The sequence below is a fragment of the Salvelinus fontinalis genome, chromosome 16 (genome assembly GCF_029448725.1).
Source record: "Salvelinus fontinalis isolate EN_2023a chromosome 16, ASM2944872v1, whole genome shotgun sequence".
Classification (NCBI taxonomy): Eukaryota; Metazoa; Chordata; class Actinopteri; order Salmoniformes; family Salmonidae; genus Salvelinus; species Salvelinus fontinalis.
The window spans coordinates 38,030,991-38,289,808 of record NC_074680.1 but is presented as its reverse complement, the minus strand read 5'-3'; the positions used below and the strand labels follow the sequence as shown (position 1 = coordinate 38,289,808).

At 44.4% G+C, this 258,818-nt stretch overlaps 4 protein-coding genes across 7 annotated transcripts in view; 3 read left to right on the top strand and 1 right to left on the bottom strand.

Annotated features, from left to right (window-relative positions):
* Positions 1-26,375, top strand: part of LOC129813127 (tau-tubulin kinase 2-like) — a 65,280-nt gene extending 38,905 nt beyond the window's left edge. For both annotated transcript variants that reach the window (XM_055865328.1, XM_055865327.1), the window contains exons 7-15: positions 4,100-4,258; positions 7,186-7,443; positions 7,746-7,903; positions 8,211-8,421; positions 10,277-10,503; positions 10,838-11,399; positions 15,228-15,590; positions 16,592-18,111; positions 18,379-26,375. In XM_055865328.1, coding sequence (XP_055721303.1) covers positions 4,100-4,258; positions 7,186-7,443; positions 7,746-7,903; positions 8,211-8,421; positions 10,277-10,503; positions 10,838-11,399; positions 15,228-15,590; positions 16,592-18,111; positions 18,379-18,877 — 3,957 coding nt within the window. In that variant the 3' untranslated portion in view covers positions 18,878-26,375. The remainder of the gene's footprint in view (positions 1-4,099; positions 4,259-7,185; positions 7,444-7,745; positions 7,904-8,210; positions 8,422-10,276; positions 10,504-10,837; positions 11,400-15,227; positions 15,591-16,591; positions 18,112-18,378) is intronic.
* A 4,411-nt stretch (positions 26,376-30,786) lies between these two features.
* Positions 30,787-116,258, top strand: LOC129813126 (stAR-related lipid transfer protein 9-like). Its single transcript, XM_055865326.1, has 32 exons — positions 30,787-31,019; positions 56,895-56,964; positions 59,889-60,005; positions 76,503-76,619; positions 76,880-76,912; positions 77,003-77,064; positions 79,307-79,419; positions 86,251-86,393; positions 87,065-87,132; positions 87,637-87,734; positions 88,756-88,938; positions 89,805-89,902; positions 90,052-90,129; positions 90,277-90,354; positions 90,553-90,732; positions 92,005-92,056; positions 92,170-92,295; positions 92,463-92,545; positions 92,630-92,691; positions 94,864-95,081; positions 95,256-95,976; positions 96,101-103,774; positions 103,889-104,104; positions 104,308-104,491; positions 104,752-104,898; positions 105,743-105,842; positions 107,122-107,288; positions 107,422-107,486; positions 107,667-107,869; positions 108,105-108,184; positions 108,462-108,620; positions 112,251-116,258. Exons 1-32 carry the CDS (start codon positions 30,973-30,975, stop codon positions 112,350-112,352), a joined length of 11,844 nt encoding a protein of 3,947 aa, XP_055721301.1. The 5' UTR covers positions 30,787-30,972; the 3' UTR covers positions 112,353-116,258.
* A 4,361-nt stretch (positions 116,259-120,619) lies between these two features.
* On the top strand, positions 120,620-227,353 carry LOC129813115 (spectrin beta chain, erythrocytic-like). Of its 2 annotated transcripts, XM_055865307.1 has the most exons (41): positions 120,620-120,836; positions 138,612-138,832; positions 157,973-158,124; positions 159,649-159,822; positions 162,282-162,385; positions 162,765-162,845; positions 165,457-165,572; positions 165,763-165,875; positions 166,098-166,285; positions 166,481-166,598; positions 168,287-168,445; positions 169,070-169,372; positions 173,421-173,571; positions 174,296-174,435; positions 174,667-174,870; positions 175,043-175,318; positions 175,795-176,045; positions 177,249-177,386; positions 177,509-177,866; positions 177,955-178,149; positions 184,565-184,771; positions 186,307-186,509; positions 187,546-187,636; positions 187,852-187,998; positions 188,676-188,939; positions 189,684-189,917; positions 190,233-190,445; positions 192,454-192,621; positions 193,391-193,521; positions 193,995-194,199; positions 194,562-194,785; positions 195,006-195,156; positions 198,531-198,775; positions 200,974-201,112; positions 201,382-201,466; positions 208,324-208,520; positions 208,734-208,883; positions 220,036-220,319; positions 222,438-222,611; positions 224,119-224,161; positions 226,159-227,353. In XM_055865307.1, the coding sequence occupies exons 2-41, from the start codon at positions 138,685-138,687 to the stop codon at positions 226,363-226,365; spliced, it is 7,131 nt and encodes a 2,376-aa protein (XP_055721282.1). In that variant the 5' UTR covers positions 120,620-120,836; positions 138,612-138,684; the 3' UTR covers positions 226,366-227,353. The 2 variants fall into 2 exon arrangements, with proteins under 2 accessions (XP_055721282.1, XP_055721281.1); XM_055865306.1 differs by lacking the exons at positions 120,620-120,836; positions 138,612-138,832 and adding an exon at positions 141,175-142,123.
* Positions 227,354-231,876: 4,523 nt separating this feature from the next.
* LOC129813122 (synaptosomal-associated protein 23-like) lies at positions 231,877-254,640 on the bottom strand. Of its 2 annotated transcripts, none has more exons than XM_055865321.1 (8): positions 254,543-254,640; positions 243,109-243,223; positions 239,110-239,151; positions 237,583-237,631; positions 237,288-237,405; positions 234,656-234,829; positions 234,227-234,371; positions 231,877-233,869 (listed from the first exon to the last, which is right to left on the bottom strand). In XM_055865321.1, exons 2-8 carry the CDS (start codon positions 243,163-243,165, stop codon positions 233,807-233,809), a joined length of 648 nt encoding a protein of 215 aa, XP_055721296.1. In that variant the 5' UTR covers positions 243,166-243,223; positions 254,543-254,640; the 3' UTR covers positions 231,877-233,806. The 2 variants fall into 2 exon arrangements, with proteins under 2 accessions (XP_055721296.1, XP_055721294.1); XM_055865319.1 differs by having other exon boundaries at positions 254,486-254,620.
* Positions 254,641-258,818: the final 4,178 nt, after the last annotated feature.

Genomic DNA, 258,818 nt, shown 5'->3' with positions numbered 1-258,818 from the left:
CTCTCTCTCTCTCTCCCCCAGCCTCGCCCAGTAGCAGGGTTCTACCATGTTAGTCGTACAGCAGCATGATGTGAAGTCTCTCTCTCTCCCCCAGCCTCGCCCAGTAGCAGAGTTCTACCATGTTAGTCGTACAGCAGCATGATGTGAAGTCTCTCTCTCTCCCCCAGCCTCTCCTAGTAGCAGAGTTCTACCATGTTAGTCGTACAGCAACATGATGTGAAGTCTCTCTCTCTCCCCCAGCCTCGCCCAGTAGCAGAGTTCTACCATGTTAGTCGTACAGCAACATGATGTGAAGTCTCTCTCTCTCCCCCAGCCTCGCCCAGTAGCAGAGTTCTACCATGTTAGTCGTACAGCAACATGATGTGAAGTCTCTCTCCTCCAGCCTCTCCCAGTAGCAGGGTTCTACCATGTTAGTCGTACAGCAACATGATGTGAAGTCTCTCTCTCTCCCCCAGCCTCGCCCAGTAGCAGGGTTCTACCATGTTAGTCGTACAGCAACATGATGTGAAGTCTCTCTCTCTCCCCCAGCCTCTCCCAGTAGCAGGGTTCTACCATGTTAGTCGTACAGCAACATGATGTGAAGTCTCTCTCTCTCCCCCAGCCTCGCCCAGTAGCAGGGTTCTACCATGTTAGTCGTACAGCAACATGATGTGAAGTCTCTCTCTCTCCCCCAGCCTCGCCCAGTAGCAGGGTTTCTACCATGTTAGTCGTACAGCAGCATGATGTGAAGTCTCTCTCTCTCCCCCAGTCTCTCCCAGTAGCAGGGTTCTACCATGTTAGTCGTACAGCAACATGATGTGAAGTCTCTCTCTCTCCCCCAGCCTCGCCCAGTAGCAGAGTTCTACCATGTTAGTCGTACAGCAACATGATGTGAAGTCTCTCTCTCTCCCCCAGCCTCGCCCAGTAGCAGAGTTCTACCATGTTAGTCGTACAGCAGCATGATGTGAAGTCTCTCTCTCTCCCCCAGCCTCTCCCAGTAGCAGGGTTCTACCATGTTAGTCGTACAGCAACATGATGTGAAGTCTCTCTCTCTCCCCCAGCCTCGCCCAGTAGCAGGGTTCTACCATGTTAGTCGTACAGCAACATGATGTGAAGTCTCTCTCTCTCCCCCAGCCTCGCCCAGTAGCAGGGTTCTACCATGTTGAAGTCTCTCTCTCTCCCCCAGCCTCTCCCAGTAGCAGGGTTCTACCATGTTAGTCGTACAGCAACATGATGTGAAGTCTCTCTCTCTCCCCCAGCCTCGCCCAGTAGCAGGGTTCTACCATGTTAGTCGTAGAGCAGCATGATGTGAAGTCTCTCTCTCTCCCCCAGCCTCGCCCAGTAGCAGGGTTCTACCATGTTAGTCGTACAGCAACATGATGTGAAGTCTCTCTCTCTCTCTCCCCCAGCCTCGCCCAGTAGCAGAGTTCTACCATGTTAGTCGTACAGCAACATGATGTGAAGTCTCTCTCTCTCTCTCCCCCAGCCTCGCCCAGTAGCAGAGTTCTACCATGTTAGTCGTACAGCAACATGATGTGAAGTCTCTCTCTCTCCCCCAGCCTCGCCCAGTAGCAGAGTTCTACCATGTTAGTCGTACAGCAACATGATGTGAAGTCTCTCTCCCCCAGCCTCTCCCAGTAGCAGAGTTCTACCATGTTAGTCGTACAGCAACATGATGTGAAGTCTCTCTCTCTCCCCCAGCCTCTCCCAGTAGCAGGGTTCTACCATGTTAGTCGTACAGCAACATGATGTGAAGTCTCTCTCTCTCCCCCAGCCTCGCCCAGTAGCAGGGTTCTACCATGTTAGTCGTACAGCAACATGATGTGAAGTCTCTCTCTCTCCCCCAGCCTCTCCTAGTAGCAGAGTTCTACCATGTTAGTCGTACAGCAACATGATGTGAAGTCTCTCTCTCTCCCCCAGCCTCGCCCAGTAGCAGGGTTCTACCATGTTAGTCGTACAGCAACATGATGTGAAGTCTCTCTCTCTCCCCCAGCCTCTCCCAGTAGCAGGGTTCTACCATGTTAGTCGTACAGCAACATGATGTGAAGTCTCTCTCTCTCCCCCAGCCTCGCCCAGTAGCAGGGTTCTACCATGTTAGTCGTACAGCAGCATGATGTGAAGTCTCTCTCTCTCCCCCAGCCTCGCCCAGTAGCAGGGTTCTACCATGTTAGTCGTACAGCAACATGATGTGAAGTCTCTCTCTCTCCCCCAGCCTCGCCCAGTAGCAGGGTTTCTACCATGTTAGTCGTACAGCAGCATGATGTGAAGTCTCTCTCTCTCCCCCAGTCTCTCCCAGTAGCAGGGTTCTACCATGTTAGTCGTACAGCAACATGATGTGAAGTCTCTCTCTCTCCCCCAGCCTTGCCCAGTAGCAGAGTTCTACCATGTTAGTCGTACAGCAACATGATGTGAAGTCTCTCTCTCTCCCCCAGCCTCTCCCAGTAGCAGGGTTCTACCATGTTAGTCGTACAGCAACATGATGTGAAGTCTCTCTCTCTCCCCCAGCCTCGCCCAGTAGCAGGGTTCTACCATGTTAGTCGTACAGCAACATGATGTGAAGTCTCTCTCCTCCAGCCTCTCCCAGTAGCAGGGTTCTACCATGTTAGTCGTACAGCAACATGATGTGAAGTCTCTCTCTCTCCCCCAGCCTCTCCCAGTAGCAGGGTTCTACCATGTTAGTCGTACAGCAACATGATGTGAAGTCTCTCTCTCTCCCCCAGCCTCGCCCAGTAGCAGGGTTCTACCATGTTAGTCGTTAGTCGTACAGCAACATGATGTGAAGTCTCTCTCTCTCTCTCCCCCAGCCTCGCCCAGTAGCAGGGTTCTACCATGTTAGTCGTACAGCAACATGATGTGAAGTCTCTCTCCCCCAGCCTCGCCCAGTAGCAGGGTTCTACCATGTTAGTCGTACAGCAACATGATGTGAAGTCTCTCTCCCCCAGCCTCGCCCAGTAGCAGGGTTCTACCATGTTAGTCGTACAGCAACATGATGTGAAGTCTCTCTCTCTCCCCCAGCCTCGCCCAGTAGCAGGGTTCTACCATGTTAGTCGTACAGCAACATGATGTGAAGTCTCTCTCCCCCAGCCTCGCCCAGTAGCAGGGTTCTACCATGTTAGTCGTACAGCAACATGATGTGAAGTCTCTCTCTCTCCCCCAGCCTCGCCCAGTAGCAGGGTTCTACCATGTTAGTCGTTAGTCGTACAGCAACATGATGTGAAGTCTCTCTCTCTCCCCCAGCCTCTCCCAGTAGCAGGGTTCTACCATGTTAGTCGTACAGCAACATGATGTGAAGTCTCTCTCTCTCCCCCAGCCTCGCCCAGTAGCAGGGTTCTACCATGTTAGTCGTTAGTCGTACAGCAGCATGATGTGAAGTCTCTCTCTCTCCCCCAGTCTCTCCCAGTAGCAGGGTTCTACCATGTTAGTCGTACAGCAACATGATGTGAAGTCTCTCTCTCTCCCCCAGCCTCTCCCAGTAGCAGGGTTCTACCATGTTAGTCGTACAGCAACATGATGTGAAGTCTCTCTCTCTCTCTCCCCCAGCCTCGCCCAGTAGCAGGGTTCTACCATGTTAGTCGTACAGCAGCATGATGTGAAGTCTCTCTCTCTCCCCCAGCCTCTCCTAGTAGCAGGGTTCTACCATGTTAGTCGTACAGCAACATGATGTGAAGTCTCTCTCTCTCCCCCAGCCTCTCCCAGTAGCAGGGTTCTACCATGTTAGTCGTACAGCAGCATGATGTGAAGTCTCTCTCTCTCCCCCAGCCTCGCCCAGTAGCAGGGTTCTACCATGTTAGTCGTACAGCAACATGATGTGAAGTCTCTCTCCCCCAGCCTCGCCCAGTAGCAGGGTTCTACCATGTTAGTCGTACAGCAACATGATGTGAAGTCTCTCTCTCTCCCCCAGGCTCTCCCAGTAGCAGGGTTCTACCATGTTAGTCGTACAGCAACATGATGTGAAGTCTCTCTCTCTCCCCCAGCCTCGCCCAGTAGCAGAGTTCTACCATGTTAGTCGTACAGCAGCATGATGTGAAGTCTCTCTCTCTCCCCCAGCCTCGCCCAGTAGCAGGGTTCTACCATGTTAGTCGTACAGCAACATGATGTGAAGTCTCTCTCTCTCCCCCAGCCTCGCCCAGTAGCAGGGTTCAGAGGCACAGTCCGCTATGCGTCCGTCAACGCACACAAGAACAAGGAGATGGGTCGGCATGACGACCTGTGGTCCCTCTTCTACATGCTGGTGGAGTTCATGGTTGGACAGTTGCCATGGAGAAAGATCAAAGACAAGGTAAGAATCTAGTCTGAACATTCCTTCCTGTACACCAACCAATCAGCAGTCTCAGCCAAACTAGTCAGGATTCATAGGTACATGACTCGTAATGGTAACGTTAGCTAGGTACATGACTCGTAATGGTAACATTGGCTAGGTACATGACTCGTAATGGTAACGTTAGTTAGGTACACGACTCGTAATGGTAACGTTAGTTAGGTACATGACTCGTAATGGTAACGTTAGGTACATGACTCGTAATGGTAACGTTAGCTAGGTACATGACTCGTAATGGTAACGTTAGTTAGGTACGTGACTCGTAATGGTAACGTTAGTTAGGTACATGACTCATAATGGTAACGTTAGCTAGGTACATGACTCGTAATGGTAACGTTAGGTATTTGACTCGTAATGGTAACGTTAGCTAGGTACATGACTCGTAATGGTAACGTTAGGTACATGACTCGTAATGGTAACGTTAGCTAGGTACATGACCCGTAATGGTAACGTTAGTTAGGTACGTGACTCGTAATGGTAACGTTAGTTAGGTACATGACTCGTAATGGTAACGTTAGGTATGTGACTCATAATGGTAACGTTAGCTAGGTACATGACTCGTAATGGTAACGTTAGTTAGGTACGTGACTCGTAATGGTAACGTTAGTTAGGTACATGACTCGTAATGGTAACGTTAGCTTGGTACATCACTCGTAATGGTAACATTAGCTAGGTACATGGCCCGTAATGGTAACATTAGCTAGGTACATGACTCATAATGGTAACGTTAGCTAGGTACATGACTCGTAATGGTAACGTTAGCTAGGTACATGACTCGTAATGGTAACGTTAGCTAGGTACATGACTCGTAATGGTAACGTTAGCTAGGTACACGACTCGTAATGGTAACGTTAGTTAGATACACGACTCGTAATGGTAACGTTAGTTAGGTACATGACTCGTAATGGTAACGTTAGGTACATGACTCGTAATGGTAACGTTAGCTAGGTACATGACTCGTAATGGTAACGTTTGGTACATGACTCGTAATGGTAACGTTAGCTAGGTACATGACCCGTAATGGTAACGTTAGTTAGGTACGTGACTCGTAATGGTAACGTTAGTTAGGTACATGACTCATAATGGTAACGTTAGCTAGGTACATGACTCGTAATGGTAACGTTAGGTATGTGACTCGTAATGGTAACGTTAGCTAGGTACATGACTCGTAATGGTAACGTTAGTTAGGTACGTGACTCGTAATGGTAACATTAGTTAGGTACATGACTCGTAATGGTAACGTTAGCTAGGTACATGACCCGTAATTGTAACGTTAGTTAGGTACGTGACTCGTAATGGTAACGTTAGCTTGGTACATCACTTGTAATTGTAACATTAGCTAGGTACATGGCCCGTAATGGTAACATTAGCTAGGTACATGACTCGTAATGGTAACGTTAGCTAGGTACATGACTCGTAATGGTAACGTTAGCTAGGTACATGACTCGTAATGGTAACGTTAGCTAGGTACATTACTCGTAATGGTAACGTTAGCTAGGTACATGACTCGTAATGGTAACGTTAGCTAGGTACATGACTCGTAATGGTAACGTTAGCTAGGTACATGACTCGTAATGGTAACGTTAGCTAGGTACATGACTCGTAATGGTAACGTTAGCTAGGTACATGACTCGTAATGGTAACGTTAGTTAGGTACATGACTCGTAATGGTAACGTTAGCTAGGTACATGACTCCTAATGGTAACGTTAGCTAGGTACATGACTCGTAATGGTAACATTAGCTAGGTACATGACTCGTAATGGTAACGTTAGCTAGGTACATGACTCGTAATGGTAACATTATCTTTGGCTAACTTGACTTGACTAGAGACTGACAGACTAACTCAATAACATGTCACAGCTCTGACGTCGCTGCATATGAATGTACTCATGCACGAGACTACATAAAAAAATAGTTATAATGTACACTGAGTATACCAGACATTAGGAACGCCTTCCTAATATTGAGGTGCCCTTAGAATAGCCTCCATTTGTCAAGGGGATGGACTCTACAAGGTGTTGAAAGCGTTCCACAGGGATGCTGGCCCATGTTGACTCCACAGGGATGCTGGCCCATGTTGACTCCAATGCTTTCCACAGTTGTGTCAAGTTGGCTGGATGTCTTTGGGGTGCTGGACCATTCTTGATACACACATGGAAAAACCCAGCAACGTTGCAGTTCTTCACACAAACCATTGCGCCTGGCACCTACTACCATACCCTGTTCAAAGGCACTTCAATCTTTTGTTACTTAAATCTCAATTGTCTCAAGGCTTAAAAATCATTCTTTAACCTGCCTCCTCCCCTTCATCTACACTGATTGAAGTGGATTTAATAAGTTACATTAATAAGGGATCATAGATTTCACCTGGTCAGTCTATGTCGTGGAAAGAGCAAGTAAACATCATAATGTTTTGTACGCTAAGTGGATATGCCTTTTAGCAGATGCTTTTATCCAAAGCGACTTACAGTCACACGTGCATACATTTTATGTAAAGGAGGCCATCAAACCCACAATCCTGCCATTACAAGCGCCATGCTCTACCAACTGAGCCATAGTTCCATAACAACATGTGTGGACCCTCCGCAGGAGCATGTAGGGAAGCTGAAGAACACCTATGACCACAGGCTCATGATGAAACAACTCTCTCTCTCTTTCTCTCTATTTATCCCTCCCTCCCCAGGAGCATGTAGGGAAGCTGAAGAACACCTATGACCACAGGCTCATGATGAAACAACTCTCTCTCTCTTTCTCTCTATTTATCCCTCCCTCCCCAGGAGCATGTAGGGAAGCTGAAGAACACCTATGACCACAGGCTCATGATGAAACAACTCTCTCTCTCTCTCTCTCTCTCTCTCCATCTCTCTATTTCTCCCTCCCTCCCCAGGAGCATGTAGGGAAGCTGAAGGACAGCTATGACCACAGGCTCATGCTGAAACACCTCTCTCTCTCTCTCTCTATCTCTCCCTCCATCTCTCTATCTCTCCCTCCATCTCTCTATCTCTCCCTCCCTCCCCAGGAGCATGTAGGGAAGCTGAAGGACAGCTATGACCACAGGCTCATGCTGAAACACTTGCCAGCTGAGTTCACTGTCTTCCTGGATCACATCTCTAACCTGGACTACTTCACCAAACCAGACTATCAGGTAAGATGGCAGATCTCTCGCCCTTTACCTACTCTATGTGTGTATACAGTATCTCTGTGTTTTAGCAGTTAGAACTATGCATTTTGTTACAGTTCCCTGTGTCAATATACAGTAAGTCCCAGGACATGTGTGTATGTAGTGTATGTTTTCAGAAGGACTGATTGTCTGCATTATCTTGGGATTGTCTGAATGTCTGAGCCCCCTTTCTGGAGTACTAAGTATCAGCCAGTCAGTCAGTGGTGTTGTGCAAGCTGCTCGGTATCTCAGGATATGACATCATGTGACTTTCTGTTGTGTTGTAGCTGCTGTTGTCAGTGTTTGACAACAGTATGAAGACCTACAACGTGGTGGAGAATGACCCGTATGACTGGGAGAGGACTGGGTCTGATGGCACTCTGACCATCAACGCCATAGCCACCACACCACAGCACCACACACGACTTACCCCAGCACACATGGGGTAAGAGACTGGGAACACACACGCACGCACGCACGCACGCACGCACACACACACACACACACACACACACACACACACACTTGTCTATTTCACTATCACACACTTTTAACTTGTTTACCAAATGAATGAATTATTCTACCTGTTGAATGAATGAATGAGTGAATGAATGAATCTACCTGTTGAATGAGTGAATGAATGAATGAATGAGTGAATGAATGAATGTACCTGTTGAATGAATGGATGGATGAATTGATGAATGGATGGAAGACTTAGTGACATCAGAGTAACATTCACTCTATAATTTCAGCATGGCCAATGCATCCCTGATCCCTGGGGACCTGGCGAGGGAGAACACAGATGATGTTCTGCAGGACGAGCAGCTTAGTGACAACGGGGAGAACAACCCTCCTCCAGACCGCCGCCCCGGATCCCCCAGCATGCCCCGGGCCAACCAGGAAGCTGACGTCTGGGAGGAGCTGGACCGTAACCGTAACCGCATCAGGACCGCTGTGTGGAAGGTAGAGAGGAGAACACACACACCAGGGTTTCCGTTAGCCGGTAATAGGCTTTTGTACGCCCCTCCCCCAAAAGCCAATAAATAAAATTTACGCCGGCTAATTGCCCCCGGCTAAAATCCCATTGCAAAATAATGCTTTTTAGCCTATTCATTGATGGAAATACTGGTCGATGGAAATACATTTGACCGGTCATGCTTATTGGTCTATAGAGACATTTGCATAATTTAGTGGAATTTAATGGGCAAGTGTGTATTTCCGTTTGTCCCTATGTAGCCTCTCCTATTTATCACACCTGCACAGCATACAGATACAGAGCCTACATTTGAGTGGAATATCTGTCAGACAGCGCGAGAGCTGCTGCTACAGCTTCTCAAACAACTTGTTCGTTGCTGCTGGAGTGAAACGGACTTTTATAAGACCAATCATTGCGCAACAAATCAAAATGCAATCACGTGTTAAGAACAGTTTTGATGGCCATGATTAAAAATAGCTCATATTTTCATTTCTCAACTGGTCATTGAAACGTGCTTCCTATTCACCATTCAAGTGCATAGGCAGCGGCAGGCTTCAGCGTGTCACACACCACTTTGCAATGAGCTGGAGGCATTTTGAAAACATGTACTTCATTGTTTGAAACTTTAAAGTTTTACTTGCTTCAAAGTAGCCTAGCCAAAAATGATTTTCTAAAGACTTCCATATACCATTAAAACCATGTAGCCTATTTCTCTCATGTTCTATTGGTTTTCAACTTTCTTTCATTGTCCGGTAGCCAAAGGCACAGTCATAGTTATATCAGTAACCCATGATAGTTGTTGCATCTTTAGATCTCCCCTCTTTCTACATTTCTAACAGATATTTTCATCTCTGTCACATGTGTGGTGGGCTTTTGGCAATGGTGTTTTCCCGCTAACTGCATTACGGAACGAACATTTGCACGTTGCCTACTGCCTTGTGTAGCCTACTGCCTTGTGTAGCCTACTGCCTTGTGTAACCAACTGCCTTGTGTAGCCTACTGCCTTGTGTAGCCTGCTGCCTTGTGTAGCCTACTGCCTTGTGTAGCCTGCTGCCTTGTGTAGCCTACTGCCTTGTGTAGCCTACTGCCTTGTGTAGCCTGCTGCCTTGTGTAGCTACTGCCTTGTGTAGCCTACTGCCTTGTGTAGCCTACTGCCTTGTGTAGCCTACTGCCTTGTGTAGCCTACTGCCTTGTGTAGCCTGCTGCCTTGTGTAGCCTACTGCTTTGTGTAGCCTACTGCCTTGTGTAGCCTGCTGCCTTGTGTAGCCTACTGCTTTGTGTAGCCTACTGCCTTGTGTAGCCTGCTGCCTTGTGCACATTGCTGCGTTTATAATGTGAAGAAATAATAGTTTATCAACATTGTAAGCATTCTGATCTGTTCCATCAGCCTCGTTGCTTTTCTAAAGTCATTTTATGTAGCCTTGGACTACTGGTTGTATGAACTTGGGATCTATCATCACACAACTGTCCCAGAGTCTGTTTGGAATAGGCTGTTTCTTTCTCGCACAGAACGCCAAGCTGACCAATAGAATAGGTCAACTTTTCTACTATGGGAGATAGTAGATTGACAAAGGCTGGGGATTTTGCTGTACGTTGGCTGAAGAAAAGTACATGTGGACAGTCATTCTAACATCTCCAAACTGCGCATTGGAATTCAGTAAGAAGGACGCATCCCGCTGCATCCAATGGGTCCGGTACATTTCTCAAATGTCCAGTAAATTAAAATGCTGCCGGTCAAACGTCCGGTGCCATATTTTCCTAACGGAAACCCTGAACACACACACACCATGATGACTGAGTTCAACCATATATCACTCTATACTTCGTTTCTCTCCCCTCTAGGCAGCAACAGAGGAGGAGCACAGCAACAACCAGGGGGGTCTCCAGAGCCCGTATGCCAACCTCAGCCTGGGCTCCCCTGTCCGGGTACACTCTGAGATGGTGGGGGTGTCAGGACAGGATGGTGGTAGTCCTCTCCTCATGAAGCTCCGTAACATCCACAGCTTTGAGCTGGACAGGAGGCTGACCCTGGAGACCAAGCCCAGTCCTGAACGGTTCATGGAGGCGTGGTCAGTACCCCTACTTAACTCCCTGTCCTTCTATTCCTTCCATGCTACACTATCACAACAACCAGGGACTTGATTCTACTGCAATTCAGTCAGTTCAGGATATTAATAAAGATGAACCAAAGTCCCTATACAATCATTTAAAAGTTTGTTTTAATGATGAATTAGTTTACTTCCTAAACTGACTGAATTTCAATGCAATTGACCTCAACCCTGCTATTGCTAACCCTGCTGCTAACAACAACGCTTGTGCTACTATAACAACCATCAATAGTACAATAACTACTATGTTATAATCTGCCATCGCCTGACCTGTTCGGTCGGTGTGTCTCTCCAGCTTAGGGAATCAGCAGGAGAAGGGCCTGGCTGTACCCACTGGAGGTGCCACAGGACCAGGGCGTGGTGGCACTGACCGAGTCTGGCACAATGACGAGGAGTTCCTATCCGGTGGCGGTGCCAGCGGCTCACCCAAACCCGTCTCCCCTCACTCCCACAGGTCTCTGGAACAGGGCGAGGGGGCCCCCAGCAGCGGAGGCTTCGTGGCCCTCAACCTGAGCTCCGGCCAGGGGAAGGTGGACTCCAGGGAGTGTGTGATGATGGAGAGGCCCAGTGGGTTCCCAGGGACAGGAATGGGGGATAAAGCTACGACCATCCCCTCCAAGGAGGAAGAAGAGGAGCTGGAGGTGCTGGAGGTACCCCTGAGAGCAGGAGAGGAGTCCACGGGGAACCCCAGCCCTGGTCAGGTCCATGGGGATGGGGATCTCCAGGGGCAACCAGGCGCCAGCGGACGACCCCCCAGGGTGGACAGGCTGGAGCTGAGTGTGGGACCTACGGGAAGCCTGCCCCCCGTCACCCCCTCTAGCCCTGCTGATGCCCTGGCTGAGGGAGCACTGACACAGGTACGGACCTCACAGACTAGTATTACATATCTCACTGTAAAACGTTTCACCCTTACATACATCACTGTGAAATACTTCACTATTACATATCTCACTGTAAAACATGTCACTATTACATTCCTCACTGTAAAACGTTTCACTATTACATACCTCGCTGTAAAATACTTCACGATTACATATCTCACTGTAAAACGTTTCACTATTACATACCTCACTGTAAAACGTTTCACTATTACATACCTCACTGTAAAATACTTCACTATTACATACCTCACTGTAAAACACTTCACTATTACATACCTCACTGTTAAACGTTTCAGTATTATATTCCTCACTGTTAAGCACTTCACTATTACATTCCTCACTTTTAAGCGCTTCACTATTACATTCCTCACTGTTAAGCACTTCACTATTACATTCCTCACTGTTAAGCATTTCACTATTACATTCCTCACTGTAAAAATGTAACCAATACATACCTCACTGTAAAACACTTTACTATTGCATACCTCACTGTAAAACACGTTGGTATTACATACCTAACTGTAAAACACTCCAATATTACATACAGTACCTCACTGTACACTTCACCATAACACAACTCACGCAGGTCAAGACGCAGGTCAAGACAATGTACACAGTAGGATTAATACACCTTAACACAGAACTAGACACAGTAAGATAATCCACCTTAACACAGAACTAGACACAGTAGGATAATACACCTTAACACAGAACTAGACACAGTAGGATAATACACCTTAACACAGAACTAGACACAGTAGGATAATCCACCTTAACACAGAACTAGACACAGTAGGATAATACACCTTAACACAGAACTAGACACAGTAGGATAATACACCTTAACACAGAACTAGACACAGTAGGATAATACACCTTAACACAGAACTAGACACAGTAGGATAATACACCTTAACACAGAACTAGACACAGTAGGATACTTCATTCATCTGGATCATCAGTAGCATCTTGCTGTAGTTTAAAGTAAAATGTGATCGTGATCACTTATGTCATGTGAGCTTGTTTCTTTGCTTGTGTGAGCTTGATAAAACGAAGGAAACTTCTCATACATTGGATTTGTTTGAGAAACACTGTTTAACTTCTTATGGCTGCATCCCGTTACCGGGATCGATATGACAACAGCCAGTGAAAGTGCAGTGCGCCAAATTCAAACAACAGAATTCTCATAATTAAAATTCCTCAGACATACATGTGTCTTATATCATTTTAAAGGTAATCTTGTTGTTGATTTAAAATATGCTTTTCAGCGAAAGCACTACAAACGATTATGTTAGGTCACCACCAAACCACAATAAACACAGCCATTTTTCCAGCGAAAGATAGCTTTCACAAAAAGCAGAAATAGAGATAAAATGAATCACCAACCTTTGATTATCTTCATCAGATGACACTCATAGGACTTTATGTTCCACAATACATGCATGTTTTGTTTGATAAAGTTCATATTTATAACAAAAAATCTGAGTTTACATTGGCGCGTTACATTCACTAGTTCCAAAAACATCAAGTGATTTTGCATAGCCACATAATTTCAACAGAAATACTCATCATAAATGTAGATGATAATACAAGTTACACATGGAATTATAAATATACCTCCTTAATGCAACCGCTGTGTCAGATTTCAAAAAAACTTTACGGAAAAAGCAAATCATGCAATAATCTGAGACGGAGCTCAGCACAATAGCCAAATTAGCCGCCATGTTGGGGTCAACAGAAACCAGAAAATACATGATAAATGTTTCCTTAACTTTGATGAACTTCATCGGAATGCAGTCCTAGGAATCCCAGGTCCACAATAAATGCTTAATTTGTTCGATAATGTCCGTTATTTATGTCAAATTAGCTACTTTGGTTAGCACATTAGCGGTAAACAATTCCAAAGTCACAAAGCGCATCCACTATAACGTGACGAAATGTCCAAAAGTTTCGTAACAGTCATTAGAAACATGTAAAACGATGTACTGAATCAATCTTTAGAATGTTGTTAACATACATCTTGAATAACGTTCCAACCGGAGAATTAGATTGACTTCAGAAGAGCGGTGGAACGGAGGTCCTCCTCATGTGAAGGCGCATGTGAAAGCATGGTCAGCTCGTGGCAGTGATTACTCATTCCTGTCTCCTTCGGCACCCCTTCACATTAGAGTCATCAGACACAGTTCTATTGACTGTTAACATCTAGTGGAAGCCGTAGGAAGTGAGAACTCATCAATATCTCTCTGTGATTTCAATGAGAGCTTGGTTGAAAATCTGCCACCTCAGAAACAATTCAAACAGGAATTGGAACTTCTCAGGTTTTTGCCTGCCATATGAGTTCTGGTATACTCACAGACATAATTCAAACAGTTTTAGAAACTTCAGAGTGTTTTCTATCCAATACGAATAATAATATGCATATATTAGCAACTGGGACTGAGGAGCAGGCCGTTTACTATGGGCACCTCTGTGCACCTTTCATCCAAGCTACTCAATACTGCCCCTGCAGGCATAAGAAGTTAAAAGAGCACTTTAATTTGCATTATTTGCTCTTTATTTACAACTTTCAATTGCTATCTTTAGTTTTTTTTCTGGGTTGACCCTTTCTCAAATGGTGCTATCTGAAGAAAGAGATAGTGATTCCTCTAAGGAGACGTTTGAGATTGTAGAATTCCTCCCACCTCTACACCCGCTCCCTTTAAGTTCTAAATATATGCTTTACTCCTCCCCCCCTCTCACCCCCACTCCTATCCACCCCTTTCTCCCACTACTCCTCTGCTATCCCACTCCGTCCTCTCTCCCCAACTTTACCTCTTCCCGCTCCGTCCTCTCTCCCCAACTTTACCTCTTCCCACTCCGTCCTCTCTCCCCAACTTTACCTCTTCCCGCTCCGTCCTCTCTCCCCAACTTTACCTCTTCCCGCTCCGTCCTCTCTCCCCAACTTTACCTCTTCCCGCTCCGTCCTCTCTCCCCAACTTTACCTCTTCCCGCTCCGTCCTCTCTCCCCAACTTTACCTCTTCCCGCTCCGTCCTCTCTCCCCAACTTTACCTCTTCCCGCTCCGTCCTCTCTCCCCAACTTTACCTCTTCCCACTCCGTCCTCTCCCCAACTTTACCTCTTCCCGCTCCGTCCTCTCTCCCCAACTTTACCTCTTCCCGCTCCGTCCTCTCTCCCCAACTTTACCTCTTCCCGCTCCGTCCTCTCTCCCCAACTTTACCTCTTCCCACTCCGTCCTCTCCCCAACTTTACCTCTTCCCGCTCCGTCCTCTCTCCCCAACTTTACCTCTTCCCGCTCCGTCCTCTCTCCCCAACTTTACCTCTTCCCGCTTCGTCCTCTCTCCCCAACTTTACCTCTTCCCACTCCGTCCTCTCTCCCCAACTTTACCTCTTCCCACTCCGTCCTCTCCCCAACTTTACCTCTTCCCACTCCGTCCTCTCTCCCCAACTTTACCTCTTCCCACTCCATCCTCTCTCCCCAACTTTACCTCTTCCCACTCCGTCCTCTCCCCAACTTTACCTCTTCCCACTCCGTCCGCTCTCCCCAACTTTACCTCTTCCCACTCCGTCCTCTCTCCCCAACTTTACCTCTTCCCACTCCATCCTCTCTCCCCAACTTTACCTCTTCCCGCTCCGTTCTCTCTCACCAACTTTACCCCATCCCGCTCCGTCCACCCCAATTTTACCTCATCCCGCTCCATCCTCTCTCCCTAACTTTACCTCATCCCGCTCCGTCCTCTCTTCCCAACTTTACCTCTTCCCACTCCATCCTCCCTCCCCAACTTTACCTCTCATCACCTCTCTTAGCTCCCTACCTCTCCTCCATCTCTGCCTGAGGAAGTGTTGGCCAGGATGTCCAGTCCCCTGCTCCTGCGTTCCCCAAGCCCGCACTCCCAGACCCTCCTCACCACCCTGTCGGACCCCCTGCACCAGAGGGACCCCCCTGGGATGAGTCGCAGCTACTCAGCCGACCACCACCACCAGTACCTCCTCCATCCCACCTCCTCTTCCTCCTACCACGCCTCCCTACCGCCACCTCCTCACCCCGGCCTCGTCTCCGCCCGTAACCAATCACCCTCCGGGCGCAGGAAACTGCCCGCTATCCCGGCGGGCGCCGCCAGCAGCAAGTTCCCTTCCGTTATACGCATCACACGCGCTCAACTCCAGCAGGTGATTGATCAATCCACCCCTGGGCCACGAACCAATCAGACGTTTCTATCTTAACCATAACACACCGCCTACCTAATTCCCTCCACTATTAGTTACTTACTGTCTTTTTTAAATAGTTTGGTTTGGTTGTTCTTTTTGTTTCCTTTTGCTGCTAGTGTGTTAGTTGTGCTGTGTTTTGTTGTGCTGAACTGTGGTGGTGTTGTTGTGTTGTTGTCGTCCGGGCAGGCTGCTTTCTCCAGAGTACAGCAGGCTATTGTGCTACAGACAGAGCAGGCTCAGACCCATGTGTCCTGATGTCAGGGGAATAGTTGGGGTCATTTCCTTTACAATTCCTTTTCAATTCAGTCAATTCAGAGTGTGAATGAAATTGCAATTCCACTTTTCTTCATTGCAAGACAGGGACTTTTGTTTTGGTCGATTGTCTTTTGTTTATTTCATTTCCTCCTGTGTTCTCTCTCTCTCTTTTTACTCAACCTGAACTGCTTTTTTTACTGACCCTGACTTCCTGTCTCTTTTGTAGGCCCCTGATTGGTTGAGTGAATGCTTTTGTTGTTGTTGCAGTACTGGGTTAAATACATGTGTCAAATACTTGAGTGGTGCTTGAGTAAGCATTCCAGGCACAATGGAATAGTCCCAAAAGTCCAAGCTAAATCAAACAGATGATAGATTTGACACAGATCTGTCTTGTTGCGCTTTTTTGATACCAACTAACAGCTTGACTGACATCGCCTTGATGATGCTGTGACATGTTATGATCATGTTATGATCTCCATTCAATATTTTCACATGATCTCTTACAATGCAATAATTTGACTCTATTTATTTGTAAACCTGCCCTCTTTCTCTCGCTCTCTCTCTCTTTCTCTTTCTTTCTTTCTTTCTTTATCTCTCTCTCTCCTTCTTCCCCCCCTCTCTCTCTTTCTCCCCCCTTCTCTCTCTCTGTGTCTTTCTGCTTCCCCCATCCCTCTCTCCCTTTTTCTCACTTTCCCCTCTCTCTTTAGCTGACAGCTCAGCAGTCCCAGTCTGGCTCAGACTGTGCTCCACAGTGCCTACAACTGGAGAGACGAGGAGATGCCACAGCTGAGGCCCAGCAGCCCCAGGATAATACTGCTACCACTGACATCTACATCCTGCCCACCCCTAGCCAGCCTGGCAGCCCCACCAGCCTGGATGACCTCCTGGCAGATACCCTGATCAACGGAGGAGACACCCAGACCTACACCAAAGCCCACAGCCCTGTGCCAAGCCGAGCGTCCTCTCCTCGCTCCCCCCGTTCTCCTCGCTCCCCCCGTTCTCCTCGTTCCCCCCGTTCTCCTCGTTCCCCCCGTTCTCCTCGCGCCCCCCGTTCTCCTACCTCCCCCCGTTCTCACTCCCCCCGTTCTCACTCCCCCCGTTCTCCTACCTCCCCCCATTCTCACTCCCCCCGTTCTCCTACCTCCCCCCGTTCTCCTACCTCCCCCCGTTATCACTCCCCCCGTTCTCCTACCTCCCCCCGTTATCACTCCCCCCGTTCTCCTACCTCCCCCCGTTCTCACTCCCCCTGTTCTCCTCGCTCCCCCCGTTCTCTTCATTCTCCACGTTCTAAGTCCCCTCGCTCCCCCCGTTCTCTTCATTCTCCACGTTCTAAGTCCCCTCGCTCTCCCCGTTCTCTTCATTCTCCACATTCTAATTCTCCTCGCTCCCCCCGTTCTCTTCATTCTCCACGTTCTAATTCCCCTCGCTCCCCCCGTTCTCCTCATTCTCCACGTTCTAATTCCCCTCGCACCCCCCGTTCTCTTCATTCTCCACGTTCTAATTCCCCTCGCTCCCCTCGTTCTCTTCTTTCTCCACGTTCTAATTCCCCTCGCTCCCCCCGTTCTCTTCATTCTCCACGTTCTAATTCCCCTCGCTCCCCCCACAGCCCACTGTTAGGCCTAGTAAACGGCCATCTCTCTCCCCCAGCTAACGGCCAGGGAGACGGCAGTGGCAGTGGAGCCTTCCCAGAGCTCAAAGACCCAGAGAGTGACCAACCCCAGCCTGTTAGGGGAGATGGGGTGGAGACCACTGACCAAACCCCAGCTCTGACCACCCCATCTCCGCCACCCAGCCCCCGTAAGGACCCCTCCCGCAGGCTGAGCCGTATCCCCGTCCTGCTAGACCTTCTCCCCACCCCTGGCTCTGCCATGGAGAAGCTGCTCCAGAAGAAAGCCCCCCACCACCAGAGAGGAGGCCACCACCCAGCCCCTTCTCTCTCTATCTCCCACCGCGGCCCCGCCGTGGCCTCGCTCCCCCACGGGGACCAGCTATCCTCCGCCTCAGACCGTTCTGAGAAGGCCGATGAGTCGTTCCTGGGCTCGCGCTCTGACTGCCAGGGGGATGACGCCCCCTCCCTCTCCTCCTCTTCCAGCCCCCTGTTCCGTAAGAGCAAGATCCCACGCCCTTTTAACCCTGCTAACCCGGCCCCAGAGCAGGAGAGTCGTGCACAGTACCTTCCACGCCCACCCCCGGGGAGACCACCCAGTCGGCTTGCATCGGAGGGCAGGTAATAAAACTCTTCATGATTAGCTTTAATGACAGGTTTATCTCACCTATCATGGTAACCTGGTTCCGAGTCTGTTTGTGCAGCCTTGCCAACTCCTATGTTCATTGTCATGCCAATGTTTGGGGTTAGCAAGACAGCACCAACAGATCTGGGATGAGCCTCTACTATCATTAACTGAATTACATTCATCTACATGTTAAAGGTATATCTAAAGTTCTAAACTCATTCTCCATCTTCCCAAAACCTCACCCCCTTCCTGCACCCAAGACTGAAGCGTTATCGGATCCGAGCGGGCAGCACAAGCGACTCAGACCTCCTGACCTGTCTGTCCCAGCTGATGCACCATGGTCAGGGTGGTGGTTCTGCACGCGGTTCCCCCCACCACGGCCACTCCTCAGCCCAGCTTGTAGGCTCCCGGATGGGCATGTGTAGCCTGACCAGCTCCCCCCACCAACATCACCACCGGAGCTCCAGTGCCTCCCCACGCAGCTGTTCCTCTCTACAGCGCTCTGTCTCCTCCTCCCCCTCTCGCCACGAACACCGCGGGGGAGAGCGAGGCAGAGGGGTTTGTTTTGGTCGCTCCTGTTCTCCTCCCAGCTTCTCTGGGTCCCCCCCTCCTCCCCGGCGCTCCTACCCCCACCATCAGGAGAAATGCTGCGGCCGCCAGGCCCGCACCGGTTCCCACCACCACCACGCCCTCAAGTGGAAAGCCTGCAGCCGCGAGGAGAGAGAGAGGAAGTGCTCCAGCAAGCTGAGCAGCAGATAATGGGTCACTGCTCTGGCCCTGGTCCTAGCCTGACCCATACAAACCTCTGGGCCCGTTTATTCAAGTGTCTCAGAGTAGGACTGCTGATCTAGGATCAGTTTGGCCTTTTAGGTAATAATGAGTAAGATTACATGGACAATCGTATTCATTATGACCTAAAAGGTTAGACTGATCCTAGATCAGTAGTCTTATTGTGAGATGCTTTATGAGTATGGCCTGGGAGTCAGTGTCGTTGCCACAGCAGAGGGTGGGATCAGGATGTTGATGCAGACCAAACGATCCTGCTCTGGATCAATGAAGACCTGAGGCTTCTGTCAGAGCATACTGCACATAATGTCCCCCCCTCTCCTCTCCTGTTCTCTCTCTCTCTCGTTCACTTGTAATCCTTCACACTTTCTTCTCTAATTCCTACCATTTGGTCATTGTTTAGTCACTATTTCATATGCCCACTTTAATAGTTCATACCTAATGCCAAAAGGATCTCTGTGCATTATACTGTGCTGTATAAGATGTTGGTGTTCTTACTTGTGGGGTGTTTCCCCTCATATCATCAGGAAAGTGAACACACTTAGCTCTCATTCAGAATACCTTAGGTCAGTTAGTGGATGAGCACTCATTTATACATCACTAACCAATTTAATATAGACTCAGTCTATTCTGTTTCCTCTGTACTGACCTGGGGAGTGCAAGGTATAGCAGGTCTACATTTATGGCCATGAAGCTCCAGAGAAATGTACACTACCTACAGAACCTATTTATTTACATCTTGACACACTTGTCACACCAGGTACACACGAACTGATGACATCATCGATTGATGTGTCCTCGCTCTTTCTCTCTCTCTGACTTCAGATGTACAGTGAGTGTCGTTTATTTCAAAGGCATTTAAAGCAATCAATTGATCAATGATAGAAGTGATCAGTCTTTTGAGAAGGAAGTGATCCTTCCTTTAATACAATCATATAAAATGTGTGTGTGCTCACACACGTACTTGTGCCTAATGTGTTGACTGATCTGGGGAATCTAAATGGCCAACTAAATGTGTGATTGAACACTAGTCACTGGGCCATGATTCCCTTTGTATGCTCCTCTTCAGAATGGAATCGGACTTTGTGTCCCAATTCTTTACCCTTCTGCCCTGGACTTCATAGGAAATTAATGGTGTAAGAGATATGATGGCAACCCTCCCTAACCTTGCCCATGCTTACAACCATCCAATTAATTTAAATATATGGATGGGGGGGGGGGGGGGTTGGGATGCCTGCTGATAACACTTATGGTACTCATTACTACACTAGTGGTGAATACTAAGTTATTATTATTATTCGTGTATAATGTGTGCCTTGCCTTGGCGCTTTGAACAGCTTCTGGTTTCACTGCAAAGTATGTTTCTCATTTTTATTCAAGGAGCCTAATAAGACTAATTTGTTCCAGCTGCAAAGACAGACAATCCTCATCATGTGATTGTAGCAGTCTTATTCACTACAAAGACAGACAATCCTCATCATGTGGTTGTAGCAGTCTTATTCACTACAAAGACAGACAATCCTCATCATGTGATTGTAGCAGTCTTATTCACTACAAAGACAGACAGTCCTCATCATGTGATTGTAGCAGTCTTATTCACTACAAAGACAGACAATCCTCATCATGTGGTTGTAGCAGTCTTATTCACTGCAAAGACAGACAGTCCTCATCATGTGGTTGTAGCAGTCTTATTCACTACAAAGACAGACAGTCCTCATCATGTGGTTGTAGCAGTCTTATTCACTGCAAAGACAGACAGTCCTCATCATGTGATTGTAGCAGTCTTATTCACTACAAAGACAGACAGTCCTCATCATGTGGTTGTAGCAGTCTTATTCACTACAAAGACAGACAATCCTCATCATGTGGTTGTAGCAGTCTTATTCACTACAAAGACAGACAGTCCTCATCATGTGATTGTAGCAGTCTTATTCACTACAAAGACAGACAGTCCTCATCATGTGGTTGTAGCAGTCTTATTCACTACAAAGACAGACAGTCCTCATCATGTGGTTGTAGCAGTCTTATTCACTACAAAGACAGACAGTCCTCATCATGTGATTGTAGCAGTCTTATTCACTACAAAGACAGACAGTCCTCATCATGTGATTGTAGCAGTCTTATTCACTACAAAGACAGACAGTCCTCATCATGTGATTGTAGCAGTCTTATTCACTACAAGGAAAAGGAAGCCAAGTTAATGTTTTTATTTCATTTATTCAGACAATATTTGAAGAAATATCATTTTTATTTATGATATTAAAGAAAGGAAATGTTTTAAACTAAAATGTAGATATTATGTTTTGTATAAAGTTTAGTTCAGGTCCAACATTTATGTCAAATAATATCCTAATATTTCTGTCAGAGTTTCCCTCCTCCGGACCTCCAGTACCCCCAACAGCACACGTTGTTGTAGCCCCGGACAAACATACCTGATTTAGTTCATGGAGGGCTTGATGATTAGTTGACAAGTTGAATCAGGTGTGCTTATCCAGGGCCACAATAAAAATGTGTTCTGTTGTGGGTACTGGAGTTGGAAACACTGATTTATGGCATATAAATATCCTATACCAAATCAATGTTTCAAACTCCCAAAGGATAAAAAACATGTGAAGAAGAATGTTGTCTTTGCTTTGTAATGACATGTTTTGTGCACTATTATTTCAAACAGTTAATGTATTGTTTGAGAACCAACCCCATTTTCTTTACTTCATAAAGACTCAATGAACACTCATGTAAACCCTCCCTCACCTTACCTTGGTTCTACCTACTACACCCTCTCCCTTAGCCTGAAACCCAGAACCAGTTTTGTGCTGACATTCCACTCGTTGTACTCCGTGTCATTGTCAAGCATTGGCACGACAAGGAGTGGTATGATAGCAGAAACAGTGATACGCAGGCTACCTCTTCCCACCCCCCTGCTTGTAATATACTGTGATATAACTAACTCATGCTTCCAGCACTACTACGCCTTGCATGAGCTGCCTACCAAGAAAAGAGAAAAACAATCAACCAATCAGTGAAGTAAGCAGCATACCAGTTCCCATAATGCACTGTGATTGTCTGAAAGGGAATTATGTTTGTTGGGTAGTACCACATGTATTTTGGTTGGAATATTTAATTTGCTTAGTTTTCCCTTTCGTCTCATGATCTCGTTCACTCTTATCGTCCCACTTGACCCACAGCATTGGCCTGGTTTCCTAGCTCTCCAATGCTCACATCTTAGGACTACTGTACTGACTCATTACTGCTAAAAAACAAACTTTTTATTTTACATCTGTCTGATTGGCCTATTATCATGATGTGACACATGCATAGTATGGTCTGATTGGCCTATTATCATGATGTGACACATGCATAGTATGGTCTGATTGGCTTATTATCATGATGTGACAAATGCATAGTATGGTCTGATTGGCTTATTATCATGATGTGACACATGCATAGTATGGTCTGATTGGCCTATTATCATGATGTGACACATGCATAGTATGGTCTGATTGGCCTATTATCATGATGTGACACATGCATAGTATGAATAACGTGTAGAGGAAAATAATTGCCTTAATCTAAAGTACTTGTATCATACATCCATCATCTACTGTAATACTGCAGTATGAGATGAACTATAATGATCTACTGTAATTCTGCAGTATTAGATTAACTATAATGATCTACTGTAATTCTGCAGTATTAGATTAACTATAATGATCTACTGTAATTCTGCAGTATGAAATGAACTATAATGATCTACTGTAATTCTGCAGTATTAGATGAACTATAATGATCTACTGTAATTCTGCAGTATGAAATGAACTATAATGATCTACTGTAATTCTGCAGTATGAAATGAACTATAATGATCTACTGTAATTCTGCAGTATGAGATGAACTATAATGATCTACTGTAATTCTGCAGTATGAGATGAACTATAATGATCTACTGTAATTCTGCAGTATTAGATGAACTATAATGACCTACTGTAATTCTGCAGTATGAGATGAACTATAATGATCTACTGTAATTCTGCAGTATGAGATGAACTATAATGATCTACTGTAATTCTGCAGTATGAGATGAACTATAATGATCTACTGTAATTCTGCAGTATGAGATGAACTATAATGATCTACTGTAATTCTGCAGTATGAGATGAACTATAATGATATGCAGTATGTCAAGTGGATTGTTTTACTTGGTCCATTGTGGTTGATGGTATTGGTACCTGCCTACAGTCTGGTGGCATTCCAGGTTGTTTACATTACAGACATGTTGATACAGATCTGATTGAACTAAGATATCTACATTGCAGGAACCCCATAAATTACTTAATGATCTGTCTCACAGGGCAATGTGTAGGCAGCCTGGAACGCCCCCTCTTTCTCACAGAGCGACATGTAGGCAGCCTGGAAAACCCTCTCTGTCTTACAGAGCAACATGTAGGCTGCCTGGAACACCCTCTCTGTCTTACAGAGCAACATGTATGCAGCCTGGAACACCCTCTCTGTCTTACAGAGCAACATGTAGGCTGCCTGGAACACCCTCTCTGTCTTACAGAGCGACATGTAGGCTGCCTGGAACACCCACTCTGTCTTACAGAGCAACATGTAGGCAGCCTGGAACACCATTCTGTCTCACGGAACAACATGTAGGCAGCCTGGAACACCCTTCTGTCTTACAGAGCAACATGTAGGCAGCCTGGAACACCCTCTCTGTCTTACAGAGCAACATGTAGGCAGCCTGGAACACCATTCTGTCTTACAGAGCAACATGTAGGCTGCCTGGAACACCCACTCTGTCTTACAGAGCAACATGTAGGCTGCCTGGAACACCCTCTCTGTCTTACAGAGCAACATGTAGGCTGCCTGGAACACCCTCTCTGTCTTACAGAGCGAAATGTAGGCTGCCTGGAACACCCTCTCTGTCTTACAGAGCGACATGTAGGCTGCCTGGAAAACCCTCTCTGTCTTACAGAGCAACATGTAGGCAGCCTGGAACACCCTTCTGTCTCACGGAAAAACATGTAGGCTGCCTGGAACACCCTCTCTGTCTTACAGAGCAACATGTAGGCTGCCTGGAACACCCACTCTGTCTTACAGAGCAACATGTAGGCTGCCTGGAACACCCTCTCTGTCTTACAGAGCAACATGTAGGCTGCCTGGAACACCCACTCTGTCTTACAGAGCAACATGTAGGCTGCCTGGAACACCCTCTCTGTCTTACAGAGCGACATGTAGGCAGCCTGGAACACCCTCTCTGTCTTACATAGCGACATGTAGGCTGCCTGGAACACCCTCTCTGTCTTACAGAGCGACATGTAGGCTGCCTGGAACACCCTCTCTGTCTTACAGAGCGACATGTAGGCTGCCTGGAACACCCTCTCTGTCTTACAGAGCGACATGTAGGCTGCCTGGAACACCCTCTCTGTCTTACAGAGCGACATGTAGGCTGCCTGGAACACCCTTCTGTCTCACGGAGCAACATGTAGGCAGCCTGGAACACCCTTCTGTCTCACGGAGCAACATGTAGGCAGCCTGGAACACCCTTCTGTCTCACGGAGCAACATGTAGGCAGCCTGGAACACCCTTCTGTCTCACGCAGCAACATGTAGGCAGCCTGGAACACCCTTCTGTCTTACAGAGCAACATGTAGGCAGCCTGGAACACCATTCTGTCTCACGGAACAACATGTAGGCAGCCTGGAACACCCTTCTGTCTCACGGAGCAACATGTAGGCAGCCTGGAACACCATTCTGTCTCACGGAACAACATGTAGGCAGCCTGGAACACCCTTCTGTCTCACGGAGCAACATGTAGGCAGCCTGGAACACCATTCTGTCTCACGGAGCAGCTATGATGGGACTCATCCCAAGGCCAACACAGACAGTGTTCAGTCAGTCAGTCGCCTTAATCATGTCTTTTCTCTTCTCTTCCCCTGGCTGTGTGTAAAGCAAGGGATAACTGAACTGTGTCTGTATGTGTACTCTGTGCTGAGGATCACTCCACTGCTTAGCACCAACCTACTGTCAGGTTCCTCCCATAGGCTGTATAGGGTTCTCCGTTTCCCTCTTTGACAGGTGTGTTATTTGTCATATGCGCCACATACAACAGGTGTAGACTTTACTGTGAAATGCTTATTTACGAGCCCTTTCCCAACAATGCAGAGTCAAAAAGGACAAATAATTAGCTAAATAAAAAAGGGAATAGTAACACAATAAAATAACAGAAACGAGACTATATACAAGGAGTACCAGTACAGAGTCAATGTGCAGGGGTACGAGGTAACTGAGGTAATATGTACATGTAGGTAGGGGTAAAAGTGACTAGGCAATCAGGATAAGTTGATAAACAGATTAGCAGCCGTGTGTGTGTCGTCATTATGCATGTGTGAGCGTGTGTGTGTGTGTTCTGCCTTTACAGATCTGTGGGAACAATTCCTCCAGCAAATTAGTGTCAGATAGATTGCTTTGCTTTCTGTTGGCAGCTCTGGTCTTATTGGCTCGTTTGGCCCGATCAAGTTGTCCATTAACTGGACAGAATGCGTGACTTCAACGTCAGTAACAATATGACCAGTGAGCTGTGTCTGGGTTCTGGAATCAGAACCGGGTTTGAGTGTTCGAAGGGTTTTAAATTCCTCTTGGTTGTATGATAAAGGTCCGTTTTTACATCCAGAGATTGTGATGTAAAAATCCATATAGTACCACACCAAGCAGTATTGCGATATCTTTTAAATTTTAGGCTATATTCGGTACTTCCATAAGTTAACAAACTGCAACTTTTTTAATATATAACTGTAAAAAGTGAAAGTATTAGTTTCAAAGATCATCTTGATGAACCACAACATTTCTTCAGTAACGGCTTCAGTAAAAGCAAAGAGCTAAAGGAATAAACAGTGATGCCAATAATCAATACATTAATCATACTTGTATTGTATTGTTATTATTGCACAAACAAAGTGGTATATTGTTATTTTCCTGACTGAGATTATGATATGTCACTGGTGACATGGTGGTGTGATTGTAAAGGTGTCACAAAGCTGTCATAGCATGCCTGTATCTGTGCTCCAATGATTGTACTCATTCATGGCCAGGCCACACAGATACAGAGTCAAAAAGTTGGAAGTTTTTGGGACAATAGGCTAAACATCTAAGAACAACAACAAATTGATATATTGGGTGTATGGATGCTCATTGTTGCCTGTGTGACTTCAGTGTTAGATATTTCTTGAAATGGTTCACATTTTAGTCCTGTGTTGCAACGGTTTAGAAATATGTGTACAGTCAGAAGGAAAGACTGTAACAAGGGGAAGATCTACATTGTACATAACTGTAATTATATATGTTAATTTTATCATTCATACCATATCAATGCCTTGTACAGTGTTTTTTTCAGTTCATTTAAAATTATTTTTTATTTTATTTTTATAAACTGGTTATAAATAAAATACTCATTCAGCATGCAGAAAATGATACACTTGACTTATTTATTTTATTTGAGAAGTGGTCTAGTGACAAGTAGATGATATTTGAACAGGTTTGATTTGAGTTCTGTTTACACTCAAAATTCATAAGGCACTCGCACATCTGAGCTATCATTTTTGCAGGGTCATGGTAACAGTTGAATAAAATGAGAAAAAATAAGGAACTTGCAAACTGCTCTTGATAGTATCACTGCTCTTTAATAAGCTTTACATATCGACCTCACGGTCTTCATCAGAGTTTTACGTGTCGGCCTTCGTCAGAGCTTTACGCGTCGACCTCACGGCCTTCGTCAGAGCTTTACATATCGACCTCACGGCCTTCGTCAGAGCTTTACGCATCGACCTCACGGCCTTTGTCAGAGTTTTACGTATCGAACTCACGGCCTTCGTCAGAGCTTTACGTATCGACCTCACGGCCTTCGTCAGAGCTTTACGTATCGACCTCACGGCCTTCGTCAGAGCTTTACGTATCGACCTCACGGCCTTCGTCAGAGTTATACGTATCGGCCTCACGGCCTTCGTCAGAGCTTTACGTATCGACCTCACGGCCTTCGTCAGAGCTTTACGTATCGACCTCACGGCCTTCGTCAGAGCTTTACATATCGGCCCCACGGTTTCGTCAGAGCTTTACGTATCGACCTCACGGCCTTCGTCAGAGCTTTACGTATCGGCCTCACGGCCTTCGTCAGAGCTTTACGTATCGGCCTCACGGCCTTCCTCAGAGCTTTACGTATCGACCTCACGGCCTTCGTCAGAGCTTTACGTATCGACCTCACGGCCTTCGTCAGAGCTTTACGTATCGACCTCACGGCCTTCGTCAGAGCTTTACGTATCGGCCCCACGGCTTCGTCAGAGCTTTACGTATCGGCCCCACGGCTTCGTCAGAGCTTTACGTATCGGCCCCACGGCTTCGTCAGAGCTTTACGTATCGACCTCACGGCTTCGTCAGAGCTTTACGTATCGATCTCACGGCCATCGTCAGAGCTTTACGTATCGGCCCCACGGCTTCGTCAGAGCTTTATTAAAGCAGTGATACTATCAAGAGCAGTGTGCTGGTTCCTTCTTTTTTCTCAGTTCTGTTTACACTAAAATGTTTGAATTCTCAGCCATAGAAAGCAATCTGACTGTAGGCCTACAGTACTATTCTGAGCGCACCTCCGTCCTGTTTTTGGAGTGACTTTCACAACTTTGTGAAAGTCAACTGGATCAAGGACATTCCAACTCTGACGTCACCCCATTGAAATTGACATTTTAAAGGTTAAGGTTAGGTAAGGGTTATGGGTTAATAAAAAAAACATGTTTCCTTATGGTGAAGTTTGGGGTCAATTGGGGACTTTCCTTTGATCTATGTATAATAACCCCTTATAGGATTATAGACACTATGTCCTGGGATTTCCTATTATCTATGTGTCAGGGTGGTGTCAGGGGACCTGCCTGTGGTGTGTCCCAGGAGCAGTGCAGTAGACCAGAGCTTCCTGGTTCGGCTGCTGTACAGCCCCCATTGACAATCCAAGCCCTGCTGGATCAGGGGAGGAGACTGTTGCTCCTCAGAACCCCTCCCCTTGTTCTTCATTGAGATCACACTCACTGCTGTCCTCGGGGCCAGTGGCTCGGAAGTAAGCCTCATTTACCTTTTGAACATGTCCGTGGCTTAATATTCTACCAGTACTAAGCAGTATGTTACCAGTATTACATTAACAATATTACTATTACCAGTATATTACCATAACAATACAACTATTACCTGTATATTGCCATACCAATATAACATTATTACCAGGATATTACACGTATATTACCATAACAATATAACAGTGTTACAGGGGTATTACCAGTATATTACCATAACAATATACCGGTATAACCAGTATATTACCATACCAATATAACCAGGGTATAACCAGTATATTACCATAACAATATACCAGTATAACCAGTATATTACCATAACAATATAACAGTATAACCAGTATATTACCATAACAATATAACAGTATAACCAGTATATTACCATAACAATATAACAGTATAACCAGTATATTACCATACCAATATACCAGTTTAACCAGTATATTACCATAACACCATAACTGTAACGGCTGTCGTCTTCCTCCTCGTCTGAGGAGGAGAAGTTTGAAGGATCAGAGGACCAATGCGCAGCGTGGTAATTGTTCATCTTATTTAATGGAAGTGAACAACTCAAAATACAAAAACAACAAAGTGAAAACCGAAACAGTTCTATCTGGTGCAGACACACAAAGACTTAAAACAACCACCCACAAAACCCAACAGAAAACAGGCTACCTAAATATGGTTCCCAATCAGGGACAATGATTGACAGCTGCCTCTGTTTGAGAATCATATCTGGCCAAACACAGAAAACCAACACAGAAATAGAAAACATAGATTACCCACCCAACTCGCGCACTGACCACACTAAAAACAAAGAAAATACAAAAGAACTATGGTCAGAACGTGACAATAACAGTATAACCAGTATATTACCATAACAATATAGCAGTATTACCAGTATATTACCATAAAAATATAACAGTATTACCAGTATATTACCATAACAATATACCAGTATAACCAGTATATTACCATACCAATATAACCAGGGTATTACCAGTATATTACCATAACAATATACCAGTATATTACCAGTGTATTACCATGACAATACAACTATTACCTGTATATTACCATACCAATATAACATTATTACCAGGATATTACACGTATATTACCATAACAATATAACAGTGTTACCGGGGTATTACCATACCAATATAACATTGTTACCAGGGTATTACCAGTATATTACCATAACAATATAACAGTATAACCAGTATATTACCATAACAATATAACATTGTTACCAGGGTATTACCAGTATATTACTATAACAATATAACAGTATAACCAGTATATTACCATACCAATATAACAGTGTTACCAGGGTATTACCAGTATATTACCATAACAATATACCAGTATAACCAGTATATTACCATAACACTATACCAGTATAACCAGTATATTACCATAACAATATAGCATTATTACCAGTATATTACCATAACAATATAACAGTATTACCAGTATATTACCATAACAATATAACATCATTACCAGGGTATTACCGGTATATTACCATAACAATATAACTATTACCAGTGGTTTCCCCCAGATCAGATCCATCCATGTTCTTTGTCATGTGCTTCTTTGCAGTGGAACAACTTCCTTTTCCTGGTCAGACAGCTGGTAGAGAGGGAGATTCTGGCAGAGGAGGAAGTGGTCAGTTACCCTGGCTAACAGAGTTCATTGAGAAGATTCAGCAGGAGTCTGTCCCAACTTTCTCCTCCTCTTCCTCTTCTATGCCTCTGTTACAGTCTTCTTCTACCCACACCTCCTCCTCCTCCTATTCTCTACCAATGTCTGAGTTCTACAACCACATGGACATACTGCGGGTCTCACTGCAACCTGTAGGGGGAGCCAACTGACCGCACAGACAGGCAACGGACAAAAAGTGTCTCTGTTGGCCAACAATGCCCAGTCTTTTGAGTGAAAGGCTGACAGTAACAGGTGTAGCTGAACTAATGTACTCTGACCAGACCCTGTTGGGATTCCAGATTCCTGAGACAGGATACGTTATGTCCCTGTAATGTGGCTGGCTGGCACAGCCATTATTGTCTTGTCTAGAGTTGAATAGGGAACCAGAAAGTCCTGCTGATCAGGACCGGTGGTGCCACAAACCAGGGTTTATCATGGAGGTCGACTTTGCATTCTGATTGAAGGTGAGGGGTGTATTATCAATAAAGGGATAATGACATACTTGATGGACCAACACTTATAAAAAATGAACAGAAAAAAACACAAAGAAAACCAAATCCTCTGAAAAATAAGCCAAAATCCCAAATCCTACCTCTTGGAGATGCTGATTTGGGTTTGGGTGGAGGAATCCATTTATGTTCACAAAACTCAAACAGGCAATAGTGTCATATCTCAAATTCTTTCACTCCTGCTATACTGTCCATGTTTCACTGTGTGAGAGTACAATGCCTTTGACCTTAAATGGTGCTTGCTTTCATGGATGCTGTCTGTGCATTTGTGATAAAAAAGTTTTATTCATGTTGGACTTCAAGTATTATGATTATCTGCTGCTTTTAAACTTTACATTTTTTATGCTGCATGTCACATATTGAAATACAATAAATATATATTATTTAGAGCAAAAACATAGAACGTGGCCACCTGTATTTGCCTGAACTATGGCATGAACACATTTTCATGAGCGATTGCAACCATTTACGAAATTTCAGATGCCCGGACATGTATTCTAATGGCAAGGCAAGCATCCTCAGCTCCGCCTCACTCAGGTCTATTTGTAGTGACTCCAGTCCAGCAGGCAGTTTTGTTCAGTGTTGTCCAACGGTCCGTTGAGCGTCGGGAAGAAGCGGGCTCTTTACTGGGAGAAATGGCTTGAATGGCCGGCGATTAAGACACTTTTCCGGTTTCATCGGGTGAATGTTTTAACTTTGGAGGTTTTAAATCCTGACGAATTGCCTTTACCAAGTAAGGAACAATGGCAAACGTGAAAGTCGCCATTCGAGTTCGCCCTCTCAACGCAAGGTTGGTAAATGCAGTCTATTTCAATTCTACAGAGTCTCTATCAAAGTTGGACTAATAACTTTGATTCATATGCAAATGACTGGGCAGATGATCTAGTCTATGATCCTTTCTAATAGATAATTGATGTTATTAATTGTGCTGTTGTAAATTGTCAGTGTTGCTAAGCATGGTAATTGGGAAGCTCTGGCTGTGCGCTAGGCTATCGAGCACACCCATTCGATCTCCTAGCCTACTTGTTGATACAATATATTTAATCAAATAATGATGCAAAGTAGATAGCCTATGTATGTCTCAAATTGGCATTACTACTGTACTGTGCTCTGTGCATACACCCTAGATCAGTTAGCAAGTTACTTCTTGAAAACCCATGATAGCCATGTACACTGACAGAATATATATATATATATATATATATATATATATATATATATATAATAAAAAAATACTTTGACATTTTGAAAAACCGATTGGCTGTCTACTCACTCCGTTACTATGCAATTACAATGCTACAGTTACAACACTATTGTAATTACAGTGTTACAGTGTGTATTGCCTTTACATTTACATTTTAGTCATATAGCAGACACTATAATCCAGAGCGATTTACTCAGTGAATACGCTTATTTTAGTGAATATACATCCTTTTCTTAATGTTAGCCTACCGTTGTTATATCACACACAGTTATATCGCAATCTACTATGCAACCTTTATTGGTGAAACACTCATGGAAAACGTACATTTTTTTCCTTCTCGATTTTACAGTGCCATAAAACAATATTGTGGTAGCTAGACTAGTGTAGTAAGTAGTGTGCCCCTACCCCACAATCACCCCCTCGACCCGCCCAGATGACAACAGTATACTGAGTTACCACACTGCAACCCGCTGCTGGCTTGCCTCTGAAACTAAGCAGGGTTGGTCCCTGGATGGGAGACCAGATGTTGCTGGAAGTGGTGTTGGAGAGCCAGTAGCCACTTTCCTCTGCTCTGAAACTAAAGATTCCAACGCCCAGGGCAGTGATGAGGGACATTTCCCTGTATAGAGTGTCATCTTTCAGATGGCACATTAAACGGGTGTCCTGACTCTCAGTGGTCACTAAAGATCCCATGGCACTTATCGTAAGAGTAGTAGTGTTAACCCTGGTGTCCTGGCTAAATTCACATCCTGGCCCTCATACCATCATGGCCACCTAATCAACCCCATCTTCCAATTGGCTCATTCATCCCTCTCCTCTCCACTGTAACTATTTCCCAGGTCATTGCTGTAAATGAGAATGTGTTCTCAGTCAATTTACCTGGTAAAATAAGGGTAAAATAAAAAAATAAAAAAGGTCTTTGGGTTCTAAGGCGTTGCGGTTGTAGAGGTAAATGAAATATAAGTTGAATTGTATTTTGCCATTGCATTTGGCCTAGCTATATAGTATAGTAATATAGGCCTAGCTATATAGTATAGTAATAAAGGTCTAGCTATATAGTATAGTAATATAGGTCTCGCTATATAGTATAGTAATATGGTATAGTAATATAGGTCTAGCTATATAGTATACTAATATAGGTCTAGCTATATAGTATAGTAATATAGGTCTAGCTATATAGTATAGTAATATGGTATAGTAATATAGGTCTAGCTATATGATATAGTAATATAGGTCTAGCTATATAGTATAGTAATATAGGTCTAGCTATGTACTATAGTAATATAGGTTTAGCTATATGCTATAGTAATATAGGTCTAGCTATATAGTAATATAGCTCTAGCTATATAGTATAGTAATATAGGTCTAGCTATATGATATAGTAATATAGGTCTAGCTATATAGTATAGTAATATAGGTCTAGCTATATAGTATAGTAATATAGGTCTAGCTATGTACTATAGTAATATAGGTCTAGCTATATGGTATAGTAATATAGGTCTAGCTGTATGGTAATATAGCTCTAGCTATATAGTATAGTAATATAGGTCTAGCTATATGGTATAGTAACATAGGTCTATCTATGTAGTATAGTAATATAGGTCTAGCTATATGCTATAGTAATATAGGTCTATCTATATAGTATAGTAATATAGGTCTAGCTATATGGTATAGTAATATAGGTCTAGCTATATGCTTTAGTAATATAGGTCTAGTTATATGCTATAGTAATATAGGTCTAGCTATATAGTATAGTAATATAGGTCTAGCTATATAGTATAGTAATATAGGTCTAGCTATATGCTATAGTAATATAGGTCTAGCTATATGCTATAGTAATATAGGTCTAGCTATATGCTATAGTAATATAGGTCTAGTTAAATGCTATAGTAATACAGGTCTAGTTATATAGTATAGTAATATAGGTCTAGCTATATAGTATAGTAATAGTGGTCTGGCTGTATAGTAATATAGGTCTAGCTATATGCTATAGTTGTCACGTTCAACAGAAAACCCAGGACTCCTGGACTTGGGAGGAGATCCTGGACGGTAAAGGACCCTGGGTTCAGCCAGGGGAATATCGCCGTTCCAAGGCGGAGTTAGAAGCAGCGAAGGCAGAGAGGCGCTGGTATGAGGAGGCAGCGCGGCGACGCGGTTGGGAGCCCGAGAGTCAGACCCAAAAATTTCTTGGGGGGGGGCACACGAGGAGTGTGGCAAAGCCGGGTAGGATACCTGAGCCAACTCCCCGTGCTTACCGTGGAAAGAGAGGGCGTCGTACTGGTCAGACACCGTGTTATGCGTTAAAGCGCACGGTGTTCCCAGTACGCGTGCTTAGCCCAGTACGGGCTATTCCACCTCGCCGCACTGGTAGGGCTAAGTTGGGCATCGAGCCGGATGTCATGAAGCCGGCCCAACGCATCTGGCCACCAGTGCGTCTCCTCGGGCCGGCATACATGGCACCAGCCTTACGAATGGTGTCCCCGGTTCGCCAGCATAGCCCAGTGCGGGCTATTCCACCTCGCCGCACTGGCAGGGCTACGGGCACCATTCAACCTGGTAAGGTTGGGCAGGCTCTGTGCTCAAGAGCACGTGTCCTCCTTCACGGTCCGGTATACCCGGTGCCACCTCCATGTACCAGTCCTCCGGTGGCAGCCCCCCGTACCAGGCTGTCTCTCCGGGTTCTCTCTCCAGCTGCTCCCACCTGTCCAGCGCTGTCAGAGCTTTCCTCCTCTCCAGCGCAGCCAGTGCCTATACCACGCACCAGGCTGTCTCTCCGTCTGCTCCCTACAGAGCTGCCCGTCTGGCCAGAGCCGTCCAGCCAGGACCAGCCAGAGCCGTCCAGCCAGGACCAGCCAGAGCCGTCCAGCCAGGACCTGCCAGAGCCGTCCAGCCAGGACCAGCCAGAGCCGGCCAGCCAGGACCAGCCAGAGCCGGCCAGCCAGAGCCGGCCAGCCAGGACCTGCCAGAGCCGTCCAGCCAGGACCAGCCAGAGCCGTCCAGCCAGGACCAGCCAGAGTCCCTCAGCCAGGACCTGCCAGAATCCCTCAGCCAGGACCTGCCAGAGTCCCTCAGCCAGGACCTGCCAGAGTCCCTCAGCCAGGACCTGCCAGAGTCCCTCAGCCAGGACCTGCCAGAGTCCCTCAGCCCGGAGCTGCCGTCCCTCAGCCCGGAGCTGCCGCCCCTTATCCCGGTGCTGCCCCTTATCCCGATGCTGCCCCTTCATTTAGGTGGGTTTAGTTGGAGGGTGGTCATTGGGAGGGGGATACAGAAGCGGGGAGTGACTATGGTGGTGTGGGGACAGCGTCCGGAGCCTGAGCCACCACCGTGGTCAGATGCCCACCCAGACCCTCCCCTAGACTTTGTGCTGATGCGCCCGGCGTTCGCACCTTAAGGGGGGGGGGTTGTGTCACGTTCCTGACCTGTTTTCTCTTGTTTTGTATGTGTTTATTGGTCAGGGCGTGAGCTGGGTGGGCATTTCTATGTGTTGTGTTTCTATGTTGAGTTAAAGGGTTGCCTGGTATGGCTCTCAATTAGAGGCAGGTGTTTGGCATTTCCTCTGATTGAGAGTCATATTAAGGTAGGTTGTTCTCACTGTTTGTTTGTGGGTGATTGTCTCCTGTGTTTTCCATGTCTGTGCACCACACGGGACTGTTTTGGTTGTTCGGTTCGTTTATTGTAGTCGGTGCCTGTTCGTGAGTTCTGCGTGTTTTATGTAAGTTCCATGATCAGGTCTGTCTACGTTGTTTGTTTGTTATTTTGTATAAGTCAAGTATAGTTCGTGTCAGTCTTCGTCTTTTCAAAAAATTCATTATGTCAACCTACCTCGCTGCGTATTGGTCCACCGATCCTTCTCTCCTCTCCTCGTCCGAGGAGGAGGAAGACGACAGCCGTAACAATAGTAATACAGGTCTAGTTATATAGTATAATAATATAGGCCTAGCTATATAGTATAGTAATATAGGTCTAGCTATATGCTATAGTAATATAGGTCTAGCTATATAGTATAGTAATATAGGTCTAGCTATATGATATAGTAATATAGCTCTAGCTATATAGTATAGTAATATAGGTCTAGCTATATGGTATAGTAATATATGTCTAGCTATATGCTATAGTAATATAGGTCTAGTTATATGCTATAGTAATACAGGTCTAGTTATATAGTATAATAATATAGGTCTAGCTATATGCCATAGTAATATAGGTCTAGCTATATAGTATATTAATGTATGTCTAGCTATATGATATAGTAATATAGCTCTAGCTATATAGTATAGTAATATAGGTCAATCTATATAGTATAGTAATGTAGGTCTAGCTGTATAGTATAGTAATATAGGTCTAGCTATATGGTATAGTAATATAGGTCTAGCTATACGGTATAGTAATATAGGTCTAGCTATATGCTATAGTAATATAGGTCTAGCTATATAGTATATTAATATAGGTCTAGCTGTATAGTAATATAGGTCTAGCTATATGCTATAGTAATATAGGTATTGCTATATAGTATAGTAATATAGGTCTAGCTATATGCTATAGTAATATAGGTCTAGCTATATAGTATAGTAATATAGGTCTAGCTATATGATATAGTAATATAGCTCTAGCTGTATAGCATAGTAATATAGGTCTAGCTATATGCTATAGTAATATAGGTCTAGCTATATGCTATAGTAATATTGGTCTAGCTATATAGTATAGTAATGTAGGTCTAGCTATATAGTATAGTAATATAGGTCTAGCTATATGCTATAGTAATATAGATCTAGCTATATGCTATAGTAATACAGATCTACCTATATAGTATAGTAATATAGGTCTAGCTATATAGTATATTAATGTATGTCTAGCTATATGATATAGTAATATAGGTCTAGCTATGTACTATAGTAATATAGGTCTAGCTATGTACTATAGTAATATAGGTCTAGCTATATGCTATAGTAATATAGGTCTAGCTATATGCTATAGTAATAGAGGTCTAGCTATATGCTATAGTAATATAGGTCTAGCTATATGCTATAGTAATATAGGACTAGCTATATAGTATAGTAATATAGGTCTAGCTATATGATATAGTAATATAGCTCTAGCTATATAGTATAGTAATATAGGTCTAGCTATATGGTATAGTAATATATGTCTAGCTATATGCTATAGTAATATAGGTCTAGTTATATGCTATAGTAATACAGGTCTAGTTATATAGTATAATAATATAGGTCTAGCTATGTACTATAGTAATATAGGTCTAGCAATATGCCATAGTAATATAGGTCTAGCTATATAGTATATTAATGTATGTCTAGCTATATGATATAGTAATATAGCTCTAGCTATATAGTATAGTAATATAGGTCAATCTATATAGTATAGTAATGTAGGTCTAGCTGTATAGTATAGTAATATAGGTCTAGCTATATGGTATAGTAATATAGGTCTAGCTATATGGTATAGTAATATAGGTCTAGCTATATGCTATAGTAATATAGGTCTAGCTATATAGTATATTAATATAGGTCTAGCTGTATAGTAATATAGGTCTAGCTATATGGTATAGTAATATAGGTCTAGCTGTATAGTAATATAGGTCTAGCTGTATAGTAATATAGGTATTGCTATATAGTATAGTAATATAGGTCTAGCTATATGCTATAGTAATATAGGTCTAGCTATATAGTATAGTAATATAGGTCTAGCTATATGATATAGTAATATAGCTCTAGCTGTATAGTATAGTAATATAGGTCTAGCTATATGCTATAGTAATATAGGTCTAGCTATATGCTATAGTAATATTGGTCTAGCTTTATAGTATAGTAATGTAGGTCTAGCTATATAGTATAGTAATATAGGTCTAGCTATATGCTATAGTAATATAGATCTAGCTATATGCTATAGTAATATAGGTCTAGCTAGATAGTATAGTAATATAGGTCTAGCTATATGGTATAGTAATATAGGTCTATCTACATAGTATAGTAATGTAGGTCTAGCTGTATAGTATAGTAATATAGGTCTAGCTATATGGTATAGTAATATAGGTCTAGCTATATGGTATAGTAATATAGGTCTAGCTATATGCTATAGTAATATTGGTCTAGCTATATAGTATAGTAATATAGGTCTAGCTATATATTATAGTAATATAGGTCTCGCTATATAGTATATTAATGTATGTCTAGCTATATTATATAGTAATATAGCTCTAGCTATATAGTATAGTAATATAGGTCTAGCTATATGCTATAGTAATATAGATCTAGATATATAGTATAGTAATATAGGTCTATCTATATAGTATAGTAATATAGGTCTAGCTATATGCTATAGTAAAATAGATCTAGCTATATGCTATAGTAATATAGGTCTAGCTATATAGTATAATAATATAGGTCTAGCTATGTACTATAGTAATATAGGTCTAGCTATATGGTATAGTAATATAGGTCTAGCTGTATGGTAATATAGCTCTAGCTATATAGTATAGTAATATAGGTCTAGCTATATGGTATAGTAATATAGGTCTATCTATGTAGTATAGTAATATAGGTCTAGCTATATGCTATAGTAATATAGGTCTATCTATATAGTATAGTAATATAGGTCTAGCTATATGGTATAGTAATATAGGTCTAGCTATATGCTTTAGTAATATAGGTCTAGTTATATGCTATAGTAATATAGGTCTAGCTATATAGTATAGTAATATAGGTCTAGCTATATAGTATAGTAATATAGGTCTAGCTATATGCTATAGTAATATAGGTCTAGCTATATGCTATAGTAATATAGGTCTAGCTATATGCTATAGTAATATAGGTCTAGTTAAATGCTATAGTAATACAGGTCTAGTTATATAGTATAGTAATATAGGTCTAGCTATATAGTATAGTAATAGTGGTCTGGCTGTATAGTAATATAGGTCTAGTTATATAGTATAATAATATAGGTCTAGCTATATGCCATAGTAATATAGGTCTAGCTATATAGTATATTAATGTATGTCTAGCTATATGATATAGTAATATAGCTCTAGCTATATAGTATAGTAATATAGGTCAATCTATATAGTATAGTAATGTAGGTCTAGCTGTATAGTATAGTAATATAGGTCTAGCTATATGGTATAGTAATATAGGTCTAGCTATACGGTATAGTAATATAGGTCTAGCTATATGCTATAGTAATATAGGTCTAGCTATATAGTATATTAATATAGGTCTAGCTGTATAGTAATATAGGTCTAGCTATATGCTATAGTAATATAGGTATTGCTATATAGTATAGTAATATAGGTCTAGCTATATGCTATAGTAATATAGGTCTAGCTATATAGTATAGTAATATAGGTCTAGCTATATGATATAGTAATATAGCTCTAGCTGTATAGCATAGTAATATAGGTCTAGCTATATGCTATAGTAATATAGGTCTAGCTATATGCTATAGTAATATTGGTCTAGCTATATAGTATAGTAATGTAGGTCTAGCTATATAGTATAGTAATATAGGTCTAGCTATATGCTATAGTAATATAGATCTAGCTATATGCTATAGTAATACAGATCTACCTATATAGTATAGTAATATAGGTCTAGCTATATAGTATATTAATGTATGTCTAGCTATATGATATAGTAATATAGGTCTAGCTATGTACTATAGTAATATAGGTCTAGCTATGTACTATAGTAATATAGGTCTAGCTATATGCTATAGTAATATAGGTCTAGCTATATGCTATAGTAATAGAGGTCTAGCTATATGCTATAGTAATATAGGTCTAGCTATATGCTATAGTAATATAGGACTAGCTATATAGTATAGTAATATAGGTCTAGCTATATGATATAGTAATATAGCTCTAGCTATATAGTATAGTAATATAGGTCTAGCTATATGGTATAGTAATATATGTCTAGCTATATGCTATAGTAATATAGGTCTAGTTATATGCTATAGTAATACAGGTCTAGTTATATAGTATAATAATATAGGTCTAGCTATGTACTATAGTAATATAGGTCTAGCAATATGCCATAGTAATATAGGTCTAGCTATATAGTATATTAATGTATGTCTAGCTATATGATATAGTAATATAGCTCTAGCTATATAGTATAGTAATATAGGTCAATCTATATAGTATAGTAATGTAGGTCTAGCTGTATAGTATAGTAATATAGGTCTAGCTATATGGTATAGTAATATAGGTCTAGCTATATGGTATAGTAATATAGGTCTAGCTATATGCTATAGTAATATAGGTCTAGCTATATAGTATATTAATATAGGTCTAGCTGTATAGTAATATAGGTCTAGCCATATGGTATAGTAATATAGGTCTAGCTGTATAGTAATATAGGTCTAGCTGTATAGTAATATAGGTATTGCTATATAGTATAGTAATATAGGTCTAGCTATATGCTATAGTAATATAGGTCTAGCTATATAGTATAGTAATATAGGTCTAGCTATATGATATAGTAATATAGCTCTAGCTGTATAGTATAGTAATATAGGTCTAGCTATATGCTATAGTAATATAGGTCTAGCTATATGCTATAGTAATATTGGTCTAGCTTTATAGTATAGTAATGTAGGTCTAGCTATATAGTATAGTAATATAGGTCTAGCTATATGCTATAGTAATATAGATCTAGCTATATGCTATAGTAATATAGGTCTAGCTAGATAGTATAGTAATATAGGTCTAGCTATATGGTATAGTAATATAGGTCTATCTACATAGTATAGTAATGTAGGTCTAGCTGTATAGTATAGTAATATAGGTCTAGCTATATGGTATAGTAATATAGGTCTAGCTATATGGTATAGTAATATAGGTCTAGCTATATGCTATAGTAATATTGGTCTAGCTATATAGTATAGTAATATAGGTCTAGCTATATATTATAGTAATATAGGTCTCGCTATATAGTATATTAATGTATGTCTAGCTATATTATATAGTAATATAGCTCTAGCTATATAGTATAGTAATATAGGTCTAGCTATATGCTATAGTAATATAGATCTAGATATATAGTATAGTAATATAGGTCTATCTATATAGTATAGTAATATAGGTCTAGCTATATGCTATAGTAAAATAGATCTAGCTATATGCTATAGTAATATAGGTCTAGCTATATAGTATAATAATATAGGTCTAGCTATGTACTATAGTAATATAGGTCTAGCTATATGGTATAGTAATATAGGTCTAGCTGTATGGTAATATAGCTCTAGCTATATAGTATAGTAATATAGGTCTAGCTATATGGTATAGTAATATAGGTCTATCTATGTAGTATAGTAATATAGGTCTAGCTATATGCTATAGTAATATAGGTCTATCTATATAGTATAGTAATATAGGTCTAGCTATATGGTATAGTAATATAGGTCTAGCTATATGCTTTAGTAATATAGGTCTAGTTATATGCTATAGTAATATAGGTCTAGCTATATAGTATAGTAATATAGGTCTAGCTATATAGTATAGTAATATAGGTCTAGCTATATGCTATAGTAATATAGGTCTAGCTATATGCTATAGTAATATAGGTCTAGCTATATGCTATAGTAATATAGGTCTAGTTAAATGCTATAGTAATACAGGTCTAGTTATATAGTATAGTAATATAGGTCTAGCTATATAGTATAGTAATAGTGGTCTGGCTGTATAGTAATATAGGTCTAGCTATATGCTATAGTTGTCACGTTCAACAGAAAACCCAGGACTCCTGGACTTGGGAGGAGATCCTGGACGGTAAAGGACCCTGGGTTCAGCCAGGGGAATATCGCCGTTCCAAGGCGGAGTTAGAAGCAGCGAAGGCAGAGAGGCGCTGGTATGAGGAGGCAGCGCGGCGACGCGGTTGGGAGCCCGAGAGTCAGACCCAAAAATTTCTTGGGGGGGGGGCACACGAGGAGTGTGGCAAAGCCGGGTAGGATACCTGAGCCAACTCCCCGTGCTTACCGTGGAAAGAGAGGGCGTCGTACTGGTCAGACACCGTGTTATGCGTTAAAGCGCACGGTGTTCCCAGTACGCGTGCTTAGCCCAGTACGGGCTATTCCACCTCGCCGCACTGGTAGGGCTAAGTTGGGCATCGAGCCGGATGTCATGAAGCCGGCCCAACGCATCTGGCCACCAGTGCGTCTCCTCGGGCCGGCATACATGGCACCAGCCTTACGAATGGTGTCCCCGGTTCGCCAGCATAGCCCAGTGCGGGCTATTCCACCTCGCCGCACTGGCAGGGCTACGGGCACCATTCAACCTGGTAAGGTTGGGCAGGCTCTGTGCTCAAGAGCACGTGTCCTCCTTCACGGTCCGGTATACCCGGTGCCACCTCCATGTACCAGTCCTCCGGTGGCAGCCCCCCGTACCAGGCTGTCTCTCCGGGTTCTCTCTCCAGCTGCTCCCACCTGTCCAGCGCTGTCAGAGCTTTCCTCCTCTCCAGCGCAGCCAGTGCCTATACCACGCACCAGGCTGTCTCTCCGTCTGCTCCCTACAGAGCTGCCCGTCTGGCCAGAGCCGTCCAGCCAGGACCAGCCAGAGCCGTCCAGCCAGGACCAGCCAGGACCTGCCAGAGCCGTCCAGCCAGGACCAGCCAGAGCCGGCCAGCCAGGACCAGCCAGAGCCGGCCAGCCAGAGCCGTCCAGCCAGGACCTGCCAGAGCCGTCCAGCCAGGACCAGCCAGAGCCGTCCAGCCAGGACCAGCCAGAGTCCCTCAGCCAGGACCTGCCAGAATCCCTCAGCCAGGACCTGCCAGAGTCCCTCAGCCAGGACCTGCCAGAGTCCCTCAGCCAGGACCTGCCAGAGTCCCTCAGCCAGGACCTGCCAGAGTCCCTCAGCCCGGAGCTGCCGTCCCTCAGCCCGGAGCTGCCGCCCCTTATCCCGGTGCTGCCCCTTATCCCGATGCTGCCCCTTCATTTAGGTGGGTTTAGTTGGAGGGTGGTCATTGGGAGGGGGATACAGAAGCGGGGAGTGACTATGGTGGTGTGGGGACAGCGTCCGGAGCCTGAGCCACCACCGTGGTCAGATGCCCACCCAGACCCTCCCCTAGACTTTGTGCTGGTGCGCCCGGCGTTCGCACCTTAAGGGGGGGGGGTTGTGTCACGTTCCTGACCTGTTTTCTCTTGTTTTGTATGTGTTTATTGGTCAGGGCGTGAGCTGGGTGGGCATTTCTATGTGTTGTGTTTCTATGTTGAGTTAAAGGGTTGCCTGGTATGGCTCTCAATTAGAGGCAGGTGTTTGGCATTTCCTCTGATTGAGAGTCATATTAAGGTAGGTTGTTCTCACTGTTTGTTTGTGGGTGATTGTCTCCTGTGTTTTCCATGTCTGTGCACCACACGGGACTGTTTTGGTTGTTCGGTTCGTTTATTGTAGTCGGTGCCTGTTCGTGAGTTCTGCGTGTTTTATGTAAGTTCCATGATCAGGTCTGTCTACGTTGTTTGTTTGTTATTTTGTATAAGTCAAGTATAGTTCGTGTCAGTCTTCGTCTTTTCAAAAAATTCATTATGTCAACCTACCTCGCTGCGTATTGGTCCACCGATCCTTCTCTCCTCTCCTCGTCCGAGGAGGAGGAAGACGACAGCCGTAACAATAGTAATACAGGTCTAGTTATATAGTATAATAATATAGGCCTAGCTATATAGTATAGTAATATAGGTCTAGCTATATGCTATAGTAATATAGGTCTAGCTATATAGTATAGTAATATAGGTCTAGCTATATGATATAGTAATATAGCTCTAGCTATATAGTATAGTAATATAGGTCTAGCTATATGGTATAGTAATATATGTCTAGCTATATGCTATAGTAATATAGGTCTAGTTATATGCTATAGTAATACAGGTCTAGTTATATAGTATAATAATATAGGTCTAGCTATATGCCATAGTAATATAGGTCTAGCTATATAGTATATTAATGTATGTCTAGCTATATGATATAGTAATATAGCTCTAGCTATATAGTATAGTAATATAGGTCAATCTATATAGTATAGTAATGTAGGTCTAGCTGTATAGTATAGTAATATAGGTCTAGCTATATGGTATAGTAATATAGGTCTAGCTATACGGTATAGTAATATAGGTCTAGCTATATGCTATAGTAATATAGGTCTAGCTATATAGTATATTAATATAGGTCTAGCTGTATAGTAATATAGGTCTAGCTATATGATATAGTAATATAGGTCTAGCTATATGCTATAGTAATATAGGTCTAGCTATATAGTATAGTAATATAGGTCTAGCTATATGATATAGTAATATAGCTCTAGCTGTATAGCATAGTAATATAGGTCTAGCTATATGGTATAGTAATATAGGTCTAGCTATATGCTTTAGTAATATAGGTCTAGTTATATGCTATAGTAATATAGGTCTAGCTATATAGTATAGTAATATAGGTCTAGCTATATAGTATAGTAATATAGGTCTAGCTATATGCTATAGTAATATAGGTCTAGCTATATGCTATAGTAATATTGGTCTAGCTATATAGTATAGTAATGTAGGTCTAGCTATATAGTATAGTAATATAGGTCTAGCTATATGCTATAGTAATATAGATCTAGCTATATGCTATAGTAATACAGATCTACCTATATAGTATAGTAATATAGGTCTAGCTATATAGTATATTAATGTATGTCTAGCTATATGATATAGTAATATAGGTCTAGCTATGTACTATAGTAATATAGGTCTAGCTATGTACTATAGTAATATAGGTCTAGCTATATGCTATAGTAATATAGGTCTAGCTATATGCTATAGTAATAGAGGTCTAGCTATATGCTATAGTAATATAGGTCTAGCTATATGCTATAGTAATATAGGACTAGCTATATAGTATAGTAATATAGGTCTAGCTATATGATATAGTAATATAGCTCTAGCTATATAGTATAGTAATATAGGTCTAGCTATATGGTATAGTAATATATGTCTAGCTATATGCTATAGTAATATAGGTCTAGTTATATGCTATAGTAATACAGGTCTAGTTATATAGTATAATAATATAGGTCTAGCTATGTACTATAGTAATATAGGTCTAGCAATATGCCATAGTAATATAGGTCAATCTATATAGTATAGTAATGTAGGTCTAGCTGTATAGTATAGTAATATAGGTCTAGCTATATGGTATAGTAATATAGGTCTAGCTATATGGTATAGTAATATAGGTCTAGCTATATGCTATAGTAATATAGGTCTAGCTATATAGTATATTAATATAGGTCTAGCTGTATAGTAATATAGGTCTAGCTATATGGTATAGTAATATAGGTCTAGCTGTATAGTAATATAGGTCTAGCTGTATAGTAATATAGGTATTGCTATATAGTATAGTAATATAGGTCTAGCTATATGCTATAGTAATATAGGTCTAGCTATATAGTATAGTAATATAGGTCTAGCTATATGATATAGTAATATAGCTCTAGCTGTATAGTATAGTAATATAGGTCTAGCTATATGCTATAGTAATATAGGTCTAGCTATATGCTATAGTAATATTGGTCTAGCTTTATAGTATAGTAATGTAGGTCTAGCTATATAGTATAGTAATATAGGTCTAGCTATATGCTATAGTAATATAGATCTAGCTATATGCTATAGTAATATAGGTCTAGCTAGATAGTATAGTAATATAGGTCTAGCTATATGGTATAGTAATATAGGTCTATCTACATAGTATAGTAATGTAGGTCTAGCTGTATAGTATAGTAATATAGGTCTAGCTATATGGTATAGTAATATAGGTCTAGCTATATGGTATAGTAATATAGGTCTAGCTATATGCTATAGTAATATTGGTCTAGCTATATAGTATAGTAATATAGGTCTAGCTATATATTATAGTAATATAGGTCTCGCTATATAGTATATTAATGTATGTCTAGCTATATTATATAGTAATATAGCTCTAGCTATATAGTATAGTAATATAGGTCTAGCTATATGCTATAGTAATATAGATCTAGATATATAGTATAGTAATATAGGTCTATCTATATAGTATAGTAATATAGGTCTAGCTATATGCTATAGTAAAATAGATCTAGCTATATGCTATAGTAATATAGGTCTAGCTATATAGTATAGTAATATAGGTCTAGCTATATGTTATAGTAATATAGGTCTAGCTGTATAGTATAGTAATATAGGTCTAGCTATGTGCCAAAGTAATATAAGTCTAGCTACATAGTATAGTTATGTAGGTCTAGCTGTATAGTATAGTGATATAGGTCTAGCTATATGGTATAGTAATATAGGTCTAGCTGTATGCTATAGTAATATAGGTCTAGCTATATAGTATAGTAATATAGGTCTAGCTATATGCTATAGTAATATAGGTCTAGCTATATAGTATATTAATGTATGTCTAGCTATATGCTATAGTAATATAGGTCTAGCTATATAGTATAGTAATATAGGTCTAGCTATATGGTATAGTAATATAGGTCTAGCTGTATAGTAATATAGGTCTAGCTATATATTATAGTAATATAGGTCTAGCTATATAGTATAGTAATATAGGTCTAGCTATATAGTATATTTATGTATGTCTAGCTATATGATATAGTAATATAGCTCTAGCTATATAGTATAGTAATATAGGTCTAGCTGTATAGTATAGTAATATAGGTCTAGCTATATAGTATAGTAATAAAGGTCTAGCTACATAGTATAGTAATATAGGTCTAGCTGTCACGTTCCTGACCTATTTATGTTAGTTTTTGTGTGTTAGTTGGTCAGGACGTGAGGTTGGGTGGGCATTCTATGTTATCTGTTTCTATGTTGGTTTTGGTTTGCCTGGTATGGCTCTTGATTAGAGGCAGGTGGTTTGCGTTTGCCTCTAATTAAGAGTCATATTTAGGTAGGGCATTCTCACTGTTTGTTTGTGGGTGATTGTCTCCTATGTCTGTATGTACGTTCGTACCACATGGGACTGTAGCGTTTGTTTGTTTCGTTTCGTTTCGATGTCGTCCGTTTCCTGTACGTAAGTTTATGTTTAGTTATGTAAGTTTATGTTCAGGTTTCGTTCAACGTCGTTTTCTTGTTTTGTAGTTTGAAAGTGTTTTGTTTCGTTTCGTGTTGCCATCATATTGTATAATAAAGATGGCTTATTTCCCAAAGCCTGCGTTTTGGTCTTCAGATCCCTCTCTCCTCACCTCATCCGAGGATGAGGAGAGCGTCACTCATTACAGAATCACCCACCAACACGCTAAGACCAAGCGGCAAGGGAAAACGAAACGGAGTAGGGGACAGGAGAGAAAGGAGCAATGGACATGGGACGATGTTTTGGATGGAAAGGGTGTCTACACATGGGAGGAGATCCTAGCTGGTAGAGATCGCCTCCCATGGGAACAGCTGGAGGCACTGAGGAGAGCGGAGGCTACCGGAGAGAGGAACCGGAGCTATGAGGGAACGCGTCTGGCACGGAAGCCAAAAAAGCCCGTAAGTAATTCCCAAAAATTTCTTGGGGGGGGGCTAGGAGATAGTGGGCCAAGGGCAGGTAGGAGACCTGCGCCCACTTCCCAGGCTTACCGTGGAGAGCGGGAGTACGGGCAGGCGCCGTGTTACGCAGTAGAGCGCACGGTGTCTCCTGTACGAGTGCATAGCCCAGTGCGGGTTATTCCACCTCCCCGCACTGGGAGGGCTAGATTGGGTATTGAGCCAGGTGTCATGAGGCCGGCTCAACGCGTCTGGTCTCCAGTGCGTCTCCTCGGGCCGGCATACATGGCACCGGCCTTACGCATGGTTTCTCCGGTTCGCCTACATAGGCCGGTGCGGGTTATTCCACCTCCCCGCACTGGTCGGGCAACCGGGAGCATTCAACCAGGTAAGGTCGGGCAGGCTCAATGCTCAAGAGAGCCAGTACGCCTCCACGGTCCGGTATTTCCGGCACCACCTCCCCGCTCCAGCCTAGTACCTACAGTGTATACACTACGCACTAGGCTACCAGTGCGTATCCTGAGCCCTGTTCCTCCTCCACGCACTCTCCCTGTAGTGTGTGTATCTAGCCCGGTGCCTCCAGTTCCGGGCCCACGCACTAAGCTACCTGTGCGTCTCCAGAGCCCTGAACCCACTGTATCTTCTCCCCCTACTAATCCTGATGTGCTTGTCCTCAGCCCGGTGTCAACAGTGCCGGTACCACGCATCAGGGATAGAGTAGGCTTTGAGAATACAGTGTGCCCTGTCCCTGCTCCCCGCACTAGTAGGAAGGTGCTTGTCATTAGCACGGTGCCTCCAGTTCTGGCACCACGCACCAGGTCTACAGTGCGCCATATCCGGCCAGAGCCATCCGTCTCCCCAGCGCCATCTGAGCCATCCGTCTCCCCAGCGCCATCTGAGCCATCCGTCTCCCCAGCGCCATCTGAGCCATCCGTCTCCCCAGCGCCATCTGAGCCATCCGTCTCCCCAGCGCCGTCTGAGCCATCCGTCTGCCAGGAGCCTGCAAAGCCGCCCGTCTGCCATGAGCCTGCAAAGCCGCCCGTCTGCCATGAGCCTACAGAGCCGTCAGCCAGACAGGAGCCGCTAGAGCCATCAGCCAGACAGGAGCCGCTAGAGCCGTCAGCCAGACAGGATCTGCCAGAGCCGCCAACCAGACAGGATCTGCCAGAGCCGCCAACCAGACAGGATCTGCCAGAGCCGCCAACCAGACAGGATCTGCCAGAGCCGCCAACCAGACAGGATCTGCCAGAGCCGCCAACCAGACAGGATCTGCCAGAGCCGCCAGCGAGCCATGAGCAGCCAGAGCCGTCAGAGCGCCATGAGCAGCCAGAGCCGTCAGAGCGCCATGAGCAGCCAGAGCCGTCAGAGCGCCATGAGCAGCCAGAGCCGCCAGAGCGCCATGAGCGTCGAGAGCCGTCAGAGCGCCATGAGCGTCGAGAGCCGTCAGCCTGCCATGAGCGTCGAGAGCCGTCAGCCTGCCATGAGCGTCGAGAGCCGTCAGCCTGCCATGAGCGTCGAGAGCCGTCAGCCTGCCATGAGCGTCGAGAGCCGTCAGCCAGCCATGAGCATCGAGATTCGTCAGTCAGCCATGAGCTGTCCTTCAGCCTGAAAAGGCTGGATACCCAGAACTGCCCATCAGTCCAGAGCTGTCTCTCTGTCCGGAGCTGCCTTTCAGTCCGGAGTTGCCCCTCTATCCTAATCTCCCTCTCTATCTTCATCTATCTCTATATTCTTATCTATCCCTCTTTCTTGATTTATCTCTCTGTCCCGGTGTTGTCCCTATTAGATATGTTGTTAAGGGAATTTTGTGGGGGTCAAAAGAGGGTGGACATTCTTGGAGGGAGGAAGTTAGGATGGATTATGGTGGGGTGGGAACCGCGCCCCGAGCCTGAACCACCACCGTGGTTAGATGCCCACCCAGACCCTCCCCTAGACTTTGTGCTGGTGCGTCCGGAGTTCGCACCTTGTGGGGGGGGGTACTGTCACGTTCCTGACCTATTTATGTTAGTTTTTGTGTGTTAGTTGGTCAGGACGTGAGGTTGGGTGGGCATTCTATGTTATCTGTTTCTATGTTGGTTTTGGTTTGCCTGGTATGGCTCTTGATTAGAGGCAGGTGGTTTGCGTTTGCCTCTAATTAAGAGTCATATTTAGGTAGGGCATTCTCACTGTTTGTTTGTGGGTGATTGTCTCCTATGTCTGTATGTACGTTCGTACCACATGGGACTGTAGCGTTTGTTTGTTTCGTTTCGTTTCGATGTCGTCCGTTTCCTGTACGTAAGTTTATGTTTAGTTATGTAAGTTTATGTTCAGGTTTCGTTCAACGTCGTTTTCTTGTTTTGTAGTTTGAAAGTGTTTTGTTTCGTTTCGTGTTGCCATCATATTGTATAATAAAGATGGCTTATTTCCCAAAGCCTGCGTTTTGGTCTTCAGATCCCTCTCTCCTCACCTCATCCGAGGATGAGGAGAGCGTCACTCATTACACTAGCTATATAGTATAGTAATATAGGTCTAGCTACATAGTATAGTAATATAGGTCTAGCTATATAGTATAGTAATATAGGTCTAGCTATATGCTATAGTAATATAGTTCTAGCTATATGGTATAGTAATATCGGTCTAGCTATATAGTATAGTAATATATGCTTTGTGTTTGTGCTTGTGTTTCCCAATAAGCAATATAGTTTTGTTTTGACTGTGTTGTAATTTGGTTTATCCTGATTGATTGGATGTTCTGGTCCTGAGGCTTCAGTGTGTTAGTAGAACAGGTTTGTGAACTCAGCCCCAGGACCAGCTGGATGAGGGGACTCTTTTCTTTTCTCAGCTCTTGGCATTGCAGGGCTTGGTAATGATATGAGAGGGGGTCACTGTATTTTAGGTCACTGTATCTCTCTCTCTCTCTCTCTCTTCTCTTCCCTCTACCTCTCTACCTCTCCCTCTTCCCTCTCTCTCTACCTCTCTCTCTAACTCTCCCTCCCTCTCTCCCCTTCCCTCTCTCTAACTCTCCCTCCCTCTCTCCTCTTCCCTCTACCTCTCCCTCTCTCCCCTTCCCTCTCTCTCTACCTCTCTCTCTAACTCTCCCTCCCTCTCTCCCCTTCCCTCTCTCTCTACCTCTCTCTCTAACTCTCCCTCCCTCTCTCCCCTTCCCTCTCTCTCTACCTCTCTCTCTAACTCTCCCTCCCTCTCTCCCCTTCCCTCTCTCTCTAACTCTCCCTCCCTCTCTCCCCTTCACTCTCTCTAACTCTCCCTCCCTCTCTCCCCTTCCCTCTCTCTCTAACTCTCCCTCCCTCTCTCCCCTTCCCTCTCTCTAACTCTCCCTCCCTCTCTCCCCTTCCCTCTCTCTCTAACTCTCCCTCCCTCTCTCCTCTTCCCTCTCTCTCTCCCTCTCTCTCTAACTCTCCCTCTCTCTCTCCATCTCCCTCGCTCCCTTCCTCTCAGAAGACTTTACAACATACTGTAGCCGATTGGAAAGAGCCTGATTGGCTGTCAGTAGACAAAGGATAGATGACGTAGTGGCCCGGTTGGTCCTTTGAGAAACGTGACAGCTTGGGTCCCACACACACACACACACACACACACACACACACACACACACACACACACACACACACACACACACACACACACACACACACACACACACACACACACACACACACACACACACACACACACACACACACACACACACACACACACACACACACACACACACAGCAATAACTCAAAAAGACAAGCAGGAAGCATGTATTTGCATGACAGTGAATGTTAGCAATAAAGTCCCCTCTTGTGATGCAAAGCGCAAGGAAATGATTTATAACAATCAATGATGTTCATCGAAGAACATCCTTTACAGCTAGACCTATTTTACTAAAGCATATAGCTAGACCTATATTACTATACCATATAGCTAGACCTATATTACTATACTATATAGATAGACCTATATTACTATAGCAAATAGCTAGACCTATATTACTATACTATATAGCTAGACCTATATTACTATATCATATAGCTTGACCTATATTACTATATCATATAGCTAGATCTATATTACTATACTATATAGCTAGACCTATATTACTATACCATATAGCTAGACCTATATTACTATACTATATAGCTAGACCTATATTACTATAGCATGTAGCTAGATCTATATTACTATAGCATATAGCCAGAACTACATTACTATAGCATATAGCTAGACCTATATTACTATACCATATAGCTAGACCTATATTACTATACTATATAGCTAGATCTATATTACTATAGCATATAGCTAGACCTATATTACTATAGCATATAGCTAGACCTATATTACTATACTATATAGATAGACCTATATTACTATACTATATAGCTATACCTATATTACTATAGCATATAGCTAGACCTATATTACTATACCATATAGCTAGACCTATATTACTATACCATATAGCTAGACCTATATTACTATACTATACAGCTAGACCTATATTACTATACCATATAGCTAGACCTATATTACTATACTATATAGCTTGACCTATATTACTATAGCATATAGCTAGACCTATATTACTATAGCATATAGCTAGACCTATATTATTATACTATATAGCTAGACCTGTATTACTATAGCATATAACTAGACCTATATTACTATAGCATATAGCTAGACCTATATTACTATACCATATAGCTAGACCTATATTACTATACTATATAGCTAGAGCTATATTACTATATAATATAGCTAGACATACATTAATATACTATATAGCTAGACCTGTATTACTATAGCATATAGCTAGACCTATATTACTATACTATATAGCTAGACCTATATTACTATACCATATAGCTAGACCTATATTACTATACTATACAGCTAGACCTATATTACTATACCATATAGCTAGACCTATATTACTATACTATATAGCTTGACCTATATTACTATAGCATATAGCTAGACCTATATTACTATAGCATATAGCTAGACCTATATTACTATACTATATAGATAGACCTATATTACTATACTATATATCTAGACCTATATTACTATAGCATATAGCTAGACCTATATTACTATACTAAATTGATAGACCTATATTACTATACTATATATCTAGACCTATATTACTATAGCATATAGCTAGACCTATATTACTATACCATATAGCTAGACCTATATTACTATACTATATATCTAGACCTATATTACTATAGCATATAGCTAGACCTATATTACTATACCATATAGCTAGACCTATATTACTATACTATATAGATAGACCTATATTAATATACTATATAGCTAGACCTATATTACTATACTATATAGCTAGACCTACATTACTATACTATATAGCTAGACCAATATTACTATAGCATATAGCTAGACCTACATTAATATACTATATAGCTAGACCTATATTACTATACTATATAGCTAGACCTACATTACTATACTATATAGCTAGACCAATATTACTATAGCATATAGCTAGACCTATATTACTATAGCATATAGCTAGACCTATATTACTATACTATATAGCTAGAGCTATATTACTATATCATATAGCTAGACCTATATTACTATACTATATTACTATACATCTAGACCTATATTACTATACCATATAGCTAGACCTATATTACTATACAGCTAGACCTATATTAAGGGGAGAGAGGCAGAATTAGAGAGAGAGGGAAGGGGAGAGAGGCAGAATTAGAGATCGAGGGAAGGGGAGAGAGGCAGAATTAGAGAGAGAGGGAAGGGGAGAGAGGCAGAGTTAGAGAGAGAGGGAAGGGGAGAGGGGAAGGGGAGAGAGGCAGAGTTAGAGAGAGAGGGAAGGAAGGGGAGAGGGGAAGGGGAGAGAGGGAGAGAGAGCATAGAGCTGGACAGAGACAGACCGAAAGAGAGGACAGTACTAGCTACTACATGTTCTACACTGTGTTAAACCATTACAGAAATAGGCCTATTTCTATTTCCGTTTGCTTCAAAACAGAAGAGGTCTCATTTTCTTTTCCATCTCCTCTCATGCTGGTTGAGTTCCAGTTAGAAGGCGTCTCTCTGAGGTCGTTGTGGTTTAGGGTTGGGCCGTTGGGCCGATGCCTGGGTTGGCAAAATGATTCCCACGTGGTGGAGCATGTGCTTATTACAACTTACAACATAGCCCCTGGTCTGATATCTACCTCACGTACAAACAGACAAACACAGGGACACATGCGCACACACACACACACACACACGCACACGCACACGCACACACACACACACACACACACACACACACACACACACACACACACACACACACACACACACACACACACACACACACACACACACCAAGGACAGAGAAGTTATTAGCACTACTGCAGCAATCCCCCATTTTCGCTCAAGGAGTTTTAAATTCATTCAGCTCTACTCAGATTTCATTCTGTTGCGTCACATGTGTCCAGAGCCAACAGTTGAAACACACACAGCTGTCCTTGCTACATACACACACACACACACACACACACACACACACACACACACACACACACACACACACACACACACACACACACACACACACACACAGTGAGAGACACACAGACCGGCTTTTGTCACAGAAAATTCTTAAGATTCATCGCCTGAGGGACTTTGCTGGGTCCATTTTGGACTGTTTTCTTTTGAATAAGAACTGGTCAGTGGTCAGATCTACTCTGATTCAAGGCTTTTGTGAATTCCCTTTCACACACACTTCATGTTACATCATGTGATAGTCTCATGTCACTTAACTAGATTTGCTAGATTTGTCTGTTGGCCCTATTCCCCCTTTCAAAGTCACAACAACAAACTAGTTAAAACACAGTCACAACAACAAACTAGTTCAAACATAGTCACAACAACAAACTAGTTAAAACAAAGTCACAACAACAAACTAGTTAAAACACAGTCACAACAACAAACTAGTTACAACATAGTCACAACAACAAACTAGTTAAAACAAAGTCACAACAACAAACTAGTTAAAACACAGTCACAACAACAAACTAGTTCAAATATATAGTTAAAACACAGTCACAACAACAAACTAGTTACAACACAGTCACAACAACAAACTAGTTAAAACACAGTCACAACAACAAACTAGTTAAAACACAGTCACAACAACAAACTAGTTAAAACACAGTCACAACAACAAACTAGTTCAAACATAGTCACAACAACAAACTAGTTAAAACACAGTCACAACAACAAACTAGTTACAACATAGTCACAACAACAAACTAGTTAAAACACAGTCACAACAACAAACTAGTTACAACATAGCCACAACAACAAACTAGTTAAAACACAGTCACAACAACAAACTAGTTACAACATAGTCACAACAACAAACTAGTTAAAACAAAGTCACAACAACAAACTAGTTTAAACAAAGTCACAACAACAAACTAGTTACAACATAGTCACAACAACAAACTAGTTAAAACACAGTCACAACAACAAACTAGTTACAACATAGTCACAACAACAAACTAGTTAAAACAAAGTCACAACAACAAACTAGTTAAAACACAGTCACAACAACAAACTAGTTCAAATATATAGTTAAAACAAAGTCACAACAACAAGCTAGTTTAAACACAGTCACAACAACAAACTAGTTAAAACACAGTCACAACAACAAACTAGTTAAAATATATAGTTAAAACAAAGTCACAACAACAAACTAGTTAAAACACAGTCACAACAACAAACTAGTTAAAATATATAGTTAAAACATAGTCACAACAACAAACTAGTTAAAATATATAGTTAAAACACAGTCACAACAACAAACTAGTTAAAATATATAGTTTAAACACAGTCACAACAACAAACTAGTTAAAACAAAGTCACAACAACAAACTAGTTAAAATATATAGTTTAAACACAGTCACAACAACAAACTAGTTAAAACAAAGTCACAACAACAAACTAGTTAAAATATATAGTTTAAACACAGTCACAACAACAAACTAGTTAAAACAAAGTCACAACAACAAACTAGTTTAAACATAGTCACAACAACAAACTAGTTAAAACACAGTCACAACAACAAACTAGTTAAAACATAGTCACAACAACAAACTAGTTAAAACAAAGTCACAACAACAAACTAGTTAAAATATATAGTTTAAACACAGTCACAACAACAAACTAGTTAAAACAAAGTCACAACAACAAACTAGTTTAAACATAGTCACAACAACAAACTAGTTAAAACAAAGTCACAACAACAAACTAGTTTAAACACAGTCACAACAACAAACTAGTTAAAATATATAGTTAAAACACAGTCACAACAACAAACTAGTTAAAACACAGTCACAACAACAAACTAGTTACAACACAGTCACAATAACAAACTAGTTAAAACAAAGTCACAACAACAAACTAGTTAAAATATATAGTTAAAACACAGTCACAACAACAAACTAGTTAAAACACAGTCACAACAACAAACTAGTTAAAACAAAGTCACAACAACAAACTAGTTAAAATATATAGTTAAAACACAGTCACAACAACAAACTAGTTTAAACACAGTCACAACAACAAACTAGTTAAAATATATAGTTAAAACACAGTCACAACAACAAACTAGTTAAAACACAGTCACAACAACAAACTAGTTACAACACAGTCACAATAACAAACTAGTTTAAACATAGTCACAACAACAAACTAGTTAAAATATATAGTTCAAACAAAGTCACAACAACAAACTAGTTCAAACAAAGTCACAACAACAAACTAGTTCAAACAAAGTGTTCATCTGGCATTTAAAAGATGGTACCGATTGAATTACTGTCTCTGTAGCAGCCATGAATCGAATAAAGCTGGTCTCCGTAACAGCCGTTACTCTATTAATGATAGGTCTCTGTAGCAGCCATGAATCTAATAAAGATAGGTCTCTGTAGCAGCCATGAATCTAATAATGATAGGTCTCTGTCTGTAACAGCCGTTACTCTATTAATGATAGGTCTCTGTAGCAGCCATGAATCTAATAAAGATAGGTCTCTGTAGCAGCCATGAATCTAATAAAGCTGGTCTCTGTAACAGCCATGAATCTAATAATGATAGGTCTCTGTAACAGCCATGAATCTAATAATGATAGGTATCTGTAACAGCCATGAATCTAATAATGATAGGTCTCTGTAACAGTCATGAATCTAATAATGATAGGTCTCTGTAACAGCCATGAATCTAATAATGATAGGCCTCTGTAAAAGCCTTGAATCTAATAATGATAGGCCTCTGTAACAGCCATGAATCTAATAATGATAGGTCTCTGTAACAGCCATGAATCTAATAATGATAGGCCTCTGTAACAGCCTTGGATCTAATAATGATAGGCCTCTGTAACAGCCATGAATCTAATAATGATAGGTCTCTGTAACAGCCATGAATCAAATAATGATAGGTCTCCAAAGGTTGTATCCTATTTGTCTAGCTGGGTGACATTTGGCTAAATCAGCACTGATAAAAGACCGACATGGTTTAAAGCAGGGGTGTCAAATACATTTTGCTCGTGGGCCGCATTGGGTCTTCAACGGGGTCTGAATGCTGCACTTAAAATGGGTTATATTTCCTCGCCGTTAAAATTAGCTATCTATCGTTTTTGGAATTTTCAATTTTCCCTGACTGTCTAGTTTTATTGATTATTTGTGAGCTGGACACAGTGAAGAAACTCAATGAATGTAGGTCCATTTTAATTTCTGCAGTTTCGATTTGGTTTTAGTCATTTTAGAGTATATTGAGTTTGTCCCAGAGCATACATTTTCATATATTTCTTTATACTGGTCCCCCATGGGAATCAAACCCATAACCTTGCCGTTGCAAGGGCCATGCTCTACCAACTGAGCCACATGGGACAAAATGAACGTTTTTGTGTTAAACTAAAGTATAACGATGTCTCCTCTCTTTCACAGGGAAAGCGTGGCTGGAGGGAGGCTAGCTGTCCAGGTAGAGGACAAGTTGGTGAGGATAAAGAATACCAAGGTGAGTGTATTATTACACAGATATACGTTTAAACTGTACAGGTGCTATGGTCATCACCTCATCAGGTGTTATATGTGTTATACGTGTTAAGGGCAGGTGGGGGGCAGCATGTCTCTGTGAGGAGGGAGTAGAAGGGGGCGTCTAGAGGGTGTCTTTTACTGTATCTCTGTCACACAGGATGTTTACAGTCAGGACTGGCCACTTCCTGTCTGATTCCTCTGTTGTTTATTATGAGTGTGCAGAGCCTCACACAAACTCTGAGACACTGTTTAGAGGGAGGGACCTTCCTGACACACACTGTGCCTATTGTAACACCCTGTCTGTACTTGTCTCTAGTAGTAACCTATTGTAACACACTGTCTGTACTTGTCTCTAGTAGTAACCTGTTGTAACACACTGTCTGTACTTGTCTCTAGTAGTAACCTGTTGTAACACACTGTCTGTACTTGTCTCTAGTAGTAACCTATTGTAACACCCTGTCTGTATGTGTCTCTAGTAGTAACCTATTGTAACACACTGTATGTATGTGTCTCTAGTTGTAACCTATTGTAACACACTGTCTGTACTTGTCTCTAGTAGTAACCTATTGTAACACACTGTCTGTACTTGTCTCTGGTAGTAACCTATTGTAACACCCTGTCTGTACTTGTCTCTAGTAGTAACCTATTGTAACACACTGTCTGTACTTGTCTCTAGTAGTAACCTGTTGTAACACACTGTCTGTACTTGTCTCTAGTAGTAACCTGTTGTAACACACTGTCTGTACTTGTCTCTAGTAGTAACCTATTGTAACACACTGTCTGTACTTGTCTCTAGTAGTAACCTGTTGTAACACACTGTCTGTACTTGTCTCTAGTAGTAACCTGTTGTAACACACTTTCTGTATGTGTCTCTAGTAGTAACCTGTTGTAACACACTGTCTGTACTTGTCTCTGGTAGTAACCTATTGTAACACACTGTCTGTACTTGTCTCTAGTAGTAACCTATTGTAACACACTGTCTGTACTTGTCTCTAGTAGTAACCTCTTGTAACACACTGTCTGTACTTGTCTCTGGTAGTAACCTATTGTAACACACAGTCTGTACTTGTCTCTAGTAGTAACCTATTGTAACACACAGTCTGTACTTGTCTCTGGTAGTAACCTATTGTAACACACAGTCTGTACTTGTCTCTAGTAGTAACCTATTGTAACACACTGTCTGTACTTGTCTCTAGTAGTAACCTATTGTAACACACAGTCTGTACTTGTCTCTGGTAGTAACCTATTGTAACACACAGTCTGTACTTGTCTCTGGTAGTAACCTATTGTAACACACTGTCTGTACTTGTCTCTAGTAGTAACCTATTGTAACACACAGTCTGTACTTGTCTCTAGTAGTAACCTATTGTAACACAGTGTCTGTATGTGTCTCTAGTAGTAACCTATTGTAACACACTGTCTGTACTTGTCTCTAGTAGTAACCTATTGTAACACATGGTCTGTACTTGTCTCTAGTAGTATCCTATTGTAACACACTGTCTGTATGTGTCTCTAGTAGTAACCTATTGTAACACACTGTCTGTACTTGTCTCTAGTAGTAACCTATTGTAACACAGTGTCTGTATGTGTCTCTAGTAGTAACCTATTGTAACACACTGTCTGTACTTGTCTCTAGTAGTATCCTATTGTAACACACTGTCTGTATGTGTCTCTAGTAGTAATCTATTGTAACACACTGTCTGTACTTGTCTCTAGTAGTAACCTATTGTAACACACGGTCTGTATGTGTCTCTAGTAGTTCCCTATTGAAACACACTTTCTGTATGTGTCTCTAGTAGTACCCTATTGTAACACACTGTCTGTATGTGTCTCTAGTAGTATCCTGTTGTAACACACTGTCTGTATGTGTCTCTAGTAGTAACCTATTGTAACACACTGTCTGTACTTGTCTTTAGTAGTAACCTATTGTAACACACTTTCTGTATGTGTCTCCAGTAGTAACCTATTGTAACACACTGTCTGTACTTGTCTCTAGTAGTAACCTATTGTAACACACTGTCTGTACTTGTCTTTAGTAGTAACCTATTGTAACACACTGTCTGTACTTGTCTCTAGTAGTAACCTATTGTAACACACTGTCTGTACTTGTCTCTAGTAGTAACCTATTGTAACACACTGTCTGTGCTTGTCTCTAGTAGTAACCTATTGTAACACACTTTCTGTACTTGTCTCTAGTAGTAACCTGTTGTAACACACTGTCTGTATGTGTCTCTAGTAGTAACCTATTGTAACACACTGTCTGTATGTGTCTCTAGTAGTAACCTATTGTAACACACTGTCTGTACTTGTCTCTAGTAGTAACCTATTGTAACACACGGTCTGTATGTGTCTCTTGTAGTTCCCTATTGAAACACACTTTCTGTATGTGTCTCTAGTAGTACCCTATTGTAACACACTGTCTGTATGTGTCTCTAGTAGTATCCTATTGTAACACACTGTCTGTGCTTGTCTCTAGTAGTAACCTATTGTAACACACAGTCTATACTTGTCTTTAGTAGTAACCTATTGTAACACACTGTCTGTACTTGTCTCTAGTAGTAACCTATTGTAACACACTGTCTGTACTTGTCTCTAGTACTAACCTATTGTAACACACTGTCTGTACTTGTCTCTAGTAGTAACCTATTGTAACACACAGTCTGTACTTGTCTCTAGTAGTAACCTATTGTAACACACTGTCTGTGCTTGTCTCTAGTAGTAACCTATTGTAACACACTTTCTGTACTTGTCTCTGGTAGTAACCTGTTGTAACACACTGTCTGTACTTGTCTCTAGTAGAAACCTACAGTAATGGACAAAGTATAATGTGTACGTCTGTCTGTCTGTCTGTGCCCTTGTCTAACTGTCTGTCCATCTCTCCTCTCCCTGTCTTTCTCTCCACAGCTGGATGGACGTCAGGACGGCCCTGGGGAATCCAGGGAGAAGGTGCTGGAGTTTGGTTTTGACTACTGCTACTGGTCTGTTGCCCCAGAGGAACCACACTACGCCTCACAGGAAGAGGTAAGGAGTCCTGAGACCTGAACTTGGACTGTAGTTCTGTGTTTGTGTAACAGAGTAGGTCCTGCCAAACCTGCTGTACACCAACACTTCAAACTCCCGCACCACTTTTCCACATCGGCTACAATTGTTTATTTACGGTGTTTTCGTGTCATGTTTTGTGCCTTCTGGGTGAAGGCAGCACCAGTCATGTGTGTGTCAGGCAGCCTGGGGACGTTGGGTAGGGTGTGCAACCACAACCACTGGGCCGTGTTCAATAGGGCATGCAAACGAAAACGAAAATTAGGGTTTCTATTTGTACAAATCCAGGTAGTCACTCCCTGTTTTATTTCCTTTGAACATGACGCTCGTCTGAAGGAAGAGCCCAGGGGAATTAACACTGCTACCCCCCCCCCCCCCCCAAAGGGATAGGATATCAGCTCCATCTGTTCTCTAGAGTTCTGTTGAGGATCACATTTCCTTTTATGTCTCTGTGATTGACTGATTAGATCTGTTTGTGTTTCTCTGATTGGTGGGTGCTACCTTTGTCCTGGTAGTGAGCGGAGGAGGAGCCAGAATAAGATCCACCCCCTCAGAACACAGACTAGTGGACATCGTTTCTCTTATCGCGCCACGGCAGGACAATGTACTACAACATTGTGTCATGTTAGTTTATAGAACTCAAACTTGATGAATGCTGCATTGTCTTGTAGCTCTGATTCCTGGCTGATTTATTTACCAACCAACATTTCATCAAGGACAAGCTATACAAGCAGTGTACCAACATGGGGAAAAGCCTTCGCCCACCCTGGCCTGGTCTAGATGTCCCATGGTGTTGTTCTGGTCTTTGTCAGTGGAGACTGTGAAGACTTTCTGCTTCTCAATTCAATTTAAGGGCCTTATTGGCATGGGAAACACATGTTAACATCGCCAAAGCAAGTGAAGTAGATAATAAACATAAGTGAAATAAACAATAAAAATTAACAGTAAACATTACACTCACAGAAGTTCCAAAAGAATAAAGACATTTCAAATGTCATATTAAGTCCTATATACAATGTTGTAACAATGTGCAAATAGTTAAAGTACAAAAGGGAAAATAAATAAACATAAATATGGGTTGTATTTACAATGTTCAAAGAACAATATTCTTCCCTGTTCTTCACAGGTCACAAATCTGCTGCTGTGACGGCACACTGTGGTATTTCACCCAGTAGATATGGGAGTTTATCAACATTGGGTTTGTTTTCTAATTCTTTGTGGATCTGTGTCTCCTCTCTCTCTCTCTCTCTCTCTCTCTCTCTCTCTCTCTCTCTCTCTCTCTCTCTCTCTCTCTCTCTCTCGCTCTCTCTCTCTCAAATTCAATTTAAATTCCCTACCACCCTCTAACGCTCTCACTGTCACTCTCTTTCCTCTCTCTCTCCCTCTCTTTTCTCTATCGACCCATTCTCTCCATCTGAGTTTGTCGGGGCGGCCCCACCATTACATTCCTCTGGTGACTCGTGGTGACTCGCGAGGAGGAGGGCAAACATGGGCATGGGTTTTCTCTTTAATTCTGTGGAGCACGGTCACTGGATCACAGGCTGACCTCTGAGGCCTGTGAGTGTGTGACTGTTCCACACAAACCCTGACACAGTCAGTGGCACCAGCGCCGACATCAGTCACACGTCACAAATAGTTGCTAGGTCTACCCTTCTCTCTAGCGTATGTCCCGAAGAATGTATAATATATTTACATTGCTGTATGTTGACAAGTGAACTGCTTGTGTTAGGTGACTTAAGCCTAACACGATGGAATGGTCTAGAAGCCAGAGAACGGTCTAGAGGCCAGAGAACGGTCTAGAGGCCACAGAACGGTCTAGAGGCCAGAGAATCAGAGAATGGTCTAGAGGCCAGAGAACGGTCTAGAGGCCAGAGAATCAGAGAATGGTCTAGAAGCCAGAGAACGGTCTAGAGGCCAGAGAATGGTCTAGAGGCCAGAGAACGGTCTAGAGGCCACAGAACAGTCTAGAGGCCAGAGAACGGTCTAGAGGCCAGAGAACGGTCTAGAGGCCAGAGAACAGTCTAGAGGCCAGAGAACGGTCTAGAGGCCAGAGAACGGTCTAGAGGCCAGAGAATCAGAGAATGGTCTAGAGGCCAGAGAACGGTCTAGAGGCCAGAGAATCAGAGATTGGTCTAGAGGCCAGAGAATGGTCTAGAGGCCACAGAACGGTCTAGAGGCCAGAGAATCAGAGAATGGTCTAGAGGCCAGAGAACGGTCTAGAGGCCAGAGAACGGTCTAGAGGCCAGAGAATCAGAGAATGGTCTAGAGACCAGAGAACGGTCTAGAGGCCAGAGAACGGTCTAGAGGCCAGAGAACGGTCTAGAGGCCAGAGAACGGTCTAGAGGCCAGAGAACGGTCTAGAGGCCAGAGAATCAGAGAATGGTCTAGAGGCCAGAGAACAGTCTAGAAGCCAGAGAATCAGAGAATGGTCTAGAGGCCAGAGAACAGTCTAGAGGCCAGAGAATCAGAGAATGGTCTAGAGGCCAGAGAACAGTCTAGAGGCCAGAGAATCAGAGAAGAGTCTAGAGGCCAGAGAATCAGAGAATGGTCTAGAGGCCAGAGAACAGATAGTCTGTGTTGTTTGTGAACTTTCACAAACCTTAATTGGCTTAGCAGTTTCAACTTTCCCCAGATTTTCACACGCAGACGTAATTATTCAAAAATAATGGTCTTGGTTTCTTTCTTTATCAGTACCTTTCATGTAATAGACCTGCTCATCATTTCTACAGTCGTTAATTGCATTAAAAAAGTGTCACTATTTTAGATAAGTGTTGGGTTTTAAGTGTAGTGTTTTTCTCAGGCACTATATCAGTGTGCTGTAGTGTAGTTTTGTGCTGTAGTGTAGTTTTGTTGTAACGGTTTTCCTCCTCCTCTTCATCCGAAGAGGAGGAGCAGGGATTGAACCAAAATGCAGCGTCGTGATATGACATGATTTATTTAAGTAAAGACGAAAAAACACGAAAACACTTTAACAAACTACAAAACAACAAACGACGTAGACGCACCTGAACATAAGAACTTACATGACACGAAGAACGCATGAAACAGGAACAGACTATATACAACGAAGAACTCACGAACAGGAAAATGACTACACAAAAGAACGAACATACAAACCGAAACAGTCCCGTGTGCCGTAACATACACAGACACTGACACAGGAGACAACCACCCACAACAATCAATGTGAAAACACCTACCTTAATATGGCTCTCAATCAGAGGAAATGAAAACCACCTGCCTCTAATTGAGAGCCATATCAGGTCACCCTTAAACCAACATAGAAACACATAACATAGACTACCCACCCAAACTCACGCCCTGACTGTCAAACACATACAAAATAACAGAAAACCGGTCAGGAACGTGACATTTGTGCTGTAGTGTAGTTTTGTGCTGTAGTGTAGTTTTGTGCTGTAGTGTAGTTTTGTGTATCCAGGGTATCCTGGCTTCACTTCCTGTGGAGTCCTGTGGGACTGAGTCAATCTGAGACCCATGGTGAAGGGAGAGAGAGAGAGGGAGAGGGAGACAGAGAGAGTGAGTGAGTTAGTGAGTGAGGGAGAGAGAGAGAGAGAGAGAGTGAGTGAGTGAGAGAGAGAGAGAGTGAGTGAGTGAGTGAGTGAGTGAGTGAGTGAGTGAGTGAGTGAGTGAATGAGTGAGTGAGTGAGTGAGAGACAGACAGAGAAACACCCTAGGCTAAGCTGCAGGCTGACGTCATTCTGTAACAAAACCCAGCATTGTGCTCTAGATTCAGATTCTGTCCATTGACGTCTTTGGGCTGAAATCTAACTGTGAAAAATGACTTATTGGAGCGGCTGTGAGTTTGGCAGACGAGAGATGGGGGGGCTGCAGCGGTTCTGTCGACCCACTGCCCATTCCCCCCCTCCACCTCTGAAATTCACTGTTTGTCTCTCTCTCTCTCTCTTTCAATTCAATTTCAATTGAATGGCTTTATTAGCATGGGAAACATATGTTAACATTGCTAAAGCAAGTGAAGTAGATAATAAACAAAAGGGAAATAAACAATAAAAATTAACAGTAAACATTACACTCACAGAAGTTCCAAAAGAATCAAGACATATGACATAATGTCATATTATGTGCAAATAGTACAAAATTGTGTTTGTTCTTCACTGATTTCCCCTTTTTTAGTGGCAACAGGTCACATATCTTGCTGCTGTGATGGCACACTGTGGTACTTCACCCAATAGATATAGTTGATCAAAATTGGGTTTGTTTTCAAATTCTTTGTGGGTCTGTGTAATCTGAGGGAAATATGTTTCTCTAATATGGTCATACATTGGGCAGGAGGTTAGGAAGTGCAGCTCAGTTTCCACCTCATGTTGTGGGCAGTATGCACATACCCTGTCTTCTCTTGAGAGCCAGGTCTGCCTACAGTGACATTTCTCAATAGCAAGGCTATGCTCACTGAGTCTGTACATAGTCAAAGATTTCCTTGATTTTGTACATATTTTTTAAAAGATTTTCAAATTCTCTCTCTTATTCCCTCCCATGTGTAGGCAGGCATGAATAATGTTCAGTAGCCTGTGTATCTGTGTAGCTCTCAGTGTCCCTCCCTCCCTCCCTCCCTCCCTGATGTGGGGTTGTGTGTGTGTAATCTAGTTGGACAGATGTGGGATTGTGTGTGTGTGTGTGTGTAATCTAGTTGGACAGATGTGGGATTGTGTGTGTGTGTGTAACCTAGTTGGACAGATGTGGGATTGTGTGTGTGTGTAACCTAGTTGGACAGATGTGGGATTGTGTGTGTGTGTGTAACCTAGTTGGACAGATGTGGGATTGTGTGTGTGGGTAACCTAGTTGGAAAGATGTGGGTAATCTAGTTGGAAAGATGTGGGTAATCTAGTTGGAAAGATGTGGGTAATCTAGTTGGAAAGATGTGGGTAATCTAGTTGGAAAGATGTGGGTAATCTAGTTGGAAAGATGTGGGTGATCTAGTTGGAAAGATGTGGGTAATCATAACACCCGGTACTCTACCCTGCACCTTAGAGACCGCTGCCCTTTGTATATAGACATTGGACACTGATCACTTTAATAATGTTTACATACTGTTTTACCCACTTCATATATACAGTCAGCGCATTCGAAAAGTATACAGACCGTTTGACTTTTTCAACATTTTGTTACGTTACAGCCTTATTATTAAATGGATTAAATAATTTTTCCCCTCATCAATCTACACACAATACCACCCCATAATGACAAAGTGAAAACAGATTTTAAGAAATGTTTACAAATTGAGCTCAAGTCTATCCTATTTCCATTGATAATCCATGAGATGTTTCTACAACTTGATTGGAGTCCATCTGTGGTCAATTCAATTGATTGGACATGATTTGGAAAAGCACACCCCTGTCTAAATAAGGTCCCACAGTTGACAGTGCATTTTTTATAAATTTGCTAATTTCAAAATAAAAAAACAGTTTTTGCTTTGTCATTATGGGGAATTGTGTGTAGATTGATGAGGGGAAAAATCATTTTATTCCATTTTAGAATAGGGCGGTAATGTAACACAACGTGGGAAAAGTCAAGGGGTCAGAATAATATCTGAATGCTCTGTATATACTGTATTCTAGTCATGGCTCATCCTGTATAACTACTGCTGTACACACCTTTTCTATTCATATACTGTCCATACTGTCTATACACACCATTATATACACTGAGTAACCCAAACATTAGGAGCACCTTCTTAATATCGATTGCACCCCCTGCCCCTTTTGCCCTCAAAACAACCTAAATTCGGAACAGGCCTTCATTGTAATTAAGAATGTGTTCTTAACTGACTTGCCCAGTTAAATAAAGGTTAAAAAACACACACAATCCATGTCTCAGTTGTCTCAAGGTTTAAAAATCCTTCTTCAACCTGTCTCCTCCCCTTCATCTACACTGATTGAAGTGGATTTAACAAGTGACATCAATAAGGGATCATAGCTTTCACCTGGATTCACCTGGTCAGTATATGTCATGGTAAGAGCAGGTGTCTTTAATGTCTTCTACACTCAATGTATATTTGTAATCCGGACTCTGGTCCGGAAGCGAATTTCGAGCAATCCTATCCGTTTTTTACTGTGTATTTAAATACTGTATTTCAAATATACACTACATGCTCAAAGTATGTGGAAACCCCTGGATTTGGCTATTCCAGCCACACCCATTGCTGGGGTGTATAAAAGCAAGCACACCGCCATGCAATCTCCATAGACAAACATTGGGAGTAGAATGGCGTTACTGAAGAGCTCAGTGACTTTCAATGTGGCACCGTCATAGGATGACACCTTTTCAACAAGTCAGTTCGCCAAATGCCTGCCCTGCTAGAGCTGCCCCGGTCAACTGTAAGTGCTGTTATTGGGAAGTGGAAACATCTAGGAACAATGGCTCAGCCGGGAAGTGGTAGACCACACAAACTCACAGAACGCGACCGCCGAGTTCTGAAGCACGTAGAGCATAAACTTGTCTGTCCTCCGCTGCAACACTCACTACTGAGTTTCAAACTGCCTCTTGAAGCAATGTCAGCACAAGAACTGTTCGCCGGGAGCTTCATGAAATGTTTTTCCAGGGCCGAGCAGCCGCACACAAGCCTAAGATCACCATGCGCCAGGAGTGGGCAAACTTTTTGGCTCGAGGACCACATTGGGATTTTGAAATTCAACGGAGGGCCGCATTTTTTGGGGGACCAATTGTTTGTTAAAATAAATTTGCGGGGACCTCCCGAGTGTCGCAGCGGTCTAAGGTACTGCATCGCAGTGCTTGAGGCGTCACTACAGACACGTGTTCAATCCCAGGCTGTGTTACATAATTGGCCCAGCGTTGTCCGGGTTAGGGGAGAGTTTGGCTGGCAGAGTTGTCCCATCGCGCACTAGCGTCTCCTGTGGCAGGCCGGGCGTAGTGCTTGCCTGGTGCACGGTGTTTCCTCCGACACATTGGTGTGGCTGGCTTCCGGATTGGATGTGCATTGTGTCAAGAAGCAGTGCGGCTAGGTTGGGTTGTGTTTCGGAGGACGCACGGCTCTCGACCTTCGCCCCGCCCGAGTCCGTACAGGGGTTGCAGTGATGGGACAAGGCTAACTACCAATTGGATACCACGAAATTGGGGAGAAAAAAGGGCAATTAAAAAATATATATATTTGTATTATTTTTCACCCCTGTCTCACGGGCCGGATTGAAGTGCCCGGCGGGCCGTTCTTTGCCCCCCTTGCCATGCACAATGCCAAGCGTCGGCTGGAGAGGTGTAAAGCTCGCCTCCATTGGACTCTGAAGCAGTGGAAATGTGTTCTCAGGAGGGATGGATCACAGTTCACCATCTGGCTGTTCGACAGACGCTACCTGCCCAAATGCATAGTGCTAACTGTAAAGTTTGGTGGGGGTGCAATAATGACATAGGGAAGTCTTTTATTTTATTTTTTTTAATTGATTTTTTTTATCCCATTTTCTCCCCAATTTTCGTGGTATCCAATCGCTAGTAATTACTACCTTGTCTCATCGCTACAACTCCCGTACGGGCTCGGGAGAGACGAAGGTCGAAAGCCATGCGTCCTCCGAAGCACAACCCAACCAGCCGTACTGCTTCTTAACACAGCGCGCCTCCAACCCGGAAGCCAGCCGCACCAATGTGTCGGAGGAAACACCGTGTACCTGGCCCCCTTGGCTGGCGCGCACTGCGCCCGGCCCGCCACAGGAGTCGCTGGAGCGCGATGAGACAAGGATATCCCTACCGGCCAAACCCTCCCTACCCCGGACGACACTATGCCAATTGTGCGTCGCCCCACGGACCTCCCGGTCGCGGCCGGCTGCGACAGAGCCTGGGCGCGAACCCAGAGACTCTGGTGGCGCAGTTAGCACTGCGATGCAGTGCCCTAGACCACTGCGCCACCCGGGAGGCCCTGACATAGGGAAGTCTTAAGGCTACCACATACAATGAAATTGGTTCTCTAGATTGGTGTGGAAGAACTTGACTGGCCTGCACAGAGCCCTGACCTCAACCCCAACGAACACCTTTAGGATGAATTGGAACACCGACTGTGAGCCCAGCCTAATCGCCCAACATCAGTGCCCGACCTCACTAATGCTTTTGTGGCTGAATAGAAACAAGTCCCTGCAGCAATGTTCCAACATCTAGTGGATAGCCTTCCCAGAAGACTGGAGGGTGTTATAACACCAAAGGGGGGACCATATTAATGCCCATGATTTTAGAATGAGATGTTCAACGAGCAGGTGTCCACATACTCTTGCCATTTTGGCCATGTAGTGTAGCTCATTGTAATATTTTTACTACTTTACATTGCATTTTAGTTACACTGTTTATACACACTGCATATTTATAACCTGGATTCTTAACATAGACATATTTATGGACTTGTTTTACTGCATTGTTAGGAGCTAGTTACATAAGCATTTTTCTGAACCCGCTATAACACCTGAAACTAAACTGTATTCACAACCAATAAACAAATAGATTTTTACTTTACTTTTCCTAAATGCAGTTTTACCCAACCAATGCCCACTGTTAGCCCAAGGACCCCATGCTATATGAGATAGTGTGTAGTAGTAGGGAAGTGAATTTAAGGGTCTGTTTTTCGGCTTTGGTGGTTTCTTAGAAGAACACTCGCCTTGGCTGGCCTTCAACTGACGTCATAACACACACACAAATACAGAGTTTTCCAGTCAAGGGCTTGTGTAGAGTTGAGCAGGCCACATGAAAACAGACCCAGCCACTGAAGTCAGACAACCACTGCCATGGATTTGTAGACTGAGAACCATTACAGCTGCCTGCCTGCCTGCCTCCATCTCCCCATCGCTCTCTCTCTCCCTTCACCTCTCTATTTCTCTCTCCCTCTTCTCCCCATCGCTCTCTCTCCATCTCTCTCTTTCTCTCTCCCTCTCTCTCTTTCTTCTTCCTATCGCTCTCTTTCTCCTTCTCCCTCTTAGTTTTTCCTCTCCATTGACAGGCTCCAGGCTTACAATCTAAAGAGTATCCCAGTTCCAAAACAAGATCTTATAACCAGCAGTTATCCAGAGAGAGAGAGATTAATTACTTAATTAATTCATCCTGGGTTGGCTCGCTCCACGGCTGACCTCTGCTTGGACTGACCCACTTCTGGAGTGGACACTCTTCCACCCCCCCACACACACACCAACTGGACATCCTTCTTCATCCCCCTCTTTTCTCCTCCTTCTTCCTCCCCTTCCTCGTCCTACCTCGGGATTCCTCATCTTTTCTCCTCCTTCTTCGTGTTTCTCCCCCCCTCCCGCTTTCTCGTCTTTCCATGTTCTTCTTCCCCTTCCCCCTTCCCTCTCCTTCCTCGTCCTTCCTCATCCTTCCTTCTCCTTTCTCTTTCTTCCTAACCCTTCCTCCTCCTTCCTCCTCCTTTCTCCTCCTTCCTCATCCTTCCTTCCCACACTCCTTCCTCGTCCTTCCTCCTCCTTTCTCCCCCTTCCTCGTCCTTCCTACCCCTTCTTCCTCCTTCCTCCTTCCTCATCCGTCATACCCCTTCGTCCTCCTTCCTACCCCTTCCTCCTCCTTCCTCATCCTTCCTTCCTTCCTTCCATCGTCCCTCCTACCCCTTCCTCATTACCACTACCCCCACTTCATTACCACCTTCCCCACTTCATTACCACTACCCCCACTTCATTACCACTACCCCCACTTCATTACCACTACCCCCACTTCATTACCACTACCCCCACTTCATTACCACTACCCCCACTTCATTACCACCTTCCCCACTTCATTACCACTACCCCCACCTCATTACCACTACCCCCACTTCATTACCACCTTCCCCACTTCATTACCACTACCCCCACTTCATCACCACTACCCCCACTTCATTACCACTACCCCCACTTCATTACCACTACCCCCACTTCATTACCACTACCCCCACCTCATTACCACTACCCCCACTTCATTACCACTAACCCACTTCATTACCACTTTCCCCACTTCATTACCACCTTCCCCACTTCATTACCACTACCCCCACTTCATTACCACTACCCCCACTTCATCACCACTACCCCCACTTCATTACCACTACCCCCACTTCATTACCACCACCTCCACTTCATTACCACCATCCCCACTTCATTACCACCTTCCCCACTTCATTACCACTACCCCCACCTCATTACCACTACCCCCACTTCATTACCACTACCCCCACTTCATTACCACTACCCCCACTTCATTACCACCTTCCCCACTTCATTACCACTACCCCCACTTCATTACCACTACCCCATCTTCATTACCACTACCCCCACTTCATTACCACTAACCCACTTCATTACCACCTTCCCCACTTCATTACCACTACCCCCACTTCATTACCACTACACCCACCTCATTACCACCTTCCCCACTTCATTACCACTACACCCACTTCATTACCACCTTCCCCACTTCATTACCACTATCCCCACTTCATTACCACTACCCCCACTTCATTACCACTACCCCCACTTCATTACCACTACCCCCACTTCATTACCACTACCCCCACCTCATTACCACTACCCCCACCTCATTACCACTACCCCCACTTCATTACCACTACCCCCACTTCATTACCACTACCCCCACTTCATTAACACCTTCCCCACTTCATTACCACTACCCCCACTTCATTACCACTACCCCCCACTTCATCACCACTACCCCCCACTTCATCACCACTACCCCCACTTCATCACCACTACCCCCACTTCATCACCACTACCCCCACTTCATTACCACTACCTCCACTTCATTACCACTACCCCCACTTCATTACCACTACCTCCACTTCATTACAACTACCCCCACTTCATTACCACTACCTCCACTTCATTACCACTACCCCCACTTCATTACCACTACCTCCACTTCATTACCACTACCCCCACTTCATTACCACTACCCCCACTTCATTACCACTACCCCTACTTCATTACCACTACCCCCACTTCATTACCACTACCCCCACTTCATTACCACTACCCCCACCGCATTACCACTACCCCACTTCATTACCACTACCCCCACTTCATTACCACCTTCCCCACTTCATTACCACCTTCCCCACTTCATCACCACTACCCCCACTTCATTACCACTACCCCCACTTCATTACCACTACCCCACTTCATTACCACTACCCCCACTTCATTACCACTACCCCCACTTCATCACCACTACCCCCACTTCATCACCACTACCCCCACTTCATTACCACTACCTCCACTTCATTACTACTACCCCCACTTCATTACCACTACCCCCACTTCATTACCACTACCTCCACTTCATTACCACTACCCCCACTTCATTACCACTACCTCCACTTCATTACCACTACCCCCACTTCATTACCACTACCTCCACTTCATTACCACTACCCCCACTTCATTACCACTACCCCCACTTCATTACCACTACCCCCACTTCATCACCACTACCCCCACTTCATCACCACTACCCCCACTTCATTACCACTACCTCCACTTCATTACCACTACCCCCACTTCATTACCACTACCTCCACTTCATTACAACTACCCCCACTTCATTACCACTACCTCCACTTCATTACCACTACCCCCACTTCATTACCACTACCTCCACTTCATTACCACTACCCCCACTTCATTACCACTACCCCCACTTCATTACCACTACCCCTACTTCATTACCACTACCCCCACTTCATTACCACTACCCCCACTTCATCACCACTACCCCCACTTCATCACCACTACCCCCACTTCATTACCACTACCTCCACTTCATTACTACTACCCCCACTTCATTACAACTACCCCCACTTCATTACCACTACCTCCACTTCATTACCACTACCTCCACTTCATTACAACTACCCCCACTTCATTACCACTACCCCCACTTCATTACCACTACCTCCACTTCATTACCACTACCCCCACTTCATTACCACTACCTCCACTTCATTACCACTACCCCCACTTCATTACCACTACCCCCACTTCATTACCACTACCCCCACTTCATTACCACTACCCCACTTCATTACCACCTTCCCCACTTCATGAGAGAAACTGTGCCTGGGTGTTTTATTTTTTTAACCAGGCAAGTCAGTTAAGAACAAATTCTTATTTTACAATGACGGCCTACCAAAGCCAAACCCTAACCCGAACGACGCTGGGCCAATTGTGCGCCACCCTATGGGTCTCCCAATCACGGCCGGTTGTGATTCAGCTCAGGATCAAACCAGGGTCTGTAGTGAAACCAGTGCTCGAGCTGTAGTGACACCTCTAGCACTGAGATGCAGTGCTTTATGCCGCTGCTCCACTCGGCAGCCCTTGGCTGTCTCCCTGTTCTCCCTTCAGGGACTGGTTACCTGCCTGTCAAGGACAGATGTCAGGCAGATCCACCCGCAGTGCCCACCTGCTCTCTATGCCACAGGCCAGGACTTAGAGATCACCCGTATCCTACCTAACTAATCAACAAAACTTTTTGAGTCTCCTAAATGTACATATTGTGATGAATTGTACTTGTGATTTCAATGTAAATAGTTTATTGTGTGTGTAGTGTAATATCATGTATTTCAGTGACCTTGACTGACATGTGGATATTAGAACGTGAACCTTTTACTACATGGTGACGTAGATCACATATGTCAGAGTCAAGGCCCGCGGGCCGCATCCGGCCCGCGAGAAGGTTTTTTACGGCCCCTGGGATGATCTTGATTTATTATTAGAACCGGCCCGCAGACCGCAGCAAGCCGGCAGCCCGCAGATCTTTTACACGCACCAATACTACATTTCCCACAATGCAACGGTGACGCACCGAGCAGTAGGCTGACGACATTATGAAACGAAACACGCGGACAAAAACAAGAATATGGACATGGAACAAAGGCTACAAAAGGCAGAGGAATTAAAACGAGGCCTCAAATCTCGACAGGCTCTGTTCAAAAAAGCCAAATCACAAGGCCAGGCTGCTGTCAAGGCCAGTTTTATTTTGGCAGAAGAGATCGCTAAATCAGCCCGGCCATTTACGGAGGGGGATTTCATCAAAAACTGCATGATTAAAGTTTGTGACGAAGTTTGCCCAGAAAAAAGGCAACTCTTTTTAAATGTGAGTCTGAGCAGAAACACCATTGCCGAGAGAGTAGACCAGTTGTCCATCAATCTAAAAGAGCAGCTTGTGAAAAAGGGAAAAGATTTCATTGCATATTCCTTGGCTGTGGATGAGAGCACCGACATTTCTGACATTGCCCAGTTGTCAATTTTCATCCGCGGAGTGGACTCCAGCCTAAGCGTGACAGAGGAGTTTTTGGCTTTACGTCCTATGCATGGCACAACTACGGGGCATGATTTGTATGAAGAGGTGTCAAGATGTGTAAATGAGATGGAGCTGCCTTGGGAAAAACTCGTGGGTTTGACAACCGACGGAGCACCTGCGATGTGTGGACACAGGAGCGGACTGGTGGCGAAGATACGGGAAAAGATGCAAGAGGAAAACGCGACAGGTGAGCTGACAGCTTATCATTGTATCATACACCAGGAAGCGTTGTGCGGTAAAGCCTTGAAAATGGAGCATGTAATGAGCATCATCACGCGCACAGTTAACTTTATCAGAGCCAAAGGTTTGAATCACCGCCAGTTCAAGGCATTTCTGACGGAGTTAGAAACGGAGCATGGTGATTTGCCTTATCACACAGAGGTGCGATGGCTAAGCCAGGGAAAGGTGCTTCAAAGATGTTTCGAGCTTCGTGAGGAGATTTGTCTGTTCTTGGACAGCAAAGGGAAAGACACAACACAACTCCGAGACGAAATGTTTCTGTGTGAAATGGCTTTTCTGTGTGACATTACGAGTCATCTGAATGCAATGAACTTGCAGCTGCAGGGTCGGGATCATGTCATCTCTGATATGTACAGTACAGTGAAGGCATTTAAAACCAAACTGACTCTGTGGGAGACGCAGATGCGGAAAGAAAATTTGAGCCACTTTCCCAGCTGCCAGACCATGAAAGAGAAGCTCTCTACCAGTGCGTTCCCGAACGCACAGTTGGCTGATAAAATAGGTATGCTTGCCGCTGACTTTCGACGCCGATTTGCTGACTTTGAAGCACAAAAAAGCAGGTTGGAACTGCTCGGTAACCCATTTGCTGTTGACGTGGAAAGCTCATAACCAAACCTCCAAATGGAGTTGATTGACCTCCAATGCAATGATGCACTGAGGGCAAAATATGCGGCAGTGGGTGCTGCGGAGTTCGCCCGTTTCCTCCCCGACACAATGCCCCAGCTGCGCATCCAGGCTGCTCAAACGTTGTCTATGTTTGGCAGCACATACCTGTGTGAACAACTGTTTTCTTTGATGAACCTGAACAAAACATCACACAGAAGTCGACTTACTGCTGAACACCTCCACTCAATTCTGAGGATTTCCTCAGCTCAGAGCCTTACCCCGAACATTGATGAACTTGTGGAAAAGATGGGACACCACCAAGTATCACCCTCAACCTCAAACAAGTGAACATTACTGTGCAATCACATATTTAGAGTTTTTACTCAGTTCAAGTTTAAAAGTTAAAGTTTAATATTTGTTTTCACTGCATGTTACTTCTCCTTAAACAAAGTGTTGTTTTTGATTAATAGATTTTTGCACTTTATTTTATTGTATTTCAATCCAATTATATTTTAAAAATATTTCAGTTGAGTGGATGATAGAAAATTGCTATTATTGTTTTTTTCTTTGAAGTAAATTTAGCCCACTTTTGCTAAAATAGAAAATATAGGCTACTGATGGTGCCTTGAATACCGGTTTCTTTCATTTAATGTTCATGTTATGGGGATTTTTATATAAAGGAAATTTGTCTTTTGTGTCTGTTGAAAATTAAAGATTACTGACAGAGCCATAAGAAAATATTGCTTTATTTATCTGATCATATTGGAATATATTTGTTAGGTTTTCAGTAGGTTCAATTAGGTTCACTAGACTATATGCGTCATTTAAAACTTTTTCAATGAACATTCGAACAGTCCGGCCCTCGGCTTGTAGCTAAATTTTTTATTTGGCCCTCCGTCCATTTGACTTTGACACCCCTGACGTAGATAGACTGTTACTGCCATTAGGATTTGCCTGTTAACATGTGGACATGTCTTAGCTGTATTATGGTTGTTTATGTTATGGCATGTGGTCAATGGCAGTTAGATAAGACATAGATAAGACTGGTACTAGCCGAGCTGGTCTCCATGTTCACTGACTGACTGACTGTCTGACTGACTGACTACACATCTCTGGTCAATATTAACCCTCTTAGCTGGCGGGAGAAACTTTGACGTTGTTGATTTGACCTTGTTGATTATTAACACAAAGTTCACACAAAAGGGCCTCATTGTCACTAAAACTGACCTCCTTACCTTTTGGTTATCATGTATTGCTTATTAATTTGGCTTTACGTGGTCAAAAATATTTGAGGGCTATATCAAACCATAACACCTTCCCTGGATTGGTGTAGATGTAACCGGTGTGAAATGGCTAGCTAGTTAGCGGGGTGCGTGCTAATAGCGTTTCAATCGGTGAGGTCACTCGCTCTGAGACCTTGAAGTAGTTGTTCCCCTTGCTCTGCAAGGGCCGCAGCTTTTGTGGAGCGATGGGTAACGATGCTTCGTGGGAGGCAGTTGTTAATGTGTGCAGAGGGTCCCTGGTTTGAGCCCAGGTAAGGGCGAAGAGAGGGACGGAAGCAAAACTGTTACATAGATTTGAGGGCTATATCCAACCATAACACCTTCCCTGGGTTGGTGTGACCTATTCTTCTGTTGGTCATTAGGTTGGCTGAGAGCCTCTACAGGAGAGGAGGAACAATGTTTGATCCTGTGTGATACTGGCTCTGGATCAGGTTCCTGCTGCTGTTGGTGTGTTTACCTGGGCCTAGCCCGGGACCTCCTGGGCTGCTGGGTGCCATGCATATCCGTAGTCCTGGGGCCTGGGCGGCGGGTACTTCTCCAACCCCCTGATCTCTCCCTGGCCGAGGGGAGGAAGGAAAACAATGCGTCCAGACTGGCTATGTGTCTACATGTATGGGACCTTCTCAGGATCTCTGCACAATCAGATCCTTCTCCTTAGGGAGGTTTATTTTTCTGCCCAACAACTAGCTTTCAAATCGCCCACCGTTCCGGCCCTGCCACCCTGCCTCCGGCCCTGCCACCTGGGCTCCCGCCCTGCCACCCGGCCTCCCGTCCTGCCACCCGGCCTCCCGTCCTGCCTCCCATCCTGCCTCCCGTCCTGCCACCCGGCCTCCCGTCCTGCCACCCGGCCTCCCGTCCTGCCGTCCTGCTAACTGCTCTCGCCCATGCCCTCGCCTTCTAACTGTAGCCCTTAAACATAGAACTTAATAAACACTGCCTGTCGTTGTGTTGTTGTGACCCAACACTATGCCGTCTTTACTATATAGTAGTTGAGACTGTTTGTTTGGGTTTGTGTGCTCTCCTGTAGGTGTTCCAGGACCTGGGAGTGACGGTGCTGGCCGGGGCGTCAGAGGGCTACAACGTCTGTCTGTTTGCCTACGGGCAGACTGGCACTGGCAAGACCTACACCATGATGGGCACACTGGTGAGGAGGGGAGGGGATTATAACTATCATATGGTAACACTTGCAGGCATAATGCATTATGATGCAGTTATATTGTGTTGTAAGGAAAGCGTTATCTATCATATCATCTGGAACATGGCTGTTGGCATTCTCCGCTCTGCTATATGTGTTGAAAGAAGACACAGTGTCAATAGAGTTAATGACGCTTCTCTTTACCTCCCTCCCTCACTCCCTCCTCCTCCTCCTCCTCCTCCTCCTCCTCCTCCTCCTCCTCCTCTCAGGACTCCATGGGCCTGACCCCCAGGATTTGTCAGGTAAGGAAGTGGTCCTATAATTCAGTCTACAGGGTCCTGGTGAGGTAGTGTCCTGGTTAATGACCAGTTCTACCTGTCTGGTCTCTACAGGGCCTGTTCAAATCTGATGACACATTCCCTGAAGGACACAACTCCAGCAGGGTTGAGATCAGGTAAGAGGGGTCTGTGTGTTTGAGGTAAGAGGGGTCTGTGTGTTTGAGGTAAGAGGGAACATTGTGTTTGAGGTAAGAGGGGTCTGTGTGTTTGAGGTAAGAGGGAACATTGTGTTTGAGGTAAGAGGGGTCTGTGTGTTTGAGGTAAGAGGGAACATTGTGTTTGAGGTAAGAGGGGTCTGTGTGCTTGAGGTAAGAGGGAACATTGTGTTTGAGGTAAGAGGGAACATTGTGTTTGAGGTAAGAGGGAACATTGTGTTTGAGGTAAGAGGGAACATTGTGTTTGAGGTAAGAGGGAACATTGTGTTTGAAGTAAGAGGAACATTATGTTTGAGGTAAGAGGGAACATTGTGTTTGAGGTAAGAGGGAACATTGTGTTTGAGGTAAGAGGGGTCTGTGTGTTTGAGGTAAGAGGGAACATTGTGTTTGAGGTAAGAGGGGTCTGTGTGTTTGAGGTAAGAGGGAACATTGTGTTTGAGGTAAGAGGGGTCTGTGTGTTTGAGGTAAGAGGGAACATTGTGTTTGAGGTAAGAGGGGTCTGTGTGTTTGAGGTAAGAGGGAACATTGTGTTTGAGGTAAGAGGGAACATTGTGTTTGAGGTAAGAGGGAACATTGTGTTTGAAGTAAGAGGAACATTGTGTTTGAGGTAAGAGGGAACATTGTGTTTGAGGTAAGAGGGAACATTGTGTTTGAGGTAAGAGGGAACATTGTGTTTGAGGTAAGAGGGAACATTGTGTTTGAGGTAAGAGGGAACATTGTGTTTGAAGTAAGAGGGAACATTGTGTTTGAGGTAAGAGGCACATTGTGTTTGAGGTAAGAGGCAACATTGTGTTTCAGGTAAGAGGCACATTGTGTTTGAGGTAAGAGGCACATTGTGTTTGAGGTAAGAGCGAACATTGTGTTTGAGGTAAGAGGAACATTCAGTTTGAGGTAAGAGGGAACATTGTGTTTGAGGTAAGAGGAACATTGTGTTTGAGGTAAGAGGCACATTGTGTTTGAGGTAAGAGGGAACATTGTGTTTGAGGTAAGAGGGAACATTGTGTTTGAGGTAAGAGGGAACATTGTGTTTGAGGTAAGAGGGAACATTGTGTTTGAGGTAAGAGGGAACATTGTGTTTGAGGTAAGAGGGAACATTGTGTTTGAGGTAAGAGGGAACATTGTGTTTGAGGTAAGAGGGAACATTGTGTTTGAGGTAAGAGGGAACATTGTGTTTGAGGTAAGAGGGAACATTGTGTTTGAGGTAAGAGGGAACATTGTGTTTGAAGTAAGAGGAACATTGTGTTTGAGGTGAGAGGGAACATTGTGTTTGAAGTAAGAGGAACATTGTGTTTGAGGTAAGAGGCACATTGTGTTTGAGGTAAGAGCGAACATTGTGTTTGAGGTAAGAGGAACATTCAGTTTGAGGTAAGAGGGAACATTGTGTTTGAGGTAAGAGGAACATTGTGTTTGAGGTAAGATGGAACATTGTGTTCGAGGTAAGAGGAACATTGTGTTTGAGGTAAGAGGGAACATTGTGTTTGAGGTAAGAGGGAACATTGTGTTTGAGATAAGAGGGAACATTGTGTTTGAGGTAAGAGGGAACATTGTGTTTGAGGTAAGAGGGAACATTGTGTTTGAGGTAAGAGGGAACATTGTGTTTGAGGTAAGAGGAACATTGTGTTTGAGGTAAGATGGAACATTGTGTTCGAGGTAAGAGGGAACATTGTGTTTGAGGTAAGAGGGAACATTGTGTTTGAGATAAGAGGGAACATTGTGTTTGAGGTAAGAGGGAACATTGTGTTTGAGGTAAGAGGGAACATTGTGTTTGAGGTAAGAGGGAACATTGTGTTTGAGGTAAGAGGGAACATTGTGTTTGAGGTAAGAGGGAACATTGTGTTTGAGGTAAGAGGGAACATTGTGTTTGAGGTAAGAGGGAACATTGTGTTTGAGGTAAGAGGGAACATTGTGTTTGAGGTAAGAGGGAACATTGTGTTTGAGGTAAGAGGGAACATTGTGTTTGAGGTAAGAGGGAATATTGTGTTTGAGATAAGAGGGAACATTGTGTTTGAGATAAGAGGGAACATTGTGTTTGAGGTAAGAGGGAATATTGTGTTTGAGATAAGAGGAACATTGTGTTTGAGGTAAGAGGAACATTGTTTTGAGGTAAGAGGAACATTGTTTTGAGGTAAGAGGAACATTGTTTTGAGTGATGGTCTGACTCTGACTATCAGTGAGTGTATTATTTACTATTCTTCACCTGCAGTTTCCTGGAGATCTATAATGAGCGTGTTCGTGACCTGCTGCGAGGCAGAGAGCAGAAGAAGAAACCCTCCCTACGGGTTAGGGAGCATCCTGAGAAAGGACCCTATGTACAAGGTGAAGGGCAGAACAAGTGTCTACTAACTAGTGTGTACTACACTAAGCAGCAGTGGATGGGGTGGATGTGTTACATGGCAATACCCCCCTCAAGCCCAAATTTACACCACTCCAATGTTTGGGGAGCAGTGCATTAGTGCAGACTTCAGGAGGAAGGTATAGAATTGGGATGCAGAATAGGACTCCCTCCCTCACTCACCAACCCAGTAGAGATGCTGTAGCTGAGGTGAGCAGTAGTAATGTTGTTTAGGTGAGGTGAGCAGTAGTTAGATCTCCCACAACAACTTAGTAGAGATGTTGTTTAGGTGAGCAGTAGTTAGATCTCCCACAACAACTGAGTAGTAATGTTGTTTAGGTGTGGTGAGCAGTAGTTAGATCTCCCACAACAACTTAGTAGAGATGTTGTTTAGGTGAGCAGTAGTTAGATCTCCCACAACAACTGAGTAGTAATGTTGTTTAGGTGTGGTGAGCAGTAGTTAGATCTCCCACAACAACTCAGTAGAGATGTTGTTTAGGTGAGGTGAGCAGTAGTTAGATCTCCCACAACAACTCAGTAGTAATGTTGTTTTGGTGTGGTGAGCAGTAGTTAGATCTCCCACAACAACTCAGTAGTAATGTTGTTTAGGTGAGCAGTAGTTAGATCTCCCACAACAACTCAGTAGAGATGTTGTTTAGGTGAGGTGAGCAGTAGTTAGATCTCCCACAACAACTCAGTAGTAATGTTGTTTAGGTGTGGTGAGCAGTAGTTAGATCTCCCACAACAACTCAGTAGTAATGTTGTTTAGGTGAGGTGAGCAGTAGTTAGATCTCCCACAACATCTTAGTAGAGATGTTGTTTAGGTGAGCAGTAGTTAGATCTCCCACAACAACTCAGTAGTAATGTTGTTTAGGTGAGGTGAGCAGTAGTTAGATCTCCCACAACAACTGAGTAGTAATGTTGTTTAGGTGTGGTGAGCAGTAGTTAGATCTCCCACAACAACTCAGTAGAGATGTTGTTTAGGTGTAGTGAGCAGTAGTTAGATCTCCCACAACAACTCAGTACAGATGTTGTTTAGATATGGTGAGCAGTAGTTAGATCTCCCACAACAACTCAGTAGAGATGTTGTTTAGGTGAGCAGTAGTTAGATCTCCCACAACAACTCAGTAGAGATGTTGTTTATGTGAGCAGTAGTTAGATCTCCCACAACAACTCAGTAGAGATGTTGTTTAGGTGTGGTGAGCAGTAGTTAGATCTCCCACAACAACTCAGTAGTAATGTTGTTTAGGTGTGGTGAGCAGTAGTTAGATCTCCCACAACATCTTAGTAGAGATGTTGTTTAGGTGAGCAGTAGTTAGATCTCCCACAACAACTCAGTAGTAATGTTGTTTAGGTGAGGTGAGCAGTAGTTAGATCTCCCACAACAACTCAGTAGTAATGTTGTTTAGGTGAGGTGAGCAGTAGTTAGATCTCCCACAACAACTCAGTAGAGATGTTGTTTAGGTGAGCAGTAGTTAGATCTCCCACAACAACTCAGTAGAGATGTTGTTTAGGTGAGCAGTAGTTAGATCTCCCACAACAACTCAGTAGAGATGTTGTTTAGGTGTGGTGAGCAGTAGTTAGATCTCCCACAACAACTCAGTAGAGATGTTGTTTAGGTGAGCAGTAGTTATATCTCCCACAACAACTCAGTAGAGATGTTGTTTAGGTGTGGTGAGCAGTAGTTAGATCTCCCACAACAACTCAGTAGAGATGTTGTTTAGGTGAGCAGTAGTTATATCTCCCACAACAACTCAGTAGAGATGTTGTTTAGGTGAGCAGTAGTTAGATCTCCCACAACAACTCAGTAGAGATGTTGTTTAGGTGTGGTTGTGTGTTGTTGTGGTCCTTGTATTCTGTCTGTTTGTCTGGGTTCCGGACTCCATTTTGAATACAGAGTGGCAATCCTGGCTTGAACCCAGGCTCTGCACTTTCCACTCTCTTTTTACCTCTCCCTCTCTTCCCCTCTTCCTTTATCATATCATGCTCTGTGTCTCTCCCTCATCTCTCTGTCTCTGTCTCTGTCTTTCTCCATCATCTCTCTCTCTTCCTCATCACTCTCACTCTCTCTCTCAATTTTCAATTCAATTTGCTTTATTGCCATGACGTAACAATGTACATATTGCCAAAGCTTACTTTGGATATTTACAATATTAAAATAAGAAGAATCAAAATTGTAAAAATAACCAAGTGTCAAAATAACAATGCATTGAACAGTAACAATAAGCATACAGTAGAGTACATGTGCAGGTTGATTGGTCTGTCAGACACTGTCCCTCAACTTATGGCAGGCAGCAATGTAGTGCGCTGCCAACCCACAGCTCTCTGCGTCCTCCCCCAACAGGACGGGTAGCCTACTCTCATCAGAGAGGTCTTTGAAACCTTGAATAAGGGTTTCAAATTTGGGGAAATGACACTCTAATTGTTTTATTTTTACATTTTGTCAGGAAATGCAGCTCCGTCTCAGGTTCTGCTGTTGTGCAGTGGTTGCACAGCCTTTCCTCTACAGCAGGGGTGTCAAAGTCAAATGGACGGAGGGCCAAATAAAAAATTTAGCTACAAGCCGAGGGCCGGACTGTTCGAATGTTCATTGAAAAAGTTTTAAATGACGCATATAGTCTAGTGAACCTAATTGAACCTACTGAAAACCTAACAAATATATTCCAATATGATCAGATAAATAAAGCAATATTTTCTTATGGCTCTGTCAGTAATCTTTAATTTTCAACAGACACAAAAGACAAATTTCCTTTATATAAAAATCCCCATAACATGAACATTAAATGAAAGAAACCGGTATTCAAGGCACCATCAGTAGCCTATATTTTCTATTTTAGCAAAAGTGGGCTAAATTTACTTCAAAGAAAAAAACAATAATAGCAATTTTCTATCATCCACTCAACTGAAATATTTTTAAAATATAATTGGATTGAAATACAATAAAATAAAGTGCAAAAATCTATTAATCAAAAACAACACTTTGTTTAAGGAGAAGTAACATGCAGTGAAAACAAATATTAAACTTTAACTTTTAAACTTGAACTGAGTAAAAACTCTAAATATGTGATTGCACAGTAATGTTCACTTGTTTGAGGTTGAGGGTGATACTTGGTGGTGTCCCATCTTTTCCACAAGTTCATCAATGTTCGGGGTAAGGCTCTGAGCTGAGGAAATCCTCAGAATTGAGTGGAGGTGTTCAGCAGTAAGTCGACTTCTGTGTGATGTTTTGTTCAGGTTCATCAAAGAAAACAGTTGTTCACACAGGTATGTGCTGCCAAACATAGACAACGTTTGAGCAGCCTGGATGCGCAGCTGGGGCATTGTGTCGGGGAGGAAACGGGCGAACTCCGCAGCACCCACTGCCGCATATTTTGCCCTCAGTGCATCATTGCATTGGAGGTCAATCAACTCCATTTGGAGGTTTGGTTATGAGCTTTCCACGTCAACAGCAAATGGGTTACCGAGCAGTTCCAACCTGCTTTTTTGTGCTTCAAAGTCAGCAAATCGGCGTCGAAAGTCAGCGGCAAGCATACCTATTTTATCAGCCAACTGTGCGTTCGGGAACGCACTGGTAGAGAGCTTCTCTTTCATGGTCTGGCAGCTGGGAAAGTGGCTCAAATTTTCTTTCCGCATCTGCGTCTCCCACAGAGTCAGTTTGGTTTTAAATGCCTTCACTGTACTGTACATATCAGAGATGACATGATCCCGACCCTGCAGCTGCAAGTTCATTGCATTCAGATGACTCGTAATGTCACACAGAAAAGCCATTTCACACAGAAACATTTCGTCTCGGAGTTGTGTTGTGTCTTTCCCTTTGCTGTCCAAGAACAGACAAATCTCCTCACGAAGCTCGAAACATCTTTGAAGCACCTTTCCCTGGCTTAGCCATCGCACCTCTGTGTGATAAGGCAAATCACCATGCTCCGTTTCTAACTCCGTCAGAAATGCCTTGAACTGGCGGTGATTCAAACCTTTGGCTCTGATAAAGTTAACTGTGCGCGTGATGATGCTCATTACATGCTCCATTTTCAAGGCTTTACCGCACAACGCTTCCTGGTGTATGATACAATGATAAGCTGTCAGCTCACCTGTCGCGTTTTCCTCTTGCATCTTTTCCCGTATCTTCGCCACCAGTCCGCTCCTGTGTCCACACATCGCAGGTGCTCCGTCGGTTGTCAAACCCACGAGTTTTTCCCAAGGCAGCTCCATCTCATTTACACATCTTGACACCTCTTCATACAAATCATGCCCCGTAGTTGTGCCATGCATAGGACGTAAAGCCAAAAACTCCTCTGTCACGCTTAGGCTGGAGTCCACTCCGCGGATGAAAATTGACAACTGGGCAATGTCAGAAATGTCGGTGCTCTCATCCACAGCCAAGGAATATGCAATGAAATCTTTTCCCTTTTTCACAAGCTGCTCTTTTAGATTGATGGACAACTGGTCTACTCTCTCGGCAATGGTGTTTCTGCTCAGACTCACATTTAAAAAGAGTTGCCTTTTTTCTGGGCAAACTTCGTCACAAACTTTAATCATGCAGTTTTTGATGAAATCCCCCTCCGTAAATGGCCGGGCTGATTTAGCGATCTCTTCTGCCAAAATAAAACTGGCCTTGACAGCAGCCTGGCCTTGTGATTTGGCTTTTTTGAACAGAGCCTGTCGAGATTTGAGGCCTCGTTTTAATTCCTCTGCCTTTTGTAGCCTTTGTTCCATGTCCATATTCTTGTTTTTGTCCGCGTGTTTCGTTTCATAATGTCGTCAGCCTACTGCTCGGTGCGTCACCGTTGCATTGTGGGAAATGTAGTATTGGTGCGTGTAAAAGATCTGCGGGCTGCCGGCTTGCTGCGGTCTGCGGGCCGGTTCTAATAATAAATCAAGATCATCCCAGGGGCCGTAAAAAACCTTCTCGCGGGCCGGATGTGGCCCGCGGGCCTTGACTCTGACATATGTGCTCTACAGGGAGCCAGGTTTTCCTGTGTCTACCCTTCTCAATGGCAAGGCTGTGTTCACTGAGTCTGTACTTTGTCAAGGTTTCTCTAAGGTTTTGATCAGTAACCATGGTCAAATATTTATCCGCGGTGTACTGTCAATTTAGGGCAGATAGCACTGCATTTTGCTTTGTGTTTGGGTTTCCCAATGAGGAATGTAGTTTTGTTTTGACTGTGTTGTAATTTGTTTTATTCTGATTGATTGGATGTTCTGGTCCTGAGGCTTCAGTGTGTTAGTAGAACAGGTTTGTGAACTCAGCCCCAGGACCAGCTGGATGAGGGGACTCTTTTCTTTGCTCAGCTCCTGGCATTGCAGGGCTTGGTAATGATATGAGAGGGGGTCACTGTATTTTAGTTTCCAAAACTTAATTGCTTTTTTTTAGTTTTTATTATTACTGGATTTTGGCCTAATTCTGCCCTTCATGCATTGTTTGTAGTTTTCCTTTGGACATGTAGGAGAATCATACAGAAATCTGCATGCAGGGTTTCAATGGGGTGTTTGTCCCATTTGGTGAAATCTTATTTTGCAAGTGGACCCCACACCTCGCTGCCATAAAGTGCAATTCAATTAGTTTTAGCCAAATTTGAATAGGTATTTCAATTTTAATTGTTTTTTTAATGGCGTAGAATGCCCTGCGTGCTTTCTCTATCAGTTAATTCAGTGCCTCATTAAGGTGTCAAGTTGAGCTTATTTTTAAACCTAAGTAATTGTAGTGTGTGCAGTACTCCATATATGTTGTACCAATTTAGCACTTTGGTCTAATTCCCTGAGATCTGGATCTTCTCTGGAAAATCGTTATTTTAGGGCCCAGGTCTGGCAGTACTGCTGTAGCAGGTCCAGGCTCTGCTGTAGGCCATGTGCTGTGGGTGACAGCAGGCATAGGTCATCTGCGAAGAGTAGGCATTTAACCTCTGAATTGTGTAGACTAACACCAGGGGCTGAGGATTTTTCTAGAATTGTGGCCAATTCGTTGATGTAAATATTGAAGGGTGCAGGGCTCAGATTGCAGGCAAAGGCCCCATCCCTGGTTAAAGTATTCTGTTATATTCTTGCCAATTTTAATGCTGCACGTATTGCCAGTATACATTGATTTAATTATGTCATATGTTTTACCCCCTACACCACTTTCAATAACTTTGTAGAACAGTCCTGTATGCCAAATAAAATCAAATGCTTTTTGGAAGTCGATAAAGCAAGCGTATATTTTGGTATTATTTTGGCGGACATGTTTATCTATCAGGGTGTGTAGTGTGTAAATATGATCGGTCGTGTGATGTTTTGGTATAAATCCAATTAGACTTTTACTCAAGACATTGTGCTTATTAAGGAAGTTTAGAACTCTTACATTTATAATACTACAGAAAACCTTCCCCAGTTTACTGTTCACACAAATGCCTCTTTAATTGTTAGGGTCAAATTTGTCTCCATTCTTAAAGATTGGGGTTATGAATCCTTGATTCCAGATGTCAGGGAAATAACCTACACCCAGGATCAAATTTAACAGTTTTAATATAGCCAATTGTCATTTTGCACTAGTGAGTTTGAGCATCTCATTTAGGATGCCATCAGGTCTGCATGCTTTTTAAATTTGAGGGACGGAAGTTTCTTATAGAGCTCCTGGTCCGTAATTGGGGAGTCCAATGGATTTTGATTGTCCTTTATAGCTTTTTCAAATCCATTCAACTTCTTCCTTCTCCCTTTTTCTACTGACAAACCGGAATCCTGAGGCAACAGAACTTAGTTGCTCATCATTTACTAATCCCACACCACTGCCATCTCAACCAGGGTGGTTTAATTAAAGATTTGTCGGTCTGTCCTCTCCTCAGACCTGTCCCAGCATGTGGTGTCTGACTACAAGCAGGCGGTGGACCTATTGGAGGAGGGCATTGCCAACCGCATCACCGCGGCAACACACATCCATGACGCTAGCAGCAGATCCCATGCCATCTTCACTATCCAGTACACCCAGGTGAGGTCACAACCCAGTGTCAATCAAATCAAATCAAATGTATTTATATAGCCCTTCTTACATCAGCTGATGTCTCAAAGTGCTGTACAGAAACCCAGCCTAAAACCCCAAACAGCAAGCAATGCAGGTGTAGAAGCACGGTGGCTAGGAAAAACTCCCTAGAAAGGCCAAAACCTAGGAAGAAACCTAGAGAGGAACCAGGCTATGAGGGGTGGCCAGTCCTCTTATGGCTGTGCTGGGTGGAGATTATAACAGAACATGGCCAAGATGTTCAAATGTTCATAAATGACCAGCATGGTCAAATAATAATAATCACAGTAGTTATTGAGGGTGTAGCAAGTCAGCACCTCAGGAGTAAATGTCAGTTGGCTTTTCATAGCCGATCATTAAGAGTATCTCTACCGCTCCTGCGGTCTCTAGAGAGTTGAAAACAGCAGGTCTGTGACAGGTAGCACTTCCGGTGGACAGGTCAGGGTTCCATAGCCACAGGCAGAACAGTTGAAACTGGAACAGCAGCAAGGCCAGGTGGACTGGGGACAGCAAGGAGTCATCAATCCAGTCCCAGCACTTAGATTCACTCACCCAGGTCACGACCCTGCCAATTCACCAATCACAGTAGTTCTTACTGCAATTAAAGCATTGGAAAAGTATGTTGTTTTTGTCCCATATAGGCTATTCTGGAGAACAACCTTCCCTCAGAGATCGTAAGCAAGATCAACCTGGTAGACCTGGCTGGCAGGTGAGTTTGTTAAAGAGGTCGCCATGCTTATTCAGAATCAGAATCATCTTTATTCGCCAAGTACATACTCAGATTATTACTTGGTGATTTGGTGCTGCTAGTGATAGACAACATTTAGAGACGGATTCCCAGATGCCTTATCATTCCAGAAGGTCTTTGTCTGCCCCCTAGTGGATCTCTTCTGCCACGACTGTGTGTTCACTGAGCCGGCAGTTTCATTTTATCACAACACAGCTTTTCAGTAGATACCATTTCCATCACAGGAGGCTGGTGGCACCTTAATTGGGGAGGACGGGCTTGTGGTAATGGCTGGAGTGGAATTAGTGGAATGGTATCAAATACATTAAACACATGGTTTCCTTGCGTTTGATGCCATTCCATTAGCTCCATTCTCGCCATATTATGAGCCGTCCTCCCCTCACCAGACTCCACTGATTTCCAGTGTTGCGTTTCTCTTTAGAGTATGTAATCTCCAGTGTGTGCTGTGTTTCATTGTTCTGAAAGTGAGAGAGCAGACCCCCACTACTGCAGAGACAGACTCACTGAGGGATCCAACATCAACAAATCCCTGGTGACACTGGGTATCGTCATCTCTGCTCTGGGTAAATAAAGGGGACTTTTAATTTCACATGAACGTCTTTAATTCATACAGGGTGATATGAACCTATTTCATTCATACAGGGTGACATGAACATCTGTAGTTTATACAGGGTGACATGAACATCTGTAGTTCATACAGGGTGACATGAACATCTGTAGTTCATACAGGGTGATATGAACATCTGTAGTTCATACAGGGTGACATGCACATCTGTAGTTCATACAGGGTGACATGAACATCTGTAGTTTATACAGGGTGATATGAACATCTGTAGTTCATACAGGGTGACATGAACATCTGTAGTTTATACAGGGTGATATGAACATCTGTAGTTCATACAGGGTGACATGCACATCTGTAGTTCATACAGGGTGACATGAACATCTGTAGTTTATACAGGGTGATATGAACATCTGTAGTTCATACAGGGTGACATGCACATCTGTAGTTCATACAGGGTGACATGCACATCTGTAGTTCATACAGGGTGACATGAACATCTGTAGTTTATACAGGGTGATATGAACATCTGTAGTTCATACAGGGTGACATGCACATCTGTAGTTCATACAGGGTGACATGAACATCTGTAGTTTATACAGGGTGACATGCACATCTGTAGTTCATACAGGGTGACATGAACATCTGTAGTTTATACAGGGTGATATGAACATCTGTAGTTCATACAGGGTGACATGAACATATTTAATTCATACAGGGTGACATGCACATCTGTAGTTCATACAGGGTGACATGCACATCTGTAGTTCATACAGGGTGATATTTGTAGATCATGTTCTCTACATACAGAAGTATGCCTCACGTAACTGACCCAGTGACATACAGTCTGCACTGTGAGAGGAGCCAAGCGAGACTACCCTACTTTTAACACAATCCGTTACCCTGTCCCTGTATCTCTCCCTAACTCTGTCTCTATCTGTCCCTTTCTCTTTCCCTGTCTTTGTCTCTGTTCCTGTCTCTATAACCCAACCCTCCCCTTGTCTCTGTCCGTCCCTCTCTAGCCCAGAACTCTCAGATGTCCAGTAGTTGTCAGAGCATCAACAGTGTGGCCAGTGAGGGCAGCAGTCTGTCTGGTGGTGGTGGAGGAGGGAGAAGACACTGCTTCATCCCCTACAGGGACTCAGTCCTCACCTGGCTCCTCAAGGACAGCCTGGGAGGAAACGCTAAGACCATCATGATCGCCAGTGAGTTGTAGTGTCTTCCTACAACGGCCGTGTGGAACACTGCCACTGAGTCTGGCAAGCGAGACTATCCACTCACAAACATTGGCTAAACACATTTGTGTAATACATTGGCTAAACACATTTGCGCCGAATACAACAGGTGTAGTAGACCTTACAGTGAAATGCTTACTTGATGTAATGGTACCAATGTTTGTTGGACTTTGGAATTATAAGATGGACATTGTCTTTTTCCCCAGACCAATAGTAGTTGTTGATAGAGTCACAGAGGTTGTAATGGCTGTAGTGTTATTGTTACAGTATTGAGTCACAGAGGTTGTAATGGCTGTAGTGTTATTGTTACAGTATTGAGTCACAGAGGTTGTAATGGCTGTAGTGGTATTGTTACAGTATTGAGTCACAGAGGTTGTAATGGCTGTAGTGGTATTGTTACAGTATTGAGTCACAGAGGTTGTAATGGCTGTAGTGTTATTGTTACAGTATTGAGTCACAGAGGTTATAATGGCTGTAGTGTTATTGTTACAGTATTGAGTCACAGAGGTTATAATGGCTGTAGTGTTATTGTTACAGTATTGAGTCACAGAGGTTGTAATGGCTGTAGTGGTATTGTTACAGTATTGAGTCACAGAGGTTGTAATGGCTGTAGTGTTATTGTTACAGTATTGAGTCACAGAGGTTGTAATGGCTGTAGTGGTATTGTTACAGTATTGAGTCACAGAGGTTGTAATGGCTGTAGTGTTATTGTTACAGTATTGAGTCACAGAGGTTGTAATGGCTGTAGTGTTATTGTTACAGTATTGAGTCACAGAGGTTGTAATGGCTGTAGTGTTATTGTTACAGTGGTAAATGTGATTCCCTGTCTGTTGCAGCTGTGTCCCCATCCAGTAGCAGCTACAATGAGACTCTCAGCACCCTACGCTATGCTTCTCACGCTAGGAGCATCGTCAACAAGCCCAGGGTCAATGAAGTAAGGCTTCTGGAGATGTTGTTCTGTATTTGTGGGGCCATTGCCTTGTCATGTCATCCACTGCCTTTTATTACTGTGAGGTATGAATTTGTTCAGTTGGGCACACCGTAGCGAAACGTTTTCAAATGAAAAGTGATGTCTGTCTACAGGATGCCAGTGTGAGGCTGATCAGAGAGCTACGTGAGGAGATAGACAGACTGAAGAGTATGCTTCTCAGCTTCGAGATGGTACTTATCCTCCTGGATTATTATTAGGAATGGAATCATCTGAGATCACGTGGTTTTGATTTCAGATTATTAGTGCTAACTGCCTTCATGTTATTTGTCTTGCTAAATTGACCAAAATGAATTATTTCTCCTTTTATTCCATCGTAGCAACGGAATCCTAGCCCTTCTCTGAGTGATCAGAGAGACGGGAGTCTGTCTGACATCGTGTTGCAGAACGAACTAAAGGTAGAGTAACGATCCATTAGATATCGACTTGACGCTGCTCTAGAATTGTATTCTCCACTTTTACTTATTTGATCCTTTCCTGACATCACTACTCTCCACTTTCCCTGACCCTACTGTCTCCAGCTGAAAGGACTTTACATGCATTTTCAATTCATTCAAACCAATCAATCAGTCAATCAATCCTCTTCCATCCTCCAGGTGGATGAGCTGACGAAGGACTGGTCAGAGAGCTGGCGGGACAAGAAGGAGCTGTTGGAACAGTACAGTGTGGATATCAACAGAGACCGGGGTGGGTTCCTCATCCACTCCCTCTTACCACATCTCATTACCCTGGACCGGGACGTACTCAGCACCGGGGTCACCTTCTATCACCTCAGGGTATATATAATACACACCTTAGGATACTAACATATACTTCCTCATCCACTTCCTGTTACCTTCTATCACCTCAGGGTATATATAATACACACCTTAGGATACTAACATATACTTCCTCATTCACTTCCTGTTACCTTCTATCACCTCAGGGTATATATAATACGCACCTTAGGATACGAACATATACTTCCTCATCCACTTCCTGTCACCTTCTATCACCTCAGGGTATATATAATACACACCTTAGGATACTAACATATACTTCCTCATCCACTTCCTGTCACCTTCTATCACCTCAGGGTATATATAATACACACCTTAGGATACTAACATATACTTCCTCATCCACTTCCTGTTACCTTCTATCACCTCAGGGTATGAGCACACACACATGTATACACAGACCAGAAACATACACTCACATACACACACATGGGCACGCAGACACACACACACACAAGTATTCACAACCACGGAACCATTGACATACTTGTATACTACCTCTGTACTGTCTGTTCTTGACTTTCTCTGACTAAAATGTCTCTCTTTTGGTCTATTACATTCTGTTCTTCCTTGTCTCTCTGTTCTGCTCGCTGTACCAGATGCATCTCACTCCATCCTCTCTCATGTTTCTCCCTCGTTCCTGGCGTTTTCACTTCTCTAATGGCTGAATGTGATTGGATAAGAGGCATTCCGTTGTGAGGCGCTCAGGGGACATAGCTACGACTGTCCTGATTCTGACAACGGCTAGAATGTCTTTAGGCCTGGCGATTATACCACTGTATTTAAAGAGCGGAAACCACCTGGGAATCCGTAGTGTTCCTGTAGTTACATAATATAGCCTTTTTCCCCACAAGATAGCATTTGTTAAACAAATACTTGTTTTTCTGACAGGTAGCCTAAGTGTAGGGGTCAGAGTTTAAAACATATTTCTGTCGTTTAGCAGACACTCTTCTCCATAGCATCTTACAGGAACAGTTAGAGTTATGTGCTTTTCTCAAGACACATCGATAGAGTTTTCACGTAGTCGGCTTTTGGATTTGAACCAGCAATCTTTCAGTTGCTGGCCCAACGCTCTTAACCGCTAGGTTACCTGACGCCAGAGTTCTGTGGACGTCATATTTTGACATAGTAGAACACTGTGTGTTAGTCATTTTATCTCAACCCAACTATTTCAACCCAACTGTGCGTTTGTGGATTTATTTTTCTCAACAATCCACTGTTTAAATTCTCTGTCATCCTAAACTCTTGGCTGCCCTCTGTCTGTTGTAGGAGGGGTTAACAAGGATTGGACCTCAGGACAAACTGGTTGAATCACAAATAGGTAGGCAGATGTCATATAGATATTGCGCATTCAATACATGTATTTTGGGGAGAATTGCAACTTCAAATGTATGTTTTATTTTTGAGTCCTTGTGCTATGTCTTTCCTCTCCAGTCCTCCAGGGCGGCACCACCTGTGAGATAGAGAACCAGTCTGGGGTTGTGACCCTGAGGCCGCTGCCAGGGACTGTCTGCATGATCAAAGACAGGGAGGTGACGGAGCCCTGCAGACTGGCACAAGGTAGGCCCTCACCTGGTTCTCACAAACTTTTTAATCCCTGGTCAAAGAGTGTCTTTCTCGTTACACTTCAGTTGATGGCTTGCAGTACCCAAAGGAGCATTTAGAGTAGCGCTTTGGGCCTCAACAGCCACCTCAATTCTTCAGTTTGTATCTCTATCTATCTTCAGGGACCTTGATCACTCTTGGAGGGGTCCACAAGTTCCGTTTCAACCACCCAGCAGAGGCTGAGGTCATGAGAGAACGGAGACGGGTGGGTACTACTGACCAGTAATGTTGTGATCGTGATGAAGCTCCTGGGGGGATTGACTGATAACTCATATTATCCGCTTGACAGGCCAGTAAACGTGCACAGAACTGCAGCTACAATGATTTTCAAGCCTTAACCTCTGATTCCAGGTAAACACACACACTGAATGTAAACACACCACCACCCACTGACACAGGTCAGGAGCATCTCTGAATACTGCTCACTACACGTGTTAAAAGGATTCTGCTAAGTAAAGCCCCGATGGCCAAACCCTCCCCTAAACCGGACGGCGCTGAGCCAATTGTTTCTGCTGAGCTCCCATAGTAGACCCATTGCATACATATTTGATATGTAGTCTTTGTAGTACAACCTACTGATGGTGCAGGTGCAAGGCATAAAATGGTGAATACTTCATGCATGTTGTTAATTTATATGAGAGAGTGAGAGAGAGAGAGAGAGAGAGAGAGAGAGAGAGAGAGAGAGAGCTTACATCAGTGTCTTGGCGGAATCACAACTTGATGTTGACATGCAAGGCTTGGCCGTTGCTTGGTTACAGTAGAGGATGCTACATTAAACTGATCAACAGGAACTCTATATAAACTCTGCCAAGGAGCCAGTAAAAGAGTGTTTTGCGAAGATGGCCATTTTAGGAATCTTAACGGTTGAGGTAAATGATCAGAACTAGGTTTTTAATATCTCTATTCTATTGTCTCCTCTTTGTACTTGGTATTGTCTGACTTTACCTCTTGGTTATAGAAAGATATGTTTTGGTTTGCTCAGCTCAAATGTTTGTAGATCAAAAGGCATATACTGGAAGAAAGAAAAACACACTCACTGAAACTTTCTTTCAGCTTAAATGTAAAAATGTTTTGCAGCAGAGGTCAAAATCAACGAATGCGTCGCGGCGGCAGACTCCGACAGCGTTTGGAGAGCTTCAAATGAAGAATAATATACAAAAAAGGTTGCCTGTTGCTCACAGGAGTTCTTCATTAAGCCTCTAGGGATCTGTGTTTGTAAGACATAGATATAAAATGGCTCTGTCTGTAACAGCAACTTTTCTCTATCACCTTCTCTCTTAAATGGCTGTACAACTTCTAAACCTTGAAAGCTCAGCGACACACATCATGTCCGACCGCATTGAGGTGTCTGGCTACAGAGGACTTCTCGTCACCAGTTCTGATGTTGCTCTTGTGCTCTGTAATAATATTAATTTTCAATTGTCTCTTAGACTGTCCAACATAATAGCCACAGAGACACTTCAGTAAATAGACCACAAATGTTAATTTTAAAGGAAATTCTACCCCTGACATACATTTCTTTCCTGTATGAGGGTGAGGAAAGAAATTTCCCTTGATTATTGCATCACAGTTCACACAATTATGACATGGAAAATCGCTTGAGGGGAGGGTAGATAGACAATTCTGATGGGGGTACATATTAATCTGCACTTACCAGGCTGTCCCTTAGGTTTCTGGCACGTTTAAAAGTGAATTGAGGGATATTCTGAAAAGCCCGGCCCACAGAGGGCTCCATACACGGAACATGCCAATGCTTTTTAATGGAGGATTTAACAGTCTGAGAGGGAGGGAAATACGTAGAAGAAAAAGACAGTAGACTGATCATTAGGAGGGGCAGGTTTAGGAGTCAATAAGCGTGTAACATTACGTACTTTACAAACACACTTATCCAACAACTTCTTATCATAACCCTTGGAGGCAAACCAATCGCACAAGGTGGTGGCATGTTTTTCTAATTCATTATCAGCAATACATATTCTTCTGACCCTCAGCAGCTGGCTGTAAGGTAGACTATTGTCTACGAGTAGACGGATGGTAACTTGAATAATGCAGGAAATTGTTTATATTCGTCTTCTGGCGATACAGTGGTCTGAAGTCCATTGTCTTTGCTAACCAGTACATCCAAAGAATAAACAGTTTCCTCATTGGATTCCAGAGTGAATTTCATAGCAGCCAACCTGAAATGAATGTACAGTCTGAACTCTTCCAGTTGCTCATATGTCCCACTCCAAATTAAAAAAAACATTAATGTAGCAGAACCAACATTTCAAAAGGGGGAAACATGTATTAACAATATAAACCAATGGTCAAACTTCCCCATAAATAAATATGCGTAATTCGGTGTGAATGGGGACCCCATCGCAGTGCCCTGTGACTGGATCTAGAAAACATTCTCAAAGACATTTTTGGTTAAAAAGTCAGGGGGAGGCCCATGTTCATCTCTCTTGTCTACCTCAAAGTATAATTGTGTATAACTGTGTCATATATGTGTGAAATATTCTTTGTGTATCTGTATGTGAACAGGGTTGGAGGAGAGGCAGTCCAGGGGCAGACGGGTGACCATGAGGCTGAGGGTAAGGAGCCTCCTCCCAGGCAGCAGTGTGTTGAGGACCAGCTGAGGTGCGTGGAGGAGCAGAGGGGGTATGTGGAGTGTCTACGCCAAGAAATCCAGACTGAACAGAGACAAGCTGAGAGAGATCTAGAGAGAGAACAGGCCCATCTGAGACAACGATACACTGACAGTGAGTACACCGCCACTTAAATATAGGCTACAGTACTAAATACATAGGATATACTTTGAGAGAATAGCGTAAATATTTATTTCTTATATGTGTCTCTGTAGAATTAAGTTATACAAGAAAATGATCACGTTTTGTATGTGCATGTTCAATCTGCTCTCTTTTATCTGCCTTCAGTCCAGCAGTGGATCTTACAAGAGAAGCAGCGTCTGGCAGCTATAACGTTAGAGGAAAGAGGAACTCAGGAGTTTAGTGTACAGACTGATCCTTTACAGATCGATCCTTTACAGACTGATCCTTTACAGACTGATCCTATACAGGCTGATCCTTTACAGATCGATCCTATACAGACTGATCCTTTACAGACTGATCCTATACAAACTGATCCTGTACCAGCTGATCCTGTACCAGCTGATCTTATACCAGCTGATCCTATACCAACTGATCCTATACCAACTGATCCTATACCAACTGATCCTATACCAACTGATCCTATACCAACTCCCATCCTAGACAGCCTGCTAACGGAAGATTCGGAAGGTTCTGATGAAGAGTGTGATCAAAGAGTTGCTCCGCCCTCTAAAGTGGTTCTATACAGGAAGAAGGTGGTTCAGGAGGAGCTCTTAAGACATCATGCCCTGCTGCGCGCCGAGAGCCATGTTCGACGCAAAAGGCTGCACTACCAGCTGGAGAGGATCGCTCGCAAGCGCCATCTACTGGAGGCTAAGAGGGAACTGCAGAGGCTAGAGAAGGCCCTGCCACCTGGACTAGAGTGCCCTGTGTCTCCTGGCCTGGGGTCCCCCTCAAGGTCAAGAGGACGTCAACCTGTTTTGCGCAGACATTCTGTCTCATCAGACCTTCTGTCCCGCTTATACCCCCAACACACCCCAATCTTCAGGTCAGCACAAGTAGGCTAGTCTCCCACAAATATATTTATTCAAGCTAATATTTAACATAATGGAATAATGTAAATTCTATTCTAATTCTAATGTCCTTATCCCTTGTTTTGTTTTCCCCAACAGCCACTTCCTGAAGAGAAACAGACCATCTGAACTGACATTTGGATCCATCGGTTCCAGGCAGTGGGTGTCTGATGAATGTCTTCCACGCGAGAGGACAAGGAGTCGCTCCAACACATTCTCCTCAGGAACACGACACAGTAGTCAGGTGCATGGGTACAGGAGTAGAGCAAATTCCTCAGAAAACCTCAAGCCGCCTGTGAAGGAGGAGGCTCTAGTCCAGCCGCCATGTCATGAAAGACCAGAGAGGAAACCACTGCTTCCATTTACATTCAAGAACAATCAGAACCCATCACAATCACCAAATGGAGTGACCCTACAGTCAAGCAGTAATGTCATCATAAAGGGACCAACAGTTACAGTAAGCAAATCTAGCAGTCTGACTCAGCAGGCTCCATGTCAAGGAGTGAAGAGCCTTCCCCGTGGTAGTAGCAAAGGCTTGGAAATGATCCGGAAGGTCTTATCACGCTCAGTCGGCCCTGGGATAAAGACACCATTAGCCAGGGTGTTTAGAAAACCACCATCAGGATTAAGTATTGGAGGCAGAGGGACCACGCCTAATGGTAAAACAGCAAGCCGATTTCACTGGAAACAAAAGCGAGGTGTAGAAGGCGTCAAGATGAGCAGGAAGAAATGCACGATGAAAACAACTGTCTCATCTGAGGATCTTGATCAGAAGACGCCTTCACATGATTGTGGGTGGAGACAAAAACGGTGGCATAGTGCAGAGACTCTGATGAACCAGACTAGCACCCTAAGGTGGGTGGAAAGACCGCAGGGATTGGGACTGGCAGGATCGGAGAAGTATGACGGTGAGGAAGAAGAAAAGGGGGAAGAGGAGCGTGACCAATCCTCAGACGGTGACAGCTTGTTCTCTGTGGACTCCCTGTCCTCAGTCTACGCTACAGCCCTGGCAGAGCAGCTGAAGCAGGAGGAGGCTATCCAGAGCGAAGGAGAGAGTGAAGACAGTCAGATGTCGAAGGACTCACTGGCTTTGGAGAGCAGAGGGAAGCATATTGCAGCAAGGCCTGCACAGAGACGGACTGTGGTAGTACCCAGTCACTCTGTGGTGAGGGGTTTTCTCAAACCCTCGATTGGAAAAACTATAAACATGGCGTCGGAGATTCAGCCAACTGAAGAGGGAAGAGAAGACATTGGGAAATTTAATGAAATGCCAGCAGAGGCTTACTGGAGCCATCATGGCGGTCCTAAAACCCGAGTCAATAAAGCAACCGGTGCAACAAGGGAATCACTGTACCAGAATCAGCCAGCAACAGAACCCAGGTGTAGGGACCCTGTATCAAAGCTGAGTGAAGAGCTTGGGCATGTCCACACCATGTTGACCAGCAGCCCTTGCTCTCTGAGCAGCTGTAGTGTGGGGGAACCAGAGAGTTTGCTAGTGCTTACAGATACATGGTCCTACACTGATGCAGCAGATAGTCCTAGGATACTTAGGGACTCTGCCGTGTTGAGGAGGAGGATGGTATTTAGTCATGGAGCGTTGGACAGCAACAGTAGTCCCAGCCCCATCAGTGTGGATGTGTCTGACTGTCAGTGTGGATCTGGATCCACTGGATCCCATAGCTCTGCATCTACCGACAGCACAGAGGGAGAACATGTTCCAGTAGAGGAACAAAGACTTGGGGTTTCAACTGATTCTTTCAATTTCCCTGATTCTCAGCTTCTCCAAATGTCACCTCTACATTTGATGATGCCATTGAATCATGAGGCGGTGTGTTGTAAGGGCTATTTTGAACGTCAGTTAGTCAGTTCAGGAGGCTTGCTGAAGGGATCTATTCATGATCCAGGTTTACAACAAAATCAAAGTACACATTTCTCAGCAGAGCTTCCTTCACATAGATCTGCATGTGCTCCAACCATTGACTATAAGATTCAATACACCCCATCAACATCAACATTGGAGGCTGACATTTTTCATGGGCCTCAGAAGCAGCAGGTCACATTATCTCCAGAAGTGATGTTTGTGGGAGTAGCAGACCTAACAAACTACACCGATACTAGTTTGTCTACCTACAGTCATCAGTCAAAAGCCAGTCTGTTAACTTCCCCTAAAACTGAAGGTGAGATGTTGAATGAGACACCTGCCATCGAAAGTACCCCAAATAATTATTCTGGAGATAATGAACTATGCAATTTAGATGGAGACATGGAAGAAGTCAGAGAGGAGGAGTTTTGCAAAGCAAGCAATACCAAAGACATATCACTTGAAAGTGAGTTTAAAATTCTGCAAAAGCTTGAAGCCAAAGTCACAGAGCAGGACTGTGTGTTGCCAGAGCAGGCCTGTGTGTTGCCAGAGCAGGACTGTGTGTTGTTAGAGCAGGACTGTGTGTTGTCAGAACAGGACTGTGTGTTGTCAGAGCATGAGTTTTTCAAAGTGTCTTGTAAAAATTTCATAAAGAAGAACAAAGGCCTGCAGGACAGTTTCATTGGCAGCTTGAAAATTCCAAAGAGGAGCAACGGAGGGGACTTCGTAGCGTTCTCTACTGTAACAGTCAAGAACAGCCAGGAAGTTATTTCACCAGATGACAACAATAACACCAGTGAATTAAAAGACAAACAAACTTCCTCTGCAGTCGATTCATTTAAACTAAATCTGAGCTGCAATGAAGGTCACTTCCAACAAGATACCTCTGCTTTAGCAGCAATGTCAGTGTCTGTACACATATCCCATGAAAATCTCTCTCCATGTGGCCATAAAACCATTGACACAGGTGGCCATAAAGAGTCTCCTTTTGGAGAGAAGGCCGTTATTGAAAAGAGAAGAGAAGTAGAACAAGTTGAAGAAAGAGAAGTTCAAGGGTGGGGTGAAAAGCTAAACTCAGAAAGCAAGAGAAGAGAAGTAGAGAATGTTAGGTGGGGACATCACCTTGGCGATAGTAACTGTAATACATCAGACCACCGAATCTCAGAGGTGATGAAGGAGGATATGAGGATGTCATTTATAGATGGGGGTGGAGACAACAGTAACAGTGAACTGGACAGTCAAAGTAGTCAAATCCTTAATGCCTTGCCAACAAGTAATCCTAACAAATGCGATTCACCAAAAGGTCTACAAGCAGTGGAGGATCATCAAATAGCTGATGATCCACTGGTTATCATTAAGCCAGGCTCTTGTTCAATATCAGAAAAGTCTTGTATCGGTTCTGAGATTCTAAAAATGGACAACACGACAGACATGGAAAACGTGAGCCACGGAAAGGTTCTTAGACTCTCTTCTTCCATCAAATGTAATTCTATGAATCAACTAAGTTTGATAAGTAAAGAGAATGATCCAGACAGTAGGACAAAGATATCCTCGGAGTCCCAGTTAAGTAAGAGCTTTCAAGAGAACGTGAGAGAAGTGCAACTGAAAAATGGAATAACTGATGTTGATGCAAGTCAGGGTCAGGATGCTTCTGGCTGTTCTGTCAATACACCGAATGCAAGTGTCAATTCTGGTGCAGCATCTTACGCCGTTAAAATCCATGAGATCCAATTAAGTCTGGCATTGAACAACCGAGGGAAACCTGAATACATCAACAAGCCTGTATTGCTGCCAATGGGATGTTCTTCAATGTCTACTTCCACTGCACCCAAAGAATTCTTATTTTCTCAAGGGAAAGTGTTTGAAAGGGATGTCCCTTTTTCGCATATGGAGAACATAAAGAAACAAACAGGTCCTGAGATATATCATCCTCATCATGCTTGTCTTAGTAATAATGATAAACAAACTGTCAACCAGGCTGCTTCACCTGAGCAAAACCTGAAATCTAGTGCTCTACAACCTCTCCAGAACTGCCCAGGAACAGTGTCCTCGGTGAGTACGCCCCCAAATATGGCCTTTGCACATGCAAGGGACCTCATAATGGATTCAGAATATGAGGTTCAAGGCGAAAGCAAGAACCAATGCAAATTGACCTCAACGGGTGCAAGTGGACAACTTTACTTAAATGATTGTCATCGGCATGCAACTGTAGATTCACTCTCTGATAAAAACGGGACTCAATGTACACCAGAATACATTGAGAAGCACCACAACAGTCAACCACTCTCAAATAATTTATGTGAATCACAGAAGCTACAGGAGAAAGGCAGACATCACATTGAGGTCAGAAAAGAGCTCCAAAAAGACCTTCCCTATGCCACAAATCTGAGTGAGGAACTACCACAGTCAAAGTGCTCAGTGAGTCAGGAACTACCACAGTCAAAATGCTCGTCTGAAACTCAGGTAGACAAATTTCATAAGACTTGTGTGACCGTCGATCCTGATCCTAAAGATAAACTTCCCAGTGTAAAACACAAAACATGTCATGTTGAAAAATGGCTGAAGGCTCAGTGCAATGTGAGCAACTTTGCCTCTGACAATACCAAAGATTGCCAAATGGCTAAAAATGAAGAAGGGTCAATGACTGATGGACCACTGGCAAAATGTCCTGGAACCTTGTTTGACGTACCAAGTAAAATAAATAGTATTGGATCTTCTCCATCCCAAATAACACATGGAAGTAGTGATGATAATGTGAAGATATTGGGTGACATTTGCAGAGATATCATGTCCAGAGAGGGAAATACCAAAACATCTAATTGCAGGCTATCTCATCGGTTCTGTGGCAGTAGTGTTGTTCATTGCAAAAAGGGAAAGTCCAAGAGGTTCATAAGGTCCAAAGCCCAGGCACCTCCTAGCTCATCCTCTGACTCTACACTCAAGTCTTCCTCAGATGAAGAAGAGAAAATCCCTCCCAGGTTGGATCAAAACAGGTCTTCATCAACAAGAATTAAGTCAGGAAATCAAACTAATGGAAAAGTAGAGGAGATGATTCAATGCAATGGTGGAGAAGTTTCTCTAGTGAAAAGACAATCACCACAGTCAAAAGACAATCACACTATGGAAGCTTGTACTGACCAGACCCCATATAAATATGATGGTAAAGCTGCAGTTGGCATCAGTTTGGGTCAGAAAGAACACAGCCCCAATGGACAATCACCACATATAGAGAAAAGGACAAATCGGGAGAAAATCATGTCCAGTATCAAAGAAACTGAGATGTCACACTACACACCAAAGACTCAAGATTCGCCAATGCATTTTGCCTCCAGCGACATCAATCCCTTTGCTCACCAATGGCAAAAAGAAGAGCCAAACCAAAGCTTCTACAAGAACCAGGTGTTTGGAAGTGCCGCTGACATTTCTTCTAAATTACCGCTGCTGGATTCCACTACCAAACATATCATTAGATGCTGCAGTGTTGACAATGGTTTAAACGTGCAGAACTCTCCTTTCAACTCCCACCTGAGCACTTACGCCAACAACAAGGGACTATCCAGCACTCTGAGCAGCATGGAGGAAGATTTCAAAGATCAAACGTCCCTCAACGCTCATCTGAAAGAACGTACTAACCAAGTCTCCGGTGCTGACGATCACAATCAACAAATGACCCTGACCATGAGCTGTAACTCATCTTCTTGCTACAATGTATCTGGAGATCTTGGTAACAGCACTGGCCAAGTGGATGAGATCATGTTGGTTTATGACTCTTCAGAGCGGGCGTTTCAGGGTAACGGGTTTCAGAGATCTAAAACAAACACCAGATGTGACCAGAGCACCCAGACAACCTTCACTCAGGAAACCACCACTCAGACAACAATCAACCATGGTGATCTACAGAGGAGAAACAACCATCACAGAAAGAGCAGCACTCAGGTACCAGTGTCGCAGAAGACCACAGAGGCCTGTAGAGAGACCACCACATGGGACAGCCTTCAGAACATGTCTGAGCATCTTTCACAGCTGATAGTAAACACGTCTGATCTTCTGGGGAATGTTCACGGTATGAGGTCTGGCGATAGCCTCAAACATAGCCTGATAAGAAATGTTAAATCTTCATCTCATCTGTACTCCTCCATAGATTGGAGGAAGAGAGACTGCTCAACCAAAACTGCAGTAGATATTGGGATCCAGACCGAAAGGACTTTAACACCCGTACAAGACAAACTGTCTATCCACCAAAGTCTGTCCACGGAGAGGTCCAAAGCCCATGAAGTTAATGTGATAGTCAAAGTGATTGGCTCAGAAGTTCTCAATGTGTCACAAGACAAAGGGCTTCCCCTTCAACATCAACTCAAGAAAAACCTGGATGATAATATTCAGAGCATGCCTGACCTGCGACTCAATGGCTCCACTGTTAACCAAAGATCTATCTTGGAACCAGAGAGTCTCCCGCACAAAGTCCCTTCCCTGGAGACTGTCCAACGTCACAATCATTCAAATCCTGCCATTCGTCATAGAAGCAATGAGGACCGCAATCCCGAAAGAGTGTCCTCCTCCAAAATCTTGGGAGTATCTGAAGTCTGCCATAATTTGTCAGAAATACTCAGACCAGAAAGCCATAATATCTTGAGAAGGAGTGACCCGGGAATAGGCTATAGAAAACAAGTGAGCTTCACAGACCGTGCATGCTCACCCATTCTCACTGTGGGTCCCAGGGCTGGTTCCAACCAGAGCAGAATAAAGTATTTACAGAGTCTCAAAGAAGAACAGAAGTTTGAGATGCAAAATAGATGTAAAGACCACCTTTCGGACCAGTCAACACCTTGTTTAAGTTATAGCGGACACAAAACATGCATGTCTTTCATACAGAATGATAAGATATCAGGACATGACTCCCTTCATCTGTGTGAGAAGCCAGGTGATAACTCCACCGCAAAATCAATGGGATTGATATTCCTCGAGAATGTGAGTGCCCTCAGCCATTCAAGCCCAAAAGGGTCTGATGGATGCTCAGAAAGTCTTAGTTCGTCCATCGACAATTACATCCACAATGGAACCAGCGTTGTCATCCACGACGAAGAAAGGGAAATGGGCGTATGGCACAAAACCGGCCAACGTCCAATATGGTCCTTTCCTTCTGTTCTAAGCAATAGCAGAGTCGCTATGCAGAACCACACCTCTCTCGTCTTTAGTCAGACTGGTGAGTCCAAACAGCAGGAGAAATCCTTCTCTACTTTTGGAGATCAACTAAGCTACAGAAGACATTCAATAGATTCCCACAACAGTAGATCATCAGAGCGTCCAGTGGAGCACGTCACTGGTGCTTATGAACATTCCCCTGTCAGTGACAGCACCATCCATGTTCAGGAGGATGACATGGTGGCGTTGGCCCCAAGCGAGTGCAACACAGACATTCTCGTGAACACCAACCCAGTCACCCACACTCCCAACTTCCAACACTCCCCACATCAGCGGCTCCCTGAGGACCTACCTGTGCACAACAAGTTCACCAACTGGTCTGTTATCAGTCAGCATCCCTCTGAGATAGGACGGACTAATAGTTTAATGAAACCAGCCGTGTATCTACCTACTGGTCATGAAGCACAGAGGAACCAGCCAGAGTGGGCTGAGCTGGAGAGCCAGGAGTCAAAGTCCAGCTTGAGTCCAGAGTCCATGTTCCATAAGGACAAGAAGACAAGAGAGATAGAGAGGCTACGTAAGGAGCGAGAGCAGGTCATGGCTACGGTCCAACTGAACATGAACGCTCATCATCTGACCGTGGAGCTGACTGAAGCCAAGCTGCACTACGGTCTGGGAGAGACAGGCACGTTGTTAAAGATGCTGACATCTGGAGGAACCAAGGAGGAGGAACCGTCCCCTGTCCCCACCAAACAGCAGCTCTATGACCAGTAAGGTTAAATGTCCCTAAGGATGTGATTGTGTTGATATTATGATGTAATTACATTCATTTAAAATGGTAGTTTATAAAATGTAAATGATTCCCTATGTTCCTCTTGTATCAGGCACCGGAGGAGCATTGAGAGTTTGAGAAAGGACAGAGAAGCTCAGCTTCAGACCTGCCGTAGGGCTCGCAGCCTCAGCCCCAGCAAGCACCACTTCACCCAGTACCCTCCTCAACCCAGATCCCCTCCTCAAAAAGACTCCAGAGTTTCAGCCCTGCCCAGTCGTTGCAGAGGCTACCTTCAACAGCTCCGTCAGGAGGTAGTGGCGAGCAGGATGTAAGACACTCCACAATCCACACCAAGTCACATTTTTGTTTTGATTATTTCTACGTTGCTCAACGGTTTTCCATGTCCAATTCTCAAGTGTCTGAAGTGTAAAACATTTTGTGACAAATATTATTCTATAAAGGACTTTATACAGTTGTCGATTGATTGATTCATCAATTGATTGATTGTAAATCTTCCTCATCTTTCCCCAGGATCCCAGATCCACCCAGAGGAGAGGGTGAATATCTCCCTGAGATAGAGCATCTTCTGCGTGACTACGGCCGTGCCCGTGAGGAGGCCATGACAGAGATATCCCGCGCACGGGAACGGCTCCGCGAGAGGACAGAGCAGGAGAAAAGACGGCTCCAGCAACAGACTCTGTCTCAGATGGTCAAGGTTAGTCACAGCAAGAAGTCATAGTTTCACACTCCGTAGACAGTTGAAAGCCCAAGATGTGTTCAGCATATTTTCTCCATGGATTTTTTATTTTTTCACATCGACTAGAAGGCGGAGCTCTTTTTCATGGATCCGGCACAAAGGATCATGAAAAAAAACTCACCTTATAGTGAGAGACTTGCATTGTCCTCTGATCAGTTGCGGTTTTCCTAAAACATCTTTCTCTCTTCTCTGTCAACTGATAATGTATTCACATTTAGGATGACTTGCGGTATCGGACCAGAGTCAGCAGCAGTACACTGTACACTGGGTCGAGTCTGAGCCTATCCTCTGGACCAACCTCTGGCTACAACAGTGGCAACACAGCTCAGCTGAAGGACGGCAGTAGACCCTCACTGACACAGGAGGTACTGTACTAGTCTTTGAAGATGTTTTTGCTGCTTTCTTAAGCCCAGGGACTGCACTTGAAAACAGGCACATTAACAGTAATGTTGATTAATTGTCCCTGAACACTCATTTCAATAAAGTAAAGTTAATCCTAATGGCTGGTTTATAGTCAATTTGACAACAGGTCTATAGAGCACAACACTCTTAGAAAAAAGGGTTCCAAAAGGGTTCTTCCGCTTTCCCCATAGCAGAACCCTCTTTTGTTCCAGATAGAACCCTTTTTTTTACAGGCAGAACAATTTTTGGGTTCCATAAGGAATCCTCTGTAGAGAGGGCCCTACATGTAACCCAAAACAGTTCTACCTGGAACCAAAATGTTTCTTCTACCTGGAACCTAAAAGGGTTCTTCAAATGGTTATCCTATGGGGACAGCCGAAGAACCCTTTTAAGCTCTAGATAGCATATTCTTTTCTAATTGTGAAGAATATTACATATATCTATGGACAGTCGGTAGACTTACTGTAAATTAACCTTAAGGGTGTTGGAACTTGCAGCAGACTATATTCACTATGGTGCAATGCATCAGACAATTGTTTATTCAAATGAAATTGTATTTGTCACGTAGACATATTTAGCAGATGTTATTGTGGGTGTAGCGAAATGCTTGTGTTTCTAGCTCCAACTGTGTAGTAATATCTAACAATTCACAACAATACACACAACCTAAAAGTAAAATAATAGAATTAAGGAATATAGAAATATTATTCAGTGTGTCAATGTGTTTGTATCCGTCCCTATTCAAATAGACCAGGAATAAATAAAGAGCCCTAATGAATTCTCTGTGTTGTTTTTGTCTGGTGCCAGGTCACTGAGGTCCTGGGTGATGGGCTGAAGGTCAGGTCTCGCCCTCCCATCTGTGGTTCTCAGAGTGTGAAGCGCCAGCGTGCCTGGCTCTCTGCCCAGGGTGAGGACTGTCTCACCACCACAAGACAGCAACCAATCTCTACATCTTCATCACACGTTCAACTGACTCAAAAAGGCTGTTATTTAGTCAGTACAGGATCACTATGAAATGAAAATAAGACATTAAAAGGGGGGGTCATACATATTTACGACAAGTCTTACATGACATTATAAATGCATTATGCATTATACCTGTGGGCTTTAAGTCAACTGTTACTTTGTTTTTAATACAAAATTCAAAAGGCACTCGCACATTGGAGCTATCGTTTTTGCAGGGTCATGGTAACAGTTGAATAAAATGAGAAAAAATAAGGAACCTGCACGCTGCTTTTGATAGTATCACTGCTCTTTAATAAGCTTTACGTATCGGCCTCACGGTCTTCATCAGAGTTTTACGTATCGGCCTCACGGTCTTCATCAGAGTTTTACGTATCGACCTCACGGTCTTCGTCAAAGTTTTACGTATCGACCTCACGGCCTTCGTCAGAGTTTTACGTATCGACCTCACGGCCTTCGTCAGAGCTTTACGTATCGACCTCACGGCCTTCGTCAGAGCTTTACGTATCGACCTCACGGTCTTCGTCAGAGCTTTACGTATCGACCTCACGGCCTTCGTCAGAGCTTTACGTATCGACCTCACGGACTTCGTCAGAGCTTTACGTATCGACCTCACGGCCTTCGTCAGAGCTTTACGTATCGACCTCACGGCCTTCGTCAGAGCTTTACGTATCGACCTCACGGCCTTCGTCAGAGCTTTACGTATCGACCTCACGGCCATCGTCAGAGCTTTACGTATCGACCTCACGGCCATCGTCAGAGCTTTACGTATCGACCTCACGGCCTTCGTCAGAGCTTTACGTATCGACCTCACGGCCTTCGTCAGAGCTTTACGTATCGACCTCACGGCCTTCGTCAGAGCTTTACGTATCGACCTCACGGCCTTCGTCAGAGCTTTACGTATCGACCTCACGGCCTTCGTCAGAGCTTTACGTATCGACCTCACGGCCTTCGTCAGAGCTTTACGTATCGACCTCACGGCCTTCGTCAGAGCTTTACGTATCGACCTCACGGCCTTCGTCAGAGCTTTACGTATCGACCTCACGGCCTTCGTCAGAGCTTTACGTATCGACTTCACGGTCTTCGTCAGAGCTTTACGTATCGACTTCACGGTCTTTGTCAGAGCTTTATTAAAGCAGTGTGCTGGTTGTTTCTTTTTTCCTAATTTGTTTTTAATATCTATTATAACCATGTGTATGTCTTTCCTATTATGTCTTTTCTAGATGTACGTCTGGAGCCTGGTGTGTCAGGGTATGACCCTCTGATGTCATCCTCACCGTCATCTCCTACCAACCTACGACAGCGCACCGCCTCCTTTGGCTCCGCCTCGTCCATATCGACAGCCTATCAGGACTTCACTTCCTGTCTGCTTGGTCGAGCTATGGCTGAGGTACAATTCAAATAAACTTTATAGAATAACACAAGACAGCAAAAAGACACATTTCTAATTTACCTTGGACTATGTACTTGTTCGTTGTTGCACGTTTGCTAAAGTAAGAAACATGTTCTCACCTGTGCCCCAGGTGCGCTTGGCTGCAGCTGGTGACATGGGGAACCTGGTGATGGGGAAAGCTGCAGCTGGTTGGAGGTGAGTTGCATCATGGTTTCTCCTTTATTACGTTCAGGTTAACCAATAGTAAACCATGTTATAGCTAGCTACACTCCCAGCAGACAAAACTGTCTGTAATGTGATTTCAACAGGCTTTTCCCACTGGGTTTATATTACAGGTTGTGCATTTGCAACCTTCCTGTCCCCTCTCTCTATCAGGTACCAGGGCGTGGAGCGAGGTGTCCAGGCCTTCTACAAGCCCTCCTCCAGCCCATCTGTGCACTGTTTCCTTGGGGCAGTGGAGCTGGAGAGGCCCCTGGCCAGCCTGTGGAGCATGGTCCGAGACCACTCCAAGACCCACCTGTACCATGAGGCTGTCCGGTCCGCCTGGACACGACCACTAGATGACAGCACTCAGTTGGGTTAGTCTGCTGCATGGAGTATAGCAGAGTTGGAGTTAATTCACTACTTAAAAATGGTGAAAGCCTTCAATAGTGCTGCCCATGCTAAAACACGCTTTGTGGCAAATGCATTATCTATCTATCTCTATGAGTCAATTCCATTTCACTTCAGTCAATTACTTCCAGGAAGTAAACAGAAATTCAGATTTCAATTGTAATTTTTCCTCATGCTTTTCCATGTGTCTCTCCTCATCAGTCTACCTGCTGACAGACCCGTCCAGCTGCTACCTCAAACAGCCCAGAGACTTCTGCTGCATCAGCACCCAGTCACAACAGGTCAGTAGGGTCAGAGTTCAGGGGTCAGTCACTTGCTGGACCTGCAGCTGAATTCCAAGTTTCAACTTACCAAGTTCAAAGTTTAAACTTACTCCTTCTTACCAAGATTTGTTTTGAATGTTCAACTGGAATGAGGGGGACAGAAGACCTCCTCGTTTCAGGGGCAATGATCTAATGGATTCTTACTGTCCTATAGCTAGGGCCAGGAGTTTTCCTAGCCTTGTCTACAGCAAGAGACTGACTACTAACTCAGTGCCCTTCTCTCTCTCTCACCTAGGATGAGCTGTGTGTGCTGGCCATGCAGTCAGTCTTCGAGGAGTCTCTCCCTCGGCCCAGTGTAGAGGCTGTCCGAGGGGAGATGTTGCCTAGCGCCTGGGTCCTTCAGCCAATCACACGCCACGTCCGAGAGGTCGTCAGGGTCATCTACCTACTGCAGGTGAGATTTTTTTTATTTTATTTATTTCACCTTTATTTAACCAGGTAGGCTAGTTGAGAACAAGTTCTCATTTGCAACTGCGACCTGGCCAAGATAAAGCATAGCAGTGTGAACAGACAACAACACAGAGTTACACATGGAGTAAACAATAAACAAGTCAATAACATGGTAGGAAAAAGGGAATCTATATACAATGTGTGCAAAAGGCTTGAGGTAGGCAATAAATCGAATAATTACAATTTAGCAGATTAACACGAGTGATAAATCATCAGATGATCATGTGCAAGAAGAGATACTGGTGTGCAAAAGAGCAGAAAAGTAAATAAATAAAAGCAGTATGGGGGTGAGGTAGGTAAATTGGGTGGGTAGTTTACAGATGGACTATGTACAGCTGCAGCGATCGGTTAGCTGCTCGGATAGCAGATTTTTAAAGTTGTTGAGGGAGATAAAAGTCTCCAACTTCAGAGATTTTTGCAATTCGTTCCAGTCGCAGGCAGCAGAGAACTGGAAGGAAAGGCGTCCAAATGAGGTTTTGGCTTTAGGGATGATCAGTGAGATACACCTGCTGGAGCGCGTGCTACGGGTGGGTGTAGCCATCGTGACCAGTGAACTGAGATAAGGCGGCACTTTACCTAGCATAGCCTTGTAGATGACCTGGAGCCAGTGGGTCTGACGACGAACATGTAGCGAGGGCCAGCCGACTAGGGCATACAGGTCGCAGTGGTGGGTCGTATAAGGTGCTTTAGTAACAAAACGGATGGCACTGTGATAAACTGCATCCAGTTTGCTGAGTAGAGTATTGGAAGCTATTTTGTAGATGACATCGCCGAAGTCGAGGATCGGTAGGATAGTCAGTTTTACTAGGGTAAGTTTGGCGGCGTGAGTGAAGGAGGCTTTGTTCCGGAATAGAAAGCCGACTCTAGATTTGATTTTGGATTGGAGATGTTTGATATGAGTCTGGAAGGAGAGTTTGCAGTCTAGCCAGACACCTAGGTACTTATAGATGTCCACATATTCTAGGTCGGAACCGTCCAGGGTGGTGATGCTAGTCGGGCGTGCGGGTGCAGGCAGCGAACGGTTGAAAAGCATGCATTTGGTTTTACTAGCATTTAAGAGCAGTTGGAGGCCACGGAAGGAGTGTTGTATGGCATTGAAGCTCGTTTGGAGGTTAGATAGCACAGTGTCCAGGGAAGGGCCGGAAGTATACAGAATGGTGTCGTCTGCGTAGAGGTGGATCAGGGAATCGCCCGCAGCAAGAGCAACATCATTGATGTATACAGAGAAAAGAGTCGGCCCGAGAATTGAACCCTGTGGTACCCCCATAGAGACTTCAAGAGGACCGGACAACATGCCCTCCGATTTGACACACTGAACTCTGTCTGCAAAGTAGTTGGTGAACCAGGCAAGGCAGTCATTAGAAAAACCGAGGCTATTGAGTCTGCCGATAAGAATATGGTGATTGACAGAGTCGAAAGCCTTGGCCAGGTCGATGAAGACGGCTGCACAGTAATGTCTTTTATCGATGGCGGTTATGATATCGTTTAGTACCTTGAGCGTGGCTGAGGTGCACCCGTGACCGGCTCGGAAACCGGATTGCACAGCGGAGAAGGTACGGTGGGATTCGAGATGGTCAGTGATCTGTTTGTTGACTTGGCTTTCGAAGACTTTAGCTAGGCAGGGCAGGATGGATATAGGTCTGTAACAGTTTGGGTCCAGGGTGTCTCCCCCTTTGAAGAGGGGAATGACAGCGGCAGCTTTCCAATCCTTGGGGATCTCAGATGATACGAAGGAGAGGTTGAACAGGCTGGTAATAGGGGGTGCGACAATGGCGGCGGACAGTTTCAGAAATAGGGGGTCCAGATTGTCAAGCCCAGCTGATTTGTATGGGTCCAGATTTTCCAGCTCTTTCAGAACATCTGCTATCTGGATATGGGTAAAGGAGAAGCTGGGGAGGCTTGGGCGAGTAGCAGCGGGCCGGGCGGGGCTGCTGGCCAAGGTTGGAGTCGCCAGGTGGAAGGCATGGCCAGCCATTGAGAAATGTTTGTTGAAGTTTTCGATTATCACGGACTTATCAGTGGTGACCGTGTTATCTAGCCTCAGTGCAGTGGGCAGCTGGGAGGAGGTGCTCTTGTTTTCCATGGACTTTACAGTATCCCAGAACTTTTTGGAGTTAGAGCTACAGGATGCAAATTTCTGCTTGAAAAAGCTGGCCTTTGCTTTCCTGACTGACTGCGTGTATTGGTTCCTGACTTCCCTGAACAGTTGCATATCACGGGGGCTCTTCGATGCTATCGCAGTTTGCCACAGGATGTTTTTGTGCTGGTCGAGGGCAGTCAGGTCTGGAGTGAACCAAGGGCTATATCTGTTCTTGGTTCTGCATTTTTTGAACGGAGCATGCTTGTCTAATATGGTGAGGAAGTAACTTTTAAAGAATGACCAGCCATCCTCAACTGACGGGATGAGGTCAATATCCTTCCAGGGTACCCGGGCCAGGTCGATTAGAAAGGCCTGCTCGCAGAAGTGTTTCAGGGAGCGTTTGACAGTGATGAGGGGTGGTCGTTTGACCGTGGACCCGTGGCGGATACAGGCAATGAGGCAGTGATCGCTGAGATCTTGATTGAAGACAGCAGAGGTGTATTTGGAGGGCAAGTTGGTCAGGATAATGTCTATTAGGGTGCCCATGTTTACGGATTTAGGGTTGTACCTGGTGGGTTCCTTGATGATTTGTGTGAGATTGAGGGCATCAAGCTTAGATTGTAGGACTGCCGGGGTGTTAAGCATATCCCAGTTTAGGTCACCTAACAGAACAAACTCTGAAGCTAGATGGGGAGCGATCAATCACAGATGGTGTCCAGGGCACAGCTGGGAGCTGAGGGGGGTCGGTAGCAGGCGGCAACAGTGAGAGACTTATTTCTGGAGAGATACATTTTTAAAATTAGAAGTTCGAACTGTTTGGGCATAGACTTGGAAAGTATGACAGAACTTTGCGGGCTATCTCTGCAGTAGATTGCAACTCCTCCCCCTTTGGCAGTTCTATCTTGACGGAAAGTGTTATAGTTGGGTATGGAAATCTCAGAATTTTTGGTGGCCTTCCTAAGCCAGGATTCAGACACGGCAAGGACATCAGGGTTGGCAGAGTGTGCTAAAGCGGTGAGTAAGGCAAACTTAGGGACGAGGCTTCTGATGTTGACATGCATGAGGCCAAGGCTTTTTCGATCACAGAAGTCAACAAATGAGGGTGACTGGGGACATGCAGGGCCTGGGTTTACCTCCACATCACCCGAGGAACAGAGGAGCAGTAGGATGAGGGTGCGGCTAAAGGCTATCAAAACTGGTCGCCTAGAGCGTTGGGGACAAGGAATAAAAGGAATAGGAATACTAATACTATGACAACGTAAAGTGGTCTGAAAAAGCTATCAGTCAATCAATCAATCAATTCATCAAAATGATTCATCAATACAGTTTTACATCAACAGATGTCAGAAAGTTCTTAAGAGTACTTTAGATGCAGATATGCCTAATGATTCCTCATCTGCATGTGGAATCTCTCTTCCTCTCTCTTTTAGTTTCTTCCTCCCCCTCTCTTTTCCATCCCTTCCTTGGCTCACTTTTTGTCCTCCTTTGTTTCAGGTGGACCTGGGCACTCCATCCCTTCCTCAGAGACTGTTGGGATCAATGGCTAGGAGACAGGCGTCCGTCCTGGCTGAGCTCGACACCCTTTTCTCTTTGTGAGACTGACAGCAGGGTCATTAGGCACCAAAAGGAAGAAAACAGACTGAAACAAGGAGGGAGTACCTGGACTTTTCCAATAAGAAATGCACATTTTCTTTTTCCGTTGCAAAACATGTTGCTACAATGTGCCACAATGAACATGACCCAGATCAGCTGTCCAATTAGAACACAGATTTCATCTCCCATTGCAAAACGTTTTGCTACGGTGTGCCCTAAAGAACACGCCCCCAGGTTAATGGTCACACACGTAGCAGTAAGCACTTAGACATACTTCCTGAATCTGATATGGGACCTGTCTCTATTGTAATTTGCAATTTATTTACTTGATTGTATGCTTATAAAGAGCACTGATGACATTGATTTTGTGATACTTAGTATCATGCAGCTTGTTTATATCGAAACATAACTGTGTGTTTTGTGTTAAAATGGTTAATTGAAGACCTGTGTTTGATATGTATGCTTATACCAATCTTTTAAGTATATTGCCAAAGTTTGAGTGGTCTAGACTGGCTGTCAGGGAGGGTTGAGGGTGTGGCTCCTATATTTGACCCATCCAACACATCTTACTGTGTCACTGCAACTGCTGACCAGAGTAACACCAGGCCCTAAATGTTTACAATTCTACATATTTTTCATAATAACACTGATTTATATCAAATGCAAAATGATCATTAGTCTCCTGTTGCCCATTGCTATATTTAATCTATCTGTACACCTCAGTTGTACTAATTCCCTAATTACTGATTTATGATACAAAGTGATCATTTGTCTCCCATTTCACTGTTCTCCCAGCCTAAGAACTAACCACTTTTATAATGACCACTTAATGACATAATTGTTTTCTCCAGCATCCTGTGTTAACGTCCCAAGGCACAGCACACTTTACCAAACTCACTACCCAACCTTTAAAAAGCCATATTATGTGTTTTGTTGACTGTTCAGGACATTATTTTTCTGTAGTTGTAGTACTGCAGTGTCACAGTAAGATGGTCCCCAGGGGAACCAAATAAGAAGGAACTGATATGAAGGATATTAACTCAGCAAAAAAAGAAACGTCCCTTTTTCAGGACGCTGTCTATCAAAGATAATTCGTAAAAATCCAAATAACTTCACAGATCTTCATTGTAAAGGGTTTAAACACTGTTTCCCATGCCTTTTCAATGAACCATAAACAATTAATGAACATGCACCAGTGGAACGGTCGTTAAGACACTAACAGCTTACAGGCGGTAGGCAATTACGGTCACAGTTATGAAAACTTAGGACACTAAAGAGGCCGTTCTACTGACTCTGAAAAACACCAAAAGGAAGATGCCCAGGGTCCCTGCTCATCTGCGTGAACGTGCCTTAGGCATGCTGCAAGGAGCAAGGAGGCATGAGGACTGCAGATGTAGCCAGGGCAATAAATTGCAATGTCCGTACTGTGAGATGCCTAAGACAGCGCTACAGGGAGACAGAACGGACAGCTGATCGTCCTCGCAATGGCAGACCACGTGTAACAACACCTGCACAGGATCGGTACATCCGAACATGACAGGTACAGGATGGCAACAACAACTGCCCGAGTTACACCAGGAACGGACAATCCCTCCATCAGTGCTCAGACTGTCTGCAATAGGCTGAGAGAGGATGGACTGAGGGCTTGTAGGCCTGTTTTAAGGCAGGTCCTCACCGACAACAACGGCGCCTATGGGCAAAAAACCACCCTCGCTGGACCAGACAGGACTGGCAAAAAGTGCTCTTCAATGACGAGTCGCGGTTTTGTCTCACCAGAGATGATGGTCGGATTCGTGTTTATCGTCGAAGGAATGAGCGTTACACCGAGGCCTGTACTCTGGAGCGAGATCGATTTGGAGGTGGAGGGTCCATCATGGTCTGGGGCGGTGTGTCACAGCATCATCGGACTGAGATTGTTGTTATTGCAGGCAATCTCAACGCTGTGTGTTACAGTGAAGACATCCTCCTCCCTCATGTGGTACCCTTCCTGCAGGCTCATCCTGACATGACCCTCCAGCATGACAATGCCACCAGCCATACTGCTCGTTCTGTGAGTGATTTCCTGCAAGACAGGAATGTCAGTGTTCTGCCATGGCCAGCGAAGAGCCCGGATCTCAATCCCATTGAGCACGTCTGGGACCTGTTGGATCGGAGGGTGAGGGCTAGGGCCATTCTCCCCAGAAATGTCCGGGAACTTGCAGGTGTCTTGGTGGAAGAGTGGGGTAACATCTCACAGCAGGAACTGGAAGATCTGGTGCAGTCCATGAGGAGGAGATGCACTGCAGTACTTAATGCCGCTGCTGGCCACACCAGATGTTGACTGTTACTTTTGATTTTGACCCCCCCCCTTTGTTCAGGGACACATTATTCTATTTCTGTTAGTCACATGTCTGTGGAACTTGTTCAGTTTATGTCTCAGTTGATGAATCTTGTTATGTTCATACAAATATTTACACGTGTTAATAAGTTTGCTGAAAATAAATGCAGTTGACAGTGAGAGAACGTTTCTTTTTTTGCAGAGTTTAGTTTCCGCAGGGAAGAACAATGAAGTAGCCTAACTGACAATCTATTTGTACTGAGTTTTATTTTGATCCATACTTTTATAAGTGCCTTTTATGTGACATGAATGTATACCACCATGTCAATATGTATAAATATGTATGTTTTTATTATGTTCTTTATTTAAATAACATTATATTTGAATCCTAAAGAAATGCAAAGAGCATATTTTATTTTCCTATTTAAACTTGACATTTTTTTTAAATGTCTGTACATACTCAAAGCTTGTCGCTTCTTCCTTACAGTATTGGTTTGGCTGTGTAAATATTATGTATATTAATTGTAAAATGAATGTTATCCTGTTCCTGAGTAGGCCTATAGCCAATGTTCCCTCAACAAAAAAATGTGTCACTGAGCAAATGTACCGTCTGCTGAGCGTAAACTTGAACTCTGTGTACCGTCTGCTGAGCGTAAACTTGAACTCTGTGTACCGTCTGCTGAGCGTAAACTTGAACTCTGTGTACCGTCTGCTGAGCGTAAACTTGAACTCTGTGTACCGTCTGCTGAGCGTAAACTTGAACTCTGTGTACCGTCTGCTGAGCGTAAACTTGAACTCTGTGTACCGTCTGCTGAGCGTAAACTTGAACTCTGTGTACCGTCTGCTGAGCGTAAACTTGAACTCTGTGTACCGTCTGCTGAGCGTAAACTTGAACTCTGTGACAATTCTGTCAAACCTCCAGCGCATGTTTTATTTTTGTCATTTTTTAAATATTTTTTGAAACTTTTATCACTTTTTCTCCCCAATTCCATGGTATCCAATTGGTAGTTACAGTCTTGTCTAATCGCTGCAATTCCCGTATGGACTCGGGAGAGGCGAAGGTCGAGAGCCGTTCATCCTCCGAAACACAACCCAACCAAGCCGCACTGCTTCTTGACATAATGCCCACTTAACCCGGAATCCAGCCACATCAATGTGTCAGAGGAAGCACCGTGCACTACGCCCGGCCTGCCACAGGAGACACTAGTGCGCGATAGGACAAGGACATCCCTGCCGGCCAAACCCTTCCCTAACCCTGACGACGCTGGGCCAATTGTGCGCCGCCCCATAGGTCTCCTGAACTCGAACCCAGAATCTCTAGTGGCACAGCTAGCACTGCGATGCAGGTGCCTTAGACCACTCAGGAGGCCCGGCGCATTTTTACTGTGAACACTGAGGCCGTACCAGCTTTAAGTTACAGTTTTAACAGTGTTAAAGTAGGCTACTGTGGCTATTTGATCATTATGTAGGCCTACCAGAGTGGTCTACCATAAAAAAACAATGGAGAAAATGAATCCCATAACATTTTAACATGGAAATAGCTGTTCTATCGTTTAGCCTACAGTAGCAGCAAATGTGTAGTGTTCAATGTACAATTGACTCAGCGTCGTCCGCGGTAGGCCGTTATTGTAAATAAGAATTTGTTCTTAACTGACTTGCCTATTAAAATAAAGGTTAAATAAAATATTGAAGTAATAAAATTAAAATGTAGGCCTACATTCCATGAGGGAAAAAACATGCAGGGCTTGACATTAACTTGTCCTTCAGACAAGGAGGTGACTGAACATGTTGTTGTGTTGTTTGATGCCAGAAACCACTTTACAAAATCAAATAAATATTCACATACCATTATTACAGAGAATCAGACAAATGATGCTACCCTCTGCCTATTGGCTACTCTGCGTATTCAAGTCTGTCTCCAAGTAAAACACTGCCCCTTTAAGACAAAAAAAAGCTCTTTATCTGACTTGCTTTTCAAAGATGTCTAGAAATGCACACATTTTGTGCTCTTGTAGGAAGCAATCACTCCCCCATTGCTGACTACAAATGATCTATAAATGGGCGAGTAACTCACTAACTAGCAAAGGATATGAACAGATGAACAAATGTGCACACGTGGCTACATGTAGCTCTGGCTTTGATCTAAAAACAAGCACATCTACTGACGACCGCTCATGTTGTAAACACAGTCCAGATCAAAGTGAATGGCACAGATCCATATATGGCAATGGTCTATTTGCATATAGGCCTACTGCAGCTCTTGTTGTTTATGGCACACCGGTCTGTGTAGAGTATGGGCCAGAGCCGTGCCTGTCAATAGAATCCTAGTCCGATGTGTTCTGCCTACAACAAAATCTCTTGCATAGTTAGTTTTGCATACTAAGTCTTGCATAGTTAGTTTTGTTTCGATATGTTGCATTGAAAGTGACCAATATTGTCTTGATTCGATCACAATTCCCACAGTAAAGGGAAACGTTTATATTGTTAACTAACGGGGAAAACTCTAGAAGTTCAATCTCATGCTTCTCTGGGCGGAACATTGCCTATAGCTCTAGAGTCGATGGCCACACCCCCGCAGAAATTGATTTAGCATAATAAAAAAATCCCCATCAAAATCCGTCAGTTTTAATCCACTGATGGCTGATCCACCTTCCGCATCCGTGGTGGAAAGGTGGCAGAGCTAGAGCGGTGTTTGTCAGACCATGAGATATTCCGAAAATCGGTCTTCTTACAAAAACCTCTGTTGCGTCCGAAAGGAAAGATGAGACTCTCATGGACATGATGGTGTTCTCCGTTTTGCTCTATGACCCCCACAAGCATCACAGGACTCGTCTGAATTCGGTACAGCCGATCTGCCAACTCCTGTCCAAACAGTTTGGGCTACACACTAACATGACACCTCAATGGAAAGGAGAGTCTTTCACAAACACCTACATGTCGGTTGTTTTGCTCTCGGTGCCCACAAACCTCACAAGACAAGTCTGAAGGTAGCCGGGTACCGGTTTAAAAATGAATGGAGGTATACTCTGAGTATACAAAACATTAAGGACACCTGCTCTATCCATGACATACTGACCAGGTGAATCCAGGTGAAAGCTATGATCACTTATTGATGTCACTTGTTAAATCCACTTCAATCAATGAAAGGGAGGAGACAGGTTAAAGAAGGATTTTTAAGCCTTAAGACAATTGAGACATGGATTGTGTATTTGTGCCATTGAGAGGGTGAATGGGAAAGACAAAATATTGAAATACCTTTGAACAGGGTATGGTAGTAGGTGCCAGGCTGTCCGGTTTGTGTCAAGAACTGCAACTCTGCTGGGTTTTTAACGCTCTACAGTTTCCCATGTGTATCAAGGTCCACCATCCAAGGGACATCCAGCCAACTTAAAGGGGGGTTGCAACTCAATATTAGGAAGGTGTTCTTAATGTTTTGTAGACTCACAGTGATTTGGCCTAAAATAAAGGGTTAAATAGGCTACATGTAAAAAAAATATGTAAATAGTTTCCTGATCTCTCAGATTTAGGACAGACACTTCAGAACAAACTTCAAAATTCAATGTTTCATTAAAAAAATATATAATATATATATCATATATTTTTGCGATAACTTAATTAAGAGGTCCTAAAATTCCAAATGAAATAGCTAAATGATCCTTGGTAGGACCATCTTAAAACAAATCCATATGTTACCCCCCCATCGATCCCCCACCCGCTTAAGGATTAAACATACAGTTGAAGTCGGAAGTTTAAATGTATTTGGCTAAGGTGTTTGTAAACTCAGTTTTTCACAATTCCTGCCATTTAATCCTAGTAAAAACTCCCTGTCTTAGGTCAGTTAGGATCACCACTTTATTTTAAGAATGTGTAATGTCAGAATAATAGTAGAGAGAATGATTTATTTCAGCTTTTATTTCATTCATCACATTCCCAGTGGGTCAGAAGTTTACATACACTCAATTAGTATTTGGTAGCATTGCCTTTAAATTCTTTAACTTGGGTCAAACGTTTCAGGTAGCCTTCCACAAGCTTCCCACAATAAGTTGGGTGAATTTTGGCCCATTCCTATTGACAGAGCTGGTGTAACTGAGTCAGGATTGTTGGCCTCCTTGCTCTCACACGCTTTTTCAGTTCTGCCTAAACATTTTCTATAGGATTGAGGTCAGGGCTTTGTGATGGCCACTCCAATACCTTGACTTTGTTGTCCTTAAGCCATTTTGCCACAACATTGGAAGTATGCTTGGGGTCCTTGTCCATTTGGAAGACCCATTTGCGACCAAGCTTTAACTTCCTGACTGATGTCTTGAGATGTTGCTTCAATATATCCACATAATTTTCCTCCCTCATGATGGCATCTATTTTGTGAAGTACACCAGTCCCTCCTGCAGCAAAGCACCCCCACAACATGATTCTGCCACCCCCGTTCTTCACGGTTGGGATGGTGTTCTTCGGCTTGCAAGCTTCCCACTTTTTCCTCCAAACATAACGATGGTCATTATGGACAAACAGTTCTATTTTTGTTTCATCAGACCAGAGGACATTTCTCCAAAAAGTACGATCTTTGTCCCCATGTGCAGTTGCAAACCCTAGTCTGGCTTTTTTATGGCAGTTTTGGAGCAGTGGCTTCGTCCTTGCTGAGCGGCCTTTCAGGTTATGTCGATATAGGACTCATTTTACTGTGGATATACATACTTTGTACCTGTTTCCTCCAGCATCTTCACACAGTCCTTTGCTGTTGTTCTGGGATTGATTTGCACTTTTCGCACCAAAGTAAGTTCATCTCTAGGAGACAGAACACGTCTCCTTCCTGAGCGGTATGACGGCTGCGTGGTCCCATGGTGTTTATACTTGCGTACTATTGTTTGTACAGATGAACGTGGTACCTTCAGGCGTTTGAAAATTGCTCCCAAGGATGAACCAGACTTGTAGAGGTCTACAATTTTTTTTCTGAGGTCTTAGCTGATTTCTTTTGATTTTCCCATGATGTCAAGCAAAGAGACACTGAGTTGAAGGTAGGCCTTGAAATACATCCACAGGTACACCTCCAATTGATTAAAATAGTGTCAATTAGCCTATCAGAAGCTTCTAAAGCCATGACATCATTTTCTGGAATTTTCCAAGCTGTTTAAAGGCACAGTCAACTTAGTGTATGTAAACTTCTGACTAACTGGAATTGTGATACAGTGATTTATACGTGAAATAATGTGTCTGTAAACAATTGTTGGAAAAATTACATGCACAAATTAGATGTCCTAACCGACTTGCCAAAACTATAGTTTGTTAACAAGAAATTTGTGGAGTGGTTGAAAAATGAGTTTTAATGACTCCAACTTAAGTGTATGTAAACTTCCGACTTCAGCTGTACACATATCCATGATGTTGTAACTTACTCAACAGTATGTTCTTATTGAAGTTGATTGTTGCAGTTCTCATGTTTATTTGTGTAGTCAACAATGTTTTACATCTGACCACAATCAATGAATCAGTACATAGTGGACTGTCTGTAGGTCTGCTGTATGCTGGAGTGGAACATTGTAGTGTCTGAATGAGGACTCACTGGGAGCAGAGTAGTTGAGGTGACATTTCTGAAGGGGGCGGGGCCGGGTGTTGGTGTGTTCCGATTAGATCTGAGCGACAGGCAGCTATAGGGTTGTATACATTTGGCACAAAACGAAAGAAAACAGACTGAAACAGGGAGGGGCTACCTGAACTTGTCCAATAAGAAACGCTCATTTTCCTTTTGCGTTGAAAAATGTTTTGCTACGGTGTGCCTCCTAATGAAAATTGAGAGGAGGGGAGGGAGCGCACCCCACTACACTGAAATGCGTCTATAGCTGCCATTTAAAGTCACCAGCACACGACAGGAATGTCGGGCCCCTGCGCACAGAAAATATGTACTAGACGCGTCTACTTTATTTTTAAAACACGGGGTGGGTCAAACGCTGACTCGCTGGCTGACGGGAATGAAGAATGAGCGTGCTGTGTGCGCGGCCGCAAGTTTTACAACCCCTTTCCCCACCTTCCCGCTCTGGCTCTCCAAGACCGTTCCATCCAGGAGTCCACTGCCGTGACCAGGACCCGTCTAGTGATTCCATGGGATTATTAATGTGGTTTTAATTTGAGGGAAATAAAAAGGTGTATATTTTCCTGAAGGATTATATCAAGCATAGGTGAGTGTTGGATAGGAAAAGTTTCATGCAAATTCACACTGGTGAAGTCTCCATTCTTTAAAACAAATGATGGGAAATATGGTTACAGATGTTAGTGAGAATCTGCGTTTTTAAATATATTGTTTGACATGGTGGTGGAATATTAGTGAGAATATTTTCTGAAAGTAGACACCAGTGGCTAATTTGGTTTACCACCTGTTGTCCCTCAATGCAAAACTTGTTGAAGGACATTAATTTCCATTCAAATACCGCGATGGATAAACTGTTGTAGCCTACCTAACCTTGTATTTCTAGTTAATTATTCTGACACCAGCGTATATTAGTATCACTTCTAACTTTGAAAGGCCTTCCTTGAAAGACCTTCATTCGGTAGGCTAGGCGGGTGTAAGGTGAACTTTGAGTGCACGCGCTATGGGGGGCTATAACGGTCTCGATGCAGACTTTGGTCGCGTCGCTCGCAGATCATTATTCTCTGTAGTGTTATCGGTTACATACATTTGAGAGAGAGATTAATACAATATTATCTTAAAGTTGTTGTCTGCTGGGCAGGAGGATATACTTTACTATTTAATCCTCTTCATCAATCCCCTTTGGTACTTTAACATGAGGCCACAGAGAGCGCTCTCCACGTCAAGCTGTGTCCTTGGCACATAGCCTAAAATAATAGAATAGAATAATGCAATTTGGTTGCAGCAAAATGTACACAGACTGGGCATGTTGTTCTCCTCTCTCCACTAGGAGGATGGCACTGTTGTATCATCATATTACTTACATTCTGCACTCTACATGACTGGGAGACAATATTGGGACAAAATAAACTTTTCATATCAAGTTAACCTTAATAGGGAAGGTCCAGGGCACTCAGTCCCTCTCTCCATCTCACTCTCTCCCTTGACTTCATATTTAAAATGAATAGTAATTTTTGCATGCAAACGTATGGGTCCACCATGGCCTTCAGTTAATCGTAGACATTGCATGGCTTGTACCGGATTAGACTAGGAGAGGAACACTTTGGTAGATGTTGGTCTGAATTCCAGACCCTTAATGGTTGAACAAGTGAAGGACAGAAACGTGCCAAATTCATTGGTTATTTTTGGTTTCGTTTCTCCTCTTACCTCCTTTCTCTCTCTTCATCCTTTCACTGTCCTCTCTCTCTCCTCACCCTTTCACTGTCCTCTCTCTCTCCTCATCCTTTCACGGTTATCTCTCTCTCTGTAACGGGTGACGCTCTCCTCATCCTCGGATGAGGTGAGGAGAGAAGGATCTTCAGACCAAAACGCAGGCTTTGGGAAATAAGCCATCTTTATTATACAATGATGATGGCAACACGAAACGAAACAAAACACTTTCAAACTACAAAACAAGAAAACGACGTTGAACGAAACCTGAACATAAACTTACATAACTAAACATAAACTTACGTACAGGAAACGGACGACATCGAAACGAAACAAACAAACAAACGCTACAGTCCCATGTGGTACGAACGTACATACAGACATAGGAGACAATCACCCACAAACAAACAGTGAGAATGCCCTACCTAAATATGACTCTTAATTAGAGGCAAACGCAAACCACCTGCCTCTAATCAAGAGCCATACCAGGCAAACCAAAACCAACATAGAAACAGATAACATAGAATGCCCACCCAACCTCACGTCCTGACCAACTAACACACAAAACTAACATAAATAGGTCAGGAACGTGACACTCTCTCTCTCTCTGTCTCTGCCAAACAAACATAAAGCATTGTCACTACAGCTTCCTGAAATCAGTGAATGAAAACAGCCGTGTGGTGTACCAGCCTGTGGTTTAGAATAATAGTGAAATTAGGTGAACAGCTTACCGAGTTCCCCTTAAAGGGAGAAATGTGAGCATGCCATGGAGCCTTTCCAGCAGTCTAGTATTTGTCCCAAATTGCACCCTATTCCTTATTAAGTGCACTACTTTTGACCATAAGGCTTTGGTCAGAATTAGTGCACTATAGGACATAGGGTGCCATTTAGGACGCAAACTTACTGTAAACACACTCCAGGAATAGTTTACTATCGATCCCCTTTCTCCCTTTCCTCTTCCCTATAACCTCTACCAAGAACAAACTCATCCATTATGGCGCTCCAAACCAGGTTTAGGATTACCAATGTAGTAGGCTACACATTGTGTGTAGTAGTGATATGTGATACTGTCATGTTTATGTCCCATAGATTAAGGTTAAACTCAATATTATTATTAAGGTCATTTCTATTATATTTCTATTAGGGACAGTTCTAAATTGTGTGTGTGTGTGGGGGGGGGGGGGGGGGGGGGGGGGGGGCGTTCCTAGTCCAAAATAGGGGAGGGTTATCAAACTTTTGTTGTTGCTTTGAGTGTTTTTTTATTGGTCACAGGGCAGGATATACATGATTTATATTCGCCATTTTGCAAGTTTGGACACACCTACTCATTTAAGGGTTTTTCTTTATTTTTACTATTTTCTACATTATAGAATAATAGTGAAGACATAAACAATAGGAAATAACATATATGGAATCATGTAGTAAACAAAAAAGTGTTAAACAAATCAAATAATATTTTATATTTGAGATTCTTCAAAGTAGCAACCCTTTGCCGTGATGAAAGCTTTGCACACGCTTGGCATTCTCTCAACCAACTTCATCTGGAATTATTTTCTCAACCAGCTTCACCTGGAATGCGTTTCCAATAGTCTTGAAGGAGTTCCCACATATGCTGAGCACTTGTTGGATGCTTTTCCTTCACGCTGCAGTTCAACTCATCCCAAAGCATCTCAATTGGGTTGAGGTCAGGTGATTGTGGAGGCCAGGTCATCAGATGCAGCACTCCATTACTCTCCATCTTGGTCAAACAACCCTTACATAGCCTGGAGGTGTGTTAGGTCATTTTCCTGTTGAAAAACAAATGATTGTCCCACTAAGCGCAAACCAGATGGGATGGTGTATCGCTGCAGAATGCTGTCGTAGCCATGCTGGTTAAGTGTGTTTTGAATTTGAAATGAATCAATGATAATGTCACCAGCAAAGCACCTCCACACCATCACACCTCCTCCTCCATGCTTCACGTTGGGAACCACACATGTGGAGATCATCTGTTCACCTACTCTGCATCTCACAAAGACACGGCAGTTGGAACCATACACCTCAAATTTGGACTCATCAGACCAAAGGTCAGATTTCCACCAGTCTAATGTCCATTGCTCATGTTTCTTGGCCCAAGCAAATCTCTTCTTCTTATTGGGGTTCTTTAGTAGTGGTTTCTTTGCAGCAAATCAACAGTGAAGGCCTGATTCACACAGTCTCCTCTGAACAGTTGATGTTGAGATGTGTCTGTTACTTGAACTCTGTAAAGCATTTATTTGGGCTGCAATTTCTGAGGCTGGTAACTCTAATGAACTGGTAACTCTAACTCTGGGTGTTTCCTGTGGCGGTCCTCATGAGAGCCAGTTTCATCATAGCGCTTGATGGTTTTTGCGACTGCACATGAAGAAACGTTCAAAGTTCTTGACATTTTCTAGACTGACTGACCTTCATGTCTTAAAGTAACGATGGACTGTCATTTCTCTTTGGTTATTTGACCTGTTCTTGCCATAATATGGACTTGGTCTTTTACCAAATAGAGCTATCTTCTGTATACCATCCTTACCTTGTCACAACTCAACTGATTGGCTCAAACACATTAAGAAGGAAATAAATTCCACAAATGAACTTTTAACAAGGCACACCTATTAATTGAAATGCATTCCAGGTGACTACCTCATGAAGCTGTATGAGAGAATGCCAAGAGTGTGCAAAGCTGTCATCAAGGCAAAGGGTGGCTACTTAGAAGAATTTCAAATATAAAATATATTTTGATTTGTTTCACACTTTTTTGGGTACTACATGATTCCATATGTGCTATTTCATAGTTTTGATGTCTTCCCAATTATTCTACAATGTAGAAAATATTAAAAATAAAGAAAAACCCTTGAATGAGCAGGTGTGTCCAACATTTTGACTGGTACTCTATATAATGTCTTCCATATAGCCACATTTCCTCATCTGATTGCATGCTCCTCTCCTACCTAGGTGTTTTGGTACTTCCCTTATGCACTACGCTTTTCCGCCCGCTTACTATACCACAGGTCAATATAGTCTACCAGTCAACTGTCTTTCCTGCCCTCTATCCATAGTGACAATAGTGGTCGGTGGATCGTTTGTCCAGGTCTGCTATAGGTTAACTAGCAATCATATCATGCATACAATCATTCAAATCTTCACAAATGTTCAATATAAGTCCACAAGATAGAGGAATATCTAACAGGCAGTGGAGAGGCCAGGTGCGTCATTACGCATGGAAGAACAGTGAAGACATGCAGCTCAAAAAGCTTCCCTATTGATTTTGTTTAGGGACAATAAAATTATCCTACCGAGACTAGTTTACAACACCACAATCCAATTAATAATTACATTATTGTTTTCAAGAAAGTATAATTGAGTAAACTTTAGTGAAAATGTAATCTGAATAATGACACAAAAGCCCTGTTATTTGAAAGTTTAATTCCATTCATTCCATTTGGATTAGTTGTGGGTACTTACTCTGGACAGATTACAGAAAGGCACAGTAGCAGGCCAGTCTGGCTGTAGTTTTGCTTCTGATACTGTTGCGCTGTCTGTTGCTGATCATCATTCTCCCAAGTCGTCCTATGTAGTGTGGCCACATAGGCCTATGCTCCCAGCTGGCCCAGTTATTCAGGAAAGCTTAACACACATTCTGCCTCCTTTCCGATCAGATCGGCTATTCCTCGACCTAGAACCTAACGCTTCAATATAGCCTAAATATTTGTCATTTAAGTTTAAAATGTATTACCTTTTATGTGTGGCATAAACACAACTGGTCACCATGTTTTAATCTGATTAGGCTCCTTCAATAGTCTCCTGTAGGCTACCTGCTGACCTTCTCCACTCTAATATACAGTAAATCCACCATTCAAACTACGCAACCGCCATTCGATTAATGGAAAGAGACATCTGTTACAAAACACTCAGAAGTTTAATGACATTCGGATATTGTCAAACCAAGCCTTCACTACTAAATAGGGAGGGATGTATTTTCTGTTCGTCGAGATTGACATACAAATTGGGTCCCAAAACTTTGGGGAAGGGGGTGATTTTTGGACCAGCCCCCCTTCCCCACGGTCTGTCATAGATCATCTCTAGATTATTTGAGCTGTTTGAAAAGAAGGGCGATACATTCTGTTCTATCAGAAATACCATGCCACTTCGTCTTTCTGCTCATACATTTCACTGACTTGTAGTAGTGTAAATGATATATATACGTACTGTAAGTATACAGTGTAGTGTTGTCTCTGTCTATGTGGTAGGTCAAGTTGTGTGGTAGGTCTAGTTGTGTGGTAGGTCTAGTTGTGTGGTAGGTCTAGTTGTGTGGTAGGTCTAGTTGTGTGGTAGGTCTAGTTGTGTGGTACAGTAGGTCTAGTTGTGTGGTATAGTAGGTCCAGTTGTGTGGTAGGTCTAGTTGTGTGGTAGGTCCAGTTGTGTGGTAGGTCTAGTTGTGTGGTAGGTCTAGTTGTGTGGTAGGTCTAGTTGTGTGGTAGGTCTAGTTGTGTGGTAGGTCTAGTTGTGTGGTAGGTCTAGTTGTGTGGTAGGTCTAGTTGTGTGGTAGGTCTAGTTGTGTGGTAGGTCTAGTTGTGTGGTAGGTCTAGTTGTGTAGTAGGTCTAGTTGTGTGGTAGGTCTAGTTGTGTGGTAGGTCTAGTTGTGTGGTAGGTCTAGTTGTGTGGTAGGTCTAGTTGTGTGGTAGGTCTAGTTGTGTAGTAGGTCTAGTTGTGTGGTAGGTCTAGTTGTGTGGTAGGTCTAGTTGTGTGGTAGGTCTAGTTGTGTGGTAGGTCTAGTTGTGTGGTAGGTCTAGTTGTGTGGTACAGTAGGTCTAGTTGTGTGGTATAGTAGGTCCAGTTGTGTGGTAGGTCTAGTTGTGTGGTAGGTCTAGTTGTGTGGTACAGTAGGTCCAGTTGTGTGGTAGGTCTAGTTGTGTGGTAGATCTAGTTGTGTGGTAGGTCTAGTTGTGTGGTAGGTCTAGTTGTGTGGTAGGTCTAATTGTGTGGTAGGTCTAGTTGTGTGGTAGGTCTAGTTGTGTGGTAGGTCTAGTTGTGTGGTAGGTCTAGTTGTGTGGTAGGTCTAGTTGTGTGGTAGGTCTAGTTGTGTGGTAGGTCTAGTTGTGTGGTAGGTCTAGTTGTGTGGTAGGTCTAGTTGTGTGGTAGGCCAGTTGTGTGGTAGGTCTAGTTGTGTGGTACAGTAGGTCCAGTTCTGTGGTAGGTCTAGTTGTGTGGTAGGTCTAGTTGTGTGGTAGGTCTAGTTGTGTGGTAGATCTAGTTGTGTGGTAGGCCAGTTGTGTGGTAGGTCTAGTTGTGTGGTACAGTAGGTCCAGTTCTGTGGTAGGTCTAGTTGTGTGGTAGGTCCAGTTCTGTGGTGGGTCTAGTTGTGTTGTAGGTCTAGTTGTGTGGTAGGTCCAGTTGTGTGGTAGGTCTAGTTGTGTGGTAGGTCTAGTTGTGTGGTAGGTCCAGTTGTGTGGTAGGTCTAGTTGTGTGGTAGGTCTAGTTGTGTGGTATAGTAGGTCCAGTTGTGTGGTAGGTCTAGTTGTGTGGTAGGTCTAGTTGTGTGGTAGGTCTAGTTGTGTGGTAGGTCCAGTTGTGTGGTAGGTCTAGTTGTGTGGTAGGTCTAGTTGTGTGGTAGGTCTAGTTGTGTGGTAGGTCTAGTTGTGTGGTAGGTCCAGTTGTGTGGTAGGTCTAGTTGTGTGGTAGGTCTAGTTGTGTGGTATAGTAGGTCCAGTTGTGTGGTAGGTCTAGTTGTGTGGTAGGTCTAGTTGTGTGGTAAGTCCAGTTGTGTGGTAGGTCTAGTTGTGTGGTAGGTCTAGTTGTGTGGTAGGTCTAGTTGTGTGGTATAGTAGGTCCAGTTGTGTGGTAGGTCTAGTTGTGTGGTATAGTAGGTCTAGTTGTGTGGTAGGTCTAGTTGTGTGGTACAGTAGGTCCAGTTGTGTGGTAGGTCTAGTTGTGTGGTAGGTCTAGTTGTGTGGTAGGTCTAGTTGTGTGGTACAGTAGGTCTAGTTGTGTGGTACAGTAGGTCCAGTTGTGTGGTAGGTCTAGTTGTGTGGTAGGTCTAGTTGTGTGGTAGGTCTAGTTGTGTGGTACAGTAGGTCTAGTTTTGTGGTACAGTAGGTCTAGTTGTGTGGTAGGTCTAGTTGTGTGGTAGGTCTAGTTGTGTGGTAGGTCCAGTTGTGTGGTAGGTCTAGTTGTGTGGTACAGTAGGTCCAGTTGTGTGGTAGATCTAGTTGTGTGGTATAGTAGGTCCAGTTTTGTAGTAGGTATAGTTGTGTGGTAGGTCTAGTTGTGTGGTGGGTCTAGTTGTGTGGTAGGTCTATTTGTTTGGTATAGTAGGTCTAGTTGTGTGGTAGGTCTAGTTGTGTGGTAGGTCTAGTTGTGTGGTATAGTAGGTCTAGTTGTGTGGTAGGTCTAGTTGTGTGGTAGGTCTAGTTGTGTGGTATAGTAGGTCTAGTTGTGTGGTGGGTCTAGTTGTGTGGTATAGTAGGTCCAGTTGTGTGGTAGGTCCAGTTGTGTGGTAGGTCCAGTTGTGTGGTAGGTCTAGTTGTGTGGTACAGTAGGTCTAGTTGTGTGGTAGGTCTAGTTGTGTGGTAGGTCTAGTTGTGTGGTAGGTCTAGTTGTGTGGTACAGTAGGTCTAGTTGTGTGGTAGGTCTAGTTGTGTGGTACAGTAGGTCTAGTTGTGTGGTAGGTCTAGTTGTGTGGTAGGTCTAGTTGTGTGGTACAGTAGGTCTAGTTGTGTGGTAGGTCTAGTTGTGTGGTACAGTAGGTCTAGTTGTGTGGTAGGTCTAGTTGTGTGGTAGGTCTAGTTGTGTGGTAGGTCTAGTTGTGTGGTACAGTAGGTCTAGTTGTGTGGTACAGTAGGTCTAGTTGTGTGGTAGGTCTAGTTGTGTGGTACAGTAGGTCTAGTTGTGTGGTAGGTCTAGTTGTGTGGTAGGTCTAGTTGTGTGGTAGGTCTAGTTGTGTGGTCGGTCTAGTTGTGTGGTAGGTCTAGTTGTGTGGTAGGTCTAGTTGTGTGGTAGGTCTAGTTGTGTGGTACAGTAGGTCTAGTTGTGTGGTAGGTCTGGTTGTGTGGTAGGTCTAGTTGTGTGGTAGGTCTAGTTGTGTGGTAGGTCTAGTTGTGTGGTACAGTAGGTCCAGTTGTGTGGTAGGTCTAGTTGTGTGGTACAGTAGGTCCAGTTGTGTGGTACAGTAGGTCTAGTTGTGTGGTAGGTCTAGTTGTGTTGTATAGTAGGTCCAGTTGTGTGGTATAGTAGGTCTAGTTGTGTGGTGGGTCCAGTTGTGTGGTAGGTCTAGTTGTGTGGTAGGTCTAGTTGTGTGGTAGGTCTAGTTGTGTGGTATAGTAGGTCCAGTTGTGTGGTAGGTCTAATTGTGTGGAAGGTCCAGTTGTGTGGTAGGTCTAGTTGTGTGGTATAGTAGGTCCAGTTGTGTGGTAGGTCTAGTTGTGTGGAAGGTCCAGTTGTGTGGTAGGTCTAGTTGTGTGGTAGGTCTAGTTGTGTGGAAGGTCCAGTTGTGTGGTAGGTCTAGTTGTGTGGTAGGTCTAGTTGTGTGGTACAGTAGGTCTAGTTGTGTGGTAGCTCTAGTTGTGTGGTAGGTCTAGTTGTGTGGTAGGTCCAGTTGTGTGGTACAGTAGGTCCAGTTGTGTGGTACAGTAGGTCTAGTTGTGTGGTAGGTCTAGTTGTGTGGTAGGTCCAGTTGTGTGGTAGGTCTAGTTGTGTGGTACAGTAGGTCTAGTTGTGTGGTACAGTAGGTCTAGTTGTGTGGTAGGTCTAGTTGTGTGGTAGCTCTAGTTGTGTGGTAGGTCTAGTTGTGTGGTAGGTCTAGTTGTGTGGTAGCTCTAGTTGTGTGGTAGGTCTAGTTGTGTGGTAGGTCCAGTTGTGTGGTACAGTAGGTCCAGTTGTGTGGTACAGTAGGTCTAGTTGTGTGGTAGGTCTAGTTGTGTGGTAGGTCCAGTTGTGTGGTAGGTCTAGTTGTGTGGTACAGTAGGTCTAGTTGTGTGGTACAGTAGGTCTAGTTGTGTGGTACAGTAGGTCCAGTTGTGTGGTAGGTCTAGTTGTGTGGTAGGTCCAGTTGTGTGGTAGGTCTAGTTGTGTGGTACAGTAGGTCTAGTTGTGTGGTAGGTCCAGTTGTGTGGTAGGTCTAGTTGTGTGGAAGGTCCAGTTGTGTGGTATAGTAGGTCTAGTTGTGTGGTAGGTCCAGTTGTGTGGTATAGTAGGTCCAGTTGTGTGGTAGGTCCAGTTGTGTGGTAGGTCTAGTTGTGTGGTAGGTCTAGTTGTGTGGTAGGTCTAGTTGTGTGGTATAGTAGGTCTAGTTGTGTGGTAGGTCCAGTTGTGTGGTAGGTCTAGTTGTGTGGTAGGTCCAGTTGTGTGGTATAGTAGGTCTAGTTGTGTGGTAGGTCTAGTTGTGTGGTAGGTCTAGTTGTGTGGTAGGTCCAGTTGTGTGGTAGGTCTAGTTGTGTGGTAGGTCTAGTTGTGTGGTATAGTAGGTCTAGTTGTGTGGTAGGTCTAGTTGTGTGGTAGGTCTAGTTGTGTGGTAGGTCTAGTTGTGTGGTAGGTCCAGTTGTGTGGTAGGTCTAGTTGTGTGGTAGGTCTAGTTGTGTGGTAGGTCTAGTTGTGTGGTATAGTAGGTCTAGTTGTGTGGTAGGTCCAGTTGTGTGGTAGGTCTAGTTGTGTGGTAGGTCTAGTTGTGTAGTATAGTAGGTCTAGTTGTGTGGTAGGTCCAGTTGTGTGGTAGGTCTAGTTGTGTGGTAGGTCTAGTTGTGTGGTATAGTAGGTCTAGTTGTATAGTAGGTCTAGTTGTGTGGTACAGTAGGTCCAGTTGTGTGGTACAGTAGGTCTAGTTGTGTGGTAGGTCTAGTTGTGTGGTATAGTAGGTCTAGTTGTGTGGTAGGTCTAGTTGTGTGGAAGGTCCAGTTGTGTGGTATAGTAGGTCTAGTTGTGTGGTATAGTAGGTCCAGTTGTGTGGTACAGTAGGTCTAGTTGTGTGGTAGGTCTAGTTGTGTGGTATAGTAGGTCCAGTTGTGTGGTAGGTCTAGTTGTGTGGAAGGTCCAGTTGTGTGGTAGGTCTAGTTGTGTGGAAGGTCCAGTTGTGTGGTAGGTCTAGTTGTGTGGTAGGTCTAGTTGTGTGGTAGGTCTAGTTGTGTGGTAGGTCTAGTTGTGTGGTATAGTAGGTCCAGTTGTGTGGTAGGTCTAGTTGTGTGGTATAGTAGGTCCAGTTGTGTGGTAGGTCCAGTTGTGTGGTAGGTCTAGTTGTGTGGTAGGTCTAGTTGTGTGGTAGGTCTAGTTGTGTGGTATAGTAGGTCCAGTTGTGTGGTAGGTCCAGTTGTGTGGTAGGTCTAGTTGTGTGGTAGGTCTAGTTGTGTGGTAGGTCTAGTTGTGTGGTATAGTAGGTCCAGTTGTGTGGTAGGTCTAGTTGTGTGGTATAGTAGGTCCAGTTGTGTGGTAGGTCCAGTTGTGTGGTAGGTCTAGTTGTGTGGTAGCTCTAGTTGTGTGGTAGGTCTAGTTGTGTGGTAGGTCCAGTTGTGTGGTAGGTCTAGTTGTGTGGTAGGTCTAGTTGTGTGGTAGCTCTAGTTGTGTGGTAGGTCTAGTTGTGTGGTAGGTCCAGTTGTGTGGTACAGTAGGTCCAGTTGTGTGGTACAGTAGGTCTAGTTGTGTGGTAGGTCTAGTTGTGTGGTAGGTCTAGTTATGTGGTAGTTCTAGTTGTGTGGTATAGTAGGTCCAGTTGTGTGGTAGCTCTAGTTGTGTGGTAGGTCCAGTTGTGTGGTAGGTCTAGTTGTGTGGTAGGTCTAGTTGTGTGGTATAGTAGGTCCAGTTGTGTGGTAGGTCTAGTTGTGTGGTATAGTAGGTCCAGTTGTGTGGTAGGTCTAGTTGTGGGGTTAGGTCTAGTTGTGTGGTATAGTAGGTTCAGTTGTGTGGTAGGTCTAGTTGTGTGGTAGGTCTAGTTGTGTGGTATAGTAGGTCCAGTTGTGTGGTAGGTCTAGTTGTGTGGTAGGTCTAGTTGTGTGGTATAGTAGGTCCAGTTGTGTGGTAGGTCTAGTTGTGTGGTAGGTCTAGTTGTGTGGTACAGTAGGTCCAGTTGTGTGGTAGGTCTAGTTGTGTGGTTGGTCCAGTTGTGTGGTAGGTCTAGTTGTGTGGTACAGCAGGTCTAGTTGTGTGGTACAGTAGGTCTAGTTGTGTTGTAGGTCTAGTTGTGTGGTAGGTCTAGTTGTGTGGTATAGTAGGTCTAGTTGTATGGTAGGTCTAGTTGTGTGGTAGGTCTAGTTGTGTGGTACAGTAGGTCCAGTTGTGTGGTACAGTAGGTCCAGTTGTGTGGTAGGTCTAGTTGTGTGGTAGGTCTAGTTTTGTGGTAGGTCTAGTTGTGTGGTAGGTCTAGTTGTGTGGTAGGTCTAGTTGTGTGGTAGGTCTAGTTGTGTGGTACAGTAGGTCTAGTTGTGTGGTACAGTAGGTCTAGTTGTGTGGTAGGTCTAGTTGTGTGGTAGGTCTAGTTGTGTGGTACAGTAGGTCCAGTTGTGTGGTACAGTAGGTCTAGTTGTGTGGTAGGTCTAGTTGTGTGGTAGGTCTAGTTGTGTGGTACAGTAGGTCTAGTTGTGTGGTAGGTCTAGTTCTGTGGTAGGTCTAGTTGTGTGGTACAGTAGGTCCAGTTGTGTGGTATAGTAGGTCCAGTTGTGTGGTAGGTCCAGTTGTGTGGTAGGTCTAGTTGTGTGGTAGGTCTAGTTGTGTGGTACAGTAGGTCTAGTTGTTAGGTAGGTCTAGTTGAGTGGTATAGTCGGTCTAGTTGTGTGGTAGGTCTAGTTGTGTGGTAGGTCTAGTTGTGTGGTAGGTCTAGTTGTGTGGTAGGTCTAGTTGTGTGGTAGGTCTAGTTGTGTGGTACAGTAGGTCTAGTTGTGTGGTAGGTCTAGTTCTGTGGTAGGTCTAGTTGTGTGGTACAGTAGGTCTAGTTGTGTGGTACAGTAGGTCTAGTTGTGTGGTAGGTCTAGTTGTGTGGTATAGTAGGTCTAGTTGCGTGGTAGGTCTAGTTGTGTGGTACAGTAGGTCTAGTTGTGTGGTAGGTCTAGTTGTGTGGTAGGTCTAGTTGTGTGGTATAGTAGGTCTAGTTGTGTGGTAGGTCCAGTTGTGTGGTAGGTCTAGTTGTGTGGTATAATAGGTCCAGTTGTGTGGTAGGTCTAGTTGTGTGGTATAGTAGGTCCAGTTGTGTGGTATAGTAGGTCCAGTTGTGTGGTAGGTCTAGTTGTGTGGTAGGTCCAGTTGTGTGGTAGATCTAGTTGTGTGGTACAGTAGGTCTAGTTGTGTGGTAGGTCTAGTTGTGTGGTAGGTTCAGTTGTGTGGTAGGTCTAGTTGTGTGGTGGAGGACAATCTATAGATATTGACAGTCTATCAAATTAGGAATGAGCTCTTAGATCTCAGACTGTCCCCTGAGTTTAGGGGAGGAAGCCTTTAAAAGGTACATCATGGTCTGTCCGGTCTGTTTTTTTTATCCTTCTCTTTGATTTGGCTTTTTCTTTAGTAGCTATGTGGCAGTTTCCCTGACACAGGTTGAGCCTATGTGAATTCTCATGCCTTTTTAGTCCAGAACTAGGCTTAATCTGTGTCCTTGGAACATGGTCCAGTGTGTTGGTCTCTACCAGATTTACACCATGCCAAGATGTCACAGACCTCACTCCAGCTGTTGTCGTTACATTTACACACACTGTGTGGGTCGTGAGTCTTCCTAACCACACCCATCTGCCATCTCTCATTTGTCCCTCTCCACTTTCCATACCTCTCAGAAAATACAACCACTCCTCCTCCTTCCTAGACAGTTACTGTGTTTACTCCGGGAAATCATTTCATTTTCATTGCAGCAGATATAGTTATGTAGACATTATAACCTCTGTCTGTGACATTATCTAGAACATTCTGTTCAGACATTGTTAGATGCTCTTTGGCTCGTTGTTGAGGTGTTTTGTGTTTGATGAAAGCGCCTAATCAGGATTGCACACCCATTTGTCTGAGGGTGACACTGACAGAAACACTGACAGGTGTTTTAGGAATAGTTACAGATGGAACATCGGCTGGCTGTGTTCTCAGATAGTTGCCATGGTTCCTCTGCTCAGTTGATTTGTGTTTACCTAGAGATATATTACCCTTTGTTTAGGCCTTTATATTTCATACAAATGGAGCTATGATATTTTTGCTAAATATATTCAGATTTCCATCTGTCTGTCTTGGTATTCCTTGGCAAGGTTTGATTGAATGCTGAATGATGACATCACTGCTGAATCAGATGTGAAAGAGCAGCACAAGTAGACAGACACTCACATCCACTAGACGGTCTACTGCATCTCAGTGCTCGAGGCGTCACTACAGACCCTGGTTTAAGTCCAGGCTGTATGACAACCGGCCGTGATTGGGAGACCCATAGGGCGGCGCAGAATTGGCCCAGCGTCGTCTGGGTTTGGCCGGGGTAGGCCATCATTGTAAATAAGAATTTGTTCTTAACTGACTTGCTTAGTTAAATGAAGGTAAAATAAAATAATAACAAATAACAGGTCAGAAATATGTGTCCTGTTTAATGACCCTACACTACTGGTTGTCTAGAGAGGAATGTGGCCATTGATTCAGTCTGTCAGGTAGTCTGGTGTCTGCATTGATATTAGTCACCACTAAGATTCTTAGAGCATGTCATGTCATGCTCCATGCTCCATGCTCCATGCTCCATGCTCCATGCTCCATGCTCCATGCTCCATGCTCCATGCTCCATGCTCCATGCTCCATGCTCCATGCCATGACGAGTTGTCAGTTTGTCCCAGAAGAAATCGATTGACGTTCTGTATATCATATCCAGTTAGGCCTAGTCTAGTGGCTGTGAGTGTGTGTCTGTGACGTCACATAGCGTAGGGACATGCCTACTCTGTGGGAGCTAGCCCAGGTTGTGTGTTAGATGATAAGGAGATCCTGTGTGCTGTGGTCAGTGGGTGGAGCCAGCATCATGTCTGATAACATCACCCTACACAGGACTGATACAGAGAGGAGGGGGAGGTGGAGGGAGACCTGGGCATGTATTCACAAAGTCTTTCTGAGTAAAAGAGGTGAACGATGATGAGATCCCCCCCCTGTTTTTCATTATGGTTTAAAATGCTAAACTGATCCTAGATCAGCCTGACTGACACCACTGTATACTACGTTACCCCAACTAGGGCTCCTTCTCTAAATGGAAAGGAACAGTCATTCTTGTATCTCCTCCAAACCAGAGGTTGACTGTAGGGTGTCAGGTGAGGGGAGAGTTGATGTGCTTTCTCTAACTTTACATCCACAGTGGAAACGATACAGCTACACTCAGAATAATTGGTTATAACTCAAGTTACTTATGCTGGGAGGGGTTTAAATCCTTGAGACACAGTCAGAGGTATATAGTATGTGTGATGTACATGTAACTAACTTTCTCCCAAATTCCCATTGACACCAGTGCATGATGATCTATGGAAGAGTTGAAGTTCCATGTGCATAGCTCTAGTCTGGAGCCAACCTTCTTGTACATATCTTATCACTGAGTAGCTACAGCATTCAATAAATTACATTATGACTTTAGTTCTAATATCTGGTGTTTTGTGCAGGATAGCAAAACACCAGACGAGGACACTCTCCCATTTTCATTGAACTGTACAGACACATCCCTACACATGAAGTTAACCCAAACACACTAGCATTAAACTAGTAGAAACACACAGGCAGAAACACATACATTAGCAGTTGAAACGTCGACGGGTCCAGCGAGAGCGGTTTGGTTTGAGCCTATCATTCATCATGTTCCCCAGTAGAGACAGAGAGGGGGGAGAGGGGTGATAAAATAGGCATGCTGCACCAAAATAGAGCTATCTTAGTGGTTAACCTTCACCCGCCATTCCACACACGCACACATACACACACAGGCATGCACACATACAGGCGCTCACGCACACATACACACACAGGCAGGCACACACATATACACACACATACAGGCACTCACGCACACATACACACACAGGCATGCACACACATATACACACACACACACACACACAATCACGCATAGACACAAACACTCCACTGTGACAGTTGGGGGATATGTCATGCTAAAACTGGAGCCTGGGAGGGATGCGGGAGTGGAGTGGACTATTTGGGGTTCCTAAATAGCAGGAAAGGGTTGTAAACCTAAATGGTATACGTTCCTAGGATGTACAGTACCCGTAAAAACTTTGGACACACCTGCTCATTCAAGGGTTTTTCCTTATTTTTACTATTTTCTACATTGTAGAATAATAGTGAAGACATCAAAACTATGAAATAACACATATGGAATCATGTAGTAACCAAGAAAGTGTTAAACAAATCAAAATATATTTTATATTTGAGATTCTTCGAAGTAGCCACCCTTTGCCTTGATGACAGCTTTGCACACTCTTGGCATTCTCTCAACCAGTTTCATGAGGAATGCTTTTCCAACAGTCTTGAAGGAGTTCCCACATATGCTGAGCACTTGTTTGCTGCTTTTCCTTAATTCTGCAGTCCAACTCATCCCAAAGCATCTCAATTGGGTTGAGGTTGGGGGATTGTGGAGACCAGGTCATCTGCAGCAATCCATCACTCTCCTTCTTGGTCAAATAGCCCTTACACCAGTTGGGAACCCCTGTTTTGGGTTATTGTCCTGTTGAAAAACAAATGATAGTCCCACTAAGTGCAAACCAGATGGGATGGCGTATCACTGCAGAATGGTGTGGTAGCCATGCTGGTTAACTATGCTTTGAGTTCTAAGTAAATATCTGACAGTGTCACCAGCAAAGCACCCCCACATTATAACACTAACTCCTCCATGTTTCACTGTGGGAACCACACATGTCTAGATCATCTGTTCACCTAGTCTCACAAAGACACGACGGTTGGAACCAAAAATCTCAAATTTGGACTCATCAGACCAAAGGACAGATTTCCACCGGTCTAATGTCCATTGCACATGTTTTTTGACCCAAGCAAGTCTCTTCTTATTATTGGTGTCCTTTAGTAGTGGTTTCTTTGCATCAATTCTACCATGAAGGCCTGATTTACACTGTCTCCTCTGAACAGTTGATGTTGAGATGTGTCTGTTACTTGAACTCTGTGGAGGATTTATTTGTTTTTTACGAATGCACTTGAAGAATCTTGAAATTTTCCGGATTGACTGACCTTCATGTCTTAAAGTAATGATGGACTGTCATTTCTCTTTGCTTATTTTACCTGTTCTTGTCATAATATGAACTTGGTCTTTTACCAAATAGGGCTATCTTCTGTATACCACCCCTAACTTGTCACAACACAACTGGTTGGCTCAAATGCATTAATTAAGAAGTAAAGAAATTGCAGAAATTAATATTTATCAAGGCACACCTGTTAATTGAAATGCGTTCCAGGTGGCTACCTCATGAAGCTGGTTTAAAGAATGCCAAGAGTGTGCAAAGCTGATATCAAGGCAAAGGGTGGCTACTTTGAAGAATTTCAAATATAAAATATATTTTGATTAGTTTAACTCTTTTGTTGGTTACTACATGATTCCATGTGTTATTTCATAGTTTTGATGTCTTCACTAGTATTCTACAATGTAGAAAATAGTAAAAATAAAGAAAAACTCTTGAATGAGTAGGTGTGTCAACTTTTGACTGGTACTGTGTGTTACAGGATTTCTTCCATTGAGATTTGTGTTTTATAGTACATTCAGACCAGCTTCTCATAGGTCTGCGTGGATGAATGGTGTTGTGATGTTTTGGTTTGAAGTTGTTGTCAGTTATAATACTTCACAAGGCTGTCTGTGACAGTCTATCTGAGTAACACTTACAACTACTGCACTTTACAATCTTGACATGCTCATTTACCTTTCCACATTCATTGGTAATGGCGCTTTGGATAAAGATGTATATAAATCATTGTTAATTATTATCACCTTACAGTTTCCCTCTTCCAGACGTCCTGCCTGTGTGTGAGGTCCATAATGATCCTTCCGTATTTCTCCCTCCACCACTCCTCCTCTCCCTCCACCACTCCTCCTCCCCCTTCTCCTCTCCCTCCACCACTCCTCCTCCCCCTTCTCCTCTCCCTCCACCACTCCTCCTCCCCCTTCTCCTCTCCCTCCACCACTCCTCCTCCCCCTTCTCCTCTCCCTCCACCACTCCTCCTCTCCCTTCTCATCTCCCTCCACCACTCCTCCTCCCCCTTCTCCTCTCCCTCCACCACTTCTCCTCTCCCTTCTCATCTCCCTCCACCACTCCTCCTCTCCCTCCACCACTCCTCCTCTCCCTCCACCACTCCTCCTCTCCCTTCTCATCTCCCTCCACCACTCCTCCTCCCCCTTCTCCTCTCCCTCCACCACTCCTCCTCTCCCTTCTCATCTCCCTCCACCACTCCTCCTCCCCCTTCTCCTCTCCCTCCACCACTCCTCCTCCCCCTTCTCATCTCCCTCCACCACTCCTCCACTTCCTCCTCTCCCTCCACCACTCCTCCTCTCCCTCCACCACTCCTCCTCCACGTCCTCATCTCCCTCCACCACTCCTCCTCGTCCTCCTCTCCCTCCACCACTCCTCCTCGTCCTCCTCTCCCTCCACCACTCCTCCTCGTCCCTCCTCTCCCTCCATCACTCCTCACTCGCCCTCCTCTCCCTCCACCACTCCTCTTTCTCCTTTCCCAGAGCAGCTGAAGCGGTCTCCAGCCCCGAATTACCTCACCCAGCCACCGCCCCCACCGCCACACTGGCTGCAGCCATGACGTCCACCACGGACTTTGACAACGTTGAGATCACTCAGCAGTACAGCCGCATCAACACACGCTTCGAGCTGCTAGGAGAGGAGCTGGACAATGACAACAGCTCTGCAAGACTGTTTGAGAGGTCACGCATCAAAGCCCTTGCAGGTGACCTAGGGGTCAAACATGGGGCGGGCTGGGGTGTGTTCTGTTGGATGGGGGGTGTTCTGTTGGATGGGGTGCGTTCTGTTGGATGGGGTGCGTTCTGTTGGATGGGGTGTGTTCTGTTGGATGGGGTGTGTTCTGTTGGATGGGGGGTGTACTGTTGGATGGGGGGTGTTCTGTTGGATGGGGGGTGTACTGTTGGATGGGGGGTGTTCTGTTGGATGGGGGGTGTTCTGTTGGATGGGGGGTGTTCTGTTGGATGGGGTGTGTTCTGTTGGATGGGGTGTGTTCTGTTGGATGGGGTGTGTTCTGTTGGATGGGGTGTGTTCTGTTGGATGGGGGGTGTTCTGTTGGATGGGGTGTGTTCTGTTGGATGGGGTGTTCTGTTGGATGGGGTGTGTTCTGTTGGATGGGGTGAGTTCTGTTGGATGGGGTGTGTTCTGTTGGATGGGGTGTTCTTTCTCTTTTGGGTCATTCTCTGTCACCTGTCTTGAAATCAGCTTTCAAATAAGAACATGTGAAAGGTGGCATTGGCAGAATACTATCTAGGCTTGTTTGTGCTATGTGGTGTGTTTTATAAAGTCTACCTGATAGTTTTGAGCCTCATATCATCATGTCTGAGTTTGTCTGCAGCCACATCCCCCAGCAGAGCAGCTGAGACTGATCATACACTCTCTCTCTCAATTCAAGGGCTTTATTAGCATGGGAAACATATGTAGATAATAAACAACTGAAATAAACAATAAAAATGAACAGTAAACATTACACTCACAGAAGTTCCAAAATATTAAAGACATTTCAAATGTCATATTAATCTCTCTCTCTCTCTCTCTCTCTCTCTCTCTCTCTCTCTCTCTCTCTCTCTCTCTCTCTCTCTTTCTCTCTTTCTCTCTTTCTCTCTCTCTCTCTTTCTCTCTCTCTCTCTCTCTCTTTCTCTCTCTCTCTCTCTCTCTCTCTCTCTCTCTCTCTCTCTCTCTCTCTCTCTCTCTCTCTCTCTCTCTCTCTCTCTCTCTCTCTCTCTCTCTCTCTTTCTCTCTCTCTCACCACACGCCCCTAGAGTTGCTGGGATCATTTGCACATTTCCAGAATGCTTCAGTGTGAGCGATGTGGACAGCTGCCCTCCCTTAAGTTCTGGTAAAAAGTAGGGCACTATATAGGGAATAGGTTGCCATTTAGGACGTAGCCCTGTCTGTCTCCTAAATGGCAGCCTCCATAAGTGGTATGCTAATGGGAGAGAGTGTGTGGTTATTGGATGTCAAGGACTCTACTTTCTTTTGGCCATTGGCTGTACTGATCTCTTTCTCTCTTTAGCTTTCTCTTCAAGCTGTTGGTTGTTCCCAGTCTGTCTGTCTCTTTAAAAGAGGAGAGAGCCTCTGTGTGTGAGCTAGCTAGCTGGTGTTATGTTGCTGTACTGATGTCTCTGTAATGCAATCAGAGTTTCCTGTCACAGACAGAGAGGGAGGGAATGAGAGAGAGAGGGAGAGAAAGAATGAAAGAGAGGGTACGAGAGATGAGGGAATAATGTCTGTTACACATCAGTATTGATGTACAGCTTGTGAACAGAGTATGATCTATGTCTACTGTACCAACATACACCACCAGTACATGCTCATACTCTCTTCTCCGATGTTGGGAACCCTTCTCTGATCCACTTCGGTGTATAGCTATTCACCCACTGACTAAAACATGTATGATCACTGAGTCATGTAAAAACGATAAGCCCTCCATCCTACACTTCCCATGGTTATTTCATGACTGTGTGGGGAGGAGAGTGGATGCACAGCCTTGTCAGGAACACACATGTAAAGCCTGGGACATATTGTATGCATGGCTGGTGCGCTGGAGAAAGAACCACTCAGCTGAGTGGAACAGAGTGCGGGATGCGAGAGAGCAGGCAGGTCATTCGTGATACAAGTCAGTATTAGGGGTCAATCCATGTCTGAGGACATTGGGAGATGCAGGAAAACCAGCCACTAGGGGCAACAATGAGCACAGTTTTCTTCATGTATTGTAGTTTTCAGTTTTGCTAGGATGGGGGTGGTGGAGAGGTGTAAGCATCTACCTCTAATTCCAAAGGTACCTCTAATTCCAAAGAAAGTTTTTTTTATTTTTTTTTTTATATATTTTTGTTTTAAGCCTATCCCAAACCTTAACCCTTACCTTAAACATTCAGAGTTAATGCCCAACCTTAATAATTCAGAGTTGATGCCTAAACTTAACCTTAAACACTTCTAAATTTGACATTTGAAACAACTTCCAAATTTGACATTTGATAAACATGGATGAACGTCTAATTCTGACGTGAGATGGTGAGAGCTTGTTGGAGAGAGAGAGCGAATGAGAGCAACATCAGCGCTGAAGTGAGGAGAGAGAGTGAGGGAGGAGGAGGAGAGAGAGAGAGTAAGGGAAGGAGAGAGAGATGAGAGAGAGAGAGCGCAGCATCAGTGCTGGAGTGAAAACAGAGAAGGAGTGTGAAAGAGAGACAGAAAGAGAGAGGGCGGGACAGGAGACAGTGCCAGACAGGAGAGGAAAGGGAACAAGAGACGAGGAGAGAAAAGAGTGAGATCGAGAGAGAGAAGAGGAGAGGAGAGAAGGGGAGATAAGTGGAGTGCTGCTGAGCACCTCTCATCCCAGCTCTCCGCTCCAGACTCCCTCCACCGTTGGACTCAGGACTCAAGATGAGCAGCCCGTCTCCATGTCTGTTGCGTGCCGTCAGCCAACCCCGGCTCCGAGAGGTCAAGATCAGCCTGAAGACCAGGGAGACTCGGGAGACTAACAGGGAGACGTCCACACCCCTCCGATCCATTGGTGTGACCCTGGGGAGGGACAGGAACAGTTACAGAGAGGCCACCAGGGACCGGGCCATCACCCCAGGGAAAGAGACCCCGCTCCGGGCCACTCTGAGCAGCAGCAACCGCAGCCAGAGCACCCCACCCGTCCACAGAGCCCAGAGGAGGCCAGCGAGGGGTGATGTGAGAACCACCAGGCAGGAGACAGAGCACCAGCCTGAGAGGAACGGGACCCTCCGGGTCATACCCACGTCTGGATCTAGAGACCCTCATCCTCTGGGAAAAGGTCTGGGTCTCTCCCCCATCTCCTGTTTCTCCTCTTCCTCCTCCACCTGCACCCCTGCCAGACGTCAGCAACGCCATGCTCTCTCTCCCCCTTGCCCAGCTTCTCCCCCCACCACCTCCACCTCAGGCAGGAGTATGAAGAAGGCGAGGTGTCTGAGCTATAGCACCTCCAACATCTGCTTCAACTCCATCCTGGATGGACGCTTCAGGCAGCTGCAAGGTAAACTACTTTCCAGGCTGGTCTGTGTATGATGGTGTTGGTAGGGGGTTGGACTCTAGCTACAAGTTGCTGTCCCGGTCCAGTCTGGGGCTGGGGGTGGTGATGGTGCTGGTGGGTCCACAGTCCACCCTCTCTAACTGTAGGGTTAGTCTTGTAGTGGTGGTGGTGGTGGTGGTGTGTCCACAGTCCACCCTCTCTAACTGTAGGGTTAGTCTTGTAGTGGTGGTGGTGGGTCCACAGTCCACCCTCTCTAACTGTAGGGTTAGTCTTGTAGTGGTGGTGGTGGTGGTGGTGGGTCCACAGTCCACCCTCTCTAACTGTAGGGTTAGTCTTGTAGTGGTGGTGATGGTGGTGGTGGGTCCACAGTCCACCCTCTCTAACTGTAGGGTTAGTCTTGTAGTGGTGGTGGTGGTGGTGGGTCCACAGTCCACCCTCTCTAACTGTAGGGTTAGTCTTGTAGTGATGGTGGTGGTGGTGGTGGGTCCACAGTCCACCCTCTCTAACTGTAGGGTTAGTCTTGTAGTGGTGGTGGTGGGTCCACAGTCCACCCTCTCTAACTGTAGGGTTAGTCTTGTAGTGGTGGTGGTGGGTCCACAGTCCACCCTCTCTAACTGTAGGGTTAGTCTTGTAGTGGTGGTGGTGGGTCCACAGTCCACCCTCTCTAACTGTAGGGTTAGTCTTGTAGTGATGGTGGTGGGTCCACAGTCCACCCTCTCTAACTGTAGGGTTAGTCTTGTAGTGGTGGTGGTGGGTCCACAGTCCACCCTCTCTAACTGTAGGGTTAGTCTTGTAGTGGTGGTGGTGGTGGTGGTGGGTCCACAGTCCACCCTCTCTAACTGTAGGGTTAGTCTTGTAGTGGTGGTGGTGGGTCCACAGTCCACCCTCTCTAACTGTAGGGTTAGTCTTGTAGTGGTGGTGGTGGGTCCACAGTCCACCCTCTCTAACTGTAGGGTTAGTCTTGTAGTGGTGGTGGTGGTGGTGGGTCCACAGTCCACCCTCTCTAACTGTAGGGTTAGTCTTGTAATGGTGGTGGTGGGTCCACAGTCCACCCTCTCTAACTGTAGGGTTAGTCTTGTAGTGGTGGTGGTGGTGGTGGGTCCACAGTCCACCCTCTCTAACTGTAGGGTTAGTCTTGTAATGGTGGTGGTGGGTCCACAGTCCACCCTCTCTAACTGTAGGGTTAGTCTTGTAGTGGTGGTGGTGGGTCCACAGTCCACCCTCTCTAACTGTAGGGTTAGTCTTGTAGTGATGGTGGTGGTGGTGGTGGGTCCACAGTCCACCCTCTCTAACTGTAGGGTTAGTCTTGTAGTGGTGGTGGTGGGTCCACAGTCCACCCTCTCTAACTGTAGGGTTAGTCTTGTAGTGGTGGTGGTGGTGGGTCCACAGTCCACCCTCTCTAACTGTAGGGTTAGTCTTGTAATGGTGGTGGTGGGTCCACAGTCCACCCTCTCTAACTGTAGGGTTAGTCTTGTAGTGGTGGTGATGGTGGTGGTGGGTCCACAGTCCACCCTCTCTAACTGTAGGGTTAGTCTTGTAATGGTGGTGGTGGGTCCACAGTCCACCCTCTCTAACTATAGGGTTAGTCTTGTAGTGGTGGTGGTGGGTCCTCAGTCCACCCTCTCTAACTGTAGGGTTAGTCTTGTAGTGGTGGTGATGGTGGTGGTGGGTCCACAGTCCACCCTCTCTAACTGTAGGGTTAGTCTTGTAGTGATGGTGGTGGGTCCACAGTCCACCCTCTCTAACTGTAGGGTTAGTCTTGTAGTGGTGGTGGTGGGTCCACAGTCCACCCTCTCTAACTGTAGGGTTAGTCTTGTAGTGATGGTGGTGGTGGTGGTGGGTCCACAGTCCACCCTCTCTAACTGTAGGGTTAGTCTTGTAGTGGTGGTGGTGTGTCCACAGTCCACCCTCTCTAACTGTAGGGTTAGTCTTGTAGTGGTGGTGGTGGGTCCACAGTCCACCCTCTCTAACTGTAGGGTTAGTCTTGTAGTGGTGGTGGTGGGTCCACAGTCCACCCTCTCTAACTGTAGGGTTAGTCTTGTAGTGGTGGTGGTGGGTCCACAGTCCACCCTCTCTAACTGTAGGGTTAGTCTTGTAGTGGTGGTGGTGGGTCCACAGTCCACCCTCTCTAACTGTAGGGTTAGTCTTGTAGTGGTGGTGGTGGGTCCACAGTCCACCCTCTCTAACTGTAGGGTTAGTCTTGTAGTGATGGTGGTGGTGGTGGGTCCACAGTCCACCCTCTCTAACTGTAGGGTTAGTCTTGTAATGGTGGTGGTGGGTCCACAGTCCACCCTCTCTAACTGTAGGGTTAGTCTTGTAGTGGTGGTGGTGGGTCCACAGTCCACCCTCTCTAACTGTAGGGTTAGTCTTGTAGTGGTGGTGGTGGGTCCACAGTCCACCCTCTCTAACTATAGGGTTAGTCTTGTAGTGGTGGTGGTGGGTCCACAGTCCACCCTCTCTAACTGTAGGGTTAGTCTTGTAGTGGTGGTGGTGGTGGTGGTGGGTCCACAGTCCACCCTCTCTAACTGTAGGGTTAGTCTTGTAGTGGTGGTGGTGGTGGTGGTGGGTCCACAGTCCACCCTCTCTAACTGTAGGGTTAGTCTTGTAGTGATGGTGGTGGTGGTGGGTCCACAGTCCACCCTCTCTAACTGTAGGGTTAGTCTTGTAGTGATGGTGGTGGGTCCACAGTCCACCCTCTCTAACTGTAGGGTTAGTCTTGTAATGGTGGTGGTGGTGGGTCCACAGTCCACCCTCTCTAACTGTAGGGTTAGTCTTGTAGTGGTGGTGGTGGGTCCACAGTCCACCCTCTCTAACTGTAGGGTTAGTCTTGTAGTGGTGGTGGTGGGTCCACAGTCCACCACCTCTAACTGTAGGGTTAGTCTTGTAGTGGTGGTGATGGTGGTGGTGTGTCCACAGTCCACCCTCTCTAACTGTAGGGTTAGTCTTGTAGTGGTGGTGGTGTGTCCACAGTCCACCCTCTCTAACTGTAGGGTTAGTCTTGTAGTGGTGGTGATGGTGGTGGTGTGTCCACAGTCCACCCTCTCTAACTGTAGGGTTAGTCTTGTAGTGGTGGTGGTGGGTCCACAGTCCACCCTCTCTAACTGTAGGGTTAGTCTTGTAGTGGTGTTGGTGGGTCCACAGTCCACCCTCTCTAACTGTAGGGTTAGTCTTGTAGTGGTGGTGGTGGGTCCACAGTCCACCCTCTCTAACTGTAGGGTTAGTCTTGTAGTGGTGGTGGTGGGTCCACAGTCCACCCTCTCTAACTGTAGGGTTAGTCTTGTAGTGGTGGTGGTGGGTCCACAGTCCACCCTCTCTAACTGTAGGGTTAGTCTTGTAGTGGTGGTGGTGGGTCCACAGTCCACCCTCTCTAACTGTAGGGTTAGTCTTGTAGTGGTGGTGGTGGGTCCACAGTCCACCCTCTCTAACTGTAGGGTTAGTCTTGTAGTGGTGGTGGTGGGTCCACAGTCCACCCTCTCTAACTGTAGGGTTAGTCTTGTAGTGGTGGTGGTGATGGTGGTGGGTCCACAGTCCACCCTCTCTAACTGTAGGGTTAGTCTTGTAGTGATGGTGGTGGTGGTGGGTCCACAGTCCACCCTCTCTAACTGTAGGGTTAGTCTTGTAATGGTGGTGGTGGGTCCACAGTCCACCCTCTCTAACTGTAGGGTTAGTCTTGTAGTGGTGGTGATGGTGGTGGTGGGTCCACAGTCCACCCTCTCTAACTGTAGGGTTAGTCTTGTAATGGTGGTGGTGGGTCCACAGTCCACCCTCTCTAACTGTAGGGTTAGTCTTGTAGTGGTGGTGGTGGGTCCACAGTCCACCCTCTCTAACTGTAGGGTTAGTCTTGTAGTGGTGGTGGTGGGTCCACAGTCCACCCTCTCTAACTGTAGGGTTAGTCTTGTAGTGGTGGTGGTGGGTCCACAGTCCACCCTCTCTAACTGTAGGGTTAGTCTTGTAGTGATGGTGGTGGTGGTGGGTCCTCAGTCCACCCTCTCTAACTGTAGGGTTAGTCTTGTAGTGGTGGTGGTGGGTCCACAGTCCACCCTCTCTAACTGTAGGGTTAGTCTTGTAGTGGTGGTGATGGTGGTGGTGGGTCCACAGTCCACCCTCTCTAACTGTAGGGTTAGTCTTGTAGTGGTGGTGGTGGGTCCACAGTCCACCCTCTCTAACTGTAGGGTTAGTCTTGTAGTGGTGGTGGTGGGTCCACAGTCCACCCTCTCTAACTGTAGGGTTAGTCTTGTAATGGTGGTGATGGTGGTGGTGGGTCCACAGTCCACCCTCTCTAACTGTAAGGTTAGTCTTGTAGTGGTGGTGGTGGTGGTGGTGGGTCCACAGTCCACCCTCTCTAACTGTAGGGTTAGTCTTGTAGTGATGGTGGTGGTGGTGGTGGGTCCACAGTCCACCCTCTCTAACTGTAGGGTTAGTCTTGTAGTGGTGGTGGTGGGTCCACAGTCCACCCTCTCTAACTGTAGGGTTAGTCTTGTAATGGTGGTGGTGTGTCCACAGTCCACCCTCTCTAACTGTAGGGTTAGTCTTGTAGTGGTGGTGGTGGGTCCACAGTCCACCCTCTCTAACTGTAGGGTTAGTCTTGTAGTGGTGGTGGTGGGTCCACAGTCCACCCTCTCTAACTGTAGGGTTAGTCTTGTAGTGGTGGTGGTGGGTCCACAGTCCACCCTCTCTAACTGTAGGGTTAGTCTTGTAGTGGTGTTGGTGGGTCCACAGTCCACCCTCTCTAACTGTAGGGTTAGTCTTGTAGTGGTGGTGGTGGGTCCACAGTCCACCCTCTCTAACTGTAGGGTTAGTCTTGTAGTGGTGGTGGTGGGTCCACAGTCCACCCTCTCTAACTGTAGGGTTAGTCTTGTAGTGGTGGTGGTGGGTCCACAGTCCACCCTCTCTAACTGTAGGGTTAGTCTTGTAGTGGTGGTGATGGTGGTGGTGGGTCCACAGTCCACCCTCTCTAACTGTAAGGTTAGTCTTGTAGTGGTGGTGATGGTGCTGGTGGGTCCACAGTCCACCCTCTCTAACTGTAAGGTTAGTCTTGTAGTGGTGGTAATGGTGCTGGTGGGTCCACAGTCCACCCTCTCTAACTGTAGGGTTAGTCTTGTAGTGGTGGTGGTGGGTCCACAGTCCACCCTCTCTAACTGTAGGGTTAGTCTTGTAGTGGTGGTGATGGTGCTGGTGGGTCCACAGTCCACCCTCTCTAACTGTAGGGTTAGTCTTGTAGTGGTGGTGATGGTGCTGGTGGGTCCACAGTCCACCCTCTCTAACTGTAGGGTTAGTCTTGTAGTGGTGGTGATGGTGGTGGGTCCACAGTCCACCCTCTCTAACTGTAGGGTTAGTCTTGTAGTGGTGGTGATGGTGCTGGTGGGTCCACAGTCCACCCTCTCTAACTGTAGGGTTAGTCTTGTAGTGGTGGTGATGGTGGTGGGTCCACAGTCCACCCTCTCTAACTATAGGGTTAGTCTTGTAGTGGTGGTGGTGGGTCCACAGTCCACCCTCTCTAACTGTAGGGTTAGTCTTGTAGTGGTGGTGATGGTGGTGGTGGGTCCACAGTCCACCCTCTCTAACTGTAGGGTTAGTCTTGTAGTGGTGGTGGTGGGTCCACATTCCACCCTCTCTAACTGTAGGGTTAGTCTTGTAGTGATGGTGGTGGGTCCACAGTCCACCCTCTCTAACTGTAGGGTTAGTCTTGTAGTGGTGGTGGTGGGTCCACAGTCCACCCTCTCTAACTGTAGGGTTAGTCTTGTAGTGGTGGTGGTGGGTCCACAGTCCACCCTCTCTAACTGTAGGGTTAGTCTTGTAGTGGTGGTGATGGTGGTGGTGTGTCCACAGTCCACCCTCTCTAACTGTAGGGTTAGTCTTGTAGTGGTGGTGGTGTGTCCACAGTCCACCCTCTCTAACTGTAGGGTTAGTCTTGTAGTGGTGGTGATGGTGGTGGTGTGTCCACAGTCCACCCTCTCTAACTGTAGGGTTAGTCTTGTAGTGGTGGTGGTGGGTCCACAGTCCACCCTCTCTAACTGTAGGGTTAGTCTTGTAGTGGTGTTGGTGGGTCCACAGTCCACCCTCTCTAACTGTAGGGTTAGTCTTGTAGTGGTGGTGGTGGGTCCACAGTCCACCCTCTCTAACTGTAGGGTTAGTCTTGTAGTGGTGGTGGTGGGTCCACAGTCCACCCTCTCTAACTGTAGGGTTAGTCTTGTAGTGGTGGTGGTGGGTCCACAGTCCACCCTCTCTAACTGTAGGGTTAGTCTTGTAGTGGTGGTGGTGGGTCCACAGTCCACCCTCTCTAACTGTAGGGTTAGTCTTGTAGTGGTGGTGGTGGGTCCACAGTCCACCCTCTCTAACTGTAGGGTTAGTCTTGTAGTGGTGGTGGTGGGTCCACAGTCCACCCTCTCTAACTGTAGGGTTAGTCTTGTAGTGGTGGTGGTGATGGTGGTGGGTCCACAGTCCACCCTCTCTAACTGTAGGGTTAGTCTTGTAGTGATGGTGGTGGTGGTGGGTCCACAGTCCACCCTCTCTAACTGTAGGGTTAGTCTTGTAATGGTGGTGGTGGGTCCACAGTCCACCCTCTCTAACTGTAGGGTTAGTCTTGTAGTGGTGGTGGTGGGTCCACAGTCCACCCTCTCTAACTGTAGGGTTAGTCTTGTAGTGATGGTGGTGGTGGTGGGTCCACAGTCCACCCTCTCTAACTGTAGGGTTAGTCTTGTAGTGGTGGTGATGGTGGTGGTGGGTCCACAGTCCACCCTCTCTAACTGTAGGGTTAGTCTTGTAGTGGTGGTGGTGGTGGTGGTGTGTCCACAGTCCACCCTCTCTAACTGTAGGGTTAGTCTTGTAATGGTGGTGGTGGGTCCACAGTCCACCCTCTCTAACTGTAGGGTTAGTCTTGTAGTGGTGGTGGTGGGTCCACAGTCCACCCTCTCTAACTGTAGGGTTAGTCTTGTAGTGGTGGTGGTGGGTCCACAGTCCACCCTCTCTAACTGTAGGGTTAGTCTTGTAGTGGTGGTGGTGGGTCCACAGTCCACCCTCTCTAACTGTAGGGTTAGTCTTGTAGTGATGGTGGTGGTGGTGGGTCCACAGTCCACCCTCTCTAACTGTAGGGTTAGTCTTGTAGTGGTGGTGGTGGGTCCACAGTCCACCCTCTCTAACTGTAGGGTTAGTCTTGTAGTGGTGGTGATGGTGGTGGTGGGTCCACAGTCCACCCTCTCTAACTGTAGGGTTAGTCTTGTAGTGGTGGTGGTGGGTCCACAGTCCACCCTCTCTAACTGTAGGGTTAGTCTTGTAATGGTGGTGATGGTGGTGGTGGGTCCACAGTCCACCCTCTCTAACTGTAAGGTTAGTCTTGTAGTGGTGGTGGTGGTGGTGGTGGGTCCACAGTCCACCCTCTCTAACTGTAGGGTTAGTCTTGTAGTGATGGTGGTGGTGGTGGTGGGTCCACAGTCCACCCTCTCTAACTGTAGGGTTAGTCTTGTAGTGGTGGTGGTGGGTCCACAGTCCACCCTCTCTAACTGTAGGGTTAGTCTTGTAATGGTGGTGGTGTGTCCACAGTCCACCCTCTCTAACTGTAGGGTTAGTCTTGTAGTGGTGGTGGTGGGTCCACAGTCCACCCTCTCTAACTGTAGGGTTAGTCTTGTAGTGGTGGTGGTGGGTCCACAGTCCACCCTCTCTAACTGTAGGGTTAGTCTTGTAGTGGTGGTGGTGGGTCCACAGTCCACCCTCTCTAACTGTAGGGTTAGTCTTGTAGTGGTGTTGGTGGGTCCACAGTCCACCCTCTCTAACTGTAGGGTTAGTCTTGTAGTGGTGGTGGTGGGTCCACAGTCCACCCTCTCTAACTGTAGGGTTAGTCTTGTAGTGGTGGTGATGGTGGTGGTGGGTCCACAGTCCACCCTCTCTAACTGTAAGGTTAGTCTTGTAGTGGTGGTGATGGTGCTGGTGGGTCCACAGTCCACCCTCTCTAACTGTAAGGTTAGTCTTGTAGTGGTGGTGATGGTGCTGGTGGGTCCACAGTCCACCCTCTCTAACTGTAGGGTTAGTCTTGTAGTGGTGGTGGTGGGTCCACAGTCCACCCTCTCTAACTGTAGGGTTAGTCTTGTAGTGGTGGTGATGGTGCTGGTGGGTCCACAGTCCACCCTCTCTAACTGTAGGGTTAGTCTTGTAGTGGTGGTGATGGTGCTGGTGGGTCCACAGTCCACCCTCTCTAACTGTAGGGTTAGTCTTGTAGTGGTGGTGGTGGGTCCACAGTCCACCCTCTCTAACTGTAGGGTTAGTCTTGTAGTGGTGGTGATGGTGGTGGTGGGTCCACAGTCCACCCTCTCTAACTGTAAGGTTAGTCTTGTAGTGGTGGTGGTGTGTCCACAGTCCACCCTCTCTAACTGTAGGGTTAGTCTTGTAGTGGTGGTGATGGTGGTGGTGTGTCCACAGTCCACCCTCTCTAACTGTAGGGTTAGTCTTGTAGTGATGGTGGTGGTGGTGGTGGGTCCACAGTCCACCCTCTCTAACTGTAGGGTTAGTCTTGTAGTGGTGGTGGTGGGTCCACAGTCCACCCTCTCTAACTGTAGGGTTAGTCTTGTAGTGGTGGTGGTGGTGGGTCCACAGTCCACCCTCTCTAACTGTAGGGTTAGTCTTGTAGTGGTGGTGATCTGTCCAGATCATCCCTCCCACCCCTCACCTCCAACCCTACAGGGGTTACAGAAGAGAACACAGTTTCCCAGGGTACCCTTCCCATCCCTCTCTCTGTGTTCGGGACTGATTTAGGTGGAGGAGGGTTTGATGGGGAGGTCTGGCTTGTGATGCGAGTGAGCGTGTGGGCGGTTTGATTGCTCCTGCTGTCGTGACGAGCTGGAGAGTCAAGGGAAGTGCCGTGACATTCCACGGTAGCGTAGTGGCACTTTAAAAAAAACACGTATTTGTATTTATTTTCAGGAAGCAGAGGCTGTGTCCCAACTGTTCGCTGGGTTTCATCTGAATATTTCATGAAGCAAAAGGTTGTACTGTGGTTTCCTTCTTCCCTGCCAATCAAAGCAGGCCAGTGTTGTAATCTTTTATTCGTGGAATAAGAGTGGGATTGATTATGTATTAACACTATCTTGACACCCTGTTGTCTTATTACCTGTCTACCACCCGTACCACTCACCTTGTACTCACCAACTATTTTCACCTGACATTATCAAAATATGATGTAACATAAACACTAGCTACAGTATTCATTTGGTTTCTTTTCTTCTGATGAGCTATGTGACTCTCCTAAGCTCTTCAGAAACTCTATGTTCAGATAACTGTGTGGAACATCTATTAAATAATCCATCCCCTCCTTTCCTCCTCTCCTCCTAACTTCCATTTTTTCTCTCCGTTATTCGATTTTCTAAGAGAGCGGTTGTCCATCACTCTTGAATTTACATTAGCTTTTGGTAGCCAGCTCCCCGATGACAGGAACACATTAGTGAGGATGAGAGAGGAGGAGAGGAGGACAGGAGGACAGGAGAACATGAGGACAGGAGGACAGGAGGAAAGGAGGAAAGGAGGAAAGGAGGACATGAGGACATGAGGACATGAGGACAGGAGGACAGGAGGACAGGAGGAAAGGAGGACAGGAGGACAGGAGGACAGGAGGACAGGAGGACAGGAGGACAGGAGGAAAGGAGGACAGGAGGACAGGAGGACAGGAGGAAAGGAGGAGAGGAGGAAAGGAGGACAGCAGGACAGGAGGACAGGAGGAGAGGAGGACATGAGGAGAGGAGGACAGGAGGACAAGAGGACAGGAGGACAGGAGGAGAGGAGGACAGGAGGACAGGAGGAGAGACGGACAGGAGTACATGAGGACAGCAGGACAGGAGGAAAGGATGACAGGAGGACATGAGGAGAGGAGGACAGGAAGACATGAGGACAGCAGGATATGAGGACAGGAGGACAGGAGGAGAGGAGGACAGGAGTAATAAGAAAGGAAGCCAGCCTCTACTGTCCAATGATTCAGTGGATTCTGAAACACATGATGTAATCAGGCACTGTCTGCTCTCTCTCTCTCAATTCAATTTAAATTATCTCTCTCTCTCTCTCTCAATTCAATTTTAATTATCTCTCTCTCTCAATTCAATTTATATTCTCTCTCTCTCTCTCCCTCTCTCTCTCTCTGTTTCTGTTTATCTCTTCTTCATCTCTACTGCTTCATATTGATGTATGATTTGTTAAGCTATGTCTTTGTTATTCCATCATTCATTTTGTCAGTGTTATGTCTTTCTGTGTTATCTTCATGTTATCTCTGTGTTATCCCCATGTTATCTCGGGGGTTATCTCCATGTTATCTCCATGTTATCTCCATGTTATCTCCATGTTATCTCCATGTTATCTCCATGTTATCTCTGTGTTATCTCTGTGTTATTCTGTGTTATCTTTGTGCTATCCCTGTGTTATTTTGTGCTCTGCTACAGTACCAATGTGTGTCTTTTACAGTACCAATGTATCATAAATTGTACCTTTCTGCAACGCATTGTTTATTTACCTCTAGTTTGTCTCTGTCCTCTCACCCTGCTCCCATGCCAAACTCCTGCAGCAAGCTCCTGTGTAGAGTTGAAATAATGTCATTCTAAAAAGTTTCCTCCACTGCCTGGGTAGGTGTTGCTTAGCTGTGCTGGGTGCCTCTGCTGCCCAGGTGTGTCTCTGTCAGTCTGTCCTCTCATCAGCCATGCTCCACACCAGACCCAGACTCCTGCAGCACTCTTCCCGTGAACTAAACTGGTCAGGTTGTAAGGTTGTATTTTGGTTATAGAAGGTTGTAAACTGGTTGTACATGTTTTGGGGTAAACAGAGGGGGAGACAGTAGGAAGGGTGGACGATGTGGGAATGTTCAATCTCCCACAACCGATCTCTGGTGGGGAGTAGTATATATGTGACTAGCCAGGAATAGCCACGGTTAGCCAGGGTTAGCCAGGGTTAGCCACGGTTAGCCAGGGTTAGCCACGGTTAGCCACGGTACCTACGGTTATATAAGGTTTTGTTAATGTCTTGTTCTGTCTCTGTCCTGACTTCTGTAGATCCTTTGTTATGTTGTGATGTGTTGTGTTGTGTTGTACCCTCTGTCTGTTAGATGTATGTTGTATTGGGTTGTAGTTGAGTTGTGTTGGGTTGTAGTTGTGTTGGGTTGTAGTTGTGTTGGGTTGTAGTTGTGTTGGGTTGTAGTTGTGTTGGGTTGTAGTTGTGTTGGGTTGTAGTTGTGTTGGGTTGTAGTTGTGTTGGGTTGTAGTTGTGTTGGGTTGTAGTTGTGTTGGGTTGTGCCCTCTGTCTGTTAGATGGCATGTTGTGTTGTGTTGTGTTGGGTTGTAGTTGTGTTGTGTTGTGTTGTGTTGTGCCCTCTGTCTGTTAGATGGCATGTTGTGTTGTGTTGTGTTGGGCCCTCTGTCTGTTAGATGGCATGTTGTGTTGAGTTGAGCTGAGTTGAGCTGTGCTGTAGTTGTGTTGTGTTGTAGTTGTGTTGTAGTTGTGTTGTGTTGTAGTTGTGTTGTAGTTGTAGTTGTGTTGTAGTTGTGTTGTGTTGTAGTTGTGTTGTAGTTGTGTTGTATTATCTGTGTGTTGTTTTGTTGTATTCTCTGTGTGTTGTTGTGTTGTACTATCCGTGTGTTGTTTTGTTGTATTATCCGTGTGTTTAGTTGTATTCTCTGTGTGATGTTGTGTTGTACTATCTGTGTGTTGTTTTGTTGTATTATCCGTGTGTTTAGTTGTATTCTCTGTGTGTTGTTGTGTAGCATTATCTGTGTGTTGTTGTGTTGTATTCTCTGTGTGTTGTTGTGTAGCATTATCTGTGTGTTGTTGTGTTGTATTCTCTGTGTGTTGTTTTGTTTTATTCTCTGTGTGTTGTTGTGTTGTATTCTCTGTGTGTTGTTTTGTTTTATTCTCTGTGTGTTGTTGTGTAGCATTATCTGTGTGTTGTTGTGTTGTATTATCTGTGTGTTGTTGTGTTGTATTATCTGTGTGTTGTTGTGTTGTATTCTCTGTGTGTTGTTGTTTTGTTATATTCTCTGTGTGTTGTTGTGTATTATCTGTGTGTTGTTTTGTTTTATTCTCTGTGTGTTGTTTTGTTGTATTCTCTGTGTGTTGTTTTGTTGTATTCTCTGTGTGTTGTTTTGTTGTATTCTCTGTGTGTTGTTTTGTTGTATTCTCTGTGTGTTGTTTTGTTGTATTCTCTGTGTGTTGTTGTGTTGTATTATCTGTGTGTTGTTTTGTTTTATTCTCTGTGTGTTGTTTTGTTGTATTCTCTGTGTGTTGTTTTGTTTTATTCTCTGTGTGTTGTTGTGTAGCATTATCTGTGTGTTGTTTTGTTGTATTCTCTGTGTGTTGTTTTGTTGTATTCTCTGTGTGTTGTTGTGTTGTATTCTCTGTGTGTTGTTTTGTTTTATTCTCTGTGTGTTGTTGTGTTGTATTCTCTGTGTGTTGTTGTGTTGTATTCTCTGTGTGTTGTTTTGTTTTATTCTCTGTGTGTTGTTGTGTAGCATTATCTGTGTGTTGTTGTGTTGCGTTATCTGTGTGTTGTTGTGTTGTATTATCTGTGTGTTGTTTTGTTGTATTATCTGTGTGTTGTTGTGTTGTATTCTCTGTGTGTTGTTGTGTTGTATTCTCTGTGTGTTGTTGTGTAGCATTATCTGTGTGTTGTTGTGTTGCGTTATCTGTGTGTTGTTGTGTTGTATTATCTGTGTGTTGTTTTGTTGTATTATCTGTGTGTTGTTGTGTTGTATTCTCTGTGTGTTGTTGTGTTGTATTCTCTGTGTGTTGTTGTGTTGTATTCTCTGTGTGTTGTTGTGTTGTATTCTCTGTGTGTTGTTGTGTTGTATTCTCTGTGTGTTGTTGTGTTGTATTCTCTGTGTGTTGTTGTGTTGTATTCTCTGTGTGTTGTTGTGTTGTATTCTCTGTGTGTTGTTGTGTAGCATTATCTGTGTGTTGTTGTGTTGTATTATCTGTGTGTTGTTGTGTTGTATTCTCTGTGTGTTGTTGTGTTGTATTCTCTGTGTGTTGCCAAAACTATAACTATACCAGGCAGGACTCAACCAGTCCTGCTTTCCCCCAAGGTCCATGCCACTATGACTCAGGCTAGAAGGCTGGTTAGTTGATGCTCAGTGGGACTGCCAGGCAGGGCTATGGGAAAACCGCCTGGCTCTGGCTCTCTCTGGCTCACTGACTCTCTGGCTCTCTGGCTCTCTGGCTCTCTGGCTCTCTGGCTCTCTCTGGCTCTCTCTGGCTCTCTCTGGCTCTCTCTGGCTCTCTCTGGCTCTCTCTGGCTCTCTGGCTCTCTGACTCTCTGGCTCTCTGGCTCTCTCTGGCTCTCTGGCTCTCTCTGACTCTCTGGCTCTCTGGCTCTCTCTGGCTCTCTCTGGCTCCCTCTGACTCTCTGGCTCTCTGGCTCTCTCTGGCTCTCTCTGGCTCTCTCTGGCTCTCTCTGGCTCTCTCTGGCTCTCTCTTGCTCTCTGGCTCTTTGATTCTCTGGCTCTCTGGCTCTCTCTGGCTCTCTGACCATCTGGCTTTCTCTGACTCTCTGGCTCTCTCTGACTCTGGCTCTCTCTGACTATCTGGCTCTCTGGCTCTCGCTGACTATCTGGCTCTCTCTGACTCTCTGACTCTCTGGCTCTCTCTGACTCTCTGGCTGAGTAAAGGGAAAATCCATCAGCATCATTAAGTCATGTGGCTTGTGGCTGTCGCTCACTGGAGTCAGAGAGTGGACAGGTCTGGTGACCAGGGAGGAGTAGCAGCATGTCAAACACACCAGAGTATTATTCAGCCTTGTTGTTGTACTGAGACAACCTTGGCCTGGCTGGCAGGACGATGCCAGCCTGGAGAATGTGTACACTCAAACACACCAGAGTATTATTCAGCCTTGTTGTTGTACTGAGACAGCCTTGGCCTGGCTGGCAGGACGATGCCAGCCTGGAGAATGTGTACACTCAAACACACCAGAGCCAGTAATCCTCAGGCCAGTATGATGTCACACATCCCTAAGGATCCCTACGGGTCAGAATGAATGCACTATGTAGGCAGTAGGGTGCTGTTTGGGACGCAGGTGGTGCCGTTGTTTTGCATGTTTTAACTGTCATTACTTTTTAAATTATTTTGGGGGGGTTCCACATGGATGTTGTGCAGTTGGCAGTGTGTGTCGTAGCTCTTTGTTATTTACCAGTGAGGAGACAGAATGGGATATGACTAATTTAACGATACTGTCTAGTCTCTTATGGAGTACAGGACTGTATAACATGGCCGTAGATGACAGATGTGTTACATTTTCACAATGCATAGAATAGATAAGAGAGCAATGATATAGACTTTATCCCCTTTTTATGTCATTCACCTTGCCCTCTCCTTTAGCTGTGTGTTCTCCTTCTTTCACCCTTCTTCTCCGGGTTACCTGTCTTTCTCTCTCTCTCTCCCTCTCCCGCTCTCCCTCTCTCTTTCTCTCAGTGGGTGTTGCCCTTCCTATTATCCCATGCCTCCCTCTCTCTCTCTAGCTCACTCTTCCCTCTCTCTCTGTCTCTATCCTTCCCTCTCTCGCTCTCTCTCCTTTCTTCCCTATCTCTCTTTCTCTCCTCTCTCTCTCCCTCTCCCTGTTCTCCACAGCCTGAGGGCCTGAATCATTTATAGAACAAGCCATTAAGGATGCAGTATTTTGCACTGTTATATTTGGGACCAGGGATAAACATGGTACAAGCATTAGGGGGAGGAACACATGCAGGCAAGCAGGCCACACACACACACACACACACACACACACACACACACACACACACACACACACACACACACACACACACACACACACACACACACACACACACACACACACACACACACACACACACACACACACACACACACACACACACACATTTACACTTGACTGAGTCATATACAGCACAATGTAATTCATTTAAGCACATGGATATTGGTTGTTGAGTAGGAGGCACATCTGTCAGTGTCTTCGTCCCAAATGGCACCCTATTCCCTATGTAGTGCAGTTCTTTAGACCAGAGCCCTAATGGGCCATTTGGGACATAGGCAGTGTTGAAGGGGGCTTTAAAGTGTGACTGTGAGCTCCTGCTGCTAACCAATAGGGAGACATAATGCCACCCGGTGGGTAGTAGTCAGCCCAGGCTGGTCTCATAGACTAGACGTAACATAGTAAATGAAAATCCAGGACACTCAATTTACATTTGGTATGGTTACATACAGTACATAAGACAGAAGGTTACTTAATTAAGGCAAAAATGAAAGGAGGGTGGTTGGTTGGGTGGATGGGTTGGCGTACACTCTTAGAAAAAAGGGTTCCAAAAGGGTTCGTTGGCCATCCCCATAGGAGAACCCTTTCTGGGTCCAGGTAGAACCCTTTCTGGTTCCAGGTAGAACCTTTTCGGGTTCCATGTAGAACCCTCTGTGGAACCAAACGGGTTCTTCAAAGGGTTCTCCTATGAAAATTTGCAACAAATTGTATGAGTTGCAATTCGTTACATATTATACGAAATTGATGATGGGCTACCACAAATTAATAGTGTCCTGGATTTGTATTTACTATGTTACGTCTACCCATGAATCCAGGTTGGTAATACACAAGTCACAGTGCTGCAGACATTCTTACGCTCAGAGTAGGATCATACTTTAAAGACTTTACTTACTAAGTGGATTCTCATGTCTATTCTCAAGCTTCAAAAATTAATTGCACACTCATGCACACACACACATTTTCATACATCATACACTCCACAGTGTTCTGTCTAGTGGTGCTTGTTTGAATGATTCCCAAATAAGTAAACCGGTAACTAATAGGTTATTGCTGCGTTATTACTGTGTAATCTGGTGATATCTGACCTACTTCCCTGCATTCTCCTCCTCTAGATGAGCGTGAAGCAGTCCAGAAGAAGACCTTCACTAAGTGGGTCAACTCCATCCTGTCCCGGGTCAGCTGCCGGATCTCTGACCTGTACCTGGACCTCAGGGATGGACGCATGCTCATCAAACTACTGGAGCTCCTCTCTGGAGAGAAACTGGTACCTGGGTATATCTGTGTGTGTGTGTGTGTGTGTGTGTGTATGTGTAGTGTGTGTGTGTGTGTGTGTGTGTAGTGTGTGTGTAGTGTGTGTGTGTAGACTTAAGTATTCAGACTCTTTACTAAGTACTTTGTTGAAGCACCTTTGGCAGCGATTACAGCCTTGAGTCTTCTTGGGTATGACGCTACAAGCTTGGCACACCTGTATTTGGGGAGTTTCTCATCTCAAGCTCTGTCAGGTTAGATGGGGAGCTTTGCTGCACAGCTATATTTAGGTCTCTCCAGAGATGTTCGATCAGGATTAAGTCCGGGTTCTGGCTGGGCCACTCAAGGACACTCAGAGACTTGTCCTGAAGCCACTCCTGCGTTGTCTTGAATGTGTGCTTAGGGTCGTTGTCCTGTTGGAAGGTGAACCTTTGCCCCAGTCTGAGGTCCTGAGAGCTCTGGAGCAGGTTTTCATCAAGGATCTCTCTGTACTTTGCTCCTATCATATTTGCCTCGATCCCGACTAGTCTCCCAGTTCCTGCCGCTGAAAAACATCCTCACAGCATGATTCTGCCACCACCATGCTTCACCGTAGGGATGGTGACAGTTTTCTACCAGACGTGACACTTGACATTCAGGCCAAAGAGTTCAATCTTGGTTTCATCAGATCAGAGCATCTTGTTTCTCATGGTCTGAGAGTGCTTTAGGTGCCTTTTAGCCAACTCCAAGCGGGCTGTCTTATGCCTTTTACTGAGGAGTGGCTTCCGTCTGGCCTGATTGGTAGAGTGCTTCATGGATGGTTGTTCTTTTGGAAGGTTATCCAATCCCAACAGAGGAACTCTAGAGCTCTGTTAGAGTGACAATCAGGTTCTTGGTCACCTCCCTGACCAAGGCCCTTCTCCCCCGATTACTCAATATAGCCGTGCAGCCAGCTCTAGGAAGAGTCTTGGTGTTTCTAAACTTCTTCCATTTAAGATTGATGGAGGCCACTGTGTTCTTGGGGACCTTCAATGCTGCAGACATTTTTTGGTACCCTTCCCCAGATCTGTGCCTCGACACAATCTTGTCTCGGGGCTCTACGGACAATGTCTTCGACCTCATGGCTTGGTTTTTGCTCTGACATGCACTGTCAACTGTTGGACCTTATATAGACAGGTGTGTGCCGATCCAAATCATATCCAATCAATTGAATTTACCGCATGTGGACTCCAATCAAGTTGTTGAAACATCTCAAGGATGATCAATGGAAACAGGATAGACCTGAGCTCAATTTCGAGTCTCCATACTTTTGTAAATAAGGTGTTTCTGTTTTTAATCTTTTATAAATTTGCAAAAATGTCTAAACCTGTTTTTGCTTTTTCATTATTGGGTATTGTGTGTAGATTGCTAAGGATTTTTTTTATTTAATCAATTTTAGAATAAGTTTGTAACGTAACAAAATGTGGGAAAAGTCAAGGGGTCTGAATACTTTCCGAAGGCACTGCAAATAGCCACACACTACACATGATCTCCCTCTCTCTCCCTCTCTCCCTCCTTCCAGCCCAAGCCCACTAAGGGCCGTATGCGGATCCACTGTCTGGAGAACGTGGACAAGGCCCTGCAGTTCCTCAAGGAGCAGAGGGTCCACCTGGAGAATATGGGATCATACGACATCGTCGACGGCAACCACCGCCTCATCCTGGGACTCATCTGGACCATAATTCTCAGATTCCAGGTGAGTTAGGATTCTGCTTCTTCTAACTAACCACTGAAACAACACAGGTTACAAAATGACCTCAATTTAAACCACCTGGTGCATGCCTGGTCCCAGATCTGTTTGTGCTTTATAGCCAACTTCTATGTCCCGGTGGAAAGATAGCACAAACTGATCTGGGACCACCAGCTTAGGTGATCTAATCACTAAAGACAACACTGGTTACACAATGAACTAGAATTCAACATAAATCCCCTCTACCTGGAGCTGTATACAGTCTTGTTTCAGCCAACAGCCATCTTTATCTGGTGTTAAAACTAAAACCACGTCCCAAACAAAACACCATGTCTGTTTGATTCTTTTATCTGGGCTGAAACAGTGATTATTTTTGAACAGGCTGATACAGTATTTATTTTTAATTTGACATTGTACTGTTATTTTTAGCTTTGCTAGTTCAAACAATATGGCCTAGTTGTTGCATTATTCAATCCATCAAGGAGGAGAGGAGAAAATAGAAAAGAGTTGACTAGCTAGCCTCTGTCTGCATCCCTACGTAGCGTCAGGACAAACGGAGGAGAAGAGAAGCAAAGTGGTGCTAAATTTAGCCTCTGAGGAGCCGTACGTCTCACAGATAGAATTCCTGTTTTAATTACTGACAGTGTGTTGGTAGTTGGTGGGAAGATGGTAACCTTGATACTTTACAGATGTAACATGCCATGCTCTATCAATTTAACCAAGGTTTCAATTAGATACTAGATCTATTATTAGCTTCTTTTTTTAAAACCTTGTTTTAACTTGTTTTACCCTCATTACTAATAAAATATACTCTTCATATTTTAACCTAAAATAAGAAATAGGCAGTTTATGTCTAAACATTCTCCCATTCTAAAATATACAATATGTACACTATACACTGCATGTTGTCACGGTTGTGTGGAGAGACGGACCAAGGTGCAGCGTGATTAAAGTTCCACATCTTTATTTACGCAAAACTTCCAAACAAAAAGAAACAAACAACGAACCGTGACATCAGAGGTGCCACATGCACTAACTCAAAACAATATCCCACAAAACACAGGTTGAAACAAGCTACCTAAATATGATCCCCAATTAGAGACAACGATTACCAGCTGACCCTAATTGGGAACCATACCAAGCACACCAACATAGAAATATATATACTAGATTACCCCCTAGGCGTATTTGACATGTGTCACGAGCCCTTGGTTCTCTATGGTGTAGTAGGTCAGGGCGTGACACATGTTAAATACGCCGAACACAACAGGTGTAGACCTTACCGTGAAATGCTTACTTACAAGCCATTAACCAACAATGCTGATTTTTTTTTTGAAGTAAGAAAATATATTTTTAGGGCCTTCCTCTGACATCGCCTGTTATAGAGGTCCTGGAAGGCAGGACGCTTGGCCCCAGTGATATGCTTGGTCTTATGCACTACCCTCTGTAGCGCCTTGCGGTTGGAGGCCGAGCAGTTGCCATACCAAGCAGTGATGCAACCAGTCAAGATGCTCTCGATGCTGCAGCTGTAGAACCTTTTGAGGATCTGAGGACCCATGCCAAAGCTTCCTGCCATCCAGGATCTCTATACCAAGCGGTGTCAGAGGAAGGCTTTAAAAATTGTCAAAGACTCCAGCCACAATAGTCATAGATTGTTCTCTCTGCTACCGCATTGCAAGTGGTACCAGGGCGCCAAGTCTAGGTCCAAGAGGCTTCTAAACAGCTTCTACCCCCAAGCCATAAGACTCCTGAACATCTATTCAAATGGCTATTTGCATTGCACCCCCCCCCCCCCCCCCCCTTTACACTGCTGCTACTCTCTGTTATTATCTATGTATAGTCACTTTAACAACTCTACCTACATGTACATAATACCTCAATTACCTCAATTACCTCGACTAACTGGTGCCCCCGCACATTGACTCTGTACCGGTACCCCCTGTATACAGTCTCGCTATTGTTATTTTACTCCTGCTGTTTAATTATTTATTTATTTAATTTATTATTCATATTTTTTTTAGGTCTTAATTTGATATCAAATATTTTTCTACTTGTTGTTTATTTTGTATTTTTTTTACATTAATATTTGTATTTATTATTATTTTTTTTAGATGTGTTGTTGGTTTAGGGCTTGTAATTAAGCATTTTCACTGTAAGGTCTACACCTGTTTTAAGGGCTTGTAATTAAGCATTTTCACTGTAAGGTCTACACCTGTTTTAAGGGCTTGTAAGTAAGCATTTTCACTGTAAGGTCTACACCTGTTGAATTCGGCTCATGTGACAAATACAATTTGATTTGAGTTGAATAGGCGTTGTCGTGCGCTCTTCACAACTGTCTTGGTGTCCGTCAACATGTAGGTTTTGTTATGTCTGTGTTGTCTCCACGTAAGACCTATCTAGTCTAGTGTAAATTCCATATTAATTGCTGTAGTTGACTCTCTGTCCCTCCTGTCCCTGTCCGACAGATCCAAGACATTGTGGTGGAGATGGGACAGGTAGACGGGACTCAACGGGAGAGCCGCACAGCCAAGGACGCTCTGCTACTCTGGTGCCAGATGAAGACTGCCGGGTGAGTAAAAAAAGGCGAATCCAAAGCAATTTCCAGAAACTGTCAGTATTGACAGAGAAACTTGGTGGCCCATGTGACAATAGAACCCACATAAAGAAATGAGAGGCCCACACACGGAATATTGCTACTCCCCATCCCCTATATACAACACTTCAACATATATAGGCCTTCAAAGTCTGTGTCAGGTCAGTAGAACCCACAGCCCTGATCTTGCCAACACCATGCTCTAACTCACTGAGACATTGGAACCACAAAAGGATAAAGCCAGGTTCATTGGAGATTAGTGTATCTTATTAGTCCTGTTAGCTACTGGGATCAGTTTGTGATTGAGGTCAGTCCGGGACATTGACTCTTTGTCCTTCCTGTTGTGTTTCTACAGATATCCAAACGTAAACATCACCAACTTCACCACCAGTTGGAAAGACGGCATGGCGTTCAGCGCTCTCATACACAAACACAGGTAAGAAAAGATAGAATCACATATCATGCACAGCAGCTGTGCCAGTATGATATCATTGGTTACATCCTGGTTGTAACAGAACCATATACACTATATATACAAAAGGACACGCATTCAAATTAGTGGAATCGGCTGTTTCAGCCACACCCATTGCTGACAGATGTATGAAATAAAGCACACAGCCATGCAATCACCATAGACACATATTGGCAGTAGAATGGCCTTATTGAAGAGCTCAGAGACTTTCAACGTAGCACCGTCATAGGATGCCACTTTTCCAACAAGTCAGTTTGTCAAATTTCTGCCCTGTTAGAGCTGCCCCGGTCAACTGTAAGTGTGGTTATTTTGAAGTGAAAAAGTCTAGGAGCAACAACGGCTCAGCCGCGAAGTGGTAGGACACACAAGCTCATAGAATGGGACCGCCGAGTGCTGAAGCACGTAGCGCGTAAATAAAATGTGTCCTCGGTTGCAACACTCACTACCGTGTTCCAAACTGCCTCTGGAAGCAACTGCAGCACAATAACTGTTCGTCAGGAGCTTCATTAAATGGGTTTCAATGGCCGAGCAGCTGCACACAAGCCTAAGATCACCATGCGCAATGCCGAGCACCGACTGGAGTGGTGTAAATCTCGCTGCCATTGGACTCTGGAGTAGTGGAAACGCGTTCTCTGGCGTGATGAATCAGACTTTACCATCTGGCGGTCCGACGGATGAATCTGGGTTAGGCGGATGCCAGACGAACTTAGTTCCAGTGAAGGAAATCTAAACTCTACAGCATACAATGACTTTGTAGACGATTCTGTGCTTCCAACTTTGTGGCAGCACTTTGGGGAAGGCCCTTTCCTGTTTCAGCATGACAATGCCCCCGTGCACAAAGTGAGATCTGTACAGAAATGGTCTGTCGAGATCAGTGGGGAAGAACTTGACTGGCCTGCACAGAGCACTGACCTCAACCCGATTGAGCACCTTTGGGATGAATTGGAACGCCGACTGCGAGCCAAGCCTAATCGGCTAAAATCAGTACCTGACCTCACTAATGCTCTTGTGACTGGAAGCAAGTCCCCACAGCAATGTTCCGACATCTAGTGGAAAGCCTTCCCAGAAGAGTGGAGGCTGTTCTCTCTTTTCTCTCTCTCTCTCTCTCTCTCTCTCTCTCTCTCTCTCTCTCTCTCTCTCTCTCTCTCTCTCTCTCTCTCTCTCTCTCTCTCTCTCTCTCTCTCTCTCTCTCTCTCTCTCTCTTTCTTTCTCTCACTTTCTTTCTCCCTGTCTCTCTCTCTCTCTCTTTCTCTCTTTCCCTCTCTCTCTCTCTCTCTCTCTCTCTCTCTCTCTCTCTCTCTCTCTCTCTCTTTCTCTTTCTCTCTCTCTCTCTTTCTTTCTTTCTTTCTTTCTTTCTCTCACTTTCTTTCTCTCCCTGTCTCTCTCTCTCTCTTTCCCTCTTTCCCTCTTTCCCTCTCTCTCTCTCTCTCTCTCTCTCTCTCTCTCTCTCTCTCTCTCTCTCTCTCTCTCTCTCTCTCTCAATTCTATTCAATTCAATTGAAGGTCTTTATTGACATGGAAAACATATGTTTACATTGCCAAAACAAGTGAAATAGATAATAAACAAAAGTGAAAAAACCCTTCCAAAAAATCACAGTAAACATTACAATCACAACATTTCCAAAATAATAAAGACATTTCAAATATCATATTATATCTACATACGGTGTTGTAATGATGTGCAAATAGTTAAATTACAGAAGGGAAAATAAATCAATGTAAATATAGGTTGTATTTACAATGGTGTTTGTTCTTCACTGGTTGCCCTTTTCTTGTGGCAACAGGTCACATCTTGCTGCTGTGATGGAACACTGTGGTATTTCACCCAGTAGATATGGGAGTTTATCAAAATTGGATTTGTTTTCGAATTCTTTGTGGATCTGTGTAATCTGAGGGTAATATGTGTCTCTAATATGGTCATACATTGGGCAGGAGGTTAGGAAGTGCAGCTCAGTTTCCACCTCATTTTGTGGGCAGTGAGCACATAGCCTGTCTTCTCTTGAGAGCCAAGTCTGCCTACGGCGGCCTTTCTCAATAGCAAGGCTATGCTCACTGAGTCTGTACATAGTCAAAGCATTTCCTTAAGTTTGGGTAAGTTACAGTGGTCAGGTATTCTGCCACTGTGTACTCTCTGTTCAGGGCAAAATGGCAATCTAGTTTGCTCTGTTATTTTGTATTTCTTTTCCAATGGGTCAAGTAATTATCTTTTTGTTTTCTCATGATTTGGTTGGGTCTAATTTTGATGCTGTCCTGGGTCTTTGTGGGGTCTGTTTGTGTTTGTGAATTTAGCTATGGAAGGTTTGGGAATCGCTTCCTTTTAGGTGGTTGTAGAATTTAACGGCTCTTTTCTGGATTTTGATCATTAGCGTGTATCGGCCTAATTCTGCTCTGCATGCATTATTTGGTGTTTACATAATACACTGAGGATATTTGTGCAGAATTCTGTATGCAGTCTCAATTTGGTGTTTGTCCCATTTAAAAAAAATCTTGGTTGGTGGGCGGACCCCAGACCTCAAAACCATGACGGGCAATGGGTTCTATAACTGATCCTCATTGTTATGTCTCTCTCTCTCAGACCAGACCTGGTGGACTATAGTGGCCTGAAGAGGTCCAATCCAACCCATAACCTTCAGAATGCCTTCAATGTAGCAGAGCAGACGCTTGGAGTAACAAAACTGTTAGACCCTGAAGGTGAGTGACAATGTGCTGTTCCCTCAATCTAGAACTAAGAGTCATGGACTAAAAAGCATACTCAATGGAACATCTCAGTAGAAAATCCTTTTCAGTCCAGGACCCTCTGGTCGGGAAACCGGCCCTTTCAGGTCTTTATGGGCTGAGCTCAAGGTGAACTTCTAGTTCTGACTGTCTGTCTGTATTACAGATGTGTTCACAGAGAACCCAGATGAGAAGTCCATCATCACATACGTTGTGGCTTTCTACCACTACTTCTCCAAGATGAAGGCATTAGCGGTGGAGGGGAAGAGAGTTGGCAAGGTGAGGATGGGAAAAATAATGTACTGTGTTTGTGTGTGTAACTGGCGTGTGTGTGTGTGTGTGTGTGTGTGTGTGTGTGTGTGTGTGTGTGTGTGTGTGTGTGTGTGTGTGATGTGTGTGTGTGTGTGTGTGTGTGTGTGTAAATCAGTTTATGCATTGTTTCATGTGACAGTATTACACCCTAGTGTTTGAGTAACCTAACCCTCTGTATCCATCTTCTAGGTACTAGACCATGCCATAGAGACAGAGAAGATGATTGACAAGTACGAAACCCTGTCGTCAGACCTGCTGATATGGATACAGCAGACCATCATCGTCCTGAACAACCGTAAACTGGCCAACTCTCTGACTGGGGTCCAACAGCAGCTCCAATCCTTCAACTCCTACCGCATAGTGGAGAAACCACCCAAGTCAGTCATATCAACCTGCCGTATTACTATATGGCTCAACTAGGGTTGCACAATTCCAGAAACGTTCCCTAACGTTCCAGAAATTTCCAGAAATTCTCCAGGATTCTTATAACTTGGGAATTTTGGGGAATTTCCCCCATCTTTTAAAATAATACATTCTGGTCCTGACACATTGTTTTGTCTGTGATGTTCCAGGTTCCAAGAGAAAGGTAATCTGGAGGTGCTGTTGTTCACCATCCAGAGTCGTATGAGAGCCAACAACCAGAGAGTCTATACCCCCAAGGAGGGGGCTCTAGTGGCTGATCTCAACAGGGTGAGGAATATAAACTTGCAGGAATACTAAAACGAAGGGAGGTTTAACCTAGTGGGCCGGTTCAGGACTTACTTACGCTATGGGGCGTCATCGGAATGCACGGATGGAGGAGACCGAGGCAGTAGATCGAGCACTGGGTGATTTATTCATGAACAAAGACACAAGAATGACTGAATCTTAACAAAGTCCTACAGTAGCCTGTTGACAGTGAAATAAACTGTCCATGTCTGTGCATCTCTCTCTCTCTCTCTCTCTCTCTCTCTCGCTCTCTCTCTCTCTCTCTCTCTCTCTCTCTCTCTCTCTCTCTCTCTCTCTCTCTCTCTCTCTCTCTCTCTCTCTCTCTCTCTCTCTCTCTCTCTCTCTCTCTCTCTGTCTCTCTGTCTCTCTCTCTCTCTCTCTCTCTCTCTCAATTCAATTGAATGTCTTTATTGGCATGGAAAACATATGTTTACATTGCAAAAACAAGTGAAATGTCTGTGTCTGTGCATCTCCTCCCGTTGGAATGCACCGGATTTGACAGTTCAAGTTCCCGGGAATGGCCCTAGCCCTCACCCTCCGATCCAACAGGTCCCAGACGTGCTCAATGGGATTGAGATCCGAGCTCTTCGCTGGCCATGGCAGAACACTGACATTCCTGTCTTGCAGGAAATCACTCACGGAATGAGCAGTATGGCTGGTGGCATTGTCATGAAGGGTACCACATGAGGGAGGAGGATGTTTTCCCTGTAACGCACAGCATTGAGATTTCCTGCAATAACAACAAGCTCAGTCCGATGATGCTGTGACACACCGCCCCAGACCATGACGGACCCTCCACCTCCAAATCCATCCATTTCCAGAGTACAGGCCTCGGTGTAACGCTCATTCCTTCAACGATAAACGCGAATCCGACCATCACCCCTGGTGAGACAAAGCCGCGACTCGTTAGTAAAAAGCACTTTTTGCCAGTCCTGTCTGGTCCAGCAACAGTGGGTTTGTGCCCATAGGCGACGTTGTTGCCGGTGATGTCTGGTGAGGACTTGCCTTACAACAGGCCTACAAGCCCTCAGTCCAGCCTCTCTCAGCCTATTGCGGACAGTCTGAGCACTGATGGAGGGATTGTGCGTTCCTGGTGTAACTCGGGCAGTTGTTGTTGCCATTCTGTACCTGTCCCGCAGGTGTGATGTTCAGATGTACCGATCCTGTACAGGTGTTGTTACACGTGGGCTGCCACTGCGATGACGATCAACTGTCTATCCTGTCTCCCTGTAGTGCTGTCTTAGGCATCTCACAGTACAGACATAGCAATTTATTGCCCTGGCCACATCTGCAGTCCTCATGCCTCCTTGCAGCATGCCTAAGGCACGTTCACGCAGATGAGCAGGGACCCTGGGCATCTTTCTTTTGGTGTTTTTCAGAGTCAGTAGAAAAGCCTCTTTAGTGTTCTAAGTTTTCATAACTGTGACCTTAATTGCCTACCGTCTGTGAGCTGTTAGTGTCTTAATGACAATTCCACAGGTGCATGTTCATTAATGGTTCATTGAACAAGAATTGGAAACAGTGTTTAAACCCTTTACAATGAAGATCTGTAAAGTGTTTTGGATTTTTATTTATATATATTATATATTATGTTATATATTTATATATTTGAATTATCTTTGAAAGACAGCATCCTGAAAGTTTGTAATCAACCATGTTGTCCTCTGCAGGCCTGGGAGCATTTGGAGTGGGCGGAGCATGAGAGGGAACGTGTCCTGAGAGACGAGCTGATTCGTCAGGAGAAACTGGAGCAGATGGCAAGACGCTTCGACAGGAAGGCTTCCATGAGAGAGACCTGGCTAATGGAGAACCAGAGACTGGTGGCACAGGTAAATGTCCACTATAATACACTGGGTGGTTCGAGCCCTGAGCGCTGATTGGTTGGCAGCCATGGTATATCAGACTTAACATGTCCACTATTATACATTGGGTGGTTCGAGCCCTGAATGCTGATTGGCTGACAGCCATGGTATATCAGACGTAATATGTCCACTATTATACACTGGGTGGTTTTAGCCCTGAATGCTGATTGGCTGACAGCTGTGGTATATCAGACTGTAACATGTCCCCTATTATACACTTGGTGGTTCGAGCCCTGAATGCTGATTGGCTGGCAGCCTTGGTATATTAGACTTAACATGTCCACTATTATACACTGGGTGGTCCGAGCCCTGAATTCTGATTGGCTGACAGCTGGAATTCACCTGAACGTAGACAGCAAAAAAAACAAAAAAACATAACAAAACAGACATCCACTGTTCATTTTGGGGCCAATTCAAAGCTGAGATAAGTGCATGCAACTTGGACCTTTGCGTAAATCATTCATTGATGTCAGTGGGATACTTGTGTGAAAACTTGCACAGATCTCAAGTCAGAATACTTACCTGCCCCAAAAATATTAAGATAGACATACATAACAGTCTCTTCACATCTGAAATCCCTTCCACCTTCAGGACAACTTCGGCTACGACCTGCCGGCGGTAGAGGCCGCTAAGAAGAAGCACGACGCCATCGAGACGGACATCGCTGCCTACGAGGAACGCATCCAGGGCATAGTGGCCATCGCTAAAGAGCTGGAGTCTGAGCGTTACCACGACACCAAGCGCATCGACGTGCGTAAGGACAACATCCTGAGGCTGTGGGATTACCTACAGGAGCTGCTGAAAGCTCGCAGGGCACGCCTGGACAAGAACCTCACCCTGCAGAGGATCTTCCAGGAGATGTTGTACATCATCAACTGGATGGATGGGATGAAGGTACAGTGATAATACTAATAATACACATAATAAAATAACAATTTGGCCAAAGCAACTTACAAAATGGAAGATATTGACATTGATGCATACTGTATTTACTATACCTGGCCCCTGCTGCAATCAAACCCACAACCCTGGTGTTGCAATCAAACCCATAACCCTGGTGTTGCAAGCTAACCCACAACCCTGGTGTTGCAAGCTAACCCACAACCCTGGTGTTGCAATCAAACCCATAACCCTGGTGTTGCAAGCTAAACACAACCCTGATGTTGCAAGCTAAACACAACCCTGGTGTTGCAAGCAAACCCACAACCCTGATGTTGCAAGCTAAACACAACCCTGGTGTTGCAAGCTAACCCACAACCCTGATGGTGCAAGCTAAACACAACCCTGGTGTTGCAAGCAAACCCACAACCCTGATGTTGCAAGCTAAACACGACCCTGGTGTTGCAAGCTAACCCACAACCCTGGTGTTGCAAGCTAAACACAACCCTGATGTTGCAATCAAACCCACAACCCTGGTGTTGCAATCAAACCCACAACCCTGATGATGCAAGCTAAACACAACCCTGGTGTTGCAAGCTAACCCACAACCCTGGTGTTGCAATCAAACCCACAACCCTGATGTTGCAATCAAACCCACAACCCTGATGTTGCAATCAAACCCACAACCCTGATGATGCAAGCTAAACCCACAACCCTGGTGTTGCAAGCTAGCCCACAACCCTGATGTTGCAAGCTAACCCACAACCCTGATGTTGCAAGCTAACCCACAACCCTGATGTTGCAAGCTAAACACAACCCTGATGTTGCAAGCTAAACACGACCCTAGTGTTGCAAGCTAACCCACAACCCTGATGTTGCAATCAAACCCACAACCCTGGTGTTGCAAGCTAACCCACAACCCTGGTGTTGCAAGCTAACCCACAACCCTGATGTTGCAAGCTAACCCACAACCCTGATGTTGCAAGCTAAACACGACCCTGATGTTGCAATCAAACCCACAACCCTGATGTTGCAATCAAACCCACAACCCTGATGATGCAAGCTAAACACAACCCTTGTGTTGCAAGCTAACCCACTACCCTGGTGTTGCAATCAATCCCACAACCCTGGTGTTGCAAGGTAAACACGACCCTGGTGTTGCAAGCTAAGCACAACCCTGGTGTTGCAAGCTAAACACAACCCTGGTGTTGCAAGCTAACCCACAACCCTGGCGTTGCAATCAATCCCACAACCCTGGTGTTGCAAGGTAAAACACGACCCTGGTGTTGCAAGCTAACCCACAACCCTGGTGCTGCAAACTAACCCACAACCCTGGTGTTGCAAACTAACCCACAACCCTGGTGTTGCAATCAATCCCACAACCCTGGTGTTGCAAGGTAAACACGACCCTGGTGTTGCAATCAAACCCACGACCCTGGTGTTGCAAGCTAAACACAATCCTGGTGTTGCAAGCTAACCCACAACCCTGGTGTTGCAAGCTTACCCACAACCCTGGTGTTGCAAGCTAACCCACAACCCTGGTGTTGCAATCAAACTCACAACCCTGGTGTTGCAATCAAACCCACAACCCTGGTGTTGCAATCAAACTCACAACCCTGGTGTTGCAATCAATCCCACAACCCTGGTGTTGCAATCAATCCCACTACCCTGGTGTTGCAAGCTAACCCACAACCCTGGTGTTGCAAGCTAACCCACAACCCTGGTGTTGCAAGCTAAACACAACCCTGGTGTTGCAAGCTAACCCACTACCCTGGTGTTGCAAGCTAACCCACAACCCTGGTGTTACAAGCTAACCCACTACCCTGGTGTTGCAAGCTAAACACAACCCTGGTGTTGCAAGCTAACCCACTACCCTGGTGTTGCAAGCTAACCCACAACCCTGGTGTTGCAAGCTAACCCACTACCCTGGTGTTGCAAGCTAACCCACTACCCTGGTGTTGCAAGCTAACCCACTACCCTGGTGTTGCAAGCTAACCCACAACCCTGGTGTTGCAAGCTAACCCACAACCCTGGTGTTGCAATCAAACCCACAACCCTGGTGTTGCAATAAATCCCACAACCCTGGTGTTGCAATCAATCCCACAACCCTGGTGTTGCAAGCTAACCCACAACCCTGGTGTTTCAAGCTAAACACAACCCTGGTGTTGCAAGCTAACCCACAACCCTGGTGTTGCAAGCTAACCCACTACCCTGGTGTTGCAAGCTAACCCACAACCCTGGTGTTGCAAGCTAACCCACAACCCTGGTGTTGCAAGGTAAACATGACCCTGGTGTTGCAAGCTAACCCACAACCCTGGTGTTGCAAGCTAACCCACAACCCTGGTGTTGCAAGCTAACCCACTACCCTGGTGTTGCAATCAATCCCACAACCCTGGTGTTGCAAGTTAAACACGACCCTGGTGTTGCAAGGTAAACACGACCCTGGTGTTGCAATCAAACCCACGACCCTGGTGTTGCAAGCTAAACACAATCCTGGTGTTGCAAGCTAACCCACAACCCTGGTGTTGCAAGCTTACCCACAACCCTGGTGTTGCAAGCTAACCCACAACCCTGGTGTTGCAATCAAACTCACAACCCTGGTGTTGCAATCAAACCCACAACCCTGGTGTTGCAATCAAACTCACAACCCTGGTGTTGCAATCAATCCCACAACCCTGGTGTTGCAATCAATCCCACTACCCTGGTGTTGCAAGCTAACCCACAACCCTGGTGTTGCAAGCTAACCCACAACCCTGGTGTTGCAAGCTAAATACAACTCTGGTGTTGCAAGCTAACCCAATACCCTGGTGTTGCAAGCTAACCCACAACCCTGGTGTTACAAGCTAACCCACTACCCTGGTGTTGCAAGCTAAACACAACCCTGGTGTTGCAAGCTAACCCACTACCCTGGTGTTGCAAGCTAACCCACAACCCTGGTGTTGCAAGCTAACCCACTACCCTGGTGTTGCAAGCTAACCCACTACCCTGGTGTTGCAAGCTAACCCACAACCCTGGTGTTGCAAGCTAACCCACAACCCTGGTGTTGCAATCAAACCCACAACCCTGGTGTTGCAATAAATCCCACAACCCTGGTGTTGCAATCAATCCCACAACCCTGGTGTTGCAAGCTAACCCACAACCCTGGTGTTGCAAGCTAAACACAACCCTGGTGTTGCAAGCTAACCCACAACCCTGGTGTTGCAAGCTAACCCACTACCCTGGTGTTGCAAGCTAACCCACAACCCTGGTGTTGCAAGCTAACCCACAACCCTGGTGTTGCAAGGTAAACATGACCCTGGTGTTGCAAGCTAACCCACAACCCTGGTGTTGCAAGCTAACCCACAACCCTGGTGTTGCAAGCTAACCCACTACCCTGGTGTTGCAAGCTAACCCACTAAGCCATTGGAACCAGACACAGCATGGGCCAAGTTATGAATCTGAAAAAAGCGTTCCACAGGGATGCTGGTCCATTTTGACTCCAATGCTTCCCACAGTTGTGTCAATTTGTCTGGATATCCTTTGCGTGGTGGACCATTCTTGATACAGATGGGAAACTGTTGAGTGTGAAAAACTAAGCAGCGTTGCAGTTCTTGACACAAACCTGTGCGCCTGGCACCTACTACCATACCCAGTTTACAGGCATCTAAGTATTTTGTCTTGCCTATTCACCCTCTGAATGGCACACATACACAATTCATGTCTCAATTGTCAAGGCTTAACAATCCTTCTTCAACCTGTCTTCTCCTCTTCATCTACACTGATTAAAGTGGATTTAACAAGTGACATCAATAAGGATCATAGCTTTCACCTGGATTCAACTGGTCAGTATGACATGGAAAGAGCAGGTGTACTTTATGTTTTGTATACTCAGTGTATTTGCATAGTGTATAACTGCAGAAATACATTACGATAGTTTCCCCCCTGCTCAAGCAAGCTATGCTACAACATTCCTTTGCTAGGTTTGGCCCATCTCAATGAACTAACCTCTTTGCCACCCCATGCTTCTGTGCCTGACCTCCCCTCCCCCTCACCCCTGACCTCTGACCCTGTGGCATGTCCCCAGGCTCGGCTGCTCTCACCTGACTTTGGGAAGCACCTGTTGGAGGTGGATGACCTGCTCCAGAAGCAGGCTCTGGTGGAGGCCGACATCACTGTGCAGGCAGAAAGAGTGCACGACTCCAACGCGGCTGCTCTAAAGTTTGCCAATGGAGATAGTAAGTGAAGTGCAAGGAACATTCCTATTCCTTCCACTGTCCCTCTTAGCTACCTGTTATGTACTCGGGCCGTACATATCATCTAACAAAAGAGGGTAACACGTTACATTCAATATTTTTTATGTAAAGTCTTCATGTAAAGTCTTCATGTAAAGTGTTACCAAAATATATCTTCATGTAGTGTTACCAAAATATATCTTAATGTAGTGTTACCAAAATATATCTTAATGTAGTGTTACCAAAATATATCTTAATGTAGTGTTACCAAAATATATCTTAATATAGTGTTACCAAAATATATCTTAATATAGTGTTACCAAAATATATCTTAATATAGTGTTACCAAAATATATCTTCATGTAGTGTTACCAAAATATATCTTCATGTAGTGTTACCAAAATATATCTTCATGTAGTGTTATCAAAATATATCTTCATGTAGTGTTACCAAAATATATCTTAATATAGTGTTACCAAAATATATCTTCATGTAGTGTTACCAAAATATATCTTCATGTAGTGTTACCAAAATATATCTTCATGTAAAGTGTTACCAAAATATATCTTCATGTAAAGTGTAACCCAAGATATATTTGAATGTAAATTATAATCTAACTCAGTGGTCTTGTGGTTAGATTCCGCCCTGAGATTGGAAAGTGGGGGATCCATTATCACTCCATAACATGAAGTCATGTTTTGACCTACCTCCCCCCTCTCTCTCCCAGGCTACAAGCCCTGTGACCCCCAGGTGATTAAGGACCGGGTGCAGCACCTGGACCTGTGTTACCAGGAGCTGTGTGCCCTTGCAGCCCAACGCCGCGCTCGCCTTGAGCAGTCCCGACGCCTCTGGAACTTCTTCTGGGAGGTAGGTAGTCTAGAGGCTGGAAAGAAGGACTTGCAACTGGAGGGTTGTGCCCTTGAGCAAGGGACATAACCCCTAAAGTACTCCATTGGTGCTGCACTGCGGAGGACCATGTCCTCCAAACTCTCTCTGTGTGTGTATGTGTGTGTCTCAAGGGGTTTGGGATAAAGGAAAAATACAAACGTTAGTGTATCTGAGACAATTGACAATAAAGTATATTATGTCTTATCTCAGATGGCCGAGCTGGAGAGCTGGATCAAGGAGAAAGAGCATATCTTCTCCTCGCTGGACTACGGCAAGGACCTGACCAGTGTGCTGGTCCTGCAGAGCAAACACAGTGCCTTCGAGAACGAGCTGGGGGCTCGCCGTGCACACCTGCAGGAGATCATGGACGAGGGTGATAAGATGATCCAGGCCAGACACTTCGGGGCGCCCCAGGTCAGTTGGTAGAGGGTGCTGGGCTTAGGTTGTAGAGTGTGGCACTTGCAACGCCAGGGTCGTGGGTTTGATTCCTGCTGGTGTCCCCGTTACTTAAATATATGCATGCAGTACTTTAAGTCGCTTTGGATAAAATCCTAAGTGAAATATATTTTATTATTGTATATATTAGGTTGGTGATTGCATGGAGGACGTGAGGCGTCAGTGGCAGCAGCTGGAGGAACTGGCAGCGTTCAGAAGGCAGAACCTGCAGGACACCCAGCGGTTCTACCAGTTCCAGGGAGACGCTGAAGACCTGAAGGCCGGGCTGCTGGATGCCAAGAGGCAGATGACTAGTGATGACATGGGCCATGATGAGTATACCACCCAGAGGCTGCTGAAGAGACACAGAGACCTCCGGAACGATGTCGCCAAGAACGGAGCCACCATCGATGCTCTGACCAAACAGGTGAATGAATGAACTGACTGACAGAATGGCTGATTGGGGATGTGTCCGAAATGGCACCCTATTCCCAGGGCAAGTAATTTACTATGTAAGGAGTAGGGTACCATTTCAGACACACGTTAGTTTGTTTTACTGTACTACTTAAAGGTGCAATCAGCAGTTGCTACATCCATTTTGGGATTTAAAAGTGAATGATATGCACCCATCAATTCTTGAAGAATCTAACTTATAAATGCCTCATGAGCTTAGTTCAAATATAGTACAAAATATAAGCTTGTTTTACTCCAATGTTTGTAAACAAAGTAAAACGTAAACAAACACTGTATAGCCTAAAAACATAGTTAAAACTATAATGTTGATATCATGGATGGTCAGTACTTGCATCCACAGCTCTGTCTTTGAATTTGAGAGTGGTTTCATTTCTCCAGCAATGTATGTATATGGCAAATACACTTTAAAATACACTTGAACTTGACCAGGCGGCGGCGCTACCCAAGGAGCTGCGCAACACGCCTGACATCCAAAGACGTCTGACGGACATCAGAGACCTGTACATGGAGCTAATGTCCCTGTGTGACCTGAGGCAGAAGAAGCTGGATGATGCTATGGCCCTCTACACAATCTTCAGTGAGACAGACTCCTGTGAGCTGTGGATGGGCCAGAAGGAGACCTGGTTGGTGGGGCTGGACGTACCGGAGAATCTAGAGGATCTGGAGGTGGTGCAGAACAGGTACAAACCACAGTTATGAAACACTATGAAGGTTGGAGAGGAAGTGGTGCAGAACACGTACAAACCACAGTTATGAAACACTATGAAGGTTGGAGAGGAAGTGGTGCAGAACCACAGTTATGAAACACTATGAAGGTTGGAGAGGAAGTGGTGCAGAACAGGTACAAACCACAGTTATGAAACACTATGAAGGTTGGAGAGGAAGTGGTGCAGAACCACAGTTATGAAACACTATGAAGGTTGGAGAGGAAGTGGTGCAGAACCACAGTTATGAAACAGTATGAAGGTTGGAGAGGAAGTGGTGCAGAACAGGTACAAACCACAGTTATGAAACAGTATGAAGGTTGGAGAGGAAGTGGTGCAGAACCACAGTTATGAAACACTATGAAGGTTGGAGAGGAAGTGGTGCAGAACCACAGTTATGAAACACTATGAAGGTTGGAGAGGAAGTGGTGCAGAACCACAGTTATGAAACACTATGAAGGTTGGAGAGGAAGTGGTGCAGAACCACAGTTATGAAACACTATGAAGGTTGGAGAGGAAGTGGTGCAGAACAGGTACAAACCACAGTTATGAAACACTATGAAGGTTGGAGAGGAAGTGGTGCAGAAGTGGTGCAGAACCACAGTTATGAAACACTATGAAGGTTGGAGAGGAAATAGTGCAGAACACGTACAAACCATTCTGCTTACATTGCAGACAAATTGCACAGATTATCAGATCGTATCATATGGTTTGGGTCCCTGCAATGTTAAACACGACTTCCACATTTGTAGAGATCTGACACCAATCATATCTGTATATTTGCTCTAGTGCAGGGGTCCCCAACTGGTGGCCCACAGGCCCGAATTTGGCCCATGGGTGATTTTATTTGGCCACCCATGTTTTCAGAGTAAAAAAAATAGATTCTTTAAATATTTGTTTTAATTGTTCGACATGTAGACTGTAAAAACACCACCAAATCAGCTCCAAGTGATTTTTATTTTGGAAATCTGCTCCAAAGTATTCCCATGCATAATAGAGAGATATACAATGTACTGTATGTGATCGTATAAAAATGTAAGCAAGGTTTGAAAGGATTATATTTTAGTCAAATATTATATCTGTTTGGGCTTCTTGCGGTCAATTTGCAGTCCATGGCTGATGACCCCTGCTCTACTGCACACTGTATGATGTATTGATTACTATGTTTTCTCTTCTTAGGTTGAGTATTCTTGGTTCAGATATGGCTAATGTCCAGACGCGTGTTGATGATGTCAACAAAGCAGTGAAGCAGCTTGAGGACAGCAGACACCCTTGTACCAAAGAGGTGAAGGAATGCCAGTTGAGACTTAATAAGAGGTGAGACTCAGGCTGATGTCTTCTTCTTCTTCTTCTTCTTAATATTATTTATCCATAGTCCACAGTCTTTCCCCCCTGCGTTATTAATATTGACTCTCTCCTCTGCTTCCCTTCTCTTCCAGGTGGAAGGCCTTCAAGGCCATGGTTGAGGACAAGAAGCGGAAGGTGGATTCAGCTCTCAGCTACCACAACTATGGACTGGAGTGTGACGAGACAGAGGCCTGGATCAGGGACAAAACCCGGGTCATCAAGTCTACCCAGGACCTGGGCAATGACCTGAACGCTGTGATGACCATCCAGAGGAAACTCTACGGCATGGAGCGGGACCTGGCTGCCATCAAAGACAAGCTCAACTTCCTGAGGAGCGAGGCGGACCAGCTGGCCAAGGACCACCCAGACAACGCTGCAGACATCCTGTCTAGGAGAGCCGAGCTGGACGCAGCCTGGGATAACCTGAGGGCCACACTGAAGGACCGGGAGGTGTGTTTGTGTGTGTGTGTGTTTGTTATCTGGAGTTGATCCCCTCAAACAACAACAAATTGACTATTAAAGTTGTATTGTATTGTAGGACTCTCTGGGAGAGGTGTCCAAACTGCAGATCTTCCTACAGGACATGGATGACTTCCAGTCCTGGCTCTTCAAGACCCAGAAGGCCGTGGCATCCGAGGACATGCCTGAGACTCTGCCCCAGGCTGAGCAGCTGCTGAACCTCCACGATGATGTATATGATGACATGGATGCTCATGAGGAGGACTACCACAAGGTTAGTTTCAGTTTAGGATTTAAACTACAGTTTACACTGAAGTCCTAACACAAGGGTAGCCCTTTACACTCATACCTGTATACGGATTGAAGATGGTAGATTTGGACACTGATAAGCGCCTTTTGGAATGCAGTGGCTGTACAGTAACATGCTATACATGATGTTAGAGCTCAGGCTATGCACTTCACAGCTCTCTATGAGTTTTGACTGACAGTCGTTCTGAACTTGAGCACCGCATGTGACAACAAGTTGGCCCCATCCCTCCCACTAATTGGGCAACTTTTGCAAATTTTTGGTTGCCTGAGTGAGGGAAAAGGTGTAAATTAAGATGACTCAATGTATTTTGAAAGATGTGGATTATTATAAAATAGGCTATACAACATGCACAGCATCAGATTAGCCAAAAATGTGATAGCACATTTGGATGGAGCCGAGCAGATACCCTGGATGGAGCCGAGCAGATACCCTGGATGGAGCCGAGCAGATACCCTGGATGGATCCGAGCAGACACCCTGGATGGATCCGAGCAGACACCCTGGATGGATCCGAGCAGACACCCTGGATGGAGCCGAGCAGACACCCTGGATGGATCCGAGCAGACACCCTGGATGGATCCGAGCAGACACCCTGGATGGAGCCGAGCAGACACCCTGGATGGATCCGAGCAGACACCCTGGATGGATCCTAGCAGACACCCTGGATGGATCCTAGCAGACACCCTGGATGGATCCGAGCAGACACCCTGGATAGATCCGAGCAGACACCCTGGATAGATTCGAGCAGACACCCTGGATGGATCCGAGCAGACACCCTGGATGGATCCGAGCAGACACCCTGGATGGATCCGAGCAGACACCCTGGATAGATCCGAGCAGACACCCTGGATGGATCCGAGCAGACACCCTGGATGGATCCGAGCAGACACCCTGGATGGAGCCGAGCAGATACCCTGGATGGATCCGAGCAGACACCCTGGATGGATCCGAGCAGACACCCTGGATGGATCCGAGCAGATACCCTGGATGGATCCGAGCAGATACCCTGGATGGATCCGAGCAGACACCCTGGATGGATCCGAGCAGACACCCTGGATAGATCCGAGCAGACACCCTGGTTGGATCCGAGCAAACACCCTGGATAGATCCGAGCAGACACCCTGGATGGATCCGAGCAGACACCCTGGATGGATCCGAGCAGACACCCTGGTTGGATCCGAGCAGACACCCTGGATGGATCCGAGCAGACACCCTGGATGGATCCGAGCAGACACCCTGGATGGATCCGAGCAGACACCCTGGATGGATCCGAGCAGACACCCTGGATGGAGCCGAGCAGACACCCTGGATGGATCCGAGCAGACACCCTGGATGGATCCGAGCAGACACCCTGGATGGAGCCGAGCAGACACCCTGGATGGATCCGAGCAGACACCCTGGTTGGATCCGAGCAGACACCCTGGATGGATCCGAGCAGACACCCTGGATGGATCCGAGCAGACACCCTGGATGGATCCGAGCAGACACCCTGGATGGATCCGAGCAGACACCCTGGATGGATCCGAGCAGACACCCTGGATGGATCCGAGCAGACACCCTGGATGGATCCGAGCAGACACCCTGGATGGATCCGAGCAGACACCCTGGATGGATCCGAGCAGACACCCTGGATGGATCCGAGCAGACACCCTGGATGGATCCGAGCAGACACCCTGGATGGATCCGATCAGACACCCTGGATGGATCCGAGCAGACACCCTGGATGGATCCGAGCAGACACCCTGGATGGATCCGAGCAGACACCCTGGATGGATCCGAGCAGACACCCTGGATGGATCCGAGCAGACACCCTGGATGGATCCGAGCAGACACCCTGGATGGATCCGAGCAGACACCCTGGATGGATCCGAGCAGACACCCTGGATGGATCCGAGCAGACACCCTGGATGGATCCGAGCAGACACCCTGGATGGATCCGAGCAGACACCCTGGATGGATCCGAGCAGACACCCTGATGGATCCGAGCAGACACCCTGGATGGATCCGAGCAGACACCCTGGATGGAGCCGAGCAGATACCCTGGTTGGATCCGAGCAGACACCCTGGTTGGATCCGAGCAGGCCCTGAAGTAGCACGAGGACTTTGTCTGCGCCATGGACGCCAACATGGTTGTCGTATGAAAGCCTTTAGCCTAGCGTATTTACTTGACGCAAAGTCACCATAAATTCAAATCATATGCATAATTGACAGTGCCGGACTGCACATGCAACCCGAATGCAGTTAATAAACCCTACAGGAAAACCCTACAGTATAGCCTATAAAAGAACATTTTAGCTGTCATTTTAGCTGTCACTTTCAGCTGTCATTGTGCATCTTCAGTCAGTCACAGATTTGATAGACCTATGCACAATTCACTACATAGGGCATTGCCATCTCTGCCACAGATGTGAAGTCTGTTAACAATTCAGAGGCAAAAATACTATCTTCTCCTGTCCTATAGAGCCTAGGCTATTTTCCTATCCAGTCTCATTCCCACTGAAACCCCAAATCATGACTCCTGCCTCACATGAATATTCCTAACTTTATTTTGTAATCCATAGGTTGCATTATCAAAGCATATGCATTATATGCATATGCATGTTAAAATGCCACTATAACATTTTCCCCGCTTCTCTGTGCTGTCTTGTACTTGCTGCCCACATGAGAGCACGGCCAGCAGCATACCACCCTGCATCCCAGTGCTGGCTTACCTCTGAAGCTAAGCAGGGTTGGTCTTGGGCAGTCACTGGATGGGAGACCAGATGCTACTGAAAGGGGTGTTAAAGGGCCAGTAGGAGGCACCCTTCCCTGGTCCCCAGGGCAGTGATTGGGGACATTGCCTTGTGTAGGATGTTATTTTTCAGATGGGATGTTAAACAGGTGTCCTGACCCCATTATTGTAAGAGTAGGGGTGTTGACCCTGGTGTCCTGGCTAAATTCCCAATCTGGTCACCTAATCATACCCAGCTTACAATTAGTGCTTTCCTCCTCTCCCGTGTAACTTTTTGTTGTTGCTGGAAATGAGAATGTGTTCTCAGTCAACTAACCTGGTTAAATAAATAAAAAATAAAGAGCTTTGGTAGAGAATGTGTGATCAACAAACAGTATGAGAGTAAATATGGATATTTTTTAACAGAGTTGGTCCCCGTTAAGATAAATACCTTGATAGTTAAACTATTTCCACTCTTCATCTCCCCCTTATTCATGAGCTGATCTGTATAATCATCAACTCGATTTAGCCAAATATAGGAGATACTTCAGCCTACTGCTGAAATGTTCTGCCGATCAAAGATAGTCTGAAATCTTTAAGTAGTTGCGCAGCCAAGCCGACAAGGTGGCACAGCTCCCCTCTTATTTGGGGAAAACCCTTTAAACAAATGTGCACTTCCGATATTTGAGGTATTTCCCGGTACACTCTGGATAAAAACTATTTATTCCCGGTATTGAAACTTGGTCGAAATGTTTCAAAATATGAATCCCTTACGTACAGTTATACGATGACATGGCGTCATACCCAGTGGTGTAAAGTACTTAAGCAAAAATACTTTAAAGTACTACTTAAGTCATTTTTTGGGGGTATCTATACTTGACTATATACTTGACTGGATAAAGAGAAAACCTATGTGAGAATGCTGTTCATCGACTACAGCTCAGCGTTTAACACCATAGTGCCCACGAAGCTCATCACTAAGCTAAGGACTCTGGGACTAAACATCTCCCTCTGCAACTGGATCCTGGACTTCCTGACGGGCTGCCCCCAGGTGGTAAGAGTAGGCAACAATACGTCTGCCACGCTGATCCTTAACACTGGGGCCCCTCAGGGGTGTGTACATAGTCCCCTCCTGTATTGCCTGTTCATCCACGACTGCGTGACCAAACACGACTCCAACACCATCATTAAGTTTGCTGACAACAAACAGTGGTAGGCCTGATCACCGACAACGATGAGACGGCCTATAGGGAGGAGGTCAGAGAACTGGCAGTTTGGTGCCAGGACAACAACCTCTCCCTCAATGTGAGCAAGACAAAGGAGCTGATCGTGGACTACAGGACAATGCGGGGCGAACAGGCCCCCATTAACATCGACGGGGCTGTAGTCGAGCGGGTCGAGAGTTTCAAGTTCCTTGGTGTCCACATCACCAACGAACTATCATGGTCCAATCATACCAAGACAGTCGTAAAGAGGCCACAACAGAATCTTTCCCCCCTCAGGAGACTGAAAAGATTTGGCATGGGCCCCCAGATCCTCAAAAGGTTCTACAGCTACACCATCGAGAGCATCCTGACCGGTTGCATCACCGCCTGGTATGGCAACTGTTCGGCACCTGACCATAAGGCACTACAGAGGGTAGTGCGAACGGCCCAGTAGATCACTGGGGCCAAGCTTCCTGCATTCCAGGACCTATATAATAGGCAGTGTCAGAGGAAAGCCCATAGTCTACTTGGTAAATATGTTCTTCTTCTTGAACTGTGCTGTTGGTTAAAGGCTTGTAAGTAAGCATTTCACTGTAAAGTCTACACTTGTTGTATTCAGCCCATGTAACAAATAAAGTTTGATTTGATTGATTTGATTTGACTTTACTTTTTTTTTACAACTTTTAATATTACTTCACTACATTCCTAAAGAAAGTTATGTCGTTTTTTTACTCTATGCATTTTCCCTGATACCCAAAAGTACTCATTACATTATGAATGCTAAACTGGACAGGAAAATGGTCCAATTCACACACTTATTAAGAGAACATCTGTCACGGTCGTTGAAAAAAGTGGACCAAGGTGCAGCGTGGTGAGTGTACATTTTCTCTTTTATTAGAATGTCGCCAACAAAACAAGAAACGAAATAAACAACCGTGAAGCTTACAGGGCTATAGTGCCACTAACAAAGTTAACTACCCACACTGAAAGGAGGGAAAAAGGGCTACCTATCTATGATTCCCAATCAGAGACAACGATAGACAGCTGACCCTGATTGAGAACCATACCCGGCCAAAACATAGAAATAATGAAACATAGAAAACAAAGCATAGAATGCCCACCCCAAATCACACCCTGACCAAACCAAATAGAGACATAAAAAGGCTCTCTAAGGTCAGGGCGTGACAACATCCCTGGTCATCCCTACTGCCTCTGATCTGGCAGACTCACTCTAAACCCGTGCTTAGTTTGGTAAATGATGTCTGAGTGGTGGAGTGTGCCCCTGGCTATCTGTAAATAAAAAATAAAAATAAAAATGGCCGTCTGCTTTGCTTAATATAAGGAATTTGAAATGATTTATACTTGTACTTTTACTTTTGATACTTAAGTATATTTAAAACCAAATACTTTTAGATTTTTACTCAAGTAGTATTTTACAGGTTGAATTTCACTTTTACTTGAGTCATTTTCTATTAAGGTATCTTTACTTTTACTCAAGTATGACAATTGGGTACGTTTTCCACCACTGGCCATGCCCTGGGTTGTTCTGAACAGAATGAGCCTATGTTTGTCGATTGTGAAGAACATTTGCAGTGGTGCACCTGAATGTACGCATGACTCTTTTCTATGTGCACCAAAATTATAAATCTGTTCTCTGAATTGCCCTGTGAAAGCCTATCACTGTAAGGTCATATTTTATAACTTAGCTAGTCATGTTGGCAATAGAACAAATTATGCCCACCTGACCCAGATTGTGATTTATAATGGGCCGTTTTTGGATTGAATAAACTACAACAGTAATTGTGTGATGGCGGGGATGCAGGGCTGTGTTCCAAACAAAACAACTACAAGTGTACTTTTTCTCGTTCCTCAACGGCACAGCTAGGAGAGATAAAAAAATAAGCTTATAATTTAACTATTTTTTTGGTCATAAAAGTGCATTAGAATGTCCTAGGAACTGTGCACATTTTGGAGAGGTGCTTGGCCAGTTGGAGACACCAGTTAGACCTCTCACTCAAACCCTTGTCATTTTTCTGGTCTTATCTACCCCACATTTTCCCGTAATATTCTTATCATGTTACTGAATTTATCCAGAGTATTTTCAGATTTCGTTATTAACAAATGTGTGGAAAAGTACAGTACATGTCAAACCCACATCAAATCAACAGTGTAATGTTTGGATTCAGTCTTGTGTCAGGTGAACTGTGGTGTCCTCTACTTTGGTCTAATCATTTCCCCATAATATCCTAACTGTTCCCTTTCAGTTGCTACCATGCTTATGCAGATGCATTTCATATTTCTTCTGTAAGAACATTTACAAATTAGTCTTATCCAAAAATTAGTTATAGATAGAACAGCGGGTATGGTTCACAACAGTTAGGAAAATTGACATATTACAAAAACGTATTTGATGTGGAACAGCAAGCATAATTCAATCCAATTCAAGTCAATTCAATTTATTTCAGGTGAGGGACATGGGCGTGGCGGTAACCCAGGGCCAGCTGGACGACCCTCAGTACCAGGAGCTGGACAAGAGGCTGAAAGGTCTGGACCGCGGCTGGGACGAGCTACACAAGATGTGGGACAGCAGGAAAGGCTTCCTGGACCAGGGCCTGGGCTTCCAGCTGTTCATGAGGGACACCAAGCAGGTGGAGACCATCCTCAACAACCAGGTAAGATAACTTGTTCTCATTGACTTGTTTAGCTAAATAAAGGTTTACAAACATCCTCAACCACTAGATAAGATTAACCAATGTTGTGATACCAAGTCGTTATTGTAAAAGATAATTTGTTTTCAGTGATTTGCAAGACTAACTAAAGGTTTACAACAACCAGGTAAGAAGATAAAAAAGATTGTAATTTTTCCTTCCATAATCATTTCCCTAATGTATTTGTATTTCATTTGTATTGTGGGTTTTACTGTGAATGCTGGAGTGAGTAAGATTTTCTATGTATTCATTACATATGGCCAGAGTTGGGGAGTATTGGATTACACAAAAAATGCAATCAGTTGCGTTACCAGCAAAAATATTGTAATCAGATTACCGATACTTTTGAGAAACTAGATGATTAATTCTTTGCGGAAAAAAATGACATTCAAATCAGCATTGAAAAAGGTGCAAGTTTAAGTTTGTTCCGCCTGAGTGAGTCTGACCACAAGTCAGAGACCACTATGATGACACACCAGATGTGTTTGATGGATCGTGGGAAAAGAGCAGGGATAGGCTTTTGTAGGCTACAGTCCAAGCTATGTCTTCCAATGCTGAGACTGCTACACACACACACTCTCTCTCTCTCTCTCTCTCTGTGTCTCTCTCTCTCTCTGTCTCTCTCTCTGTGTCTCTCTCTCTGTGTGTCTCTCTCTCTCTCTCTCTCTCTCTCTCTCTCTCTCTCTCTCTCTCTCTCTCTCTCTCTCTCTCTCTCTCTCTCTCTCTCTCTCTCTCTCTCTCTCTCTCTCTCTGTGTGGTTACAATAGGATAACGTATGCCAATGGTTTAAGGAACAACAGTAACATCAGGCAGGATTTAGGCTACCGACTGCCTAGCCAGTTGTAGATCAATCTTGGGTGCAATGATCGTTCCCACATTGACTGACTGTGTGGAGGCTCTTTGATGTCACACTACGTTAGCCTACATGATACACCAGTAAAGAAATTAAATATATAGCTGTCGGCTATATTAGCCACGACTTACCGTTCTTTGTGCAGCTTGTTCAACTTTTTCTCAGCTGGCCAATTGTGCGCCACCCTATGGGACTCCCAATCACGGCCGGTTGTGATACAGCCTGGAATCAAACCAGGGTGTCTGTAGTGACGCCTCTAGCACTGACATGCAGTGCCTTAGACCGCTGCACCACTCTTAAAGGGAAAGTAATCCGATTACATTCCTCAGGTTGGGTAATCCAAAAGTTACATTGCTGATTAGAATTTTGGACAGGTAACTAGTAACTGTAATGGATTACATTTAGAAAGTAACCTACCCAATCCTGCACATGGCAAATAAAGTGAACATTTGAAACATGGAATGTAAATGGAGTTAAAAACCCAATGGAAATGGATAACTGTACAGCAGAAAATAAACTATGTGACTGAAACACTGATTTGTTTGTGACAGTATGGCTACAGCAATACACACTGACAAGCCTGACACCCTGGACGGAGCAGATATTTGATTGATTAATTAATTAATTGTTTGTCTCTCTGTGGCAGGAGTACACTTTGGCCCACACAGACAAGCACGACACCCTGGATGGAGCCGAGCAGGCCTTAAAGAAGCACGAGGACTTTGTCTGCACCATGGACGCCAACATGGAGAAGCTTGCCAGCACGCTTGAGGGAGGACAGAGATTGGTGGACGGCGGGAACCTCTACTCCCCCAAGGTCCAGGACAAGATGGACTCCATCCATGACAGGTCAGTCTTTTTCTGAAATAATATTTGCTTAATTACTTTAATAACGAAAATGGGAAGCAAAATCACCCTCCAAAAGACATCAGTTTTCTTTGAAAAGACAGGACAGTTGAAAATAAATCAAATAAAACATCTTCGTATATTATCCATAAATGAATATAAATGATCCCCTCTTTTATTCTTTTGATTCGAGTGTCCGTCATGGGTTTACAATGGGTCACCCTCTATCTGTCTGTACTTCCACGGAAAACATCTCTACACTGCACTACCTGACCTATTGACCTTTACTTGTTCTCCAGGAGCAGCTTGGTCTGTTCCTTCAGTAGTGAGTGTTAAGCACATAGAGTAATTCAGCTAGCTATTATCCTGCCACTCTCAGGAGAATGAAACATATGGGTTGTGTCCCAAATGGCACCCTATTCCCTACATAGTGCATTACTTACTACATACTGTAAGTGGACTATAAAGGGAATAGGGTGCCATTTGGGATGCAGTCATACTATAGAGTAGTTCAGCAAGCTATTAGCCTGCCATTTTGAGTCAGCTAGGTTAGCAATACAACACTACATTGTTCCAGTGGAGGGGGAGAGAGCAAGTGGATGCTCTTTCTCCCATTAACGTACGCCATCACCATCTGATCCGATTCCACTCTAAGGGAGACAGGAGGGGGGCACCAGACGCCTGCTATGATGGGTATTGATCCCAGAGAGAGTGCTCTTCACTGGGTTGCTTCAAAGAGCAGGGGCTGTAATTGGAAAGGCTCAGTAGGGGATTGCATGTGTTTTTTACTTCTGAAGGTAAACACCCCACCATCGATCTCTGTTGTCGGGACCTGGGTCGTGTTCATTAGGCACCAAACGAAAGGAAATGGACTGAAACAGAAAGGGACTACCTGGAATGAGATATGCTCATTTTTGTTTTCTGTTACAAAATGTTTTTATAATGCTTTCCGTTGTGTGCCCTACTGAACACAACCTTGCGGATATGGGAGTGAGTGGAATGTGTTATTCTGTTGTGCCTCTGTGTGTTTGATCTGCAGGTACATCAAGAACCGAGGCAAAGCCAACGAGGTGACAGGGATCCTCAAGGATAACCGTGATCTTCAACACTTCCTGCAAAACACTCAGGATGTAAGTTATTTTATTCATTTTCTGGGGACACAATAGATAGATTTGTTCCTGTCTACTTCTTACTAGTGTTCCTGTCTACTTCTTACTTCGTCTTCTACTTCTTGTCTGTGCTGACTCTGTATTGCTCTCCCTCTCTCCATCCTCTCCCTCTCTCCATCCTCTCCCTCTCCACCTCTTACCTCCTCCACCCGTCATCCCTCCGTCTCTCTCTCCAGCTGACTCTGTGGATAAACGAGAAGATGTTGACTGCTCAGGACGTGTCGTACGACGGGGACAGGAACCTTCACACAAAGTGGAAGAAGCATCAGGCCTTCATGGCTGAACTGGCCTCCAACAAAGACTGGCTCAACAAGATAGACCAGGTGTGTGTATGCGTGTGCGTGTGCGTGTGCGTGAGTGTGTCTCTGCGTGTGTGTCTGCGTGTGTGTCTGCGTGTGTGTGTGTGTGTGTGTGTGTGTGTATATGTGTGCAAGGTGACATATCTACACTGAGCTAGTCAGAGCCTGTTCTCTACTCTCTCCACTATAGTATCAGTTACTGTTAATCCTTGCTATATGCCACATGCTATAATAAGTCAGAATGTTGTCCCCTGAATGTCACCTACTAACATCACCCTTGCTCTTCATAAAGGCATCTAGACAAACTGGCTTCTGTTTCTGTTTACTTGATTAAAATAATAATGTAAAAAGTAAGAATCAATCAATCAAATGTATTGATAAAGCATTTTTTACATAAGCAGATGTCACAAAGTGCGATACAGAAACCCAGCCTAAAACCCCAACAGCAAGCAATGCAGATGTAGAAGCACGGTGGCTATGAAAAAGCCTGAATGGCCCACAGGGCAGGATCTCCTGTTTCTGTAGCATGTCCTGGACATTAGTCTATCACAGTAATCATATAGTGTATCCCATCATAATCCTTATCATACATGTACCCTGCTTGTCATCCACAGGAGCTGATGGATTCTATAAAAAGTAAGAATGTTTCTCCTGAATGTGGCCTTTCTAATCTCCCCTTGATGTCATCAACATCCACACAGGAGGGTCAGGAGCTGATGGACTCCAAGCCTGATTTTGAGCCAATCGTGACGGTGCGTCTGGCCAAGCTGCATGAGCTGTGGGACAAGCTGGAGTCCACTGCCGAGGACAAGGCCTGTCTGCTGTTTGATGCTAACCGCTCCGAGCTGTTTGACCAGAGTCAGGCTGACATGAAGAAGTGGCTGGCTGAGCTGCAGAAGGAACTACAGGGAGACGACGAGGTCAAGGACCTCACCAACGCCAACATCCTGCTCAAGAAGCACCAGGTATGTGTGTGGAGGGGTGTGTCTGTGTGGAGGGGTGTGTCTGTGTAGAGGGGTGTGTCTGTGTGTGTGGAGGGGTGTGTCTGTGTAGAGGGGTGTGTCTGTGTAGAGGAGTGTGTCTGTGTAGAGGGGTGTGTCTGTGTGTGTGGAGGGGTGTGTCGGTGTGTCTGTGTGTGTGGAGGGGTGTGTCTGTGTAGAGGGGTGTGTCTGTGTGGAGGGGTGTGTCTGTGTGTGTGGAGGGGTGTGTTGCTGTGTGGAGGGGTGTGTCTGTGTGGAGGGGTGTGTCTGTCTGTGTGGAGGGGCGTGGAGGGGTGTGTCTGTGTGTGTGGAGGGGCGTGGAGGGGTGTGTCTGTGTGGAGGGGTGTGTCTGTGTAGAGAGGTGTGTCTGTGTGGAGGGGTGTGTCTGTGTGTGTGGAGGGGTGTGTCTGTGTGTGTGGAGGGGTGTGTTGCTGTGTGGAGGGGTGTGTCTGTGTGTGTGGAGGGGTGTGTCTGTGTGTGTGGAGGGGTGTATTGCTGTGTGGAGGGGTGTGTCTGTCAAAAGTTGTGTCCCCTGATCTGGAGCCTGTTCAAATTGTAACACTCTCAACTCCGGACCATATTGTCCCCTGGTGACCCCTGTACTGTTGAGTTCAAATCTCCTTTAAGAAAAGAAATTGTGCCCTATGTCTGCCTAGCCGCTCTAACCCCCCCCCCCCCCCACCCCCCCCCCCCCCCCCCCCCCCCCCCCCCCCCCCCCCCCACCTCCAGCAAACAGAGAACCACGTGCGTGACCGGGCCAGGGAGCTGGAGGACCTCCAGGAGGCTGTCCAGAAGCATGGTGGCCCAGCCGGGAGCAGGGAGGACCAGCCGGAGCTGGAGGCTGAGCAGCAGGCCATCCAGAGGGACTTCCAGCAGCTCCTCACCCCCCTGGCCCAGCGCAGGGGCAAGCTGGAGGCAGCCAAGGCCGTGCATCAGTTCTACCGGGACCTGGCTGATGAGATTGTGAGGATGACTTTCAGCTTATCGTCAACCCCATTATAGCATTGTTTTTACTATCTGAAACCTGTCAGAATGCTTTCTCAGAGAAATGCTGACATGAACACTTTGTTATCTCTCTCTCTCTCTCTCTCTTGTTCTCTCTCTCTCTCTCTCTCTCGTTCTCTCTCTCTCTCTCTCTCTCTCTCTCTCTCTCTCTCTCTCTCCTCTCTCTCTCTCTCTCCTCATCTCTCTCTCTCTCTCTCTCTCTCTCTCTCTCTCTCTCTCTCTCTCTCTCTCTCTCTCTCTCTCTCTCTCTCTCTCTCTGCTGGTCTATTGTAGCTCTGGGTAGAGGAGAGGTTGCCCCTTGCGATGTCAGATGAACATGGCAGCAACCTCCAGACGGTCCAATTGCTTTTGAAGAAGAACCAGACGTTACAGAGGGAGATGAAGGGCCACCAGCCGCGGGTGGATGAGGTGTTGGAGCGTGGCCGGAGGATGGCATCAGCCGCTACAGAGGAGGGCGGGCCGGAGGCAGAGCGTATTGGAGAGCAGGTGTGCGCACACACACACCAGTGGAGGCTGCTGAGGGGAGGACAGCTCATAATAATGGCTGGAATGGAGCCAATGGAATGGTATCAAACACATCATACATGTGGTTTCCATGTGGTTGATAACATTCCATTGACTCCATTCCAGACATTTATATGAATCGTCCTCCCCTTAGCAGCCTCCACTGACACACACAATACGCTGATTCGGTGAGCGAGTTTATTAGCAAATGCATCGGCGATGTCGTACCCACAGCAACTATTAAAACATTCCCAAACCAGAAACCGTGGATTGATGGCAGCATTCGCGCGAAACTGAAAGTGCAAACCACTGCTTTTAATCAGGGCAAGGTGACCGGAAACATGACCGAATACAAACAGTGTAGCTATTCCCTCCGCAAGGCAATCAAACAAGCTAAGCGTCAGTATAGAGACAAAGTAGAGTTGCAATTCAACGGCTCAGACACAAGAGGTATGTGGCAGGGTCTACAGTCAATCACGGACTACAAAAAGAAAACCAGCCCCGTCGCGGACCAGGATGTCTTGCTCCCAGACAGACTAAACAACTTCTTTGCCCGCTTTGAGGACAATACAGTGCCACTGACATGGCCCGCTATCAAAACCTGCGGGCTCTCCTTCACTGCAGCCTACGTGAGCAAAACATTTAAACGTGTTAACCCTCGCAAGGCTGCAGGCCCAGACGGCATCCCCAGCCTCGTCCTCAGAGCATGCGCAAACCAGCTTGTTTACGGACATATTCAATCAATCCTTATTCCCATCTGCTGTTCCCACATGCTTCAAGAGGGCCACCATTGTTCCTGTTCCCAAGAAAGCTAAGGTAACTGAGCTAAACGACTACCGCCCCGTAGCACTCACTTCTGTCATCATGAAGTGATTTGAGAGACTAGTCAAGGGCCATATCACCTCCACCCTACCTGACACCCTAGACCCACTCCAATTTGCTTACCGCCCCAATAGGTCAACAGACGACGCAATTGCAACCACACTGCACACTGCCCTAACCCATTTGGACAAGAGGAATAACTATGTGAGAATGCTGTTCATCGACTACAGCTCAGCATTTAACACCATAGTACCCTCCAAACTCGTCATTAAGCTCGAGACCCTGGGTCTCGACCCCGCACTGTGCAACTGGGTACTGGACTTCCTGACGGGCCGCCCCCAGGTGGTGAGGGTAGGTAACAATATCTCCACTCAGCTGATCCTCAACACTGGGGCCCCACAAGGGTGCGTTCTGAGCCCTCTCCTGTACTCCCTGTTCACCCACGACTGCGTGGCCATGCACGCCTCCAACTCAATCATCAAGTTTGCAGACGACACTACAGTGGTAGGCTTGATTACCAACAACGACAAGACGGCCTACAGGGAGGAGGTGAGGGCCCTCGGAGTGTGGTGTCAGGGAAATAACCTCACACTCAACGTCAACAAAACAAAGGAGATGATTTTGGACTTCAGGAAACAGCAGAGGGAGCACCCCCCTATCCACATCGACGGGACAGTAGTGGAGAGGGTAGTAAGGTTTAAGTTCCTCGGCGTACACATCACGGACAAACTGAAATGGTCCACCCACACAGACAACGTGGTGAAGAAGGCGCCCTTCTTGACCTCAGGAGGCTGAAGAAATTTGGCTTGTCACCAAAAACACTCACAAACTTTTCCAGATCAGACTGCCATCAGACTGTTAAACAGCCATCACTAACATTGAGATTACTCGTTGGTTATTACTGCATTGTCGGAACTAGAAGCACAAGCATTTCACTACACTCGCATTAACATCTGCTAACCATATGTATGTGACAAATAAAATTTGATTTGATTTTGACACACACACACACACACACACTTGTTCACACACATACTCTCTCCCTTTCCTATTTCCTTCAACCCTGGTTATCGGTTTGTTTTTGAGACTGTGTGTTTTCTTTGTGTTTTATATTGTAAAGCTTCTGTATAAAGGGCTATAGAAAACCTGTGTATTGCTTTGATTCCAGGTGAAGGAGCTGAAGGAGGTGTGGGCCAGGCTACAGGATGAGATGGCTAAGAGGAGAGACCGGCTGAATGGATCTAACCGGGGCCAGCAGTACTACAACGATGCTGACGAGGCAGAAGCCTGGATAGGAGAGCAGGAACTCTACATGATTGCTGATGACAAGGCCAAGGTCAGGACGGAAGGGGAGAGGAAAGAGTGGAAGGGGAGAGGAAAGAGTGGAAGGGGAGAGGAAAGAGTGGAAGGGAGGAGAGGGGAGGAGGGGAAGAGTGGAAGGGGAGAGGAAAGAGTGGAAGGGGAGAGGAAAGAGTGGAAGAGAGGAGAGGGGAGGAGGGGAAGAGTGGAAGGGGAGAGGAAAGAGTGGAAGGGGAGAGGAAAGAGTGGAAGGGGAGAGGAAAGAGTGGAAGGGGAGAGGAAAGAGTGGAAGGGGAGAGGAAAGAGTGGAAGGGGAGTGGAAGGGGAGAGGGGAGGGGAGGAAGGGAGGAGAGGGGAAGAGAGGAAGGGGAGAGGAAAGAGTGGAAGGGGAGTGGAAGGGGAGAGGGGAGGGGAGGAAGGGAGGAGAGGGGAAGAGAGGAAGGGGAGAGGAAAGAGTAGAAAGGGAGAGGGGAGGAGAGGGAAGGGGAGGAGAGGGGAGCAGGGGAATTGAGGAGAGAGGAATTGAGGAGAGAGGAGATGAGGAGAGAGGAGGCGAGGGGAAAGGAGGTGAGGGGAGGGAGGAGGAGAGGAGGCAGAGGCCTGGATAGGACAGCAGGAACTCTGATGACAGGGCCAAGGTACTGTTCACAAAATATGTTTAGAACTATCAGGCAGCTCCATTGATTAATTTCAGAGTGGTTTTATTTCCCTTTATAGCAAACCAAGTGGTGGGGATGCTGTTTGGCTGGAAAACAAAAGGCAGGTTGTGACTTTAAAGGGTTCATTTGTTCTCCACCATTCGCCAGGATGAGCAGAGTGCCATGTTGATGTTGAAGCGTCACCTGATAGTGAAGCAGGCTGTAGATGTCTACTCAGACTCCATCCAGAAGCTGTCTGACCGTGCTCAGAAGATGCTGAATGAAGACCACCCTAATGGGTGAGTGGAACCCAGACACCAGGGTTCAGTCATCTTACCTTGTGTACTACAGTGTAGCTGTCACTACCTTCTCTGTAGGCCTCAGAGTATTCAAGACTATGTTGCATAAATGTATTAATCCATTTTAGAATTGGTCTCTTGTTCCTCACTATATAACAGTATATTTGAGAGATGGAGGGTGTGGTTATGATTGTGTCTCTAACCAATCAAAGATCAGACAGCTATGAAACAGTAAAGCCATGATGCATGATGATGACACGTCTCATCTTGTCAGTCACTCTCTCTTTCTCCTCTCTCTATCCTGATCTCTCTCTCTCAATTCAATTCAATTATCTCTTTCTCTCTCTCAATTCAATTCAATTATCTATCTTTCTCTTCTCTTCTCTCTCTCTCCTCCCTCTCCCTCTGTCTCTCATTCTCTCTTTCTCTCTTTCTCTCTCTCTCTCTCTCTCTCTCTCCCTCTCTCCCCATAGTGAATCTATCATCCGTCGTCAGGGCCAGGTGGATAAGCAGTACGCTGGTCTGAAGGACTTGGCAGAAGACCGCAGGAGGAAGCTGGACCATGTCTATCATCACTTCCTGCTGAGCCGAGAGGTGGAGGATCTGGAGCACTGGATCGCTGAGAGGGACGTGGTGGCCTCCTCACAGGAGATGGGACAGGACCTGGACCATGTTACAGTGAGGAGGGAGGGATGGGAGGGAGGGATGTGGTGGCCTCCTCACAGGAGATGAGACAGAACCTGGACCATGTTATAGTGAGGAGGGAGAGGATGGGAGGGAGGGAGGGAGGGCTAGGACCTCTGGAGGGTTTCAATGAGCTTCCCAGGGGTACTGAAGCTGGGGAAAACTAACAAGTAAATGTAAAGTTCTAGGTAGCTGAAGGGATAGAGAATGGTCCAAGCATGTCCCACCTTGTATTAGTTCTCTCTGTAATGTTCTGTATTCTTATGAAGTATATCCACGCTCTTATAATTGCTTTATTATCTTCACATTTTTAAGATGATTTTATTTTCCGTTTCCTCCAAATAAAAAACGTCCAGATCCTAAGGGACAAGTTCCGTGACTTTTCCCGGGAGACAGGGATGGTGGGACAGGAGCGGGTGGACTATGTGAACCAGACCATAGATGAGCTGATCAAAGCGGGCCACACGGAGGCTGCTGCCATGGCTGATTGGAGGGACAGCGTCAACGAGAGCTGGGCTGACCTGCTGGAACTCATAGACACCCGAGTTCAGCTCCTACAGGCCTCCCACGACCTGCTCAAGTCAGTCTGCACACAAATGACGGCAAATGGTTCATCAATGCCACTAAATGTTTTTGGCTTTGTATGCCTAGGCTCCAAAACAAGACAAACACAAAAAAACATTTAGACATTTCATAGATGTTTGAGATTTGACTTCTGACAGATGAAAGTAGACTATATTTGTACACCACAGTGTGGTCTGACGAGTCAGATTGTAACAGAATGTCCTGGTGGTTCTCAGGTACTTCGATGATGGGAAGGAGCTGGTGTCTCAAATCCATGAGAAACTCAATGAGATTCCTGCTGACCTGGGAGAAGACTTCAGCAAGGCAGATACTTTCCACCGCATGCACGCCGCCTTCGAGAGGGACATCAGCGCCCTGGGAAAACAGGTACACCTTAACACCCTACTGCCTGTTTGGCCTGGAGTTTGGGTGAGAGGTCGACAGGAGAGGCAGCTTTAAGACTAAGAGATATTATGCTGACTAGAGATGGCGCTAGTGTACAGCCATGTAGAGTCGTGGCCAAATGTTTTGAGAATGACACGAATATACATTTTCACAAAGTCTGCTGCCTCAGTTTGTATGATGGCAATTTGCATATACTCAAGAATGTTATGAAAAGTGATCAGATGAATTGCAATTAATTGCAAAGTCCTTATTTGCCATGCAAATGAACTGAATCCCCCCCAAAATATTTCCACTGCATTTCAGGCCTGCCACAAAAGGACCAGCTGACATCATGTCAGTGATTCTCTCGTTAACACAGGTGTGAGTGTTGACGAGGACAACGCTGGAGATCACTCTGTCATGCTGATTGATTTCGAATAACAGACTGGAAGCTTCAAAAAGAGGGTGTTGCTTGGAATCATTGTTCTTCCTCTGTCAACCATGGTTACCTGCAAGTAAACACGTGCGTCATCATTTCTTTGCACAAAAAGGGCTTCACAGGCAAGGATATTCCTGCCAGTAAGATTGCACCTAAATCAACCATTTATCGGATCATCAAGAACTTCAAGGAGAGCGGTTCAATTGTTGTGAAGAAGGCTTCAGGGCACCCAAGAAAGTCCAGCAAGCGCTAGGACCGTCTCCTAAAGTTGATTCAGTTGCGGGATCGGGGAAACACCAGTACATAGCTTTCTCAGGAATGGCAGCAGGCAGGTGTGAGTGCATCTGCACGCACAGTGAGGCGAAGACTTTTGGAGGATTGCCTGGTGACAAGAAGGGCAGCAAAGAAGCCATTTCTCTCCAGGAAAAACATCAGGGACAGACTGATATTCTGCCAAAGGTACAGCGATTGGACTGCTGAGGACTGGGGTAAAGTCATTTTCTCTGATGAATCCCCTTTCCGATTGTTTGGGGCATCCGGATAAAAGCTTGTCCGGAGAAGACAAGGTGAGCGCTACCATCAGTCCCGTGTCATGCCAACAGTAAAGCATCCTGAGACCATTCATGCGTGGGGTTGCTTCTCAGCCAAGGGAGTGGGCTCACTCACAAATTTGCCTAAGAACACAGCCATGAATAAAGAATGGTACCAACACATCCTCCGAGAGCAACTTCTCCCAACCATCCAGGAACAGTTTGGTGACGAACAATGCCTTTTCTAGCATGATGGAGCACCTTGCTATAAGACAAAAGTGATAACTAAGTGGCTCGGGGAACAAAACATCGATATTTTGGGACCATGGCCAGGAAACTCCCCAGACCTTAATCCAATTGAGAATTTGTGGGCAATCCTCAAGAGGCGGGTGGACAAACAAAAACCCACAAATTCTGACAAACTCCAAGCATTGATCATGCAAGAATGGGCTGCCATCAGTCAGGATGTGACCCAGAAGTTAATTGACAGCATGCCAGGGTGGATTGCAGAGGTCTTGAAAAAGAAGGGTCAACACTGCAAATATTGACTCTTTGCATCAACTTCATGTAATTGTCAATAAAAGCCTTTGACACTTATGAAATGCTTGTAATTATACTTCAGTATCCATAACATCTGACAAAAATATCTAAAGACACTGAGGCAGCAGACTTTGTGAAAATTAATATTTGTGTCATTCTCAAAACGTTTGGCCACGACTGTACAGTTCAAGTTATATCAAGGTGAGTAATCATATAAAGATTTATTTATACAGAACATTTCAGACATGAAATGCAACGCAATGTGCATCAGGAAAAAACGAATAAAAACAAATGAAAATAAAAACTGAAATATTTACTATACAACAAACATGAGGATAAAAAACAGCAACAATAAAAGTAAAGGACTAAAAAGCACCCTGAGGAAAAGCAGAGCTAAAAAGGTGTTTTAAGATCTCTTTTAAATATGTCAACAGTTTCAGCCCCCCTCAGGTTCTCTGGCAGACTATTCCATAGGCTGGGGCCATAATAACTAAAGGCTGCCTCTCCATGACTCTTGGTCCCCCTCAGGTTCTCTGACAGACTATTCCAGAGGCTGGGGGCATAATAACTAAAGGCTGCCTCTCCATGACTCTTGGTCCCCCTCAGGTTCTCTGGCAGACTATTCCAGAGGCTGGGGGCATAATAACTAAAGGCTGCCTCTCCATGACTCTTGGTCCCCCTCAGGTTCTCTGGCAGACTATTCCAGAGGCTGGGGCCATAATAACTAAAGGCTGCCTCTCCATGACTCTTGGTCCCCCTCAGGTTCTCTGGCAGACTATTCCAGAGGCTGGGGGCATAATAACTAAAGGCTGCCTCTCCATGACTCTTGGTCCCCCTCAGGTTCTCTGGCAGACTATTCCAGAGGCTGGGGGCATAATAACTAAAGGCTGCCTCTCCATGACTCTTGGCCCCCCTCAGGTTCTCTGGCAGACTATTCCAGAGGCTGGGGGCATAATAACTAAAGGCTGCCTCTCCATGACTCTTGGTCCTAGACTTTGGGATAGTTAAAATGCCAGAGGACCTGAGGGGCCTACTTGGTACATGACTTAAAAGCATCTGACATGTATTGGGGTGCACCATCGTGGATTGGTTTAAAAACCAATAGAAGATTCTTAAAATGAATTCTAAAACTCACAGGCACTCAGTGCAGCGAGCTTATAACCTGTAATGTGTGCTCTCCATCTGGTCTTGGTCAGTACCCGTGCTGCAGCATTCTGTATGTTTTGCAGTTGACCAATGGCTCTCTTGGGTAGACCAGACAGGAGAGCATTACAGTAGTCAAGCCTGCTTGTCATAAAATCATGGATGAGTCTCTCTGTATCAGCCTGCGAGAGAAACGGACGCACCTTGGCAATGTTCCTCAGGTGGTAAAAAGCTATTTTGGTCACATTCCTAATGTGTCATTCGAAATTGAGTTCAGAATCTAAAATAACACCTAGGTTTTTTACCTGGTGTTTTATCTTTATTGCCCGTGAATTGAAATAGGGGAATTCTCTCTGTGCTTTGTCTCCAACAATAAGTACCTCAGTCTTGTCTTGATTTAGCTGGAGGAAGTTGTGAACCGTCCAAGTATTTAAATCACTAATACAGTCTAATAATTTATCTGTGGCGCTAAAAACAGCATTTGTTTGCGTATGGCATGCAGGGCTCCCTGTAGCAACACATTGTAACATCACTGAACCCCAGTTGTGATTGGAGTTGTTCAAATCCGGCTCAAAGGGCCATAAAGAAAAGAACAGCATCTAACTTAGAGGGCATGAAAGTCTTTTACATTCAGGTTTCTCTCTCAGTTACCACCATAGTTGAACAGTATAATTTTTTTTAGATATAGAAATAGCACCTCCACCTCCCTCCTTCTCCCCCACCAGGTGCAGCAGTTCCAGGAGACAGCGGCCCGCCTGCACGCCCAGTATGCTGGGGACCAGGCTACAGAGATCCAGGCCCAGGAGAAGGAGGTGGTGGAGGCCTGGAAGGCTCTACTGGATGCCTGTGACGGCCGCAGGAAACGCCTGGAGGAGACAGCTGACAAGTTCCGCTTCTTCACCATGGTCCGAGACCTGATGGCCTGGATGGAGAGCACCGTACAGCAAATAGAGACACAGGAGAAACCACGGTAATCTCTTGTGACAGACTGTTGACATAAATTCTAGCTTGCTAGTGCACGCAAGACTCCGGGGGGAGGAAAGGGGGTCCCATGTCTCCGTTGGAGCCAGGTGTTGGCAACACCAGAGTTGTGGGTTTAATTCCCACTCGTACTGAATATATGCATAGAAAAGCATCTTCATGACTACACAATAGGAAACAGAGGAGAGTGGACAGGCAATATGGAGGGTGAGGGGATGGAGAGATAGAGCGATAAAGTTAGATGATAACCTTTCTACCTCTCCCCAGGGACATGCCATCAGTAGAGCTGCTATTTGGGTGACAGGATGGAGAGATAGAGGATGGAGAGATAAATAGATAGCGGATAGAGAGATAGAGAGATAGAGGATAGAGCGATAGAGGATAGCGCGATAGAGGATAGAGCGATAGAGGATGGAGAGATAGAGAATGAGAGATAGAGGATGGAGAGAGATGACGGAGAAAGAGTGCAGAGATAGATAGAGGATGAAGAGATAGAGAGAGAGAGTACAGTGAGGTAGAGGATGAAGAGATAGAGGATGAGAGAGATATAGGAATGAGAGATAAAGGAAGGAGAGAGAGGATAGAGAGATAGATAGATGATGGAGAGATAGAATAGAGAGAGATAGAGAATGAAGAGATAGAGGATGGAGAGAGATATAGGAAGGAGAGATAGAGAATAGAGAGATAGATAGAGGATGGAGAGATAGAATAGAGATGGATAGAGGATGAAGAGATAGAGAGAGAGAGTAGAGAGAGTTAGAGGATAAAGATATATAGGATGGAGAGAACGAGGGTGAGAGATAGAGGCTAGAGAGAGATAGAGGCTAGAGAGAGATAGTGTTGAGAGATAGCCGGAGAGATAGAGGCGGGAGAGATGGAGAGATAGAGGCTGGAGAGTTAGGCTGGAGAGATAGAGATATAGAGCGATAGAGGATAGAGTAGAGAGAGATAGACGATGGAGTGATAGATGATAGAGAGATAGAGAGATAGATAGAGAGATAGATAGAGGATAGAGTAGAGCGAGATAGAGGATGAAGAGATAGAGAGTAGAGAGAGTTAGAGGATAAAGATATATAGGATGGAGAGATAGAGGCTAGAGAGAGATAGAGGCTAGAGAGAGATAGATGCTAGAGAGATAGTGTCGAGAGACAGAGGCTGGAGAGATAGAGGCGGGAGAGATGGAGAGATAGAGACTGGCGAGATAGAGGCTGGAGAGTTAGAGGCTGGAGAGATAGAGGATAGAGTAGAGAGAGATAGACGATGGAGTGATAGATGATAGAGAGATAGATAGAGGATAGAGTAGAGCGAGATAGAGGATGAAGAGATAGAGAGAGAGAGTAGAGAGAGTTAGAGGATAAAGATATATAGGATGGAGAGATAGAGGCTAGAGAGAGATGGAGGCTAGAGAGAGATATAGGCTAGAGAGATAGTGTCGAGAGATAGAGGCTGGAGAGATAGAGGCGGGAGAGATGGCGAGATAAAGGATGGAGAGATAGAGGATGGAGAGATAGAGTGATAGAGGATAGAGTAGAGAGAGATAGACAATGGAGTGATAGACAATAGAGAGATAGATAGATAGAGGATAGAGTAGAGAGAGATATAGGAAGGAATGATAAAGGAAGGAGAGATAGAGGATAGAGAGATAGAGTAGAAATGGTTAGAGGATAAAGATATATAGGATGAAGAGAGATGATGGAGAGATAGAGGGTGAGAGATAGAGGCAAGAGAGAGATAGATGCAAGAGAGAGATAGAGGCTTGAGAGAGTTAGAGGATGAAGAGATAGAGGATGTAGAGAGAGATATAGGAAGGAGAGATAAAGGAAGGAGAGATAGAGGATGAAGAGAGAGTAGAGAGTTAGAGGATAAAGATATATAGGATGAATAGAGATGATGGAGAGATTAGAGGGTGAGAGATAGAGTGTGAGCGATAGGGGGTGAGAGATAGAGGGTGAGAGAGAGGCAAGAGAGAGACAGAGGCTAGAGAGAGTTAGAGGATAGAGAGATATAGGATCTAGAGAGAGGCTGGAGAGAAAGAGGCTGGAGAGAAAGAGGCTGGAGAGAAAGAGGCTGGAGAGATGGAGAGATAGAGAATGAGAGATAGAGAATGGAGAGATAGAGAGATGGAGGATAGAGGATGGAGAGATAAAGTTAGATGATAACAGGTTATTTCTACCTATCTCTCCTCAGGGATGTGTCATCAGTAGAGCTGCTGATGAAGTACCACCAGGGGATCAGGTCTGAGATCGACCAGCGTGGATCAAAGTTCTCTGACTGTGTGGCGCACGGCAAGGCTCTGCTGGCACGCAAACACAAATACTCTGCTGAGGTGAGGAACACCAGGGCTCTATATCAATTCTTTGCATCCTATCTCCTCGCCTTTGCCATCCCTCAGACCTTCTCCTCCAATGTGTTTTGAGAAGGAGGCAAGGAGAGAGTATGCAAGGAATCAAGGAAAGATGAATTGGGAAAGAGCCTGGGGCCACATTGAAATTATTTCAGATACAGTATGTGGCTTTTCTATATCTTGTGACTACCTCATTTAAACACTGAATTCAATTGACCATCCCTGTTGTTGTCATCCTCGTTCTCCCTCAGATCAAGGAGAAACTGATCCAGCTGATGGAGAAGAAGAAGGAGATGATGACCAAGTGGGACGACCGATGGGACTGGCTCAGGCTCTGTGAGTACAACAACAACCACAATGACAACATCCACAACAACCACAATGACAACAACAACCACAATGACAACAACAGCCAGAATGACAACAACCACAACCACAATTACAACAATCACAATGACAACAACCACAATGACAACAACCACAATTAAAACAACCACAATGACAACAACAATCACAATGACAACAACAACCACAATGACAACAATCACAATGACAACAACCACAATTAAAACAACCACAATGACAACAACAACCACAATAACAACAAAAAGAAACACAATGCCAACAACCACAATGACAACAACAACCACAATGACAACAACAACCACAATGACAATGACAACAACCACAATTACAACAATGACAACAACCACAATGACAACGACAACAACCACAATTACAACAATGACAACAACAACCACAATGACACCACCAACAACAACCACAATGACAACAACAACCACAATGACAACAACAACCACAATGACACCACCAACAACAACCACAATGACAACAACAACCACAATGATAACAACAACCACAATTACAACTACAACAATGACAACAACAACCACAATGACAACAACAACCACAATGACAACAACAACCACAATGACACCACCAACAACAACCACAATGACAACAACAACCACAACAACCACAATGACAACAACAACAACAACCACAATGACAACAACCGCCACCACAACAACAACAACCACAATGACAACAACAACAACCACAATGACAACAACAATAACAACAACCACAATTACAACTACAACAATGACAACACAACCACAATGACACCACCAACAACAACCACAATGACAACAACAACCACAATGATAACAACAACCACAACAACCACAATGACAACAACAATAACAACAACCACAACAACCACAATGACAACAACAATAACAACAACCACAATGACAACAACAATAACAACAACCACAATGACAACCACAATGACAACAACCGCCACCACAACAACAACAACCACAATGACAACAACAACAACCACAATGACAACAACAATAACAACAACCACAATTACAACTACAACAATGACAACACAACCCCAATGACAACAACAACCACAATGATAACAACAACCACAACAACCACAATGACAACAACCACAATGACAACAACAATAACAACAACCACAATGACAACAACCACAATGACAACAACAATAGCAACAACCACAATGACAACAACAATGACAACAACAATAACAACAACCACAACAACAACCACAATTACAACAACCACAATGACAACAACAACCACAATGATAACAACCACCACAACAACCACAATGACAACAACAACCACAATGACAACAACCACCACAACAACAACAACAACCACAATGACAACAACAACAACCACAATGACAACAACAATAACAACAACCACAATTACAATTACAACAATGATAACACAACCACAATGACAACAACAACCACAATGATAATAACAACCACAACAACCACAATGATAACAACAACCACAACAACCACAATGACAACAACCACCACAACATCACAACAACCACAATGACAACAACCACCACAACAACCACAATGACAACAACAACCACAACAACCACAATGACAACAACAACCACAACAACCACAATGACAACAACCACCACAACAACAACAACAACCACAATGACAACAACAACAACCACAATGACAACAACCACAATGACAACAACAACAACAACCACAATGACAACAACCTCAATAACAACAACCACAATGATAACAACAATGACAATGACAACAACAACCACAATGACAACAACCTCAATAACAACAACCACAATGATAACAACAATGACACCAACAACAACAACCACAATGACAACAACAACCACAATGACACCAACAACAACAACCTCAATGACAACAACCTCAATAACAACAACCACAATGATAACAACAATGACAATGACAACAACAACCACAATGACAACAACAACAATGACAACAACAACCACAATGACAACAACCACAATGACAACCACAATGATAACAACAACCTCAATAACAACAACCACAATGATAACAACATCAACAACCACAATGACAACAACAATAACAACAACCACAATTACAATTACAACATTGATAACACAACCACAATGACAACAACCACAATGATAACAACAACCACAACAACCACAATGATAACAACAACCACAACAACCACAATGACAACAACAACCACAACAACCACAATGACAACAACCACCACAACAACCACAACAACCACAATGACAACAACAACCACAACAACCACAATGACAACAACCACAACAACCACAATGACAACAACCACCACCACAACAACAACAACCACAATGACAACAACAACAACCACAACAACAACAACCACAACAACCACAATGACAACAACAACAACCACAACAACAACAACAACAACCACAATGACAACAACAACAACCACAACAACAACAACCACAATGACAACAACAACAACCACAATGACACCAACAACAACAACCACAATGACAACAACAACCACAACAACCACAATGATAACAACAACCACAACAACCACAACAATAACCACAACAACCACAATGACAACAACCACCACAACAACCACAACAACCACAATGACAACAACCACCACAACAACCACAATGACAACAACCACCACAACAACCACAATGACAACAACAACCACAATGACAACAACCACCACAACAACCACAACAACCACAATGAAAACAACCACCACAACAACAACAACAACCACAATGACAACAACAACAACCACAACAACAACAACCACAATGACAACAACAACAACCACAATGACACCAACAACAACAACCACAATGACAACAACAACCACAATGACACCAACAACAACAACCACAATGATAACAACAATGACAATGACAACAACAACCTCAATAACAACAACCACAATGACACCAACAACAACCACAATGACACCAACAACAACAACCACAATGATAACAACAATGACAATGACAACAACAACCTCAATAACAACAACCACAATGACAACAACAACAACCACAATGAAACCAACAACAACAACCACAATGACAACAACAACCACAATGACACCAACAACAACAACCACAATGATAACAACAATGACAATGACAACAACAACCACAATGACAACAACAACAATGATAACAACAACCTCAATAACAACAACCACAATGACAACAACAACCACAATGACAACAACAATAACAACAACCACAATGACAACAACAACAACAACCACAATGACAACAACCGCCACCACAACAACAACAACCACAATGACAACAACAACAACCACAATGACAACAACAACCACAATGACAACAACAACAACCACAATGACAACAACAATAACAACAACCACAATTACAACTACAACAATGACAACACAACCACAATGACACCACCATCAACAACCACAATGACAACAACAACCACAATGATAACAACAACCACAACAACCACAATGACAACAACCACAATGACAACAACAATAACAACAACCACAATGACAACAACCACAATGACAACAACAATAACAACAACCACAATGACAACAACAATGACAACAACAATAACAACAACCACAACAACAACCACAATTACAACAACCACAATGACAACAACAACCACAATGATAACAACCACCACAACAACCACAATGACAATAACAACCACAATGACAACAACCACCACAACAACAACAACAACCACAATGACAACAACAACAACCACAATGACAACAACAATAACAACAACCACAATTACAATTACAACAATGATAACACAACCACAATGACAACAACAACCACAATGATAACAACAACCACAACAACCACAATGATAACAACAACCACAACAACCACAATGACAACAACCACCACAACATCACAACAACCACAATGACAACAACCACCACAACAACCACAATGACAACAACAACCACAACAACCACAATGACAACAACAACCACAACAACCACAATGACAACAACAACCACAACAACCACAATGACAACAACAACCACAACAACCACAATGATAACAACAACCACAACAACCACAATGATAACAACAACCACAACAACCACAATGACAACAACCACCACAACATCACAACAACCACAATGACAACAACCACAACAACCACAATGATAACAACAACCACAACAACCACAATGACAACAACAACCACAACAACCACAATGACAACAACAACCACAACAACCACAATGACAACAACAACCACAACAACCACAACAACCACAATGACAACAACAACCACAACAACCACAATGACAACAACCACCACAACAACAACAACAACCACAATGACAACAACAACAACCACAACAACAACAACCACAATGACAACAACAACAACCACAATGACACCAACAACAACAACCACAATGACAACAACAACCACAATGACACCAACAACAACAACCTCAATGACAACAACCTCAATAACAACAACCACAATGATAACAACAATGACAATGACAACAACAACCACAATGACAACAACCTCAATAACAACAACCACAATGATAACAACAATGACAATGACAACAACAACCACAATGACAACAACAACAATGACAACAACAACCACAATGACAACCACAATGATAACAACAACCTCAATAACAACAACCACAATGATAACAACATCAACAACCACAATGACAACAACAATAACAACAACCACAATTACAATTACAACATTGATAACACAACCACAATGACAACAACCACAATGATAACAACAACCACAACAACCACAATGATAACAACAACCACAACAACCACAATGACAACAACAACCACAACAACCACAATGACAACAACCACCACAACAACCACAATGACAACAACCACCACAACAACCACAACAACCACAATGACAACAACCACCACAACAACAACAACAACCACAATGACAACAACCACCACAACAACCACAACAACCACAATGACAACAACCACCACAACAACAACAACAACCACAATGAGAACAACAACAACCACAACAACAACAACCACAATGACAACAACAACAACCACAATGACACCAACAACAACAACCACAATGACAACAACAACCACAATGACACCAACAACAACAACCACAATGATAACAACAATGACAATGACAACAACAACCTCAATAACAACAACCACAATGACACCAACAACAACCACAATGACACCAACAACAACAACCACAATGATAACAACAATGACAATGACAACAACAACCTCAATAACAACAACCACAATGACAACAACAACAACCACAATGACACCAACAACAACAACCACAATGACAACAACAACCACAATGACACCAACAACAACAACCACAATGATAACAACAATGACAATGACAACAACAACCACAATGACAACAACAACAATGATAACAACAACCTCAATAACAACAACCACAATGACAACAACAACCACAATGACAACAACAACCACAACCACCACCACAACAACAACAACCACAATGACAACAACAACCACAATGACAACAACAACCACAATGACAACAACAACCACAATGACAACAATAACAACAACCACAATGATAACAACAACCTCAATAACAACAACCACAATGATAACAACAACAACCACAATGACAACAACCACCACAACAACAACAACAACAACAACCACAATGACAACAACAACCACAATGACAACAACCACCACAACAACAACAACAACCACAATGACAACAACAACAACCACAATGACAACAACCACCACAATGACAATAACAACAACAACCACAATGATAACAACAATGACAATGACAACAACAACCACAATGATAACAACAATGACAATGACAACAACAACCACAATGATAACAACAATGACAATGACAACAACCACCACAATGATAACAACAATGACAATGACAACAACAACCACAATGATAACAACCACAACAACCACAATGACAACAACAACCACAATGACAACAACAACCACAATGACAACAACCACAATGACAACAATAACAACAACCACAATGATAACAACAACCACAACAACCTCAATAACAGCAACCACAACAACCACAATGACAACAACCACAACAACCACAATGACAACAACAACAACAACAACCACAATGACAACAACCACCACAATGATAACAACAATGACAATGACAACAACAACCACAATGACAACAACCACAATGACAACAACCACCTCAACAACAACAACAACCACAATGACAACAACCACCACAACAACCACAATGACAACAACAACCACAACAACCACAATGACAACAACAACCTCAATAACAACAACCACAACAACCACAATGACAACAACAACCACAGCAACCTCAATAACAACAACCACAATGACAACAACAACCACAATGACAACAACAACCACAATGACAACAACAACCACAATGACAACAACAACCACAATGACAACAACAACCACAATGACAACAACAACCACAATGACAACAACAACCACAATGATAACAACAACCACAATGACAACAACAACCACAATGACAACAACAACCACAATGACAACAACAACCACAATGACAACAACAACCACAACAACCACAATGACAACAAAAACCACAACAACAACCACAATGGCACCAACAACTGCTGTATATTCCCTTCTTCCGTCCTTCCTCATACTGTAGTCTATAGATCAGTGTGAACACAGAAACACCAGACTTGGGTCCAAATAGCATAATTTGTCTTGTCTTGTGCCCAAGTGTTGGAGGTGTGCCAGTTTGCGCGGGATGCCTCAGTGGCGGAGGCGTGGCTAGTGGCTCAGGAGCCGTACGTGGCCAGTAAGGACCTGGGACAGACTGTAAACGAGGTGGAGAAACTACTGAAGAGACACGAAGCCTTCGAGAAGTCCACCGCCACCTGGGAGGAACGCTTCTCAGCCCTGGAGAGACTTACTACAGTATGTGGTGGAAAGAATTGTGTGTGTGTTTGTTTGTGTTTGTGTGTGTGTCTGTGATCTGTGTAAAGCTTTGTCGTCATTTGGCAGTTTTTCTGATGTCACCATTTTCCATATAAACAAGTACAATATACAGTATGGGTGTGTATCTAAACATTACCTCTGTTTGTGGGCGAAGGTTAGTTCTCACATTCTCGCTCTCTCTCTCTCTCTCAGTTGGAGCTGCTAGAGTTGAGGAAGCAGCAGCAGGAGATACAGCAGTTTGTAACAGAGGAGCAGAAGCGTTCACAGATGGAGAGCAGGAGAGAAGACACAGGGTTTGCAGAGGATTCCTCCCAGCTCTACACCATCGAGGAGCAGACACTGGTTAGTACTGAGCTAATGTGTACTGACGAAATGACCCTCTCTGACCATATCCATTCTGTCCTGCTCTCTGTGCATGAGTTCCCCTATCTTTCTCTCTCTGTTCATGAGTTCCCCTATCTTTCTCTCTCTGTGCATGAGTTCCCCTATCTTTCTCTCTCTGTTCATGAGTTCCCCTATCTTTCTCTCTCTGTGCATGAGTTCCCCTATCTTTCTCTCTCTGTGCATGAGTTCCCCTATCTTTCTCTCTCTGTCCATGAGTTCCCCTATCTTTCTCTCTCTGTCCAGGAGTTCCCCTATCTTTCTCTCTCTGTCCACGAGTTCCCCTATCTTTCTCTCTCTGTCCACGAGTTCCCCTATCTTTCTCTCTCTGTCCATGAGTTCCCCTATCTTTCTCTCTCTGTCCACGAGTTCCCCTATCTTTCTCTCTCTGTCCATGAGTTTCCCTATCATTCTCTCTCTGTCCACGAGTTCCCCTATCTTTCTCTCTCTGTCCACGAGGTCCCCTATCTTTCTCTCTCTGTCCACGAGTTCCCCTATCTTTCTCTCTCTGTGCATGAGTTCCCCTATCTTTCTCTCTCTGTGCATGAGTTCCCCTATCTTTCTCTCTCTGTGCATGAGTTCCCCTATCTTTCTCTCTCTGTGCATGAGTTCCCCTATCTTTCTCTCTCTGTGCATGAGTTCCCCTATCTTTCTCTCTCTGTGCATGAGTTCCCCTATCTTTCTCTCTCTGTGCATAGATGGCAAACATAAGGATTTAATGGGCTAGCTTTAATCAGATTGACATCTGTTGTTTTGGCGGTGTCGGAGGTGGAACTGCATTGGAGTTGTCAAATCCACAATCCACTTTGTGTTACTTTATTGCGGACACTGCCATTGGATGCAACGAAACCACACCTGACTATAATCTGACAAATTCCATGCAGCCATGTTAGAAATTCAAACACTCAAATTAGTTCAGGGATGGGTGTCAGACTTTTCCCCATCCCTAGCAAACACAGCTAATAAAACTGATTACATTTGAAACGTAAGAACATGATTCGTTGATTATTGGAGTCAGGTGTGTCAGCTGTGGCTGGTGCCAAAGTGTGACACCATTCAGGCCCCCGAGGACTGGAATCGCCAACCCCTGAATGAGTCTAACGCCTTACAAAAAGGTTCATTTATAAAGGGATTATAATTACATTATTAACCATTTTTTAATCATTTGTAAATGCATTTGAAAAACATGAATAAACGGTTATATGGCATTGGTCAAAACAGTGCAATAACAAGTCAGTGTTTGCCAAATAGTGAGCCAATATTTACCTCCAGTTATTAACCCTTTATAAATGCACTTAGAAATGCTCATAAGATGAATGTTTATGTATCACCTTGCAACCTTATTTTCAATAGTTGCACAGTTGAACAAGTTATTTTCTCATGTTTGGGTGATGAATTGGTAGTCTGTCCCAGGAACAGAAGAGGTTGGTTTTCATGATGTGTCTTGATCTACCTTTGAAACTCTAACGCCCTAGACACATGTACTGTACATCCAGTGTTACCCCTTACCAGATTATATATCAACACACTCCTCACTTCTCCCTGATTGTGAAAGTCCAAGTATAGTCAACACACGGGTGTGAAATGGTGACCGTAATACCATTGTGAGAGGTATCCTCTCACACAACGTTTAATGTTTTGGTCTTCATACCCACCATTCATGACTGAACATGTTTAACAAAGTGTTGAATCTTCTCTCATGTATGTAGTCAAATCAAATCAAATTGTATTTTTCACACACACTGAATGCCAGAGGTGTAGACCTTACTATTAAATGCTTACTTACAAGCCCTTAATCAACAATGCAGAGTAAGAAAATATTTGCTAAATAAACTAAAGTTAAAAAGAAAGTAACACAATAAAATAACAATAACGAGGCTATACACAGGGTTGAAAGGGTACCGAGTCAATGTGCGGGGGAACAGGTTAGTGGAGGTAATTGAGGTAATATGTACATGTAGATAGAGGTAAAGTGACTATGCATAGATAATAAACAGAGAGTAGAAGCAGCATAAAAAGGGGGTTAATGTAAATTGTCTGGGTAGCCATTTGATGAACTGTTCAGCAGTGTTATGGCTTGGGGGTAGAAGCTGTTCAGCAGTGTTATGGCTTGGGGGTAGAAGCTGTTCAGCAGTGTTATGGCTTGGGGGGTAGAAGCTGTTCAGCAGTGTTATGGCTTGGGGGTAGAAGCTGTTCAGCAGTGTTATGGCTTGGGGGTAGAAGCTGTTCAGCAGTCTTATGGCTTGGGGGGTAGAAGCTGTTCAGCAGTGTTATGGCTTGGGGGTAGAAGCTGTTCAGCAGTGTTATGGCTTGGGGGTAGAAGCTGTTCAGCAGTGTTATGGCTTGGGGGGTAGAAGCTGTTCAGCAGTGTTATGGCTTGGGGGTAGAAGCTGTTCAGCAGTCTTATGGCTTGGGGGGTAGAAGCTGTTCAGCAGTCTTATGGCTTGGGGGGTAGAAGCTGTTCAGCAGTCTTATGGCTTGGGGGGTAGAAGCTGTTCAGCAGTCTTATGGCTTGGGGGTAGAAGCTGTTCAGCAGTCTTATGGCTTGGGGGGTAGAAGCTGTTCAGCAGTGTTATGGCTTGGGGGTAGAAGCTGTTCAGCAGTCTTATGGCTTGGGTGTGGAAGCTGTTCAGCAGTCTTATGGCTTGGGGGTAGAAGCTGTTCAGCAGTCTTATGGCTTGGGGGTAGAAGCTGTTCAGCAGTCTTATGGCTTGGGTGTGGAAGCTGTTCAGCAGTCTTATGGCTTCGGGGTAGAAGCTGTTCAGCAGTCTTATGGCTTGGGGGTAGAAGCTGTTCAGCAGTCTTATGGCTTGGGGGTAGAAGCTGTTCAGCAGTGTTATGGCTTGGGGGTAGAAGCTGTTCAGCAGTGTTATGGCTTGGGGGGTAGAAGCTGTTCAGCAGTGTTATGGCTTGGGGGTAGAAGCTGTTCAGCAGTCTTATGGCTTGGGTGTGGAAGCTGTTCAGCAGTCTTATGGCTTGGGGGGTAGAAGCTGTTCAGCAGTCTTATGGCTTGGGTGTGGAAGCTGTTCAGCAGTCTTATGGCTTGGGGGGTAGAAGCTGTTCAGCAGTCTTATGGCTTGGGGGGTAGAAGCTGTTCAGCAGTCTTATGGCTTGGGGGGTAGAAGCTGTTCAGCAGTCTTATGGCTTGGGGGGTAGAAGCTGTTCAGCAGTCTTATGGCTTGGGGGGTAGAAGCTGTTCAGCAGTCTTATGGCTTGGGGGGTAGAAGCTGTTCAGCAGTCTTATGGCTTGGGGGGTAGAAGCTGTTCAGCAGTCTTATGGCTTGGGGTGTGGAAGCTGTTCAGCAGTCTTATGGCTTGGGGGTAGAAGCTGTTCAGCAGTCTTATGGCTTGGGTGTGGAAGCTGTTCAGCAGTCTTATGGCTTGGGGGGTAGAAGCTGTTCAGCAGTCTTATGGCTTGGGGGGTAGAAGCTGTTCAGCAGTCTTATGGCTTGGGGGGTAGAAGCTGTTCAGCAGTCTTATGGCTTGGGGGGTAGAAGCTGTTCAGCAGTCTTATGGCTTGGGGGGTAGAAGCTGTTCAGCAGTCTTATGGCTTGGGGGGTAGAAGCTGTTCAGCAGTCTTATGGCTTGGGGTGTGGAAGCTGTTCAGCAGTCTTATGGCTTGGGGGGTAGAAGCTGTTCAGCAGTCTTATGGCTTGGGGGGTAGAAGCTGTTCAGCAGTCTTATGGCTTGGGGGGTAGAAGCTGTTCAGCAGTGTTATGGCTTGGGGGTAGAAGCTGTTCAGCAGTCTTATGGCTTGGGTGTGGAAGCTGTTCAGCAGTCTTATGGCTTGGGGGTAGAAGCTGTTCAGCAGTCTTATGGCTTGGGGGTAGAAGCTGTTCAGCAGTCTTATGGCTTGGGTGTGGAAGCTGTTCAGCAGTCTTATGGCTTGGGGGTAGAAGCTGTTCAGCAGTCTTATGGCTTGGGGGTAGAAGCTGTTCAGCAGTCTTATGGCTTGGGGGTAGAAGCTGTTCAGCAGTGTTATGGCTTGGGGGTAGAAGCTGTTCAGCAGTGTTATGGCTTGGGGGGTAGAAGCTGTTCAGCAGTGTTATGGCTTGGGGGTAGACGCTGTTCAGCAGTCTTATGGCTTGGGTGTGGAAGCTGTTCAGCAGTCTTATGGCTTGGGGGGTAGAAGCTGTTCAGCAGTCTTATGGCTTGGGTGTGGAAGCTGTTCAGCAGTCTTATGGCTTGGGGGGTAGAAGCTGTTCAGCAGTCTTATGGCTTGGGGGGTAGAAGCTGTTCAGCAGTCTTATGGCTTGGGGGGTAGAAGCTGTTCAGCAGTCTTATGGCTTGGGGGGTAGAAGCTGTTCAGCAGTCTTATGGCTTGGGGGGTAGAAGCTGTTCAGCAGTCTTATGGCTTGGGGGGTAGAAGCTGTTCAGCAGTCTTATGGCTTGGGGGGTAGAAGCTGTTCAGCAGTCTTATGGCTTGGGGGGTAGAAGCTGTTCAGCAGTCTTATGGCTTGGGGTGTGGAAGCTGTTCAGCAGTCTTATGGCTTGGGGGTAGAAGCTGTTCAGCAGTCTTATGGCTTGGGTGTGGAAGCTGTTCAGCAGTCTTATGGCTTGGGGGGTAGAAGCTGTTCAGCAGTCTTATGGCTTGGGGGGTAGAAGCTGTTCAGCAGTCTTATGGCTTGGGGGGTAGAAGCTGTTCAGCAGTCTTATGGCTTGGGGGGTAGAAGCTGTTCAGGAGTCTTATGGCTTGGGGGGTAGAAGCTGTTCAGCAGTCTTATGGCTTGGGGGGTAGAAGCTGTTCAGCAGTCTTATGGCTTGGGGGGTAGAAGCTGTTCAGCAGTCTTATGGCTTGGGGTGTGGAAGCTGTTCAGCTGTCTTATGGCTTGGGGTGTAGAAGCTGTTAAGCAGTCTTATGGCTTGGGGGGTAGAAGCTGTTCAGCAGTCTTATGGCTTGGGGGGTAGAAGCTGTTCAGCAGTCTTATGGCTTGGGGGGTAGAAGCTGTTCAGCAGTCTTATGGCTTGGGGGGTAGAAGCTGTTCAGCAGTCTTATGGCTTGGGGTGTGGAAGCTGTTCAGCAGTCTTATGGCTTGGGGGTAGAAGCTGTTCACCAGTGTTATGGCTTGGGGGGTAGAAGCTGTTCAGCAGTCTTATGGCTTGGGGGGTAGAAGCTGTTCAGCAGTCTTATGGCTTGGGGGTAGAAGCTGTTCAGCAGTCTTATGGCTTGGGGGTAGAAGCTGTTCAGCAGTGTTATGGCTTGGGGGTAGAAGCTGTTCAGCAGTGTTATGGCTTGGGGGTAGAAGCTGTTCAGCAGTGTTATGGCTTGGGGGTAGAATCTGTTCAGTAGTCTTATGGCTTGGGGTAGAAGCTGTTCAGCAGTGTTATGGCTTGGGGGTAGAAGCTGTTCAGCAATGTTATGGCTTGGGGGCAGAAGCTGTTCAGCAGTCTTATGGCTTGGGGGGTAGAAGCTGTTCAGCAGTTTTATGGCTTGGGGGTAGAAGCTGTTCAGCAGTGTTATGGCTTGGGGGTAGAATCTGTTCAGTAGTCTTATGGCTTGGGGTAGAAGCTGTTCACCAGTCTTATGGCTTGGGGTAGAAGCTGTTCAGCAGTCTTATGGCTTGGGGGGTAGAAGCTGTTCAGTAGTCTTATGGTTTGGGGGTAGAAGCTGTTCAGCAGTCTTATGGGTTGGGGGTAGAAGCTGTTCAGCAGTGTTATGGCTTGGGGGTAGAAGCTGTTCAGCAGTCTTGTGGCTTGGGGTAGAAGCTGTTCATCAGTCTTATGGCTTTGGGGTAGAAGCTGTTCAGCAGTCTTATGGCTTGGGGTAGAAGCTGTTCAGCAGTCTGATGGTTTGGGGATAGAAGCTGTTCAGCAGTCTTATGGGTGGGGGGTAGAAGCTGTTCAGCAGTCTTATGGCTTGGGGGTAGAAGCTGTTCATCAGTGTTATGGCTTGGGGTTAGAAGCTGTTCAGCAGTCTTATGGCTTGGGGGTAGAAGCTGTTCAGCAGTCTTATGGCTTGGGGGTAGAAGCTGTTCAGCAGTCTGATGGCTTGGGGGTAGAAGCTGTTCAGCAGTCTGATGGCTTGGGGGTAGAAGCTGTTCAGCAGTCTGATGGCTTGGGGGTAGAAGCTGTTCAGCAGTCTGATGGCTTGGGGGTAGAAGCTGTTCAGCAGTCTAATGGCTTGGGGGTAGAAGCTGTTCAGCAGTCTGATGGCTTGGGGGTAGAAGCTGTTCAGCAGTGTTATGGCTTGGGGGTAGAATCTGTTCAGTAGTCTTATGGCTTGGGGTAGAAGCTGTTCACCAGTCTTATGGCTTGGGGGTAGAAGCTGCTCAGCAGTCTTATGGTTTGGGGATAGAAGCTGTTCAGCAGTCTTATGGGTTGGGGGTAGAAGCTGTTCAGCAGTGTTATGGCTTGGGGGTAGAAACTGTTCAGCAGCCTTGTGGCTTGGGGTAGAAGCTGTTCAGCAGTCTTATGGCTTGGGGGTAGAAGCTGTTCAGCAGTCTTATGGCTTGGGGGGTAGAAGCTGTTCAGCAGTCTTATGGCTTTGGGGTAGAAGCTGTTCAGCAGTCTTATGGTTTGGGGATAGAAGCTGTTCAGCAGTGTTATGGCTCGGGGGGTAGAAGCTGTTCAGCAGTCTTATGGTTTGGGGATAGAAGCTGTTCAGCAGTCTTATGGCTTGGGGGTAGAAGCTGTTCAGCAGTCTTATGGCTTGGGGGGTAGAAGCTGTTCATCAGTGTTATGGCTTGGGGGTAGAAGCTGTTCAGCAGTCTTATGGCTTGGGGGGTAGAAGCTGTTCATCAGTGTTATGGCTTGGGGGTAGAAGCTGTTCAGCAGTCTTATGGCTTGGGGGTAGAAGCTGTTTAGCAGTCTTATGGCTTGGGGGTAGAAGCGGTTCAGCAGTCTTATGGCTTGGGGGGTAGACGCTGTTCAGCAGTCTTATGGCTTGGGGGTAGAAGCTGTTCAGCAGTCTTATGGTTTGGGGATAGAAGCTGTTCAGCAGTGTTATGGCTCGGGGGGTAGAAGCTGTTCAGCAGTCTTATGGTTTGGGGATAGAAGCTGTTCAGCAGTCTTATGGCTTGGGGGTAGAAGCTGTTCAGCAGTCTTATGGCTTGGGGGGTAGAAGCTGTTCATCAGTCTTATGGCTTGGGGGGTAGAAGCTGTTCATCAGTGTTATGGCTTGGGGGTAGAAGCTGTTCAGCAGTCTTATGGCTTGGGGGTAGAAGCTGTTTAGCAGTCTTATGGCTTGGGGGTAGAAGCTGTTCAGCAGTCTTATGGCTTGGGGGTAGAAGCTGTTAAGGAGCCTTTTAGACCTAGACTTGCTGTGTGGTAGCAGGGAGAACAGTCTATGACTTGGGTGGCTGGAGTCTTTATTTATTTTCACGGAGTACCACGCTTCATATTTTCAAGCATGGTGGTGGCTGCATGCTGTTATGGGTATGCTTGTCAAAGGACAAAAAGAAAAGGAATAGCGCTTAGCACAGGACAAATCAGAGGAAAACTTGGTTGTGTGGCTGTGTAGGGTTTAAAAAAAAAACAGGATAGAACAGCTTCTACCCCCAAGCCATAAGACTGCTGAACAGCTTCTACCCCCAAGCCATTACACTGCTGAACAGCTTCTATCCCCAAGCCATAAGACTGCTGAACAGCTTCTACCCCCCAAGCCATAAGACTGCTGAACAGCTTCTACCCCCCAAGCCATAAGACTGCTGAACAGCTTCTACCCCCCAAGCCATAAGACTGCTGAACAGCTTCTACCCCTAAGCCATTAGACTGCTGAACAGCTTCTACCCCCCAAGCCATAAGACTGCTGAACAGCTTCTACCCCCCAAGCCATCAGACTGCTGAACAGCTTCCACACCCAAGCCATAAGACTGCTGAACAGCTTCTACCCCCCAAGCCATAAGACTGCTGAACAGCTTCTACCCCCCAAGCCATAAGACTGCTGAACAGCTTCCACACCCAAGCCATAAGACTGCTGAACAGCTTCTACCCCCAAGCCATAAGACTGCTGAACAGCTTCTACCCCCCAAGCCATAAGACTGCTGAACAGCTTCTACCCCCCAAGCCATAAGACTGCTGAACAGCTTCTACCCCCCAAGCCATAAGACTGCTGAACAGCTTCCACACCCAAGCCATAAGACTGCTGAACAGCTTCTACCCCCAAGCCATAACACTGCTGAACAGCTTCTACCCCCCAAGCCTTAAGACTGCTGAACAGCTTCTACCCCCAAGCCATAACACTGCTGAACAGCTTCTACCCCCCAAGCCATAAGACTGCTGAACAGCTTCTACCCCCCAAGCCATAAGACTGCTGAACAGCTTCTACCTCCAAGCCATAAGACTGCTGAACAGCTTCTACCCCCCAAGCCATAAGACTGCTGAACAGCTTCCACACCCAAGCCATTAGACTGCTGAACAGCTTCTACCCCCAAGCCATAACACTGCTGAACAGCTTCTACCCCCCAAGCCATAACACTGCTGAACAGCTTCTACCCCCAAGCCATAACACTGCTGAACAGCTTCTACCCCCAAGCCATAACACTGCTGAACAGTTCATCAAATGGCTACCCAGACAATTTACATTAACCCCCTTTTTATGCTGCTTCTACTCTCTGTTTATTATCTATGCATAGTCACTTTACCTCTATCTACATGTACATATTACCTCAATTACCTCGACTACCCTGTTCCCCCGCACATTGACTCGGTACCCTTTCAACCCTGTGTATAGCCTCGTTATTGTTATTTTATTGTGTTACTTTCTTTTTAACTTTAGTTTATTTAGCAAATATTTTCTTACTCTGCATTGTTGATTAAGGGCTTGTAAGTAAGCATTTAATAGTAAGGTCTACACCTCTGGCATTCAGTGTGTGTGAAAAATACAATTTGATTTGATTTGACTACATACATGAGAGAAGATTCAACACTTTGTTAAACATGTTCATTTCAATGAATGGTGGGTATGAAGAGCAAAACATTAAACGTTGTGTGAGAGGATACCTCTCACAATGGTCAAACCAAAGGTCATGTGGTTCGGTAAGAAGAATGCGCCTCTCCCCACCAGTGTTATCACTACCTCTGAGGGTTTAGAGCTTGAGGTAGTCACCTCATACAAGTACTTGAGAGTGAGGCTAGACGGTACACTGTATTTGTCTCAACACATATCAAAGCTGTAGGCTAAGGTAAAATCACATCTCTTTCACCCCAGCTGCCAAACTAACTCTGATTCAGATGACCATCCTACCCATGCTAGATTATAGAGACATAATTTATAGATCGGCAGGTAAGGGTGCTCTCGAGCGGCTAGATGTTTTTTGCCATTCGGCCATCAGTTTTGCCACCAATGTTCCTTATAGGACACATCACTGCACTCTATACTCCTCTGTAAACTGGTCATCTCTGTATACCCGTCGCAAGACCCACTGGTTGATGCTTATTTATAAAACCCTCTTAAGCCCCTCTCCCCCCATCTGAGCTATCTACTGCAGCCCTCATCCTCCACATACAACACCCGTTCTGCCAGTCACATTCTGTTAAAGGTCCCCAAAGCACACATATCCCTGGGTCGCTCCTCTTTTCAGTTCGCTGCAACTAGCGACTGGAATGAGCTTAAAAATAAATAACAAATCTTCATTCAAAGACTCAATCATGGACACTCTTACTGACAGTTGTGGCAGCTTCGCCTCATGTAATGTTGTCTCTAACTTCTTGCCTTTGTGCTGTTGTCTGTTCCCAATAATGTTTTGTGCTGCTACCATGTTGTGCCGCTGCCATGTTGTGTTGCTACCATGTTGATGTCATGTTGTGTTGCTACCACGCTGTGTTGTCATGTGTTGCTGCCATGCTATGATGTTGTCTTCGGTCTCTCAAGAGTGTTGTGGTGTCTCTCTTGTCGTGATGTGTGTTTTGTCCTATATTTTTCTTTTTGATCGCAGCCTTTTGGTAGGCCGTCATTGTAAATAAGAATTTGTTTTTTGCTGACTTGCCTTCAATAATATTTAAATAAATCATCAGGGTTTTAAACGTGGGGCAAGACACATCATTGGAGTTGACCATTGGTCTGAAAACCAATAATGTCTCTTCCTGGGTCAGAGCAACAATGTATCACACCCAAAAGTGAGAAAATATATATTTTTAACTGTATAATCATTTCAAATAAGGTTGCATCATGATAAATAAGGGTTCACTATAATACGCATTTGTAAGGGCATTTATAAAGGGTTTTAATAACTGGAGGTAAACAGTGGCTCACTATTTGGCAAGCACTGACTGGCTATTGCACTATTTTGACCAATTTGTTTAACCTATTTATTAATGGTTTATAATTCATTTACAAATGATTAAATAACCATTAATAATGTAATTACAAACCCTTTATAAACTCTTTACAAATAGATCCTTATTGTAAAGGTTTACGGAAAGGGGTCATTTTAAACATAGAGCCATTTCTTTTTTTTCTTTAAATTTTTTATTTTTTTTCCCCTTTTCTCCCCAATTTTCTCCCCAATTTTCGTGGTATCCAATCGCTAGTAATTACTATCTTGTCTCATCGCTACAACTCCTGTACGGGCTCGGGAGAGACGAAGGTCGAAAGCCACGCGTCCTCCGAAGCACAACCCAACCAAGCCGCACTGCTTCTTAACACAGCGCGCCTCCAACCCGGAAGCCAGCCGCACCAATGTGCCGGAGGAAACACCGTGCACCTGGCCCCCTCGGTTAGCGCGCACTGCGCCCGGCCGCCACAGGAGTTGCTGGAGCGCGATGAGACAAGGATATCCCTACCGGCCAAACCCTCCCTAACCCGGACGACGCTAGCCCAATTGTGCGTCGCCCCACGGACCTCCCGGTCGCGGCCGGCTGTGACAGAGCCTGGGCGCGAACCCAGAGACTCTGGTGGCGCAGCTAGCACTGCGATGCAGTGCCCTAGACCACTGCGCCACCCGGGAGTCCCTCATAGAGCCATTTCTAACGCAGTAGGGATAGTAAGGGAGTGGTTTGTGACACACGCTCATACAGCAGCTACACCTCCAAAACATCTGGTATGCGGAATGTCGGCCAATGCTGATTAATGCTGATTAACGCTCAATCTGATTGAATCCAGGCGCACTTCTCTTTCCTATATGTAAGTTAAAATGTATCGTAAATATATATCATGCTGATCTCTCCTTCCCAGTCTGCCTCAGGAGCAGTTGAGGTGGAGCCCAGTTTGGGTCAGTTGGAGGGAACAGCGGGTGACTCTACGGTGCCCATGGTCTCTGAGATGCAGGATGCTGGCTTGCAGGAGGCTAGCTCTCTGGAGCTGCTGGATGCCTCTGTGTCAGGACAGACCCCCAGGGAGGGGGAGCCCCGGGCCGCCACCCTACCCGCTGACCCCCTCAGCCCTAAGGCTGTGCTGCAGGATGGCATGCTGGGACGGAAACACGACCTAGAGGCTGCTGGAAAGAAGGCTTCCAACAGGTAGAGACACTCACAACCTTAAAGAGCATGGTTATTGTTGCTATTGTTAGGCTTGAAATGGTTGATTTGCGTAGAATTAAGGTTGCACATTTTACCAGTTATTTTGTATAGTTTGGGGTAATGAAAGAAGGTACTCACTCCAATTACAGTAGGTAGGATGTGAAGGATAGCTCAAGTTCATGATACTACCTCACAAATAATTCAAATAGTTTTGGGTAAGCTTGGGATGCGTACGTATCTGCTTAAAACCTCTAACGAGTCACAAACCTGGATCCGGGACCCCCCCATCAAAAAAGCTGACTAGCATAGCCTAGCCTAAAGCCACAGGGATATCATATAATAAAATGTTCATGAAATCACAAGTCCAAGACACCAAATGAAAGATACACATCTTGTGAATCCAGCCATCATTTCTGATTTTTAAAATGTTTTACAGGGAAGACACAATATGTAAATCTATTAGCTAACCACGTTAGCAAAAGACACCACTTTTTTTACTCCACACTTTTCTTACTGCATCAGTAGCTATCACAAATTCGACCAAATAAAGATATAAATAGCCACTAACCAAGAAACACTTTCATCAGATGACAGTCTGATAACATATGCTATACAATAAATATGTTTTGTTAGAAAAATTTGCATATTTCAGGCATAAATCATAGATTACCATTGCAGCCACCATCACAACTCTCATCAAAGCAACTAGAATAACTACAGAGATCATCGTGTATTAGCTAATTACTCATCATAAAACATTTCTTAAAAATACACAGCGTACAGCAAATGAAAGACACAGATCTTGTGAATCCAGCCAATATTTCAGATTTTCTAAGTGTTTTACAGCGAAAACACAATATAGCGTTATATTATCTTACCACAATAGCAAACATCACAACAGCATTGATTCAAGCCAAAATAGCGATAACGTATAAACCACCAAAATAAATACATTTTTTCACTAACCTTCTCAGAATTCTTCAGATGACAGTCCTATAACATCATATTACACAATGCATATAGAGTTTGTTCGAAAATGTGCATATTTAGCGCCACAAATCGTGGTTATACAATGAGAAAAGTAGCAAAGCTGCCCAGAAAATGTCAGGAGAAATCTTTGGAGAGGCACCTATTCTAATCAGTAACTATTCCAAAACTTGACTAAAAAATACAGGTTGGCCAGCAATTGAAAGACAAATTAGTTCTTAATGCAATCGCTGGGTTACATTTTTAAAATTAACGTTACTTCAAAATACAGCGTGCAATAAAGCGAGGATGCACTGCAATTAATGGCGGCTTATGCATTTGACATTTTTCAACAGAACAACGAATTATCAGCATAAATAGTTCTTACTTTTTGATGAACTCTCATCAGAATCTTGGGAAAGGTGTCCTTTGTCCAAAATAATCATTGCTAGGTTGTATAACGTCCTCTTCAACGTTGCAATTAGCAGTAAACATTAGCATGAGAGAGAGAGATACCCAACCCCCTAGAACGCCAGGAAATGAAATACCGAAAATCGCAATATACTGACATAAACTGATATAATTCGGTTTAAATTAACAAGATTATGATGTCTTTAAAGCCTATATCGATAAAAACACAGCAGGAAATTTCTAAGATCTATAACTGATGGTTCTAGTACAATATGCCAAGGTCCTCAGTGCGTCAGAGCGAAGAGGGAAAAGAACAGACACGTCTTTGCCAAGTGATTTATAACCTTTGAGATCTACGTAGAGACTCCATTTCAAGTCTCTCTATTCGCTAACATCCAGGGGAAGGCGTATGCAGTGCATCTCAACCAATAGAAGACAGGCAGATTTATACACAGGTCTCAGAGCAGCTAGCAAAATTTTGCATTCTCACATACACATAGGAAAATTGCTCTAAGTCCAGTTCTGTTTCACTCACAGATATAATTCAAACGGTTTTAGAAACTAGAGAGTGTTTTCTATCCAATAGTAATAATAATATGCATATTGTACGAGCAAGAATTGAGTACGAGGCAATTTAATTTGGGAACGTCATTATTACAAAGTGCTAACAGCTCCCCCTATTGACAAGAAATGAAGGTCTTGTCCATCAAAATGTGTGTCTGTGCTCCTGTCCTCTCACAGGTCCTGGAACAACCTGTACTGTGTGCTGAAGCCTGGTCAGCTGTCTGTCTATAAGGACGCCAAGAGCTTCGGCCATGGCTCCACCTACCACGGAGAGGACCCTCTGTCGCTCGGCAATGCCAAATGGGAAGTCCTGAACAACTACAAGAAGAAGAAACACGTATTCATACTGAGGTGAGGAACGTTAGTGTTTTAGTCTACGTAAACTCAGCAAAAAAAGAAATGTCCCTTTTTCAGGACGCTGTCTTTCAAAGATAATTCATAAAAATCCAAATAATTTCACAGATCTTCATTGTAAAGGCTTTAAACACTGTTTCCCATGCTTGTTCAATGAACCATAAACAATTAATGAACATGCACCTGTGAAACAGTCGTTAAGACACTAACAGCTTACAGACGGTAGGCAATTAAGGTCACATTTATGAAAATTTAGGACACTAAAGAGGCCTTTCTACTGACTCTGAAAAACACCAAAAGAAAGATGGCCAGGGTCCCTGCTCTTCTGCGTGAATGTGCCTTAGGCATGCTGTAAGGAGGCATGACTGCAGATCTGGCCAGGGCAATAAATTGCAATGTCCGTACTGTGAGACGCCTAAAACAGCGCTCCAGGGAGACAGGACGGACAGCTGATCGTCCTCGCAGTGTATCCGCGAGGACGATCAGCTGCCCGAGTTACACCAGGAACGCACAATCCCTCCATCAGTGCTCAGACTGTCCGCAATAGGCTGAGAGTGGCTGGACTGAGGGCTTGTAAGCCTGTTGAAAGGCAGGTCCTCACCAGACATCACCGGCAACAACGTCGCCTATGGGCACAAACCCACCATCGCTGGACCAAACAGGACTGGCAAAAAGTGCTCTTCACTGATTAGTCGCGGTTTTGTCTCACCAGGGGTGATGGTCAGATTCGCGTTTATCGTCGAAGGAATGAGCGTTACACCGAGGCCTGTACTCTGGAGCGGGGATCGATTTGGTGGTGGAGGGTCCGTCATGGTCTGGGGCAGTGTGTCACAGCATCATCGGACTGAGCTTGTTGTCATTGCAGGCAATCTCAATGCTGTGCGTTACAGGGAAGACATCCTCCTCCCTCATGCGGTACCCTTCCTGGAGGCTCATCCTGACATGACCCTCCAGCATGACAATGCCACCAGCCATACTGCTTGTTCTGTGCGTGATTTCCTGCAAGACTGTCAGTGTTCTGCCATGGCCAGCGAAGCGCCCGGATCTCAATCCCATTGAGCATGTCTGGGACCTATTGGATCGGAGGGTGAGGGCTAGGGCCATTCCCCCCAGAAATGTCCGGGAACGTGCAGGTGCCTTGGTGTAAGAGTGGGGTAACATCTCACAGCAAGAACTGGCAAATCTGGTACAGTCCATGAGGAGGAGATGCACTGCAGTACTTAATGCAGCTGGTGGCCACACCAGATACTGACAGTTACTTTCGATTTTGACCCCACCTTTGTTCAGGAAGACATTATTCCATTTCTGTTTGTCACATGCCTGTGGAACTTGTTCAGTTTATGTTTCAGTTGTTGAATCTTGTTATGTTCATACAAATATTTTATTTGAAAATAAACGCAGTTGACAGTGAGAGGACGTTTATTTTTTTGCTGAGTTTAGTTCACACTCTTACCACACGTTTCGTTTAAACTGAATTTTGTTCCTCTGGCTGTCTATCTTCCAGGCTGGGTGATGGTAGTGAGTACCTGTTCCAGTGTAAAGACGAGGTGGGTTCTTCACAGAGTTATTTTTTAAATTATATGTATTTGATTTGGTTTTGTCACACAAGAATGTCATATGTTCTTATCACAGGGTTACAGCAGTAATGTACTTTGGAATATAATCATTAACCTGCCTAGGATGAGGGTGCCGCTAGCGGCACTCCCCCCCCACCCCCACTGAAAAACCAGTGCCGCGAAATTCAAAAAAAATATATTTTTAAAATATTTAACTTTCACACATTAAAGTCCAATACAGCTAATGAAAGACACAGATCTTGTGAATCCAGCCAACATGTCCGATTTTTAAAATGTTTTACAGGGAAGACACAATATGTAAAGATGTACATCTATTACCTAAAAACACATTAGCATAATCCACCATCTTTTATTTGTCCACCAACACCAGTAGCTATCACCAATTCGGCTAAACTAAGATATTTATAGCCCCTAACCAAGAAAAAAACTCATCAGATGACAGTCTGATAACATATTTATGGTATGGGATAGGTTTTGTTAGAAAAAAGTGCATATTTCAGGTAGATGGCATAGGTTACAATTGCACCCACCGTCACAAATGGACTAGAATAACTACATAGAGCATCGTGTTTACCTACTTACTAATCATCAAACATTTCGTAAAAATACACAGCATACACTAATCGAAAGACACAGATCCTGTGAATACAGACAATATTTCAGATTTTCTAAGTGTCTTACAGCGAAAACACAATAAATCGTTATATTAGCATAGCACATAGCACATAGCAGCCCAGCATTGATTCTAGCCAAAGTGAGCGATAACGTCAACATCGCCAAAATATATTAATTTTTTCACTAACCTTCTCAGAATTCTTCAGATGACACTCCTGTAACATCATATTACACAATCCATATAGAGTTTGATCGAAAATGTTTATATTTAGCCACCAAAATCATGGTTAGACAATGTGAAATGTAGCCCAGCTGGTGAGAAAATGTCCGTGCGCCATATTAGACAGTGATCTACTCTTATACATAAATACTCATAAACGTGACTAAAAAATATAGGGTGGACAGGGATTGATAGACAATTTAATTCTTAATACAATCGCGGAATTACATTTTTTAAATTATCCTTACTTTTCAATACAGTTTGCGCCAAGCGAAGCTACGTCAAAAAACATTGCGTCCTAAGCCACTAACATTTTTCGACAGAAACACGATTTATCATAATAAAAATGTCCTACTTTGAGCTGTTCTTCCATCAGTATCTTGGGCAAAGGATCCTTTCTTGGGTCTAATCGTCTTTTGGTGGAAAGCTGTCCTCTTGCCATGTGGAAATGCCAACTGCGTTCGGGATGAACTGGAAGCGTGCCCAGCAATTCACAGCGTTTCAGAAATAAATGTCCCAAAATCGCACTAAACGGATATAAATTGCTATAAAACGCTTTAAATTAACTACCTTATGATGTTTTTAACTCCCATAACGAGTAAAAACATGACCAGAGTAATATTACTCCCTCCACTAATGCTTGGAACAAGTGCGGGTCGATGTCCTCCAGGCGCATTACGCAGCAAGAAAAGACTTGCTAGCTACAGGGTTTTTTAATTTATAGTGCCTGTGAACGCGCAATCGACCCCATTCAAATCGTCATCACGTAAAGGCATCCAGGGGAAGACGTAAGCAGTGTCCGTATACTCATAGCAATAACAGTGCCCTTTTAACTGACTCCAGATCAGGGGCCAACATTTCTGAAATCTGACTCCATGTCAGGGAAATTGCCGTAGAATGGGTTCTGTTCCACTTAGAGACAAAATTTCAACTCCTATATAAACTATAGACTGTTTTCTATCCAATAATAATAATAATATGCATATTGTACGATCAAGAATTTTGTGGGAAGCCGTTTCAAAAATTACACGATTAGCATAAATAGTGACAACAGCGCCCCCATCCTCAACAGGTTAACCCCAACACCCAAATTCATTGAAATATATTCAACGTAAATGTATTGTTATTTCAGGAGGAACTGGGGCGTTGGACCCAGGCCATAGAGAAAGCAGTGAAGCCCCTGGCACAGGAAGAGGTGGAACCCTCAGGGTCCGCAGGGGTCCGGGCCCGCAGCCTGCCCCCTCCTTCCTCTTCTACCACCCTCACCACCCCAGAGCCAGCGAAAGACAAGAAAGACAAGGAGAAGAAGGGCTTCAGTCGGTTTGCCAATAAAAAGTGAGGATGGACAGACTGACTATATTGCAGGTCTTGGGCAGAAGAAGAAGTTGTAGTGTACAATCAGAATGAATTTTATCTTAAAATATGTTCTTTTTTACTTTGAAATAGATGAGATATTGTAGTTTAGATGTAAACCTCTGCACACTCTGCTGCCCGTATTAAAGCCAGTGTAACAACCTTCTCTTTCTCTTTTTGACAAAATATGCTAAATTCAAATAGCTAAATAAAAGCACAGGAATGCTCTTTTCACACTCAACCAAAGAATGTTTGTAAAATTCATTATTTTCCTTTTACAATTGTTTCCCAACTTTGCTTTAGATAAAAGCATGCTTGTATGATTTGTATTACAAAACAGTATGACTCGTATGAGTACTTTTGTTGATTAATCTGCCTTATATTCCTATAAAATGGTTGTGAATTGTTATACTGTGCTGTTTGAATTTGGAGCTCTTACATCATAGAATCATCAGGATTGGGTGGCTAGGCTTTTTAAAAGAGCTTGGTAAATTCTGTTTTAACTAATGAATAGATAGGCCTAGTGTTGCCTGAAAGAGATTGAGACATTGTACAGTGCTGTACAGTACCTGCATGCACAGCAAGTACAACTGCAAGTATGCAAACTAATTGTCCTATGCACTGTGAAGGCAAAAATAATGCTGCCGAAATTGGCAGTTATAGACTGTTTTAACTGAGATAATGAAAGTAACACAATTGAAAGATGATTATGCTATCTTGTTATTGACCTGCTATTACCTTAAACATAACACAATCACTTTCAAACATGACTTTTACCAGAACAATGGCCATCTCTGAGAACTTGAAATAGCTCATACCTAACACTTGTTTATCGAATCTCGAATTTCATATCTGTTCATATACAGTATATCAAGAAAAATGCATGAATCATGTTTTTTGTTCAACCCTTTTGTGGTGTTCGGGTCTGTGGGACCCATTTTCAATGTTTACTCAAAGACATTTTTTCAACCTGAGACTCATTGGCCTTGGCTCATTTTCTGTGAAGAACATACAAAATAACACATTTTCATTGAGTGCACACTCATTTACACCCCCCTACACATGTATATTATATATGTGGTGTTTGGGTCCACTGGACCCAAGGGTAATAAAAGTGTGTGTGTGTGTGTGTGTGTGTGTGTGTGTGTGTGTGTGTGTGTGTGTGTGTGTGTGTGTGTGTGTGTGTGTGTGTGTGTGTGTGTGTGTGTGTGTGAAAACAAGTAAACATTTAACAAAAAGGTTTGTGTGTGCCTTCACTCTGTCTTCCTCCTCCCTGGGCCTGCTGTTTCAACATAGCCTGTCTGTCTCCCTGCCTGTCTGCTGCTTTTCTCGCACTCTTTACCCTTTGTAGTGTGTGAAACTACACAATGTCTTACGGGAACCTGCACAGTGTTAATACATTATTTTAATATTGTAAAAAATGCAGTATTTTCCGACACTACCCCAGCCAGGTACAAATTTGGGGAGAACACAACAAATAAACAGCTTTGCATGTGTGGCTCCTTACCACAATCAATCAGTATGGCAAAAATATTCTCTGCTCAGAGGACCTTAGAAGAGAGAGAAGCTAGTTTGGAAGGACCTCCTTCCACCTTGGAAAATGAAGAATTTTCCAAATATTTTACTTTTATTTAACTAAGTCAGTTAAAGAACAAATTCGTATTTTCAATGACGGCCTAGGAACAGTGGGTTAACTGCCTTGTTCAGGGGAACAGTGGGTTAACTGCCTTGTTCAGGGGAACAGTGGGTTAACTGCCTTGTTCAGGGGAACAGTGGGTTAACTGCCTTGTTCAGGGGCAGAACGACAGATGTTTACTTTTTTAGCTCAGTGATTTGATCTTGCAACCTTTCAGTTACTAGCTCAACGCTCCAACCACTTGGCTACCTGCCACGTAAGAGGATCATGTCTATGTCAATTTGGAGTCTGACAGTAAGTTGGAAAAAGAGGTTGAGATTGACCCTCAGCCAGCCCCAGGACCAGCCTGCATTGTGAAATTGAATGGTCTTCTTGCCCAAGGAATGAGCCACCCCGGCATTAGCTGCCAATGTAATAAGGATGACAGTTACTCATGTGCAGGACATAAAGTCTTCTTTTGAACTGTTCATCCCAGACACCATCCTGAAAATCATTCTGGACTGCACTAATTTGGAGGGGAGGTATGTTTTGGGAGAGAGATGGAAGGAGATAGACCAAACTCATTTACATGCATACTTTGGGGTTCTTATCCTTGCTGGTGTTTTCAGATCCAAAAGAGAATCCACAAAATCCCTGTGGGATGCAGAAACTGGCAGAGAACTTTTCCATGCAACAATGTCTCTGGAAAACTTCCACATTATTTCCAGGATTATCCGCTTCAATAACCGAGACACCAGACCAGCTCGGCGGCAGAGAGACAAGCTAGCTGCACTCAGGTCAGTGCAGAGAGACAAGCTAGCTGCACTCAGGTCAGTGTAGAGAGACAAGCTAGCTGCACTCAGGTCAGTGTAGAGAGACAAGCTAGCTGCACTCAGGTCAGTGCAGAAAGACAAGCTAGCTGCACTCAGGTCAGTGCAGAGAGACAAGCTAGCTGCACTCAGGTCAGTGTAGAGAGACAAGCTAGCTGCTCTCAGGTCAGTGCAGAGAGACAAGCTAGCTGCACTCAGGTCAGTGTAGAGAGACAAGCTAGCTGCACTCAGGTCAGTGTAGAGAGACAAGCTAGCTGCACTCAGGTCAGTGCAGAGAGACAGTGTAGAGAGACAAGCTAGCTTGTGTAGAGAGACAAGCTAGCTGCACTCAGGTCAGTGTAGAGAGACAAGCTAGCTGCACTCAGGTCAGTGTAGAGAGACAAGCTAGCTGCACTCAGGTCAGTGTAGAGAGACAAGCTAGCTGCACTCAGGTCAGTGTAGAGAGACAAGCTAGCTGCACTCAGGTCAGTGTAGAGACAAGCTAGCTGCACTCAGGTCAGTGTAGAGAGACAAGCTAGCTGCACTCAGGTCAGTGTAGAGACAAGCTAGCTGCATTCAGGTCAGTGTAGAGACAAGCTAGCTGCATTCAGGTCAGTGTAGAGAGAGAAGCTAGCTGCATTCAGGTCAGTGTAGAGAGAGAAGCTAGCTGCATTCAGGTCAGTGTAGAGAGAGAAGCTAGCTGCATTCAGGTCAGTGTAGAGAGAGAAGCTAGCTGCAATCAGGTCAGTGCAGAGAGACAAGCTAGCTGCATTCAGGTCAGTGTAGAGAGAGAAGCTAGCTGCAATCAGGTCAGCGTGGGACATGTGGGTGGACCGCCTTCCCCTGTTTCACAACCCTGGGCCCAGCGTTACTGTTGATGAGCAGCTTATGCCATTTAGGGGCCACCTCCCCTTCAGGCAGTACATACCGTCTAAACCTAAAATATGGAAACTAGATCTGGGCTGTCTGTGAGAGAAGCCAGAGTTGGAGGAGCCCCTGAGAAGAACCAAGGGATGCGGGTTGTCCTGGACGTGACACAGGGACTCCGTGGCCACATCATATGCAAAAACTTTTTTTACTTCCCCTAAGCTGGGACAGGAGCTCCTCAAGAGGAAGCTGACGATGGTAGGAACAGTATGAAAAAACAAGGCAGAGCTCCCCCCTCAGCTGTTGAATACACGGAACAGGCCTATCAATTCCTCTAAGTTTGTGTTCACGGCCAACACGTCCCTAGTGTCCAACGTGCCAAAGAAAGGCAAAAATGTGGTACTACTGAGTACGCTGCATAGGGATGGGAGAATCTATGGCCAGGAACATAAAAAAACAAATCATAATGGATTACAACGCCACAAAAGGAGGGGTGGACAATTTAGACAAGCTGGTGACTGGCTACAACTGCTACATAAGAACCCTACGCTGGCCACTTGTGACATTCTCCAACATCTTGGACATCTCAACGTACAACGCGTTTGTCATCTGGATGGCGTTGAACCCAGATTGGAACAGAGGGAAGCTCCAGAGGAGACGGCTCTTTCGCGAGGAGCTGGGCAAGGCATTGGTAAGACCTCAAATCCAGAGGAGGCAACATATCCCAAGGACCCCGGCTTCTGCAGCATTATGAGGAGGATTCAGGAGGAGGATGCTGGTGCCCCATCCGCCCAACCCACAGAACCAACAACTCCAATACCGGAAGTAAGTGTGAGTGATGTTGTTGTGTCCGAATCTTCTACCTTGGCCTGCTGTAACTATATATGTGAGATGTTAGTAAAATTCCTGAACTTAATGTTTTCTTCATTATAGATTGCAGCCAGTAGCAACAAGAAGTGCTGCGATGTGTGTGGACGCAAGGAGGACAGGAAGACACAGTACACATACATCAAGTGCAAGAAATGCATTAGCATCACACACACAGTAAAACTCTGTCCCTCTTGGTGTGTAGACCAGCCTTAATGTGTTCGATGGGGCTCATTTATCATTTCCATAAAATACTGCATGTAAAATTTATCCTTCCAATTTGTTCAGTTCAAAGAAATAAACATCAATATTGATGAAAACCTTGTTTCATTTATATTTGTTCAAGATAAACGTGATTTATTCCATTCCATGTCTTGATTATAATTGATATGTTTACAAAAATCACATTTTAATTAAAAAAACAAATGCTGCTTATATTGATAAATGTGATCTAGCAGAGGTAAATAGCAAATATTAACCATGTATGGTCTATATTGATTGTAATTTATATAAGTTAACATCTAAGTATTACGTATTTTTACGTAAATTGTTATGGCTGTATTGTTTTAAAAACCCAATAATGTTCTGGGTCCATCAGACCCACAGACATTGGGTGAATAACAATAACATGACCACCACACAAGGATTAATATGGTGCTAAAGTGATGTTCTCACACGTTCAACCTAGACCAACTTGGCCTACCCGATTCATCCTTTACTTTGGACTGCAGTTATATGATTGATCAGAGTATTTGTTTCTCATCTCAATGACCATGGTCATAGTTCATTGTTAAGATATTTTAAAAAGGGAACCCGTTCTCAAATATTCTCTTTTACTTCACCCAAATGCAGTGCAACACTGTCTGCGTAGTCTATTTCCCCCTTTGCTTTAGGGCAGGTATACCCCCTTAACCCCTACCACTATGTGCAGTGAAACACTCACTGCACACAGTAGTTGTCAATTCCATTTCAATTCAGTAAAACATTTTCAGTTCTTCGTGAAATGCGTTTGAACCAAAAACCTGCTGCACATCCTTCCTGTACACCTCCAGCCGTTACTTTCCCCCTCTCACATGAAGCCACATACGAAGCTAACCACAGTTCTGACGCCCCAGTCCTCTGTGTGCAGTGGGTAATAGCTAGTAGAGTAGAAATGCTATGTAAAAATTACACAGAAAATATGTAATACATTTTGAGAGGTGAACTTGAAAATAAACTCAACTATAGGTTTATATCTTCCCCACAGACAACTACCCCCCAGCAGGAGTGCAGCGCCCCTGGAGCAATAAGTTAAGTGCCTTGTTCAAGGGCACAACTTTAATTAAATGCTCAACAAGGATTTACTGAATTATACAAATAAGTTTAATATTAAAAGATTGAAATAAAAGGCACTTCTATGATGTTAAACAATCACCCAGACAGAGCAAGAGGTTTTCCTCAACATATTCTTAAGTGAAAAAGATGCAGTTGATGAATTACAGTTGTAACCATGAGTGTTATTTCACTCCGGTGTTGAAGCAACAGACTCTAGACAGAAGTATAACGTAGCTAGCATTACAATCTAAATTAGTCCAAATGTCACTTTGGTTAATATCCAGCCTTAGATAATCAGTTTCTTTCAGTCTGAACCAGAACATACCTGAATGCAGAAGAACATTTTCACATAGTTTTTCTTACAAATATTTAATGAAGAAACAGATGGGACATTTCTGGATGAATAAGAGGATATATTGAATCATAGTGTGAAAGATCCACCATAGAGATCGAAATTAAAAAGTCATTGTTTACCGTAAATGCAGTCTCAGCAAACGCGGGAAAATTGCCTATAGAATGTCAATTACGCTATAGTGCAGGTCTTCGACGCTACGGATTGAATCCATGCCTAAATTACTGACAGGCAGAAGAGATGTTTTGGGGACCAGGCTGTTACAACACAGCCACTGGAATCTTTCCAAGACAAAAGGCACTTAGGCTTCTCAGGTGAAAACATGGCAGTTCAAATAGAAAGGAATGAAATAACAATGAGGGGAAGTACAGCATTTGATCCATTGGTGGCAGAGATGTAGCCTGGTCCCAGATCTGTTTGTATTCTTGACAACTCCATTGCTCATTCATTGTCAAGCCAATGAGGGTCAAGGGCAGAGCTTCCTTCCAAACCACGGTAGATCAGCCTTATAGTGCGCTTGACATTTTAAAAGAAAGGTCATGTTCGATTCAACCGACATATGCAGCGAACACGAAAACATTGCCTTTAAATGTGCATAGCTGGCAAAGCATGGTCCAATTGAATCCCAGCCAAAGAGTTGGCATGATAGCACAAACAGACTGGCACCCAGGCTATCAGAGGTAAATCTAACAGTGACAAGATCTTTGGTTAATGATTCGTTTTTACTCTAAGGAAAACATGTTTAATGTAATAGTATGTTTTCCTCATTCGGTGTGTTATAGCTGGACCCCAGGCCATACAAACTCATTCAAGAAGTTTGTTAAGTGTAAAACAGATATTAGATCGTTCAAACATTATTTCAATTCAAAGGGTATAGGTCCTAACTTTATTCACAAGTCACTTCTGCTTTATAAGAATAATTAAATAAGCACATTTCAAACAATAACAATAATTACAAATGTCATGATATGAAGAGCTGTTGTCTCATAACTTTTCCCTACATATGCCTGAGGTGTATACAGCTGCTGTGACACCCCATGTCCACCAGGGGGCAACAGACGGTGAGAATCTGATGTTCCAGGTCATATTTTCGGGAGCCACACTGCACATATATTAGGGGAGGACAGCTCAAAATAATGGCTGGAATGGAGTGGATGGAACGGCATCAGGCACATTGAACCCATGTATTTGACACTACCCCATTACTATGAGCCGTCCTCCTCTCAGCAGCCTCCACTGCTTATCAGGGCCTGAATGAATATATAACCCATCTTACATCAGGCCTCCTACTCAGAGGCTTTCTGAATACGGGCACAGATCTCACAATGCCTGGAAAAGTGATTCACTGCGTCACATATTTGGGAAGGGACCCAGGCAAGGACTTTGAACTAGTCATAAAAAGGTAGAATAAGAGAGAGTTGCGTGAGCATATTTACATCATTACAGAAAAGGCACGTGTGGTAGGTGCTGATTCATGGGTTTTGTCCTGGTTGATTTACTTTGTTCTCAAGGAGAGAGAGTGTGTGTGTGTGTGTGTGTACATGCGAGCTGAGGCAGAGATTCAAGGTGGATGATTTCAAAAATCGGGAGCAGGTAGGTAGGTCTACTTGATGAGCTTATTGGCTCGCTGGTTGGCTTCATCGATACGTGCTTTGTTTACGTCCGCCTGAGGGAGAGAGACAGTACACACACACCAGGTGAGCGGTGGATCAATATCTACATTACTCTTTCTTAGTGAAACAGAAGGCTGTCTGACAGTACAGCCCTATGTTAGGCATCCTCATGGTACACAAGACAAATATACTGTACCACACCCCAGAAAAAGCTAGGGGAGGTGTATGAAGAGGAAAAACTTAACTGTAGAAAACAATCTCTGCACCTTTAATATGCAGAACTTCTGGTCACAAAGACCTTCGTCAGAGCATACTGGTGGTATAAGCCCCACAACATGGTATCATAAGCCCTAAGGAGTGTGAGGCAGTGTATGGATGGAGAACACAGCCCAGCCATGACGACAACCCACCTTTTCTGTGATGCGGTCGATGTGTTTGTTCTGCTTGTCTAGCTCAGCGCCCATGTCACTGGCCATGTTCTTCAGGTTCCCTATGATGCTGCCCACATGATCCAGGTTCTCCTCCATCTCATCCTCCCGAGCATCGTTGGTAATCCTGGGGGAGTTAAGGGGCCACATGACCGCACATATCTACTATTCTCAGTGTCAAAACACAAGCATGAGACTATTTGCACTTGCTTGATAGCCCTAACCCTATGGTGTTTTAAGGTCTGAAGAGTCTGGATAAGTAGAAGCAATTTTGTGGAGATTCCACCACATTCCCTCCACCTTACCGATCTTCACACATTTAAAAAAAGGGCAAAGGGAGCAAAAGCAAGTTAGATCAAGCTGATAGTTACAAACTAGGTGTGTATTATACGGTTGACTGGCTTCACCCACCTCTTGATGTAGGGTCCAGAGCCCCCCATGGGCTGCTGCTGGTTGGCTTGTCCGTTATGGATGCCTGAGGGTTGCCTGGACACCACCGAGCCATCCCCTCCCTCTCCTGTACTGCTACCATCACCTGTTCCCCAGGTACGCTTGTACTTAGAGTCATGCTCTATGGACGTCACCCTGAGGGAGAATCAAGTCAGTCCGTCAATCAACGGATCATTAGTCAGTCCATCATTCAAGTCAGTCCATCAATCAAATCATTCATTCAAGTCAGTCCGTCAATCAGGGGACAACTTCAGGGGAAGAGAAGTTCCACCGGTGCCACGTAGCAACTTTACAAACAAATGCACAATCATCGCATAACGGGCAAGGCCATTAAGATTAAGGGTATCATTCTAAAACAATAATGGTGTATTTGTGTGTCTATGTAGGAAAAACAAAACAAGCTGGAAAAACAAGGACAGCAGAACACAGGAGTAATATTAGGACCCTTCATCAGAAACCCTGTGGCTGAGCACTTCCTGGAGGCTCATCACATCAGCTCTATGAGATACATTGGTATCGAACATGTTAAGACTCCTAGGGGGGGGCACTAATAAACTATTACTGAGAAGAGAATTGTATTGGTTTCACCGTTTGTCCACACCGTCTCTTAAAGGTCTGAACCAAGTTTCTTACATGAACATGTTAAGTTGATTTGACTTGCCACACATGAAATCAACCAAAAGTGTTAAATCTAAATATTTTATATTTGAGATTCTTCAAAGTAGCCACCCTTTACCTTGATGACAGCTTTGCACACTCTTGACATTCTCTCAACCAGCATCATGAGGTAGTCTTTTTTAATGCGTTTAAGCCAATCAGTTGTGTTGTGACAAGGTATACAGAAGATAAAAAGACCAAGTCCATACTATGGCAAGAACAGCTCAAACAAGCAAAGAGAAACGACAGTCCATCATTACTTTAAGACATGAAGTTCAGTCAATCCAGGAAAATGTCAAGAACTTTTGAAAGTTTCTTCAAGTGCAGTCGCAAAAACATCAAGCGCTATGATTTACATTTTTAGTCATTTAGCAGACGCTCTTATCCAGAGCGACTTACAGTAGAGTGCATACATATTATTACATTTTTACATACTGAGACAAGGATATCCCTACCGGCCAAACCCTCCCTAACCCGGACGACGCTATGACAATTGTGCGTCGCCCCACGGACCTCCCGGTTGCGACCGGCTGCGACAGAGCCTGGGCGCGAACCCAGAGACTCTGGTGGCGCAGCTAGCACTGCGATGCAGTGCCCTAGACTACTACGCCACCCGGGAGGCCCTACATGATAAAACTCGCTCTCATGAGGACCGCCACAGGAAAGGAACACCCAGAGTTACCTCTGCTGCAGAGGATAAGTTCATTAGTTACCAGCCCCAGAAATTGCAGCCCAAATAAATGCTTCAGAGTTCAAGTAACAGACACATCTCAACATCAACTGTTCAGAGGAGACTGTGTGAATCAGGTTCTGTGAACTACTGCAAAGAAACCACTACTAAAGGACACCAATAAGAAGAGACTTGCTTGGGCCAAGAAACACAAGCAATGGACACTAGACCGGTGGAAATCTATCCTTTGGTCTGATGAGTCCAAATTTGAGATTTTTGGTTCCAACCGTTAGACTCACAGTAGGTGAACGGATGATCTCTGCATGTATGGTTCCCACTGTGAAGCATGGAGGTGGTGGTGTGATGGTGCTTTGCTGGTGACACTGTCAGTGATTTATTTATAATTCAAGGCACACTTAACCAGCATGGCTACCATAGCATTCTGCAGCGATACGCCATCCCATCTGGTTTGCGCTTAGTGGGACTATCATTTGATTTTCAACAGGACAATGACCCAACACACCTCCAGGCTGTGTAAGGGATATTTGACCAAGAAGGAGTGATGGAGTGCTGCATCAGATGACCTGGCTTCCACAATCACCTGTCCTCAACCCAATTGAGATGGTTTGGGATGAGTTGGAGCACAGAGTGAAGGAAACGCAGCCAACAAGTGCTCAGTATATGTGGGAACTCCTTCAAGACTGTTGTAAAAGCATTCCAGTTGATGCTGGTTGAGAGAATGCCAAGTGTGCAAAGCTGTCATCAAGGCAAAGGGTGGCTACCTTGAAAAATCTCAAATATATTTTGATTTGCTTAACACTTTTTTGGTTACTACATGACTCCATGTGTTATTTCATAGTTTTGATGTCTTCACTATTATCATACAATGTAGAAGATAGTAAAAATAAACATTAGAATGAGTAGGTGTGCCCATTTTCACTGGTCCTGTATATATGTACTACTACCCATCATTGCTAAATGATTATATACACAAGTTGTTTTTGAAATAGGTCACTATAATTCTATCTAGTGCCATGATTTGTTTGGGATAGAAAAAGGTTGTCACTAAAGCGGTAAATTGGAAGCATAAACAGAGCGCGGGGCCATCTTGTTCTTTACAAGTTAGAAATGTAAACATGCTTAGAAACAGAATCAACATTACAAGAACAGCACAGTGTCACATGACTCATTTCCAGAAGTGAGAGAGAAAGAAACTGACGTGCTACGCTTGTGTTATAGTTTGGTGGTAAGAGGGGTGTCCAGTACCTGTCACAGGGGCAGACACAGAGACCACAGCACTTGGACAGGTCAGTCAGGTTCTTCTCAGCCTTCCTCATGTCCTGGTTGATCTGGTCCATACCCTCCTCTGTCCGTCTCAGTTGCTCTGTCATGCAACCAGGACAAAACAGCAAAGACACATGTCAGGGAAATGAAACACTAAAACCATATTAATTGATTAATTTAACCTAAGTTAAAAAACTGGTTTTAAAAATAAGATCTTTGGTAAAAAAAAAAGATGTCGTTCCTAAGAGCTGGTACTCTGTAGTGAACTCAGACTCACCCCCCTGTTGGTCCAGCATGTCGATGGTGTTGACACCAGTCTCCCTGGTCTGAACACAGGACAAGCACCACATTAGGAATTCAAAGACCACAGTTCAGCTAACTTCAGCAACACAGAAATATGCTGAAGAAAAATATAAAACGCAACATGTAAAGTGTTGGTCCCATGAGCTGAAATAAAACATCCCAGACCTTTTCCATACACACAAAAAACACTTCAAAAATGTTGTGCATAAATTTGTTTACATCCCTGTTAGTGAGGATTTCTCCTTTGCCAAGATAATCCATTCACCTGACAGGCATAACAAGAAGCTGATTGAACAGCATGATCATTACACGGGTGCACCTTGTGCTGGGGACAAGAAAAGGCCACTAAAATGTGCAGTTGTCTCCCACCACAATGCCACAAATCTCAAGTTGAGGGAGCGTGCAAATTGGCATGCTGACTGCAAGAATGTCCACCAGAGCTGTTGCCAGTGAATTTCTCTACCATAAGCCACCACCACCCTCATTTTAGAGAATTTGCCTTGTACGTCCAACCAGCCTCACAACCACGTGTAACCATGCCAGCCCAGGACCTCCACATCCGGCTTCTTCACCTGCGGGATCATCTGAGCCCAGCCACCCAGACAGCTGATGAAACTGTGGGTTTGCACAACCCAAGAATTTCTGCACAAACTGTCAGAAACCATCTCAGAGAAGCCCATCTGCGTGCTCGTCATCCTCACCAGGGTCTTGACCTGAATGCAGTTTGGTGTTGTAACCAACTTCACAGGGGACAAAGACAACTTCAATGGCCACTGGCACGCTGGAGAAGTGTGCTCTTCATGGATAAATCACAGTTTCAACTGTACCGGACAGATGACAGACAGTGTGTATGGCGTAGTTTGGGTGAGCGGTTTGCTGATGTCAACGTTGTGAACAGAGAACCCCACCGCCACCATGGGACAATGTATGGGCAGGCATAAGCTATGGACAACGAACACATTTGCATTTTATCGACAGCAATTTGAATGCACAGAGATACCGTGACGAGGCCCAGTGTTGTGCCGTTCCTCCGCCACCATCACCTCATGTTCCAGAATGAAAATGCATGGCTCCATATCGCAAGGATCTGTACACAATTCCTGGAAGCTGAAAATGTCCCAGTTCTTCCATGGTATGCATACTCACCAGACATGTCACCCATGGAGCATGTTTGGGATGTGCTGGATCGTCACACAGCCATTGAAGAGTGGGACAACATTCCACAGGCCCCTTTCAACAGCTTGATCCCGCTGCAGACCAGATACTGACTGGTTCTGATCCACGCCCCTACCTTTCATGCATTTGTATTCCCAGTCATGTGAAATCCATAGCTTAGGGCTTAATTAATTAATTAATTTAAATTGACTGATTTCCTTACATGAAGTAACTCCGTGAAATCTTTGAAATGTATATAATATTTCTGTTCAGTGTACTTCTGTATGTAATGACAAAGGGCTTGTGTTGGGCTAGACTGTTAGAGCAATAACAATGTTTGTCTCACCTCCTCGGCCATCTGTAGCATCCGCCTGGTGCACTCCAAGGACTGTAGAGGACAAAATAGACACAATAAGGTCTTATTGTAAGGTACCGGTAGGTAATAGGCTCAGCCAGAAGAGGACTGCCTGGTTCCTCTCTAGGCTGCTTCCTCTCTAGGCTGCTTCCTAGGTTCCTGCCTTTCTAGAGTTTTTCCCTAACCACTGTGCTTCTACATCTACATTGTTTGCTCTTTGGGAGTTTTAGGCTGTGTCAAGAACTTTGTGACAACTGTTGATGTAAAAAAGGGCTTTATAAAATACATTTGATTGATAGCGCAATAGTGTAGCTTGTAGAACATGACAGCTGAACAGACAAATGATAGACACCTTACAGAGTCCTTGTTTTGATTGAGTCTTTCAGGGGTACAGACATACAGGAAAAAACTAGACTAGAGCCTAGGTAATATGAAAGGCTTCTTGGGTAGTACTCAATTCCCAGGACAGGCGCAAAGCCTATCGTGCATTGTCCTAATTTTAAAACCTGTTCGGTGAGCCCGACACATGGTTCTCTAGTTAACAGGCCCACAGAGACTCAGATCTTAAGTAGTTGACATATGGCTGAACTGTGCCTGGTCAGGTAGATTAACCATCTCCCACACAGCAGCAGCACAGTCCCACACAACAGCAGCACCAGGTCACATGACAACGTTATGATGGAATGCAGTCAGTGCAGGTGAGACGCCCTATTAATAACATGACTGTGAAAGGCGTAGCCTACAGCAGAGAAGTTAGAGGGGGAAATTATTATTCAGGGCATGACGACTTCATCAGCATGAACTGTTATACCATATCACCTCAACATAGAGTTGAACATGATTAACCCCCTCTGACACAATTCTAAGCCTGCTTCGTGTCTGAACCATTCATAACGAGATCTCTCTGTGTGTGTAGGGTTCCTCTAAGGATCTTTTAAGGTGGTTCTGATTATTGAGGGGGTGTCCCAGAGGGGGGCGCTGTGCACCCGTTTGGGTTTAACACCTGTAACTGACTTTTCCTCAAATCTTGAGCTTTAAATGATAATCACTGTTTGCTTTTTTATTTAAGTGAAAATTCATTAATTGAATTAATATTTTCCACCGTTTTCCCTAGAATTACAATAGTAATACAATTTTTCAAATGGTCAACCGAACAGGGACCATGAGAGCCAGGCAAGAGTAATTCACAGTGAGTGTGTCACCAGGTCTGGAATTTCATGATTTTAGGTGCAAGGCCATTTGGGCTCCAAGAGATGCCCAATCCGCCAGGGCACCAAGGCCATTAACCAAAATAGACCATTAAGTTGATTTGAAAAACAAAAAAAAATATGGTACTGTTAACAGTTGATGTTACTCTTCAATAACACGTTGTCCTTAAGTCTTTTTGCCACAACTTTGAAAGTATGCTTGGGGTCATTGTCCATTTGGAAGACCCATTTGGCGACCAGCTTTAACTTCCTGACTGATGTCTTGAGATGTTGCTTCAAAATATCCAACATTTTCCTACCTCATGATGCCATCTATTTTGTGAAGTGCACCAGTCCCTCCTGCAGCAAAGCACCCCAACAACATGATGCTGCCACCCCCGTGCTTGGGATGGTGTTCTTCAGATTGAAAGCCTCCTTTTTCCTCCAAACATAACGATGGTCATTATGGCCAAACAGTTCTATTTTTGTTTATCAGACCAGAGGACATTTCTCCAAAAGTACGATCTTTATCCCCATGTGCAGTTGCAAACCGTAGTCTGGCTTTTTTAATGGCGGTTTTAGAGCAGTGGCTTCTTCCTTGCTGAGCAGCCTTTCAGGTTATGTCGATATCGGACTCGTTTTACTGTGGATATAGATACTTTTGTACCCGTTTCCTCAAGCATCTTCACATGGTCCTTTGCTGTTCTTCTGGGATTGATTTGCACTTTTCGCACCAAAGTACGTTCATCTCTAGGAGACAGAACGCCTCTGAGCGGTATGATGGCTGTGTGGTCCCATGGTGTTTATACTTGCGTACTATTGTTTGTACAGATGAACGTGGTACCTTCAGTCATTTGGAAATTGCTCCCAAGGATGAACCAGACTTGTGGAGGTCTACATTTTTTTTCTGATGTCTTTGCTGATTTCCCCATGATGTCAAGCAAAGAGGCACTGAGTTTGAAGGTAGGCCTTGAAATACATCAATTGGAGGTACAGCTCCAATTGACTCAAATGCTGTCAATTAGCCTATCAGAAGCTTCTAAAGCAATGACATAATTTTCTGAAATTTTGTGAAAATAAAGTGAAATAATCTGTCTGTAAACAATTGTTGGAAAAATTACTTGTGTCATGCACAAAGTAGATGTCCTAACCGACTTGCCAAAACTATAGTTTGTTAACAATAAATTTTGTGGAGCAGTTGAAAAACGAGTTTTAATGACTCCAACCTAAGTGTATGTAAACTTCCGACTTCAACTGTATATACAGTGCATTCATAAAGTATTCTGACCCCTTGACTTCTTCCACATTTTGTTAAGTTACAGACTTAATCTAAAATTGATTAAATTACCCCCCCATCATCATCAATCTACACCCAATACCCCATGATGACAAAGCAAAAACAGTAAAAAGTTAAATAAAAAATACATTTTTTCTTTACATAATTATTCAGACCCTTTACGCTGTACTTTGTTGAAGCACCTTTGGCAGTGACCCTACTTGGGCATGACACTACAAGCTTGGCACACCTGTATTTGGGGAGTTTCTCCCATTCTTCTCTGCAGATTCTCAAGCTCTGTCAGGTTGGATGGGGAGCGTCGCTGCACAGCTATTTTCATGTCTCTCAAGAGATGTTATATCGGGTTCAAGTCCGGCCCACTCAAGGACATTGAGACTTGATTTGGAGCCACTCTTACGTTGTCTTGGCTGTGTGCTTAGGGTCGTTGTCCTGTTGGAAGGTGAACCTTAGCCCCAGTCTGAGGTCCTGAGCGCTCTGGAGCAGGCTTTCATCAAGGATCTCTGTACTTTGCTCCGTTCATCTTCTCAATCATGACTAGTCTCCCCAGAGCATGATGCTGCCACCACCATGCTTCACTGTAGGGATGGTGCCCGTTTTCCTCCAGATGTGACGCTTGGCATTCAGGCGAAAGAGTTCAATCAGACCAGATAATCTTGTTTCTCATGGTCTGAGAGTCCTTTAGGTGCCTTTTGGCAAACTTCAAGCGGGCTGTCATGTGCCTTTTACTGAAGAGTGGCTTCGGTCTGGCCACTCTACCATAAAGGCCTGATTTGTGGAGTGCTGCAGAGATGGTTGTCCTTCTGAAAGGTTCTCTCATCTCCACAGAGAAACTCTAGAGCTCTGTCAGAGTGACCATCGGGTTTTTGGTCACCTTCCTGACCAAGGCCCTTCTCCACCAATTGCTCAGTTTGGCTGGGCGAACAGTTCTAGGAAGTCTATCAATATTTTAAGTTAAATGTTCTCATCGGTTGCATCAGCCTCATACATTTTTTATGTACAGTCGTATGAATTTGGGTTCTATCACCCTACAACTGTCCCAGAGTCTGTTTGGAATATTTCTCACAGAACGACAAGCCACAAGGTGGCACAGTGCCTCTCAGATTATTTGGGGAGAACCCTGGTGTGTTGTACATTAAGCAGGTTACTATGACAGTTTACCCCATGCCATGTTGGACTAAACCCAGTACATAGGTATCAGTCAGTCAGTCAGGCAGCAAGGAGAGAGAGAGAGAGACAAACAGGTAGGTAAGAGATAAAGATAAATCAAAATGGCAGAGGACCACACTATTACTATTAACAGAACACTAACTTAGATCTGAATAAATTATTTTCTTAGATGTAGCTTAGCTGTGCTCAGTAAGCAAAGAGTAAGAGTTTTTCCCCCGTCAATGTGTTACTGTTTCTCTACAGGAGTTGACACAGGAGCTAAGCTAATACTGCCGCATAACACTACCCCCATTCCCAGCATTCCTATAGTGTCTCCATGGATACGGGTGGCAGCTGTACCTCATCGGTCACTTGGTTGGCCCTCATGGTGATCTCTTCCGCTGACATATCCGCCATTTTACTGCTGTCGAAGTTGGAGGCTCGTCCTGTCACACCAAGCTCTACACTCTGAGGCCTGGGGGAGAGGGGTGGCCGGATAGAGGGCCGGAGAGAGAAGGGTTCATAAGTTAATGTTTCAAGAACACAGATATCCATTTGAGCATGTCTGAAAGGTACCATTGAACTTTGCAGACAGAATCAACATACTATGTAACTTTACAAAAAACAATGGTTAAACTTTGGTCTCAACAAAGGGGGAAAATGAGATTGATTTCCTGGCAGCCCAGAGGGGTCTTTGGGGTTTGAATGTTGTGTGGAAAAGGAAATAAAAAAGTTGACAGACAGAGAGACAAATGAGCAGCATCTTTCTGTGGCTACAGACAGCAGTAGGCTAGTTCCTTGTCAGTACCATTATGGCTTGGTGTCATTAAGCAGACAGCACGCTTACAATGAGGAGGCTGGTGTTAAGGAGAGGCTGATAGAGAAATGAGGATGTGTTTGAAACATCATTAAGATGCCAGTCAGGAACACACAGCACTGAATGATGAAACGCTTGGTGTGGACAAGCTGCACCAGATTCTCTACCATGACAGAGTGTTTTTAGACACGTTTCAGTGTGTCCAATATCTAAACTAGCATACGGCTTAGAATGTAGTGATGGTGGCAAATAATTATACAGTTAGGCTACATAAATCGGGATATTATTTCTTACGGTATATAGTTGTCAAAGTCGGAATATTAATATTATTTCTCCAGTTGGCTTTACCTGCACCAAAACTCCAGTATTTTTCCTTCATAGCTTGTTCTCCATCTCCTTTTTAAACAAGGAGACAATTTGTTTTCAACACTTATTTCCATACTGATCAAAAGTCATTTTCTCATGTCTCTCTCTAGTCCCTCTGCAGTAGACATATGGTGAGCAATACGTTTGGAACATCATATCACAATAAACTCACAGTATTGAATATTTCAGTTGTGTATATTGTTTAATTTGATTAAATTATTTTATTTCAAGTAATCATCTCTATAGAGCTGCTGCCTATGTTGTCTGACAAAAGTCACTATTTTAGTAGTTCACAGTATACTAAACAAAATATAAAATGCAACAATTTTAAAGATTGATGTCCTTATATGAATTGTACAGTCAATTGAAAGAAATGTATTAGGTCCTAATCTATGGATTACACATGACTGGGAAGGGCTGCAGCCATGGGTGGTCCTGGGAAGATATAGGCCCGGCAACTTGGCCTACCCACTGGGGAGCCAGACCCACAAAGGGGCTTTAAAAACAGACAGAATGCTGTTTAATCTGCTTCTTGATATGCCACGCCTGCCGGGTGGATGGATTATCTTGGCAAAGGTGAAATGCTCACTAACAGGGATGTAATTTGTTTTGTTGAGAAATAATTTGTGTGTAAGGAAAAGTTCTGGGATCTTTTGTTTCAGCTCATGAAACATGGGACCAACACTTGACATGTTGCGTTTATATTTTTGTTCAGTATAATTGAACTGAGGTCTGAAAATTAGTATTTTCAAAAACAAAAACTGGCATTTCGGTTAATCGCTCAGCACTAGTTGACCTCTATATGGAGTACATTTAAGAAATATGTTCTGTTCAAGGTTCATGTGTGAAATGCTGATGCGCTCTTCCATGGAAGACTGCCGCAACGAACATGTTTTTATTACAAGCTGTTTGACTAAGTTAAAACTACTCTACCAATGAATGTACAATCGCATGGAAAGCTTTGAAACAAGTGGCAATCTGAACTCAAGATAGCACCTAACACACAAGCCTACTTGACTTTCATTCAATAGAAATTTTAAAACAAGAAAACAAAGTCAGTTATCAACATAACATTGTACCAGAGGTGGACTGACTGTTGTACTAACAGCCATAGCGTAGATGTAGCCTAAGCCTATCAAGGGTCAGGTTGAAGTTCAGGACCTAGGGCTCGGTTGACAAGTACAGTCCCTGAATCATAACCATAAGCAAACAAGAAAATGCTCCTCCAAAAGCGGCGCTCCTAGTGGCCGGGGACTTTAATGCAGACAAATCCGTTTTACCTCATTTCTACCAGCATGTCCAAATGTGCAACCAGAGGGGGGGGGGGGGGGGGGGGGGACGACTACAACAACAAAAAATAAACTCTAGACCACCTTTACTCCACACAGAGACGCACACAAAGCTCTCTCACCCACCATTTGGCAAATTACCATAATTCTATCCTCCCGATTCCAGCTTACAAGCAAAAACTAAAGCAGGATGTACCAGTGACTCGCAAAATACGGAAGTGGTCAGATGACACGGATGCTACACTACAGGACTGTTTTGCTAGCACAGACTAGAATATGTTCCGGGATTCATCCAACGGCATTGAGGAGTATACCACCTCAGTCACCACCTTCATCAATAAGTGCAATGACAACGTCGTCCCCAGTGACCGTCCCAACCAGAAGCCATGTATTACAGGCAACATCCGCACCAAGCTAAAGGCTAAAGCTGTCGCTTTCACGGAGCGGGACACCAATCTGGACGCTTATAAGAAATCCTGCTATGCCCACAGACGAACCATCAAAACAGGCAATATAGGACTAAGGTTTAATCCGACTACACCAGCTCTGACGCTCGTCGGATGTGGCAGGGTTTGCAAGCTATTTTGGACTACAAAAAGGAAACCCAGCCGTGAGATACCCAGTGACGTGAGCCTACCAAATGGCCTAATGCCTTTTGTGCTCGCGTTGAGGTAAGCAACACTGAAGCATGCATGAGAGCACCAGCTGTTCCGGTCAACTGTGTGATCACGCTCTCTGTAGCTGATGTGAGCAAGACATTTAAAACAGGTCAACATTCACAAGGCCGCGGGGCCAGACGGACTACCAGGACGTGTGCTCAGAGGAAGTATGGACCAACAGGCAAGTGTCTCCACTGACGTTTTTAGCAGATGACTATAGTCCCTGTGCCCAGGAAAGCAAAGGTAACCTGCCTAAATGCCTACCGCCCTGTAGCACTCATGTCAGTAGCCATGAAGTGCTTTGAAAAGCTGGTCATGGCTCACATCAACACCATTATCCCAGAAACCATAGACATTCCAATTCGCATACCGCCCCAACAGATCCACTGATAATGCAATCTCAAGAAACATTGCCTTTTCCCACTTGGACAATAGGAACACCTATGTGAGAATGCTTTTCATTGACTACAGCTCAGCGTTCAACACCATAGTGCCCTCAAAGCGCATCACTAAGCTTAGAACCCTGGGACTCAACACCTCCCTCGGCAACTGGATCCTGGACTTCCTGACGGACCACCCCCAGATAGTAAGGGTTGGGAACAACACATCCGCCACGCTGATCCTCAACAGGGGTGTGTGGTCAGTCCACTCCTGTACTCCCTGGTCACTCACGACTGCAAAGCCAGGCACGACTCCAACACCATCATTAAGTTTGCCGATGACAACAGTGGTAGGCCTGACACTGACAACGACGAGAGCCTATAGGGACGAGGTCAGAGACCTGACAGTGTGGTGCAAGGACAACACCCTCCACGTGATCAAGACAAAGGAGATGATTGTGGACTACAGGAAAAGGAGGACCGAGCACGCCCCCAATCTCATCGACAGGGCTGTAGTGGAGCAGGTTGAAAGCTTCAAGTTCCTTGGCGTCCACATCACCAACAAACTAACATGATCCAAGCACACCAGGACAGTCGTGAAGAGGGCACACAACTTATTCCCCCTCAGGAGACTATTTAGCATTGGTCCTCAGAACTGAATGTATTCAACTGAAATGTGTTTTCCGCATTTAATCCAACCCCTCAATCAGAGAGATGAGGGGGGCTGCCTTATCGACATCCACGTTGTTGGCGCCCGGGGAACAGTGGGTTAACTGCCTTGCTCAGGGGCAGAACGACAGATGTTTTACCTTGTCAGCCTGTATATAGCCTCGCTATTGTTATTTTACTGCTGCTCTTTAATTATTTGTTACTTTTTTGGTGGGGGGGGGGGTATTTTTCTTAAAACTGCATTGTTGGTTAAGGGCTTGTAAGTAAGCATTTCCCTGTAAGGTCTACTACTGTTGTATTCGGCGCATGTGACAAATACAATTTGATAATGAAATTGTGTATAGATTTTTGTGTTTTCCAGATACATGGATCAAGAGGGACAACGCCTTCACAACCAGTTCCTGGACCTGGTGTCAGTCCCTGATGGGAAGGCAGACACCGTCATTGTGGCCATCAAGGAGGTGCTGCACATCAAAAAGATACCAACAGAGAAATTTTACGGCCTGGGCACTGATAGGGTTGCAGTGATGACCGGTATGGACAAAGTTTTATAATGAACATTTACATTTTTTTTTTTATATACAGTATGTCTGGTGATACAATTTTTTTTCTTCATCTTCAAACTGGACACAATTGTGATTAGAGGTTGGCCGATTAATTAGGAGCGATTTCAAGTTTACATAAGAAATCTGTCATTGGCATGTTTGGACGCCGATTATGGCCAAACACATTGCACTCTACGAGGAGACTGCGTGGCAGGCTGACCACCTGTTATGCGAGTGCAGCAACGAGCCAAGGTAAGTTGCTAGCTAGCATTAAACTTATCTTTGATATAAAAAAAAAAAAAAGAAAATGATATATATATCTTCACATAATCACTAGTTAACCTAGTAATATCAACCATGTGTAGTTAACTAGCTGGTCCTTCGTTGCATATAATCAATGCGTTGCCTGTTTATTTATCATCGAATCACAGCCTACTTAGGTGATGATTTAACAAAAAGCGCATTTGTGAAGAAAAGCACTGTCGTTGCACAAATGAACCATAAACAATGCCTTTCTTAAAATCAATACACAAGTATATATTTTTAAACCTGCATATTTAGTTGAAAGAAACTAATGTTAGCAGGCAATGTTAACTAGGGAAATTGTGCCACTTCTCTTGCGTTCTGTGCAATAGTCAGGGTATATGCAGCAGTTTGGGCCGCCTGGCTCATTGCGAACTGTGTGAAGACCATTTCCTCTTAAAGACCGTAATTAATCTGCCAGAATTTTACATAATTATGACATAACATTTAAGGTTGTGCAATGTAACAGCAATATTTAGACTTATGGATGCCACCCGTTCGATAAAATACGGAATGGTTCTGTATTTCACTGAAAGAATAAACGTTTTGTTTTCTAAAATCATAGTTTCCGGATTTGACCATATTAATGACCTATGGCTCGTATTTCTGTGTGTTTATTATATTATAATTAAGTCTATGATTTGATATAGCTGTCTCACTGAGCGGTGGTAGGTAGCAGCAGGCTCTTAAGCATTCATTCAAACAGCACTTTCCTGCGTTTGCCAGCAGCTCTTAGCAATGCTTGAAGCACAACGCTGTTTATGACTTCAAGCCTATCAACTCCCGAGATTAGGCTGGCAATACTATAGTGCCTATAAGAACATCCAATAGTCAAAGGTATATGAAATACAAATGGTATAGAGAGAAAGTCCTATAATAACTACAACCCAGAACTTCTTAACTGGGAATATTGAAGACTCATGTTAAAAGGAACCCCCAGCTTTCATATGTTCTGAGCAAGGAACTTAAACGTTAGCTTTTTTTACACGGCACATATTGCACTTTTACTTCCTCCTCCAACACTGTTTTTGCATTATTTAAACCAAATTGAACATGTTTCATTACTTGACACTAAATAGATTTTTATTTATGTACTATATTAAGTTAAAATAAAAAGTGTTCATTCAGTATTGTTATAATTGTCATTAATACAAATACACTGCTCCAAAAAATAAAGGGAATACTTAAACAACACAATGTAACTCCAAGTCAATCACACTTCTGTGAAATCAAACTGTCCACTTAGGAAGCAACACTGATTAACAATACATTTCACATGCTGTTGTGCAAATGGAATAGACAACAGTTGGAAATTAAAGGCAATTAGCAAGACACCCCCAATAAAGGAGTGGTTCTCCAGGTGGTGACCACAGACCACTTCTCAGTTCCTATGCTTCCCGGAGGTAGCGGTCCTGCTGCTGGGTTGTTGCCCTCCTACGGCCTCCTCCACGTCTCCTGATGTACTGGCCTGTCTCCTGGTAGCGCCTCCATGCTCTGGACACTACGCTGACAGACACAGCAAACCTTCTTGCCACAGCTCGCATTGATGTGCCATCCTGGATGAGCTGCACTACCTGAGCCACTTGTGTGGGTTGTAGACTCCATCTCATGCTACCACTAGAGTGAAAGCACCACCAGCATTCAAAAGTGACCAAAACATCAGCCAGGAAGCATAGGAACTGAGAAGTGGTCTGTGGTCACCACCTGGAGAACCACTCCTTTATTGGGGTTGTTTTGCTAATTGCCGATAATTTCCACCTTTTGTCTATTCCATTTGCACAACAGCATGTGAAATTTATTGTCAATCAGTGTTGCTTCCTAAGTGGACAGTTTGATTTCACAGAAGTGTGATTGACTTGGAGTTACATTGTCCTGTTTAAGTGTTCCCTTTATTTTTTTGAGCAGTGTATATAAAAATCGGTATCGGCTTTTTATGGTCCTCCAATAAATCAGTGTCAGCGTTGAAAAAAATCATAATCGGTCGACCTCTAATAGTGATGTGCCAGAACAGCTAAAAGATGCCTTCCCGTGTGTGCTGCCCACCGCCTTGGTCTGGCCTGAAAAGATGCATCAGCCGACGACCCCTATATGGACCCCTTCAAGGAGCACCTGCGGCAGCTCCAAAGTCACTTTGCCAAAATCCGTAACAAGACAGAAGACTTGAAAACTGCTTCAGCACTTAAAAGTGAAGGTGAGATTATGCATCACATTTCTTCACTTGGATACCCTGGTCTCATCTTGTTAACCTACTGCATCTCCTCAACAACAAAAAAAGTTTTTTTTCTGGAAGTAAAGGATGTTCGCTGGCTGTCCCAGCACCTGGCCGTGGCTAATCTTCAGCGGAACCTCAGCGCAATGTTGGCTGAGATGAAGAACTGCTGCCCAACTGCTAAGGGCCTCTATGCTTTCTGTACAAGGTACAGGTAGGCCTACATGTATTATAGATTACAGATGACTCCAAATTAAATAATGCTATTACTGCTTTCAGTGTCTCAAAACTATATTTGAGTGGGCCACAATGTGGCTTTTAAAACCGGTTTACCACTCTGTTGCCTCTTTTTTAATGTTATACATCTTTTTGTTTTTCATGCATTTCAGGAGTTGGATCAGCTGACGACAATGACAAAGCTGGCCTCGCAGTTTGATGAGTGGGGGGCAGCTCTACCCCTGCCTTAGCCAGCAGTAATCACACTGACTATACCAGTGTATTTCATTAATTGTGAGAGGACTTCTCTGCAATGAAACAAGAACATTTACAATGTGAAAGTAGATCCTCTTTGTCCCTCTCCCCTCTTATTATTATTTCCGTTATTATAGATCAAAAACAGACTACAGGGAGAGCATCTAGCCACTTGCATGCAGCACTCAAACCCCCGACCCAATCAAGGAGCACAATTACAGGAGGGTGTTGAAAAAAAAAAATAAACACCAGAATGCTCAGACAAAAGGCTGTTAACAAATGTCAGAATTAGGTTTTTGTCAGAACCTGTAAACAGATTACCAACACCCTCCTTTTGTGATGAACATGAATTATTGGGCTCAACTCAAATCAAATTTTATTTGCCCAGTCAAAATGTTCCTCTGTTCATTTTGTCAAGATAAAAAAGGTTTTATTTCAGAAAGAAGGTCTCGTGTTTCTTTAGATAGCTGCAGCACTCAACCTTATATTGCATCTTGTCATAACTTTACCAATATGTTATTGAGCTCATTTCTGGGGGTAGACTTTACATGGTTTGAGTTTTTCCACTTTTAAATAGTTACCAGAACCAAGCTTTTCAGTACTTAAACATATTTTGTGGGGGAGAACCACGGAACACACCTTAACCCCGACCACCACCGCTAACCTTTCCCACACGGATAACACATTTTCCAGAGGAAACACTGAATTGATGTGCTAACTTGTTCTATGTGGGTCTTCACACTGCTGTGCCAAAGATGATATTATCAGTTGGGTAGTGTGGGGCTTGGATGCTGGTTGGGTGAAAGCTGTGGCATATAAACTCAGCAGAAAAAGAAACATCCTCACTGTCAACTGCATTTATGTTCAGTAAACTTAACATGTGTAAATATTTGTATGACCATAACAAGATTACACGTCTGAGAAACTGAACAAGTTCCACAGACATGTGACTAACAAATGGAATAATGTGTCCCTGAACAAAGGGGAGGTGGATCAAAATCAAAATGAATAGTCAGTATCTGGTGTGGCCACCAGCTGCATTAAGTACTGCAGTGCATCTCCTCATGGACTTCACCAGGTTTGCCAGTTCCTGCTGTGAGATGTTACCCCACTCTTACACCAAGGCACCTGCAAGTTCCCGGCCATTTCTGGGGGAATGTCTCTAGCCCTCACCCTCTGACCCAACAGGTCCCAGACATGCTCAATGGGATTGAGATCCGGGCTCTCCACTGGCCATGGCAGAACACTGACATTCCTGTCTTGCAGGAAATCACGCACAGAACGAGCAGTATGGCTGGTGGCATTGTCATGCTGGAGGGTCATGTCAGGATGAGCCTGCAGGAAGGGTACCACATGAGGGAGGAGGATGTCTTCCCTGTAACACACAGCATTGAGATTGCCTGCAATGACAACAAGCTCAGTCCGATGATGCTGTGACACACCGCCACAGACCATTACGGACCCTCCACCTCCGATCCAGAGTACAGGCCTCGGCTTAACGCTCATTCCTTCGACGATAAACGCAAATCCGACCATCACCCCTGGTGAGACAAAACTGCGACTCATCAGTGAAGGGGACTTTTTGCCAGTCCTGTCTAGTCCAGCGACAGTGGGTTTGTGCCCATAGGCAATGTTGTTGCCGGTGATGTCTGGTGAGGACCTGCCTCACAACAGGCCTACAAGCCCTCAGTACAGCCTCTCTCAGTCTATTGCGGAAAATAGGAGCACTGATGGAGGGATTGTGAGTTCCTGGTGTAACTCGGGCAGTTGTTGCAATCCTGTACCTGTCCCGCAGGTGTGATGTTCGGACGTACCGATCCTGTGCAGGCGATGTTACACGTGGTCTGCCACTGCGAGGACGATCAGCTGTCCGTCCTGTAGCGCTGTCTTACCGTCTCACAGTACAAACATAGCAATTTATTGCCCTGGCCACATCAGCAGTCCTCATGCCTCCTTGCAGCATGCCTAAGGCACGTTCATGCAGATGAGCAGGGACCCTAGGCATCTTTCTTTTGGTGTTGCTCAGAGGCTGTAGAAAGGCCTCTTTAGTGTCCTACGTTTTCATAACTGTGACCTTAATTGCCTACCGTCTGTAAGCTGTTAGTGTCAAAACGACCTTTCCACAGGTGCATGTTCATTAACTGTTTATGGTTCATTGAACAAGTGTGCCCTGACTCTCTGAGGTCATTAAAGATCCCATGGCACTTATTGTAAGAGTAGGGGTGTTAACCCCGGTGTCCTGGCTAAATTCCCAATCTGGCCCTCAAACCATCATGGTCACCTAATAATCCCCAGTTTACAATTGGCTCATTCATCCCCCTCCTCTCCCCTGTAACTATTCCCCAGGTCGTTGCTGCAAATGAGAACGTGTTCTCAGTCAACTTACCTGGTAAAATAACGGTAAAATAAAATAAATAAAAATAAAAAGCATGGGAAACAGTGTTTAAACCCTTTACAATGAAGATCTGTGAAGTTATTTGGAATTTTACAAATTATCTTTGAAAGACAAATGTCCCCTTTTCAGGATCCTATTTTTTTGCTGAGTTTATTATACAACGAGGTGGGTCTAATCCTAAATGCTGATTGGTTAAAACCGCTTTCCAGCCAGTGGTTTATTCCACAAGTTACCACCGGCTAAATCTATGACTTTAAAATGCCTATTTACCCTGTTCCATAGCACTGTCTCATCAGCCCAGCCAAGCAATTTAAACATTATCTCCACTAATAAAAGCATCAAGACATTATCTTACATTTCTTTTAGATTAACATTTAGTTTTCAATAGCCTAGGTTTGTATAAACTTCACAGTCTCTCCGACATTTGCAACACTGTTTCAATTTTCAAATTCGAACTCCAGCTGTCCCATAGTAATTTACAGTCAGGAAGGAGTCTGGATGAGACAGACAGCGTTTCTCAACCAGTCGAAATCATGAATCAACTGGCATCATTTATGGACATATACAAAAAAAATGTACATCGAAACATGGCCAAGTCGAAACAAAGTGCAGCTAGTTTGCAGTCTTCCAGCTTGAAGTGATTGTGTTAGCTGTGTTGTTGGATAGCTCCTCTTAACAGTGTCTTGATGAGAGCGCACATGTTCTATGCCAGGCGAAATCTCGCCTCATTAGCTCATTGTCATGGATGTATCCAAATATAGTACACTAGAAACCAGCTTTAACAACGACTGGGTCGCATCTCTGGCAACCGAACCACCAGTCGGAGTGGGTAGCAACGCTATATTTATGTCGGGACTACATCCTGTGGTAGAATGAAATAGTATGAATAAATTTCCAAAAATAACGTTAATGAAAATGGCAATCATTATATGTATATGTTGGTAACCCGTTGTATAAACGTGATAATGCCCTCGAAGCCGGTGTTTGGAGGATATGTTGGCAAAGTTTGCCAGGCCTCGACTTCGTCTCGGGCCTAACACCCGTGCCAATATCCTACAAACACCGGCTTCGAGAGTATTATCACTTCAATACCACACCCCTTCGTGCCTTACTACTTAAATAAATAACCCTTAATATGTGGTTGTGCTGACATTGTTATTGTATGAGTTAGCTACCTAGCTGGATATGCTGGACGTCAGTTGGCAAGAAGTTTACAAGTTCAGTAGCTAGCTAGTTGTATTGTAACAAGAGCGAGCAAGGTTATCGCTGACAGACTAACAACACCCAACCAATGAGTTTCAGCTAGCCTAGATAGCTGGCGAAGTTAAACTAAAATTGCTGGAAAAGTTATTTTGAGAGTAACCTGTAATACATAACTGAGTTCCAATACCTTGAAAACAATGTTTACTCGCACTGGGGTAACTTATTTATTTCGCCTGACGTAAATAAAAAGTTATTCCTGTAAAGTTGTGTGTACTGTTGGCTAGCACAAGGTGCCACTACGCTAGCAGTGGAAGCTAGCAGTCTAGTTCCTCTTCAACACAACTCAGTCGCATAAAACTCCCCGTCATATGATAATTTGACTGATGAACACATACCGAAAGACGGTTGTCTTCTGAATGACAGCTACTTACTGCTAAGCTTCTCAAATAGAAAACCCTCCTTGGACTCCTCCTTTGGGTTATCTGTACCTGATCTTTGCAAATTCTGAAATTCCTTTAGATGCTGTCGACGAAGCGCATATCCTGTTTCCACAAGTGGAGGAAAGTGATGTTGCGCATGCGTTACTGTAGCCTTCTTTTCACACGGCAGAAGTTGTGGTTATTGTTTTGACCTTTGATCACAAGTTGATTATATACCAAATAAATGTTATATTTCTGTCAGTTGAACTTAATATGAAACATAAATTTTATAAAGAAAGAATCAACACATTTTTACCACTTCTCTCAAAAAAGATATATACTTTTGCGCCCTTATGAACGAAGCTTTAACGCGTTTGCATTTGTATGTCGGAATGCCAAGGAAATAAATGCCTTTTTAATCAAGTTCCTCCCTCTGTTCTTCAAGGGTGCATTGATGGGAAAAGTAAATAAGTGGTGGGCTATCTCATGAATTAATATGATGTATTTAGGTGAGCGGACACCAGCAGGGTGGGCAAATCCAGTCCTCGAGGGCCTGATTTGTGTAACAATTTTGCCCCAGCTCCAGCTAACACAACTGACTCCAATATTCATTTAATCATGATCTTCAGTTTAGAATGCAATTTCATTAGTCAGCTGTGTTTGCTAAGGATGGAGAAGTGTGACACCAATCAGGCCCTCGAGGACTGGAGTTGCCCATCGTGCAGGCTCTCATACTCTATAATTCTGTATCTCTTTGTGACTAATTTGTATACAAAAGGTAGACCAGAGAAGCAACATCCCTGAATGGCAGATGAAAAGCCAACTGACATTTACTCCTGAGGTGCTGACTTATTGCACCCTCGACAACTACTGTGATTATTATTATTTGACCATTGTGGTCATTTATGAACATTTGAGCATCCTGGCCATTTTCTGTTATAATCTCCACCCGGCACAGCCAGAAGAGGACTGGCCACCCCTCAGAGCCTGGTTCCTCTAAGTTTCTTCCTAGGTTTTGGCCTTTCTAGGGAGTTTTAGCCACTGTGCTTCTACACCTGCATTGCTTGTTGTTTGGGGTTTTAGGCTGGGTTTCTGTACAGCACTTTGATATATCAGCTGATGTAAGAAGGGCTATATAAATACATTTGATTTGATTAGAAGCACCTGCTGCTCATCTGTTCTTTTCACATGCTGTTTTGGATTAAATAACATTTTACCTACTCACTGAAAAGTCTGTGTTTGCAATCCCTGATCCGGTAAAACTATTAAAAAATGTAATAATTAAGTAAGCTTTATGCAACATATTTTTGTGTGAACCCATTACACCTCTTTGTCTGTCTGAAATCTAAGGAAACCCCACCATACATTTTTTTAAATGTTTTAATTTTCTAAGTGGTGGCCGTCATCCTCATTGTTTTTCTTCCAGTCCCACACACTACCCATTTTCAAAGAGCACCGTATACCAAAAATACCCATGGCCTTATAGATTTTATCCATTTGAGTGCACATTGTTTTTTTTACTCTAATATTCTTCTCTATATATTTCCCATATTGCACCTCTTTCTATTTCAAAACCGGCACATTTTATTTACTGTAGTGGCGCAATGGACTAAAACACTGCATCAGTGCCAGAGGCGTCACAGTACCTGGTTCAAATCCAGGCTGCATCACATTTGGTTGTGATTGGGAGTCCCGTAGGGCGGTGCACAGTTGGCCGGGGTAGGCCGTCATTGTAAATAAGAGTTTGTTCTTAACTGACTTGCCTAGTTAAATAAAAACCCAATTACTGTTGGCTACTTACCTACATAGCCCATTAGAGGGTGCTAAATGACCTTATAACTAACCTGGCAAGCGCATGGCTCTTTCTGGTGGTGGGCAACAAATGGAATGCCTTTAAGTTGCCCTTAAAAGGATTGATTAAACATTCCATTTTGAATTACATGTATTGGAGAAAAACTGAATATCATTCATGGTTGTGAATCAGGTAGAGTAAACTGATAGTTCAGGGGTAGGCTATATGCTATGAATTGCAAAAGTTTATGCACTGTCACAGTCTTCATTAAAAGTTTAATCAAAACATGACAGGAATGACAGTTGAACTGCATTCCATGACTAACAACAAAAACAACTTTTCAGGTTCAACTTCGAGAAGCCATTCTACCCGGTTTGGCTGTTCCATAGAAACTAGTAGTTATGGATTATATGTCACTCTTCTTGATCATTACTGAGTCATTATATTCACTCTCTTATGTAATGCTTAATAATGCCAGTCAGCCAGTCACAGAACTCGTGATTCCACGATCACCAAACCTTCAGGCAGCAGTATTCTCTTCCTGTTCTGAGTCCTGCTGCTGAGTGCATTCAATTGGCACCAAATGTAAGAAATGGGACTGAAACACTGAGGGACTACCTGGACGTGTCCAATAAGAAAAGTCTATTTTAATTTTCTGTTGCACAACATTTTAAAACATTTGCCATTGCACTGTAAAAAAAAAAAAATTGATTCAATGTACAATTGTAAGGTCACCAGCTGCAATAGGATTGTGAGTTTGGTCAACATTTTTAAACAACATTTTTGTTGAGCAAAATCACAATCCTATTGCAGCTGGTTGCCACACATTTACCTTTTTTTTATTTTACAGTGTGCATGCACTACTGAATACAATCCTGACCACAGGGTGACTCTGGGTGGGGCTTCAGGCTTGACTTTCCGCTGAACACACAGAAGAGAAGTACAGTCAGGAGTGGAAAGTTTAAGTTCAACACTAATAGTTTGGAATGGGAGTTGGCTATGAGAGTTTGAGGGATGTGAGCTGTTGATGTGATCTCTCTCTCTCTCTCTTTGTCTCTCTCTCTCTCTTTCTTTCTTTCTTTTTACAGTTCTGTATTCCCTTTCTCATGGCCTTCGTGACCAGATCAGCTGATGATGTGTGTGTGTATGCGTCACAGGAGGTTGGTGGAATCTTTTTTGGGGAGAATGGGCTCTTTCTAATGACGGGAGCAGAATAGGTTGAATGGTAACGAATACATCAAACACATGGTTTCCAGGTGCCACTCCATTTGATGCCACTCCATTTGCTTCGTTCCGGACATTATTATGAGCCCCTCCCCCTCACCAGCCTCCTGTGGTGTGCGTGCTCTCTATACCTTCCCCACACACTGTAACAATGGGAGTTAATACACTAAGTACCTTTCATCGTCTGGCAGGGTCTCTGTTACTCCCCTATCATGGATTAGGGCAATATCTCAGGCTTAATTTACGGTGAGGTGCTCTATTTCTGTACAACTTGAGTGTTAGGGCCGGGGGAAAATAGTGCACCTATGAGTTTGCTGTCTACAGAGTTGTTGCACAATCATAGTAGCGGGAAGTAGTTTGTGGGTGGGGGTGCTGTGTTATTTTTGCAGAAAGGGTGGGGATACGCTGAAGAAGTTTATATCAGTCTGCTAATACAGGACTAGTAAAGGCCCAGTGCATCACTTTTCTGCATTATTTAAAACTGAATGTATTTGAGTGTTTACCAGCATTTGTAACTTGAGTCTGATAATTATCTGTACAAAACAGTTCATCTGATAATACCTGTGGAATATAAAAATACTTGCTTGATATAAGTTTTTCTTTAAATACTTTTCAAATACAATTTATTTCTATGTGAAAACTGAAATTATATATTCATTACTTTTTAGTAGACACTCTTATCCAGAACAGTTTGTAGTAGTGAGTGCAAAATTATTCATACTTTTTTTTGTACTGGTCACCTGTGGGAATCAAACCCACAACACTAGCTTTGCAAGCACCATGCTCTACCAACTGAGACACATCATCACACCACATCACATCATATCACCACATCATCACATCATCATCACACCACATCACATCATATCACCACATCACCACATCATCATCACATCACACCACATCACATCACCCCATCATCATCATCACACCACATCACATCATCACATTACAGCATCACATAATCACATCATCATCACATTACATCATCACATCCCCTCACATCACATCATCATCACATTACATCATCACATCATCACCTCACCTCACATCATCATCATTACATCATCACCTCACATCACCACATCTCATCACCACCTCACATCATCATCACACCTCATCACCACATCACATCATCACAAACTACCTGACGTCTCAAAGTGCTCTATTACGGTTTTGTGCCTTGTTTTGTAAAGTCTACAGGTACAAACCTAGATGACCAGCCTATGTACAATCATTTATATTAAGTGCTTTGTAAGGATGGTAAATGAATACTGCACAAAAAGTGGTTGTTTTCCATGTTATTGATCAAGACAAATATTACATTTG

Coding starts and splice junctions, on each gene's coding strand:
- LOC129813126 (XM_055865326.1), top strand. CDS start 30,973: ATGGCAAACGTGAAAGTCGCCATTCGAGTTCGCCCTCTCAACGCAAG. Junction 86,394..87,064: donor TCACTATCCAGTACACCCAG/GTGAGGTCACAA, acceptor TGTCCCATATAG/GCTATTCTGGAGAACAACCT. Junction 90,733..92,004: donor TCACCTTCTATCACCTCAGG/GTATATATAATA, acceptor TGTCTGTTGTAG/GAGGGGTTAACAAGGATTGG.
- LOC129813115 (XM_055865306.1), top strand. CDS start 141,508: ATGAGCAGCCCGTCTCCATGTCTGTTGCGTGCCGTCAGCCAACCCCGG. Junction 166,599..168,286: donor TAGTGGCTGATCTCAACAGG/GTGAGGAATATA, acceptor TGTCCTCTGCAG/GCCTGGGAGCATTTGGAGTG. Junction 174,871..175,042: donor GACACTTCGGGGCGCCCCAG/GTCAGTTGGTAG, acceptor TGTATATATTAG/GTTGGTGATTGCATGGAGGA.
- LOC129813122 (XM_055865321.1), bottom strand. CDS start 243,165: ATGGCGGATATGTCAGCGGAAGAGATCACCATGAGGGCCAACCAAGTG. Junction 239,152..243,108: donor CCAACCAAGTGACCGATGAG/GTACAGCTGCCA, acceptor TGTCCTCTACAG/TCCTTGGAGTGCACCAGGCG. Junction 237,632..239,109: donor TGCTACAGATGGCCGAGGAG/GTGAGACAAACA, acceptor TCCTGTGTTCAG/ACCAGGGAGACTGGTGTCAA.